Genomic DNA, 284,091 nt, shown 5'->3' on the forward strand with positions numbered 1-284,091 from the left:
TGTTGAACTTGTTATTTCCACGTTCAGCAGAAGCATCTGGAGGGACGTTCCTACCTGGCATATTAGTCACCGCTCTTTGCTTTAACTCCCGGGCCCCTGTGGCCACGCCCCCCCCACTACACGTCAAATTGCCCATGTAATTACATCACCTACATAAAGACCTTCCCCCGGACAAAAATCCAAAGGCTCTGATTCTTGTAAGAACACCAAGATATTATGAATAGACAGCAGTGTGTGTAATGCCACTGTGTGTGTGTTGTGTGAGGAGGTGAGTTTGGCGGCGTACCACTCGGTTTGATCAGTGTTGATCGGCACACGCCAATGTCACCCATGTATCCTCTCACACTTAATCAACACGTTGGGACGAGTTATTGCCGCCATCATTAACCCACACCTCCTCATAAAGGGCATAGAGTGCATTAAAGTGTGGCTGGCACGGCCCCGGATGAGTGTGTGTGTGTGTGTGGGGGGGGGGCGTCTAAGTGCGTGTTCATTAAAGGCCGGAGGAAGTTAGACAGAAGAGTTTGCATTAGCCAATGCAATCTGTTTTAGTTAAATGTGTTTGCGTGTGTCAAAGGGGCGGGATCCCCAACCTGCTGTGCACCTACAGTGCATGCGCGTGTGTGTGTGTGTGTGTGTGTGTGTGTAGGTGTGCGTGTGTGTCTGTGGCGCTCGGAGCCACTCAGCTAATGGGGGAGCTGGCACGGCCTCAGATTCCATCAGGCCTCATTACTGCTCCCGTTCGGCCTCCATCCTCTTTTTCCTTCCTCCTTCTTTCTCTCCTCTGCCACCCGCTCGCGCAGCCAACCCTGTGTGGCACACAACTGCCCCCCCCCCCCCTATCCCCCCCTCTCGCTGGAACATACATCACACCCCCAGAGTGCGACGCCATCACAGCTGGCAGCTCTCACGCTGATTGACTTGGCACCCTTGCTGACTCAGACGCCAGGGGAAACATTTCTCCGCGTGGATGGGTGTGGGAGCGTGGCCTTTAAGAGGGGACGGGATGGGGTGGTGCTGGCTAACAGTTGGCGCAAGTGGTGGAGTGTGATTGGGTGGGGAGACTCCACAGATCGGCACATCAGGTTTTTGTTTGTGTTTACAATAAAGGTTGCAACTCCTCTGTCCGGGGGCCTCCCTTGAATGTGTGTGTGTGTGTGTGTTTGCAGAGCAGATAATTGCAGGCCAGTCAGACCTTCTCCTTCTTAGAAAGCAGCAGAGCTTAAGGTATAGTGGTTTCATTACTGCGTTTGTTTTCCTCCCTGGAGGCTACGGGTCATTAGTGTTATTGATGGACACTCAGCACAGAGCTGCACATGGTTTTAATATGACCATAGTCTAATCAGGACAGGCGTGGTGGCAGAACCGCTCGGAGCCTGCTCTCATTCTCGGCTCACAGACTAGATTAGTAAGTAGCTCATTTGAGGCGCTCAGCTGCATTTTTAGGTATCGGGCGGAGAACATTACGGTTCTGGTTCTGCTGAAACTGTTATGAAAAAGCTGGATGGACCCCCACTGACTCTGGCTCTTAAAGGACATTACGGACATTTACCCATGCACAACTCTTTAAATGTACACCTGGCACTCTGATAACACTGACTTACCTTAATTTATTCTTAACTTGATTGTTGTTTCATTGTATGTTTTAATTTTTACAATTTTTACAATGTTCGATTATGTTCGATATGTGTTTAAAAATGTTCTGTATGTACAAACACACTCGTAATTCACCAATTTTGATTCTTATTTTGGCTCAATAGTAGTAATACTAATTAACTTTATTATGTTTATTGTATCATGAGCTATGTATTCACATGGACTCAGTTAAATCACATGTAAATTCAGTGCATCCATCCTTTTTTTCTATATTGAGCGCCACCCAGTGGTGAATATGCTAATTTACACCGGCCCACGGCTAGTTAAACTTCAAGATTTCACCCGTTTAATGTCAAACAAATCACTACATGTGTACATGTCTAGTTGGATATCTAGTTAGAGCAGGGCACATGGCCGTTGCTGCTGAAGGACACACATTTGCTGACGAGTGTGAATCCAAAGCTCCTTCTTTTCACCGCCACCACATTCAGAGTGTGGGAGAGTTCCTTGATATGTATCTTTTTGCAGCCTTGACATTTAACATTTATTTTTCCAGGCCACAACTTAGCAAATGGTGCAGGACGTGCTCAAATGATTTCCCATCTCGCCCTCTTATCTGAGCCGACAGCTTTGTCAGCTGGAGTTCAAAACACCACGGCCTTCTGGGAGATCCGGTTCAACGCAGAGGGGTCAAAATGATCTCTGGGATTTGAAGCCATGGCAGTTAAGTGATAGAATCTCTTTTGCAAAGAGTGGCTTGTGCTTAATTACGGCGAAAAAGTACCCATGATGCGATCTTACCTTTTACGGGCTATTTCATCTGCAGTTTCCTGCACTCATCTCACTCTCTCTCCCTCTCCTGCACTCCTGATGAGCCAGCATGCAAATAACGATAGGCCTCCCCCTCCTCTCCTTTCAGCACAACCAGCATCTTTCTTCATGATTTTGTCATAAAAAAAAATGTCTGTTCAAGTACAAAAATATTGTCTTAATCGGCTTCTTTTCCTTAAATTAAAAGATCCGTATGTAGGTTATGTATTTCAACATTTTGGTGGTTCATTTGTGGCACAGTTATCTGCTGTGGTAGGACATTGCATTTACATTTGTTACTGAAGCAAATACCCTTTTGTGTAACTGCACTTTTAAAATACATTTCTAAATGGTAAATGTCTAAGTCCTATTGATCATTAGCATGAGACCATTGACCTGTGACCTTGGATATGCAAAAGGCCTGACCCTCCATAAGCACAAAACACACCGTGGGCCCCTGTTTGTCTGCTCGGCAGACTCGATATCCATCCATGATGATCTTTTTGTCAAATATGTTCCAGAGTAGTAACAAACATACTTATAAATAGTGTGGAGGAAGAAAGAAGGAGGGGAAGAAGCTGCAGGTGGGTGTGCGATTGCAAATGACGGACGTCTGACTTCTGCCTTCAGCGAGATGACTCCAGACCCGGTGGTGGCGTCCGATGAGAAGGGACGAGCTGATCAGCTGTAATCGGCCGTGCCGTTCAGACGGGTTAGTACAACCACACTCTTGATGAGAAGCACATTTGGATGTCGTGTTTTGTCACAAGTTATGTACTTCCTCTGATTCCTTCCTGTGAGGAAGACCCAAAGTCAGTTGCACGCCCAGGCTGCATACTGTCCGTCGGTTGGCTTCGAATGAAATTTTTTGTGTAGCTAAAAATGTTTTTTCCACCTCTCCGGTGGAGGGGCTATCCAGCGGTGCCGTGGCCACCCAGGGCTCAGTAGATGGATGGCCTCTCCGGGGCTGTTTGACTGGAAACAGGTGCGTGTCATCCGAAGATGAAGGCCTGGCCGATAAATGTTATTGGAGAACATCTGCTGCTTGTCACAACACGGGGGCGAGCCGGACTGCCCCCCCATCTATCAGCCGCACCGGAGAGTGTAGAGGGGGTTGGGGGGGGGGGGGGGATGCCATATTCTGCTAGCCGTGGGGCCCGTCCACCCATCACTCACACCGGGGATGCTGGATGTGGGGCGCGGGGGGTTTGGTCCAGGCACCTGCCCGCCTCTGCCGGCCCACAGCCCGCCCTCGGCCGACGGGGGGAGAATATGCACCAGCGCACTTGAAAAATACCTCAGGAGCACGCTCGGTCTGACACTGACAACACCCCCCCATACCCCCCCCCCCCCCCCCACACACACACACAAAGAGCGGAGCAGGCACACAACGACACGCAAACCTTCCACCCACAGTGCAACTGGTTTTGGACTACTGTCAGGAAGGCGGGCTCGGCCTTATTGCTCCGACCCTTTGCTGGCTGATGAGAGATGCCTCGCACAAAACCGCACACTGACACATCTGCACACACATGATGCCATAGGTCTCTGTGACAGCTGGGTCCCACAACCCCCTCCCGTCTGTCCCTCCACACCTTACTGAACCCTCCCACCCCACTACGAGGTCCCAGAGATCAATACCATGCAACGCTGCATTCAAAGCACTTACAGATTACAGAATAGATGTTTAAAGGCAGCTGTCCGTTGTTTTTTTTGCAGTCGTTTATTTGGTTCGTGGTGCTTTTTCTCTTTGTTTTAGTCTAAACACGACCACGAGTAGCAAAAGGGCCGTTGAAAAGGTGACTGTACGAATAGAGTTTATTGGTTTTGCACAACAAATGGATCCATGTAGCACCGCTGATAGAAAACGAGCACATTACAAGTGATGACTGATAACTGACATTGACCTGAGATTTAAACAATACAGTTTTTACAAGCATAAAACAGATTACATCCAATACACTGGCAGAGTGCTGGCAGTAGTGATGCGGATCTTTCTGTGAAAAAAGGCTGACGTTGTGCGGCAACACAAATGGGTACACTTACTGAAGAAAAAAAGTATTAAGATCATTTGATTTTTTTTTTATAAGACTCCCAAAGTCCATGTCAGCCGCTGACTAAACGTAAGAAACAAAGAAAACTAGAAAAAGCATTTCCTGCTGAAAATGCGTTGGAATGCAAAAAGCTGAAAGCTGCACTGAATATTTAAAAATAGCTGAAAATACAGAAAGTTGAAGGGAATTTGAATACATTTGCTGAATATTTAAAAATAGCTGAAAATACAGAAAGTTGAAGGGAATTTGAATACATTTGCTGAAATAAAAGATATTAGAAAAGCTGAAATTAATTTGAAATAGTTGAAAATACAGAAATGGGAGAAGCTGAAAGGAATTTCAATAGATTTGCTGAAAAAGCAGAAATGAAAACAGCTGAAATAAATGTGAAATATTGCAAAACAGAAGTTGCAGGAGCTTAAATGAATTTTAAAAAGTACAGAAATAACAAAAGCTGAGATGAATAAAAAGAGGTTTAAAATTGTTTGTAGTAATGTTAGTTGTAATTTGGGTATTAGTACTAGCAGTAGAAGTCGGTTTAGTATCAATAGCAGTAGAAACAGCTGGAATACTGATACTATTAGCCATAGTAGTATTTTTAATAACATTAGTAGTAGTTGTATTAATAGCAGTAGAAATACTAGTAGTATGGTAGTAGAAGTATCAGTTGTAGTTCTACTAGAAGTACTAGTAATATTCGTAGTGGTTATAGTAGTATTTGAAAGAGCAATGCGTATTTCAACGAAACCGCTTCATGGTTAAGGTACAGATAATCATTGAAGCTTTTAGTTTGTAATGATGGAATTGGGTGAGGGGGGTTGGGAAACAGAATGTTTGTTATTCAAACTAAGAAGTTTTTAATTAATAGGCCTCATCACAAACATTACAGTAAAAATTCCCTCCATGGGGCTTTTATTTTGAAATTATTGGATTGGGTGGGGTGGGGGGGTGTAGATAGAGGGAGGGAGGGTGAGAGGGTGAGGAAGGGAGGGGTGGTGAGGAAGAGATAGAGGGAGAGAGAGAGAGAGAGAGGAGAAATAGACAGACATACTGACTGACTGAGTGATAAACAGTGAGAAGAGGTCAGGGTGGAGGGGGGAGGGGGGGCGAGTGTCTTTATCATATTGGTCTGTTGACAGAAAGCATAGCTGCGTCATGTGACTCCACTAATCAGGTCATATAAGCAGCTGTGAGCCACAGACAGATCTTGCAGCCGTGTGAGTGCTCGTAACCACGACAACGGCGCACCTGTGATCATTAACGATCTGCTGCAAAAGACAGAGACATGGCAGCAAGTTACACAGAATCCACACCTCACACAAATGGGAACCAGCGCAAAACTATAACAGCTATCTAAAAAATACGGCGTTTGTATGAGACCCAAGACTCTACCGAACGCGTGGATGTGCGTTTTATGTCTGTCCGGTAATAAATACGGCTCCTATGGCCGTTGACAGAACGTGTACCTTGTGGATTTTTGTGAGAAATATGTCGGCAGATTTGTATTGGAGCCTATGGGGCTTTTGGCAGAGGTTGTGTCACTCAAACACACCTTGCGCCAAAACTAAAAAACTCTGGGATTCCATGAACACATTAATCCAATCAGCACAACCATACCCTCATTAATCTGAAGAAATGAAGCCTCTAGGGTGTATACTTTGGCTGCAAGGACAGAAGTTCCATATTTTTTTAACCAGATTCCTGCGATGCCCCACACTCTAGCCTGCGAGGTCCCGCCTCTAGCAGACGCAATACACACTCATGTAAAAGTCAGAAACGGAGCGAAGAACTAGTGAAACATAATCATTCATTATAAAAAAAGTACAATAGATATGAAGAAGCAGTTTTTTTCATAAAATAGTTGAGACTTGTGTGAACATTTGAGAGTTGAAATGGTGTCTGTAGCTGAAAGATTTGCGAAGCTGAAAAATCTGAAAGTTGAAGAAGTTGAAGAGGATTTAAACACGATCTCCATAGGAAAACCATTAGACGAAATATTCATGATTACTGATTTATATAAATTCAAGCTTAAGAGGTAGAAAGCTGAACATACATAGCCCTCAAGCCAGAAATAAGCTGAATATTTTAAAATTTGAACGGTTTAAATAGCTGAAAATGGGAAGCAGTTGAAAGGTGGCACGGAAGAAATAGAATAAGAATAAGTTGAAATAAAGATTAGAAGAACAATACTTGGAATGCTTAAAGCATTCCAACTAATAAAGATTAGAAGAACAATACTTGGAATGCTTAAAGCATTCCAACTAACTAGAAAATGCATTTCCTGCTGAAAATGCGTTGGAATGCAAAAAGCTGAAAGCTGAAATGAACTTTTTAAAATAGCTGAAAATACAGAAAGTTGAAGGGAATTTGAATACATTTGCTGAAATTATAGATATTAGAAAAGCTGAAATGAATTTGAAATTGCTGAAAATACAGAAATGGGAGAAGCTGAAAGGAATTTCAATAGATTTGCTGAAAAAGCAGAAATGAAAACAGCTGAAATAAATTTGAAATATTGCAAAAAAATACAGAAATGAATAGTGAAAAATTGCTGTTGATAGAGGCATAAGAATAGCTGAAATTATTTTAAAGAACTGCTGAAAATACAGGAAGTGGGGAAGCTGAATTTCAATAGATTTTCTAAAAACAGAAGTTGCAGGAGCTTAAATTTGTTTAAAATTGTTTGTAGTAATATTAGTAGTAGTATTAGTTATAATTGTGGTATTAGTAGTACTAGCAGTAATAGTAGGTTTAGTATCAATAGCAGTAGAAACAGCTGTAATACTATTAGCCATAGTCGTATTTGTAATAACATTAGTAGTAGTTGTAGTATTAATAGCAGTAGAAATACTAGTAGTATGGTAGTAGAAGTATCAGTTGTAGTACTAGAAGTACGAGTAATATTCGTAGTGGGAGACAGAATGTTTGTTATTCAAACTAAGAAGTTTTTAATTAATAGGCCTCATCACAAACATTACAGTAAAAATTCCCTCCATGTGGCTTTTATTTTGAAATTATTGGATTGGGTGGGTTGGGGGGGTGTAGATAGAGGGAGGGAGGGTGAGAGGGTGAGGAAGGGAGGGGTGGTGAGGAAGAGATAGAGGGAGAGAGAGAGGAGGAGAAATAGACAGACATACTGACTGACTGAGTGATTAACAGTGAGAAGAGGTCAGGGTGGAGGGGGGAGGGGGGGCGAGTGTCTTTATCATATTGGTCTGTTGACAGAAAGCATAGCTGCGTCATGTGACTCCACTAATCACGTCATTGGAGCAGCTGTGAGTCACACACAGAGATACTGCAGCGTGTTTACGAGTAACCACGGCAACGGCGCACCTATTGGATTGGGTGGGGTGGGGGGGTGTAGATAGAGGGAGGGAGGGTGAGAGGGTGAGGAAGGGAATGGTGGTGAGGAAGAGAGGGAGAGGGGAGGAGAATTAGACTGACTGACTGACTGAGAGTGATTAACAGTAAGTAGAGGTCAGGGTGGAGGGGGGAGGGGGGCTAGTGTCTTTATCATATTGGTCTGTTGACAGAAAGCATAGCTGCGTCATGTGACTCCACTAATCAGGTCACAAGGAGCAGCTGTGAGCCACAGACAGATCCTGCAGCATGTGAGTGCTCGTAACCACGACAACGACGCACCTGTGCGGCTGCAAAAGTGCAGACACAGGACAGCGAGTTACACAGAATCCACACCTCAAACAAATGAGAACCAGCGCAAAACTATAACAGCTATCTAAAAAATACGGCGTTTGTATGAGACCCAAGACTCTACCGAACGCGTGGATGTGCTTTTTATGTCTGTCCGGTAATAAATACGGCTCCTATGGCCGTTGACAGAACGTGTACCTTGTGGATTTTTGTGAGAAATATGTCGGCAGATTTGTATTGGAGCCTATGGGGCTTTTGGCAGAGGTTGTGTCACTCAAACACTCCTTGCGCCAAAACTAAAAAACTCTGGGATTCCATGAACACATTAATCCAATCAGCACAACCATACCCTCATTAATCTGAAGAAATGAAGCCTCTAGAGTGTATACTTTGGCTGCAAGGACAGAAGTTCCATATTTTTTTAACCAGATTCCTGCGATGCCCCACACTCTAGCCTCGAGCTCTCCACTCTAGCAGACGCAATACACACTCATGTAAAAGTCAGAAACGGAGCGAAGAACTAGTGAAACATAATCAGTGATTATGAAAAAAGTACAATAGATATCAAGAAGCAGTTTTTTTCATAAAATAGTTGAGACTTGTGTCAACATTTGAAAGTTGAAATGATGTCTGTAGCTGAAAGATTGGCGAAGCTGAAGAATCTGAAAGTTGAAGAAGTTTAAGAGGATTTGAAAAACGATCTCCATTGGAAAACCATGTTAAAATATTAATGATTATAGATTTATATAAATTCAAGCTTAAGAGCTAAAAAGCTGAAAAGTCATAGCACCCCTCTCCTGAAGGAGCTGAATAATTTAATATTTGAATGGTTTTAATAGCTGAAAGTGTGAAGGAGTTGAAAGGCGGCGCGGAAGAAATAGAAGAAAAATAATAAGTCGGAATAAAGATTCGAAGAACAATACTTGGAATGCATCTCAATGCATTCCAACAACAAATGCAATGTCCAGCACGCTGCATTGCAACAAGAAAACCCATCAATTCTAATAAACGGATCGGGGTCGCAATTCATTTTTGCATTTCTAAAGGGCAAATAAAAGACGTTAATTACCCTTTTCCTGTGAAAGTTTAGTGATCTGTAAACCAACAAACCAATGATCTGATAAAAATGTACCAGTAAACATTTGTGAAATGAAAAGATGAAAAGATGAAATTCTAGATGCTGGAATTAACGCCGACATTAGACACGTGTAGCTAGTACCATTTCTTTTGTAAAGTAGAAGTGAATTACAAAATAGTCTTTTCATGTTGATGAATTCTAATTTTCTAGAAAAGGAGTTAGATGTCATTTAACAAAATAATTTATCTTCTTTTTGGACCCTATTTTTAACCTTAAGTCTGCAGTCTCTATATTTGTGTGTCTTGACTTTCATTTTCCACAAGGAGTAAATAAGTTATCCATACCTTCACAGAGAGTGTAACGGCTCATTAAACATCAAACCGGAAAGCGATGATCAGCAATAGTCACAAAAGTATTTGTTTGAATTCCCAAGAAGTCTTTGTAACCCTGCACTTGAAATCTTAGACAGTCTGGTGCAGGTTAACAGTTTATGGTCCTTCTCTGACACGCCAGGTCCACTGGGTGATGATTAGCCCCGAGCTCCAGGCCCAGGGATGCAGCACCGCTTTCACCAAGCCGTACTATCGCTACCATCACCTTCACCAAGATGATCTGAGTCATGGTTCACGGAGTTCAAGTCCCCCCGTTGGAGCGTCCGGTCAGGACTTTGCACCTCTGCTCGGATTATGTGTTTTTGCAGCCTGCTCTTCTCTTTCTTAGGGACCCGGAAAGGTTCAGCGGCCCCGGGGTTTGCTGGAGCATCGCTGAAAAGGGAGAAAGAAAAAAAAAAGAGAAAGTAGACATCAGCACTATTTGAAATGAAAAACAAATGTTGTGGGGTTTTGGAGGAGAAGTCACTGGTACGTGGTCTCCCGTGTGCTGTGCTTGGAGGGGGGTAAAACGAAGGCAGCCTCGAGCTCGGCTCCATGCTGGGTGCAGATTAAAATAACTGTCTGGAGACGGGAGCAGCTATTGAGGGAGACAGGGTGACATACTGAGTGATGGGGCTCAGCCTCTCGCACTTCAGGACACTGTATTTCACCAAAGCTGGTTCAGCTTTAGTGTGTGCGTGTGTGTGTGGAACTGGAAACTTTTTTAAATGCAATTTTTTGCATTTAACCTTAATTTCTCGTGTATCGTCTATTGCAATTTGAAATATACACCATAGGGGTTTCTGATCTTAATGGCAGTGTACTGTCACGGTCTGGATTTGTTTCCTGTCTTATTTTGTAGTTTTCTGCCTCTTGTGTCCCTGGGTAACTTCACTTCCTGCGTTGTCCTGTCATCCCCTGTGATTGTCTGATTGTTCCACCTGTGTCCAATCACCTGCACCTCCCTAGTGTATTTAAGCTGTGTGTGTCTCTTGTCACTTGTCGCGTCATTGTTGAATGTCCACCATGCCGTGTTCCAAGTGTTCCTGGTTCCCGTCTGTACGTTTTTCCCCCTGGCATTTAGATTTTTTGATTTTGACTATTAAAGTCTTTGTGTTTTGAAACTCTGCCTGACATGTACATCAAAACACAGACAACGGACTGAAACGGAGTTCAAGTCCAACGTGAAAAGTTCACGCACAAGCAACGGCTGACTTACTCCAGCGCTCAAATGATCGCAGAATCAACTTGCCCCAACATGAAATTCTCTAATAGGTTCAGCTCAGGTTCACCTTGCCTGCAGGTGGGGCCCAGCCAGGCATCGGCCACTCCGCCCGTCGCAGCGAGCCCCGTGGGAGCACTGACGCGGCAGAGAGCAGTCGGGGCGCTTGCGTGACGTTTTCCTGCACTTTCGGTCTGAACATTTATTTCTCATTCAATGCTAATTAAAGTCGACCTCTACCTTTTTCGCATCTCCGCCCTGTCCTCCCTGGGGGACAGAGGCACCGCCCGGTGGAGGCTTCACATGGGGACCCTCCGGCGCAGTCACAGGACTGTCCGCAGCTCAGTCCAAACCTGCCAGCTTCACACCGTGACAACAAATGCAGGCCGTAGTTAAGAGCCCTTTGATCTTCCTTGATAGAAATGCACACTGATGCGTGTAGTGGAGAAAACAGATCCGCTCAAATGCACAAGTGCTTGTAGTGCAACGCAAGACAAGAGCCAGGCTGCGTCTCTGGAGCCTTTGGTTGCAGCACGTCTGCAATGCTCAGTCTCGCCGTGTCCCCTGCTGGGACTGAAGTGGCCATTTAGGCGCTCGCACCGCGGCTGAGAGCCGGCGAGCCGGCGGGAGGCACAAGGATGTAACAGGAAAGCATTAAGCAGCCGGGAGAAACACCTGTCTCTCATCAAACCACCAGGCTGCTCGCCTGCCCACTTACCCGCTAGTCTGTCTGCCTGTTTGTCTGCCTGTCTGCCAGAACACACACCGAAACTTGTTCCAGATACTTGAGGGATGAGATTTTGCCCTTCTGGCAGCCCGTTGAACCCGTTTGAGTGCAGTTGTACGGACTTTAGTTGAAAGTCACCTGTGCATACTCACGTCTTTGGCATTGTGGTCCGTAGTGACCTGGTGGACACACACATCGGCCCGTCACATGGTCGCAGGTGTGCCGCGTCTCACAGTCGCACATGTGAGCACAGTTTACTCCGAAGAATCCAGGTGGGCATTCTGAGAGAGACACACACAAGGAAGGGAATTTAGGTCGCGGCCCCTTGTTGCAGCATATGGATGAAAAGGCTCATTTCACAAGGAATATGTGTGTTTTTTCATATCACATGTGCGTGTTTGAGTACCGTGTTGGCAGGCGTGGCCGTAGAATCCAGCCGCACAGGTGCAGGTGCCAGTAAAACGGTCGCAGGTCCCATTGTTGAGGCATTGACACTCTTGCGCACAATCAAGCCCGTATTTCCCGTGAGAACAGGCTACAGACATAGACACACACAAACTTAGTTATGTACCTTCATTTCAGCAAAAATACTATTTGCGAGTATCGTAAAAAGTGGAGGAAGCTGATGCTGAAGCTGATGAAAAGTGGATCACAGTTGTTTTTTCTGTATGTTTTTATGTGTTTTACGTGAACTGCACACTGTTCTGCTTCAGTTGAGGTTATTTGATGTTTCGTGTCCATGAAGTGGCCTGTAACGTTGTACCGGTGTCACAGCGGGCTCCGGTCCAGCCCAGTCCACACTGGCAGGTCCCGTCGCCGGGGTCGCACCGGCCGCCGTTGTGGCAGCTGCACGCGTTCCTGCACTGTAGCCCGTAGCGCCCCCTAGGACACGCTAAAGGAACATTCAGAGAATATCAGGACACGACGACACCTGCCAGTCGGCAATCCATGACACACACACAGACAACACAATGCTCTCTTTCACTCAAAAGACCGCAGGATGAATCGTATATGACTTATTTTTTTACACATTTTGGGTGGAGTCGTATCCAGGAGCATCTTGCTGTGAGGACACAGTGCTATGCATTTTATCCACTTAATGCATTCAACACTTTGGATATTTGATGTATTTTCTGCAATACCTCCACCGTATGCATTTTGTTATTCACCGTATTCATTTACCACTATACATTTATTGCTTTGACTGTATTTTATACGCCGTACTGTCACTTTAAACTTTGCATATGTTCTTCAAACGCCGTACACTTCATACAGTATGTTTAATCCAAACACTTTATTTTATTTAAACACTGTACACTGTGCAGTTACAGAAGACGAGGCAGAAGGGGAGACGTGCTCTGCAACAACTCAGCAACACACACACACACACACGCGCGCACACACACACTCACACGTATATAAGATTGCACCGAGCACATTGATGTTTATTTAAGCAAAGGAGTCTAATTTGGCACTGATATAAAAGTATAATCATGTTTCTCTGGGTAATTTAGATTGGGAAAACAATAAGCAAGCGGTCTTTGATTTTCCTGTTTATTTATTTGCTCCCGCGCCAAATCCAGCGACACGGAACACGGAGAACGAGTTACTTCTAGGTCTCTGTAAACATTCAACAAGAGGAACTTAAGAGGTGGTATGTACAATGCAGGGGACTGAAGGAGAGGACATTTAGCGCTGGCAGTAATGGAAAGCCCCGCTCGCAATCCAGCTAAATTGCTGAAAAGGGGAGTGATTAAGAAAGCCAGATTCTGCCTCGGTTTCCAGGGAAAACAGGCCTGTGATCATCGGAGGCCTCTCGAGGAGGAAATGGAGAATTTGTTGGTTAAATATACAGTGTATGAGAAATGTTGAAAAAAGGCTTCATCGTTTTTAGTGGTTTCTCACTTTCCAGTTAGCCGTCCCAGTTCTGTATTTGGTCGCGGCCAGTGGTTCCCACTGATGCACGTCGGCCACAGGAGGACAAAAGATACAAGGCTAGCTTTCATATCTGTGATATCTTCGAAATGCCTCTAGTAAATCAGTTTAGAGTCATTTCTTCTCGCCTCAAAAGGGTGAATACTTTCAATCCCACTGCTTTTTCGATTAGTAGTACATAAATAGATTTTGCATTTCAAATAGACATTGATAGTCATTGATATTAAATATGCTAGAACTTGATTTAATGACTTTCATTTGAACACGTAGTTTATTTAGTCTCTAGAATATCGTAATGCTTTATTAAGATGAGTGAATATTAACAATAACATTAACAAGAAATTGTAGAAACTACGTATAACTTAATCCGTCCCTCATAATATTACACAATTAGCTTTGGGGATCTCAGCCTGCAGGATGTGGCAGCAGCTACATGTCTTAAATAGTCCAACAATGGCTATACGCCCTCATCTGTGGTCTAGGACAAAAAGCACAAACAAGCAATACATCCGTATAGTGTTACCTTGTTGGCAGGACTGTCCCATCCTACCGGGGGCACAGATGCACGTCCCATCTGCTGAGTGGCATTGCCCTCCGTCTCCACAGGAGCACAGCTTACCACAGTCTTTCCCGTAGTATCCACTCGGACAGCCTGCGTAATCAAACATGTCTCATTCATGCAAAGGTTATTAACAGAAAACATCTTCGTTTTATAAGCCAGGATTCTCCAATTCAATAAGGAAACTAAAATGAGCAACTAAAACTAAAAGACTAAACCCCAATGACGACCACGAAAGGGATGCAGACAGGGAGGTGCGAGGTTACTTGACTCACTGGAGCTGCAGTCAGCTCCGATAAAGCCGGGCAGACAGTAGCAGATCCCTGTGCTGGAGTCACAGCGACCACCGTTGATGCAGCTGCATCTGGACTTGCAGCTTGGCCCAAAAGTCCCCGCTGGACATCCTGGAGACAAACCACAGTCAGGAGTCCGAAAGGGAAGCTCTGTTGGGTGTCTTACTTGCAGGATTCCAAATATATTGTAGAAACAGCTTTTTCAACAGTTCAATGGAAATCTACAAATTGGGCCAAACGTCTGCACAGCTCCCACATTTCTCCCAGCCAACTCCTTACTTGCCTCATATTAGTCCGCATACTGTACTCACGTAGCTCACAGCGCGCACCGTAGTAACCAGGCAAGCAGCTGCATTTCCCCGTCACCGGATGGCACTGCTCTCGTTCCCCTGGACATCGGCACGGCTTGCTGCAGTTTTGCCCGAACATGCCAGTAGGACAAGCTGAGGAGATCAGAATGTATCACTTGTGCACAATAGTAGTAGTATTAGTAGTAGTGAGAAGTGGGCATATGAGATGTGAGAAAGATGTCCTTGTTCGTTAGCACAATCGGGTGCAAGTTGTCTTTGGGTGTGCAAGGCTTGTCACATCATGCCCAAGAAGACTTGAGCCTGTAATTTGAGCCACAATTTTAACTAGCAAACAATTTCAGGCCTAAGTACTTATGTCATTGTCATTGTCGTTTTTTATACCCCCTCTTTTCTATACTATGCTAGCTCCGGAGCTACAATGGCAACATATAAAGTGTAGTATAGCCGGCCATAAAGTAGTGTTTTTTGATTATAAAAGGGTGTGTTAGTGAACACTGTGTGAAGCAAAAGACACAGATTTGTTATAAAAGCGTGCTTAAAGTGCCATTTCTGCGGCATTCGGGATTCAATGGTAACCAAACCAAATGGGAGCGGAGCAACATTCTTTCACACAGCCTTCCTCCATGCATCCGTACGTACTCATCACAATAATGAATGGAGTCCACAGACAATCAGTCACGGCCAACAAGACGAATCTGTGAACCCGCCATGTTTACGGGTGAGACCGCGGCACTCGCTGACTCAGTCGGGGCAGCGGCGGCGGCGGCGTGGGGCACAGATAAGCAAGGACTCCAGACTAAAGAGGCAATTACGCCGCTGTCATTATGCGTGTCTGCCTTCCAAAGGCCCTTATCCGCCGCCGAGGAGACAAAAACAATGCCTTCTGTTTTACTTGGCAACCGGTGTGTAACGTTTATCAGATGTCTGGGGAGTGTGTGAGGAGAGAAAGGCTTGAGCGGTGAAGTCTTAAAGGATACGGTCTACATAATTAAACATTAGCATAAAGTCCTGCGACAGTGAGGGTTTAGTGCATTTCCTGGAGTGGAATAAACGGTAATCTTCCCCAGGAGGACCAGCAGAAGAAAAAGAGAGACATTTTAATCAGTATTAACAGAATGATCCGGGGTGATCACTTTACTCCCTGATGAGAGTGGTGCTGTCCCACGACAGGGACATCAGCCGTGTGCCCCGGCTCGCTCAATCACCACAGTTTTGCCTTTTTACAATTGACATCCAATCGAAAATGCTTCGGGAAAATAAATCCTGGTGCAGCAAAGCGTTTTATTGTTTTATTTTCTTGTCATTCTCACTTTTCTCGCAGCCAGGCCCCCGTGAGTCCAGCGGGGCACCCACATCTCCCCGTCCGGTGGTGACAGGACACCCCGGGCCTGGCACCGGCGCCGTTGGGCGCAGGAAGCGCCGTAGGACCCCGGATGGGAGGCTGTGTGTCGACGTACACATGCAGGCACACGCGAGTCAGTACTATCTTGCGTCACAGGCGCCACCTGGACTCCGTTTGAACTCCCTCCGGCCCCGGCTCGCACTCACAGCGGCCCGTCACGTGGTGCCAACCGGAACCATGGACACAGGCGCACCTCTGCACACGGCCCTCTCCAAAGAAACCCTTTCGAACAGGCTCCAGGGTACAAAAGACACAACTAACTCTGGAGCATTCAGCACACGGCATTAAACTCGTAGAACAACACTGTTAATGCTTAATTAACCGAGGCTAAAGGCACCAAGTGCTTTGAGCCATCGAGTTTAATGTTTCCAGAAGAATATGATCTTTTTTGTTTTGCTGATGAGGGAAACTGCTCAGTGACAACTGACAACCGACAAATAACAACAAAATTTCTATACATATAGAAAAAGAGTGAGACAATAACCGATGAGCCGTGAGGCGACAGCGCGGATGTGAAGTCAGCTGACTGACAGAGCTCCCCCGTCCAACCGGGCGGACACACACACACACATCTTCTCGCCACTGCGTCACATCTGCCTCCATTTGCACAGCTGCAGGTCTGAGCGCAGTTCTCTCCATGAGTTCCTTCCTCGCACTCTAGCGGAGAGGGAAAGGAAACCTCAGCTGACTGTGGACAGGCTGAACGCGCACGCATCACACAACACAGCACAGAGAGTTCATTGAATGAAGACACTGCACATCTATGATGCATGTATCACGTATGTGATGGCAATTATTAAATCACATTGATCAAACAATAGTTTGCAACACCTCCACACGTCCAGCTGTTCTCTGACTTCAACTTCTGAAGTGATCGTTTGAAAAGTGCCTTTAAAGGACGGTATCAGGACAACAAATGTGACCTTTGACCGGAAAATTAGAGCTTCACTGCTTTTGCAGACCGCTTTTGGATGCCAGTTATACAATAGTAGGTGTTCTTATTGAATATACATTTTCATCAGCGGATATATAGAATCAATCTTAAAGTATATAAGAATTTTTAAGACTTTCCCAAGTTGTCTAGAAGTCTAATAATTTATGTAACGCATGAAAATGAAGGGAAACCGCCGCCAAAACACGGTAGCATGTTTGGTAAAATTGATAACTGTCATGTAAATTATAGTCAATCTCTATCGCATGAGCTGAAAACAGCGGCAAGACCCTCGCGCGGGTTTGCCATGCTGCGTGATTAGCTACCCACGCAGCATGGCAGCTGACCCCAGTCCACGTGCTGCACAGCTGCATCGCCCGCTGACGTGGTCACACGTGCCTGCGCTCTGACACTCACAGGTGTGACTGCACCGCTCCCCGAAATAACCGTCTGGGCATTCTACCCACACAACAGGAGACAAAACTGAACTTTAAACAGGCAGCCGCTCGCTTATATTTGCAGCGAATGTGTGACACTGAAGAGCTCGAGGACGGTTTCATCGTGACGGACGTCCGAGACGACATTTCGGAGAGGAAACGGCACTGATGACAGAGGTGCGTCATTGAGTCTCGCGAGTGGCTTTCTGCTGACTCCAGCGGTAGGAGTCAGGACCACAAAAGGGCCGTGCCAAAAGGAAAGCCTCGAATAAGTCTGCAGAATGACAGGCTAAGAACTTTAGTGGGCATTTCATTGGATCCATTAAAAAAAAAACTTTAGCATGAGAACACTGATTGGTTAGCTGCTAAAGAGCCTTCTCTAATGTTGATCGCTATAAACACTGAGTGCATTTATCCAAAATAGACCTCCATCCAACCATGTTCGCCAGAGGGCCCTGTTGCCCCTCCCTCCCTCCCCCACCCCCCCCCCCCCCTCCCATCTCCCCCATCCCTAAAAAAGTCTTTGCCGATGTCTCCTTGTAGAGATAATTGTTCACAAACGCATCATAGTTGCGTTTTAAGGAGAGGATGTCGTGATGGGCTTCGGTGAGGGCCTCCCTCACACCCCGTTTTAATGATGTGGCTTCCATTACCCAGAGTGCAGTGTGGTCCTGCCCAGCCGGCGGTGCACAGGCAGCCTCCTGTGATGTGGTGGCAGCGGGCACCGTTCCTGCACTCGCACATCTGGCCACAGTCAAGACCATAAAAGCTGTCCGGGCACACTGTGGGCCGAGATAAAACATCCGACTGGTTAGAGCTGGCAGCGTCACACAAGAGGACCGGAAAAAGGTCTGGATGCCAACACTTTTATTTCGTTCCTTCTCTTCTCTTCCTCATCTCATGCTCTCTGCTCCCACTTTCCCTCTCCGTCTCGCCACCCACTGGAAATACCGATATCAAACGGCGGCGGGCACCACGCTGCGGCCGTTGGTTTTCGCCGAGCGCCTGAGCGAGCTGCGCGTCCCACATGTGGCATGTGTGATCTGGGCCTCATCAAAAGCCGACGGGCAGCTCAAAAGGAGCCGGTCCTGTTTCAGAGGGTAGATGCGGCACGGAGATCTGGTAATTGGAGCACCTGCTGAGTCGACAGGCTTCACCAAAACAAAGCCAGGTTGCGCTGCCCCCATCCCCCTCCCCCCTCCCCTCCTCAGCACACGTACACACCTACAGTATCGCTGGAGATGCTCGTGTAAGAGGCTGTTTCTCGTTCTCATCCAGAGCCGTGGAGAGTGGTTTTAAAGTTTGGTAAACTCTCACATCCACAAGAACCGAGCCAGAGGCCGCGGGACGCCGGAGCCTTTTCCACAACCGGGACCTTAACATTGCCTGGAAGCATGACTTCACCGGAGCACGAAAGCAGGACTGTGTTTATCCACAGCCTACGTTCGATGTCACTGAAGAGGTCACATCCCAAGCAAAGAAAAATTGCTGTATTTTGCTATAAAACGTTTTTTTTTCCACTCTGGATTTTATTTAAAGAAGCGCTGCTCTTTTGCGCTGAGGTTTGAGTGATTGGCAGCGGTTGCAGTCATTCCCCTGTTCTCTTTTCTAATGCAGTAAAACACGAGGAAATCTGGTAAGGGTCTGGGTGGAGTCGGTCCCAATTATTGCAGCAGCCAGCGGTTTTGATTATTTCATTCATGCACCTCCTCTATCTAAGGAAAACAGTGTACCAGTGGTCACCAAAGGAAGCCGCAAACTGGCACTGCGACATACTGTGCAACTTAACGTGTTTTAAAAGCCACGGTGATGTGGGTGTTTCCCTCCAGTTGATGCATCCCACCCTCCTTCCCCCTGCTCCAAATCAATGATGCTGTCCACTCCTCCTTTTTTTTTTTTTTTCTCGCCGCGAAGGCCTCAAATTGTGAAAATCATCCCTCCTGCTCAGAGCCATTGCCGTGTTCCCACGCTGACAGCTTGACGTCTTTGCCTGCCTCTGTAGTGGTTATGCTGTGATGATGTTATGGGCGGCCCGGCCAGGATGCTGTCCTTTCGACCCCGGCTGCCCTTTTTCGCTCTGTGCTGGTAAAACCGATTAACGTCTTGTGTTTATTACTATGACAGCAATCGCTGACGACGCCACGGCAAAGTCTTTCTTTAACGCGGGAAAAATGTTTCAGTCCTGTGTTCTCTGAAACGTCATTCACTTAAGAGACGACGCGGGCCCTACGGTGATTAAAAATAAACATAAAACATCTCAGATGAGTGAGGTACCCCTTTAATTAAGTATTTATTCCAGGCACAGTAATCACCTCAACATGTTAAACACTTTTCTGCCTTTTTAAAGGCAGCAGACAAAGTTTACTGGAGCACACACACTACAGTAATTCTTCAGGGGATGTACTGACACCTCTGAATGGCAAGGTTTGTTATTTGTTTACGCCAGCAGGGGGCGACTGGTTTCCATATTAAACACAGAGCAGCGATCCGTCATCTGCTATTAGGACAGTGTCTGCAAGTGTTTGTAACCAACGACTCTTCCCTCTGAGTCTTTGTTTAAGACAAAGCACAGAGGGTTTGGTCCATCACACCACACACACACACACACACACACACACACACACACACTGCTGAAAGGCTCCATCTCAAGACTAAATGAGCTCTTTAAGACAGGCGGATTATTTCCAGATCCCTGGTTGTGTAAGAGCCACTGCTGTCAGCCCATAAAGCAGGTCCAGGGACCACACAGCCGGGGAACAGCGCACCGCAGAACTACAGCAGATAGAGAGAACATAGAATGCAACTTCCTGGTGCCATTCAGGGCCTGTGCACTGGACGAGGTCAACGCAATAGCAACAAAACGACCCCGTTTCTTGGACAATAACGCGGATGTTCGAGTTCTTTTCGCTGCGACCACTTTGATGCCGACATCAAAGCTGCAGAGCAGAAAAACGGAACCCGCTTCACGTGGATTAAAGGAGCGGTCTGGTCCGCAGGACCCGTGTGGGCACAATAGCTCGTTTCCTCTGATGAAAGCCAACTGAAATGTTTAGCATCAAACACAGGCGTGCTCAGTGAAAGTATGCATTTTGTCATAGCAACAACGTTCCCGAAGGGCCGCACTGGAAACCCATTGTGTGGACGAATATCGCCCACCTAGAATCAAACGCTGAAAAAGAGAAAGTCATCTATTTCCATTTTAATTCTGCGAAACAGATGAAGTTCAGGGAGATCTGGTCCTTCTCACAGCTCGGACCTCCTCCTGACTTTTCCTGAAGGGAAAGCAGAAGACTGAGAAACTGGACACCTCTGTTTGAGGAGAAAGAGCCTTCAGAAAACGATAGCCATGTTTCCACACGCGACGCCCAATCAGAGAGACGTCTCCGCCTGAGGCCATTAGACTGTTATGACTAGGGACGCGAGGCTCTGCTCGAGTGGGACAAGGGCCGTGATTTACGACGCCCCGCGTGCTTCAGAGGTGGTGTGAATATCTGGGCCTGGTGGTACACGCACACTAAATCTCACACTTTGTAATAACATGAGGCCGCTTCGAGTCAAGGGACTATAATCATTGGGGAAAAAAAATCCATTACGTTGTTAACGCTGTCGGACGGTTGTCTTTAAAATGTGATGAGAATTATATCAGTTACACAAAAGGTTTCATTTGGCAGGACGCTTGAAAAGATGCAGCCTGTGGAACACAAAATCCCCAAATTTGTGTGGTTTTGTCTTCAACGTGGAAAATTATTCAATGAATCTGAGTGATAATTGGCTCAGACTGCGAATCAGGAGACTGTCCTGCAGCGCCCTCTAGTGTGTGACTCTAGTGTGTCAAGACTGATCACATGATGGGGAGGAATGTCCCAAGTCTTGAGAAAAAATTATTATTATTATTTTTTTTATACTTCTGGAAGGAGAACAGAAATTCAACAAATGGATCTCTGGCACAAAAATAGTAATCTTGTTATTCATATGATAAATATATAATTATATATTTAATTCATATGATAAATAAAAAGTGTCTATTTCACCTTAAGAGTCCTTAACTATTTCATGTTTTGATGTTCTTTGATTAAAGATTTAAATGACTCCAAACAAATAGAAAAGTTATAATAATCAGAAACAAAAGAATACTTACTTTTTTCGCAGTAAGTGCCGGCGTGCCCAGGTGGACACGTGCAGGCTCCGCTCACATGGTCGCACTGGGCTCCGTTGTGACACTGGCACTGCTGGACACACGCCGGCCCATAACTGCCATTCATGCACTCTGACCGCGAACATGTGGGGGAGGCAGATCAAGACGGATTTAGCTTTCAACCAAATGTTGCCAGCTTTGAAAGAAAGAACTGTCTCAGAGGAAAAACTATCTTGTGTTTCATCACGTTGTTCTAAATAAAGCCCTGTAAAAGCTTTCCATGCGTCACTAAAATCTCTATGTATTTTGTGCAAAGCCACTGTAAAATGTACAGGTACTGCATCCCTGAAACAAAAACATTTTATTATACAATATAATATCCAGGAAATTCCTTTCAGGATTGTAAATGAGCTCCCCGTGGGGCGTCAGTGTGTTCTGATTAATACCGTGTGACGTTCAAGGGTCGACTTACTCTTTTCACAGTGGTCCCCGGTGAAGCCGGCCTCGCACGCACACTGACCGGTGACCGGGTCGCAGTGCAGAGAGGTGCCCTCGCACCGGCATTTACTGAGACACTCCTGGCCCCAGTAGCCAGACTCGCATGCTGTGAAGTTTAACAGACGTTGCGGCAGGTGATTTGATATGCGTTGCATTAAGGTCCGGTTTACTCAGTAGAATCTTACATGTCGCACAGTCGTGGCCTCTTTTGCCAGGAGGGCAGATGCAGCGTCCGGTCAGCGGGTCACAGGTCGCATCAGAGGGGCATGAACAGCGCATTGAGCAGCCGGGTCCGTGGACACCTGGGGGACACTCTGCACCCAACACCAGGTTTATAGGACGACGCTTTACTAATCCATGTGTTTGATATAGATGAAAATGTTGGAAATGACACAGAAATAGCAGTTTAATCACTAACGCAATTCTTTGAGACAGACTGGTTTTGATCAATGGTCGAAATAGTCCCACAAATAGGAAATTATTAGATTTTAATCTCACCGTTCTGGCAGAGTTTCCCCGTGAAACCTGGTTGACAGTCACACACACCAGTGTGCTTATTGCAGGAGCCTCTGTTCTCGCATTTAGGACACGGCGACTGGCACTTCAACCCCCAGAATCCATCAGGGCAGTCTGAGGAGCACCGAGCATCTTTCGTTTAATTCTCAGTCTTAAAGCCACTTAGGCTCAGGATGTTTTGGGGGGTGGAATGTATTAAAAGGCGAGTGAGCTGCACAGTAGAGGAATTGGTCTAGTGGTTCATCATGCTAATGATCACACTGAGGTCAGTTCGTGCAAGCAACATAATCAGGTTGACTAAAACTTATACAGGAATTCATTGTGAAAAGAAAATATTTGAAAGAACGCATAGTAAAGAAATGTACCTTCCTGACAGGAGTGGCCCGTCTTGCCAGCAGGACAGATGCACCGGCCGGTCACAGCGTCACAGGGGGCGTCACCGCAGTCGCAGGTCAGACGACAGCCCTCGCCATAGCTCTTTGATCGGCAGGCTAGCAACACACAACGGAATATATATAAATATATATTTAAACGCAGCTGCACAGAAAAAGGCAAGACACCGGATTGCACAACAGTGCAAAAAGAGAACTGCAGAAATACAGTGGTACCGGAAGTAAATGACCCCTGTCATGACCTGCAGCTTTAGATGAACACAGTCCAAAAGATGAGGATTCCTTTTTTTCATTCGGCGTTAACAAAACCCAGCAAGCCGAGGCCTGGACCGTGCATTCGAGCGGACATCCTGTAAAACGTCTTTGCTGGTCCAACCCATAGAGACACAGAGTCATGTTTTAACCTTATTCAGCATCACTTTGGATGAAAACACAGAGGATTGATCTCTCCATCGAGCAGCAGAGTAAACAGCCAGATGACAAACTGCTGAGGAGACACGCTCACTTTTATGGGTCGCACACTATTTAATAACAAGAACACCTGCACTGACCAGGTGAAATAAAAAAAAAGAAAGCTGTGTTTATTTAACACACTAAATCCGCACAATCCATCAAAGGCAGCAGAGAGTGAATAGAACGGGACAGAACGAAGATTGATTTGGTGACATCAGAAAGCGCAAACTTTTATTTATGAAGTACGCAGACAAATGACCACACGTGTGGAAACGTGTCAGTGTACAACCCCACGCACTTAACATGTCCACAGAAATGTGTAAAGTACGACTGTGGTCCTCTACTCTGAAGGTTACGGCCACATGAGGGCGCCGTGGAGTCGAGCTTTGACGAAGCCTGCATAATTCCACAGCAATTTATTTCAATCATTGTGAGATTTTAGTCGATTTAGCCACATTTATTGTCCCCGAACTCATTCGTAGTTTGATGCACGATTCCCTTCAAGCAGCTCTTCGTCTCACCCAGCTGACATGTATCTCCATGTAGGCCTGCGGGACATCGCCGACTGCATTCTCCGGTCCCGGGGTCACATGACCCTCCGCCTGGACAGACGCATGGCTGCTCACAGCCTGCACCGAAGGAGCCGAGCTCACATTCTGCACAGGGACACAAAGACGTACACAGACAAAGATTAACGAAGCACCTCAACGAATGCTTCCAAACATTCACTGAGAGGCTGTTAGCATTTCAAACAGCGATCAATGTCTCCAGGAGCAATCGGAGCGACTTCTTGAACTGCTTTGTAGGCCATGAAGTCCCCTCAGCCGGTGGCCTCGTTGCATCTCTGGTCCAATTACTGCGCCGGCAAATACATTTATTGGTGGTTGAAAAGCGGCATTATACCTTTCTCACACCGTGGGCCGTGGTATGCAGCCTTACAGAAACAGCTCCCTGTTTTGGGGTCACAGCCGGCGGAATGTTCTTGGACGCAGTCACATTCCTTGGAGCAGCCCGCACCGTGCGTCCACCTGGGACAAGCTGAGGGGCCGACCGGATCAGTTTGGAAACAGACAAGAAGAAGCACGAGTTAGTCGTGTTTGTGTGATCGGTGGTGGGATGTAACGGAGTACGTGACCCAGCTGTACAGTACTTGATAAATGCACATCTTGGTGGCCGATGTTGTACTTCATTCTCCAGTAACTAGTAAAAGTATTTTACAGAGAAAAACACGTCTCTCCAAATGCGGTGATTTTGAATTCATTCATTTCTGAGAAACAGGAGTTCTAAGTGTGCATTTATGGGTTAAGAAATGCCCCTACTTAAGATAAAAAAGTTATTTAAAACCTTTGTAAAATACGTTACAAAGCTCCAAATAGGGCTGTTTGCCTTTAGAATGATAGAAAGATTCTCACAGCAACAGATTAAACTACCAAACAGTGTGTAAAGTAGTTCAAATCAGCAGAACCCTTCAGCAGTGAAACAAATTGCACACAACAAACACTCTTACTGACAACTTACACATACAAACTTTTACCTGAACACGTTTTTGAGAGGAGGACTTTTACATGCAACAACAGTATTTCTACACTGTGGTGTTGCTTCTTTTAAGGACACAATGAGCAGGATTTGGCACTTCGACGCTACTTTTTTTTTACAGTGGTTGACGCCTAGAAATGTCCTGGAAAATGCAAAATAAGAAAACACTAGCAGAGGGTCTCTCCAGATGCAGACTCCATCACTCCCTTCATGTGGCTCACAATGAATGATTTAGACTTGTTTTTTTTTTTTTTTTTTTAAATTCTACTCATTATGCCTTTTAAATTTGAATACGTTTCCCACCACAAAAGAATATACACATTTTGATCTATTTTTTCGACAGTTATGCAAAGAAAATAAATTATCGTAGAAACGTTTGTTTGTTTAAGTGAAGGTGGGGAAAGTTAATTAAGTAAAGAATCTTGAAATAAAACCTCCGCTATCAAATGACACATAACTCTGAGCCAAAACCAACAACCAGCCACTATGTTATCACAGCATTGTACCTCTGAAGGCTCAAGTCATGTGACTGCTGCTCTTTCACAGGATTTTTAGACTTCGATTCAGAAATTTTAAGTAACTGTAAGAATTGCAAATCTACAGTGATTCTAGACTGCCAATATTTGGAAAAGCCATTTCCTAAACAGTTTGATTTGTTGTGTGCACTTTTCTGAAAGCTCTATCTTATTGTTAGTAGAAGCATTGAACAAATAGATTGTGAAGTGTCACGTGAGACTTTTACAACTCAAGTATTACCACATCATTCCTCAGTGTTTAGAACAATCTGGATGAATTTTGCCAAGATTCTCGCTCCTCGGCAAAAAAAAAAGAAGGCTGAGCTCCACTCCACCCGGTCCCTCTCGACATTGGCTTTACGTCTGGTCCAGCTGCAGGCTGTGGTTACACCCTCTCCACCCTCTCTCTCCATGTGCTGCTGCAGGATGGAGCAGACCGCTGTGAGAATCTGATAATACTCCGTTTGCACATCCTTCGGCTTGGTGTTAGAAGCGTTCACACTGAGAATTCAGGAGCAACGATTCATCACCATGTCCATCCGGAGGCTCAGGAGCGACCCCAAAACAGTGGGCGACGTGAATTTGGTCACAGGGGAGCTGAAGAATCTTTATTTCAAGAGGCTGCTTCCCATAGAGAAACACTATTCCTTCCATCACTTTCATTCTCCGAGCTATGAGGACGCAGAGTTTGACAACCAACCAATGGTCTTGGTGATAGGTCAGTACTCGACAGGAAAGACAACTTTTGTCAGGTAAGAATCAGAACATCTGCAGGTTTGTGCACGCGTGCTGGGGAATGCATTTAACCAATGAGAGCTGAAGGGTTAACTGCTGTTAACGGTTGTCTGGACTTCAGATATCTCCTCGAAGAAGATTTCCCTGGTAGCAGAGTTGGGCCAGAGCCGACCACCGACTCCTTCACTGCCCTCATGCATGGAGAGGTGGAGGGAGTCATCCCCGGCAACGCCCTCACAGTGGACGCGAAGAAGCCCTTTCGCCACCTGGACCCTTTTGGAAATGCCTTTCTGAACAGGTGATGCTGTGGGAATCAAAAGCCTGCTAGCGTAGAAGCAGTGAAACAAACTTTGCAGCGTGAAACAATTCATCCTGTGCTCTCTAAATGAAGGCTAGTGGCGAACAGTAAAGAGATTCCGGTGCTTTCCGTTGAAGCATTTTGTCCTTTGTAGGTTTCAGTGCGTTCAGATGCCAAATAAAGTCCTGGAGAGCATTAGCATCATCGACACACCGGGCATCCTGACCGCTGCTAAGAGAAAACTGAGCCGTGGTGAGTCCGAATACTTTTCTCCTTTCCTTTCAGGAGAGTCATTCAGTTGGAAAACATTGCTTTTGTCAGAATCAAAGTTCCTGGTATGAGGAAAGTGTTTTCAGATGCGATGAGATAATAGTAATTCAGAACTTGAAGCCAGAAGCAGATGAGGGTAATATGACTGAGTCGGGAGGGGACGAGCAGTGCTGTGAGTAACTGAGCAGTTGTTTTATGAAGGCATTAATCTGTGGGTGTGGCTGAGAGTGAGGGCCACTGGGATGTTTCTCTGGGCGCTAATGAAAACCCGGCGCTTTGGTTCCTCGTCCCCAGGCTACGACTTCCCGGCCGTGCTGCGCTGGTTCGCGGAGCGCGTGGATCGGATCATCCTGCTCTTCGATGCACATAAACTGGAGTTCTCTGATGAGCTCACCCGGGCCTTCGGGGCCCTGTGCGGCTATGAGGACAAGTTGCGCGTGGTCCTCAACAAAGCTGACAGGGTGGACTCGCAGCAGCTCATGAGGGTGTACGGCGCCCTCATGTGGTCTCTGGGGAAAGTGTTTCGAACACCGGAGATCCTCCGGGTTTACGTTGGATCATTCTGGTCGGAGCCCAGGCAGATGTGTGACCACCACCAGCTGTTAGAGATGGAGGAGGAGGATCTTTTGGCCGACATAAGGAACCTGCCCCGCAATGCTGCCCTACGCAAACTGAACGACTTGGTAAAAAGGGCCCGCTTAGTAAGGGTAAGAGGTGTCATATGTTCGAATCCATCCTTCTCTTTGGGTTCATATTTACAATTTGAGTAAGCTCACTTTTTTTTGTATCTATCCTCGTAGGCACATGCTCATGTTATCAGCTATCTCAAAAAGGAGATGCCAACCATTTTTTGCAAAGAAAGCAAGAAGCACAACCTGATCTACCAACTTCCGCTGATTTTCACCAAGATCCAGCAGCGGCATCGAGTCCCGGCCGGGGACTTCCCCGACTGCACCAAGATGCAGGTGGAAAAAATATTTCAGATTCTGCCTTCATGCCAAATTATCAGAATGTCCCTGAGCTTAACTTTTGTTTGCACACCTTTTCAGGAAAAACTTTTGGGGCAAGATTTCTCCAAGTTCAAGACACTGAAACCAAGTCTGATGGCTTCCTTGGATAAACTCCTGACCAGTGACATAGCAAACCTGGTGCCGTTGATTCAACGACAAGACCTGAGGAAGAAATCCCTCCCCGGTGTGCTGGACGGGGAGTTTTTGGGAACATTCAGGCCTGAGCGTTACAAGAAAGATTCTCTCATGGAACTGAAAAAATCCGGTCGGAGCGGTGAGACAGATTTTGTCGAGTGGGCGGTGGAGAAATACAAGCCAAAGCACGATGAGGTTTTCTTCAACCTGGGTCCACACGGGGGCAAACTGAGCGCCACCAAAGTCAAAGAGTGGATGACGACCACCCTCCTACCCAACTCTGTGCTTGCTCACATCTGGAGGCTGTCTGATGTAGACGGGGATGGCATGCTGGACAACGAGGAGTTTGCTTTGGCGGCCCATCTTATTGAGGGAAAGCTGGAGGGCCACTGGCTCCCCCGAGAGCTGCCGTCTCACCTGGTGCCACCGTCGAAGCGGCAAAGTTTAGCCAGCGAGGACAAAGAGTAAAACGGGAAAGGAGGCTCAGCCTGTGTACGGTAGAGCCTGATCTGGTGATCGCATATTAAAAAAAACTAACCCAATCATTAAAATCACCTTTAAATGAGACTGAGAAGGTGTTATGCCATTTGCACGAGAATCATCATGTCCCCAAAAAGATTGCTGTGATGGTTTGGATCTTTTCATCTGCAGTCACTCAAATATCCACCAAAATGATTGAAATCGACCAGCAATGATTGTCAGTGAGGTGTAATTTCACTCTTAAGGTTTGTTTTGCCTTACACATAAAAGTTGCTCATATCTCCCGTAATCCAATTGGACTTTTATCAATGCTATTAAATTTTGTTCATCACATCACGACTATTATGCAGTGGGTATTACGATATGGTCGGGGTTGGTACTCACGCAGGTGGCAGAAGCGCCCATACAGTCCCGGGGAGCACAGGCAGCCTCCATACATGCGATTGCAATGTCCGTTGTTTGGGCAGTTGCACTTTTTTCTGCAGTGCCTCCCAAAATAACCCCTCGGACAACCTGCAAAAACATGAATAATGCCACTTTAGGATGGAATGGAGAAGAGCTACAATTCTTTTGTGATTTGTGGAAGTGTAAAGAAGGATCATTTTTCTGCCTTGTCAATTACTTTGCTTTGGTCAGAAAATCAAATGAAACTAAAGGATTTTAAACTTTTAAAAGATCTAATCACTTCCCATTACAAGCAGATCAGCACAGCCTGGAGGAGCAAGGCAACAATGCTTCATATCAAGGAGCAATATGTCTCGGACGACCAACTCCGAGCCTGGTTGTTGTATTAACACCTGTGTGAGAATTGTGTGTGTGTGTGTGTGTGTGTACAAACCGTCCTCGCAGAGCAGCCCCTGCACCCCGGGGGGGCAGACACACTTCCCAGTCAAAGGGTCACACGAGCCTCCATTCTGACAACGGCAGAGGCTGTCACAGGCCTGCCCATAGGTCCCCTGTGGACAAGCTGGAGGAGGGGAAGGGAGAGAGCATTGGCACCTGAGCAGTCGCAGTACAAGTCAATGAATCAAACCTTTGGCACATGCACAAAGACTTACAGTAGTACAGCGGCCAAAGGAAGGGTTATTGTTCAAAAGTCAGTCAATGTGTCCACCTTCCATCCTGTCGTTCCCCGTGATTTGTGTCCTTCTGACACTTTTAATCCCTCTGCCCTTGTTGGCAATTCCAACATGAACCAGCTGGCTGTTTTAAAACGTGTTACACACTATCAAGTCTCAAATTTCCACGTTCCACTTTCTTCACAGCAGTTCTATGACACTCCGTGGGGAGATCACATGTAAACTATGGAGGTAACGGCATTAAAGATGACTGAATATGCATTGCAATCAATATATAAGAGAAACAGGAAGAGAGAAAAAAAGGAAATAGTGACGCGTACATCTGGAAATGCAAGCAAAGTAAATGAGTTGTGCAGTTGGCAGTGGGGCATTGATCCTACTTCATAATGATGCATGCCCCAAGTCTTGGGGTATTTGGGGCATGTTGAGGCAACCTTAAAAAACACTTTTATTTCACCACCAACTATGTGAGTGGTTAACAAGTTGCCTTAGTGAGTGTGATTCTATGCCACGGGGTTTTAATGTCTTCCCTTAATTAGTTTTGTATTAGGGGTTTGGGTATAGAATAGAATAATACAAAATATTCTTGGGACTTTAAAGAAAATTGCAGACCTGAGAATTACAGAATATATGGATGGCATTGCCACCTTTTGTCCCACATACCTCAGCCACCATTTCATTGATCTGATATTGCGCTTCACACTATTTTGACTTAGTATATCTTCTGTAATTTGGCTTCACTGCTAAGATTTCATTATTTTCTCTTCAGCCACGTTTAGTTTGCTGAATGCAAGCTGCATGTCCTCAAGCTGCACTTTATTGTCCAGGCGGAAAAACCTAATTAGCTCTTTGCAATGCATCAATACACCCTTTTCCCCTGGAAATGCCACTAATGTCCGGATCCTCCCCTCCAGGTCGTGCATCTAAATACTACATTTCTTCTAACGGACTAGCTCTCCTCTTGTGATTACCGGCCTGACTTTGCTTCAGACCAAACACAGCCATTAATCACGGAGCTGGATAGGAACAATGGAGCCCTACTTGCTCACCCAGGAGTGGACATCGTTGGCCTCGGGCTGTGCTCCTGCTGCAGGGCCTGGCCTCCCTCCAGCAGCAGACAGATTGATTCCCCCGCTGCTCTTGTGTTCTGGAGCCCATAAATAAGAAAGTCTCCCACACAGAGAGGCAGACAGGTTTTGACACATAGCTATCTCATTCCTCTCCTATTGAACTACTGGCTATGAGTAGTTCAGATAGAACACAAGGTGAGTGATTGCAGGACTGTGCACTGTACTGTTGACATTATCCCCTTGACATGTATGTCATCTGGGCATAAATGGTTAATTTCGGTCTCCCTGCCACGCACATGTCTGAGCAGAAGAAGGTTTTTTTTAAATGACATTCTACATTCGCCTTCTTAAACAACCTGTAGTTGAAAGATAAGGCTTTCACTTAAGAACCTGCTTTTCGTGTAGAAGTGAAAGCTAAAGTCAACTTTTATGTAATTGTTCCATAATTTACGTACTTACAAAACTGCTGTAGTTATTTTTATCCAAAACAGAACTTGTTCCTGGACCTTCCCAAGTAGTTTTGATGCCTCAACCTAACCAGCTTATTTCCCTTAAAGGCAGACGTTTATTTTGAAAAGACTGCAGACATTTACAGAGGCGAAATTTACACTCATTGCTGCATATTCATAAGAGAGTGTATACAAAAATAAAACAGGTACCAGTCAAAAGTTTAGACATACTGAATTGACTGAGAAAATGTGTATGGTAAATCTGAATGGACCTGTACCTGTTTTCGTAAGATATCAAACGAACCGCTGTGTGACAGTTTGTTTAAATCTTCTCATCTCATCTCTGTGGAATTACCCAAATTGCCAAAAAGTCAAAGGACGTCCTGCAGGGAACGCTATCTTAAAGGTCTAGTGTGTATCTGGCAGAATCTCCTCTGTTCCAGGAATGTAGAAGCACTGCAGCCGGCACAAAGAGGCAAACTGCTGTATTTAGTTTGTGCGTTCTGGGCTGCTGTGAAAACACCTGTAGAGAAAAGATCGCCAGTTAACTTACTCTTGTTACAGACGATCCCGGTCCATCCAGCCGAACACTCGCATCCGTCTCTGCCATCACTACACTTTCCGTGCACGCAGTCGTCACAGCTCACACTGCATTCCTCTCCGAACGAGCCATCTAGACACACTGAGAGAGAAGACTTAATAAAACCATCAAACCGCTGGGTTCCTCAGCAGGCACCGAGTGTCATGGCCCCCCGCTCTTCACTGTACCTATGCTGCTGTCCAGCCTGAGCTCTCCTCGGCGCTCCCTCTGGATCTCGTATTCTGTTTCACCATCACCGCCATCACCGCCATGACGGGAGCGCAGGGCGGCTGTGTACCGCAGGAGTTGAGGAGCGTTGCGGAACAGCAGGTCCGGTAATGTGTGGACATCCGGCCGCTCGTCCTCCTCCCCATCTTCATCCCCTTCTTCTTCCAGCTCTCTGCCATAGAGAGCTAAAAACACAAAGAACAAAGTGGGTCAAACTGTCTTTAAATGGCTCCATCCCTCGTGTTTTACTTAAATGAAATCTATCTATCTAACAGTATTGTATGTCACTCACCAACGCAGGAGTGCTGGTCCTGATCCAAGCGGAATCCCAGTTCACAGAAGCACTCATATGTTCCCAGGGTGTTGACGCAGTTTTGTTCGCAGCCCGAGGTCTCCGCTCGGCACTCGTCAATGTCTGATGAACAGAAAATACATAAGCATCAACACACAGCTGGGAGAATGAAAGGGTCAATGACAACAGCAAAGCCGTTTCATTGGCGGTGTAAACATTCGATATCTAGTTTGTGTAAAACTTGTAGCTGTTTTGAGCACATCGTTCTTTTTACTGTCCCTAAAATGTAATTCCTAAGCAACCCGTTAAATGTGCGTCGTGCGGCGACAACACAAAGACCTCTAACGCGGCCTTCGCTGGCCTTTGCATCCAAAGCGCTTTTACCGTCGCAGCCACAGCCGTCGGGACTCAGTCGGTGGCCAGCTCTGCAGCTGCACTCGTAGCCGCCCGGGTGGTTTCTACAGAGATGACGGCAGCAGGACTCCCCACTGACACACTCGTCGCTATCTGAGGACGGCATCACACGTCGGTTTCAACACACGAGATGAGAGTCGGCGCTAGTAAGCGAAAGCAAAACGACGGGAGAGTGAGAGTCCTCACCCACGCAGGTCTTCCTGTGCCGGTCCAGCTGGTAACCGTGGTTGCAGGAGCACGACGGGCCGTTGGTGGTGTGCTCGCAGTGATGAGAGCAACCTCCATTGTTCTTCTCACAGCTGTTGACGATCTCCATCTCAATGCCTGGAGGAGACAGCACCAACGGCACATTTAAAGGGCACGGCCGTAACATTATTAGCAACAGTTATTCCAGCAGGAGAGGAGAAGATAAAAACATTCTTGAGTGCAGGTATAGTTTTGATTAAAGTGTGCTTGGCTACATTTTCAATGTGTTATATAATTTTATAAGAGAAGTGGGCAAAACGCGTGGTTATTATCAGCCACTATACGCTAGTTGGGTGTGATCCTCGAAAACACTTTGGGAAGATTTTGTGGACGTTGCAGTCGTGAAACTTTGCAGACGCGTAGATGAAATCAACTTTTAGTTTTAGTTGAGATGAGCAATTTACGCCACTGTCTTGGAGTCCTGGCTGGTCACGGTTTGGGTTTATTTCCTGTCTTATTTTGTAGTTTTCTGCTTCTTGTCTCCCTGGGTAACTTCACTTCCTTCCTGGTCCTGTCATCCCCTCTGATTGTCTGCCCTGTCATGATTGTTTCCACCTGTGTCCAATCACCTGCACCTTCCCAGTGGATTTAAGTCATGTGTGTCTCTTGTCGCGTCATTGTCAAGTGTGTTCCTGGTTCCCGTCTGCATTTTTGCCCCTTGGCCCTTTTTGGATTTTGACTATTAAAGTCTTTTTGTTTTTCAAGTCTGCGTTTTGAGTCCTACCTTCTCCCCGCCTTCCTGACATGGCTGGTGTGACCATATATCAGGGCTGTATCCAGATTTTTCTGGTTTTGCTCATATCACGTTGCTTCCAAAACAATACATGCATTCCAGAGCCCTTCCTTTTTAGGAAAAGGTATAGACGTTACAACCCCCTAACCCTTTACTTACGGTAGCACTGTTTGCCATCAGCACCAAGTTCGAAGCCCTGATGACACACACAGCTGAAGGAGCCCAGCATGTTGACACAGCCATGGGAACACTCGGCGCGGCCTGAGCGGCACTCGTCGATGTCTGCAGGACACGCGAAAAGGACAAAACAATCGCACGATATTGAGACATATCCCGGAGCGTTTCAGAGGTGATGTATGTCCAAAGCAAACCCTGATGGTTAAATCGCAGTTTACTCTCAGCGTGAGAGGGTCCTGGTTTATTATGGTTCACGCCGCAACAGGAACACACTTTTAGAAGGAAACATGTCCACTGATGCAATTAGGTCAACTCAACTCTTGAGGGTAAAAGGTAAATAACGCCAAGATTCACTGGCGGTACCTTATGGAAAGATCCTAAGTGTGTTTCTGCTAAACTGAAGCATGTTGAAGGGAAAGGTATTTATTTAGTGTGCGTGCAGACAGTCGGTTGTGCGTGTGCGATTCCTCACCTTCACAGTTCTCGCCGTCTCCAGACAGAGTAAAACCAGGTCGGCAGCTGCAGTGAACCCGGCCGTGCTGTGAAAGACACAGCTGGGAGCAGCCGCCATTCCTGTGCTCGCAGGGGTCCCTCACTGACACACACAAATAAACACAACAATGTTTACCTCCTTTAAACATTACAAAGGTGAGTGCTCTTCTTTTTTCAAAACCGCTTCACCAAGTCCTCTCCACTAAGTCACAAACCACGCAAAATAAATTTATTTATAATTTTTTTTTTTAATCAGAAGAACCTCAAATCTTTTGCACAATGACTCACATTCACAGTGTCTCCCGTCCCTCTTCAGCTGATAGTTCTTTCGGCAGTCACATTTGTAGTTATTGTTTCCCGTGTCCACACACTTGTGCTCGCATCCGCCATTCAGAATCGAACACGAGTTCACAGCTTACAAGACAGAGACAAGAACAAAGATGGTAAATAAGCATAAAAACCCATCTGCTCAGCTATGGGATATTTAAAGTCGCACACAGTATGACAGGTACATTTGCGTCTGTAAAATGTCTTTCACACCTCGGGCGATGCAGCTGTTGAATCATGGGAAACTCTCGAGTGAAGGCTGGAAACTAGAAAGCGATATTCAAGCGGTACTCCTGGTCACTAATTATCTTTCCATCCCATTACTCCTGCCATTTAACGAGGTACCAAATATAAATATTAGCCGTGTGCCTTCTGGGTGCTTTAAACACAGACATGATGACACAGACGGGATGTGAAACGTGGGGAGCGGCTGGCTTTTAACTTAATGATTCAAACAGATAGAATTTAAATACCAGAGTTGGTTGTTTCAGTTCTAAAGTTTAATACTCTATAAACTGTATGTCACACACCTTTAGAATAATCTTTTTATCTACAGGCCGCCTATCTAACCACAAAAACAACATTTTACTAATTCTGTTTTATCTGTTATTCCTCCACATTCCATGTCATTTTGCTGCGATGTAAACTGAGGAATTGTGGCTGTAATAATCCAGCTAAATGATCGAGGCATGAATGCGGTGCGTGAAGTGCAATGAGGCCCTCTGTTCAGCACTCACCAATGCAGGTCCGACCATCAGAGTGCATGCGGAAGCCTTCTCTGCACTCACAGTGAAATGAGCCTTTTGTGTTGACACACGTTTGCTGGCATCCTCCATTGACCTCCTCACACTCGTTTACATCTGAGCACACACGCAAACATATACTCATAACCATGCACAGACCAGTGCTCCTTAAGTAAACTATTCATTTCTATGAGGGAAAACTATTAGACTGCAAAATAATAACAACAAAGACACTAAATGCATTCTCTGCTTGGTTGAAATTCAGTCAATAATACTGCGGAAACAAACCACATTTATTGTGGGTTTGTATAAAGTGTCATATCCGACATTCAGGTTGTTTAATTAAAAAACGATTTGATGAGTTTTAATTGCATCAATTCGACCATATCTCCAGAGTTGTATTCTCCATTTTATATTTCCCAGAAATGAGAATTACATTCAGCTGTGTCATGTTTAAAACCAGTGTAACAGTGACGGAGAATACGGAAACCTGACAATGAAAAGTTCAGTGTGCCAAACCACACTGACCCTGTGTCCTGACGGAAAACGTGCGTGCATAATGTCTTTGGCTTAAATGATGAATGGTTCGTGCAGTAGCATGCGTGCAATCAATTTCCTGCACACGAGAGGCTTCCATATGGCTGTGCACGTGTCAGACCGAAGTTCATGTTCCACAGAGACCGGAAGCCAGCTCGGAAGACCTGGACACCCTACTGAAGGACAATCAGGTGTTGATATGCACATCTGGGCAACACATCACACATCCTCTCAAACCTCCGTCCAGCTGTCACCTCTGACGCCGGCTTTTTCAGTCCACGACGATGACAGAGGAGATGTGTGCAGGGAGGGAAAATATTGTTGCAATTTTCCTTTTTTGTGGCGGGGGTGTTGAACACCAAGCATGTGGTTCAGTTTATTTGAGCACGCATCCCTTCTCGGAGGTTAAAGGGCTCACTAAGTAGTGCAGATATTGTAAATCATTTTTGAAATAGTTTTCCCTGCACCTCCAACCCTGTGACAGCCCCGTGGGAACAGCCGTCTCCAAAACGATCTTTGCTATTTTAATTAGCTGCCTTCCAACAATAGGAGCTACATGGGGGGGGGGGGTTAAAGTGGGGGGAGGGGAGGGGGCTTTCACCAGTAAAACAATCTTTTTTGTATCCTCCACATTGATGATTTTGAAAAAGGGTTTAAGGCATTTATGTCCGTTTGTCCAACTTATGCAGACATCTGCACTAAATGAATTATCACCACCTCGTGTTCACGAGCCATTGTAGAGGATTCCTTACACGCAAAACAATAGACGCGGGGGGGTTTGTAAAGGTTAATATACTCGTTGGACTCCTCATGTGAGAGGATTTCAATGGCAGACACACACAATGGTGGCTTTTCTTCGGTGGGCGAGGTGGTGTGCGGGGCAGCAGCGGCGGGAGTCGTTGTGTCGGAGGTCGGGGGGGGGGCGCGAGGTCTGAATGATGTGGTGGGACACCGCCTGGCTCTTATCGGAGCTGCTGAGTTTGCATCTACGACTAGACAAAGGAACAGACCAAACATTTGGGAGGACAGGTGGTCAGAATGAACACCACAGGAACGGAATTTACCAAAAACAAAATTAAACTCACGCAACTCGGTAGTAGTAGAGGAAGAACTCCTACACGTCTTGTAGGAGTTTATCCTTTCCATTCATTCAAATTCACAGGATAAAAAAGGAAGAAGATAAAAAACTCTGAAAACAACCCATCCACAGGTTTATTTTCCTTCAGCCCTTCAAATCCAAACGTTGTCTTTCCCCATGAATACGACCACACACAGAATTCACGCGAAAGCCGGTAAAAGAAGAACTTCCCAGCTGCTGAAGCTGCTTCCGTTCGTCTTCTCCACTAGTTGGTTCTCGGACTTTAAATGATTACATAAGTGAGTATATCCTGTCGTAAGGGGTAAAGGTCAGGGCCTTGTTCACACCTGTCGTAGAAAAGGGGCGCTGCCTGTGCGGTTGGTTCAGCCATTTACAGCCAGTAGTCTGGCCTTTTAAAAAGGTCTTAAGTTGGCCAATTTAGGCAGGAAATTGACACATTGAATGAGCTTAACTTTCTGCACCATCGTAAGGACCAATCTGTCGATTCAAAAGGACGACTTTGATCTAGAAAAAATGGCAATCGACACCGGTGTGAAGTCCTTTTTCGGCAGCATGCCGGCTCTCACCGCGGCATGCTTTGCCATCGGGCCCCAGTCGACTGCCTTCAGGACACTTGCAGTAGTAGCTGCCGATGGTGTTGCAACAGGACTCCTCACAGCCGCCGTCCTCCACCTCACATTCGTTAACATCTGGAAGAAAAGGATTAAAAAGCCAGATTTTTACAGATAAAATGCAGAGTCGACAAAACAAAAAGGTGTCCATCTTAGGTCGCTCTATGAGGAGTCCCTTCATGTGTTGTTTAGTTCACATGTACATGGTTAACTCTTACTCCACACTCTATACAGCATGACCTCTACACTATGGCTGTGAAGGATGTGCTTTGATGCCAGCGCAAACAGGTCCAAATTAGTGTAAAGAACAATAAACTGTAGAAAAACTATAACTTGCATCTTCCCACATGTTTGTTTGTTCAACAAATTTATACCAGTTTTCTATACAAGTTTTCCAGCCCCCAGAATCGTCGACCTTTTCACTTCATCGCATCGACTAAGCCTCATGTTGACTCACTCTTGAACAATACACACAATAAAATGTTTCTATGCATCTCATGTTTGGACTTGTTTCTGAGGGTGAAATGGTTCCCAGGTTTGTTCCTTATTTAGTTATTGTGCTCCAGACAGCTGACATCTGATGCCTGCAGATGGGGGGTCAACGAGTACTTTGCTCAAAACTACTTTCATTAAGAAGTATTATCTTGATCGGAAAGGAAGTTCCTGTACGCAATATTTAATTTACTGTAGCACAAACCTTTGCTTGATCTTCAAAGAAACTGATTAAACTGCTGCTATTACCTCATGGAAACAACACAGCCAAACCTTTTACAGATGGTATGTGGTATGTTTGGATGAGAATCGGTAATGCATGGATCAATGCACTTGCACGGTTACCCCCCGTCAGACTAAGAAGAGGAAAGTTGTTAAGCTGCTTCCCCCCCATGTGTTAAAAGACTTGATGCAACCTCTCAGCTGCTAGCCGAAGATTTCAGAGGCACAACTCGGAGAGAGGATTTTGGCAGGAGTTCGAGCCGACTGTTTTATAGTTACACAATCTTTGTGCAGCTCTGCATACGGTTACTGAAATGCTCCCACAGTTTCCTGCCGATGGCATTTCCTTAATAAACAAGGAAGTGCATCTCATGGTCCATTCGGAGGAATTGTCAGTTATTGCTACTGTTTCACGAGATATTTTATCCCCAGTCGAGCCTGGAAAACTCGGCCAGTATTATAAAGAGGCAAGAAGACGTGATAAACAGCCCCCATTGCTCGTATAAAATGTCCCTGTTTCCATACGTGTGCACATGAATAAACATGCACAAAGATAATACACACATTAACTGACTCATGACTGCAGCAGTCCACATCTGAACATGTTATCGATTCCCTCTTCACATCGTCTTAAGCGATAAGACGCAAAGCCCAGTAGATTGCACGAATGGTGCTGAATTGTTTTCTATTTTCATTTATCTTCCTGGTGGAGAGGCAGTCGGTAAAAAAAAAAAAACGTTGAAGGAATGAACAGCCGTTCAGGAAAAGGAGCTCACAGAACAAACATTTGTCTTTTACAGTAGTTCTAGAAGTCGAATGTCACTGGGCAAAAATAAAAGAAAGCAAAGTATCGCAACAAACACTGAAATATACAGATTATTTCTGTGACTGTTGGTGTGAATACTTCATGGTGTTATGTAGAATCCCGCGTGACCTCAGAAACTAAGGATGGGTCGCCGTGTTTCTTTTCTAGGCCACACCCACGCTTAGTTTCTAAGGGAAGGCAGTATTTTGGAGAGGCGGACTTTTTCTTTCAGGCATTTCGACAGATGTTGATTTACTGGGCAGATTTTTACAGATTCAGGCTCAGCTGTCAAATCTCTACTGTTGTGTAGTTTAGAGGTTATGTTGCGTTGTTGGGATCATATGCTTGCTCATGAATAATACAAATGTAGTTACATAATAGTCACAGACATTCTCCTTCGTTATGGGGGATCTAAGTGACTGTCCGTCCAAACCTGAAAAACGTGGGTGCGCACACGAGCAGAGAGGGACAACAGAATTTGCACAAACATTAATTCAAGCCCTGTCACGGTAATGAAGACGGTTTCGGGGTAATATTATGCTGACGAGGCAGTAGGTCACATGTTGCGTAGAGAATGTGAACTTATTTAGACACTTTGTAACACCCAGACTGGGGATTTTGGCCACCAAGTGATTCCTGTGTATCTTCTGTCAATCACCCTTCTCTCTCGTTTCAGACACCGCCTACCTGTATGCCGCCGCCCCCGTGATTACAAAGCCCCACCCTTATTGATTACACCTGTGTCTCATTCCCCTGTGTATTTAGCCCTTGCCGACACATGGCTCTGTGCCAGTTTGTCTCTTGTCTCCCATGAGCTTACCAGCGATATCCTCCAGTGTGCCTTCCCGTGTTTTGAACCTTTTCTGTCCACCCGTAACCCTTTGCCTGCCGACTTGGATTTATCTGCCTCCTCTGCCTGATTACCCGTGTACCGAACCTCCGCCTGGATTAAAGACAAGAATTGCTTCTAACTACCTCGTGTCAAGTCTGCTTTTGATTCCAGGTCCTTGTGGCCCTAGCCTCCCTGACAGTACAAACTGGCCAACATGGAATCAGCGGACCCAGATTCCCTCCGTCAGGCCGTCGCCTCACAGGGTACCCTCGTGGGGCACCACGACCAACTTCTCCGAGGGATGATGGAGTCTCTTCGAGCTCTTTCTGCGGAGGTGAACCAGCTGGGACAGCAGCTTCGTCAAGCCGCCCCGCAGCCACCCCCCCCAGCCCCAGAGGCGGCTACTCCTCCTTTGCAATCTGCCCGACCCACCTTTTGCTCCCAGGAGCCCAATGTGCCTGCACCGGAGCGCTACGCCGGAGACCTGGGAACATGCAAGTCTTTTTTGATGCAGTGCTCATTAATCTTTGACCAACAGCCTTCGAGATATGTCACTGATAGAGCTAAGGTTGCCTTCATGATGGGCTCCATGACTGGGAGGGCGTTGGCCTGGGCTACCAGCATATGGGAGAGCCAGTCTCCTATACTCTCTTCATATCAGTGCTTCTCAGATGAAATGCGTAGAGTTTTTGATCACCCAGTTAGAGGCAAAGACGTTGCTTCACGCCTACTCTCTCTAAGACAGGGGTCCCGCAGCGTGGCAGAGTTCGCAATCGACTTCAGAACCATAGCGCAAGGGTCCGGGTGGTCCGATGCGTCACTCCAGGGGGTTTTTCTCAGAGGACTTAACAACCCAGTGAGGGAGGAGTTAGCATTGAGGGATGATTCCGAGAGTCTTGAGGCCTTAACCGCCCTTGCTGTAAGGTTAGAGAGCCGCCTAGGTGAGTTCAAGAGAGAGAGACCTAGCCGCCTGTTTAACTCACCAGCCTCCCGCTCACCCCCTCCCCCACCCCCTAGGAGACATGGCACAGGTCTCAACTGGAACTCGCTCCACAGCGATCCCACTACTGACTCACATGCTCGACACCAGACTTCTCCCGATCGCCCCGCACTCCACCACCCAGCCGAGGAACCCATGCAACTCGGGAGGACCAGGTTGACCCCCGAGGAGCGGCAGCGTCGCCTGCGGGACGGTAGATGCATCTACTGTGGCCAGAGGGGCCACCTCATCGCCTCCTGTCCACTAAAAGATCAGGCTCACCAGTGAGGAGGACGTCACTGGTGAGCCGTACCACACTGTCCGTAGGTCCGCCTCGGGTTCTTCCCAGAGTTTCCATCTCCTCTCAAACCGCCTTTCTCAGTCAGAGAGTGCTGGTGGATTCAGGTTCGGACGCCAACCTGATGGACAGCGGATTGGTGCGCAGACTGGGATTAGAGAGGCATCCTCTCCCGAAGCCCCTGGAAGCTAGTGCCCTCGATGGGCGCCTACTCTGTAGGGTCACTCACCACACATCCCCTGTGCAGTTAACCTTCCCGGACCACCACACAGAGACTATTTGCTTCCACGTGTTCCAGTCCTCGCAACACCCCCTCATTCTGGGCTTTCCCTGGCTGTCCCAACACAACCCCCATATGGACTGGTCTTCGGGGACAGTGATTGCATGGAGGAGGGAGTGTTCGACGCGATGCTTTTCCACGACACCGTCTCAAACCACCCCACTATCTGCGCCGCAACAGCTGCCGCCATTGGACTCAGACTACCCGGACCTTTCCAGGGTACCGGCATGTTACCACGACCTTAAGGAGGTATTTAATAAGGCCCGAGCCACTTCTCTGCCTCCACATCGGGAGTATGATTGCGCCATTGATCTGCTCCCAGGATCATCTCCTCCTAGAGGGAGAATTTATTCCCTGTCTGCACCTGAGACACAGGCTATGAAGGATTACGTAACCTCCTCGTTGGCGGCGGGCTTAATCAGACCTTCATCATTCCCAGCGGGTGCAGGGTTTTTTTTTTTGTCAGCAAGAAGGACAAGACACTGCGCCCCTGTATCGATTACAGGGGATTAAACAACATCACAGTCAAGAACAGGTACCCTCTGCCCCTTATTTCGTCAGCATTCGATTTGCTACAAGGGGCCAAGATCTTTACTAAGCTCGACTTGAGAAATGCCTATCATTTGGTCAGGATTAGGGAGGGAGACGAATGGAAGACTGCTTTCAACACTCCCAGGGGGCATTACGAGTATCTGGTGATGCCTTTCGGACTAACTAATGCTCCAGCTGTTTTTCAGGCTCTGGCGAATGACGTCCTCCGAGACCTGCTCAACATTTCTGTGTTCGTATATCTGGATGACATTCTGATCTTCTCCCCCGACGAAGAGACCCACCGGATGCATGTTAGGCAGGTTCTCCAGCGGCTCCTTGACCATCAGCTATTTGTGAAGGCGGAGAAATGTGAGTTTCACGTATCTACCGTTTCGTTCCTGGGGTTCATTGTGTCGGAGGGCAAAGTGCAGATGGAGCCAGGGAAGGTGGCGGCAGTCACAGGCTGGCCCACTCCCAGCGATCGCAAGGCGGTCCAACGATTTTTGGGTTTCGCCAATTTTTATAGGAGGTTCATTAGGAACTTTAGTTCAGTAGCTGCCCCGCTGCATGCACTAACATCTTCTGTGGTCAAGTTCCAGTGGAACGCCGACGCTGCCTTCAAACACCTCAAGAAGGCATTCACCTCGGCCCCGATACTTATCCTCCCCAACCCTAATCAGCAGTTTGTGGTGGAGGTTGACGCCTCAGACGTGGGAGTGGGAGCAATACTTTCCCAAAGATCAGAGAAGGATGACAAGCTGCATCCTTGCGCCTTCCTCTCCCGGAGCCTTTCTCCTGCTGAGAGGAACTACGACATTGGGGACCGGGAACTGCTAGCAGTCAAGGTAGCCCTGGAGGAGTGGCGGCACTGGCTGGAGGGCGCTGAACACCCATTCCTGGTCTGGACAGACCATAAAAACCTGGAGTATCTGAGGACGGCCAAAAGACTAAACCCTCGTCAAGCCAGGTGGGCGCTTTTCTTTAATAGGTTCAACTTTTCCCTGTCTTATCGCCCAGGCTCAAAGAACGCGAAGCCAGACTCTCTTTCCCGGCTTTTTGACCCTGTCTCCCCACCCAACCCACCCTCCTGCATTCTGCCCTCGTCTTGCCTAGTTGGCGCCGTCACCTGGGACATTGAGGAGAAGGTGAGACAGGCTGCCGCAAGCATCTCTGTTCCTAACGGTTGTCCCCCCAGCAGGCTGTTTGTTCCCCCTTCTCTCCGCTCGCAGGTCATCCATTGGGCCCACTGCGCCCGAATCTCCTGCCATCCCGGAGTTCGGAGGACAATGTTTGTTATAAGACAGCGGTTCTGGTGGCCCGCGATGGAGAGGGAGGTAGGAGAGTACGTGTCGGCTTGCCAGGTGTGTGCAAGCTGTAAGGTCCCTCGACGCTCCCCGGTCGGGCTCCTTCGCCCCCTGCCGGTTCCACATCGCCCCTGGTCCAACATCTCGCTGGATTTCGTCACAGGGCTTCCCCGGTCCGAGGGCAACACCACCGTCCTCACGGTGGTCGACCGGTTCTCTAAGATGGTCCATTTCATTCCCCTGCCTAAGCTGCCCTCCGCCAAGGGAACCGCGGAGGCGGTGCTCTCTCACGTTTTTCGTCTCCATGGTTTCCCTGCAGATGTGGTGTCTGATCGGGGCCCCCAGTTCGTGTCCAAGTTTTGGAAAGAGTTCTGCAGCCTCTTAGGAGCAACGGTCAGTCTATCTTCTGGCTATCACCCGGAATCCAATGGGCAGACTGAGCGTCTGAACCAGGAGCTGGAGACGGGCCTTCGCTGTTTGGTTTCCAAAGACCCAACCTCCTGGTGCAAGAACCTCATCTGGATTGAGTATGCGCACAACACACTCCCTTCTTCGTCTTCGGGCCTCTCCCCGTTCCAGTGTGCCTATGGCTATCAGCCACCCCTGTTTCCTGCCCTAGAGAGGGAGTCCAGGGTGCCCTCGGCGCTGGCCATGGTCCGGCGTTGCCGCCGCACCTGGGACCGAGCCCGCCAGGCCCTCCTCAAGAGCGCTGCACGGTCGAAGAGGATGGCGGATCGACGACGGACCCCAGCCCCTAACTATCGGGTCGGCCAGAGAGTGTGGTTATCTACGCGCGACCTGCCCATTCGTGTGGAGTCCCGCAAGTTGGCGCCAAGGTTCGTTGGCCCCTTCCCCATCTCTAAGGTGATCAACCCTGCGGCCATGAGGCTTAAAATCCCTAGACCTATGAGAGTGCATCCCACTTTTCATGTAGCCCGGTTAAAGCCAGCCATGGAGAGCCACTTGGTCCCTGCCACCAAAGCCCCACCACCCCCCAGACTCATTGATGGCGGACCAACCTACACCGTCAAGCGGCTCTTGGCAGTCCGACGCCGCGGTCGGGGCCTCCAGTATCTGGTAGATTGGGAGGGATACGGGCCAGAGGAGAGGTCGTGGGAGCCAGCTCGCAACATCTTGGGGCCTAACCTCGTCAGGGACTTCCACCTCAAGTTCCCTGATGAGCCTGGGCCGTCTGGTGCCGGCCTTAGGAGGGGGGGTACTGTAACACCCAGACTGGGGATTTTGGCCACCAAGTGATTCCTGTGTATCTTCTGTCAATCACCCTTCTCTCTCGTTTCAGACACCGCCTACCTGTATGCCGCCGCCCCCGTGATTACAAAGCCCCACCCTTATTGATTACACCTGTGTCTCATTCCCCTGTGTATTTAGCCCTTGCCGACACATGGCTCTGTGCCAGTTTGTCTCTTGTCTCCCATGAGCTTACCAGCGATATCCTCCAGTGTGCCTTCCCGTGTTTTGAACCTTTTCTGTCCACCCGTAACCCTTTGCCTGCCGACTTGGATTTATCTGCCTCCTCTGCCTGATTACCCGTGTACCGAACCTCCGCCTGGATTAAAGACAAGAATTGCTTCTAACTACCTCGTGTCAAGTCTGCTTTTGATTCCAGGTCCTTGTGGCCCTAGCCTCCCTGACACACTTGAGAATTAAGTTTTCTCTCAATGCATTTTTATCAAGGACACTTTTATGATTCTCTTTCTGTCAAACACACATGGTCCAAAAAACAGAAAAACATCATCATGTCATGGAAACCGCGAAAGAAAGAACATTTTTCACGTAGTATTGATTTAGCACTAAAGCAACACATCACTTATTTTAAAAATGTCATAAAGCACAGTGACCCTCCACATGGGCTCCCAAACAACTGTTGCCTGTTTTGTCGATATTCACCAGTCGCTCCCTCGCCTCGTACGTACTGAATGATCAATCTTTGTCTAACAGACGGACTGAAAAAAGGGTACATGACACATAGCACTCACTTCAATCTCCATCACAGTTTATTCATGCCGTCTTTTAAAAATGCTGTCATATCTTTCATGGTGGAAAGCGCTGGTCCCCTGATGCTGGTGAAATGGTGGTGATAATGGTTTCCCATCAAGTTAAGGAGAAAACACACATCTGCTTGAATGTTCCTGTGTCCTCGGTAGACAAACATCGGCCACCGAGTCCCGATTCCTGCTTATCTCATCAGGGGTTATTGATTCATTGCTTGTCCTCTACCATGTCCAGTTTCTCCACGGACCAGCGCTCTTCCTGCCCTGTTTGGAGTATTCTAACATCAACCTATTCAACAAATCTTCCACCATGTGTCCATTCCTTCTCGCATGTTAAAAACATCAGGCAAAGAAAGTCCAGATCAATAACTGCATGAGCAGGCCTCAGCTTTGCGGCACGTCTCTCAACACTCTTTAAGGAATGTGGAGGGTTCTGACCTGAAGACATTTACTGTTTTTTTTACTCACTATGTGGAAATTAAGTCTCTGGCAGGAATGGTTTGTATTTCCTACATTTTTTTAAATCTCTATTCCCACATTTCTATTGTAACCAATCGGCACAGAAAAAGAACATCTGCCATTTTCACCTCTCAAAATTCTAAAGGGGACGACGTTGGCGCAGGGTTAGAGAGAGGATGTGCTGGGAACCGCAAGGTTGGTGGTTCGAGCCCTGGCTGCTTCATTTCCCATGTCAAAGTGTCCCTGAGCAAAACCCCTAGTTGCTCCCTGGGCAATAATGTAAAAAGCCATGTGACTTGCTTTGGATAAAAGCGTCAGCCAAATGACCTGTAATGTGAGAACCTCAACAAATGTAACTCTTTGAATACATATGTTGATTTGACAGTAACACTCATTTACTGCATTTTGGCAGCAAAGCCAACTAATAAGATGCAGTGTAGCCATGATGTATAATGTGTTAAAGCAGAAATGTTCCACCTGATGATTTGCTCGCTTCCATCTCTCATTAATTTTTAATGGTTCCCAGAGGAAATGTCCTAATGACGTTCTTAATCCCATGACTTTTCCAAATAGACCACCTGCAAGAGCGGCTCTCACAGGTTGTGCTGAAAATGATTCTTCAACTTTTGAACAGTAATTTGCTACAATCATACATGATGAACACTGTCAACACTTTGGGGCTCCTCTGACTTTTCATCTGGTGCCACCATGAGAAGGACATTAGAATGTGTCTTTCAGGTTTATGACTAAATACCTGCGAAACTAATGATTTACGACATGTAAATAACTTTTGAGTACATTTTTCTCAACAAAGGCTAGTGTTAATGGACAATCGCCAACTTTTACAAAGTCTACTTAATTGTTTATTTACTACATGTTCTGTTAATGATGTTGTCGGCTAGTCTCTTTTATTCTCATTTTTTTGGAAGTTTGCACAGTTAACTTGTATGTCTACTTAACTAACTATTAATAACAATAACACTTGATATATTATTTTCTTATCTTGAGACATTAGGTTGCTACTTTGACAGAAGATGTGTTCTGGTTACTTTAGCAGAAGAAGGAAAGGTCCGTCATGGGCTTTGGGAAAAGGCACAAGATCCTGTGAACCAGACCAAAGGTCAAAGGTCGTTCTTAGAGCGCAGAGGAGCTTTAAGGAACCCGTCACAGAGAGGAAAGTGAGCTTCAACAATCAGCTCGGTAGTAAATAAAGACAGAACAAAGGTCGGATTGTGCTCGAGATGTTGCATTGAATGACACGGACAGCTTGCTGGAGAAAAGGATACAATCAATCAAGGCCTCGAACACTGAGGAAGAATACCAGTTGTCATTGGGTCCTCATTCAAGCACAGAATGACAGTGTGTGAGAGTGCACAGCGCCAGTGTCTGAGTCACATTTTGAACCAAGATGGAAAATAGTTTGCTGTAAACTGCTTATATCACTTTATCCTAAACGCAGTAGCTATCGTGTACATCTCCAACCACATGGACGCATGCTTTTTGCACTTTGCCCAAGCATCTCATCTGTTTTCCATTTATCTCTTCTTGCAGAATTCATCCTAAACGGGTGCTGCTCTGTTCTTGTAATCAGACATGTTCAATCCTTGGATCCGGGTTGCGCGCTCACAAACCGAAGTGCACGATGAGAACTTCATTACAGAGAGCGAGTTTCAATCAGCAGATCAAACACAACTGCAGTGATCACTGCACCATATGGTATATTATTTGGTATGGTCAATTAGTAGTAACAAAGACAATTGAAAAACTTCCTGAACTGATGAATGACGGTGAACAACATGATTCACTGTAGACACAGGAGGCCTGGTGGTATTCCAATGAGTCCGCACTGGTATTAATGACGCAGCCTTAAGTTTTCACAACCCGTTTAATGAGTTGAACCTTGATTTGAGGTTATTAATGATCCCATGTGTTTTGAAAGAACACACGCGTCCTTAAAGTTGAACTTTTTCGCCCCCTTTATCTCCTTGAAGGCATCCATCAAGTTCTAAATCTGGAAAAGCCATCCTGTTTGGTTGACCAGTAGAGAGGAGAGACAATGTGTTACGCAGCAGGAATGATTTAAATGCCTTATGTTCAGTGTGTAATGAGACCACTTATCCTTTTCACAGCAACAAAGACAGATTTTTATTTCTGCACCTCGAACGATTGTATTTTGATCTTGGACGAGACTTATTTAACTCACAGTGTCAGAAATGTGATCATCAACCAGTTCCCCAGTTAATGCATCCTGAAGGTGCCTGCTAATGCAATAATTCAGCCTGACATAAAAATGAGCAAGCTCAGCTCTATTGATGCCTTCCACACAACAACAAAGAGGGAACATAGGATATTTCCAAAAGAGAAAGCAACAGCTGCTGCACAAAGCTTTAAAATGAAAAATAATCATATTCACTCATTTTTCTGTCGTCAACCAGCTGCATTATGGGCCCGTAGTTGTACCGGCTAATGAATCATTCATCATTGGCTTTTAGTGAGGAAGATTGATCCCACTAGCAGTGTCCTCCCTTGTTCCTTAGTGCCAGCGCTACATGGGCAGAGACGAGTTCAAGAAGGATCCTTTAGCTTTCCCCACTGCTGCTGTAGGAATCTCACAGTGAGCTTTGGGAGCACATGGTCAATCCCACAGACCATTAGCTCTAACACGCTCTGCATTAACCTAGTAAACAATGGTGCCTTGATGCATTCGGGGGGGATGAGGGTATGCTTGTTTTGTGTGCAAGAACCTCCCTGACATATGGCAGCCATTAGGGCTTTAATGAGCGTCTTCCTCTGATAGCTATTCTAAGCATGTAGCACTTGTACAGCCCGGTCTGTCCTCCTGCCATGTCTCTAACTACAAGTCTGTGTGTTGGCACATGATTCCTACATCAAGCAGTTATTGGGAGACCTCAGGTATGAAATCAGGACGGTTTATCGTTGATCACCTTACTTTGTAATCGGCTTTTTGTATATACGTATATATATTTTATAATAACGCTTAAAGTGAAGAACAGCTGTGCCTGACATTGCATATGGAACACTGTCTTCGTGTTTTTTTCCTCTTGGCTGAAACAATAAGACAGCTGGCATTTTACATTCCAGAGGAAAGATTTGTAATGAAAAATCTGTCTACCTTACAATATATCAAATGATCCTCAAAACAGGCATCGGTGGCCTTTACGTACTCTTTTTACTTTCCATGTGCATTTCTGAACTAACACTTAAGTGTAGACTGTGATGTTCAGTAAGGCTGGTCTCCATCACTGCTGGTCTGATGTACTCTGCCAGAAGCCGCAGCAGCTTTAAAGTCAGGTTTCAACAGCTGATAATTACCATAATGATTTTCTTGAGTAATATCTTCACAATATATTTGCTTAGTTTTGGTTGTCCAAAGAAAACGTCTGGGGGAAAATGTGCTGATTATTCTGATGATTTAGCTCGTATTACACCTGCGCAGCCAACTTTAAAGGGATCCGTTCACCACTAATGGCTTATGGTGTTAAAATAGATTTAGGTGAACCTTTTTACTCACCTCTAATAAACAGAACGAGAGAGCTGCTGGCCAAAGCAAAGACCGACCTTCCAGAGGCAATCATGAGGTCTGTGCTACAGTTTTCTTTATGCAATAAAGGTCATTGTGACATAAATTCATCTGATGCTTCAGCACCACATCAGCTACACAAATGGCCTTCTGGTGAGGAAAGAACAAAACGACAATAATGACCACCATGATTGAAGTCATATGGTTCCCATTATTTATTTATAAAACCCAATCTGCAGCACAGTTTTGACACAATGATGTCCCTCCAATCTGTTTACTGCCTTTAGATTCATGTCCATTGTCCCGGATTAAACAGTGTTAAGAGAACGAGAGTTTGGTGCATAAATATTCATGCAAGCATATATTATAAAGCTTTATACCTCATTCTCTGACAATGATTTAATTTAATTAAAACAGTCTTAGAAATACTGAGGAAAATATGTTTGATTGGTTCCTCTCACTCAAAACAGAAGGCTTATAATAGACCTGGACCTCCACAGTGGAACTTATTGAATGGAAAGACTGGAGGAGGCATTAAACTATGCATGGTGGTTAACTTAGGATCATTCCAGGATCATTCCAGACCTGCAAAAGACATCATTGTTCCCTGAAGTTGTGAGAACAACGTCAGGAGTTACAAAGACATCATTTTTCACCTTACGTTGCACCAGAAAGGATCTCTACTATGTGTATTCCTTTTGTGTGCTGTTAAAATCTTTCTTAGCTGCATCTTTGAGTTAATTACTTCCAGAAGATTTTTAAAAATGATCTCTACTATATTTATTACATTTTTGCAATGACATTTTTTTTCCTGACTGCATTTTTGAGTTCATTTACAGGATGTAAACAGATGGTTTGTTTCCATTTTGAATTCTTTCACAGGCTCTACGGTTCAGAAGCACTTCTGAAGCGCGTATATTTTTGGCTAATGTATGTCCTTCAATAAGCTAACACCTAATGTTTTGACTAGTTTCTGTGTTCTACTGTAAAGGAGATACAGCCGAACTCTATCTCATTGGTCTAAGTCTACACATATGGACATAAACATGTACAGGTGTGTTTAATCTATATTTGGGAAAGAAACCAAGCGTACACGGGAGACAGCTCAAGGTCCTGGGGATTAATCACTCCAGTTCATGTGTTCAAGTGGGATAAATGGGATTTATATTTCAATTGCAACAATTGTAAAGCTTATTGGAATAGATAGTTTCTTAAAAACTTCAGTTTAAGCATTGGAGGTTTGTGTATGTCAAAATAGTGTTATAATTATGTAGTGACTTCTTGTGTTTAATACCTCTACTGTTCCCTCCCCACGATATCTGCCTACATTCCTAGTTGTCTCATTAAAACCTCTAGTTAAACTGCATCCAGTCTTAGAGAATGTCCATGATCACTGCACTACAAAGTGCGCTGAAAACCTTTTTTTACAGAGAGCACCAGATGGTTTCTGTCCTCACACACAAAATACTACCGGCACCAGACTTTTCTTTTAACACATCTTTGTGTAAACTCTCCTCCTGACGTCTCGCTGGAGTGAATTGCGCTGAGGCTGATATTGTGAATCTGCAGCAGCCCCTCTGATCCTAATGATTCATCTTGAGCCTGCAGACCCATAAGTGTTGATGGTGCAATGGTGAGTGATCATCTGCCGCTCAGTGTTTCCAAAAAAGTAGGATAGTCGCAGTAATAATCGCATTTGATCTCTTTAATTGCAGTCCAATATTCCCTTTTTTAGCTTTAAGCTCCAAGAACTTGTCTCATTATATCCTCCACTGGGTTCACCAGCTAAAAGCTGAGCTTCTTTCATATGTAGATTTTAGAGCTTTTTCTCTGCATGCTGAGAATAGAAACTAGTAGATTTGGGAATCTGCGATTCTCTCTGCAGAGCCATCACTATGAGCAACATCCTTCACACACAAGTCATTGGCAAGTTGACGGACACCCAGAAAATCAACCAGGGGGAGGCAGACACCAGACAGAGAGACGGACAGAGCTGCTCTTGCACGCTTAACCGGCTTTGCAGGATATACGCAAACCCAGCTGAAGAAGCGAGGTCAACATTCCCCTCTCTCTACTGTATCTGCTTGTTCTCCACCGTGAACGGCACGGAGGACAGTAATAAGTCTGTCACTGTGCAATGTCGGAGCTCACAAGGCAAATCCAATAAAGGAGAGGATTCCCCGGTGAAACCCTGGTTGCACACACATTTATCCACGTTCCCTGTTTGAGTTAGAGACCCAGTCTCTCTTTGTAACTCTGGAATGTACATGGACACATCCACAATACTCATTTTGTCCATCAAGGAATACACAAAGGTTATAATCGCTCACATGTATTGAAAGATGGTCAATAACACGACCAGGGACGGTTTTCTGTGCTCTCAGCATCTAATAAATGACTTTTCCAAATGCCACCAAAGCTCTACGTATTCAGTTAGGGACCAGTTAAAGTATTTCACAATGCTGAAATATTATGCCACTTTAGTTCAACTGTGTACGTTGTTCTTATATAACCCTGCAAACTTGCAGTAATAATGTTAGTTGCCGCTGTCACACATAAAGCCATTTCAACACTTATCATGACACGACCCTCACAGAATTCTCCAAAAGCATTCTGGAAAAATATCTAAGTATCTGTACTTTGAATGATGACAGAATTAACCCTTTGAGTCAAAGCGTAACCCTGAAACACAGGATCACCAGTCGCGTCTTTCCGCCAAGCGCAGGTTCGGTGAGAATAACCAAACTGAACACAGGAGCTCGGCTGACTCCCTCCTCATGTAATGATTCCGGCAGAGGGAGGACGAATCCGTCTCGAGAGATGTGAGGAGGAAAAACGTTTTACCGAAGAGAGCAGAGCGATATGACTTCGAGGCACGGGAAGCGTGGGAAAAGGGAGAGAAGCTAGAGGAAGTGTGAGCAGATCACATATCTCGTTCTGTTCCTCGGTTGCCACTCCGATGTGTGAAAACCAAAGAGCCCGTGTGAAAACAAACGCACCGGAGAGCTGCCTTCCACAAACAAACCACACGTTCCTGCGAAGGACGGAGAAGTGCTTCACGCCCCACAGGCACGCAGGTCTGTTCTTCTGGAGACACAAGGAATCAAACACGAGACCCCCCTCCAGAGTGTGTGAGTGTGTGTGTGTGTGTTTGGAAGCATGTGGGAGGCAGACGATGACGAGATGATGCTCTCGAGACAAAAGAGCGATCATCCGATGTGCAGAAGCCTTCTGGAAGTTTTCACCCTTTGATGACGACGGACCCGAGGCTCCCTCTCAGGGTCAAGACTGTTCAGGAGCTTGAATGAGCATATCAAAAAGCTTGAGGTGAAATGTTTTTATGGTTGCCAGCCGACTAACGGAGACTCCAGGAATTACGGCTCCAGGGCGAGAACCAGTCTGGCACTTAGTCCCTCGTAAAAAGGCAAATTGTCATTGAGCTACACGGTGTTAATCAGTGAGCCTTAGAGCTGCTGGCTGGTGGATTTTGCTACTGTTCAAAAGAGCCGGACCCTCCTGTTTCTAACCCTGTGTCTTTATGCTGGTTTTGGCCTTGTTTACTTTACAGGTATGACGGCGGTATCCGTCTTCTCGTCTAACTCTCAATCTGAATGTCAAATAAGCGCATTTCCGTGTCCTCAATCACTGTCTTTTACATTTTTGAACCATACTAGACCAGATCTGAATACACTGTCTCACAGGTTTTATAGGGAGGAGTCTCAGGTCCGGGTTGGCCGCAGCACTCCAGGCTGTGGTCTTCAAAGGAAACCATTCCTCCCAGAAAGCACGTCTTCTACCTTTAACTACCCGGAGACCCCGCAGAGCAGCCTCGTCCAATCACAGCGGCGCTACGGGCTCGCTCTGCTGTTGCAAAGTGAAGGCATGAGGTCGGAACTGGGCCTGTTCAAGCAACACGTTGTTCTGTGAAGATGTAAGTCGGTTTGTTTCTTCACAAAGCTGCATGCAGCTTGTTACATACTAAATACGAAGGGCCGCGACGAGTGGAACATGGAGGTTTATGAACACGGCCAAACCTTTTCTAATCAGGAGGGAGTTAACTCACCATATTGGCATCGCGTCCCTTTGAAGCCCAGTGGACATTGGCACATCCGGTCTTCGGTCTTTGCACATTGGCCTCCATTGAAACATGTATTGACACCACAAACCCCTGTGGAGACCACATATCATATGCCACATATTTTCGTGTATGGGTGATCAGCTACTTTGAGTCTCTCCAGTTCAACAATTATCAATTTGGTAAATACACAACTGCTTCATAGCGACATAAAAACTATGCCTTTGTGATACATGCAGCATGTTTATGTGATGCCATTACTCACTGTGCAGACAGCCCATCTCTTCACCCTCCTGAGTCCAGCCAGGGCAGCACTTATAAACTGTGCGTAAATCCGCGCTGTACACCTGCCGGTACACTGTGTAGTAAGATGTCCTGAAAAATAGAATTATACATTTTTTGTCACAGGTTTTTGGGGAAATTACAATATATGTTTATATTCATATTTGATTGGGTTATGTGTATGTAAAAGCAAATATTTTGATCTGCTCCCACCTTCTCTCGTAGCCCGCACACCATCTGTGGTTGGTGCATCCCTGCTTCCAAACTTTAATCATACGGGAAAAAGCCTGGACACAAGGCTGACGGGCCGCCATCATGGACATCTCCTGGTCAGCACAAACATTTGGCCTGTGTATGAAAAAAAAAAAAACAACACAATGGCTCAAGGAATGTGACGAGTCCAGGCAAGATATGTACTTTAAATATATATGAATAATCATATTAAATTAAAGTTAACGCAACCATCACATGTAGTTGACAGATCAGCAATGTCAGCAATGAAAGCAGAGCTTGTGCTCTGGAGGTAAAGATGCAAAAGCAAAAGATGACCCTGCAAGGCAGTGACGGTCACATTACTTTGAGTACAGATATATGTACTATATATGATGACACCTCTGAGTGCAACGCAAACAGGAATGAGGTGCATGGAAGAAATAAAGAAATAAAGCCATATAGTTGTCATATACTTATATTGTTGATGCTTCCAATGTTGATGTGAGTCTGCTGCACAGCTGATGTATGTGTGTGCAAACAAACATGAACCCCCACGTGTTCTTCATGTTCAGCCGCATGGACTTCAGCTCATTACTTAACCACAATTATACAGCTTCCTGTTTGGTACAATGTGCTTGTGCAGAAAAGGTCCAGAAAAAAAAACTGTCCGCAGCACCTCATAAACAACCACTTAACTTCCACAGCAAATTCATATATTCATTTTTTTCCTCTCCAAAATTGTTTGCATGTCAATGTGCACAGAGGTTTGAACTGCACAGAACCTTGTCAGAAGCAGACCTAATAATCTGCAGATATCCTATATAAACTGTCCAGAGATGTCCTCCTTCACAAACCATCTGGCTTCAATACACAGCAGCCTGAAGTTAATTAGCGGAGGTGTTCTGTTTCTCCTGTAGTGAAAACGATTCTTTCAATCATGTCCAGCAAAGTCTATTTAAGTCGGGAAACCTCTGCAGTTTACAAAGAAACATCGCAGTCGATTGGAAGTTATTTCGCAGAAGCTCGTCACAACAAAAACACATGCATCCTCTTAGGGGACCTGAAAGAGCGACGCCTAGTGGGCATTGAGGAGAATTAACCACAAAGAAACAGAATGACAGACAAGATAAATCATTTTCAACAAAAAAAAAGGAAAAGAAGATATATTTAAATTTCTTAGTTAAAATGAAAGAGTGCTACATATACACTGTAATGCGTTGTTTCCGTCTTATTTTAAAGCAGATATGCGTACAAATCTCACTCACCTGACCATTCAATGCAATTGAAATTAAAATCAAATTAAACACATTATATAAATCGAAGAGTGTCACTTACATGCCTAGTTGCAGCTCTAAAGACGATGCGATGTGCACAGTGCTGAATAACAGCACACACAAAATATCCGGGAACATAGTTTCAGCCAGTTACGGACACGAGAGAAGTTTCTCAACCGGCGCAGCCTCCGTGTCCATCAAATGAAGCGCATCCTGGCAGTTATGGGAATCCGCCTGGAGACATAACTCGGGTTAATGTTTGGTTTCTTTGATATTTCCCGAGATCCAGACGTGATTTCCCTTTCTCTGCTGAAGCAGAGCGACGACTTGTCTCACGTCAATCTAAACCTTTGAATGGCTCCGAGTAAACGCACCACCCACAGCCACTAAAGGGCCACCTCCTAATAAAAAAGAGAAACCTTTGACATTGACCTGTCCACTCAGTGTTAACACACCCAGACACGTTTCGTGTTATCCTTAGAATAAATGCACTACCTGAAAGTTCGCCAGATATTATCCAAATATGTTTTATTTCGTGATGATGAAATGGGAGTGAATGAACTCTTTTCAAAAAAGTGGCTAAAGTAGTTAAATATCTCAAAGAAAGCAATTCACTTAAAAACGAATTCAATTTATAAAATGAATGTAAAACAGCAAAACGAGAGGTACAAACATAAAACTGGAAAACGTACTAAATAATAATTTTTGGTAATGTTACAAAAACAGTTACAGTAAAGTAAAAAGTTGATAATTGCATATTGTCGAGATTAAACACTATCCCCTACTGATTTAAACCAATGAAATTGGAGTCAGACGCATCGCTGTAGTGACGTCACTTCCGCCTGAACTCTGACGCGTCCTCTTTGAAGGACAAACAGCGGAAGAAGAGAGGAGGCGCTTCTCGTGTCAACACCAGAGATGCATGACAGCTACGAAATGTCTAGTACTGCTACCTAACGGGACCGGTTTCATTGTATTTAGACGTCTCTTTGCCCTTATAAAGTTGATTAAGAACGTCCCTTTCTTCAACGGAAAGGTTAGATATCCGTAGCAGCCAACAAAACGGTAAGAAACCAAAACTACCCCGCTAGCTTGAAATGGCGATAACGTTTTGTCGAACGTTAGCTCTCCAACCAAAACCAACGTTAGCGTTCGTATTGTGTAAACGTCACTTAACTTAGACTAAAGACTTAACTTAGATCTCCCACCAGTTACTTAAATATTAACGTTAGAGCCGCCGGACATTTGCAGTTTACTAACTACGGCGAATATTGCCTAAATAACTAGCAGTCTCTTTATTAGACCGTAATATAACGTTACACCCTCGTTGATGGTAGCATTGACATATAAGAAACTGTTAAAACAAGCTATTAGTTGAATACAGTCAACACTGCTGCTATAAATAAACCTCATCTCAAGTCTCAAGTTATCTTATGATAGTGTCACGACACTATTTCAATCTTCTACTCTTGCCTGCGGCTCATCAGCTGCACCAGTTTATTCTGAGGGGATCGTTTGAGAGATTCTTATCTGGTTTAATTGGATGTGCCTGCAGGTGTGCCCCTGAAACAATAAGAACACACGGATCGCTCACGTTGGCATGTTCCCTTTTGGGAACCTTTTTTTTTTTGTGCTAAACAATTAATTCTGTGTTGCTGAACAAATCCTTCCTCGCAGTGAAATGAACGGGGCGGCATTCCCTTCCCCCATGGCGGAGATGGCAGAGATGAATCGTATCCAGTATGAGCTGGACTACACCGAAGGGATCAGCCAGAGGATGCGCATCCCTGAGATGCTCAAAGTGGCTCCTCAGGGCCGCGAGGACCCTAATCTTGGATCTCAGGAGGTCCCCCGCAGTGTCATAATGCAAGTGCCAGAGAGAATTGTGATTTCAGGTCAGTAGGCAGTAAAGCAGTTGAGACAAAGTCTTGTTTAATATGAATGAAACTGAAACTAAAAGTCTTTGGGCACAACACGTGATGCCGTTATTCAACCTCAGCATTCGAATCCGAGTTGATTGTTTCAACCAAGTGAAGAAGAATATACGTCAATCTGTAATTCACACCTTCCTTTGTCAGGAGACAGTAATGACCCCCAGTACCCCAGACCCAGGGACCTGGACCTAATCCAGTCAACACCACTAGAATCCCTTTCACTGAAGACTCCACCCAGAGTCCTCACCCTCAGTGACCGACCGTTGGACTTCTTAGAAGAGGAGCAGCAGTCCGCTCCAGACAGTGAGGAGGTGGTAAGCAATCGGGCAATAAGTAGTTTTTTACAAGGTCGCCGCATAATATTTACTTATCATTTGAAGAATTGTCATGATTTAACATGAATTAATCGGTTGTCATAATCTTCTATAGTCGCAGCCTCAGACACGAGCACGCCGGGAACGCTCAGCCAGTGAGAATGCAGCTGCCCGTCAGAACAATCAGCTGATGCGCAACGATTCTGCGTGAGTATTGGTCTGGATTTGCCATCATTTGCTTGGTATCCGTTCCATCTATGCGCATGCAGTAGCATCTTTCTTTTGGTTCTGTGTTTTCTGTGTCCCTCTGTCTTGTGACCTAGCTGGGTGTCCGTTGTTTGCCGTTTCGTGCTAAAACTTTGTGGCCTACAGCGTTGAGCAGTTTCTTCAGTAGGGCTAATCCATTAATACTGATCTTAATCATTTTCGTACTACTCAGTTTTGATTTAATAATCTACGGTATATACATTTATTATGATAAATGATTACAGGGTTACTATAAAATGGCAGAAAGTGTTACTACTTGGTGTATAAACTGTGTGGCCTGCAATAGTCAGGGGACCTGTCCAGGCTGCGCCCTTCCTTTGCCCAATGTCAGCTGGGATCGGCTGCAGCCCCTCCCCCGCCCCCTCCTCACCCACCTCCTTCTCTGCTGCCCTGAGCAGGATAAAAGCTTAGAGATAATGGAGGAAGTCTTTAAACCTACTTGAAGACCACCCTCGCCTTTCAACAGCCCTTGAAAAGATAACCCGATAGAATACCATTCAAACCATTTTACCGTTTTTACTGTAGCTTTATTGTTTGGGGGGGTAAACATTTTGGGGTTTTGCCCTTTGCACATATTAACATTTTTGTGGTTATGCAGCTTACAAACCGTCATGTCCCGATCATCAAATGCATGTGACGTCCTTGGTCCCTGCCAGAACGAGACACTGGTCTAGAGTGAGCTAATCAAGACCGGGATCATTATTTTTCCCGTGGCTTTAGTTTATATCTCTGTTTCTGTTTTTTGTTGGTTATTATATGTTAACAAACCACCGGGTCTCACAGTGTGAGGGGTCGGCAGGTTAAATGCTATTACTGCAACATTACTTTTTTATCTCTTTCACTCAGTTCAAAGTGAAGTTGAGGACAGTTTATTTTCCTTATTTCTCTCCCTCTGCCTCTCCTTCTCCTTCCTCCTTCCTTTCCTTTCCTCTGTTGTCTTGTTCTTCCCCTGTCCACTGAATTGGCTGCTCTTAATGGTGGGCATTGGGCAGTGCGGCCCCGTCCCCCCCAGCCACTGTCCACCCTTGCCCCCCTCTCACCGTGACCGAAGAAGAACACAGCCTGTACAGCCCTAGCGGGGTTTTATCTTTCCTCCAGTCCACGACACGTCGGGCCTACCAGCAGGTCCTGGAGGTCTTGGACGAGAACCCTCGCAGGTGACCTCTCAATCATCCGGCCGCTTTCTGCCGCAATAAAAACGTGGCGCACTAGATATCGATCAGATAGGGCGAGAGAGTGCTGCAGGGACGAGTACTCAGGCCCCAAGATGAGCGCCAGCTTTTGCACTTAATTGGGTTTTGGTTTGAAGCCTGAGATCAGGTCTGTGGTTTAACCCAAGCGAGAGATTTGCTTCATTTACTACACATCTCTTGAATTTCGAAATTTTGACGTGTCTTAAAAAAGTGTCTAAATGAGTCCACGTCTTTACGCCGTACGCCAGGCCGCCTTCGGTTTAGCGGTGGAGACGTGAAGTCACGCCGCCTAGTTTGTGTGTTGTTTCTGGTTCTAATGTCAGCTTTTTTTTCTTCTTTTGGCAATCCCAAAACATCCAACAAAATGTTCAAGCATCATAAACAGGTGCTCGTTTTCTGCAATGATCCCAAATCCAATGAACAAGTCCCGTTAGCATTTGGTCACGGGAACCAGTGCAACACTAAGGTCCGGGTTGGCCCACTAAATCGCATCATCCCTGCAGCACTCCGCACTGACTGGTGGTCGTTGTTCTGACTTCCTCACCGTCTCATTAAAGCTACTTTGAGTTGTCTATGCAGGAAGGCGCGTTGTTTCTTTATATTGTTTTGGCCCTTGGTTATGTTGTTTGTACGGTAGACTGAAGCATTACATGCCCATATGTAACAATATTAATACAGCATGTATTAATCATAACGTTTTGTAGGAGCTGAACCACTTGTCGAGGTCGTTCTCGGCCTTGTGGACCATTTTATAATTTAGATTTGGTTTTGGAAGAAAGGCAGTGATCCGCTTTAGGAAATGTGTTCCCTTACATCAGGAAAACCATAAAGCATATGATTCTGTTTGTTTTACATAAAACATACACCTTTCATCTTGCACATTTTTTCACCCTCCTCGGGAAGGAATCCGACAAAAGCAGAGTTCAAAAGTTGAATGAGTAAAACTCTTGACACCTAAAGTTGCGGTTAGACAAGAAGAGGTGTCTGCAAACCAAAGCATTAAGAAAATATTCTGTTATTAATCGGTAAGGGAACTATTAAAAAGCACTTCAATGAAAGTGTCTAACGAGATGTGAGATTAGCCTGTGGTTTTTAGTAGTTGTTCTCCTATGGACATGGAAGGTGTGTGGATGCAAGCCATCGGTTTATGTTGCTCTATCTCTCTTATTTCCCCTTCTCTCGACCCTGTCTTTCCCCCCACCTCTATAGCAAACCATCCCCGCGAGGGGGGTCGGCCTCGAGCTCCAACCCCCCGCATGACTCCAGGTAACTCCACCTGGCACTTCACCTTCACTCTGATCCTTTTGTCCTTTTTCCTCATCCTGTCCGACCTTCTCGTTCTCATTTCGGGTTTGAAAGATCTCTTAAAATGGCCGTTGTTATCGGAAAACGCGCGTGTTTGACTTCGTCCTCAAAGTGACTGTCCTCTTCTCCAGGCTCGCACTGTCAACGTATGAAGCCACGCTGGACGCGGGGCCCGACGACATGACCGTGGTGGATGCCACAACGCTACGGCGTCAGGTCAGTTCCAAAGAGTCCGCGTCTCCGTTTGGCGGCTAAATGCGGAATCCCGGCCACTTGACGAGACGTGTTTCTCACCGATTCCTCCGCAGCTCATCAAGTTGAACCGAAGGCTGCAGCACTTGGAAGAGGAGAACAAAGAGCGAACGAAGCGAGAGATGATCCTGTACTCGGTCACCGTAGCTTTCTGGCTCGTCAACACCTGGGTGTGGTTGCGACGTTGATTTCAAAGCGCCGCCGTGTGTGTTTCTGGCATCAACGTGACGGAAGAACGTATTATCCCTAATTCTGTGTCAAATGTTAGCTCACCGCTGCACTCTGCCCCCGCGTGAGGAAGACCTTGTAACGCGCGCACAAGGCCCGGGTAACAACGGGGCTTATATTTTCATTTGGTTTATTTAATAATACATGTAAAGTTTTATTTTTTTTACTCTTATTTCATCTCGTCTCTCGCTTTTTTTTTTCTTCTTTTTATTACAAACCTTCTTCCTCAACGCTAAGCATGACTTGTTGTAAATATTTGTCTGTCACTCAAGAGTTTTGGATTGAGGTCATCAAGATATAAATTAAATCAGTTTACCAAAATGCAGCTGCAGTGTGCAGATGTGACCTGTTGAATATGTATTGGGGAAAGAGTAATATGTGACTTGAATTAGGAAATGTAAAACAGTTTACTAAAACCATACATACGATGTGTTGTCCTGTGTTTTTTTTTCTCCCTCATATTTAGCTCATAAGTCTTTTTACTGCTCAACCCCAGTTTATTTTTCATAACTAAATACTGCAGGTTTGGCTTGTTAGTCTTTAAATACCCGGTAAAGTCATTGTGCAACTGATTAACGGATAATTATAATCTTAACATTGTGTTATCCTAATACAAAACAAAACAGGATTCATTCTGTTTTCCAGTGTTAGAATTAACAACCATATAAACAAAGTAGCTTTGAAATTCTTTAACAAAAACTTGTAACACAACAAATTAACCCCAACCTTATTGAACTAAACAATAAAACCTGAATATTCACTTATTTTTAATCGTCAGTCAAGCTCCTCAATCAGGCGGCGGGGTGGAGAAGATGTGTGGTTCGATTTGGACTTTCCCGCTGGTTCTAAAATAGACGTCTCAAGAGCCTCCTCGTCTTCTGGATACACCAGTGATGGAGAACTGCTTCGCCCCTCAGCTGATTTGCTGCAGTCGCTCATTAAGAACTCTGACTTTTCATCTGAACCAGCGGTCGGGATGCCTTCGCCCCGATTCCCGTTTGGACCGTCCTCCTCACTGCCTCCGGATATGACCTCTATCAGGGCTCTCTGAGGAGAGAAGGTGTCCGTGTCCGCGTCCTCCAGGTCGGGCAGGTCATCAACGCGCAGCGAGCGGTGCGGCGGCAGATGGATGGTTTCCAGCTGGACTTCGTCCTCCAGCTCCGTGACCAGCGGTCCGGGACCGCGTGCTGGTACCGACCCGTCAGCTTTGGGGGGAACGGCCCTGAGCAGAGGAGGCGGTTTCCTGTCAGCCGACTCGCTCGTGTTCACCGCCTGACTTCCAACAATCTGGATTCTCCAAGACTCATTTTGTTGTTGTTTGTCACATTGTGCTTTTTCTCTATCCAGCGCCTTTCCCGTAACGCTCTCTTGGACTCCTGCTGAATTCTCTGGATTCACAACCTCTTTCTCTTCCGTCACGGGCTGCTCGACCTGTGATTTCTCCTGGTCGTCCTTCTCGACCGGATCCCTCTGGAAGCCGTGACCTGGCTGCCCTGCTTCTAGATTCCCACAGTTGGACTGGTGTTCCCAGGATCCCTCTGTGGATCGGCTGTGCAAGAACCCCTCGTCCTGGGCATCCAGGCAGTCCCTCACAAAGGACTGGATCTTCTCTCCGTTGGGCGAAGTCAGACGCTGGGTGTCGTTTTCCTCACATGTAGTCTCTGTAGTGGTGAAAGCCTCGGCCCCTGAAACAGAACAGATTGTAAGCCGGTGTTTAAAAAAACAACAACAAACAAAACACATTCAGTATGTGCACCGGTAAAACGCTTCACCTGTCTCCTGCTGTTCTCGGAGGCGTCGTCTCTCCCAGGCGGCCCTCCGAATCTCTGCCATGGCGTCCAAACTGTCCAGAATTTTCTTCCTCTCGCGAGTGTCCCATTGCTCTCTCTCTTTGCGCTCCCCTGCCAGCCCCCCCACTGCCCAGGCCTCTGCACAGGCCCTGTCCTTGGGGAACACGGGGCGATCGTCCAGGTAGGTGAGCTGCTTGAGACGCACTATCGTGGTCTTCCTGTAGTTTGGGATTTTTTTCACCACCTCATTTCCAATTAGATTGAGCGTGCGCAGCTCCGGCATGGCCTCAAGTACCGAGAGGATCTCAGGGTCGTTTAACAGGTTGTGAGACATGTCCAGCGTGCTGAGGGCCAGACACCGGCTCAGATGCTCCACGTCTCCCACGGTCTCCAGCTTGTTGTGGGCTATCTGCAGACTGCTCAGGCCAGGGAGGCAGGAGATGTTCTCAACGACGCGTATGTAGTTGTTGGAGACGTTCAGGGTGGAGAGCTTTCGCAGTGGTTCAAGGTTTTCCAGCTTGTAAATGAGGTTGTGCTGAAGGAACAAGGAGCGCAGTTCAGTCTGGGCATCCAGATTCTCAATGCGTCGAAGCCCATTGCTTTCCAGCCAGAGACACTTCAGTCCCGTGTACTCCTCTAGGTTCTCAATGGCGGATAGACCTTTGAAATGCAGGTACAGTGCGTCGTTCAGGTGTGGTGTTGAGTAAAGGTTATTTTTCTTACAGTGTTTTTTCAGGAACGTCTTTGTCATTTGTTGCCCTGAGTCTTTTCCCTTTGCCTCTTGTAGTGGGCTTTGCCGCTTGTTGTTGGTTTCTTCAGCTCCGTGCGTTATCATGGCCTCCGCTTTATCTTTGCTGGTGGAAGTTATTCCGGCACCTCCACAATCCTTTTTGGTCGCTCTCCCCACTTCATCTTGCATCTTTTCCTGGGCTTCAGGTGTTGACATTGTGCAAATTATCCGGCGAGAAATATAAATGCTATACTCGTATCCTGTGTATGTTTTCAAGCGGTTTGTCAGTTGTGTAGTCTCAAAAGGTTCAACCGCAAGTCCGCTCCTTTAACCGTTAGTTCATGTTTACGTTTGTTCCCATAGTAACGCACATTCGGTCGTTACACAGGAACGGTCAGCCTGGCCGGATATAGCGTGATGTTCCGGGTCGGACAGTCTAAGCGGTTGCACTCTGCTGTCATTGGCCAACATGGCGTCCGGATACATACTAAATCGTGGTGTGCTAACGTTGGGAATTCATTGCCAGCGTGTTTGCAGAAACGTGTCATTATCTCAGGTTAGAGAGAAGAAGCGATGGATGAAGGCGTACACATACCTCATGGCCAAGAAGTTAAAGCTGGAAGGACCCTCGCCACCGAAGCCCAGGTGAGGCTAACCGTTGGCTAACAATGCTAACACCAGAGTCGAATAGAGAGCATCTCAAGGCCACTAATGTAATTTAATTGTTATATTGGTCAACATGTGTATTGATATTCATCTGAGCGCGCTAGATTTATAGGATAGCACAATTGCAACAATCAATTGTCAATGCAGACTTGTAGTTAACGTTATAATGTTCCGTTTTAAAGCTAGTGAATATGGCTCCTTCTGCACAGGTTGAGGTAAAATTTGCCTCAATCCTGAAAAGGCACCGATCTCCAGGTAGCACAAAAACTGTTCTGTGGATGAAGCCACGACTCCCGAGTAAACTGTCTGACATCCTTTTCAGGTCTCAACAGCCTCACTGGGATCACCACGCCGAGGTTCAGGCGTTCAGCAGCCGCCTCCACGAGAACTTCTCCCTTGAGGTGCTGAAGACGGCCTTCATCAATCCGTGTTACCTGCAGGCGGAGCACAGGAGGAGACAGGGGCTGGCCGTGGGAGCCGAGGCCACTGCCCTTGCTCTGGAAGATAATGTTCAGCTCCGTGAAAGGGGAGAGAGCTTCACCAGGAGCTTCCTGACCGACTGGTGCACGGCCAGCTTCCCGGTCCTGCCGAGCGACGGGGTGGAAAGCGTCGCGAGGCACCTCGCCGGTTCGGAAGTTGTGACCTACGTAGCGAGAAATCTTGGCGTTGATGACTTGGCCATGAGTGCGGACTGTCCTGTTCCCGACGACGTGCTTCATTCCACGTTCATGGCGGTGGTTGGAGCTCTACTGGAGAGCAGTGGACCAGAGAGAACTGGATTGTTCCTCAGGGTAAGAGTCCTGCTGCAGAGTATAATGCACACTCAATATTTAATATCTTTTAGTCATATCGTTAGGCTGGCTTTAGAGCCTTGAGTTGGCTCTGTTTGTGCAGCAGTATGGTATTTCATATGCTTTTCTTCTCTCCCTTCAAAAGGATTTCCTGGGCCCTCAGCTGATCGGGAAGGACCTGTTTGATATGTGGACAGTAGTCAACCCCATGGGACTGTTGGTGGAGGAGCTTACTAAGAGGAACGTTGCGCTGCCGGAGCCTCGCCTCATCAGGGCGGCTGGAGCCAGTACTGTCCTGCCACTATACTTTGTTGGCCTGTACAGGTACGTCGGCTGTTGTGGATGCTGATGCACAACTGACAGGAACTGGAAAAAAACATGTTCTTAGAATCAAGTTACTTTACAAGTTTAAGGTTTGACTGAAATGAAGATGATTCATAATAGACTTGATTGTTAAGTGTTTGGTTTTATAATATTAATAGTAAACAATTGTCTTGTGTGTGTGTGTCTGATAAATCAGCAACAAGAAGCTTCTGGCTCAGGGTCCAGGAGAGACACTTGCAGCAGCTGAGGAAGAGGCAGCTCGAGTGGCCCTCCGGATACTCTACGGCTACACCGAGAACCGCAGACCCCTTGACTTCTCTCCACTACAACAGCATCAGCAGCCATTAATTCAATCAATTAGCAGCAACTAATGACCTATCAATACCTAATAGAACAGCGGAAATTAATTTCATCGGTTCGGGGCAATTAGACAGGAAAGTAGCATGAATCTACTGAAGAGATCATTTGAGATAAAGCACATCTCATTTGTGGACAACAAAGTTAAGGTAAATTATGTCACCATGTACCTTTTTTTTTTAATTTGTTTTATTGGATATAAGTCCAATTTATCAAAATTAGGTGTTTCGAAATGAGAGCAAAATAAACCTGCCGTTCATGTTAAATGTGACTATGATGTAAGATCAAGGCTATAACTTTTACCAGACAGAAATCAAAGCCTTTAAAAAAAAAAAGTGGTGACGTTCAAGAGTAAAGTCCTGTATCTTTCCTTGACTAATGACCTATTGGTTCAGCAGTCCATGGCGCACAATGGCCATCATATCTGGTTGTATAAATGCCATTTGGTTTACTTAATAATCTGTTTGACTATATTAAAAGTAATAACTGTCTACACAATGACTTTGTTCTTTTTTAAAAATAGTATATTTCGTCAAAGTTATTGCGATTGCTTCCATGGGATGGGAATATTTGTGGCTGTAAACTTGATATTTAGATCTTTTTTTTTTCTTCATGTTATACTATAGTTTATCTTTAGGTTATTTCTTACGAATTTTAAGAATGTTTATTTTTAAATAACTCATCTGTTTAAATGCTTTCTATTTTTTATTCCACATCTATATGGAACTCATTGATTTAAAAGTATCAGTTTAAGTACTTTCCCTGCATATGGTGGATTTTTCACTCCCTTTAAAAGAACTTCCATGTGAGCGTCCATAGTTTTATGAAAAATACATTTTGTGCTCATGATTTTCTTAAGTCCAAAACGTAAACGACAGAAATGAACACACCAACCACAATCCCATATGCCTCATTGACCCACCCCATAGTGTTGCCGTGACAATACTAATCCGCGTGGTGGCGCTTGTGTTAAAAGAGCAGCAGCGGCCTGTGCACCATCATGAGTACAACCCTCGAACCAAGCGAGCTCACTCAATGAGCAAGATAGTTCCTGTCCCTTTCCAGCCGTCGTAATGCTTCGGTCGAGCCGCTCCCCGCGCACTTAACGATCAGTAATGTATTCAAAACAACGTTATGATGCAATAATTCCAAATTAAGTAATACAATAAATATCTACCACAGGACTATAAATAGTCATTGACGCCGGTCAAAATTGGGTAATACGCGTTACACACAGGACAACGGAACATCATTTTGTAGAATGATTACTACGTAGAAATTACGTTTCCTAAAATAAAAGTTGGATTTTATCTTATCTTCAAATCTGGTTGGATAAGCAACCAGATTTGAAGAAAAAAAATCTAGCATCAGCTTGAGAGATAACGAGTACAAGACGCTCGTGGACCAAAGAGTAGCGGTTGCAGGAATAACGGGATCCAGGCGAAGACGGAAGTCGACGGCAGAAACCATCTTGTTCCGTTATCCGTCTTATCGATCCAACGCCTCGAAGTCCTTGTTCGAGGAGACGCGAGCCCCCCTCCCTCCCCCCTCCCTTTCTCTCTCTCTCTCTCTCTCCCCTGACAACAGAGCCACCCACCCATTCCCTCTCCGCCTCACGCGCCGACCGGCAACCGTTGAAAAAAAACACCGCTGAAACTATCGGACCCTCCAGCCTTCGGTTTTTAGTAATCCCGCGGCGTGACCTTCACCATGGCGGCCAGCGCGAAACGAAAACAAGAGGAGAAACACCTAAAGATGCTGAGAGAAATGACGAGTTTGCCTCCTAACAGAAAGTGCTTTGACTGCGACCAGCGCGGCCCAACCTATGCCAACATGACCGTGGGCTCCTTCGTGTGCACCTCCTGCTCTGGCATCCTGTGAGTATCGTGTTACCGGGTGACCTTAGCTCAGGCGCGGCGTGCGCGATACGACGTGTTTTACGCTCCAGTCGCATATGGCAACCGCAGCCCGGTTAGCCTACCTAGCGCCGGCTAACGCTAGGAACGGCGTCGGGGAGCGTCTCCGGCGCGAGTTTTTAGCTCCTCTGACATCGCCTCGCTTTGCGGAGCTGGGCGGGGTTCGGTACACCCGAGGTGATAACGCTCGGCACAGCGAGCTGACGTTTTAAACTAACGACTCGACGCTAGCTCGTGTTAGCTTCCAGTGTTAGCCAAAGAACTTTATCTGACACATAGCCGTTAGCAGGCTAGGGCGGGTGAGCCGGTGCGGCCAGAGGCTGCTAACGGTACCAGTTGCTGGCAACGTGTCGGGGAGGCACCACCTTGAAACTGAGCTAATCGAGTGTGTTGGGGGGGGGGTTATATGCTAATGCTACATACACAGACACACGAAGAACATGCATGTGTCATACTTAAATTGTCTGTTGGGCCGACGTAGCATATTGCATTTTATGACGTAACGTTAATTTTGCATTAATATTATCCCCACATCAGTTTGATTTGTATAAACGACGAGGCACCATCTGGGTGTGTGTGATAGCCACGTTATCCCGAGGCAGGTCACGTTAGATGGCCGATGCAGTAGCGGTGTTCCTGCCGTCCTCGGTCGGATTTGGTGAGATCTGAGACGTGTTGCACTAAGAAATACACATCGATTAATAAGAGCAATACGGCGACTGTGTGACGAATACACTATAAATCAGCAGTACACGTTAACCACACAGTGGAGCTGTGTGATCGGACCGCAGATTGACTCCAAGCCTTGTCGCGCAGTTGCGTAATCGCGCATCTGTAGTTTGGGATTTGGGATTAGTGAAGCATTCCGTTACTTCCTCCAAAGATGGCACATTTTTAATAAACCGCTCTTGAATTGCATGTTGCAGGTTTTTTGTTTTGTTGTGGCTGTATGGGGTGCAGGCCACAATAATCTAGGAATCTATTGTAATTCAAATTGATGGTATGATTTTCTGCAAAATATATGAGACATTGTAATACAACATACAAATATCTGCTTTATAGGGCCTAATATTGCCTCCCTATATATTTAAATTGTGCTAACCTGAATATAATCTCTCTCATCCAGATACATTTCATGATTGTACCTTTTCCCCACCAAATCAAAGTATGCTCTGATATAAGGGAGGGCTGGCCAATAATTCTATTTGATAATAATCTTTCAATGGATTACCATTATGTCAAAATGGTATATACTGAAATGTTAAACCTAATTTCAATCTGTATTTGTGAGCATGCATGTCAATATATGCTGTATACCTAAAATGTAGGGGACTTTAAATCATGTTGTTTCATATAGGCTATTTATCTATTTGATTAGCAGATATACATGTGATCTATATTGTCATAGTGATATAAAATTACCTATATTTGGTGCATACTGACCCGGCCCACCCGCCCTACATTAAGTGCTACAAACTATTCTGTCTAATTTCCATCGGTACACCAGGGCTTTTGATATTTTGGAATAAAAACATTTTTTTAAACAAGATCTGGTTCAGAAACATTTTCTCATCCAAGTCCGGCCTTTTCTGACAGATATTTGACTGTGGCTCGTAAACATACATTCTGTAAATGTAGCATAGCATAATAGTTATTCTGATCATTTGAAAGTTTAAAGGGAATGTATCAGTTCACACTAACGCCACAATAATGACTATATAGTTTTATCAGCCGACAGCGGAAGATTACTTAATCAACACACAACTGTGCTCTTTGTCCCACATATAGCCCTGGTGTGACTGTTTGAGACCTTGATCTGTACAAACTGTTTTAGCGGTCTCCACGCAATGCAACGGTTATTCACTGTAGCATTGAAAAGAATGAGATTGTACGATTTGCGGATTTCACTTAGCTTGTGGGTCTACCGGGACTCCACTGTTAATCTGCCAACGCTACGGTTTAAGTCTAATGTGTTCTAATTGAGTTTATAAATAGCTTGAGATTCCAATTTTTAGCAGAAGACTGCTGTCTGTCTGACGAATGCAGGAAGCCGGTTGTGATTGTAGGCTCAGGAAGTGGTACGGCCCGCACCGCGCTGCTACAGCAGCCGCCTGCAATGTTCTGTGAGCCACAGGAAGTGACAAAGGTCACTGCCTGCTTCGCTTTACGTTAAAGACTTAAAGGCATTGTGAGATCGCGCCTAAGTATCCATACTCTGTTCTGATTTATTGTTTCGGTTACTGACTTCACTTGACGGAGTTGTGTTGCTGATTCAAACAGTCTTTTAAGCACATTCGACCGGTAGTGTCTCTGCTGACTTTGCAGCATAGAAGTGGTTTCTAATTCAAGGAAGCTGTTTCCCCGATCTCCTTTCATTTGAACTGCAGGCAGTAATACTATTTAAATGTGTTTTGATTATATCAGGAGCATGACAAAGTACTTCACAAGAGCCTCCTTTTCCCCCCCATAGTTGGGGCTATTTAATGGGTGGAGTTGGAATCTGCTACATAAACACATTCCATATGAAGGTGGAGACCTTCCCAGTAGAAACACCGCTCAGAATGTCTCCTTCTGGAGGTTTGCTCAAGGCAGGAAGTCACGCCACTTGGCCCCCGTACTCCTGAGTAAGCAGGAATCCAAGTGAGGTGAGCAAGGCTTCACTGACACCAAATGTCCTGGATAGTATTTTTCACGCTAGCATTTTCTTTGCTAAAATGTGCAAAGCGCAGGATAAAAACCAATGTACAGGCTGGTAATCTAGTGAGGCCAAAAGGCATGTTGACAAAGCTCGGGTCGTTCTGTGGTTGTTGTTTTTTTTTACCCCTCCAGTAGCCAGTCGGGGGGCGTGCATCTCAAACATTGATGTGTGTGTGTGTGTGTGTGTGTGTGTGTGTGTGTGTGTGTGTGTGTGTGTGTGTGTGTGTGTGTGTGTGTGTGTGTGTGTGTGTGTGTGTGTGTGTGTGTGTGTGTGTGTGTGTGTGTGTGTGTGTGTGTGTGTGTGTGTGTGTTCGTGTTCGTGTTCGTGTGTGTTCGTGTTCGTGTTCAAACTGTGAGTGACAAAACCCGAGTTGTTCTGCCTTTTGATTGTGGAGGACGGTGTAAAATACTACAAGGACGTAAAGCTGCCAAGCGAAGGATGAGGCATCGCCTCCCGTCTCTTTTGAGGTTCGACGCTGCCAGTTTATCTCACCCTGGAGCCGCTACGCAAATGAGCAGATTTCTCCCGGCCGAGCCGCTCTGTTGTAAAGTAGCGACGAGGTCATAATTATTTTATTGTGCAATATGTGATACTGTTCTCTGATGCACTAGGCTACCAGTAGACCTGGACGGGGAATGGATGAACTTTGTACTGTATCATGGTGAAGAAGTTCTTTATTTTATCTAATTGTTATCACTTCTGTCATTTTATTCTCCCCACAAATATAATCCCGCTGTCACTGAACCGTGTCGCAATTGTACGAAACCCAGAATACATAAATCACTTGATTTCATGCAACTGTTGCTGTTTGTAAGTAGACCCTGATAAGAACATTGTCCACCTTCTGAAACATCGGATAATGTGTACTTTTTAAAGGTAGAAATTGACTGAGTGAAATAAGGTTGGCAGAAATCCTGTTTCTCATTTTAAATGTAGCACCGTGTTATAAAATAAGATACAGTCAATGAACTCAAACTAAATGGCATCAGAAATCCTTTGGACAATTGGGTAGCGATGCTGTCGTCATATTCAGACCTTCAGGCCTGTGTAGCCTTCTGCCTGTATCTGACCTAGTTTCATCATCGGCATGGGATCTGATCACTTACTTACCTCGTGGTGTATAAAAACACATTTAAGCCTAAATACTCAGACGAGATGATGAGAGGTCATCATTTTAACAAGTAATTCATTCTCATTCTTCTTTTGATTTAGTTGGTTGAATCAGCAGTTTTCTTATTCATTTGAATGGTACATCTTTAAGTTGAAATGTAGTCAGTCGTTTATTTGTTAGGTTACTGGCATATTAGCCTGTACATAAGTCATAAAGTTGGACCCGTTGAAATAGTCCCAGTGGTTCCCATGATGTACTCCATGTACGCCGCTTCCTCGTAGAAGCATGCGGGCCCCTGTCATTGTACCCACCTGCTTTCCATCCTGTACTTCTTTGAATGGTAATGACCCGGCTGTTGTTTGTAACAGTTTGCCTGTAACGTTCATCTGGCGGATGGATGTAAAGAATAGGAGGCGATGAGGACGTGATCTGGAACGGGGTAACAGTGAATAATTTAGCGGCTTTGTCTAATATTTCCCTGCCGTTAGGATCCGACTCCTAATATGTGTAACATTGTTTATGAATGTGACTCTGTGGATCGTGTTTCCAAGAGCAGTGGTTCTCAGAATGGGGGCCCGGGGGTGCTTTGAGGATGGGCCAATAGTGCCACAAGATATCACTGAATAAAAAAACCACAAGCTGTCACTACATACATACATAAAAAAATGAATAAAACGGGAATAAAAGCCACCAGATGATGCTAAATGATGTGCAACGAGGTTGACTCACGTCATCACACTCACCGCCGAAGCTGCCATAATCGTAGTTTTGTTTTGACTCCGCCCCCCCAATCTCACAGAAAGGTGTTTGAGCGGAGGCGATGGCACGCTGAAGACGTAAACCGGGGAACGGGTTAACACTTCTGTGTGATATCAGGAAAGTCTCTTCCTCGACTTGAGGACTACGGTGCCCAATAGTGAAATGGCTCCACTTGCAGGATAAGTGCTAATTGGCACCTTCACAGACTAAACAGGTGGCAACCTTAAAGCCAGCACTGCATTAGTTTGACTTGCCGCTGGCTCCAGGAAAGAAGCCTCCGGCAAGCCGGCCTAGAGCTTAAAATAAAAGCCTGAAGGCTTTTTCCCCCCCCCTCGATAACAGTTACCAGGCTCATTTTAATTTGGGCCACTGTGACGGTACCTTCTCAAGGAAATGAGCAAGGCTTGTGTGCTAATGGGTGTTACTCCATAATGGGTGCTTCTATATTAAGGAACATCACTCGTCCTTCTACTCTGCTGACAACCGCACTTCAGTTACTGGCAGTTAGGGGGCAGTTTCATCCACTTCCTTTGTTCGTTTCTTCTCACGCCCTTTCCTTTTTCCACCAGTATTTGTCATTTCTCTCTGTAATGCTGTCATCCTCCCCCCAGTTAGACACACACACGCGCCAGCTAGCTCGTCGCTAACTGAATGGCCCCCTCCTGAGAGGTGGTCATGTGTAGCATGTCTTCAAATGAATCTGACCAGTTTCCATTTGCTCACCTGCAGACGAGGACTGAATCCACCTCACCGGGTCAAGTCCATCTCCATGACAACCTTCACGCAACAGGAAATAGAGTTCCTACAGAAACATGGCAATGAGGTAGGCATGGCGACAGTCTGTTCGTAATATAAGTCTTTTGTGCCCTTCATAAGCAAGACTATTGATGTTGAAATGCCGCATTATTAAAAGCTGTTGAAAAGTAGCAAGGCGGGCATGCAGGAGGCTCAAAGTTGTAGCTCATGCACACATCGTTCAAGCCTGCTCTTAATATTACCGCCACTTTATATTTTCAGCAGTTGCGGTTTTTAAATCCTATTGCTTCAAAATAAAAGGCGTGTGTGTGTGTGTGTGTCCCAAACCCAGCAGCAAAGGTTTACAACTTGCGACGCTATTGCTTCACCTACAATGCAGCACACACATTCATGGGGCCCATAAATCTCTCTTCACAGGATTAGGCTAATACTTTAGGAACAATATGCAAAACCCAAGGTCAGAGAAAGGTGAGACTTTGACTTGGATATTTATTTATTATTTTTTATTCTCATGTTTGAATCAGTTTGTCTGTGCATATAAACTGACCTTGTCCAATTGTTGCATGTCAGCGATGACAATCCTGCACTTATTCGTAGCTGTGTGTGCAACAGCATCGTTTATTCCGTTAGCCCGTGTGTTCCAGGTGTGTAAACGGATCTGGCTTGGCCATCATGATGAAAGAACCGCCTCAGTACCCGACTTCAGAGAACCACAGAAGGTTAAGGAGTTCCTTCAAGACAAATACGAGAAGAAGAGATGGTGAGTCAGTTTTGCAAGCTGGCAGTGAGCGATATGAGCAATCCTCTGGCAATGTGCATCGTTAGGACACGTAGCTTTTCTTCTCTGTGGCTTGTGAAAGTGTCCGCTCAGGCAAACTACAACAAGCCTTTAAATGCATGCAGTGTAGGACATTACGGTCAAGATGATTAATGTGTAATTCCTAGTGGTTCCAAAGACTTGTATGGTTCATTTTGTTCCAATACGTATGAGGTTTAGCATAGTTGTTACTGGTGCATTGTGACTTTTGGTTGCAATGAAGTTTTTGGCCAAATGATGGAGAAAGAAGTGCCTGTCATGTTGATACTGGCAAGTTAGTTATGAAAAGCAAATGCTTATTTACTAAGAATATTGGTTGATGTAGTCGGATAACTCTAGCCATTTTTTCTGAGTATGCAAATACTCCAACTATGATTTATATTATTACTGCTATTAGCTGAGGTAGTGGTACATTAGTGTTGGAAGTCTGACCAAAGTTAGCTGTGCCGACATCTGCTGCAGGCTGTTTTCCTGCTACACTTTACCCGTCTGCTTGCTGTAGAAGGCGTTGTACATTTGGATTGGCCAAGAGCTTGATTTGCCTAAAAATTGTGATACCATTATTTTGAGGATTATTTTAACTGCTGTTAGATCACACAACATGCTACTGGCTAATTGTAACGATTGTAATGTGAACTTGCATTTTCTAGGTACGTTCCTCCTGAGCAGGCCAAAGTAGTAGCAACCGTCCATGCTTCCATCTCTGGCTCCTCAAACAACAGCAGCACCAGCAGCACACCGGAGGTTAGGCCACTGAAATCCCTGCTGGGGGAGTCGGCCCCCTCCCTACACCTCAACAAGAACACCCCACCCAATCAGGTGAGGGTCATGTTACGCACATGCACGTCAGCAATTTGTTGGTACTTCCTAAAACGACTCTGATTTCTTTTAAATCTTCTCTTGTTTGTTATTGATGACTAGATATTCCTCCTGGGATCTATTTTATGCTTTTATATGAGCGGAGACATGTTGCAGACGGTCAAATGCGCTGCAAAGTGCACAGTGCACGTAAGTGCATGTTTTTTTAAATCAATCTCTTGTCTCCACCAGTCTCCAGTGGTGAGCCGTGGACAAACCCACCAGCAGCAGTTCCATGACAAAAGGTTCGACCTCCTCAGCGACCTGGGGGGAGACATCTTCGCTGCACCGTCCAACATGAACGCAGGCGCCAGCTCCGGTTTTGCTAACTTTGCACATTTCAACAGCCACACAAGTAAGGAACAGACCACTTACTGATTTGATTCAAGAACTCAAAGCAGAAAGGGGCTACAAGGATGGGATTGGTCGGACCAGCCATTGCTTTGTAAACCAAAAGGAGGATTTTGATTTGTATTCTAAATGGTCTGGAGTTTGTGGTCTAATCATTTTGTCATGGTTAGAACTTGTAAGGTTGTAACAATGTATAGATTGAAAATATAAATAAATGAATATAATATATATTTGCCTCCCATGCAGCATATTGTCCTCTCATTCCCCCTCAAAGAGCAACACAACCCATCCTGAAAGGTGCAATGTGTAATACCTTGACACCCGCGCCAAACAAACTCCAATGATTCTATATTTGTAGACAATAACCGAACATTAAAATGTGGCTCTACCTTTCACGTGATTGTTAAGCCCTCCGGGCGTCTTTCCTTCTTCATCCTTTCATGTTGGACTGACAGACCGGAGGCCTCGGTGACTTAGTAATACAACTCACGGTACACGTGTTATTACTAGACAGGACGAGCCGGGGCTAGCTGATTAGCATACATCCACCTTCCTCAAAACTGTTCATCTTCGCGTGCTTTTAATGAGTTATTTTTTTAAAATGTTCTAATGTCTTCATTTATGGCAATATCTCCAACCTATCTGCTCCCTTTTAATGCAGTTACTAAATGGGTATTCACACTTGGCAGGCAAGGATGTGCGTGTCCTCTCCGTGGGGAACCCACACCATCTAACAGCAGAGGGGGAACAGCAGACTTATGTTGCCCACTGTTTCACTTTTTGTTTTCATGGAATTATCGCTCATATTTAGCATTCAATCCATTGCATTTGTGTTGTAGTCTGTCATCCATGCCTTTTTGTCATCATATGTATGGATCCATTATATTCTCTCATCCATTGTTTTCCTCTCATTGTGTGTTTTTGTTCACCTGTCTGTCCTCCTCCCGACACCCTCTCAGCAGCACAGAGTGCCAACGCAAATGCAGACTTTGCTAATTTTGATGCATTTGGGAGCACCTCTGGGTCGACGGGTGGTTTCCCCTCCGCGCCTCATGCCCCAGTCCACCACTCAAGTACAGGTAGAGCAAACGTCACACATCCAAATCACGGCCAGATACAGACATTAGCTTTATGCGCATACCGAGGATGTACATGTTGGGAAGAAGGCCAGTGCAATGGAAAGTGTCCGGACAGGCTGACACACACATTCCTAAGTTCTCTGGATTTACATATCAGGATTGTACAGAGAAAAGCTTTCCAGAACTAGTATCAAATTTGGAAGTGAGCGGAGCACCAGCCACCATTTTATTTGTTTTTTTTAAACTAAGAACAGGAGCAAAACTTTGATTCATAAATTCCTTCGAGGCAAATAAAAAGCCATACATTTTTCTGTCCTCCAAAACAAAAGTTGAGCTTGAGAGCAGTTGAATGGGTGATCTTATGTTAACATGGTATGTGCCATTGGCCAGAATAAGTAATAAGTAATGGAGCAAAACCATCGCAGACAGATTAGGAAAATGAACTCTCTAAGCGCTACATGGAGCATATCTCCTTTTTGACCCTATTTGTAAGCGCATTTTTATATTAATAACTGTTTGCTTCATATTGATCATCAGTTGTGTGGAAAATCAGAGACAAACCAATTTTTAAGAAAGTGATGGTTGTTCACATCTCTCGTGTACATGTTAAAAGTAAGTGGGAGGTGATTGTACTTTTTTTTTTTAGATAAAACATATAACACGTACATACCTTCCTGTGTTTGTCATTCTGGGCTGTATTCCCCTCCCAGCCATTCATTCAGTAACATCACACTTGATGTAAAACCTAGTTTTTGCCTTTTCTCTCACATACTGTGCTTCCTCAAAGGCTCAGCTGTCTGAGGAACATGTAGTGACCTCTAGTGCCCTCTGCTGGTCTGCTCTGATAAGCTTTACAGGAACCTTTAGCGTTTTTCACCCTTTTGCTTCTGCAGCAGTTGATTTGCTTTGACTTCACGCGTCTCAATTTTCAATCTCTGCTTTAGTTGACCCAGTTTCTTTTGTTTCTTTCGGCCCGTCTTGCGTCGCTCATTGCTTCATTCCTCCCTCCCTCCCTCCCTCTTTTATTTTTGGCTGCCAGCATTCACTGTGCTTTCATCCAGCCGCAGTATGGGTGAGTTCGCCACTGGTCTGCCTCTCCAGGTCGCTCACAGTAAGTCCCTCTCTGTCCCTTTGTCTCTCTCTCTCTGCCCCCTTACTTTCTTTCTTTCTCCCTTTCCACCATCTAACATTTACATTTACCTCTCAATGTAGCTCAATTTGTGTTTACAACTCAGAAACACTATTTGCAACCTCACTGGTTGAGGACTGGGACGGGGGGCTTTGATTCGTGCTGCCGTTGTTGTGAACCACTATGAAAAAGTAACAATGTTAAATGAAGGAATAGGAAGAGACCTGATAACAAACGGGTAGAATCCGTCAATGCATTGTTCCTCAGTCCTTTCCCTTTCATCCAAAATGAGGAACATCGTAATAATGTGACCTCGTTGACTATAATGTTGAGTAACTTTGTACGTGTTCCAGCAGCGTGTTACGCTAAATACCAGGTGTGTGTTATCAAGCCTTACTACTTTATGTCACCTGAGACCGCTGTGCAGGTAAAATATTGACTTGTTGAATCCCCTATTACTATTGGCGTTATAGTGGCGGTTATGAAAACATGCTTTCAGCGTGGGTTTGTCCGATGCAGCTGAGATTGTACCCGTCTGTTTACTAAAGGTAGTTCCACATTCCACAGAATTCAATAAAACCACTGGTTGAGAATGAGCTCGTGTGGTGGTTAGTTCAGACTCACAGAGACCTCAAGTATCCAAAATATTTTGGTTCTGCATTCCAAACTTACACCAACAGTCCTTGACATTTAGCACAATAATCACTGTTGATTTTAATCTGCGAGCCTTTGTAGATTAGTGCCTTAAACAGCATTTTCATCAAACATAAACACCCCAGGGTGCTCTGCCAAACTAAATCCTTTTCCATTCACCTTGAAGTTGTTTTCCATCTCATTGTTTTCACATTTAGGTGTTGAATGTCATCTCTAACTGACTCCGATGTAACTGAGGCACTCAACAAAGAAAAGAGCACTTCTGCCATCATTTCATACGTTCTCTAGGTTCATAGGCTAATGGAGAAGCAGCATAGTTTAGGGTCCTATAGATGTTAAAGGTAACCCCTCCCCAGCCTGACTGCCCCCCCCCCCCCCCCCCCCCCAATGTAACCCTCCGTGCCGATCCTGTCCTCCTTAACACCGCCCTGTTGATGCTGTTACTCAAAACCAGGCACCCACGGCCCCCTTTTTGACATTGAATCTCTCTCTTTCACACAGGTAGCGCCTCAGGTGGACTAGCAAATACCAATTTTGCAGATTTTGACAACTTCCCCAAATCGTGTAGCGCTGACTTTGGATCCCTGCAGAGTAACTCCACAGGAGGCGGCAGAGACGCTGTACAGAGCACTAGCCTCGCTGCCGATAGATACGCAGCCCTGGCTGACCTGGATAACGGGTTTAGCTCTGCCAAAACAGAGCAAGGTAAACGTCCCCTGCCAAGCCTGTTGTATAGATCTTTATGTAGGGATAGGGGTTAACCAATAAGAAGCCCCTATTTCCAAAACTAACAACATGAAATCAGGCCCCTAGCGCTATGACCCTATGAGTCCTCTTACCAAAGCAGGGACAGACATGGTCTCTCATAAAACAGCTCTGATGGATTTGCTAGAAAAAATCAAATTCTGCTGCACCAGCCTGTGTAAAGACAGCAGGCGAATGATGATAAGGCCTCCCTGCTGTGAAGAAAGCTATTTGCGTGGGGTTTCATTTAACTTGGTTGGACTTCTGGCATCTGTGAATTCTACTGGTTTTACTTAATTTTGTTTATATTACAAACTGTATTGATGTGCTAACATTTAAATGTTCCCCATTGTTCTGAATAGGTTGAATATGGCAGATATCTGGACTTTTTTTTTTTTAAATTAGAATTTCCCTTTCTAGATCAGATGAGATTGAGTTGAGGTGGATTGAACCCGACTCTGCTTGTTTTATTCCAGGAGGGGGAGTTCCTGTTGGGGGGAGCTCTGCCGCTGCTGCAGGAGTCGGTGGTCTGCCTCAGAAGCAGCAAGCAATGCAAGGGGGGGGAGACCGTTACGCTGCTCTAGCTGAGCTTGATACTGTCTTTGGCCCGTCTGTCCCCGCACCTAGTGTTTACAACCCCACCAGCATCTCACAAGGGTGAGACATTACACTAAACACAGGCACACACACAGTCAACAAATGTACTTTTATGAAAAGCATTTTGACCTCCATACATGCAGGATCCATCCGTACTTGCTTCCTTCCATGATGATGTGTCGTCTTTGTTTCACTGCAGCAGTTTGTTTGGGCCAGAGTCCGGGATGTCAACAGCACACGCGCAGCAGGCCCTGCCTGGCATGGCCCAGGGTTTTGGCGGTGAGTGAACCTACAGGGGCTTTTTCTGATGCTTTCTACTTGGTACAGTCTACTACAGTTTTAGATTTTGCAGTTGATCATTTTTGATCTGTTGTGGAAGGTCAAGATGCAAGTGCTATTAGTAATAATCAGTAGTTCCATTTTCTTTTTTTAAATCATCATGGTAAGTGTTTGACATCAATCATTTGTGTGAGAGGGGCTACGTGGATCAACGCTTTTGTCTTTAACATGTTGAGGTTGTGAGCTTTATTGTTGTGTTTAGTGACTCTGTACCTCTGTCTCTCTCTCTCTCCAACAGCTCAGTCGACTAATCCGTTTGTGGCGCCGCCAGCTGCAGCTCCCACCAACCCGTTCCAGAGCAACGGCAGGACTGCCAATATGGCGGCGGCGGCAGCGGCAGCAGCAGGTGTGTTTGTGTGTGTGTCTGGATGGTGTGATATATGTGCGACTCAATCAACCAATTACATTAGTTTGCTAGCACATGATTCGAGGAAGAAATGATACGTATGTTACGTCCTCGTATCATTTGTTAGACCTCTTTGCACACAAGGTGGAAGCCTTTTTTCTATGTTGCATCAGCAAGGAATTGACCTTGTTTTTTTGTTCTGCTGATGCCATCCCATGTAATGGCACATTTTAAAGACAATTGTTACATGCTTTACAATATTGTCGCAATTTTTTTTTAAAGTAATGGGTGCAAACATTAAAAAAAAATGTTTAGCCCTGTTATTGTATGGCTTCAGACGTCTTGTACCGGCCTGTTTAACCACTGCCTGTCATGCTGTGTTGCAGCATCATTTGGCACAGGCTCCATGAGCATGCCAGCTGGATTCGGGAATCCTGCAGCCTTCAACCTCCCCACCAGCTTTAGTGGAACGTTCCAGCAACCCTTTCCTGGCCAGGCTCCCTTCCCTCAGCCGCCCGCGTATCCCCAGCAACCCAACGGTGTGTGTCTGTGTGTACATTATGTAGATACAGACATATCTGCATCAATAATGCTGACATTGAAGCCTGCATGTGCAGCAGACTGCATGATTGTCACATCAGTGGTCCTGCATCCCGTGAAAGTGTCAGTTCGGAGTCACGCGACTTGATTCAATTAGGTTTGCTCACTTGAACAAAAGTGGAGGTCCACTTCTAAATGACAATGCACTTGGCTTTCAGGAGGAGGATTTCCAGCCTTTGGTCAGGCCAAGCCTGTTGTGACTCCTTTCGGGCAGGCAATGGCTGGATCTATGGTCTCTAGCAACCCTTTCCTGGTTAGTAAGGTGGCGTTATGTCTTTGTAAAAAGAAAAAGGCTTTGGTCCCATGAGTCAACGCTATTGTTAATGGAGAATGAGCGGCCACCTTATTCCTCATTATTACTTCTGCTGGAGTGTGATGTGTTTGTTGTGTGTCTTTCTCCTCCTAGGGCGCCGGTCCATCTGCACAATATCCAGCCGGAGGCTCCTCTACGAATCCCTTCTTATAGCGATCCACCCAATCAGCTCCACTACAGGGTCGTCAACAACAACAAGCGCGCTTGCACTTATTGCACTGTTTGGTTTCACAAGTAGCTTTAAACACAATGTTTGTAAGGATTTGTATTTTCTATCTCCGTTTGTCACGAATGGAACAACATGACAGTCATGCTGCCGCTATCATTGGCTACAAATCAAGTGATGGCGTGTGCAGAGGGAGAGGTCTCCTTCCCTCTGGTTAACCTGTGAACTGGCCTCTACTGAACCACAATGTATAACCAAACTGGCTGAAAACTAAGTTATTGCATAAAGTGTATCCCATCCATTATGCTGCAATTCTGTACATATTAATTTTCTTTTTGGAAATTAGCGCTTTGTGCATATCAGTATTTGTATCTTACACATGAGATTTGTTGAGACAGAACTGTTGCTTGGATAAGTAAATTGGTACTGCCACTTGCTGTATTTGTGAAGAACCAAACTGTTTATTTGTGCAGGTTCCTCTTAGGTTAACTATTGTCACGAATGGGGGGGAAAAAGTCTATTCTGTTGGCAAGAGGTGAAGCGACCACTGCATTATGGGATGGGGTCCTCGTTTCTCTGCCCGTCCTACGTCCTGCTCACAATGCTTCATGAGTCATTAGTGAGTAAAAAGATGGCTAATTACCTGAAAAACTTGGCTATTAGAGAATTTTAAGTTAATGTGTAAATATATACAGTATATATAAATATATATTAAAAGGAATTTTAAGTAAGAAAAAAAAGTCCAAACCATTCATTTATATTGATGTATGGAGAATATTGTATATTTGTTTTGTATATATTAAAAAAAAAGATTTATATTCATAGTGTGGCAGTCAGTAATTTTGAAGCTTTTTAATTTGGAAACAAAAACACAAGTGATGATCTCAGCTGGTAGTCCTCGTATTCAGAACCGGTGTTCCTCAGAGTCTGGAGGTTCTTGTTTGACTGGAGAGGTGGACTCGTGGGACTTGTTGCTTCTCCAAATCGTAAACAATCCGCGAAGTGAAAAGACAACCGCTATGACGGAGAAGTAGCTGGCGTATACGGTGAACTGCAGAGACAAAAAGCATTTTTACAGTACCGGTGAGCGGACACACAAACAGTTCTTGCTACATTCACTGAAGACTGCCAAGTACACTTTGTGATCCGTCTCCTCACCTGAGGAATGATGCCCAGGCCCAGTCCTCCGCTGTCCACCACCACGGACGTGATGACCGTCTGAAGAGCCAACGCGCCGAAGTTGTTGGCGCCAAAGACCAGGGCGTATCGCTCCATGGACAGGTCAGCCGCTATCTGGTACCTAATCAGAAGTACTGTTTCTTTAAACGCACTTCTGCCTGAACTGCGTTCAATAAAATTTGTTTTGACTCTCGGTCGCTCTTACATGGCTATTGTTATCAAAAGCATGTGCAGGCACTTGAAAACGACATAACCAGTGTAGCAGACCCAGATGTTTCCCGTGAAGGTCATGAGGAAGAGTGCTCCTGCCCCGAGTCCAGAGAAGCCCCCCAGGGCCAGCTCCCCCCACTGCTCCCATCTCACCTCGGTGAAGCCAATACCGTAAGCTGTTGCTGCACCTGCACACACACGGGACCACTACATGAGGTCTGAGAACACTGCTTTAATATGTTCACCCAATGCAGTCAAGTCAAACGTGGTACGATAGAAGGGGCCTGGGGGGGGGGGGGTCATTAGTGCACTCACCCAACAGGTTGGACACTGCCTCCACGCCTCCATTGTAGACGCTGAAGTTCTGAGACGGATGCACGTGCTCCCACAGCACCTGCGGGGTACATCGCAGAGCTCCTTCAGGTGATCGGAAGGTGCTCATCACACTAATCAAACTGATAAATGTGTGCAAACAAACTGTGAGGCTTTTTTTTTCCAGTGAAAAAAATTCTGGCAATGTCTTCTCGGCCGACCTGGACGTAGTTGGTCGTCTGGTTGTAGCCGCATGTGGCCATCGCCCACCACACTGACCAGTAGAGCAGCCGTCTGGAGGAGTAGCACTGGCGGAAGTCCCTCCACAGCTGAAGGAGCACTCGGCTGCCTCTCCTTTCGCCACCTGGCTCCTCAAGGTCCTCCGCCTCCGGCCCGTGCTCCTCCAGTCCCGGCCTCATGCCTCCGGTCCCACCGTCGCGCCCCTCTGTTCCCGCCTTTGCCGTGTTCTTCCCGCGGTGAAAGAACATGCTCCGGCGCGGCGTCGGCAGGAGGCAGGACGCGAGAAGAGCCACGGCCGTGAGAGCCAGAGTGAGCACCAGGATGTTGTTGAAGGACATGAGGTCCAAGCTGACCAGCAGCTGGCCCAGCACCGAGCCCACTGTGTACCCCAGCAGCTGGACACTGCGGCTGTAGGAGGTGGCCTTCCGATACCTCTCTAAATCCACCACACTGTGAATGAAAAAAACAAATTCTAAACCCCATGTCTGTCGCATTAACGCGGCCTTTTTGAACCCCGCCGGCTGACCCGTGTGACCTGTAGATGTAGGAGAAGTAGGCCACCTCGCTGGCCATCACCACCCCGTAGAAGAACTGCATGGCCTGCATGGCCGCCACGCTCTTCAGCCACAGGAGCGTCGCTGTGGTGATGAAGAGGGTGGCGCCCTGGAACACCACCACGGGCTTGTAACGCAGCCAGTCGGTCAGCAGGAACACCGGCACCAGCACGCAGAGGTAAGAGTACGTCCACACCGGGAAGATCTGGTTGTTGACCTGATGAGGACGAAAAAAAACGATAAGATAAATGAGCTGCTGATCTGTCTTTCCCCACAGCCATAAATCAAAGGTTTTATAGTCATGATGGGCTTTTTACCACTCAAAGGATAAGGATTATTAAAGAGTAGGTTAAAAGCATTCAACTCGTTAATCAGCAGCTCTGTTATTTTGAGTGAACATGCAGTTTCTTGAAGCATCAATGTCGAAGCCTAAAAACTTTACTTACTCCGGCATAATTGCTTTTTTGACTGTTCTTGATCTACATTGCCATATCTTTCTGATTCATGGACCAACTATTGAAGTAATGGACTGAACTGTGTTAATACCTGCTCTGTTGTCAGATTCTTGTCTGGTCCTGTCAAATATAGGGTAAGGAAAGGCTCCAGGGGTTTAACTGTGCTGAAGAATCCGTAAACGCACAGCAGAGCGGTGGGATACCTCCAGTCCGCCCTCCACCTCCCCAGTGCCTCCATCTTCTGCCGCTCTGTTCCTCTGCGTGCTGCTCACTCCGTCTCGCCCCGCCGAGGGAAACCCTGTTGGATGTCTAACTGTCGAGCTCGTTTTGTCAATCAACAACCCGGCCCAAAGGGCAGCACCGCCCCGGTTAAGGTCCACCAGGTACACGCGGCACAAATTAAACAGGAAACGAGACAATTCACATGACTTTAATGTACTTCACTAATCAGTAATACTAATAAGCCATTTTGCTTTCTCAAATTCTTGTTGAGACCTAAACAAAAAATAAGTCTAACCATCAGACGCTCAGTTTTACACTCATTAGACTACTGTAGTATTATCACAGTAAAGGTTTAATATACGTTTTTTTTCAGGCCAAATGTATCCCCAGAGAAGATATGATGTCAATGGTGCACATTGGCACTGAAAGAGTGTTATTGTGCTTCATCATTAGTCTTTTGTAGATCCAAGGCTATAATGGTGTTAAATTGTCAGCATTGTTAAGGCGCATTTCCAATCTTAAGGATTGGAAACACTTCACTGGCATGTCATTCTCTCTCTGTCACACACACACACACACACACACACACACACACACACACACACACACACACACACACACACACACACACACACATATTGATACACTGGTGGCAGAAGCTTCCTTACAAGGTGTCACCTGCTCACCAAGAGAAATAAATACACACAAGCACACTCGCAGCAATTTGGGGTTCAGCAGCACCAACCTCCTGAGGTATCTCATAGTTTTCCTTCAATCACACAGGGCCCCTCTCTGCCTCGCCCCCCATTTTAATTAGTCTACACCCGCCACTGTGAAGGTGGACTATTTAATTCCTCGTAAACAAATGGATCGATCGCCTTCTCATTCGGTTTAGAAACGCTCAGCAGAGAGAACCTCCACACTGGACTCGGGTTCCGTGGTGTCGGTGCGCTCACGACTGCCTCGATTGATACAGGCGGTGTAGGTCCCCCGGGTCAGAAAGAGCACAGAGATGGTGGCGTAGTAGCTGCCGTAGACGATGAACTGCAGAGAAATCATCCTCAACGTTATGGTTTTAATCAGAATCGGCCTTTATTAAACCCCTCTGCATGTACTCGTGAGTGAGATCCACCAGGTGTCACTCTTTCCTCACACTGGAGCTTTTGTTATCGAAAAGAAAACAGGATTCTGAAGTCGATTCTCTGTGTTCTGCCAATTGACTTAATCGCTAAATGAACGCTGTGCACGAACGTACCTGTGTCACAATGTCCAATCCCAGAGCAGCTTCATCAACCACCGTGAACGTCAGAATCGTCTGCACCACAAGGGCTGCAAAAGTGTTGATCCCGAACGTCAAGGCGTAGCACTCCATTGAGAGGTTGGAGGCAATCTGAAATCTAAAACGAATAATTACTCATCGTTACTGCGAGAATCAGCAAAAGTAACCTGAGGACTTGAGTGTGTTTTTATCGTGCTTCTTTCTGTGTTGTTCCTCCATCCACAGAAGTGTGTGGTTTTGAAAAAACTCACGTTGTGATGGTGATGAGGAGCATGTAGCAGGACTTGAATAGGACGTAACCAGCATAGCAGGCCCAGATACTGCTGGTGAGCGCCATCAGGAACACGGCGCCCGTCCCCACGGCTGAGAACAACCCCAACGCCAGCTCCCCCCACACGGCCCACGTCACCTTGATGTGGCCCACGGAGAAGGCCGCCGCAGCACCTAGCCCGTGTTAGGAAAACCAAAAAAGATGAAGCGGCTCCTTCTCTGCTGGGCAGGTGCATCCTAGTCGCCGATCTGACAACGTTTCTTTCCTTGAACGGGGGGGGGGGGGCAAGGCGTCTTCTGAACAAAGCTTTTTGCACACGCGTACCGCTGCTGGTCTTTTATGATGAATCACTTTTAAGCCAGCTGCTGGAATCGAGTATCCGCAGTGATCTGAGGATGTATTACCACTCTGGCTCCTGAATTGAAGCAATTACTCTCCTCCTTTGCATGCTGAGCCTGGTTAATTTGAAGCCAACAGGACCATTATGCTGCTATTCCCCGTTAAAACAAATACACGTTTTCCATTGAATCACGTGTCTCGTACAACCAGGAATAGCATGTTTGTTTTCTTTTAATTGCAGGTTTTCAATAACTTTATTAAACCGTTTGTTATATTTGAGTTGAGTGTGTGTCTGTGGTAATTAAACTCCTTGAACCATAATTTGTTCTCTGCTTCTGTGATACTGTTCCTCTGTGTAATAAAAGGGTCAAAAAGAGCTTATGAGTGATATTATTTTTACACAGTACTATTCCTGTTAGCCTGTATTTAATTGAAGCTGGTGATATTTCTTATTCTTTTTTTGGGATTTCATGGGATATGTTGACAGAAAGGAAACTTCACCAGACTTATGCCTTCAGAGCTGTGTGTTGTGATACTGCAGTAACTCAAGTATAATTTCATCAGAAATAGGAACCGCAAAATAGTTCATTGTCTGTTACGCGCACGCACGCAGTCTTACCCACAAGGGAGCACGCAGCTTCTACGCCTCCGTTGTAGATGGACGAGGAGGCAGATGGTTCTATATGATCCCACATGAGCTGGATGTAGTTGAAAACCTGCACGTATCCAGCTGTGGCAAGAGCCCACCACAGGGACCAGTAGATTACGTTCCTGCATGGAGGTCATTAAAGAAACCGGGAAGTAATTAGCGGGATATCCTACGTTTGAGAAAAATATGAAATAGAGTACTATTTAAATACATTACAGGAAAAACACCACAATTAACAATTGTACGATTTGCTCATTTGTTACAACAAACTTGGGTGAAGGATGAAATGTGCAGTAGCTGTGTGCTCAGCGTTTTGACGGGTAAAGTAGATGCCTGGAAGAATAGGAATCCTTGAAGCTCTGCCAAAGGAGAAGACCCGCAGCGGCAACGTTCCCCCTGGTGCACCAGCCGGCACCGCCACGGTGCTGCGCGTTGGCTTTCCCCGAGCCAGCCTGGTCCTTCTCCTCCTCGGGCCCGTCCCACCCAGGAGCTCCGTCCTGCTGGGGCCGCGAGCCCAGAGCTGCTGCCTTCTCCCCTTTGAAGAACAGGCTCCACTGGGGCATAGGCAACCCGAAGGAGATGAGGAAAGCCATGCTTTGAATCCCCAGGGTGATGGCGTTGAGGTAGAAGTAGTCTACTCCTGTTGATGGGAGGGCCAAACTCTGTCAGTGTTTGCTGAAATTGGAGAGTGTTCTTCATCCCAGTGAAGAGACCCTATATTCTTTCTTATGCTCTACCTGCCAGGGAGACCAGCACTTGGCCCAAGCTGGCGCCGAATGTATATCCAGCCAGCATTGCACTTCGCAGGTAACCGGTGGCCCTTTGGTAACTCTCAACTGGAATCACACTGTAAATGTAGGAGAAGTAGGCCACTTCTGTGGAAGCCACCACACCATAGTTGACCTGTTGGTGGGGCGGAAGAGTTTTAAAGAGAGCGACGTTGGTATTGTAGAATCTAGCGTGTAGATATTTTAGTGCTGCAGCTTTGATCATTCTGAGTAATACTTTTATACATGTATACTATGCAACTCTTTTCAAACTAATTTATTTAGTCATTTTTTTCAGTGGACCTGAAGGACGACCATCGCAGGCAGACCCGGGGCAAAGCAGAGCAGGACATAGTTGGTGACCAGGAAGAACCCCTGCACCACAATGAGGGGCTTGTGCCTCAGCAGGTCAGTCAGCAGGAAGACGGGGACGAGGAAGGCCAGGTAGGAGTACGTCCAGATAGGGAACAAGTAGTTAGTCACCTGTGGGAAACTACAATCCTGATCCAAACACAGGTTTTGCATCTCATCATGTGTCTCATGTGTCATTGACAAAATCAGAACACTAGAGCGGTTGGTCTCATCAACATTGAAAGGTCCACATCTCCATGGTAGATTTTCATAACGGGTGAGTATTTGTGTGCCAAGCTTACCACTTCTCCTGAGATGTTCTTGTTCGGTCCGATGAGGTATGGGGTGAGGAAGGGCTCCGCTACTCTGCAGTTCGCAAAGAAGCCATAGAGAGAAAGGACAGCAGTTGGGTAAGCCCAGCTGGAGGACCTCAGCTTGGCTAAACAGCCCATGCTTTCACCTCCGAGGAACTTCCCACGGAGACGTCTTTAGTTTGAATTGTTACAGAACTGTGGAGGAAGTCGGGCTTTTCCGGACTATCAGTGTTTCATAGTAGCTTGGATATACATGCACACATGTCCCAATCTTTATTATCCACGTGTCTTAGTCACAGTTAATGAGCAATAGACTTCAACCTGTTACGAAACAGAAGGATTGTAGGGAGGTGGTTAAACAAGACTTGGGCTGATACGAGCATGTGATGGATTAGATGCCCAGGAATAAGATGATCCCTGTCAAGAAGTTGCGTGGGGAAAAGGTAGAACTCAGACGCAGAGTTTGCGGGAAACGCAAAAGGACTTTAATAGTCAAAAACTTCCAAAAAACTCAAAACTCCAAAAAGGCAAAAACGTGGTCGGGGAACAGGAGACAGGAGACAGGAACGTGGACACAGACATGGGCTTCTGACATTTAACAATGACACGACAAGTGACAACAGACACACTTGGCTTAAATACACCAGGGAGGTGCAGCTGGAAACCATCATGACATGACAGGGTTAAGGCATTTATTAATAACACGCTGTTGTGATGAACCAATTCTCTAACTATTATTATTTGCTGTTATTTTTTACAGCTGTACAAACCACCTGCCTGACATTTGTGTTCTCATTCTCCACATGAAACCCAAACGCAACGTAATTAGCTTGCGTCGTACTTTGGGGTTGATGATCTCACAAAGCATTGAGCAGCCGGACGGAATTTGGCGTGAAATAGTCTTTGTTGTTTTAACCAAAGTTCTGGCTTTTTTTCCGCCGATGACGGTACTGCGCATGCGTCGCGAGTGCGTCCGTCGTCGTGGAAACGGTTTGTTTACGTCAGAGGACCGTTCGATAAGGAATTGCCTGTAAACATCGTAAAATGAAACTCAAGCGGTTCCTTCTCAGATATTATCCACCGGGTAATATGAATCATTTTAATTTCTCTTAATTGTGACGTAACGTACTCATATTTCGGGAATATGCCAGTGATTTAGAGGAATATTTTCAACTTCTGACAACTTGCTGTAGCCTAACGGTGCTAGCTTAGCACTGACGTTAGCTGCACAACTAACATAATGTTAGCTCACTTTTTTTCATCTTTCTGCACTCAGGGATCATCTTGGAATATGAAAAAGAAGGATTATTGAAGACCAAATCAATGGACCTGTTGGATTTGACTCCCGAGTGCGTGAGCTGGTTGTTTATTACCAATTGATAACGTTGTGATTCCATTGAGTCGTAAAGTTACGTGAGACCTCGGTATTTAATTGGAGGTCAATGATGGAGTCCATCACCAAACCACCCGATCAACACTTCCACTGTTAAATGTGGTATTAAACCGCCATTGAACTATATAACCTAACCAGGGCGCACTGTGAGGGGTCAGCGTAGTTAAGTTGTAAGTTAAGTTATAGTTACCTTTTAAATAAATGTGACTTTCAAATTTATAAATGTACCAAAAGTCAAAAAAAGTGTTTACCTTGATTGAAAGAAATTTTATTATTTTATTTTATTAATTATTTTATTTTTCATAATCGCTTTTTAAATGTTCCTTTTAAGGAGGTGTTAAGTTTAAAAATGTGGAAAAATATACATTTATTTATCCCCCCCCCCCATGCAGAACAAACCCAGATGATGTTCTGGGAGAGATCCGTCGATCAGAGCCTCTGGTCACTGAGTCCCGGGCTGATCAGGTCAAACAGCTGATCCTTCGCCTTCAGCAGAAACAGGGCCAGAAGGACCAGCCCGGGTTCTGTTTCTCCAAGGTCGGACACTGGACTCATACTTACATCACTGGCATATCATCACTACATGAACACAATGACATGGCATCTCAATTCAATGAAATAGCTGAGATTGTTGAAGATATTCATACAAATTCCATTACCGCGTATAATGTAATGTACATCGGTACAGACATTCTTGGTACAGAGATTGTGCATTAGATTAAAGGACTAAGATGAACGTTAGTGGATTTTCTGTAGAGCTGTTTCACTCAATTACACAGGCATCTGAAAATATTTTGGATGATGACATTTTTGGCAACATCAGCTTATTGCAGCAGGTTATTACTTCCCCGAGCGTTTCTCTTTATGAATGCTATTTTCATCATTGGAAAGTGTGAGCAATTAAATTAATCACTGCTGCAAAAATACACTAGAGGACAGCAGTGGTTAGATCGTGAAGTCTTAGAATTAGAAGCCAAGGAAGCATGCTTACTGTCTAAAACGTGATTAAAAACAGGTGGTTCGGGTTGTTTTAGTAAAACTCAAAACTGCTACGACATCTGGGTGTGTTATGTGGCTGTAGGTCAGAAGACGTTTTCTGCTTGTGTCTAAAACTTCTGCACAAGGAGACAAGGAGAGAAATCCTTCCACCACTATTTAGCTTGAGGGGAGATGCCTTAATTATTGAAGTAGCCTCTGTGGTTTCATTAAATCTTTCTCTGTTTTTTTTGTTTTTTTGTAGAGCCTTAAAGCACACATGCTGCCGCTGACAAATGTTGCCTTTAACAAATCAGGGTCACGGTAGGTATATCTGCCCCTCGAAAAGTCCTTCACTTTGGGAAATAGGAAAAGCTATGTATCACTGTTTGTTGGGTTTCTCTCCAGGTTCATAACTGGGAGCTATGACAGGACATGTAGAGTTTGGGACACGGCCTCGGGCACCGACGTGCACACTCTGGAGGGCCACAGGAACGTGGTTTATGCGATTGCATTCAACAACCCCTACGGGTAATGAGCCGTTTGCAGCACATTTCTCATTGCATCCGAGAATCGTTGCTTTATTTGGCCCTCTGTTGTTTTTCTTTTGCATTTTTATCTTTTTAAACTTAGAGACAAGATTGCCACCGGCTCTTTTGACAAGACGTGCAAACTGTGGTGCGCCGAGACGGGCAAATGTTTTCATACCTTTTGCGGACACAGGGCAGAAATAGTATGTATGACCATCAGTTTTAACTGGAAATGATTGCATTGCTGATTGTTTTTAATTATATGTAATATATAAAATTATATATATATATATATATATATATATATATATATATATATAAATATTCATGCATAGTTTCTTTCTAGCAAATGTTACAGAGAGTTTTTTTTTGTTCATCACGTAGGTGTGCCTGGCATTCAACCCCCAGAGCACGCTGGTAGCCACAGGTAGCATGGATGCCACTGCCAGGCTGTGGGATGTGGAGACTGGGGAGGAGGCGGCCACTCTGACTGTGAGTATTCTTTGCTTTACCCTCTACATCCCAATATCTTTCTTACCCCCCCCCCTCCTTCCTCCAACACCGAGCTCACATCCATTTATTAATAATGCATTAATTCAGTAAAACCGTTCTTTCACTTCTGAGAGTAATTATTCCTAAATTGGCCGTTGTGACCCTTGCTGATGGCTATATTATTTTCCACCCATGACCGGATGGTAAATGTTACTGCCACCTGTTAATAAGGCAGCATTCAGGGGGTGGGGCTCAGTGAGCTCTCTTTGATGTGAAGTGACTGGTTGGATGGCGATGTCTCAGCGAGGAGCAACTCTCTGTTCTGTCAGTACTTCACACCACCAAGAATCCATAAAGCTGAGAGGAGTCAATCCCGCATAGAATCATAAGGGTGTGCTCGGTATTTATTTAATCTGCACAGGGGAAGAAAGAGAAGGACTTTATGAGAGTAATACTTTGAGAGATTATCCCTCCCCTGTGTCATCCAGGGTCACACTGCAGAGATCCTGTCTCTGTGCTTTAACACTGTGGGAAATCAGCTCGTCACCGGCTCCTTTGACCACACCGTCGCTATATGGGACGTTGCTTCAGGAAGGTCAGACACGTTCAGTATTGTTGCATCGCACAAATGGATTTCTGAATGTGAGTCACTATTTACACTGTGCAGGGGAGGCATTTACGCCAGTAGATTTTGCACACATCAGTGCACAACTGACTCATTACGGCCCTTTCTTTCCTTCTCAGACGTGTCCACATTTTGACTGGTCACAGAGGGGAAATCAGCAACGTTCAGTTTAACTGGGACTGCTCCCTCATAGTCACAGGCTCCATGGACAAAACCTGCAAGGTGACCTATGATCAAGCCAAAAAGTCTCTTTACGGCTTCAATTATTTAGCAATATTTTGGTTATTCATTTATTACATTCATTAACATTTTAAACTATTGCAAAGCACGAGATGGCTCTCTGCATTCATATGAACCCTTTTCTATTTCCCACTCTCTGTCTCTTAAGTTTTCCATCACTTAAAGGAGTTGTTTAATCCTAATATGTTAATTCTACAAAGATGAGTCATGCGCTGACAAATCATCCACCTCACTGTATTCCTCTAGGCGAGGTTGTTCGAGTAAAGCCACTTAAAACAGCATCCCGCTGTTTGCTCGTCAATCAACGGGAATGTGTTTTTTCTCTTGTTTGTAACGATGTATAATTCATTTCCTGAGAGTATTGCGTTATGTTTGTAATTGCAGTTGTGGGAGGCAGTCAGCGGGAAGTGTGTGGCCACCTTGGTTGGCCACACAGAAGAGGTGCTAGATGTGTGTTTTGATCTGAGGGGTCAGCTCATTGCCACTGCTTCTGCCGATGGTGAGACAAATAATTCAATTACTGCTGTAAAATAAAAGTATAAGACTGCGTGTGTGTGTGTGTGTGTGTGTGTGTGTGTGTGTGTGTGTGTGTGTGCGCGTGCATATAAATACACACTCAAGTGAGTTTTCCTTGAAAATGACAAAAATATAATTTCATTTTTAAAATTTTGCAATGCATGCTCCATATTACTTTCATTTGTTGTGTTTATGCTGGTTTCCTGACGCCTAAATGAACAAAATCAATAGTGTATAGTAATAATATGTACACAAATAACCCTGCCGACCTTGTCTCCGTCTCTGTCAGGGACAGCGAAGGTGTTCAGTTCTACCACACATCAGTGTCTTGTGACCCTGCAGGGCCATGATGGAGAGATCTCCAAGGTAACTACTTGCTATCGGTTCTTCTTGTCTCTCAAGTAACACATCTTTGCTTGCGTTTGGGAAACAGAGTAGCACCAGTGAGTTCAGACCTCTGCTCTTCATAAACAGCTCCTTCAGAATTGTGTTTTTGGTTGTAGGAAACATTTACCAGGCAAGTTGCAAGTGGGAATGAGCCTTTTCTTTGTTTTGTTTTTTTCTTCTTCTTCTATTTCCACATCTCCTCTCGGTGTGTAGCTACATCTCTCCTGGCCATGACTGTAAGTAGGACATTGCTCTCCGCTTGCCTTGGTAACACGGGATAAAGTGTGACGCTGAAGTAGAGCGACAGGAGTTCAGGCTGCAGGCTGTTCAGTGCTGACTGTCACATGGTACAACTCTGCAAGTAGGACATCGGACTGTAGTAAAGCTACTGGATGCTTTCGAGGTAGCGCTCTGTGAGAAATAACAACTAGCAAATGGCCTTTCTGACCATGAGTTAGCAGGGTCGGACCTCGTATTATTAACCTCTGAACTCGGCCCCCGAATGTTGTACCCGTGCCATCACACGCAATCAGCCGCCCTCAAGAAGAACATTCCCTGTTGCTACAACAAGGCCAAACACACACTCTGGCATCAGTTGTGTGCGTGTATGTTTTATTCGTAGCCTGCATGAAACTTGCACTCCAGTGATTTTGCCAACGACCCATTTTCCTTTCCTTGCTTTTCCCAAGTGTGTGCGCCCTGCAGGTTGTGTTTCTGTACAAGGGGCACAGAAGTTACCCCTCTTCACTAAAACATCAGGAACTTAGTAACACGTTGGCACATTTCGGATTAAGACACTAATCTTTCCCTCACAGGACACCTCTACCCCTCCCGTGATGCTTCTTTAGCAGGGCCATGTGGCCTGGAGACATTACTGGTTCGTTAGCCAGTCCCTCAAAGTCTCTTTTTCAATCTCAGTTTGTCTATCACGATCTCATCAGATTATGGCGGTCAAAGGTCCTAGTTTCATTATCTTTTCCCACACAAGTATTAATGACCTCTGGAATAATGTTGCCGATCAGGTGTTCTTAACTAACCCATCACTTCAACCCTTCTATCATCGTCTCTTATCCAGCATCTCTCTTGTAGCTCATGATCCCAGACTCAAGTAGGACACACACACACACACACACACACACACACACACACACACACACACACAAACACACCTCTGAATAAAACTTACACTCTTGCCACTCTCGACAGATCTGTTTCAGCCCCCAAGGTAGCAGGATCCTGACTGCCGGCTCCGACAAGACCGCCCGTCTGTGGGATGTTCAGTCTGGAGTCTGCCTACAAGTCCTGGAGGGACACAGCGACGAGATCTTCTCCTGCGTCTTCAACTACGAGGGGGACACTGTCATTACAGGTACACACACTGGTAAAACGAGCAACAAATGAAATACTTCCGGCGAGCCGTCATAAATGATTAAACACACATTTTAGAGAAAAAAAGCTTGCAGCTGTGTCGTCCTTCACAGCCACCGGTTCTTGTTTGTGCTCTCCTGCAGGAAGCAAAGATAATACATGCCGGATCTGGTACTGACCCTTCAGAGGATGAGAGGGGTGTATACATGGACACAGCAGCATATTACTGTCTGGATTTCTTATTGTGAAATTGCAGCTAAGAAATCTGAAGTCCCTTTGAGGTAAAAGTCTAGTTTATGACATCGGTGCTATTGCAAACCATCATCATCGCATTTTTCTTTCTGTTGTTCAGTCTAAAGTTTTGCTTGTTTCCTGACTTTACAGTTTAAAAGTGTGGAAACTATGCTCATAAAATGTCATTGAGTAGTTTAAAGCTACGTTTTTTGGAAGAGTTCTAAAATAAAAACCTTGTATCGGCTAAGAGGCAATACGTTTAGCTTAACATAAAGACACCGCAACCCTCACCCTGTTTAAGTTGGAAACTATTCTGGTTAATGACTGTTAACGTTTGCCTCACCTTCATGAGCCAACCATCAGCTACCAACCTCTGGTATTCTTGTTTCCCCTGTTTGTACGTATCTGCGAGGTATACATTGTTTTGCACAATAAAATAAAATGAAATGATGAATGTTTTTTTTCTGTATCTTCAAATCAACTAGTTCATTGTAACACCAGTAGACCAACGGAGAAGGTTTCAGTTTCTGCTGAGTGTCACAAAGTGATCAACCGTGCATGTATTTCACATCACAGCAATTTATTGATGTCAAAAGATAAATACATTCAGTTCTACCGTGACAGTTTACAGCTGAATTGTGTGCCCGCCCCCCTCCCCCTTCCACCCCCCAAACACTAGTGAACCACTCATTAGAGAAATGAACAGACGTAATTCACGTACAAATTCAACATTACAAACCACACTCCGTCGTCCTGACATAGTAAAAGCTAGAAAGAGCTGTCCACTACTCCAAGGTGCAGAAGTTCCAAATCTACAGTATATACAGCACAGCTATCCAAAATAACCAGTTCCAAAGTAACAGGAATAAGATAACAGACTTACTTAGAACTGAATGTCAAAGTCACAACAGAGGTGGTACGTTGGCCAATGAACACAACAAAGACATTTCGCTTAGTTCAAGCAAATATGCACGTTTACGTGCCTGTTAGTAGAAGGTGAAACGAATTTTTCCGGGCTCACGCTGGCATTGAAGATATTAGCGTGTTCAGTTGTGTGGAGAATTTAAGCTCATATATATAATCTGAAACGGTTAAAACCAACTATAGCAACATTTTGCCCTGTTTGTGAATGTGACTCACTAGAGAGGTGATTCTGATTTTTTTTTATCTTCTATTGGTGCTTTGTTTCATGTGTGTTGATTTGGAATCATTTGGTTGTGAGAATCTGTAAAAAAAAAAAAAAAGTGTGTATGTGTGTGTGTGTGTGTGTGTGTGTGTGTGTGTGTCTCACTAGAGAGGTGATTGTGGAAATAGAAACATGCTTTTATTAAAGGGAGACTGGTCCATTCATGGCTGCCAAAAGATACTAAACACAACTTCCATTGACAGAATGAGGTGCACACATTTCTCAAGTTAGCGGATTGTGTTGTGCTTTCGAGTAGGAGATGTTGGAGTGATGAGACGGGTTAGGAACATGTGAGACGTTTGAAGTGTCTTTTTGTTTTGCAGTAGGCGGTAGCTTCGGGGGGGCCCTACAGGGTCTCCAACAGCCAATCGAACAGGCTGGACAGAGACCGACCCTCCTCTTCCTCTTTCTCGTGTAGCTCACAGAACTGGACCAGCGCGCGGAACAAGTCTGCAATCCGCCACGACTTCTGAGACATCAGGTGGACCACCCTCTGAAACTGAGACGAGACGCACCAAATTCAGCCCTTTGTTGGCTATTGCAAAAATGCGTGGAAGGGTTAAAGGTTTGATTTAGCGCCATAAAATATGTCATGACTCCTGTCTAAAGGCATAAAAGAGGTCAGAGGATAGTATGTCATAAAAATGTTATACGAATGATATAATATACGACGGCATAAAAGTAATAAAGACTGTCACACATTGTCATAAATGTCATCAATCACTATTGTGATAAAAATGACATAAAAGGGTCACAGTTTAGTAAGTAAAACAAATGTCACAGTACATTAAGTCCTAAAAAACGTCATTGTAAAGGTTGTCTTCACCCCTCTACGACATGAACTTTCATTTTGAAGGCTTTGTGGTCACTGAGACCATATTAATCATAAAATGCACGCTGTGCATGTGGGCTCATGACCTCAGCTTCCCTATTATCCTGTGACAAGATTAGAATAATCAAGGAAACCTCATCATACGAAACATTATTTGAAGGGGATTGATTAATGACTGATTCGATGTTTTTTTTTTTTTTTTGAACTTTTTATTTATATTTTTTCACACGACAAAAACAAAAACATGGAACATTATCTGAGACTAGGGCTTGGAAAAAAAAAAAAAAAAAAAAAACACAAAAAAAAAAAAAAAAAAAAAAAACATAATTATTATAAAGATATATACTGTGTACATACATGTATATCTTGCTGCATCTAATATGAATCCCTATATCTCAACAGACACAATACCACAATGTACAGCCATATCATTTATAAATTTAAATATTCTTTAACCATGTGCCATCTCCGGATAAAGAGGTCAGTTTTCAGTTGTAATGATGCAGTCATTTTTTCCATCAAATAAATCTGCTTCAGTCTCTGTTTCCATTCAGTAACGGTTGGTGATTTCACAGACCTCCAATTAACAGTAACGTTTTTTTGCGCAATTAACCGTAGTACACGTAAAATGTATCTTTGGTCAGCATTGAAAACATCCACTGATATAACACCCAATAAGAAGAACTGTACATTCGATGGTACTTCTCTTTTTACAATTTTCTCCATCTCCTCTTTGATATTTTTCCAGTACGTAAGGGTTATTGGACAGTCCCAAAATATGTGTGTATGGTCCCCTATTTTACCACATTGTCTCCAACATAAAGCTAGAGATGGGTCTTTTACAAAATTTGAAATAGCCAAAGGAGTATGAAAATAGCGTATTTTAACTTTCCAGTCAAATTCCTTCCATTGTTGGCTATTAATTCCCTTATGACATCTGTAGCAGAGTTTATCCCATAACTCTTCCTCTATTACTGTATTAGCTTCTATTTCCCATTTTTCCTTAATGTTGTACGTGTTTCCAGCTGTTTCTAATATCAGTCTTTTATAAAGATGAGAAACCCGTTTGCCAACAGGGAGGCGTCTTTCAGAAACTGAGATAAAGTATTGTTCAATGCTGTTTGGGATTTTGCAGATTCTTTCCCTCTCCTTATGGTTTGTAATGTAATGTCTAATTTGCAAATATCTATAAAAATCACTTGAGGGAAGATCGAATTGTTCCTGAAGTTGTATGAAAGACTTTAAGTGAGTTTCTTCAAAGAGCTGGTTAAAAACAAAGAGGCCCTTAGCCGCCCATCCCCTAAAACCATGGTCCCACATTGAAGGTGGAAAATCTACATTACCCACTATGGGCATAGCTCGAGAAATTGTTCCAACATCTTTAAGCATTTTCTTTACTTCCACCCATACTTTGATTGTATGTTTTATCCATTCATTTTCAATCTTCATTTTATTGACGTGTTTTAGATCCATAAAGGGTAGGACAGACAGTTGTGCACCCCTAACTTCCCCTTGCTCTATTTGGGTCCACTTTGCTTCTTCATCTCCACTGATCCAAGTCCCAATTGCTGATAATTGAGCTGCCCAATAATACAATTTTATATTTGGCAAGGCCAAGCCTCCTTTATCTTTAGCCAGATGAAGTGTTTTAAGTTTAATTCTCGGTCTTTTGTGTTGCCATATAAATTTAGAAATTAATTTGTTTAACATATTAAACGTGGAAGCTGGAACTCTTATGGGCAACGATTGAAACAGAAATAAAAGACGTGGGGTCAGGTTCATCCTTACAGTCTCAACTCTGCCGAGCAGAGATAGAGGAAGAACCTCCCAACGAACTAGGTCACTCCTTATTTGATTAATTAGCTTATTGTAGTTTGCTTCAAAAAGTCTTGCAGTTTCAGGTGTGATAATAATCCCCAAGTATCTAAATCCATGTTTAGACCAATGAAATGACACCCTCTCGTTTAGTTGTTTAGGCCATATTCCTGATATCATCATTGCCTCTGATTTATTTTGATTAATTTTGTATCCAGAAATGTCTCCATAGTCTTTTAGGCATTGCATTAGTCGAGGTATTGAAGTAAGGGGATGTTTTATAAAGAGAAGGATGTCGTCAGCAAAAAGGGAGACTTTGTGAACTCTCCCCCCACCATCCTCCACCCCCTCAATCTGGACGTCCCGACGAATTGCCTCCGCCAGAGGCTCGATACTGAGAGCAAAAAGAATGGGAGAGAGAGAATCACCCTGTCTTACGCCCCTCCCTATATCAAAGAAGTCAGAGCATTGTCCGTTAACTCTAATTCTTGATTTGGGATTCTTGTACAACAGCCGGAACCAAAAGGTAAATTTTTCACTGAAGCCCATCTCAATTAATGTTTGTTCTAAAAACCGCCAATCTACCCGATCAAATGCTTTCTCGGCATCTAAGCCGAGAAGCATTGACGTTTGATTACCCTTTGCCATGAGCGACTGCACGTTTAAAGCTCTCCTTATATTGTTTGTCCCTTGGCGACCTGAAATGAACCCTGTCTGATCTGATTTTACTATTTTCCTAATGTATTTTTGTACTCTAGTTGCTAAAATAGATGTTAATATTTTATAATCCACACACAGGAGGCTAATAGGTCGATAACTAGAACACTGCAATGGGTCTTTTCCTTCCTTATGCAGGACTGTGATGATAGCCTCAGACCATGACTCTGGAGGGTCTCCTGAATTTAACACATAATTATACAACTTGCATAGTGCTGGAGTGAGGTCATCAGCAAACACTTTATAATATTCTCCTGCGAACCCGTCTATTCCTGGCGTTTTGTTATTTTTTAATTTAATAATCGTTTCTTTCACCTCCTTTTCTCTAATTGGCTCTACTAACGCAGAGGCTTCATCCTCCGTCAGTTTGTCTAATTTCAGGTTTTTAAAGAAATCGTGCATTTTTTCTTCTTTTAATTCCTGATGTTGACCCTTATATAACTGTTCGTAATATTTGGCAAAGGCATTTGCTACTGCTTTTGGGCTAGTTTCGACATCGTTAGAATATGGTTGTTTTATTTTAGGAATTGTTCGACTAGCTTGTGCCTTTCGTAGTTGGAATGATAATAACCTGCTAGCCTTGTTTCCCAATTCATAGTATTTTCTGTCAACAAACCTAAGGGCACCCTCTGCCTTGTATGTCAGAATCTCATCTAACTTGGCTCTATTCTCTTTAAGTTTATTAAATACTTCTTGTTTTCCACTTTGTTTATGTTCGTTTTCTAATTTCTTGATCTCAGTTTCTAAATCTACTTGTTTTTTAAGTCTGTCCTTCTTTAACTTTGATCCTATAGATATTATTTTCCCCCTTATTGTGGCTTTTCCTGCTTCCCATAAAACCGTAGGTGTGACCATTCCATTGTCGTTTAAAGCGAAATATTCCACTATTGCCGACCTTATTTCCTCTCTTGTATTAACATCTGTCAGTAATGAAACGTTTATTCTCCAATACTTCATATTTGGCTCCAACCCCAAATCAAGTGTAATCTGTACAGGGCTATGGTCTGAGATGGTTATCGGCTCAATAACACAGCTTTTAACTCTGTATGTGTCCTTTTTGGACACCAAAAAATGATCCAACCGTGAATAGCTTCCATGCACTTGTGACATAAAGGTGAAGTCTCTCTCTTTTGGATGAAGATGTCGCCAAGCATCTATCAACCCCAATTCCTTTATCATATTCATTAGACTTTTTGACATTCTGCTTTGAGGTTTTGAGGATGATGGTAATTTATCTATTCTATTATTCAGTACGCAATTTAAGTCCCCACCCATTAACAGAAGACCCTCCCCATGATCTGCTACCAAATGTGCAAGCTTTTTGAAAAAATGTGGACAATCTTCATTTGGTGCATAGGCATTCAAAAGAGTTAATTTAAAACCAGCCATCCTCCCTATGACCATAACGTAGCGACCCTCCTTATCCTGGAAAACATTTTCACAATGAAAGTACACAGACTTACCGAATAGTATAGCTACACCTCTCTTTTTACGTTTCCCATAAGAGCTACTGTACACCTGATCCACCCATTCCCTTTTTAATTTTTGATGTTCTGTTTCTGTGAGGTGAGTTTCTTGAAGTAAGGCTATAGAGCACTGCATTTTCTTCAGCTGTCCTAGTATCTTTTTTCTTTTAATTGGGTTGTTTATTCCTTTTATATTGTAGGTAATTAAATTAAGTAATGCCATCCTTGTACCCTGTCTATCGCCCAAAGTTGGCTGGGATGGACTCCAGCCCCCCCGCGACCCTGTGTGCAGGATAAGCGGTTTGACAATGGATGGATGGGATGCCATCCTTGTATTTGTACTGAATCATGTAACACAGCCCAAACCTCTCATGAAGATCTGTTAAATAAAAGCAAATAAAATAATTTAACTGCAAATGTACAAAGTTAAACAAAAAACAAATTGCACCTTGCCACAGATAGAACACAACACTAACAGCATGAACACAGAACAGAACTTCCAATTTTCCAGTCAGACATAGCGAATAAACTACAACCATGCCTGACCCCCGGTGATAATGGGACAGAGAGTGGTGACCTAATCCCTCTGTGGAGAAATGCACCCAGTGTGCAATAGTGACCCAAATTACACTAACATGTAAGAAAGGTCTTAGTGAGTGTGGACCACTCATGTATACCTCAAGAGTCCGTCAGATCTCTTTCTTATTTTTAAACCTTTGTGACAACTTTGCGTTTTTATTTTGTATTGTGCTATTATTGCTTTCAGTCTATATATTGTTCATACACACTTGACCTTGTGTACCTGAAACTGGTTGTAAGTGTTATATACCACAGACTACTCATCTTTATCTTCTTCCTGAACCATAGCCCTCAGGTCAGCTAACGCCAGCACGTTGGTTCTCCTCCTCTTCGCGCTGATGTTCCATCCTCCAGTTAGTTTCTCCTCGATGCGCTCTCTCTCTCCGCACTGCACCTCTACACCCATCTCTCTCAAAGTATCCGCGGCGTCTGTCAGCGAGGAAAAAGTCTTCTCTCCAGAGTCCATCTTGACCTTCAGTCGAGCTGGATACAGGCACTTTGCCTGAATGCCCCTCTGCTTTAGCTGCTTGACGACTGCGTGAATCTTCGCTCGTTTCTTTTGCAGCTCAGGAGAATAGTCTTGATCGAAGAAAATCCTTCTGTCTTGAAACACCGCATTTCCTTGGCTCCATGCTTGCTGCAGAACAATATCTTTCACCCCCGCGTCGAGGAATCTCACAATGATTGATCTGGGGGGGGGCGCTGGATCTGTCGGTTTGGACTGAAGTGAGCGGTGCGCTCTTTCAATTTGAATGTTCAGGTTAGGTGGTAACGTCAATACTTTGGGAAGCAAGGCTTTCACAAACGCGACCACGTCTCCATGTTCACTCTCCTCTGGTATTTGAAATATTCGAAGGTTATTTCTTCTCAGCCTGTTCTGCATATCGTCACAAACAGCTGAGAGCTGTTTTTCGCGTTGTAACAGGTACCTTATCACACGGTGCTGCCCTGCCCCCGCATCTTCCACAGCGCTCACCCTCCCCTCCAGCTCACCGATCCTCTGCTGGTGGTCACCGAGTTGCTCCTTAATATCTGTCATAGTTTTTTCCAAACGTTCAAGGGTCTTTGTTGTTTGTTTATGTCCCTGGCTGTTTTCGTCGCGGAATCTTCTCATTTCTTGTATTAAGGACATTTCGCCCTCACGTGTTACCTGCTCTTCGCGGCTACCGCTAGTAGCATCTAAGCTAGCGCTGTTTGTGCTCGGTTGTTTATTGTCAGTTTCTTTCAAATATCCTGACTTTCCTTGTCCTCTCGTTTTGGATGTGGTAGTCATCTTGTTCATGAGTTATTTTCCACCCTGAAGGCTTTATATATCTGCAGTTGTCACTGTTTTCTAACTTTTTCCTGACGGAGCCTCGTCTCTAACCTGCTCTTTCCATCATGACGTCACCGGAACTCCCCTGATTCGATGTTTTTGAGGCGACAGGTGAGCCTACCTTTGCAGCGCTCTTGTCTTTGGACTTCCTGAAGTGAAGAGCAGGGAGGCCCAGCTCGGAGGCGGCGATCCACTGCAGGGCCACTCTGAGCTCCGAGTCCACGCGTACGGCCTCCAGGTCGCAGTTTACCACCAACAGCACCCGGAGAGGGCCGCCGCCGCCGCCGGCTGACCTCTCCGAACCGCTCTCTGAAAAACAGAAAGGTTTACAGTTATTCTTTTCTAACATTAAAGGACCATAAAATAACCTTGGTATGGTCTGCTATTGATTAGTTACATTGCGGATGTTCTTGGTCATAGTGTCCTTTACAATACGAATGTCATAGGTAAAAAAAAAGTCATCGTTGGTTTCCCCCTATTGTGCTCTTCTTCCTCGTGTTTGTGTGTCTCATCAGTGGTGTAATAGTCGTTTTGTGTTAGTCTTTCATATTAATTTAAGGTGCTTGCTTCGTTTGTTGTTCTTCATTTTTGTTTGTATTGCATTTTTTAAGAGAAAAGAGGGTTTATTCTAATGAATTAAATACACTTTTGATGTAAAATGTGTCGTCTACACCCTCGGAGCACGACACCTATGCACAGAAATGTCATTGTCTACTTTTCTTGCTTGAACTCCTAAAGCCCACGAGCCAGACCTTTACGCTCCGAAGGCTTTTTACTAGTTTGAAAAAGGATCAGAAAACCTTTGTTGGAGCTTTAGTCATTAAACAAATTCTCCCACACTACTCCACTCCTCCGCTCTCTTCACTGGCTACCGGTGGCCGCCCGCATCCAGTTCAAAACACTGGTGCTCACGTACCATGCTGTGAATGGATCGGGTCCAGCTTACATCCAGGACATGGTCAAACCCTACATCCCAACCCGCACTCTCCGCTCTGCATCTGCAAAACTACTCGTCCCTCCCTCACTGAGAGCAAAACACTCGACTAGGTCTCGACTCTTCGCTGTCCTTGCGCCGAAATGGTGGAACGCGCTCTCTGAAGACATCAGGACCGCAGAGAGCCTTCACATCTTCCGTCGCAAACTAAAGACACACCTCTTCAGACTCTACCTCGACTAAAGACTAACAAATTGCAGCACTTAAATTGTACTTGTGACGTCACTCATCTATAGCAAATTGTAAATTCGCTTATTTGAGGAAATTGCACTTTCTTGTTTCTTGTTCTCCTGAGTTTGTACCCTATGGTTGAATGCACTTATTGTACGTCGCTTTGGATAAAAGCGTCAGCTAAATGACATGTAATGTAATGTAATGTAAACAAAACCAAATTTTGTGTTCAGGCGTCTCTGAAACTTCAGGCCTTTCCCTTGATCTTTAACACAGAGATGGCAGAATTGAGAATTGACGTTACAACTAAAGGAGGTGAATAATTGAGTTGATAACATTGCGGTGACGTGAGAATTGAACACTACACCTACCGAAGGCGTTTTCCTTCCTCAGATGTCCTTTCTCTGTCTGTTCACTGTGAGGGAAACAAACAACAGTTGATTGTTACAGTAACAGACAATCACTTCGACGAGTAGTTCACTTTCTTGGTAGGAGTAAGAAGAGAAAATTGATTTGACTCTTAGGTTAGTACGGGAATGAACGTCTGGTTGAGTTATCACAGCATAAAGACTGTAAACGGTAAAAAAACGTAAAAGGTAACGTTACATTTGATTTGTATAAAAAACAAAATGTACACGTGACACATTACGGGTGTACAGGGGGTCATGTGCTAAACCATTGAACCCGAAGTACAGCAAAAAAGCAACATTTCTCCCAAATGTTTAACGGTATTTACTATTTCTTTAATGAGTAGAAATGTTTTTATGTTTTAAATGCAAAAGACTGGAGAGGCTTTTATTTCTGAACATTAATATCTGCACAAAACGACGGAACATGTATGAGTATGAGCTATAATCATGGGCATGAATGCCGGTTACATGACCCCTTATGCTTCGCTCTAGGTGAAAAAAAGAAAAAAAAAAAGGAATATATCATCTACGTATAAGAAAAAACGGCACAATGGGGCTGATCGGACAGTCACATTAATGAGGAAAATTCCAGCCACGGCCTGTGACAGCGCCGCTTACCTGATTACTGTCATCTGACTGGGCACATCGGGGAAAGCATCCAGCTCTGCCTGGCCCAGACTGGACGCGCTGCTGGTCCCGTTCCTGTTAGCCGAGGGAAACAACACCCAGCGTCAATCGCATGTCATCTCCAGACATCCAGCGCGGTCACTGACGTGTGAAGAGAACAATAACCAGGCGCAGCGATGTAGGACATGTTGTTAATTAGCTGGTGATTAACATATAAATTGCAGCTGCAGCGGAATCGGACCTTCAGGGTCGGAGAGCTGGTGATTTTCGTCCAGCAGCAAGCCTGTCTGGGAATGAAGATGAGTAGATTTGGAGGTAGTTTAGGCGGACAAGGAGGGGCTGGGAGCCGAGCCCTTGTTTTCACAACATAGATCGGGAAATGAGGTGGTGTTAAAGTAAGCAGGTAGATGGAAAGGTTGCAAGAAGCGGCGAGTGTTGGTGGCGGTGCAGGTAGCTAGAACGGCTACAACCGTTAAATGAGCATGAAGCACAAAACTAATACAATTGCCACACTGAGCAGTGTCCCCTTTCGTCATCTTAACTCACGCACCAGTGTCTTTAAAAAAACCCTGATAAGATTCATATTCATATGCAATTTGTAATAGGTAATCACAACACATTCATTGTCTTTTAACGTGAATTGAAAACCCGGCCATTGAGACGGTAAGCTCAGTTCAACTAGCCTCACCGAGTAAAGAATCCTGTGGCAAACCTTCTGAACTAGATGGCTTTTGTGTGAGCTGTAACAGCCCCGAACCACTGCACATACTCTCAATGCTGTATGCGAGCTATGCACAGGCCTGCCTTTGCCATATGCTGCCTTCAGCAGGTGTGGTTATCGCAGCAGCAGGGAGTAAACTGGCACAGGGGAGCACAGGTGTCGCTAGCGATGGGCCGATGAGAGTGGGGTGAGGGTGGGAGCGGCAGCGTCAAGGAGCAGCGTCAAGGAGCAACGGTTACTGACCCCTCGCTCAGCTGGATAAAACTACTGGTCTCCTCGTGGGGGTCATCCTCGGGGGTTATATGGGACCAGCTCCCCGTGCTCTCTTCACTGCTAGCGCTCATAGAGCGCTTGCCGCTCTTCACTACTGCAGCCACCGCCGCGGTTGGCCTGTTCCTCTCACTGCTGGGGAGAGCAAACCGCAAGCTGGTGGGAATGACGATCGAATAGTTTTGCACAATGTCTGCTGTAATGTACCTTTGGCTTTTTTTTTTCGCCCAACCTTTGTTCCTCTGATCACTATTCATCTAAACACTGTGTTTTTGGTCTCAAAATGCATTCTAAGGAATTGGAGGTTGTACTGGGAGATTCATGAATACAGTACAGTCACACATAGAAATGACAAGCCTTTGGAAGTTAAAAATAACTACACCACATAAAAAATATAGCTCGTTCATTTCAATATATTTAATGCACGAGCAAACTGCACTCCCAGAGGTTCATTCAGTTCCTCAGGCAACAGATTAATTAAGTCATAATCAGAAGATCGGGGGATGCCATCCTTGACAATTCCAGAGGGAAATCCGACAGACTAGGCAAATGATTGAGTTCCACTCTTACACAAGGGACGACCAGATTCACTTCACTTGTTCTGGAGTACATGCATAGCAAAGTGAAAAGAAGCGTATGTTGAGACTCTCCCGAGGCCATGGAGCTTTTTTCCTCCCATTAACTATTGAAGTCTTGTTTGGAGGAGCTCAATGTCTTTATAACACTCAGTAAAAGGCCAACAAATAACAAATGATTCCCCACGTATGGATTTTACATTTCTACTTTCCCCAAGCAATGTGGAACATTAGCCCCTTTTCCCAATATCATTTCAGCAGGCTCATTTGATTCCACACTGAGACGCATAATGAACTGCTCCAGTATTCATTACTTTCACAATATTGTCTAAAATGTATTTTCTGGCTCCGCTCTCCTGCGTTTACTGAGAGGCCACTGAGACATTTTACATTTCTAGACTTTGAGTATTTTTAGACAGACAACGTCCAATATCTATGAATCATAAAGGGCCAACATACCCTTATTACAATTGAAGTGACTTCACGTAAACACCATTTTTCAGCTAAGCTTCTGCCAAACAATTTCTCTCAAGCAACCTTTAATCTATTCTGACACTACAATTCTTGCCTTTCTTGTGTCAATGTAATCTAAATAACTATCGAGTGTATTGGGGTTTCAGTGGGTTAGCCAAGCGTGAGTGCAGCCTGTACCGATCAGGGTGAATCGTACAGCCCCACAGAGGATAAAAGATGGAGCTACTAAAAGCTTTCTGCACACACAGTTCATGACCCAGACAGTGTGAGTCACAGCCTAGCCAAAGGTTTGTCAAACCACACACACTGCTAAAATAGATCCCTTTTCACAGTACTGGCTTTGTACCTGCCATTCTTTGATCAAACTTGGCCACTTGCCGGCCGTGTACTTTATTTGATCAGTGCAATTTAGACAACCTAATATTTACCTTAAAAAGTAACGTGTGATTCCTCGCTCTTACTCCTGTCAGAAGTGTTAATCTCTTGGTCTCACATCTAAAGTGTGATGATTCTGGTGCAGGGAGAAATATATATATATATATATATCGCGACCCCTATATGTAGGAGCCAGACCCCTATATGTAGGGGTCTGGCTCTGGCACAGAGGGGCTGTGAGCGGTGCACTACCTGTTGCCCGGAGCTCTCTCTGTACGCTTGGTAGCCGACAGTTCTGCGGGTGCTTCCTGAGGTCCCCCTACTGTTCTTTCAGGGTTTGACAGAGTCTCTTCATCCCTCTGATCGCCCTCGATGTGGATCAGTGGCACCTCTCTGGGGCCCCTCATGCGTGGGGCGCTGCTGTCGATGGTCCCGGACCCTACTCCAATACCAGTCAGCTCTTGATTGGACCTGCTTCGACCACAAGTTAGATGAGATTGTTTGAACCCCCTCCTTCTTTCACCAACAGGCATATATGCCTGTGATATTGACCCAGGTTTACCCCCGGCCACATCTTGCTGGCCCCCCAAGGCAGACTTGCCAATATCTACAATATCAGCTGCCAGGCGATTGGCAAACTGTTGCACATGAGGCTGAGAGTCTCCCGCAGCTTCCAGCTCAATACTGTCCTCCGGATCAGCAATGATCTTGTTCTTTCTCATCAAGGACTCAATGGAACTCGACCACGTCTCATTAATCAGCATATCGGTAATATGGTCAGTCCTACCCCTTTGATAGAGGCAGGAGTCTGACTTACACAGTCCTGTGGCCGACACTGAGTTGGTGGGGAAGACATTCAGGGTGTCTCCCCGCACGTTGCGGGCAAATCCGTCGAACGAATTTGCTTTTATGGGCGAGTTGACAGTCAGTCTCGAGTCTGAGGAGCGCCGGTCCGGGACAGAGGACTGTCGTATACAGAAGGGTGTTCTAGAAGGGGGGAATAGGCTGTTGCTCCACTCCTTAGTCTTTGCGATGCCATACTCTCTGTTTTCCTTGTCCATGTCCCGAAGCATGAACCTGTAGAACTCCTCCGTGATGCTCTCTGTGCTCGACTGTTTGGACAGGCAGGATGAGGTCCGGACATTAAGGTGACCATTTTTCTTTGACGCTGCCTGTTGTACGGCCGCAGTCAGAATGCTGCTGGCATTTTTTCCTGCATAGTAGTCCAGAAGAAGGTCAAAGCCCCTGCCCTCGGTCTCCATCTGGTTCACCATGAAGCGAGAAAACTCATCAGTGATGCTCTCACAGCTGGACTGCTTAGAGATTGAGCTACCGCGGCTCAAATTCTGACCTAACCGATTGCCGGGGCCCAAAGTGTTGGGTGTTCCCGTGGGGTCGGCATCTTCTTCTGGAATACTCTCATAGCTAGAGGCCTTCCCGCGGCTCCACCTCTCACACTGCAACCTGCTGCGCGGCTGGCCGGTTTTGGAGGTGTCCACGACGTTAAGCTCAGGGCAGTTCATGATCCTTGCCGTGACTTCTGAGGCAAAGAGGGCAAACGGGTCCTGTGGTTCATCTAGGTTCACCGATTCGTCCACCACCCGGTTCACCAGCCGCTCCATCAGCTCTGGTTGCTCCTCCGTTTTCCTCTTGATCTCACTGAGGCGTGGCGCCCGATGTTTCTTGGAGGCCGCATTGCCGCTCTGTGCTTCTTTCCTCCTGAGCACTGTGCGGCAAGCAGGGATCAAGTAGGCTTCTGGCCCTTCAGTAGATATCCCCTTCAGGGCACAGAACCAAGGTTGTTTCCCAGTGTTGTTTTCGAGGCAGATGGCGGCCAGTTCGGTGGCCATAGACACAACTGTAGCAGCCAAATCATCAGCATAGCAAGTAATAGGTGTCCTGGATTCTGAATCCATTCTCCAAGTAAGAAGAGAACTGCAAGAGTTAAGGGAGGACTGAGGTGTGAGCGAGGCCTGTCTGCCGTCACTGGCGATCACTACTCGTCCTCTTCGGTCTGTGTTATGAACTTGGGTTTCGCACAAAGGTTCTCTGAAGGCACCACTGCCCTGCTGGACCTGCTGGTGTTCAGAGAAGTCCTTGGCAGGCAAATAGGTGGATTTAGACTGACTTTGTCTGCATGGTGACTGCTGTTGTTTCTCTTTGCTGTGTGCTGTGGAGAAAGACGATATCAGATCATTTTCCTCAAGCACATATTTCTCCCGCAGCCCAGGAACCATGGTAAGCTTATCTGTGCAGTGTAAGATGCTGCACTCGTTCCCGCTATTAGTGAACTGGCCGTGGCCAACTAAGCAATGTAATTGACTAAAGGGATCCTTGCTCTCTTTGGTGGTTGATAGCTCCCTAGCACTGGTGTTGCCCTCTTGTGTCTCGTAGGACCCTTGGTCACATCTTGAGATATGACAGATTTTCTTCTGTGTCAGACAAAGGATATCAAACAGCAAATTGTTAACACTGTCCTGCAGAAAGACCTGAAGGCCTGGGGCATCTTTTCCATTACCCTCCAGTTCTTTTTTCTTTTTTGCTTTCTCTAAAGCATGTGTGAATAGGCTATCTGCCACCTCATTTATCAGGTCATCCACTTCCCTTTCATCCATGTAGGAACGTTTTGGACAAGTGATGCCATCTACTATCTTGTTATGCGTGGCCTCCAGCAGGTGGGCGATACTCCTGTAGCCTTGCGGCTGAGTCAGAACCTCCGCCGCTTCCCTGTGTAGGACCTCAGCGATGTTGGCACGAAACGCTTCCACACTGGTACCCTCGGCCACGCTGCAGTGCAGTGGGATGGCTGCAGAAGCTTTGGCAGCAGACATCAGACCACAGGACGCTGTGTAGGCTTCAGCGGAATCCGCGTCAGAATCCACGGACTCCTCCGACTGCTCTGTTAGTTCCACAGCTGCTACAGCACCCGCTACCTGAGCCATGCCACACATCGCCGAGGAGAAGGAGTAGTCAACTCTCTCCTCTCGTTCTGGCGGCTCCTTCTCCGTGTCTCCCTCTGATGCCGATTCCATGGCAAGCTGTTCAGTCAGCTCCGGATTGGTAATGGTGCCAATGACGCTGGCGGCACACGCCAGAGCCACCTCAACATGTTTGGATGGGTGTCCTCCACTGTGGTGGGTTGCTTGAACCTGTGTTCCAGTATCTGGCATCTCTTGGGCTTTGACGGTGACATCCTGATCAGGCACATGAGACACCGGAGCATCAGGCCATTCTGCCCCTCCGTCAGAATTGTCCGGGCTTTGAACTATCACAATCTTGGGGAGTTCAAAGGAGCATGTGCGCTGCTGGGAAGGTTCTTTGGTCTTTCGAGGACGAGTCGCGTTGGTCGTACGACTGGAGAGGGACACGCATACAGCAGCCTCGGAGACGAAGGAGGTTTCATCTTGGGATAGCCGTATGAAGGCGTCTTGCAGTACTGATTCGGCCAGATTGGTGGCGTAGTGACCGGCTGATTCCTTATTATGAAGGCTCGCTCGCTGATGCCCTTCTTTTTTCACCTCCGCCTCCTCCTTGTTCTGATAATTGGCCAGCTGTCCCCTCTGACATGCAAGTCTGGCACCATGTATCTGCGCAACCTCTACCAAGGTTTCTGCCATGTCACTACTCTCTGGTTCTATGAGGAGACAGATAAAAACAGAGGACAGCAGGGAATGAAACAGGTCCACAATGATAGACAGCAGCTTTATCGGTTCCAAAGTGTCACAGCAAGAGTGGAAACCCTTTAGTGCTGCGTTTTGTGCTATTTCTCCCCTTCAATTTCCCCTCGTAAATTTCCCCTTGTTACCTGTGTGGTAACACAGTGGCAATGAACACAAACCTCTTTCCCCTTTAAACGTTCTTAGTCAATAAAAAAAAAAAGATTCTGCAGTATTGCTGCCTGACCTTTCAACTTATCTTGCTGTGATGCATTTAGCTTTAAAATTCCACAGTATCTCTGTGCAATAATGAATTCATGTGCAACATCAACTCCCATATTTCAATGAGCTAAGGCCTAACTAAGAATGAGCCAGTCATGTCTCAACACTACCATTGCGAAACAGTTTAAGAAAATACTATCCACATGGATGGTTTTCAAGTTTCAAACCTGAAGATATTTTCTTAGTTGCTTAAGTAAAGGAAAATGCCATCACATCAAAACTTGTTCTGGAAAGATATACCCAGCAACAAACAAAAACCTCTATGGTAAAGAGGTTCACCATTTCTGAACCCATCGTCCTCGCTGTCATCCCCAAGGTGTTCTGAGGCAGTCAGGAAGTCTTCTTCTATTGAAGAGATGGAGCGATTAGTGTCGTCGTCGATCCTCTGCCTGGCTGCTCGGCCCTGCTGAAGCTGCAGCTCCTTTCCCCACTGGAGACCAATCAGGAACTTGTTGATCTCAACGGTGATGTTGCCGGGTTGTCTGGAGCGTCTCTGCGCTGAACACTGAACCAGGCACACGCCCGTACTTCTCTGCTGCTGCCCACCCTGAATGGAATATGTACAATTATCTACTACGCATGCACACAGAGAAACACATAATCGAGTCTACAGGGGACGTTTTTTATTGGAATGAATTTGGGAGGATTACTACGTAAAATGAATGAAGAACCTTAGCACAAAAGGTTCAAATCCCATCACACAAAATTGCGGAACAAAAGAACAGCTTGCTCTCTCTGCTCTACACTCCCGGACAATTCATTCAAAGGATTCTTGCAGAGGTTTATAGACATTACTGCAAACTCACCTGAGAGGGGGAGAGTGGGTGTGTTTGGCAAGTATCTGAAGCTTCTAGGCCACCGAGCAGTAGGATCTCGTTTTCCTTCGGCTGGTGGACGCTCAGCAAGTCAACAAGCTTTGGCAGGTCTGGAGAGACTGATGCCAATTTCTGCAGGACAATTACCAAGCACATGGACATAGATGATCAGAGGAAAGCTATAATGTGATATCCGTTGCTTATTTCAGAGAAACAGAACTGGGAGAAATCTTGAGCCATCACCAGCTGCAGAAGCCTCGAAATCTGCATATTGTCTAAACAAAAGAATCCCCTAATTCTGGGTAGTCATTTTGAATCCATGGCAACCGAGCCAATAATTATATATGAAACACAGGAAACAAAAATCCTGAGCAAAAAAATAAAAGAGATGAGGGTTCTGCTCACCTTGATGCATTTGTCATCTCGATAGTCAGTTTTTTGAGGGTCCAGATTTACAAAACAGAGCTAAGAGAGACAAATAGAGAAGGAAAACATGTCAGAGTGACAGACACAGAGGCTAAAAAAAGTAGGGGAAAAACATCCCAGATGTTAGAAGTGCAGTAAAGGGAAGTTACTGCATTGCCTTTCCCACTGCACAAATCCTACAAACCAGACAGAATGATAGCTTTCCTCTAAGTGACTCAACTACAGCAGGTGTCTTTCGCACCTGAAAAAACACTGCAGGGGACCGCCACTCATTTTCAGAGACCTGTCTAAAAAAGACCTTCTTGTCTCACAGTGGCTGCCAACAGCCGGATTACGCCAGCATTGATTTTCATTCTGTCATCATCTCCCTTTTTCCACTTTTCTGTTCCTCTGTCGCCACTCCTTCATTGTGCTTGTCACACCCTCCTCCTCCTCTTCCTCCTCCTCTTTCCATCTCGCAGACCCTGGCCTCCGGCTGCAGGGTTTAATGGTGTGCAGTGTGCAGAGTCCTCGTGTCGGTGCTGGGGAGTGTGCGACGCTCCGCCGGCCGTTTTTCGATTGTGCAGCGCACAGCCTCTTATCCGAATTAGCGTCAGTCCTGCGTGGCCAAATGGACCAAGCCCGTCACCGACAGCACTCGATTGCATGGCGGCATTGCCGTTACTAATCAGACCTCATGTGAGTCACCGAGGCAATATCTGTCTTTTCCCCGTTTCTCTTTTAGCTCTGCCATCTCCATATCATGCAAAAAAAAAAAATATATATATATCAATCTCGTTTCAAAATCTTGACGCAGCGGCGTATGAAAGAAGCTCCAATGAGCCGTGCTTCCATTCTTTGGGCTATACTGAAGAAGTTACAATAAACAAAATGTATTCCCCGGCAAGTCATGTCATGGTTTAGAAGCCAGTATAGATGCAGCATGAATGCCTGTGTGCTGTAAATTCATGTATATTTCCTCTTTTAACATCATGCCAATGCGTCTCCCTGTTGTCTCGCTGCAGATCTGAAAGGGAAGGAAATGAGCAGCTGCAATAAATAGGCCAACATGCTCATGAGTATATATTTCAAAATAAAGCTATAATCCTGCAATACTTTGCATATTTCCCATACTTTCGAAAATAGTCTGGGGTTTGCTTTATTGTAAAGCCAAGATTATAAGAAGGAACGACACCAGGGAACAACAACAATTGTCTGCCTACCCAGATTGAATGTCCTTCAACTGAACCGGTAATGCAGCACTTTCTGAACAGGTCAATTTCCCGTCCTCTCTAATCGGGTATCTTCTAGCAGAAAACATAATATTTTCCAAACTATTAAGTTTAATGTGAGGAAAATTGCCGCTTGCAGCAAAAGTCAGTTAAAAATAGGAAGTCAATGAAAGATGACATTAAAAAGGCCGGATCAAATTTGATCTCCCCTTCATGGATTACATGCATCACTTACAGCCTTTACCTGAATACCAAGAGGCTTGCCTCCTTTGGGTATTTAGCGTGAAGTACAAACTGTTTGTTTATTTGCTTGTATTTTGTGTTGTGTGACGGGGATCAATCTGTCAGAATAGCGGTTAAATGTCAAAGTCATACGCAGAGGACCTGAGATTAATCCACATCATTTGCTAAAACCAACAACAGGCAGAATTTTGCCACTGGCTGACCCTAAAATTCTGCCATTGAATTTAGTTTTTAGTAATTTTGTTACATGCTATGGTTGGTGTTGCTGAAAGCATAGAATAATGTTTATGTGTCTGTGGTGCAGATAAAAGCTCTTTATCTAAATAGTGATGTGCTATGAATACAGTATCCCCATACAACCTTTCCCCTAACACCATAATCCACAAGAAGAAAAGTCTATAATTTGGTATTTGGAAGTTAATTCCCTTTTTCCATCCATTCCGCAACACACTGGAGGTTTGGCACCCTAACTTAGTAGCACCTTGACAGTATTCACCAAAAGCCGAAAAAACATTTTCCCCCATCTGGCAACACGTCCCATGCAGATGACCCACAGTTTGAGGATAAGCCAACCAAATGATGCCCAATTTTGACCTTGAGAAGGGTTACAGTAATAAACTTAAAGTAGGAGGGGCCGTAAACAACACGTAAACAACAGTTGACGAATATAAAGAGAGTGAAAAGAAAACAAATATAGAGACGAAGAAGGATTAGAAAAGAAGATTAAAGTAATAACTTAATGTGTGGATAAATCAATACCATGGATGTCTAGTGATATACTTAAGGGCTTGAGTAATGCTCTAAATTAGATGGACAGTTAAATATTAGGTCAACATGGAAAAAAATATATTTTCAAAAAAGTCCCGGAAAAAAAATATGCAGATATTAGGTCGAGAAAATGAAAAAAGAAATACAAAAAAGATTTGGTCAAGGTTTGTTATTTCAGGGTAAAGTGTCACAGAAAAAAATCATGGAAAAAAAGCAAAAAAATATTTTGTCAAAAGATTTCATGGAAAAAAAATATAAATATATTTGGTCAAAACTTATTTTAGAAAATTACAAAAGTACAAAAGAGGTAAAAACATATTTGGTCCAAGAATATGATGCAAAGAAAAGAAATTATATTAGGTCAAAAAATATTGTGGAAAATAGTAAACAAATATTAGGTTGAAAAAGGTTTCAAAAATATTTGGTCCAAGAATATCACACAAAGAAAAAAACCTATATATCAGATCAAAAATCAAAAAAAAAAGAAAAAAGATTGGGTCCAAAATTGAAATATTTAGTAGAAAAATGTCATAGAAAGCCCAAAAATATTATGCCAGGAAAAAAAAAAGTTTACTGCTAACTTTGTCTGTTTAATGTGTGGTGTTCAGCTAGTTGTTTTAGCGCTTTGTTACAACTAAGGAGTGGTGAGAGTGAACCTACGTGGCAACCTGTAGGGGCAGAATGAACTAAGATACAAGCTTGCAGAGTCCTTGGTACGTCATTACGAGGCCTTCCATTGAAATCAAAGTAATCATGTGATCTACTGTTAACATAAGGGTATTGGTTATATGCGCTTAAAAGGGTTGGTATTGTGTTAAGACTAATAGCGCCAGATAATTATGGATTTTACTCATTTTTGATGCAAAAACGGGCAACAGATTAATCCCCAACGCTGTAGACTTGGAATTACCAGAAAGAAATATTATATTATATTTATTTAGGGCAAAATTACGTCAGTTTTCTGTTCAGTTTACAAAGGTGCAAATGGTCCACAGACCCAACAGTGAAATACCTTTGGTATGGTTGGAGGCAAAGTATGTGCATGAGTGTGTGTCTGCATGAATCAACTGTCCCACTTTATTTATTTATAAATCCCATTTGGCCTTGGATGTACAAAACTGTCAGGCAGGCAGATTGCTCTCTTTCTCCTACCACACCAGCACCTAGAGCTTATAAAGATACTTTGCCACAATTTGAACACAACACTATGTGCACAGACTTGGTCGATACAGAAAATGATTACAAAGATTTAAGTCTCCTTTGTCCGTGAAAGCTTTATTCTTCCTCAGCAGCCCTTTGTCTCTTTGCTCACCACTCTGATCCTCCCACACACAGCCGCAGGACTTGGTTCTCCTGTCTTCCTTTAAAAAAAAATGTTTTTTTCTTAACTGTCTCCTTTTTGTTTTTCCGTGATTTGAAATACAGTACCTTTGGTAAGATGCCCATTCAGTCCTGAGCTGTGCTTGTTTTGTGTGGTTTTTCAGAAAATATAGCTACTTGAAAGACCAAAGTAAACTCCTCTGTGATGCTCTGCTGGTGCTGCATGGAGAGTTACAAAATCTCAGGGGTAGGAAACGCTATAAATTCATTATAATCCATTTGAAGTTCAGTTTAATTCAAATTAAGTTTGGGGCTTTAAATTAAGTTTACACTGTTGGCTGTAAACAGCCTCCCTTTGTGTTTATACATTTGTGTGTGTGTGCTTATGTACAACATCATTCTAAGAGGAAGTACCATGTGGTGGAATCACCTGCGACACATTGAAGTTATCCAGGCTATTTCCAATCTAAGTCTATCTTTAAGTATTTTCCCACTTGTTTTACCAAAAAAACTGGGAAAACTGTTTGGCTGTGCTTTAGCTCAGGGCTAAAGGGAACATCAAGAGGCAGATGCTGCTGGTTCTGGTTTCACAACATGAATAATAAGGAAAATGTTAAAAAAAACACAGGGTATATAACATTGTGGGGGAATTGCATGTATTCCCTTTAGGGTCAAAAAATCACTGGCATCATAAATGTATCAGTTAAAACATGACATGTTAATAGATCCGTATCACAACCTCAAGTAGATTAATTCAGCAATGCCTGCACTATAGAAAAGTCTATGGTCTCCCCGTTTTACACATTTTACTTTTTTTGGTTTTTAACGTACTAACTAAAATTTACGGTTTTGCTGAGAGCTTTTACTTTCATATAAACACGGCTGGTTTTTTTTTTTTTTAAAGACAACCGTGGACTAAAACCTTCACTCTCATAATGTCAGATGGAAAGTGTGAAGTAAAAGGAAGAAGGAAGAAAGATCTGATCCTGGCATATTTATCCTGTTCTCGCTCTCTCTGGGCCGGGAAGGGACAGGTCAGGACGCAACCCACTCGCCGAGTGTGAAGTGTTTGAATCGGGTGATGAATGGATCGCTCTCCTCAACGGACACCAGGTTCAAAGCAGGACGACAGAAAGCCGAAGGAATCAACGGCGTTGAGGAGGAACACTGCAGGTTTACCACACCAGACGTTCCATGTTAAAAAAAAACAACAGAAAAGGCTCAAATTGTTTTCAAAAACTACTGCAATCTCAACCTTTAAGTGTCACGTCGATTGAAAACACACATCGGTGAAAGGCAATCCAACGGGTTATTCAGATGCACAGAGATTATGTAACCATTTGGCCCCTATATACGGCGCCGTCCTCCTCTTCAAAATGCTCAACCTGCACAATCTCTCAGGGGTGTGATGAGATTCAGTGTGACTATCACAGCAACATGACACTTCTCTGTGACTTCATGCATTAAAACATGAGTGAGCGATCACAGGTGACAACATGATGCAGCCAGAGGTGGATGATGGAGTGAAACGCAGGAAATCCAAAGCTTTTATCTTTTATTTAGCTCACAGATTTATGGCCTTCTGCTCTCGCTGCTTGGAGGAAACGTTATTTACGCTCAACCCTTCATTCAGTCTCACTTTGGATTAATTCTTAAGGACTGTAGTCGGCTTCCAGTAAAATCAGAGAATGCTGTTTTTTAAAATGTAACTAACCGCCCTTGAACCGCTCAAGTCCACTAAAGCTAAGAAGGTCAACAAGGAAAACAACACACAGTCCGCGCACACGTTTTCCTACTTGGATCAGCCGTCATCTCATCTCTCACTTTTTTCTCGTTTTTTCCACACTCAGCCTCCCTGTACGGTTCAGGCGGGGGAACAGAATAATTTATTTCTCACGCAGTGTTGTCTATCCTATGGTCCTGTTTGATTGATTATCCGCGTAAAAAGCCAAACGTGGAATCGAGAGCCAGAGGAGCAATCCGTCACGTCGGAGCTCGCGAGCGATGCTGTGGGCAGACGGGCCGCATCTGTTTGCGATCGCGTTGAAGTTTCCCCTGATTCACAGAACAACATGCACGGAATCAAGAAAACAAACAACCGTTGTCTTCCATGGTATTTATGAAGATGAAGTTGCTTTGCTTTTACACTTCACAAAAAGAAAAATGAAGATAGAGCTGCACAATCTCAGACTGAGGTTCGATTTTGTCCTTTTCAGCTGAGACCAGAAGTGATGTTTTCAAGTTTTCTTTGTTTTCGCTGTTTGCTGTCACGAAGCCTTTCAAGCAAACAATTCTTCAACTTCAACATTCAAATTCCAACAACCCACTAAAAACCTTCAGAAATCAGAACTCGTTGTATCAGCAAAGACTGGGAGCCGTCTCGGATACAAAATATGACTAAATGAAATCTTTGATAAATCTCACAGCTGTTTTTAGGACCTTTGTACGTCCTGTCCTAGATAATCCAGCTGGCGCCTGAGGCTTTCAGGAACATTCAATGCTCACACTTACAAAGTGCTGCATGATCGTGTGAAAACAGTGCTCTTTGGTAAAATACTGCTATTCCGTTTACCTTCGTAGTGATTATCACACATGTTTTGGGGAGCAATGTGTTGTTATTCTGCATGAGAGGGGCCGTCTACGTTCCATGAGGGAACAATTTAAAATAAACAGTAGCTCTTGCACAAGTAATCATTTTGTGGTGAGGAAAAACCGCAGGGAGTTTCGACGGCATCATTTTTTATTATAAATGAAGTGAGCGTGAATATGTAAATTATTTTAAAAAACGGAGAGAACAGCATTCCATCGCTGCCTTTAATTACAGTCTTTTTTAGAGTGGGGACAATTCACTGAATAGTATTTTCAATAACTCGTCAGTGCTGGCTTTATTTAGAGAATACATGTTGTTCCCACCAACATGAGCCTGCCTGTGAGCCTCTGACAGATATAAATCCTGAATGCATTTCATGCTTAATTTGCACTTAACAATGAGTGAGTGATCAAAGGTGACACATTCGATTGAGAGGATTAAGCATGTGTGTCCTCTGAGGCGAAAAGCCTCCATTTTTTAGCTTACTCCCTTGACGTGTTTTCTAAGCGACACGCAATGTTTATATTAATCCAAATGTTTGTCCAGAATATCATCACTAAACACTTGCCAATCATCTCCCTCCTTTTTCTGTCCAATATCACTTATTATGTTTTCAAAGGCTTCCATGGCGCTGTCCTAAGCGTTGCGTAATTTTCTTGTTGCATATTCCTCATACAGTTACATGTTATGTGCTACATGACAACATGAAAAGAAGGCAAAGGTAAGATTATGTTGCAAACTTTTGGCAAATTGTAGCTGAATGTTTAATGTTACATTGATTCAAAGTGCATCATTGAATGGTTGTAGACGTATGGCTGGTAGTTGGAATCAGCGAAATCTACACTATCTAACTTACCAGCTGACTTAAGAGTCGGCCCCTCACTCTCAGCTCAAATAACTATTCGAATTTTCTGTCTAGCGTGGTATTTTAAGATTTGTCCCAGATCTGTCCCAGCACGCAGTGGGGCTGTCAAGGGGCAAGGAGAGATGGAAAGACGCAACAAAAAAAACAAAAACGTTTTACACCCGTGTACACTTTTGCTGGGCCCTGATCCAGAAAGCCGCTTCAGCAAAAACTCTTGAGTTACCTAAAAACTGAGATGAGGGAAACTCTGGGTTTTCAGTTGCGGAGCGGGAGGTAACTTAAACTTAAATCTTGGTCTGTTACCGTGGTAACTGACTCCGGCTCGCTAGCAGGTTTTCATGTCACCTTTGGCGCATAATAAATCCTCTGCATGTCCTTTTACCTAAAAGAATATAACAACGTCACTGTGTGCACACAGTCGACATCAGCGTTCACTGATCAAATGTCATTTCTATGATCACACGCTAATTGGTTGTGAGCGAGTAGCACTGTGGCTCAGTAGAACCTAGTTTGAAGGGAGGGTTTTGAATAGACTGCGTGGTGAACATGTTTTAATAGCGTTTCAGAAACTTGTGTGGTCAAAGTAGCTGAAATAAAACCAGAAATAAAATTCTCCTGAATAAATCGTGCTGCGACTTCACCATGTGGGGTGAAGCAAGGACAGAGGTCTATATGGAAAAGTGAAAACTTTAGAACCGCACCAAGACTTTCAAGCATTCGAGGGTTGAAACGCTGGTGCCTGATTGATTGGACCCCGGCGGGTCCACGGCCATGACGTCACCACGGCAACGCAGCCCTGAGCCCGCAACCAGCACCTCTCCGATGCGACTCACGTTACTGCAGGTAAAAAAGAAAAAACAGGCCCAACCTCGCTGCACGAGGAACAGACTATTTTTGTGTTCAGCCACACCCTGAATCTGACTTCTGCACTTCATTGCGACAGCGAGAAACCTCGTTGGCTTTCTTTGAATGCTTCATTTATTTCTAAACCAACCCCCCCACACACACACGCACACACACACACACACACACACAAGCAGGCCGTTAAATTCATTGATGCACAGGTGTTGTTTTAAGCGCAGCCTCCCGATCTGTTCATGTCAACTGTAACGCTGGTTACAGACACTTTATTATAGTCTGCTGAATAATGTACACAGAATAAACGTGTTGACTCGTTCCCCGTCTCAGGGTCGGTCAACGCAGAGGTCAGGGTTTGTTAAACCGGCTCTCTGAAACAGGGCCCTGCTGTCATGCTGAGAGTCCAGCAGGCAGAGCGAGTGGAGGACTTCAGTCCAGCCAGCGTACTTTCCATGACCAAAGCAGACGGTCGCTATGGAAATCTGTCAGAGTGTGTGTGACAGGAAAGATGCTTTTTCTTTTAAAAGCTTTGATAAAATCAACACAAGTGAGACCAGGCGCGATTCTCTTCCTTTAATAAATTGCCTGTTGAGACTAAATTGAGCTTTTAACAATCCTTCAGCAGTTTGAAATTGCATAGTTTATAACATCTGCTTGAAGAAACTCCCCGGTATGTGATGCTGAGAAATGACATTATGTACAAACCCTACTTTTGTTCACAGAACAAATGTCTCAGCTAAAATAATTACTATGCAAACGGCAGCATCAGCAACATCACTTTTTTCATTTGTGAAAGAAGGAATACTAATTTAGGTTCAATCAAACTCAGCAAGGCAGAAAAACATTTCTAAATAAAGACACTGCATCTTTCCTGTGCTGGTAAACGAATGTGATAATTATGGTTTAGTTATGGTTTAGGTGTCTTTCTGTCATTTGGAACAATAAAAAGCATGATAAAATAAAATCTTTGCAAAGGACACGGTGGAAAAGCAACATCTGGCAGCTGCAGACTTATCACGGCCATTGCACTGCGTCACCTTAATAGCGTTCATTTCTCCACGCATGACACTTCACATGATCTGCCTGCTACACCCGGACTCCACAGCAGCGAGAAGAAAGTGGCGTTTGCGGGCGTCTCGGCGTGAGTCACCCCAGCGTGCGCAGTGTGCTACTCACCGTGGTGCAGCCGCCCTCGCCGTCGTCGTCCAGCAGGCCCAGTCTGCACAGAGCCTTCCCGTTCCTCAGCCAGTACTCCGACGAGTCCAGCACGCTGTTGCTGCACAGGACCTGCGGCGCACAGATAAACCCAAGCTCAGGTACCGCAGCACTGTGAAAGCCACAGGACACACACACGCACACACACACACACACACGTGTTGCACACTGGCACACGCGTTCACTCTCTTCTGCGTTTACCCCGCTCTGTTGCAGGGAGGAATTTACCTTTATTTCAGGATAAGTGTCCGCGGATCATTGATCATTTACTCCGACACAATGTAAGTACCACGCGTTGTTCCCTCCTCCCTGTCGATGAAGTCCTCGGGGTGAAACCTACAGCCATTGAGCTGCCTATGTCAATTATTTACCAATTGTCCTCGTCCAATGGACTGACATATACTCTAGTTGAAAACTGTTGAGTTTGGTGCTTCAATAACCCAACGAAATACCAATTTGTTTACAGAGGTGAGATGAAAGATTCCCATGATGCATGTGACAGTGCTGGCGTTGCACCATATGGTATTCATCGATATGTACATGACAAAAGACAGCCGATCAAAGAAGAAAATCCCATGCCTTACACTCAACCATTCTTCAGTAATTACTTTGACATGTATGTTCTCACTGTGTATTTTTAGTAACAAATCCTCCCCCTTTTCAGGAGCAGACCATCTGCGCAGGCCCTCGGCCAGGTGAAGGTGACGTAGCCTCAGCTCATCGCACAAGAGAACGATTCCCATCAAAGGGCTGGAGAGCAAAGAGTGGAGGTCGGGCCGAGACGGTGAGCGGATGGCTGGTTGGTGACACACACACACACACACACACCGGCGGACACACCCGCACGCCCTCGCGCAGTAAGGAACGCACACAAACAGACCTACACGCAATTCCAAAAGGAAATTCAATCTCCACCTCAGCCCACTGATCTGTGCTATTTACCCCTCCTGTCTCTTTGGCACTGGGAGATGATAAATCTACTGTGTTGACCCCAGGGCTCGACTGTTCCTCTTATTGCACAATCCCCAGGTGTCACAGGACACCCCCGGAGGAGGAAATTAAAACCTCTCGCGCTGAAGATAAACTGACAGGGAGGCAGATATGAGGGGCAGGTGTACGGCCATGTGAACAGAGATACAAAAGAAGCGGTCACAAGGCATAACACAGGGGGGAGACAGATTGGCGATCTGCATCCTACCTTCTTGCAGGCGCTGATGGACGCGGCCACCGTGCTCTCCGCGCTGCCTCCCTCCACCTTGACAGCCTCCGAGCCTTCGAACATGGCAGACGACTGGAAGTTACTGCGGGGCAGAGAGGGCACAGAGTTGACTCTGTCAGAGCAAGTTCTCGTCAAGTGCTCGGCACTTCTCTTTTCAAAAAAAAAAAAAAAAAAGCTCTTGGATTAGTGTTCTGGTAGCAGCCCAATGCCCGTCACATGAGCTCATACTGTAAAGATCTGGCAGTCATTCAACACATTTACCAGCTGCGGTCAGATGTCGATATCCTGAGCCCCGGCGCTGATTCCCGAGAGAGCGAGACAGTGCCAGCGCGGCCTCTATTGTCCCATTTAAGACAACGTACAAGAGTGCGGTCAAGAAAGGTGACGCCTCACATCATTTATTAAAGAGTGCAAAGCGTTTTTGGATTTGTTCTTTAAATGTCAAGACCTTTTTATCGCATTATTATTTATGAGAAGCCATTGTAGCTTATTTTAGGGTACGGTAGAAAAAAAAAGAAATGAAATTGGTTTCAGTGATGGGTTTCTACAAAGTCCTCTCTCTGCATAAATACGCTAATGGCGCTGACTCCACAGCATGAATGCAATGCTCACTGACCCCGTTAGCGAGTTGTAGCTTGTGAAAAAGGCTGTAATATATTATGTATTATTAATAGACTCAGCGTTAAAGATTCCTGGCCACGTTCTTAAATCAAAATAGCAATTGCGACAGGATAAAGAAGGAAAAAAAACAGGGAAGCAAAACATGTGACCCTCGTGATTGTCAGACTGAGGCGTGCCGTAACATGACATAGCTCGAGATCCCAGGCAGGCATCATTATCCTCTGTGCATGCTGTCACTGAGATAAGGTAATTCAAAGCTTATCTGGAATGGCATTAATGAGGATCAATTTGGAAAATAAGAGGATGGGGAAGACTATTTAAATAGTAGCAGCTTTTCTTTCCCCAGTAATCCACATTTCAAAGCAAATATTAAAAAGCGTTTTATTCTGAAAGCCCCCCCACAGGGATCACACAGGCATTATCTATTTGCAGTAAATGAACATGCCTGAATAAATAATTGTGTCACGTGAAAAGTGATGATGCACTACTGGAGATCAGTGGATGATGTGCTTCTGAATGTGCTGCTGTAAAGCCAGACACACGTCACAACACGGACACACACACACACACACACACACACACACACACACACACACACACACACACACACACACACACACACACACATGCACATGAACACACTATGTTGGCCGCAAGCAGAAAATTGAAAGCTTACGGACGCCGCAATGAAATGGAGCACAAAAAAGCGTAGGACTTCTGTACCCATCTGTGTTCTTCCTACAAATTGAGAGTGAAGCGCAACGAGATGACGTTCGTCATGCACCACTTCTTTTCTACCTTTTGCGCTTTGCGACCTTTCCGACACGGTAATGATTGACAGGTCTTAGTGCGCCGGGTACCCGAGCGCACATCCGCCTGCGGGTGAGGGCGCATTTAACCGCTGACTTCCAATGACTGACCCCGTTCGGCCACGGGCAACTTTTTTGTGGCATCCTTTGCATTCCACAGCTCAGGAAAGAGTTCAACGGCACGAGAGGATCGATGTGGCGGGTTGAGGGCCTGAATACTGCAGAGGCATTTTGAGTTCGATTTAAAACAAGACCGCCGTGCACTTTTTCTGCCATGAATCTCTGGCGGGCTGAAACATATTGTTGACTGTGAACGCGGCTTCACTGCATCCCTCTGCGTGGATTTTGTTCTCCAGCATCGGACACAAAGTGACACAGTTTGCAACGTCAAAAGATGAGACTCAACGCAACATGAAATACGATCACTTAAGTGCTTTTATAAATACATCCAAACGAAAGCAAATATATATATATATATATATATATATATATATATATATATATATATATATATATATATTTCAAATATGTGCTAAGGCAAATCCAGAAGTTGTATCGCAGAATAATATTAAAGTGGCATCATATACACACTATAAAGTAGAAATGCACGAACCTCAGACGTACCCCAAAACAAATTGACATTGTTCATTTCGTTTAGGAATAAATAAATGTCCATCGACATTTTCGGTTTCTTTTTTTATCCCGGTAAGATTGTCTCTTACCTCGGTGTTTTCAGGAGGCACTCTGCACCTGCCATTCTGTCCAGACAAAAAAAGCCACAATGTCCTCAAGCCGTGTGCTTATTTCCTCTGCTGTAGTCAGTGGGACGGGGAGAGGCACCGCGCAACGCCTCGACGCGTAATTGTCCCCGGCACTCTGTCGGGTCCAAATTCGCACCGGCCGACCGAGTGCTGACTGATCCGTGACTCCTGCTCCGTGGCGGGAGGAGGACCGTGTGAGGACTGAGCTCCCCGGGTATCAGCGAGCAGCAGCAGCAGCACACCACCGCCGAATGCCGGGAGCACGCGCAGGAGCCCCGTGAGGTTGCAAGCGTGTAATGAGCGGCACGACGCAGGGTTGGATATGGACAATGCGCGCGCATTTCGATGCGTGTGTGTACAAACGGAAGCACGCGCGCAACTGCGCAGTTATTTTTCTACCATGCATGGATCACATAACACTGAAACCCACGAAGTGACAGTAGAAGAAGTGAAACGGCGTATTCATGTTGGTTGGAGAAAATCTCATCACATGTGCAACACATGATTGATCAAGATGAGACCCGTGCTTGGATAGGACAGTGTCAGACATCATCCTAACTTCCAGCTGTGCACTTCTTATAGCACGTTTGTCATTTTGCTTTCTTGAGGAATTGGTACATTCTTGATTCTTGCTGTTTTGGTTCTCTCTTGATTGAACGCACCTATTGTAAGTCGCTTTGGATAAAAGTGTTGGCTAAATGCTGTTTGATTCACCCCAAAAACAGACCTGCAATGACCTTGCCTTTTGTCCTCAACAAGCACACAAGTGACACGACAACACATCCGGAAAAGCTTATTTTACATTCCATTCCATGTCATTTAGCTGACGCTTTTATCCAAAGCGACTTACAATAAGTGCATTCCACCATCTACAAACCCAGAAGAGAAACAAGAAAGTGCAATTTCAACAAATAAGCAGATTTACAAGTGCTACAACTTGTTCGTCTTTTAGTCGAGGTAGAGTCTGAAGAGGTGTGTCTTTGGTTTGTGGTAGAAGATGTGGAGGCTCTCTGAGGTCATGATGTCATCAGAGAGCTTGTTCCACCCTTTCGGAGTCAGGACAGCAAACAGGCGTGATCTTGTCGAGTGTTCTCTTGGAGACTCATTGTTTCCAAGAGAACACCAAAGCTTTCATACATTTTTTTGGTATAATTAGAGTGGACTGGATAAGTATGTCAACACATTGGAACATGTTTTATGCTGTTTACGTAACTGGCTGATACTGATAGCTGATACTTAAGCCCATACTAATATTGCTATAACAAAAATGATATTATATACGATACATACATTTTCTACAACAAAAATGTGAAGTTTCCAAACCTTTGTTGTTTTTGGTTCAAGTTGTATTTTTTATTATCGCTATTGTTTTCATCCATCCAACTAACTATTTGTCAATTACCTGATGGAGTAATTGAAAAATAGTCTAGAGTAGTCAGAGCCTTAATTGGGATTATGTTGCTGATACTTTAATCCCTATTAAGGCTCTGACTGTTTTCCAAAAAATCATATCAAATTTCTTTAAACAAAATAACTGAGACTGAACTAAAATATGAGGAATAAAGAACACACATCCCAGATTTCCAATTGCCGCCCTCTCCATCGCCTTTTGGAAAAATAAGACAGCTTTGCGAGTAAAAGCCGTAGATCCTGCAACATATTAATATCCAATCAGGACGGGGGTTAAACGAGTCGTGACTTTCAATTTTTTTATTCTCCCACTGAGACTGTCGTAGGAAATGAAGAAGATAGAAATTCAGGAAAAGAGTATAAAGAAACCCTAACCGTGAGATCTGAATATGTGTTTGTGTGTGTGTGTGTGTGTGTGTGTGTGTGTGTGTGTGTGTGTGTGTGTGTGTGTGTGTGAGAAAGAAACTGTATGCTTTGTAGAATTGTACGGTGGCCAAAGTGTACATCTTCACTTTGCTGAGAGGATAATTTCTGCCAAAGGGCTGATTTTTAGGTGCTGTTATGAGCTCTTTGCTGTTTCTCTCTCTCTCTCTCTCTCTGGATGGCATTTGCTTTCATTGAACTCCCAACAATATCCAACTCCAATTTCTGCGACTTCCCAAGAACCATATATACACATATATATATACTGTATACAAAATTCTTGCTGGGCCTATAGTTAGTAAACTGTATTATTTAGTAAAATAATACATTTAAATTTAAATTTAAATGAAATTCTTTTCCCAATAATATGTATTTGAGTATTTATTTAATTATGAAACATATTCACAAGGTATTCATTATGTAGAAGAACATGGCTCAGCCAGCCTCATTATGGATTCTGATGGAAATAGCAGTCCTGCATTAGGCTTTTACACTTTCCACCACTTGCTCATGCCCTCCGTGGCTACGGACTGTACCTCATGGTTTAACGCCTCCCAGCACAGGAAAAGAGTTTTCCTACCTCAATGTTTTCAAACAAATGGTTACAATGGAAAGTTTAAAAAAAAAAGATAAGGCAAATGACCGGTTTAACATTTTGGGATGTAAAACGCATGATTCCCACATAGTTACAGACGAACAAAAGATACCTTCAACCAAACTATGTGCCGGCGGAAAAAGCTTTCAACAAACCGCAGCCAGCGTTGTTGCATAAGTGCGTGTGTAAACAATCAATCCGACACAGTAAGTCATCAACATTTTCAATGTCTCAGCAGCTACGGTTAGTCTGGGAACCCCTTTTAGACAAAGTGAATAGAGTGCACTAAAGAAATGCTCACTAAATTGCCCATATTCACCATCTGGGCCTGCTTCCCCTTTCTGTCAAGAGAACAGAGAATGAAGCGCTTCATCACTATATTCCCTAAATCGTCAAAGTAATTAGATGGCTTAGTTAATCTCTATGTTTAATCTCTATTTAATTGTTCAACTTAAGTAGAAACGTGTGTATGAGACGAGAGTAAACATCAAGTTTCCTGTAAGTATGCTGAAGAGTATTTCGGTTTTGGCAGAAACAGAAAGTCCCACATCGTCGCTCAATGATAAAGGAGATAATCAACATTATCTGCTCCATCACCTGCACGGTGTGAATATACAGAGTGAAGATCAGCATCAGCCCAAAGCCACAGACCTTAATGAGAGACATGTGTTGGCTTTTGTGCTGTTGCACATAAAAAAGACCATCCTACAAACACTTTTAATTGCAACAACATTAGAGAATTCACATGAGGTGAAGAAATGGTTTGTTTTCCAACCAATGCAGAAATGATATGTGCATGTTAAACTTTGCTTATAACCGATTTTGCTCACTGCTTAACATTAAAGAAACCAATTCTCTGTTGATGTTTTATTCTCACGTTAAGCCAATACCAGTTACTGCTCCCATACTGGCATTGCAAAACATTATCTGACCGGGCGAAACTGATTGAGTTACTGTGCTGAGCTCGAATATGTGTGTATCACAACTCAGAGGCCCTGTTCCCTGTCAACTGTAAGGAAGTCATCACATGCATTTTCAGAAATAAACCAAGACTTGCTTCAAAGGCCCGATATAAAGCGTGTGACGGAGAGCGCGCTTCGAAACGAGTGCTCGTTTAGTCATCTAACAGCGTCAGAAGAGGCCGCGGGCTTTCTGCAGAGATCAGCCTGGTCCGCCGAAGCTGTCAAAGTAAGCAACGCTTGAACTCCTCCACCGAGCTCTCTGGTCATTCTTTACACAGAAACATCAGTCACCGGCTTGTGTGTGCCTTTGATGAGAGACTTTTTGAATCAGTGCTCAGCCACCCTCACATGTTGGATCCGTTTAACGGCCTTTCGGCTGCACGCTGGAATCTCCTTCACATGGAAACGGGGTCACAACGCGATGACATCATCAGACCTATGGACACATCACGAAGCACTTCCTCCTATACTGCCAACTTACTTTGTTTCTAACGGAAAGCCGGAGCCCCCCCTGACAGCTGTGGCGTTCGTGCATTAGGCAGTCGGGCTCAGCGTGCGTTAAATATCACGTTGCTTCAAAACGGACTCCTACCGTCGCAAACGGTCGCATAGCAACAACCGGTGCTTTTTGGAGTTCTTCACACGGAGCCAACAGACGGGTAACCAAACAACCAGTTACAGCTTTCCAACAACACGCACAAGAAGAAAGTGGCGGACGTGAAGCTGCACAGATGTTGAATACCAAACACCAACGGGGGCCAAACGTCATTGATGTTGTTGAGAGGATAGTTACATGTTCAGTCCAATGAACACACAAAATATGATGCTCTTATCCTCCTCCGACTCCTTGAGTGTCCTACAGCGCTTCCCCTCACTCTCCTCTCCCCCTTATCATGTCCTCCTTTCCTCTTTCTTCTATTCTCTTTCTTCTTTCTTCCTCTTCTTTTTCATCATCCTCTCGGTTGCCCCTCCACACATCTTAATCCAAAGGCTTTTTCAAGGGGAGAACTAATCCATTGCACACATTCTTAAAATAAGAGATGGAGGGACAAGTAAAGTGGAGATGAAAGCGCAGACTGCTCTCATCAGCAGAGAGGAGACATCTGAGGGAGCCTGGAGAATGAAACCCAAATGAAGAGGGAATCAGCTGGAGTACAGACCCCCTCACTGTCAAATCTCCATCTCAGCGGGCCTATTTTTAATTTTTAATTTAGCTACAAACTACAAACAAAAACACGACACGTGAGAGGAGGAGAGCGGGAGGGGAGAAGATGTGAGGATGAACCCGAGCAGCTGTGACGTGAGGGATAATTATAGAACATCGGGAGCGCAGAGGGTTCAACTTTGCAGCTGGGTGGGGTTCTGGTCAGTAAACAGCTCCCATCAAAAGGAAAAGAAGTCAGTGAGCATGTAATTCTGCTTGAAGTTCGCGGCTTGGATTTGTGTAGCTCCGCTTTGATGTCTGGATGGAGATACTTCAGATAACGTGGTTTTCCCAGAGAGAAATATCCGATCTGATTCACATTTTCTATACGTTGAGTTGTCAAGGAAAGATGAGCAGCGATGTTTTATCACTCAGCTCCGAAACTAGTCACTTTTTAGAAGAGGAGACATTTAAAAAAAGGAGAAAAAAAACAGCAAAAATAGAATAAGTAGAAGCTGAGCTTAAATATTTATACATGTTGGATATTCACCGTGACCAAACCCAGTTAATAAAGGGCAACCAAGGTCAAATCAAGGTATTCACAAACAAAAATACACATATTCAAGGTTACTGTAGTCTGAAAAGTGCACGAGAAAACAGAATACAGGATGATAAAAAAACAATCCTGTCTTCTGGGCGGCATTAAGCATCAACTGGCTTTAAGTTGAGCCTCAATTTGCCTCAGTCAGAAGAGAGAAGTAGAGAAAACGAGAGATCACCCCACTGACATTTATTAAAGAATTTTAACCTAATCTTTAAGAAGTGTTTCAGTCAAATAAATAAAATGTTATTTTGTTATGGTACTTTGATGCCAATCGATGTAACCTGTATCTACATCCTGAATACATCGTTCCCGTAAAACACGTAAAATGAAAATAGACCGACTTCTCAAGTGAACAATATTGCGCTTTGAACGTGTTTCTACTGGCAAAAAAAGGCGCCAACGATAGCAGTTATTAAATGTTTACGGATTGTTTGGAGATGACTTTGTCCCTGTGGTTCCAGGAAACCTGGATGTTATACAAGATTTCAAATATATGCTTCATAGCTTCTCCAAAACAAACAAAAACACATGCTCGCTGCAGGGCAGCGTGGCTGCAAACAGGAAGTACAGGTTCCAATAGCTGACAGCGAGTTCTTAGAAGCAATTAGAAGTAATATAATGGCCTTGTTAATTAATCAAAGTAATCTCAGCCCCCATGCACCTCAGATATTACAGATTTATTTTTGTTTAACCTTTCCATCAATTTCCCTTTCCACATGTGCTCTCGTCGTAATGGAAACCAGTGATTAGAGGACCTGACCATTATAGCCGCATGAAAAGGTTAATGGTGGACAGAGCCGTCAACGGGACATCACCGAAGCGCTGACTGTCTTTTCAGTATACATAGCGAACAAAAGTAAAGAGGACCACAAATAACTTTTTCAACATGTATCATATCATTCTGACGGTGAGCAGTTGGATAATATCCATGCCAGTTACAGTCAGGAAACCTGTGGTCTGTGTACTGAGAGAAGTCGCCCCAACAAGCGCAGTGTCCACCCTCTGTTCTTTTAAGCCACGTCGGTACGCTGAAGCCGAAGTCACCTCACTTGATGGAACATGTCAAACTTTTTCCACATGCAATATGTATGTGTATATATAAGGATCAGTTTTCCCTATGACCTGTAAACAAACTTGGTAGCCACCCAAACGCTCCATGATTAACATTTTACCCATAAGCTGTAAAAAGGACTGTCCTATTCCTGCAGACACACACACACACACACACACATGCTTGGTTTAATGCGTTATGAATGCCTATCCAGATACAGTATCATTCTCCATCTGCTTTGGCATTTCAATATTGTAATATGATGCAATAAAGCAGATGGGCTTGTTGACTCTTTTCAAATATGTCACGCTAACATATCTCCTTTGTTATCATTTGCAGTTTCCTTCGAATAAATAACGAAATAAATCTATGCCTAACCTCACACTGCCGCTTTTAGCTGCGTTTGTTTATCAAGTAGAAAATGCCACAAATCCAATGTAAATCTTAAAAGCACCGCTGAAAGGCTAGATGATACATTTAGCGGGAGCGCAGCGCACATTATTCATGAGATTGGATGATGAAGGGAAGGTTGCTGGAAGGATTGATGAAGGCTAGCGAGAGAAGGAGGAGGATGAGGAGGAGGCCAGGAGAGGCTGAATTGAACTACAGTACGGCTCGTTGCCGGGGACAGATTGTGGTTCCGGTCTGCTGCTGAGCGGACGCCTGCCAGTTGGGACCAGGCGCAGCCAGCGGCCTTGTTTAAGCCAAGTCAGGGACGGGCCTGCTGGGTCATAATGTCAGAAGTTCTATTTATGCTGACGAGATGATCCGTGCATCCATATTTATGCACATGGGAAAAGCTCCTTCGGGGAATGTCGAGGCGATATCTGAACACCACGGAGCGTACGGACGCCGGAAAGGACGACGCCACGTCTCGTCGTGGTTTTACACCGAGTATTTGAATGCAACGTCGCTGTAGTTTTAAGACTTGACAGTCAGATAACTAAGCCGCAGAGCTCATTGAAAACCTGAGCAGCACATTGAATTGATTTCCCGAAGACTCAGTATAATCTCTCCCTCTCTGTCTGTGTGTCCGTCTCTCTTTCGTTTTAGTCCTGGTTCCACTCGTTCATCCTTCTCCTACTCTGGGTGTGCAATAAATCTCTCCATCATTGTCACTTTGCTCTCCCTTGGTCGCTTATTAGCGTCTGTCTGACCTAATCTTCCCCACATGGTGGACGAATGGCCTCCTGGCTTGTTTTCTTAGTCCCTTTAATCTTGTGTTTGGAAAAGAACATGCGGGCAAAGATGGACACACACAAACATTTATACACACTTGCGTTGGACGAGGCTCATTCAGGGCAATAGGCCCTAAATAGGAATGTTAAGTCTGAGGAATTGGAATACAATATTCTTTCAATATTTAATCATGTTTTAAATTGTGCCTCTATATGTGATAATAACGTCATACTATTCTACTGTTTTTAAAGGTGATTGTTGGAAAAATGAATATACGGTTCATTGCAAGTGAACAATTCCAATTTAAGAAGCTATGATTGAGGGACGAGCCGGAGACAGAAACAGTGCACACACACACACACACACACACACACACACACACACACACACGTGCACTCACAAGCACACACAAGTGTGTCATCAAGTGATTGCTCCTGCTAATAATCAATATAAAGAAATGCAAAAAAGAAAAACTATGAATAATGCAATAGTATGATATTTTGTCCTACAAAGTGCTTGAAATGTTGTAATCAAAGACAAAACAGCACCATACGGTAGGGAAAAAAAAATTCTGACATGGAATTGAATAATTAACACATCTCAAAAACTGACCAGAGAATAGACGTGTGATTTCTTTGTGCCCTTCTAATATGTTATATTTGAGCTGGCTGCTGAGGGGGGCGAACGTCTTTGGTCATCATAGGTCTGTCGGCTGTGAGGCTCTTGTCGTCTTGGCTGCGTAGATTCATAAAAAAAGAGCAAACAATGTCAATGTTCAGAAAGAACTTAATTAACATTCTCATTAGCGTGAAGAATAAACTACCAGGTCTTTGACTCTACAGTTCAATTATTGCTTCTTATGGAAAAAGGACTCAGTGGAAGCCGAGGCCATGCCATAATTAAGCAGCACTATGCACCTTAACTGCACCGAGGATTATTAAGAGGCGAGGGCCTCTTTAACAGGTATCTGTGACATCTGTCCGAATGCTAACAAGCGGCATAAAAGAAGGACATTATTTTACCAATTAGGGGGCCGTCAAGCGCCAGGCACCCAACATCAGGGAAATGTGGCGATAGTTACTGTGGATTAATGAATCTCTCTGAGCGTACAGGAAACAGGAGTCGGAGTGATACAATCATCATCCGTCTTACAGACGCTCACGTACACGTTTTAGAAATACCTTTCTACACCGTGTAGAGGGGGTTTGAGCACTGAATATGCACCTCATAGAGGAGGTCCGCCCTTGTTAGTGAGCCTTTGTATCAGGCGCATGAATGATTGTGCAGCACACAGCGCTAGAGGGGTGGCCCTGAGATTAATGATAATAATGGCATTCAGTGTATCCCTGGTGCACCCACACCTACTGTTCTATTTACGCCCTTCGACTATGACTGTGGCGTTAAATTCAAAGTACTGGTAGGAAAAGCACAGCCTGACAAAGTTGCTAAGCCCATCTAATATGTAGACATGGAGAGACACTGCTGGTACAATCCCAGGTGTTTCATGGCTGCATGGGATTTGTTCATGTCTGTGTAAAATCATACAAACACAAAAATAAAATGTGCCTTTGATTGATGGCAATGTCCTTGGCACGAATGTTTAATTGCATTTAAAGCTATCTATGCTGGAAGGCACTGAATAAAAATAGCCCCAGGATGCTGTTAAGCAGCCAAGTTGGAAGTCCCAGATAACCTGAACATGTGAATAAAATTACTAATGGCAGAATTCCAAGACCCAAATTACCCTTTTGTCAAAAAAACCTTGTCACCTTTAGGCCAGATCAATTTGTAACACCGCGCACGCTGCCGGAAATAAGACAGGCGACAACTAAACCCGCTCGACGTTTGTTGGAAGACGTAATTGGAAGGGAATTAACCGAAGCATCAGATGGCACAGAGCAAAGCGATACGTGTGAGAAGTCAGGTCGGGGTGAAGGTGAAAGCAAGAACTGGATCTGGATGGATACAAGTTAATTATCAGACTCAAGGTCATCTCTTCATGTCTCTGGAGGATTTCCTGGTCCAGCCTCAAAGGTGGTCACTCAGTCTCATCCATCCACATGCACACACACACACACACAAACACACACACACACAGACGCTCAAGGCGTATACGTAGAGTCGATGTGCACTTGAGTGAAACTTGATCGAGCGTCTCAGGAAAGAAAACGACCTCCAGCAGATCAATATCATGGAATTTATTTCTGAAACACGCTCAATTACCTGTAGACTGTGCAGTGGGGAAAAGGACACTAGACTCCGTCCAGACGTCAGTGGAAACTTGGTTCATAATTCATTGCCCACTTTCAAATCTTTGAGCACCACCTGAAGTGGGAGGACGGGGGGGGGGGGGGGGGGGGAGTTATCTTTAACGCCTGCTGCCTTTCTTGTACAGAAAAACAACAAAAACAACTATGAGTGACTTACGGCTGGTCGGCCATTTCCACAGTTTAACAAACCGTGGAGAAAATGGAAAAGGGGGGAGACGGGTAAACAACGTGATCAATGTCTCGCTCTTTGTTGGGCTAAATTTAGCCCGGCTTTACAGTCCTTCCCACAAGCCCGGCTTATCAGTATCATTTATCAAAATCTGCCGCAGTAAAAAAGGGCCAGCCCGGCTGCTCGGGAGCCGTGAAATCACCTGGTGAGGGCTGGGGATAACGCACATGAATAAACTCTGAGTGGGCATATGTTATTATGAGGCAGACGTCTGTCCTTATGGCTGGAGAGAGCAAAAGCTACTGCCGCTGACTCATTCTCGCTCTCCGTCCCTCTACTCACGGCTTCATCACACATCCAACCTCTTTCCCCTGCTCCATTTGTTTTTGCCATTTTTGTGTTTTATTTTTATGTTGCGGCACGGTAATGTGATTTCGTGTCTACTTTCCGGGTATACAATGTTCTTCATACCAGCCACAGAGGTGGGATGGGGCCCAAGTTTGGATGCCTTTTTATTACTATTATGATAACGTTCCTCCTGCTGTAGATTGTATGGTGAGGACAGGGGTAGTCGAGCATACAGAGTGAATATCAGCCATCAGATGTTTTATGCTCCAACAAAGAGGTTTCCCATAATGTGTCAGTTATTGCGTTTCGGAAAACAGCTGCCTCGTGCAGAAACGATAATACCAGGGATAAAAAGACCTTTACAGATTTTGAATGTCATCAATATGTTTGTCGTCCTTTATTTATATAAATACACTGGAAATATAACACACACACGGCGGTGACGGTCATTGTCCATGACAAACTATATATACACTATTTGTTTTGTGATTTTCAATTCCCCAATTAAGGCACACAAAATTGGTGACAGCCTTGAATTTAAAAACACAACATTTTATACAATATTTTGCTCCCAAAGGCCTTGATCTCAATGAACAAGCCCTTGATCCGTGTGGCTCTTCGGTGGGCTTACGAGCACCGATCATATACAGTAAGTCATACATATATGAATAGATGCCAAATAGTATGCAAACAGAGGACATCCTATGTTTTCAGCCTTGAATTGAATTATTCAGGGAGACTGAAGCTAGACGCGCTACTAGAACACACTTGGGATTATGGATCATGTCACAAGGCCAGTGTATAGTGGACATGATCAGGTTGCGAGTGACTTTCATTTAGAGATAATGGCTTTCCGTCACAATTTGACTGCAAGTATGCACTCCTAAAGCCACCGTAACACACGTTTTCTACAGCTCAACCTGTAATCGATTCTGTTTGTAATTCCCTTGCACAGGAGCTCAAGGTGCAGCCGAGGGACCTCAGAGTCTCGTCTCGGCTCTTTGCAGACGACGTGGCTCTGTTGGCCTGTCAGGCCGTGACCTCCAGCAGTGAGACGGAATGCAAAGTTTAAAGAAACCATGATGAGCACTAAGGGAGTTCAAGTATCTCAAGGACTTTTTCACGAGGAAGGGTAACGATGGAGCATGAGATGGACAGGGAGTGTTCTCTGTCAGCAGCGATGTTGTATTGGGCCATTGAGGTGAAGAGGGAGTTGAGCTGGAAGGCAAAGTTCTCGATTTACTGGCCAGTCCACGTTTTCGACCCTCGACTATGCTCAGGATATCTGGCTGGAGATCCCAGAAACAACGTCCAATATGAGCTCTCTGTCGAGGGTTGCTTGGCTGAGCCTTAGAAACCGGGCAGAGCAGGGCCGCTGCTCCTTTGCTCCTTTGTGCCAAAAGTGCCCAGCATCGTGGCTCTGGCATCTGATCAAGATGCCTCTTTTTCGCCTCCCTTAAGAGGTTTTCCATGCAGGGCAAACTGGGAAAAAACGCTTGACCAATAAAATGTCTATGCCTGCCTCCTCGTGACCAGTGTTCCTTTTTATCACGAATCATTGAAAAAACTCCTGACTGTGGAACAACTGAATACCTGATCAGCAGAGTGTGTTTTCAGCCAAGTGGAAAGACTGCAAACATAGATTGGCCCTCCTGCACCCTCCCTGCTTCCCTTTTCTTCTCGCTGGAGGAGACTCAGTGCTCCTAATCAACAATAATTTGAAAGGTCCTGGACAAAATGACTGTGGGAGAGATTTTTCTCAGTCTATTGGTGGACTGAGTCAGCACTTTCTGAGCTGTGTTTAATTAAATTGGCTGGAGAACGGCACTCTATCTTTATGTTATTGTAACTTTGTTTATTATGACGGTTTTGAACCCCTGTAATATGAAGACAAGTGGAAGGACCACAATTCTGCATGTCTTAATTACCGTGAAAGGTCAACACTTCCACACAGGTTTGGGTGATGTGATGGCTGAAATGAATTTAGCTGCTTCACTGTTACACAGTCATGACATACAGCATGTGAACAGAACAGGGCAACTGGCAATGTCACTGTAGCTCAAATACCCTCAAATTGAAATGTTATTGATATAATGTATACTTATATATATATATATATATATATTATACACATACATATATACGTATATACATATATATATATTTGGTGTTTAGGCGGTCAATCAAGTAGACACGGCCACATATCTTTGCTTTAAAAGTAATAAATTCAAGTAGTTCTAATAGTTTGATAGTTTCTCTGTTAGGAGAGAAAATGCCGAAGTAGCTGTGTGCAAGATGGTCTCAGAAGCCAGCCTGTGCGTTGCTGAAACAGATGGCTCAAGCCACATTTAATCAGGCGTCCCACTGTCTACAACCACAATGTTGTCTCCTTGGGTACAGATAAAACAGTGTCCATGTGATCACTACAACCACACAGCATCTGCTGAGGCATTCTGCTCCTTGTGCTGTTCTGTGGCTCTGTCCATGTTTATGTAGTGTCTCCTTGTGTTGGCTTTGGTTGTGCATGGGAGTAAAGAGCATTGACACCAGAACAATATGCCCATATTTCAGCAGTGCATATATTCATCGATGCTCTCCCAATTAAAACCCTCATTGTATGACCTGCAGGGAGCTACTGTACATTCAGATGATACATTAAAATTTCCAATCAAGAGTGTAGACAGGTTTAGAAACAGTCAATATGAGAGAAAGTGAAGACCAACAGGTCAGCAAGAGGACTGAATATGCTAATTCTGCAGAAAATATGACACAGTTGAGCAATGAAAAATGTCCATTAACACACTAATAGTATGCACAGTACGTGGTCTGGTTTTAAAGTAACAAATATATGTTTAGAGCCGTTTTCACAAGTCTCCCCGAGCCAGTCAGTGAGGTCTTCTTTCATCAGACCGGATCAGCCTCTTGCCTTCTCAATCTCGCCCAAGTGAGCCTTGCTTCACTCAAAAAAGGTGCCGAAACCGGCAGTTTGTCACAGATAAGTGAGGATTACAAATGAGGGTACTTGCAGCAGTACGGCGCTAGTCTGACAAGACCCCCGGTGATACTAAATGCAATAAAATGTCGACATTACTCCTTGTTGCCAAGTAATGATGTCTGCCCTTTAACAGCTTTAATACTGACACACAAATCACATGCAGTGAATCTGATCTGTGGTGCCTGTTTCCAAAACACAAGAGGTTTTGGACCTGGTGACAAACAGAAAAGCGTGAGGTTGGCACAATACAGCGTAACAGCCTTTCTCACCTCCCACCAAGGACTTGAAAGGTCAAAGTTACTTGTCTTGTCCCTCTGCTGAAAAACAATGTTTTCCCCCCCTCACAGGAAAAAAAAGACTGTGGACGGTAGATATGAGGGGAGAAAAAAACACAACCTCTCCAACCATCTCACTCCTTGATCCTTTTAATACTCTAACCCAGCTTTAGTGCTAAATATCTAAGCTCCTTTCAGGCATCTGTTAGATCAACGCGCTTCATTAAACCTGACAGGCGGATGATTGACATGAGAAAAAGTGAGACAGGATCGGCGATGCAGGGAGGACACGGGAAGCCGCGAGCGAAGAAGCCAGATGAAGCCAGAGCCGGACGAGGCCAGCGTGGGTGCAAGGCACAGGCCCATTCAGCATGTTTCTGCTTCATGGCGAGCATTGTTCATGCCAAGCGAGGACAGGCTCAGAAGGAGAAGGGAAAAAGAAAGATAAGAGATAAATAATCATTGCTGATTTACACCTGCTGTTCGCAGCCTGATCTTCCCTCTGATTAGTCTACTTCAGACACAACCCCCTTGAGCACTGATTACACGCTTGTAGGCCCAGACACCTGCACACCAAGCAACGCGCAACTACAACCATGACAACAACGGTGCGGATCTTTTGCTTTGACGCCGTTTTGGGTTTCTGAACGGCCAATGCAAGAACACCCTTGTTCTGTTTGGCTTTGAGGCCGGACTGCGTGCAGCGCTGAGAACGTGCTCCCATGTCGTGCGCCAAATGCTCCACTCTTGAGCAGCATGCATAAAAAGAGTGCCGACTCCGGTCTAGCTGGTGGTATTTACACCAGACACAGTTAATGTTGATGCTGTCTATGCGGTCTTACAAGTAAGGGTTATACAAGGGAGGGCAAAAGAGGTAAAATCCCCCAATTCGGTCTAAATGTCCAAACAACTGGACGGAGCTAAAAATGTACCCATCAGGCTCACGTTGTTGTGAATCCCACTGCTTTTCTTGGAATGTCAGGCATGTGCAGTCTCAAAGCGCCAGGTATCAGTAACTAGATTAGTTCAGGTCCTATGCCCTGACCAACGGGCTGTCTTGACCTATTGACCTATCTTGAACTATTTGAGATCTGTGCCTGGCTTGAACCAATCGTCTCTACCTGAACCAGCTCAGCTGTGCATTTAGTGCCCATCAGCAAATGTTAGCATGCAGGCACACTAAAACTAAGTTGTGAGTATGGTGAACATTCCGATTATCTCCACTGGCATCAGTGTATTTGCGTAGTAGACGGTGCGAGTATGTTAGCATATCACCGTTAGCATTTAGCTCAAAGCACCGCCGTGTGTCGAAGGTCAGCTGCTGGCCTCGGTTGTGTGTCTACGTGGAATGTGTAGTGCGAAATGCCCCGCAGCAGAGCATCAGCAGATTCCTGCGTCTGTCAACCCTCGATGTATTCTGGCACAGGACGGATGGTAGGTCATCCTCTTTTTGGCAGCCCTGGGAGACCTTAGCACCGTAGTTTGTTTCCCTTCATTCACTCTTGCAATCATCATTACTCACTACTGTATCATAATAGTTGAGGGCAGAAAAGGTTAGAAAAAAGACCTAAATGATTAATCTAAAGTTTAACTGATCAAGTTTTGATTTTAATATCCCAAAAATAAAATAACAAATGTAAACGTCATAAAAATAATATGCTGAGTATTATAAACAACAGCATTCATCATGTGTTAGTAGACAAATCCTTTTCTGAGCTTTGATTTATGAAGATGGATTTTCTTTACAGCTATTGCAGATACATAATCACCGATGAGAGCCGGAATATCCATAATTTATACACCAATAAAGGCCGCTGATTACAAATGAAGCACATTCAAGCACCTGTGCATGTGTACACATGTAATTGTCCTTGTCCCAAAGTACATTTTGACTTACAATTATCCTGTGCTATATACTTCAGTCCTCCCCCGGCTTAGATTTAGCCGGACTGATCTCTGTGGATCTGAAGCAGGTGTTTCTGATGCCCTTCATCATTTATCACTTCTGTCCTTCTAAGCCGAGCGATTCCCTGAAGGCCAATCTGCTCGCCTGCGTAATGCTGCTGTTTGTGCCGCTTCATTTTCGTCCTATTCCTTAGTATTGACTATTTAAAAGTATTTTTCCGGACGCCATTTCCCCAGAAAGTGAAAATAAATCTCCAACTGAGGCACAACACACGGCAGAACATTATTTCAACCTCAGCTACTGCCCTTGTTAAGTTCCAAACAACGAAAAATACCCTCCCACCTTACGTGACAGCAAAACGTACAACGCTCCCTCCCTTTTCACCATCTGTCTCATTCGTTCTTCTCAATAACTTTGAGCTTTTGGCCCCCGTTATACAGAACGGGTCACCGTGGCTGATGATGTGGAGTTTCTGAGAGACCTGTGCTTTCTCAGCAGCCTGGCATCCATTAGGGTTTTATGACCAGCTCTCTGCATCAGCAGTCCCAGTGCATGCACAACTTTTTTGCCTTTTCATTTTCCAATACCTCTACTCCCCTAATCTGAGTCCTTTAGGGACACCGGCTCGGAATGTGATGATAAATGGCTGCAATAAAGTGTCATAATCGCCCCGAGACTGGAGACGGATGTTACTGGGGTGGAGCAACAAAGTTTGCCCTCATTTGTTGGGGAGGGAAACTGTTTTGGCGTTGCAATGCTGGGCTTTGTGTTATTTTCTTAGGTTTAGACAATGAAAACTGAAACATGAGTGGAAAACCGTGATACTGGAAAGCTAAATAAAAATAAAAAATAGATTTTTTGGGGATGTTTTGAAAAGTTCCACAACTCATCAAATTAAACATTGAACAAAAGAAAAGCACAAACTCAAAACAGCACTGGATGGTTACAGGGTTCGAGAAGGATAATATTCCCACATGAACGGTATTCCCTTTAAAAGTAGCATAATTACCTGATAGTGTTTTGTTTTTACCCTTAAGTAACCATTACTACTTTTTTTTTTTTACATCCAGTTTGAGTATGAAGTGCGGTGGTCCTTCTTAACAAAAGGGAGGTTTGCTCTTACAGCTCGGTGAAGGTCCGCAGCACAGTGAAGAGCGACGGCAGCATCTTCAGTCCGATTCTCCGTTATCAGTCCCGGTTCTCCTCCTAAAATACACAAAGATCGCTGAATGGATAAAGGAGATGATACAATCCCACACACGCAGACACACTCTATCAGTCAGCAGCCAGGAACAGATGGCCGCCTTTCTTTGAGGCCATCTCTGCTCAGCAGTGTTCCTCCGCATCATCTGGCAGGTGTTGGGAGATGTAAGTGATTTAAAGCACAGCAGTGTGCCTTCACAAGCAAACACACACACACACACATATAGACTTCACAGGTAATAACTCAGTGAGGTTTAGGCACCGAGGCTACTTTGTGAGGTTAAGAAAACGATGTATATGTATATCGGACCCCACTTTGGCAATGGCATCGAAGCGAACCCAGGAGCTCCTGTTTGTCAGCGTTATTCCAGATTATAAAGTCCCCGCACGGCGGTTGTGACAGGGCTGTGATGAGATCATCGCAAATTGTAATGAGGTTTGCCGCACGCATTAATGAAGCTATTGGACACGTTATAGAGGTCGCACACAATGACGAAGCCATTAGACGAGTGTTGATGCTTGAATTGATCTAATATACAGACGCGCGGAGGAATTGCTCCCTGTCACCCGGTAAGGCCGTATCCCCTCCATGATCGCTGAAGACGGATGCAACTCGATTTATTCCCATGAAGGCATTTCATGCGACAACTCGAGTGTAACACAACTTGCCAACAGGAAACTTTTTCTTGTTGTCATGAAACTAAACTATACCTTGTGTTTTTTTGTGCAAATACAACATGCAACCTTGGGAAAGTATTCATTTGAACCTAAAAATGTTTGTTTAACCAAAGAATGTATTGTTTTTCACCCAAATATGGCTATTTCCAATAGAATTCACTAAATCTAAACCATTGCAGTAGCAATGGGGAATAACAAAAGAATCCTCTCGCCCCGGGGACCTGCGACAGCTCAAGCAGAGTCTTGGCCGAGCGAGATGGTTTGAAGCTCTGGGGGGGAAACATACATACGTTACATCATCGGTGTCTCCTCCTCTGAAACAGGAACAAGGCTACTGTCGAAAACAAACTGTCGCACCATTTAACATCGCCAGTCGGGGGGAACAAAGCAAAACAAGCCTCTTTTATCACAACGAATATCCCCGTCTCCGCTTCGCCGACGCTGTGCGAAGGCGTCACAGTGCGTCCACCCGCTCACGGCGGCAAACCGCCGCTGCCGCAGCAGCACGCCCGTCCGTGACGAACGTCTCCGTCTCATCAGACAAGGCAATCAGCTCACAGGCGGCTTCTGATTGGGCCCTTCAGCCGGTCCCCCCTCAAACCAATCTACTGTAACAGCACAGACAAAAAAGGAACATTTTAGTGCTACGTCCAATGCACAAGCTGGCAAGGAAAGAGCAGGAGAGCACTTGAAAATGAGGGGACCCCCAGGGGAATTTGTTGGATCCCTGCGTGTGGTTTGAAGAGCCGCTTCAGCTTTCAAGTAGAAGTCACAACCTGGTTACACAAACTGGTTAGGAAACATGGCAGCTCAACCTGGTAGCCTTAGAGCGTGAATATATCAGATTATGCATTTTTTAATTGGTTTGGTCTTCATGTTCGAAATAGAACTCCAGCGACAGACTCAAAACTTGCTCTATTTTGGAAGATATCTAAGTTTTGTTGTTTATTTTAAGTATGAAAAGATCAGGTTCAAAATAATGAATATTGGCAGAAAGCACAGTGCGCAGCGGCTGATTTGGTTAATCTAATATCGGATGATTTGGTTAATCTAATATCGGATGATTTGGTTAATCTAATATTTGAATCAGGAGCGTAACTTATTTTCTGCAACAAACATGATTTTATCTCGATCATCTTTTCTCAAACATAACCGAGTAGTTTTGTATGCATCCGTATGTGAAACATCTCACTCTTAAACACAGATGACACCACCTGGCTCACGCTCCATAAAGCATATGGCAGGCTTGTTCATAATCAGGTTTTTTCTTAAAACACCCCTTAAGGAACAAAACAATCCGGTCCTCAGGGAGGCAATACGGGGAGGACTTCTTTTCAAACCAGTCTTTGGACACAGATCTGGAATTTGTTACTAAAGGATACGGATCACACTTCCCAGTCACGCCGCCTTTTGCGCGACATTATTTGTTTTTCCAATGTTAAAGTTAACGAGCCGTTCCTCCGTCTGTCCCCGTCTACCACATCGGTGACGCATGTTCTTGTTCACGTCACGGGGTTTCACACAACGCAGCTGCTTCACCCGCCGTCTGTCTCAGGTGTTTTGTTGCATTGTCGCAACGGGACATTTAGACCACGGCTGAGTAGAAAAGGAAGTGCTCTTAGCATTTGCTGGTAGATGCTTAGAGAACTGTATGGGTGGGATTTACTTTCTACTTCTGCAGTCAATTCAAAGGCCAAAAGGTAAATGTTACAATGCGATGTTAGCTGACGTTGTTGTTTTTGTTGACTATTTACTTGTCGGCCTGCTGTGTGGAGGACAAAGGAGAGGGCTTCAGGAACTGTGGGGGCAGTGGGACTTCAGTGAGCATCACTTGTTCTGCTTTTTCATTAGAAATCGGGATGGCAGCTCGGCGTCACACAATCAGCCACGCGGCCCTTCTGGCAGTTTGTGTGCCGGTTGGACTTCGGTGTGGTGCCGTGTCTCTCCACAGCGGCTGCCAAAAACAATCTCTTCTCCTCCCACCGTTTCCCATTCGTGACCTCGACCGGGGCGCCCTTAACTTCAAACTTTTAATAAAGATAAAATAAAACAATCCGTTTTCAGCATAGCCCTGAATCCCCACAGAGGGTCAGCAGGTCCACCCACCGCAACATCGCAGAATCTTTTGGGAACCACTGGGGAGCCGAGGAAAGCGGGAAAGGAATCGTGGGCAGTGCACCTGCGTGTTAACGTGCCAGCGACTGACAGCGTGATGAAGCCCTCCTCTCCCCCCCTGTGGAACCTCTGCTGACTCAATTTCTCCACCTCGATTAGGTTTGATATCCTTCATCCCGCCATCGTCCCCCCTTTCTTCCCTCGCTAAACTCCCATATGCACCTCCATCTGTGCGCGGTCTCGCTTTACGTTTGTGCTGCATAGTTGCTTTTTTTGGACCAGCTCTTTTCAGTTCGGCTCCACGCAAACAGAGTTGCTATTTGAATACCTGCAAGTCGAGCGTTTATCCACTGTCATGTTTTCCACCTGATTGATATCGAAGCCTGTTTGAATATAAAAAAATACACAGTTATCATAACAGGGATCAGGACTTCACTGCTACTGAGGCCACAACCTTAGTAGCTGGCTTCATCAGAGACAACACATCAGCTCTGTACGTTCTCAGGCTGTCGGCAAAGGGACAAAGTGGGTGGAGGAAGGCAGGGTGGAGTGGCGAGATGGTGTCAAGCAAATGAGTGACTAACCTGCGCGGGGAGCTCTATTGCCTGTCAATTTGAAACGGTACACCAGCGGCGTGTTTACCTCGTCACGGTTTGCTATGCGAATGTGTGAGAGACGGAGAGAGACGGAGAGAGACGGAGACTCCCTGCTGGCTCCGTGAGATGCCGCTTGTTGTCACTCCTCAGACTTGGGAGTATTGGTTACTGTCTCCCACTCATGTTTTTGTTAAAGCCTCATTATTAACTGAGAAAGCTGCGGAGGGACTCTGGACGTCTCATTGGAGAGAACAAGTGACTAAATTAACACACTCGATCCACGTTAGTGTTGAATGCAGGAAAGCGATGCAAAATGTAAAAGGAAATAATCATTAGGTTATCCTTCCTTGCAGAGCTGCATGTGAATAATAACAAATATTATACATATAAAAGGAGAAAAAGAACAAAAAGTGAGGTGATTGGTCGAGGGACGGTGAGCCTCGAGCTGCAGAATACGGCGTGCGGTTTTATCAACGTGTGAGTGAACGGCCGGATGAAAAAAAAGCCCCCAAGGAGGCGCAAAAAAAGGACAGGAAGGAGGAGTGATGACGCGCCTCGGGGAAGGACAGGTAGAGGGCGAGGACAGACGCACCGACATTTCTCTGCCATTACCACGGTCCACAGGGTCCGCGCTCGCTCTGCTCCCGGGCCGCCGTGTGCAGCCGGGTGGAATCAACACGGGCTGCAAACGTGCCGCGTGTTTACAGAGGAGGTTACCCCAATCAGACCAGGGGCCGAGCTTCAAGCAAAGGTTCCCTTCAGTTTTTCAGTCGTAATAAATAAATAATTGTTTTCAGCCTCTAAAGGGAGCCATGGTTGGGTCTTATGAGTCTGCATCGTTTAGGTTTTGGTGTTGCATGATACAACCCAATTATACGAGCGTTCCCCCCCCTGTGTGAATATGAGTACCTGCACAGTACATGACAGACATGTGTCAGCCTTACTGCAGTAAGGACACTGCGTTTTAACCCTCATGGGATGACATTTCAAGGGACATTATTCAAACACACTGTGGCCAATTCAAAATGATGCTCTGCTTAAACCAAGACCGTCTCGGTTTCTTCTCACTTTCAGTCTTGCTTCATCGCTACTTGTCTCAACCCCTTTCTTTTTCATTTCAACACGATTTTCAGTGCAATGCCGTCTCGCTTTCCTCCTCCCCGGTGCTGTACACTCACTGCATATTTGATAACCTAGGATGTGTTTGATTCTGCGCACCTGGTCTGCCTGTCTGGCACACAAACGTACTGCATTGAGGATCAGAAAATATAGATTTGTGCATCCGACTTGAAGGATTTTTGTCTATTGTTTCAGCTGAAAAAAAAAACAAATTCTTTTTACTGTGTAATAGAGCTTGTCGGTACGACAGGCGAGGAAGCAGTTTTGGGAATAACACGGATGGATTAAACACACTATTATAAGGCTAATTGCAACCGGAATGACCCGTGTGTTTTTGCTGTATTTTTACAGATTTACAAATATGGAGATGGAGACACCGATCTGTTGTGAGGAGCAGCTGCACACTCGATGCATCATCCACGAAAGCCGGTGTCTGTCACAGCCACGTACTCACAGTCCTCTGTAACATAACGCAACAACGAATCGCTCTTTCAAGACTGACTCACACAAGCCCGTCTTTGTCTTTTTTCTCCCCCACTTGTGTTCCTCTGCTGCTTTATCTCCTCTCCCACTTGTGTGTCGCTCTCAGCCCACACGCTCAGCGGGGGGGGAGGGACAGGCGCTGCTCAGCCAGTGCTCCTGCTGGCTTGGTGTTAGGTTAGGTGTCAATTTTTTACTTGCAACTGCAAGTCAACCAACAAATGGACATTATTAGAGACGTTGCCAAATCTCACCACATCTCTGGCTCCCGGTGGGATGTGTGGGGAACTCGACGCGTTGTGACCAAACAGTTGGTCTGAAAACTGCGTTGCAGCTCCGGGATTTGAGATCACTAAAACAGAGAAATTAGCGATTTACTTTTCATGCATGGAAGAAGTTGAAAATAAATAAATAAATATAAATAAAACACCAGAATTATTTATTAAAATATAGTTAAAACATGAAAATGTACTGTAGTGTTTATTGTGATATAATAACCACAAAAAAATACAAAATGGTTTAAGTTATTCTCCATGCGCCGTATTACCCCGAAAAGGACAGAAATGTCCAACAAATAAATAACTTTTTGTATGAGCTGTCTTTGTAAACTATTTGTTACAGTCAGCGTGCTCAGCAAGCTACAAAAATCCAGCATGTCACGTGCGCGTTCCTCGCCGGCTAGCCGAGCGTCTCTAACAGTTGCGCTGCCTCTGTTAAGGCTGGTGGGAAACAGATCCACACCGATCACCAAGGGAGGTTTTAAAAACACCCTTTATTAAATGCACTGCGACAAATGCATCCGTCTAAATATAGATCAACTGGGTTCAACCTTTTGCCAAAACGGAGATGGAAGCGTATTTTCAGTAGAGCCCTAACTCTGGAGAATCGAGAGAGGGAACATTTATTTCTGTTTCCATCCAGACAGAGAAATACATGCACATTCTCTCTCTCTCATCTTCTCTTTCTGCTTGCTGAGTGTTTGCAGATTCTCTGCCTCAATCATTTCCAGCATACATGTAAATGCCGGGACATCTGGTTTTCTTTTAGCCGTCACCTCAAAACTGACATTTATGAATTTTCTTTGTGCGTCAGGATTCACACAGTTCAGAGGACTCCGTTGTTCAACGGTGTCTTGTAATCACACATTGTAACCACTATGGTATTTTATGTGAACCGGCGCAGTCGATCACCTGTGGAGACTGAAACATGACATCGTCTCCCCCTCAGGGACGGACGGCATTGCTTCTGGCCTTTCGCAGGCGATCGAGGGGACTCATTCGTCTCCTTGTCGCCCCTCGTCTCCATCACCCACGTCACACTCGGGCCCCATCGCGGGCAGCCAGGGGGGGGGACACGTCAGAAATCCAACGTGGGCTACGTAAGTCAGACCTCAACGTGTCCTGCATACTTCTCAGTGATGTCCAACAAAAGGCTCAGCTCCACTCCGTCTCTGATCCGTCTCTCCCAGGGAAGGAGGAACACGGAGGAGGAAGGCTCCTAACTGGGGACACTGGTTTACTGGTGGGCACGGCTTTTCAAACCGCCGAACCCTTCGTGAGTGCGATAGGAGTTTCATACGTTCACAATCAGGAACATTACAAGGTTACCAGAGGACTGCACAACAGCAACAGTAAGCAGAGATTAGCCGGAACTATTTATTGTTCTTCTGAGAATTGAACCTTCTCCGGCCGTCTCAATCAACGGCTGTAAAGTAACTGCAATGGATAAGAGTCCTGTGCGATGTGGCCCAGTGGGAGAGGCCCGTGGTGACTCACGCCGACACTGCGGTCTCATTTCCACTGTTGGAAAGGAGCAGAGAGACACACGTGACGGAGAGGCTCTGTGTTGTGTGAACTGCTGCTGTATTGTTAACACAAACGTATTTCATACATGGCCTTTTGCTGCGAGCGTCTGCCGACGGGAGAAAAAGGAGGCATGACTCTGCGTGACCCCCCCCCCCCCCCCCCCCCACTCCTGGAGGAGGTGTAATTGGAATTATGTATTTTGCTCCGGCAAGTTTATGTGCAAAATGTGAGCTCTTGATTCTCCCAGTGAGAGCAACATGCGTTACAGTGTGTGTGTGTGTGTGTGTGTGTGTGTTTGCCAGGCAGCGTAGAGTCTATTTATAGCCCAGCCTGATGATGTATTTATCAGCCAGTTATGATCGTGGGCCTCCAGCAGCACAGGTCCATGAGGAATAAACAAAGCCTCACCACAAACCTCCAATCAGGAGAGTATTCAAAAAAAAAAAGACATTAAATCACCTGCCAATCTCACCTCTGACCACACCACGTCTGTGCAGGACGTGCTTCAGCAGCGCTTCTAAAAGTTCTTTCTCATACGGTTGCGTAGATGTAACCTTAAAAGCTTGAAGTCCATTTCCCTCCAATTTGAAGCACGTGAGCATTTGATTGTGTTTCGGGTTGTGACTGCTCTCCGCTCCCCGAGTGCAAAGCAGAACTGATGCTGAGTTGATCATGTGGATACTGTCGGAACACTTTAGCTGCTGCCTTTCCTTTCTAAGAGAAAGTCTCCTGGATCGATGCAGTGTAAATTGTTCTTAATGCAAAATGACCCTCGGGCTGGTCCTTTAGACGGAGTTTGATCAATAGCCACGTTTAGTTTGGCCACTGTCGTTCAGCTCAGGTTATGTTCTCCCTCGTTCAGCCTCGCCCGGCCTATTTCTGTCCTGCAAAAGAAAATTACGCCGAATATCCTTAGAAATATTACAAGTGGGAATGGATCTCGGTGCGAGTGGAAATGGCAGTTTCTAATCACACTCGACTACACGCTGCACACAGATAATTAGGATTCACTGTGGTGAGACCAAGTTGGCCGCTTGAAACTTTAAATTTGAAACGTCCAGTGGGAGCAGTTGCATAAAAAGATTGGCCGGAGTGAATTCTAAGTGACATTTTGTGAGTTTGATCCATGCATAGAGCTCTGAGCTGTTGCGGCACCGCAGTGGGAGGCCAGTGATTCCACTGAAACATGACGCGCAGATTTTTAGGTCAGCTCCATTAGTTCACTGATTTTGTAGTTCTACCTAAGCTCAGAGAATAACACCAGCTGTTAAAATGAGCCTCAGCCGCTCTGAGCCTCCGCGTCCGCCAAGACTTCATCAAAACACAATCCTCACTCTTAACATTTCCACTAATTGCCGTTCGTTCATATTCACCTTCCACCATCCCGTCTCCTTCCCTCCCTTCCTCCCACCATGTGTTTTAGCCTTCTTTAATGGCCCCTCTCCATTATTTACATCTGAGGAGCTATTTTCAGTCACCTTGAATTATGTGCACACAACGACGTGTTTGTGACTTCAGCGATTCCTCGCTTGCGGGCAACTTGGGTGTGTGAACGAAGTGTGTCTCACATGGTTTTTTTTTAATTTGTTTTTTTTTTTAATTTGTTTTTTAGGTACAGCGTTGAAATATCTGTTTATATGCGTGTTGCGAATGTGCCTGGCAGCCCGATACCGGGCGTTCCAGGAATACAGTAAGAGATCAATTGTCTCGGTACCCATTAGTGAAGCGTTCTGACCCTTTTGGGATCAGCGTGGAACTGGATGCCGGCTCCATGGATGCCCAGCGTAGCGAGTCCTCTCATCCACTTAATCCCCGTCGGCACCGTCGTCTGTCTCACTCTCCCCCTGTTTCACCTTTTCCTCACCCTCCTGCATTTTGCATCACAGCACGTTCATCCCGTCCCGAGCTTCGCCTCCTCTTTTACGCTGATTAAACCCCCCTACGTTTGTAAAGTTCAGGCTTTTAACTCACAATTGAGCACAACGCTCAATCGATCAGCCGATAACAGCGAGAGGTCTTGCATGAGAATGAATCACATCACTGCAGTGAGCGAGGTTGATTAACCCGGACGACGCTGCTGAAGACACGGCCAAAGCCGAGCGCGCTGCAGACGCAACATGACGTAGCGTCGCCATATGCAGCAGGATGATGTGATGTCCATTAGCTGCTCTCCTTTTAGCTCCGGCCTTAACCAACTCCTGAGCTCTTAGCCAAGTTTGTCTGTCTGCTCTTTAGAGCTTCTTATAAAACAGCGTGTGGTTTAGAGCTGCTGAGGTTATACAACAGCGAAAAATACAACACGCCGGAAAACCTAAGCAATAAGCTGGAGGATAATAAACTGAGGAGAGGGTTTTAATTATGTGGGGTTATCTAAGTAACTTTCTCGTTAAATAATATAATACATAATAATAATTGCAGTAGTAATAGTTTATATAGTCTACTTTGGTAAAAGTACTAGCAAATTAATGTACGGTATTAATGTATGAAAAGTAAAAGTTGTTTTAAAGAATGGCCTCTTCAAAATTAGTTAAATTGTCCGAAGCCGTGGCCTGAATCCGGGATTGGTGTCCACATTGTGTTTGGAAATTCTTATCATTAAGTTGTTTTAATATTGGAAATAAAAAGCACTTTATTGTTGCTGGATACTGAAAAAAGATGGATTTCTTTAAGTGAAATACATGTTGACCCCAGTTATCCTGCACATTCCTAGTCTGTTGAACTTGAATAAGGTGAATATGAAGACCACTTTGCATAAAATGTGTTAAATTGTCTGACTGATGAAAAGGAGACGGGTCCTCAGAGAAGGTGTTTTGATAATAAGCGAGAATCAGCAGGACAGAAAGTCACAAAACAAGGAGCATTAATTTGTGTGCCGAAGAGAAGCTCGCTGCCTACAAGCAGCTCAAACTTATCCACACTAACAGACTTAATATCACTTAACAGGCTCGCTGAGATGAGGAGAGGAAGATGGAGCCGTGGAGCCAAAGAGTCCAATAAAAATGGACAAAGACAGTTGAAGGTATAGATGTCATCAAAAATGAAAGCAAACGCTTTCCTGTAATGCAATTTGAAACACTGATATAGTTACATTACAATACATGTCATTTAGCAGACGCTTTTATCCAAAGCGACGTACAATAAGTGCATTCAACCATAGGGTACAAACTCAGGAGAACAAGAAAGTGCAATTTCCTCAAATAAGCCAATTTACAATTTGCTATAGATGAGTGACGTTACAAGTACAATTTAAGTGCTACAATTTGTTAGTCTTTAGTCGATATAGTGTATGATAAGTCATACCTATCAGCAGACACATGTTCCTAAACATGTCACTGTCCTCTCCACAAACACGTGTGCAAGTAAACGTCACATGACTACCACAATCAGTCTGGTGCTCGCTCTCATTTGCCTTTTCCACAAGCCTCGTCACCCTTTCTGTGTGCCCTTGTCAAAGAGATAAATTGATAACATACTTTAGATTTGCCTCATTAGCGTCCTGCCCACGCATGTGAGATCTAACAAGCTCTGCAGTACGAATTGGGGGGGGGAGTGGTAGCTCGTTAAGGTTTGTCAAAGCTCGTCCTAATTGCTCCAGTATTAATTGACGTAAGCAGGTATTACACAGCAGGTATTCGGCTCTGGGCTCGGATCTCTTTCTCTCTGACCTCATTCAATAGCAACCTGCATGCGCACACTTTCTTTGTCCTGTGAAACAAGTGCAAATGAAAAACAACCATCTTGGCTTTTTTGACAGGAGACTCTTAATGGGCTGAACAGACCCCAGACCTTTGCTGTTAGAACAGGAAATCTTGCTAGAACTATTTTAGTACCACTCAAAGTTTATCAGAGTTTCTGTAACAAACTGTTTAAAGGAGGTTTAAAAAGAATGTGCAGTACCGAATCTCTTTTTGGTTTGACTCCTGAGCTTTTGGTCTGATTAATTAACAGCGGGTTAAGAATGCTGCCGACAGCCTGATGCCCGGCCCTCTGTGTGACAAGTTACCGCAGGCAGCAGGATTAAATCGTATTAAAACTGGAATTTTGATTAAAACTTGACTACACTGCCACATTTGCGTTGAGTGTGATGACGTGATGAATCAACGCCGGCGCAGCTCATTTATGCCCAAAGCTGCATTATCAAATGACAAAAAAATGCCAAGCGAGGAGCTGTGAAAAGGTTGGAGTGATTCTGTGAAAGCGAAAGCTCAGCACAATTAACGAGTAATGTGTTTTTAACAGTTCTCTGCAGTTATTCACCCCGACTCCTCTACCGCGAGATGTCAGCGAGAAAATATAACCAAGCTTTGATTTACTACTTCCCTTTGGAAACAATGAGTGTGTGATAAAACCACTGATTTGGTTCATTTGATGTAAAAAGAAAACTAAAGCACACATAGCTTAGGTGCCGTGTTGGCTTAGGTTGATCCACTAAACTGTTCTGTGTGGTCACATCGATATCTATCAAAGCAGCCATTTGGGCCAACAGGAGCATTATGCAGTGAGTGTAATGACCTGACTGGATGCAATTAAGACGGCTTTGGAGATCAGTTTATAAATAGCACATACATACAGTGTTTACAAGATAAAATGATGGCTAAAAACATATATTAAATTGAGTTTTAAGTTAAAACAAAACAAGGTTAGACATAGCTCACAAATTGCATTGATTCATCAGAATAAAAGGCAGAAAACACAGGCCGATTATCTAGAGGTTGACTATACACGAGAGACCAAAAGCATTCATTTGCCTCGAGATTCTATTACGATTTGAAAGCACAACAATGCAAGAGGAATCTCAGCGTATCACCTCCTCAGTGTCCTACATTACCGCACTTAGGTCCTTTTGCATAAATTAATTAAAGCAGTCGGACAAGTGCTTTAAAAAAATATTGTCCACACTCATAAAAAGCTGGTCAGTTATATCTGTGACCCACACGCAGAAAAGAGGAAATCTTCGGCATTGTGTACAAGTATGATGTAGTCTACAAAAATTGATTTTCACGTAGCGGGTCCACGAGTGCCCGAGGAGTTCTAAAATGTGTGAATTATCAACAACCAACAGACTTTTACTTGAAGGTTGTGTCCACTTCTCGTTCACGGCTTCATCTGACAGAACCCATTGACTTCGGCCTGCTTTATTTTACGGCCGACATTCTTTAAAACAGAGAAGCTAATATTCTGTGGCGAGTACAAGAAAGCGGACAGCTGATTGTTTAAACACCCCCCGCCCCCTCTGCCCTGGGTTACGACACAGGGGGGGCACCATGGGAGCTCCGCGCTGCGTACTGCTAATGAAGGAGGAGGAAAGGGGCGAAGCTGATTGGTCCCGGTTGAGGCCCGGCCCACCAAGTACTGCTTCTTTTCCCGTGTCAGCCAGGTGATATGCTGTGCACCTGCATCATGCAACCGCCGTATCACCAAAAACAAGTATATGGACCAAATACATGAACGTCAGGTCACCTGCAGCCCCGACTTCAAACTAACACGGAGTCCCTGAGATGTTTGCCTGTTATGACTTTAATTTTACTTTACATTTTCATTCGATTTCTGTACCCACCCTAAAAGGTACAGCGGATATGACTCCAGTCACGTCTATGCCACTGTGTGTGCACCACACTTGGTCCTGGTCTTGGTACAAAAGCTGTGATTCGACACAGCGCGCTCAAACTGACCCAAAAATTGTCACTTAACGGCCTCCCGGCTCCGAGCTTTTGATCTGCCGCTTGATCAATTTCCCGCCCTGTCAAAACCCATTAGCCAGTCACATCCTCTCACATGGGTGTCAGGGAAAGAGAGAAGGACACTGACAGCAATCGCTACTACAAAGATCATGTGCCAGTGTAAACATCTGGACAGGACAGACGTGGCGTGACCAACGAACCGCCACAAAAAAGAGAGAGGAGCAGCGCGGTGTCATTGGGACAAAGAGACATATTCAACAGTCCTTTCATTTATTTCATACATCAAAATTCCCCTGAAATCCCCCAAAAGCATTTTATTGATCCATCCATCCATTTTCAACCGCTTATCCGGGGTCGGGTCGCGGGGGCAACAGCTCCAGCAGGGGACCCCAAACTTCCCTTTCCCGGGCCACATCTACCAGCTCTGACTGGGGGATCCCAAGGCGTTCCCAGGCCAGTGCAGAGATATAATCTCTCCACCTAGTCCTGGGTCTTCCCCGGGGCCTCTTCCCATTTTATTGATGTTTTTCTTATTTAAAAAAAAGAAAGTTGAGTTCTGAGTACAGTATCACCAGCAGTAAAATACTATGGACTCCATTCACGGCTTCATGTCGCCGACTGGCTTCGCTTTCACCGGGTTTGAATTTTGCACCTGAACGACAGGCTGCATCTTGTTTTTTTCTATGAACCTGTCTGCTCTCTTTTTACTTTTTTAGGAAATTCTCACATTATACTTTTAAATTTTATTCACAAGATATAAAGACAGAATATGTTTGCATTTAAAGCACCTGTCTACCTAAGCCGAGAACCAAGGGTCTCTGTTGCTGGTATTGACATCAGTTAATTTTATGCCGCTTTGTTAAATTAATACCTGTAATTTGGGCTTTTATACCTGAGGAGCTTAAAACCTTTTCAGTGGGAGGAATATAATGACATAGACCCTGATGAGCCCCTTTTCAGGGTAATAAGCAGAGGTTACTTCAGATTTAATTGGAAAGCAGTTTAATTGTCAACCGGAGGAGACGGATGACGGAATAATTTAACGACACTGATGAAGACTCATTGAAGCATTAAGTGTGATCGTCAACAACAAGGTTAGAGAAACTAAGTATTACTTCTTTCTTTTTGAAAGTTTTAGCGGAGATTATTAATGCATCTTATCTGGTGAAATTGGTGAAAAAGATGCAGCAGCCTTCTATAATGTTACCAGGGGATGGAAACGGCGACTTGAGACGGACCAAACTGCATACAAAACAAACAATGAGTTTAGGAAAGTCAATCTAAACATTGTGAAATTACCGAAAGTATCATTGGGTTGAATGAAGTTTTTGATGGAAGACAAGCACAGTAAAATAAGTCATCCTCAGCGCTTTGGTTTCACGCAGGACTCGGACGGTGGTCGACTGAGTCAAAGCCCTGATGGGCGGCTGACGACCGCTGATGGCAACCACTCAATTGGCAAGCAATAAGCTACAGTAGTACAATAAACAAGGTCTAACAATTGGTGGAGGAATCGGTAGAGCTCACAAAAAAATTACACTGAAAATACAAAAATGTATCAATTGCTGAAACAGTCATTAAAAAGGAGAAAAATACATTTTTCAATTGTGAAAATATGCTGCATTGGGCCGTTCCATGACATTTTAAACCGTATACCTTTAGATCTTGGACTGTCGGACAAAAAAATGAATGTGTTATAACAAAGTAATCGCCGGACTGCTCTGTTGTGGCACCATGTGCAGACGATCCTATATCATGTTTCATGGGAAAGAAAAAGAAACATGGCACTGGGTGGCCAATCCAATATTTGTTCTATAAATGACTCGGTTGCTGTATTTGTCAAATCAATGATCCTCTCTCCAGTTACGAGGTGGCCGAAGCACTAACATTACTGATAGAAGAGTCTTCCCTGACCACACACACACACACTAAAAAAGGTGTGTATTTTGTACCTGCACGACAGGAAGGTTCTTCTGTCTTCTAAATTGTATCCTTCTTGTTTGAGAGTCAGCTTGTGTCCGCATGCACACAGCAGTGAATCATGTTAGCTGCCATTACGCCTGACTGCAAGTGTATGGCAAATAGGCTATATGGCTATATTTGTACCGCCGGCTGCATTATGCTTGTACGCTTGTAAGTGTCCGTTCACAGCGGTGCACGAGACGCACCGTTCAGACGATTGCAATGCACCAGAACTGGATTATTCTCTGAAGCGGGAAAACGGATTTTCCCCTTGTGTCTTGTGGCGCAAAATAATGCGAGGTCATTGCAGATCAAACCCATTTGGTCCCTGGAATTGCTGTGTAATTAGCGGCTGTAATTAGCGATGGTAGACAGGGGACAGGTTGTAAGATGAAAGGGAAGGAGGGCGATGTGGCCGTGGAGGAGGCGCAGAGAGAACCCCGTTGGAGAAAGGGTGACAAAACATCTGGACGTTGCTAGTGGTGCATCATTTAGGCTGCTTTGTGCTAAAGCTCCAGCAGTTAAATGTAAATCTGTATGGTGCAGCAAAAGCACATTTTTAAATGGAAGTATTTGGGCTTCTCTTCAGTTGTAGTTTATTGGATATACGCTGAGGGACGTGGGAAAGAGTGCGTGCCTCCCACCCCCCCTTTGATACTTTTGCGTAACTGATTTAGACATAGAAAGAGAAGATGAATTAATAAATGAAAAGATATTTGGCAAGAATCGTGAAGTGTAATTTTCAAGAGAATCATTAGAAACAGCTTTCAGAAGATCTTCTGTCATAATCAGCGTATCCATTATGCTCACAATATCACGCATCATTGAACGTAAATCTGAATTACATTAAATTCACATTGTTACAGCTACAGTTGTACAAATGTGGATGAAGATCATCTATCATAAAAAGAGAAAAATGGAGTTAAATTAAATGATGATTGTTTAATTCCTTTCATAATTTTTTTTGATTTGCTTTGATAGGATTGTGTCTGGATGATAAGATCATACAGACCGGAACACAAAACAAATCAGTCACCTGTTGGAGATTTAGCCAATTTGATTTAGCAAAAGAATATATTCTCATTTAGATAAAAGGTTTTCCAAGTGCAGACATCCAAATATTTTTACAAAATTGAAACAGACGATAGAAAGTAACCCATAATTTCCCTAAAATTCTCATTTTTTACAAATCATTCATATAAAAGTCTACCAAACTCTACGGAGCCAGACATCAGCATGTACAGACCGCAGTCATTATTCTTCTCAGTCTCTCTCAATAACATCCTAAATCACACTATATTTACAGCTGACAATTGTAGAGGCGCAATTACAAACACCAATGAGGGTATACGACAAGGTTGTCATGATTAAAGTTATCTACACAGCCAAATATTTGAGTCCCTGCGCTCTCTATTGGCGGCGGCTCAATTTGTCTCTCGCTTGCATCCGACACAAGATGAGTGACACAAACAGAGCGGGGGGAAGGAGACGTGATAACGACGCCCAATTTCTACACCTCGGCTGACTCATCAATTGCATGAGCACTTAGCTGCCAAACAAAAAACTGTCAATGAGTTTGTTTCAAGGTGGTTTTGTTTCTTGTTGTTAGACATGAAAAACCAGACTCTGTGTCTTTCAGGAAACAAGAAGAAGAAGAATATTGTGATAGTCCACAGAAATTGTAGGGAGGAGATGAGGGTTGAAAGTGCGTCACTGTGATTGCACTGATATCGTCATGTTCAAGCATCCTAAATTATGCTCATGTTACCAAAAGTGGACGGATTACAGCGATAGTTGGAAATGTTGGTGAGCGCTGGAAGCAACACCGGCAGCAGGTTAGCCTAGCTTAGCATAAAGACTCTAAACAGACATGGGATAACTACCCACAAGAAAACCAGTAAGTCTGTTTCCGTAATGTAAGTCCCCTGAAGTGGATATTTGAAGGGAAGTCAAATGAAATGCGCTGGCAGAGAATTTATCTTTTTGCAGACTCACAGCAAAGTTTGGGACGACGACCTAAAGGATGCGCCTCAGTCTTTATCTTTTATCTCTCCACTGATGTAGAGAAGATAAAACCAGGAGATAACACGCACCTTTTCTTGTCGCTACAGTGTTGATCGATGTATACTAGTGTTCTGAAGATATGAATGTTATTAATGATTGTATTGTTTTTATTATTATCAGTGGCGTTGGTTTAACCAGCATCATCATTATTACCAATAATACTATTATTAGTATCATAATTATCACTACTGTGATTATCATCCTTCAGTGAATCTTAATTTTCCGGTTTTTATTTGAATACTATTTTCCCTTCCTCTGAAGCACATTGTGATGCATTTGTTGTATAAAATGGGTTATACCCAAATTAAGAGGATCAATGAATGCATTCCTCACACAGCAGGGAGGGCACACAGCATATCAAACCCACAAGCCGATACCAAACAGTCAATTCTGTGTCGAGTTCGAATCTCACAGCCGGCCAACCAACTAACGGACCGCCTCAAAGACTCCGTGTACATCACCGGCTCCAGCGGCAGACACGATGCTATTCATTCACTGTCACCACTCTGCAGAGAATGACCGGCTTATAGAGAATTAAGGGCGAGAGAGGAGAGAGGGAGGGATCGGCAGATGCAGACTCTCCGAGAACAAGAGACCGAGCACATCTGTCTGCTTTGCTCCCAGCAGAAAATTGTTTGTCACCACAAGCTGCTCCATTTGGAACAAGCAGCCAATTACAGTTAATGGCAAAACGAAGCAAATGCTCAGATGAAAGGGTTGTATTCCCCCCTCCGAAGCAGAGGAGTGGGGGGCGACTAACTTACAGGGATCGTGACCCACCCACGCAAACACACACACACACAGCTCTGACCTTGTGCCTCCACTGCCGTGGTCACAACAATAACTATTCCAGCAAACAAGAAGAAACACACTGACTGAATTTTTTAACACTTTAACTCTTTAAACATTCACAATATTTATGTGTTCAAATCCCACATGTTTCATCAAAATAAATGAATTATTTAAGGCAGCCAATCCAAGCATTGTTTTGCTGTTTCCTGTGCGTCGATTAATGATTTTGAACGTGGAAGCAATTTGTCTAATTAACAGATTGTTAGAATGCCCTCCAACTGTTGATTGAGTAATTAACAAAGCACTAATTGGCCATCGGATACAACCATTACAAGACGCACTATACGAGCCATTAACTGCAATGCACAACAAGAGACACGCAGGATGTTACGGATAATGTAAGACATCCAGGCGGATATGCAGCACTTTCAATTACTTGAGTGAACCCCATCCAGCATTGGGGCCTTTGGGTGGAGTCAAACCCAAACTGGTCTGGGAGGCGACAGTGTGAACCACCACACCACCGTTCCCCCTCAAATGTCTATGGTTAGAATTTCTTATTACTCCTTTTTGGAAGGTATTCAGATTTTTTTTTTCAAATTGATGTTTTCTCACCACCGTGCCCCATCAGATGACTGTAGTTAGAGTTTCATGACTTTTTTGCAAAATGATTGAGTTTTATAGAACACGGAACTTTTTAAAATGTTCATTCTCATATTAGATGCAGTTTTTCTTCAAATGTTTTTTCTTTTTCACACCACATCGCTCTTCTCGTCCTCTCATGAGCTGCTCGTATCGTTTCACACCGCTTCCTGACCGATCCTCGACACCGTGCACTACAATCTGTAGAGACCGACGAGCCGTCAAATGAGTGTCTGGAGGTTAAAAGACCGTTAGAGGGCAATTACAATAAAGAGAGTATTTCAATTTTCTTTAAATAGCTGCTAATGAGCGACGGGCAGCGAGGCCAGTTACCGTCAAGGGGAGGGTTTCACAAAAGCCCAGACAGTACTGACCTTTAATTATGTATTTTTAAAAAATGGGGCAATAGTTTGTTACATGATCAAAATCATTCTTTTCAATGAAAATGGATAAACGTATTGGTCCAATGTTTCCGCTCTGCTTCATTTACACTGTGAACAGTTCACATTTAATGGCCTCCTACTCTAAAAATGAGCCACATGGTAATGTCTTTCTCCCCCCACTCTCACTGCGCTCAGTTTTTGCTCCTCTCTTTCTCCCTCGTATGTGTGAGAGCGCACACGTGTGCGATTCAGAGCAACTCCCAACAGTGCAAAAGATGATTACACACTTATTTTGCGTGTAACAGCTCTCCCTCCTCTGGCAGCGTGCTGTTCTTAAGCATATCTGACGCATCTTCATCTCAAAAGGGTCTTCAATCTTTCCACACACAAAGTACGTCAGCTGCATACCGCCGTGTCTGCAGTGCCTCCGTGTCGAGCTTTTGTCTTTTCGTTAGATGTCATTTTAGGGGATACGTTCAAGTGCTGTCACAGAATATTAATTGACCCCCTCCCTCCACCTTCCCGATCTCCATCAGTGTTCCTTTATAGCATTGATCTACCCTTTGTGACTCCAGCGCCGTTAAATGTTTGAGCTATTAATAGTGTAGAGTGTGTGTCTCTGGGTTAAGGGAAGGGACGGCGGCAGAGAACAGGCAGCATTGGGCAGAGGACGCTTTTTACATTACGCCCACCGCTCCTGAGGGCCTCCGTGAAATTGTACACATGGGCCGTGAAATAAGCAATCTGCGGTGAGTGGGGGGGGAGGGGGTTGGAGGTTTCAGGCTTCCAAGCTGCCCCTCCTGGAGGGCTGAGGGTCTTCAGTCTGGACCAGAAGCCAGGAGGGGGGCTGGGATGATGACTCACTGGTTTATGCATCGCTTTCAATACACAGCGACTCGTCTTTCGGAGTTGGTGCCGCCACCCCACTTAGCCTCCCCATATGGGTCCTCGGTAGAGGTAATGAAGAAGATGAAACGATTCCCCCGCCGCTCGCTTATGGCTTCTCTCTTTTTAGAAATATACTTTAGAGGAGAAACAACGGGGAAACGGCACTCTGCTTACACTTAAACTGCATCTATCCTCTACCCACGACGGATGATGGTCTCACATCGGGACTTTCAAGACAATGTCCCCGTTCTGCAGGGAGATGGCACAATTACTTGCCTACTGCGGAGAGTGTGTGTTGAGAAGTGTGGAGGGGGGGGGGGGGGGGGCAGGAATTTAATCTCCTTTTAAAGCCCAGTGAGTCATCCTAGCGAGAGTGTTTGTTGTTTTCTTTATTCCTGGGTGAGACGGCGGTTCCACCGGGAGCGAGAAAAACCCACTCTGACCTTTCACTAAAAAGGCAGGTCTTTTGGTTTGGCTTTTTTCCTCTGGTGCATTCACACAGAACCCCCCCCCCCTCCAACAAAAATGTTTGACAAAATTACAATAAAGAATATTCTGTGCTAGCTGACTGCTGTGACAGGTGGTATTTTTATTCCTTGCTGCTGCACACTAATGCTAGACGGGGTGGGGAAACATGAAAGCTAAAGGCTGGAGGGTCGACAGATTTCAGCTAAAATGCACGTTCAAAAATGCGGCTCATTTTAGAGTCCATGATATACGTCAAGGGAAGACGGAACAGACAAAGGACAATCAGGGCTCAAATTAAGTCCCGTCATTTGTTGTTCTGGAGTGACTGAACAATGTCTCATGACGGAGCGCTGATTACATGTCATACATATCAGCACCTCAGCACTTTATTCTTCACTTCTCTTGTGCGTGTTAAAACTAATTTACTGAGATAAAAAAAAAAGCATTAACAGAGCGACTGGGTTTGAATGTGTGTGTCTGAGTGCGGTGGGTTAAGACCAGACACGACAACCTGTGCTCTCGACGCGTGTTGCAGGCGAGGTGGATTATCTGCAGCAGGAGGAGCAGCTCCAATGAGCTATTGCATTGCTCACTCACCATATCCAGTTAATTAATTAAAGGCCAGCCCGCCTGAACCGGCTCGGCCTTTCTCAGTTCAACACGTAGACAAGATAAGCTTTTGGTTTTAGGAAACATTTCGATTTGACTGACCTTTTACCCAAAGTGCTACAATTGCACCTGACTAGATTAGCTATTCTAAATAGCTTCACCGCAGAGTAACATGGACCAAGCCAGCAAAGGATAATCAGTGAGGGAAATAGATATTGGCTCACGTCTGCAGCCAATTGACTGCTGGCTGGCTAATATTTGTAATCAAGATACAGTGGGGAGAACAAGTGTTCAATACACTGCTGAGTCTGACATTTTTTGCCTTGGCAGGTCTATAATTTTATCCCTGATGTCCTTCCACAGCTCTCTGCTTTTGGCCATTGTGGAGAGGTTTGAGTGTGTGGACAGGTGTCTTTTATACAGGCAACAAGTTCAAACAGGTGCAGTTAATAGAGGTAATGAGTGGAAAACACGAGGGCTTCCTGAAGACAAACTAACAGGTCTGTGAGAGCCAGAATGCTCACTGGTAGGTAGGTGATCAAATACGTCTGCCGTGCAATAAACTGCAAAATATGTTTTCAAAAATCATACAATGTGATTTCTTTTAGATTTCGTCACTCACGGCTGAAGAGTACCTATGATAAAAATTCCTCCATGTGTTGTAAGTGGGGAAACCTGTAAAATCAAATACTTGTTCTCCCCACTGTAAAGTATAGGCTGAATCTATTGTGAATCAAGCTAAAACGAATGTCCCATGTAATAACCTTGTTTGTAACCTCACCTGTCTCAACGGGAAACTGCAGTTGCAGTTTCCAAATGCAAAACTATTTGTTTTGTGTTCAGTTTTCCTCTTTTAGCGTGATGAGGTTTTAAGTTGTTGAGCAAAGAAAAGGAATTTCCTCCACTCGCCTAAACAGCTGTCACGACCCACCGACATGGACGAAGAAAACAAGCCCATTTTCTAGAGACAAGCGTGGTGACGGAATACATGCTGACGGGGAATCTTGATTTATCCTCCTACATACAGCCTCAAAGGTTCGTTTGATGGCTTGTACGCAGGAATATGTCTCAGTCGACGTACCTAATTTGTGTATCGTCAGCAGCCTTCAGTAAGCGTGTGAAAATACAGCAAGTGGACCTAAAGTTGGAAAAGCCCTTGTTCTAGACTCCCCATGACGACGGCATGACGACGGCATCGAAGGCAGCGATTGAGCTGTGGTTTACAAGAGATTGAACACCTAAATCTTCCATTCACAATATGTATATTTTCAGCTTTGCTGTGTCATTTCTGCCTTTCAACTGGTGTGCAAGTCAGATTTATTCTCTTTTGAATTTTTTTTTTCGTCTCAAAATACAATTCTGACTGTGTCGGGGTTGGAGGGTATTTGAAATGAACTCCTCAGAGGGCCTGCTTAGGAAATGAAATTGCCTTGGCTGTGGCCTTTTGTCACGTAGCTCCACCGTGCATATTAATGATGAGTGGCAGCACAGCGCTGCAGGATTCACTCAGTCTAATCAGACTGGCTCCACACAGTCACTGACTCCTGCTTGTTTTCTTATTAGCCTGCCCTAATTCTGTGAAGGTCCTACAAGAGTGAACCGCTATTATTATTATAGCTGTTTAACATTTGTCTCAGTTTCCATGAGTATGCCAAAGGCTCAATTATTACGAATGCTTTACAAAAAACTTGTTAGAAGACGGTCATTTGAGAATAGAACACTGAGAACACTGAGAATAGTTCTTTGAGAATAAAAAAAGATTAAACAAATAAAAAGACGTTTGTCAGAGTGCGATGCAGACTGCAGGTAGTTACTGCCAAGAAGGCTCCTCAGTGTATAACAAGAAACTACTTGCAGGGAGTGCAACCCACATGATACGGCTCGAAGAGATGCATATCTATCAAGTGTGAAACCCACGTATAACCCACAAGAGAGAAGGAAGAAATGAGAAGTAATACCACAGAGTGCAGTATTGAATATTACTGTCATAGCTGTAGACACTCCAATGTATCAATTCCAGAAATTACTGTTTGAATTAATATTAGAAAATTATATAGATTTTAGAAATATGTGGTTTCGCCACCTGACATTTTTCTAAAATAATAATATTATGTAAAACTATTTAAAACACAATTAGTCTACTCAGACTTGTTTTACCATATTTTTTCAGACTCAACAACATGCATTATATCAATTTTTTATTATATATATATATATATTTTTTTTTAGGGCTGGTAATGGATGAAAAAATAACGAATGAATCGCACATTTTGAAATTCATTAATAGCGATTAATCACAATTAAAATTTTGTGTTTCTTAATAATTAAGTAATGAGTAATCACTTTAGAAATCTTGCATTAAATGTTGTTTAATTGTATTTTAAAAACAAAACTACACACATGGGATCATCTTGGAGGCAGAATTCCACCAGGTGGAACATGTTAAACTAGCGACTCTTGCTGCTGCTGTTCTCTCAACTCCCCATTATTTAGCCAGGACGTTTTCCAAACCACTGTCCTTTAGGGACACAGTGGTGGTCCTTTTCAGACTGTGTGCCGCGCAGGATAAGTTAGATGTTGAGAGTTGAGATGGAAGTAGCCTGGCAGCTAGCGGTGCGCAAAGTTGTTTGTTTGCCACTCACCCCACTCACCCCTCTTCTGTTTGCTCAGTTCATAATTCCTTCGTTATCGTCGCTCTCTGATGGGGTTTCTGCAGTAGCTTCGCCAGCAGCGGCGCACTGATGTCTGCTTCCTTTAGCATGGCTCGCATGTTTGAAATATCTAATGTTCTGCCGCCTTATTACTTACATTCTGCTCGTCCAGAGTCTTTGTTTGTCGTAACTCGACATTGTGGATGATTCCTGAGATACTGTTTTTATGGCCACCGAACTTTTCAGTTAAGGTGCGTTCACACATCTGCGGTGCGAATTATATTTTGAGCATCTCTCTTTTAAAACCATATGAATTATTTCAAACCTATCTTAAATGAACCACATGAAGATATAAGAAATTTCAATGACTTTTGCCAAACTTTTGGGATTTTATTTTTTTTCATGACTATTCCGGGCCTGAAAATTACCATTTTAAAAATTACAAGACTTTTCCAGGTTTTCCTTGACCGTACGAACACTGTGTTCATGTGTTCTCAAAGATATGATTCCTTGAGACTTGGGGCAGAGGGTTACGATAAAAAGCTCTACCGCATCATTTCCCACAGTCAGAGCTATTATTGTGAGTGCAAGGCCAGGAAAATAATGTAACACAATCTGAAATGAATTTCTACTGTGAGCTGAAATCCCTCGCTGCTGGATGCGTGCATGAGAGGAGAGATTAACATTACTCCACCATACACTCCATCCTACTGCACCTCTGCTCCACTTAGGGGATGCGCCTCTCACAGGGTGCCGAAAGATCAGCAAAACAAGACTGAGGAAACAAAGAACACTATAGACAAGTTTCCCGGGCACTTCCGGTTTACTTCCTGTTCCTGCCAAGAACGTCCGGCGCAGGCTGAGTAGTGGTGTAAAAATGGCTTTGGAATGGCAACATTCGAACGAAAATCTTGTTAAAAATGGTGTTTTGACCATTCCGCATCCAAGTAAGGTAACATCATGGAAGGACAACATGTCGATATGGCCCAGCATCACAACATCCAAGATCTTTTCTTATTTTATTGATTCCATGGCGGTGGATGGGAATGCAATTAATAACCTGAAAAGCTCAGAGGCGTTTCAGTACCTCCATTCCGACAAAGTGGGCTATGTACTTTTACACGATATGGGCAGTTTAATTTACCTAAAGGCCGATGTTCAACCAAGCCAGTTCGTTAACAATTCAGCGCATATCGCCTCGGTTTTGGTTACCAAGACGGGAGATGTGGAGACTGCAGGCTGTATCTGTAGCCATGCAGCCGCCGTGCTTTGGAAGGTACGTTAGCCAATCTTATGCTTGTATTAAGATGTTTGTATGTATCCGTGTGTTAATATATAACAGAACACGAAGAGTAATAAAAAGAAAAAGTAATCCCCTCTAGCCTGCCTGCACTAAAAGCATCCTTTAACCCTTCAAAGTCGACTGACGAGCGCCAAAGTGCGTGTCACTTGTGTTTCTGTCGAGTTTACGTCTCTTTTGCTGGGGAGGTCGCTCGTATCCCAACCAAAAGTTCCGGGAAAGGGTTTTCGTCTGTGGGCTTTTTATTAATGAAGTGATGAGAACAAACAAACAGTCTTTTGGGCGGATTCTTCAACTTCAAAGCCACTAGCCACTTCCGAGATTCAACATCTGTTTTTGGTTTCTCATACAACGCATACGGGGGAGCACATCCACATTGGCGCCTTGTAGATGGTTGATGGTCGAGACATTCTCCTTCCGACCAAACATTCAGCAATCGCCACGAGTTCTTGCAACCGTGAACAGCACAAAATGTCCCGGAGCCGTGCCGGCGTGTAACACCATCCATAGTTTACTTTTTCTGCACGCTAACCAAAGACAGTAAAAGACGCTAACTCGCTAACCGGAAGTGCTTGGCAGACACAACCGGAAGTCGTTGGCAGAGTGAAAGGCCAATGGCGGCCCGCCTATTTCACTCAGGAAACTTGTCTATAAGAGAAAATATATACCATTCAAACAAATAACTGTCAACATCAATGTGGAAATGCAATTGTAAAAATCTCCTCCTAAGTGATATGGTTCCTGCACATCAGCAGTGGTTTATTGGTTGATCTACAAGGGACATCACAGGCAAGAAAAATAATTTTTATCGGTCGACGGGGGTTGCGCGCCGTCATTTTCGAGCGGGCGCTGCTGGCTGGAGGAACGCTGTCGTCAATGGTCTAACGGATGCGCTCACTCAGTCAGTCACTCACTGCCACCCCCAGTGGACTTTTTAGGAATAGCAGCTACTTTTATTGAACAGTAATTTATGTCTTTCTGTCATTTTTACACTTAGCAAAGTCATCTAGCGGGCCGTATGTTTGACACCCCTTTGAAAGGCAGATGGACAGACTCCTCTATGGTAAACAGTCCTCCTCTGTGAGGACAAGCTGCACGTCCCTGTGGAATAACAATGGCCACATGTTTGTCATCCCCAGTCGCTCTGGCCGATCTCTCCGATCGCCCTGTCAGCTAAATGCAGCAATTTCTCCTCTCGTGGGGGCTTCGGCCCTGTTGACCTACCGAAGCTGGAGAGTGGCAATCACACTCCCCCCTCTCCCTCACACATATAAACCTAGAGCTATATGTACAGCCCTGCAGCGGGAAGAACACACATATTTGACAAATAGGAGCAGTCTGGATGTTCTCCTGATGGTTCCATTCACGCCCAAGCATCACCTTTTGTAACCATCACGCTGTGTCCAATATTACCGTTCTGTCAGATCAGTCCCTAAACAATACAGTCTGTCACTCAGATATTACCATAAGCCATACAGCATACGCTCTGCAGGCTTGTTCTTCATTCATCCATTATTTACGGGGCAGTTAAAAGTGTATTTGGGTGCTTTTTCAAGGTGTTCATATGGTCGATGAAGTGTGAAGAAAAACGTTTAAAAATAGAAAATACAATCAAATTCAGTGTTAAATCATTAAATAATTTATCCTCACCAAATCCTAAATAATTTGTATGTTGATATATTGCTGTTTTCTCAAACAGCTACATTCAACAATCATTATATCCGTGAGAAAACGTGTTGTGTTGAGAGCGGGGTGGCGACAGCGAGAAAAGAACAGCAGCGAGTGGTTGAGAGAGACGCCCCACCAACAACAATTTGGCGTCAACACAGAAGCCATGATCTTTCCTAATGCAATGTGTCCGGAAGCAGCCAGCCATGAGAAGGCAGAACACACTCCGTGGAACAAGATTAAGAATCCAATTCAATGCTGCCGGAAAAGAGCGAGGCACCGGGGTACAGACTACGTGTGAGAGAGAAGGACTGAACGGCAGAAAAAGTGTTTCATTTACAATCAAGTGAGAGGGACAAAAGGTCGTTCATTTATAATCCATTAATCTTGGACACTTGTGTGAGCCTCATTGGCATCTCTCCCTCACTGTCTTGTGACAAATGGAGTTAATCACTAAGGGTAGAGAGGAGAATCACACACTCTGCACTGTAAAAAGTACAGCTAGCTGTACCAGCATCACACAGGGAGGTCACAAAATGAGCAATAAGATAAAACTGGCAGGCAAATCCTCACATTTTATTAAACAACAATACATTTGAGCTGGGATTTCCTTTTTGACGAATTCATTCATAGCTGCAGCACAACAAAGAAAACCCACAAGGGACGCAGTACTGAAACGTAAGCATGACGTAAGCATCCTAGTGCTCTACGAGGAAGACCAGACATGTGACATGTGGCTTGAAGGAAGCCTCAGTGAATGCGGGTCCTCGACATAAAGGTGGTGGACTTCGGTGTGCAATCAACCCTATAGATTTTTATGTTTATATTTTTCAAACCAGTTTAAAAATCTCTTCACTTCACTTCTATCAGCGCGGGCCCTTCAGTGTAATAGAGGACAGTGAAGAGATTCAGGGAGAAGGTAATCGGCTGCTGGGTGATGAGCCTGGGGATCCAGGGGCTCCTTGGCCAGCTATGATAAGGCCACACTCATCCCACTGCTGGAGTTCAGGCTCAGCCGTGGGCTGCTATCTGAAAACACATTTGCCTCCACAGTGAAGGGCACTGCCGAACTCCCCAATTATCATTTTCACACAAGCGGATTCCTTTCGGTGTCAAAAGAAATTGACCTTGCACATATCCTTTTTAAGAGGCTGGCTCATTCTAAAACCAAAGTCTGACAACACTCATTCCCGATAAAGACACAATAATACAACTAGGGCAATGATACGTCCAAGATGATGACACCTTGTTAAATGGTTAAGACAACTGCAAAACTACAATTCTTATCCACGAAATAGAAATGTCCTAAAGTGGCAGATAGTACTTTTCCCCTACTGTGTCATGAACAAGCCCAGACACACGTGTCCTTAGAAAGAAACCATAGATTCAGCTCTGGAAAACCCCTGCCTTTTACGAACAGGCTTGTAATAACACAAGATTTAATTCAATTTAAAGAAATCTACGGCATGACGTAATGTCAAACCGACATCAAACTACCGGCACGATGTACCCGTCTCTAACCGGATTACCGCGGCAGCATCTTCCCTCCTCCCTCTCTGCGTCTCCCTCCTGCCTCCCCAGACTCGTCACCCCGCTCTCATTCACCTCAATTATCGCCCTCCGTTCCAGACAACCTCCCCTTTTCTCACTGCGACACACTTTCATTCTTGTCAGCTTGTTTCCCGTCAGCTCTTGAAGTCAGAGGCACACTAAGACAGCATGAGCAACGCCGTGCGGACTGCGTTTCCACGGTTTCCAACGGTTGAAGAGGATGCACAGTGGGTTTGCTTTGAAGAATCATCCTTCAGTGCTTCCAATATTGGCTGTAAGATTTGTCCGCTGCTTATAAGCTCAAAGCTTTAGTAATAATTAGGGCTGTCAAAAGTATTTTAAAAATTCAGAAATTAATCTCACATTTTGAAAATCTTAAAAATGAACGCGAATGTTTATTTACTTATTTTTTAACACAAAACTACAGACATTTGATCATCTCCAAGGCAGAATTCCACCTGGTGGAACCTGTTGAACCTCGTGCACTTTGCTTCCAACTCTCCATCATTTGACGGCTGTGTTTGAAGAGCCAACAATCTGCCGCGGGGGCGTTTTCCAAACCACCGTCTTTAAGTGACACAGTGGGGGTCCTCTTCAGACGTGTGCGGCACAGGGTAGATGTTGAGATGGAAGTAGCCTAGCAGATAGCTACACGTTCCGGGCATTATCAGTGCGTGACACGTGGATGAATTCTCTGCACAGTTCCCCCGCCGTACGGCACGCCTCTGTTTTTTTAACTTTCAATGCAAAGCACTCCCTCCGTCTTCGACTACCGCCTCGGTGCCTCCGATCCCACTGACTGCAGCATGCGGCGGTTTCGTTTCCGTCGTCCCACCAGAAGCAAACAAAACTGCGTTAACTGCCCCCCTGTCCCCTCTCTGATGGGTGGTTGTCCCATAGCACGCGAATCTCCACATACTGACACAAAGCTCAACTTAAAAACACACAAACGTATGCTGTTGACACACACACACTACCCCCCCCCCCCCCACACACACACACCCACACCCAACCTCACCATCTGAACATATGATGGATGGTCCTGTGAGCGACCGTTTAACCTCCAACTGCCCTGCTGTCCTCCTACCCCCCGCTGCCCCCCCCCTCCTCCCGCTCCATTGCCAGGATACAGTATTCCCAGTCGGATGATAATATTTTGTTACAATCACACCAATATGCCTCATTTGACATAAATGAGAAGGTCTCAAGCTCTGTGCCGATTGCTGTCAAATTCAATGAGCTGGAGTTACACACAATTGTATTTTTTTGCTTGGGCAGCTCGCATATATATATATATATATATATATATATATATATATATAGATAGATAGATAGATAGATTAACTGGTGCATAATCAGGAAATCAATACATGACTTCAGGCAACCTCCCATACAAACCAAATTTGAGAAATTTGTCCAAAAACAGATCAATATGGCTGTGAAGACATTCGTCTCTGGGCGCCAGCGGCCTCGTGTTCACACACTTAAAAAGCTACAGACCTTCTACGGTACAACGTACTGTCAACGCCATTAGCAAGCTGCTGGTACACAACACCACAAAGTACTGACATAAACACGCCGGATCATGTCATTACCACGACCTGCCCGACAGCAACAAAGCTAGCATTAGCAACTAGCATACTTCCAAAGCCCATTTGCTGCATAATCCATAGATTCCTAGTGGGGGAATAAGCTGGTTTTTCACGTTGAGACGGGGAGTTTGGTTGAAAATGATGGATTTAGACGGATTAAACTGACCATAGAGAGCGAGATAAAACCCAGCTGGAAAGGTTTCAGTGGAAAATGTGTGCTTCTTAGGGCCTGCCAAAAAAACCTGCCTTCTGCGTCATTGTTCAATGTTGTTCATGGATTTGATTCTTAATGTGAGAAATAAAACACACATTGCATTTTTTTTTCTTTCAATCATTACTTGTTGCCAGACAAAAGTTGTCCTTTCATTCATTAAAAAGTTTATTTGTATAATTTATCCATTGGATCAGTTTGTATCTACTTTAAATTCTGGGGCTGTCAATAGTATTTTTTTAAAGTAACTAATTAATCACACATTTTGAAATTCATTAATCTCAATTAATGGTGATTAATGAATGTTGTTGTTGTTGTTGTTACATAATGTTATTTTGTTTTAATGAATGTTTGTTTTTCTTCTAGACAAGACTAAATCTTAAAAATAATGAGCAATCACTTTAGAAAGTGTATTTTAGACACTGTTGTATAACTGTTAATGTTATTTTAAACATAAAACTACACACATTTGATCATCTTGGAGGCAAAATTCCACCTGGTGGAACATGTTGACGTGTACTATTCCTGATGTCCTCGTGCACTTTGCTCTTTACTCTCCATCATTTAACGGCTGTGTTTGAAGTGCCAACAAACTCCCCACATTTAGAGCATTTTAATACCACGGTCTTTTAGGGACACAGTGGTGGTCCTCTGCAGACTGTGTTGGATGGAAGCAGCCTAGCAGCTAGCTTAGCTTAGCATAGCAGTGCTTTAAGTGCTCCGTTTGCCACTCCCCCCCCCCCTCTTCTGTTTGTGGAGTGTTGATACGTGGAGTAATTCCTCTGCACAGTTCTCTTCTCGCTGTCTCGATGTCGCGCCTCTGTTTTATTTTACTTCCAATGCAAAAAGCGTTTCTCCGTCTTGATGTAACTGAAATGCAGCTAGCGGCCGTTTCGTTTCGGCGGTCAACTTTCGGTTTAAAAAAACTAAAACTGAGAAAATTGTTGAATTAATTCAATGAACATTAGCAGACATTCTGGAAGATGGTGTTTTGTTTGAGTTTTTTTCTTTTCACACAAACCCCAACATATAAGCACTTTGTGAGCTTTCTTCTTGAAGAAACACATGGCCTCTTCAAGCAACACTTTCTTTTCCTATTATCTGGAAGGCTGTTTATCTCGGCTGGTCTGCTGTTTGTGTACCGCTGGCTGCTTGAACACACACAGATAATCACAAATGTAGAGGGCAGAGACGTCTAAGTTGTGCAGTACAATGAATTTGTTTTTGTTATCTAGTCAGCAAAAGTAACCTCAGGGAATCTAACAACAAATAAAAGTCTCCTCTGCTTTTAAGAGATGGAAATAAAATATCAGCTCTCATCTTTTAATGGCGGGGGGGGCTTCAAAGAGAAGTGGAGCCTTGTAAATATGCCTCTGTCAGTTGTGGTCGATGAATAGCTGACAACTCTGGTTAGTAAAAATACAGATTCAAGGGAAACAGTCAAGGATTTCTGTTTTGGGTGAAGTGCCTGCAATGTAGAGCAGGTTGACTCTGTAGTACAGACCTGTTTTGTTGGTAATACTGATTGTAATCCCTCATGTGCCACAGCAAACATGCTCACTAACATGTGTCGCATAGGACACAAGATATTTTAAGATTGTCAATAAACTCAATATAAAGCAGCATGTGATCAGATGCACTGTAATCACAGCCGCATTAGCGGTCATTACTCCCTCTTTCAAAGGGTCAATTCATCTATTATTAAATCAAATATTAGATTTACTTATATATGTTTATTCATATAAACATGTTTATAATTTATGTTTATTTAACAGGAACAACTACGTAAAACAGAGTCAAGGCCTCATTTGTGACTCTCCCGGTTCAGGATATTAATTAGCACCCTAAAAATAGAACAAGACTGCACATCTTATCAAATTATCCTGCAACACTGTGCATACAGTACAAGCATAGCCATCTCTTTCACTGTATTATTACCCTCAGTGTCATTATAAAGTACTGAAATACAAATTGTTCATATAGAAATATGCCATGACCAAGTGAAATCGGCTCCGGCGTATTGGTTTACCACATGACAACAACCAGCATCCCCCTCCCAGCGTCCATCTTTATAAATAATGAGGAGTTCTTGGAGCTTCCTTGGTTTTCACCGCTCAAAACATCTCATTTCCAATCGCCGAATGGACAGGAGGTGGTCTGAGCTGTGGACTTTGTACTGCGCCCCGTGGAGCTTATAAATAGACACCGGTGAATGGAGGCCCGTGCATTTGTGTTCATTGATGGTGACACTTTCTGCCAGGAGTTTGCATAATTTAACAGCCAATGCTTCGCCCTCCTGTCCAGGAATGGGTTTGAGAGACGGAGACAGAGAAAGTGAATAATAAAAAAGGCGAGAGAGAAGCCACACGAGTTATGGTGAAGCAGTGCGAGACAAAGGGAAACAGAGATTAGGAGAGCCCGCGGTTGTTGTTCTCTGTTGTCATTATCCTACATTGTTGAGAACAAAGGGGAGCCCTGCATTGGGGAGCAGGAATTGGCGCGGGAGGGCGGACTGATGACGTAGATGCCGTTGATCATTGTTCCGGTTATCCACGAGCGAGCCAGTACAGTGGCATATTATTGGCCATCTCTGTAATATATCTTCTCCTAAATCTGTGCCAGCATGTGTATGTTAATGAGAAGGAGAAAGCAACTACTTGTTATTGAGGGCGAGATGATTCGAGAGAGAGGAGTACAACTATGAAGCAGGCATCTGAAGAATTGTGGGAAATTACTTAAAGTAGGTTACACTATTGGTGAAATTCCAAAATGTTCAAACGCTCTTTAGATGGTTTGTATAACCGGGATATTATTTAATGTAAATAAAAAATACTAAGAAAAAAAACCCCGATCAATTAAGCTAATTGGTTCTTGCAGACATTTCTCCTTAAACAGCAAAAGCCATTTAATGTATTCATGATCACTAATCCCAATTCTGAATAGTTTAAAATGCTTTGTGTAAATCTCGGCTGGTCAAAATTTACAGCGTATTCCACAGCTTGGATCTATACAACATAAGATCAGAAGGATACGTCCATTCGGCTCAGGTTCTTAACATCTGACTACTGCAAATCACTTTGACTGAACGACCCCTCTGACCTCTGCAGCTCTCACTCACGTTGCAGCAGCCAGCCTGGTCTTCAACCACACAACGTTTTCCCACTCCAGCACACTCCCAGTGGGTCCTGGAACCAGATTCAAGACCCTGGTACTAGTCTATTGGGCTCTTAATGGCTCATGCCAACTCTTCATTCATAACATGCACCTTAGCCCATGAATAACTCATACATAATTATGTGCACCGCATTGTCTCCAAATGTTGCATGCGTCAGCTGATGCTGTGTAAAAGTGTAGAATATTGTGAATCCAACATTAGCTGGTATATCAGTCACGCACTCTGTCGTCAGGCTCTTGGATACAGAAAAAAAATATTTTCTCTTACCATTAGCCCTTTGAAAAACATTGTTTAGAGCACTCAAAATATTCAACAGCAATCATCTCTGGCTCTTGGGAGGAGGATACAGTTCCTGGAGTTCTTCTGTAGATGTCGGGAGGCACTTTAGATTTGGTCATTTTAGAAATATCCAAACTTCCAATATGTTTTCTCAAAACAAGAACCAACACAACTTCAATGCCAGTAAAGATATTGAAGTTCTACTTCTTCAGAGATTGTATCCTCAATATCATGCTGGCTATAGATCAACCAGTTTAAATACATCACTGGTAATTATCCATTTTAAACTTTGCTTTGTATTTAGTGCCATTGGATTCCTGAGAACAGAAATAAGTCAATCGATTAAATAATAGATAAAAATTAACTAATTAATCGCACATTTTGAAATTCAGTAATCTCGATTAATGGCGCTTAGTGAATGTTATTGTTGTTTCAGTATTGTTTTTAATGAATGTTTTTTTTCTACTAAATCTTACAAGTAATGAGTAATCACTTTAGAAAACTAGTTATTTTAATTTTGTTGCATTAATGTAGGCCACATTAATCTTGTCACGTGTGAACTTTAATGTATTTATGTGTGTTTTTTTAACAGCATATAGTATGTAGCCAATCAGATGTCTCCTCATTTTTCAACCAGTCACATGAGCATAAAATATGAATAAACAGTGTGTGTCCGATATATAATTGTAAGCATTTATCTTATAACAAGTTATATAAGTACGTTGCATTTTTAGGTTTCAGCTCTTACATTTCTCCCTAAAGACTTTGCATGTGCCATGTTTAATTTTCCTTGGTGCTGTCAGATTTCATGTAGGTCATTCTGTTTTGGGAGTTGGTGTTTGCGAAAGCCGCAGCGGTGAAGTTTGGCAAAAGCAGCAGTGAGGCAGCAAATTAAGCAATCCTCGCTTGGCTAAAGATCACAGGAACAATGTTGGCAATCTGGAGTGAACGAGCTGACATGTTGTCTTCATTGAGTGTATTTCAATGCTGCAAACATTACAATGTTGTTCCACTTGCTACTGTGGTTTGTTTGCCTTCTTCCTCCTGAACCTTTCTTTGAAACTATTCAAACAAATTGATATATTTTTTAGGTTAAACGGAGCAGAACATTTGAATAAAACAGCCGCGCCAAAGATAATGAAAATAAATGATGACAAAAACATATTTTTAAGAGAACAAAAAGACCGTCAGCGTTTCCTACTGTGATGCTGCAGGAAGCCTTCTGAACCGCCTTCCACTAATCTATTTATCCCCCCCGTAATTCCTCCTTGTGCTTAACAGTAACAGCAGTCATCCGCCATACTATTCAATCCAATCTGCTCTCAGGTCAGATATCCACACTGCCGAGGGCCGTGAAAACAGAGACGCCGCAACATGCGGTGTCCCAATTCCATAACAGTGTGCCAGAGCATGAGGATCGTGTCCCAAACGTCACACATTTTTTTGTCATTTTAAAATATGACAAATAATACAAACTATTAGATTCACGGTCCCCAGGATTAATCCTACAGACTTTAGTTGTCTTCTTACATTTTATCTGCAAACTCTATAGAAGGGAAATGGTGACAGTAGGACGTTTTTTAGTTATTTTAGTACAAATGAAGCTTTTCGAGATTAAAGTACATATAAAAACATCTTGTTTTGTTTAAATGCATAATGACATATTACCAAATCACACAGCTTGTGTTTCCCCCTCCTGGGGACCAATAAAACCTTATTGATATAATAATATATTTTATTGATTGATTATTCGTTGTATTGGATGTAAATCCTCAAAGTAACCCTAAAGCTGTCAGATAAATGGAGTACAGTTTCAGAGTAGAACGCTGAAGTAGCAGAAAATTTGCCCTGAAGAACAATTCTTCAGCAAATGGATTGAATTACTTTCCACCACTGAACGGAAGAACTGTTAACACGAGCGGTTGATGATATTAACATATAAGTCAAAGCAACACCAAGAAATTCCTATCTCACTACAACCCATTTAATATTTGAAGAGCTTAAATTTAAAACTCTTTAATTGGCCGGAAAATGGCTGTGCCTTATCAATATCAGAGAGACGGAGGGCGAGAGTGGTTGTCTTTGACGCTCTGCTGTATCACAAGCTGTCACTCTGCACACTACACTCGGCTCCGCACAGAAGACAACATACTGCTACGCAACATTGAGAGCCAACAGAAGAAAAAAAAGATACATCACGTCTGAAAATAACAAACAAAGAGTCGTTGAGGTATGTTGTGGCAGGTCTCAAGTTAAACCTCTGCAGCGTGTTGATACGTCTGCAGCACACCGAGATATTTATGGAGCAATGCAACCACGTCACAAGCTTTAGCATCACACGCGCATGGACTACCCTGGTGTCGTGTCACAGGGATGTGAAAAGGCGTATGCACCCACTCACACTGCTGTTGCTGCCATACGCAGAGGTGGCAAATCAAACAGGTATTCTGGCATAATGGCAGAAAGCACTCACCACGCTGACGAGGGTCGATCTCTCCTTCTCTGCAGATGGAACTTTACTCTCTCCTGCTGCATCTATTGCTACAACCGCTGACTGAAGCTCGGCATCAAGCGCGTTTGGCTTGTGTATGTGTGTCTTAGTGACCCTAATCCCTGCTGAGTAGGGTAGGTGCTAGGCAGCAATGGTTCACTGGAGAGTAACTCACACACACGCCGAACATGCGTTAGTTTGGGATCTGTAATGTGGTGTGGACATGTTTTACTTATGGTGGCTCACAGGGTCCTTTTGAGAGTTTTATAGCAGTTTACAGATGTGTAAAGCATCATAGTATCATTATATTCCATAGTATGTTATTGAATAACCAAACTACGCCTCACAGCTGTATGCCTCCGCCAACCAGTCGTGTTGCAGTTCATATTAAAGTTTGTTCAAAATGTCACCACTTCATTCACTTTGACCTCCAAAATCTCCAAAATCAGTTCATCCCTTCGCTCTCGTTTGCTGAGCAGAGTGGCTGGCGCGGCTGGCGAAGTTCTACGCAGTCCAGACGAGGAGCCTTTCGGTTTAGACCCGCCGTGTGAGTGCTACTCTCCTGAGTCAAGCTCATGATTAATGGTACAAATGTAGTTCTGCCTTCTGGGGCTGAGTCCGGTCCATGTCTAGTCTCAAGACTTTGACTGTTAACATCTAGCGGGCTTTACGTTAGGGATGCAGCCTTCTACGCGTTGGAGGCCTCGAGGTTCCACAGCTCGTTCATCTTCATTTGCATGCTGTCAGTTTCGTGATGTTCTCCCTGATCCGTAGCATCTGCGATTACCGGGAAGGTTTTGGGTTGCTGAGTGAGTTTGACACGACGAGGGATTAGGTGTATTTAAAAGGGCTCCTTCGCTGAGCTAAAAGCTGAAATCTATCTTACCCCTACACCAGTCCCCAAATCCCTCACCGGCTCAAAGGCTGGATTGTAGTTGGCTGCTTAACAAAGAGCTTTGGTCAATTATAAATCATGACGCAGTTTTCCCTTTGTCTTTGAAAGACATTCCAGCAAAGCCGCAGTAAGTCCGTCAGACATAGTATGTCCTTTGATGAAGGTAACTAAATTGAGCTAATTAGATACATTTGTCTTTTCACCAACGAGCAGTCTGTTGACGACATGTATCGGCCACCAAGCTACAGGATGTAAATAAAAATATTCCAGATCTTTGCCCGGCTATCTAGATCAAGCCTTTTCTAAATCCCTCTCACACCCTCACGCGCACACGCACACCACAAAGTGGATTAGTGGGCTGTCTGGTGAGCCCTCGACAGGACTCGTCCGTGACACAGAGGCTAGAGAGGGGAAACAGGCCCGAATTCTGACAGCGAGCCAAACTCTGCTCAACCCCTTCAGGGATGGTAATCACTTAAAGGAGACAGGTGGCTTTGTACCGAAAGGCAACCAGGATGGATGAATCATGGAAAACAAACTTGTAGGCCCCCCTCCCCCCCCTCACAATTTGCCCTTGAAGAAAGCTTTTGACCTCCAACTACATTAGTTCGCTGAATGTATGACTGTATTAAAAGATTCAGCAAAAAACGTATTGGATAAACATGGAAGAAGCAAGTCCAATTATGACTCATAATTTCTGCGGGCCGATTGAACTATTTCAACCCTTGCTCCACGCGGCCTGTTGACAGACTGATGCAGCACTTGTAGTCGGGTTAAACACACGTACACTAATACCCGGGGGCCGCCCACCGCCATCACATATGCTCGGCCTGCGAGCAGCTGGGATTTGTTGGCATCAGAGAACTTTAGTCGCTGCCTTGAAAGCGTGACTTAATTTACCAGATTCGACCAAAACAATCTCCAACATAGCTCAGAGGCTTCCCCTCGACTCAATGTTTTTGCACCAAATGAGAGTCGGCAACTCTTAACGCTAATGCTAATTACAGGGCGAGTCGAGCCAAATGTGATCTGGCGTTTCAAATTGACCAAAAACAAAAAAGATCACAGAACCACCACATAGTGCCAGAGGCAAGAAGAAAGATTAATGCAGGTTTTAATGGGAGCACAACTCCCAGCGGATGAGTAAGAATAAATTAAGGGGTCTTAAAGTCTAACGTTTTACCTTGTCTATGTATTGAACATAAATTCTCATTTCTTTTAGATGTAAACATCGATAAAAAAATATCCTCCTTTTGTGGATGAGTCAGACGATGAGTCTTTTCCAGCTGGCTCCCTCGCCATGGAGGAGGCATGACAACATGTTTTCTACGATTCAGTTCAAAGGCTAAATTATTATGCGCCCTATGAAACACACACAGATGTGTAGTGATTAATGCGCGATGCACTTAGGACTTGTTTGGCCAAAGGGCTTCTTCCACCTCTTGATCAGCAATTAAACCATTATCCGTGTCACTGAATTGCTGCAGCTACAGTCAGTGTCACTAGTTTTCTTGGTGCCAGAAATGAAATGAAAATGAAGGGTTGTAGTTCTAGTATGGGGAACCATGAAACTGCAGATCACAAGTCATTAAAGGCTTTACTAACAGACCTTAAAAACTAAAAGCTATATTTGATGACATCATGAAAAGCTAACCATCAAACGAGAAATAGGTGAAAAAGCAGAACGGTTACCATTCAATTCAATTTATTTTACTTTGTATAGCCCAAAATCTCAAATTGCAAAATTGCCTCAGAGGGCTTTACAGTCTCTACACATGCGACACCATAACGAATCAAGTCACTGTCAATAATTGTCAACAAACAAACTGCATAATGAAAGACAAATAAAGAGCTAAATCTAACTGTTGAATCTGACAACGGCTCGAGTAAGAGTCAGTAAGACAAACCCAAACATACCAGTGACAGTGAGGTAAACATAATGTCCCAATTCAGAGGCCGAATGCCCCAAATAAAAAGAGGCCATTCGTGCCCAGGAGGGCGCATGGGCCAAAGACTCGTTTCAGAGAGATCAAAACTAAAAGGTCCGTTAGTAACATTTGAAGTTGGTGGTTGCTCTGAAATGGAAGCATTGTGAAACTGGGCCAAGTTGCATGGCAAATCACTAATCTGTGAGCCCACATTAGAATACAGATAGCGGGTGTCTTACAATGTAAGGCAATTTGTCAGATTGTCCTGTCCTCACTAAAGCTGGGCGACTTCTGATGGACAGTTGACACTGCCTTGCCTTTCATCGCAGTGAGGACAACGGAACATCTTTCCAAAAATCTGGCCAAACACGGTCAGTCAGAAAGTCATGTTTCCACATATTGAATACAGCTCCGGGTGTTCTTATCTTACAACCCAAATGGGAGCATGTGTCTACATAAAGGATGTGTATTTCTCTTATTTCCATTGCATTCGGGTTTTATCTAACCAGACGGATGCATTAAGATTTCTTTGATACGCGATTGATCCGTTCTCACCGGAGACATTAAAGTTTAAAGATAAAGCCCTTATCTCTTTTCTTTTCTTTGAAACAAACATGGCTGGTGTCGGTCCAGGAGGAGCCGCAGACCAAAAGAATCCTCGACCCCCATCGCCCAATTCATCAGCCGCTGCCCCCCGCCGGCAGTCTTTTTTCGGTTAAGAAAACAGACATCTGTCTTCTTCTGCCGGGAGGAATACGTCTCAGACTTTTCAGAAGAAAAGTTCGGGGAGGGACAATATGGGGAAAAAGGAGAGGAGAGACGTGAAGACAGCTGGGGGCACACACACACACACACACACACACACACCGCGTGAATGAATCTAGGCTTTATGAAGCAAACACAAGAATAAGAAAGACTGTTCTCACTGATCTTTTATGATCTCTGCAGGCCAATAGATACCAGCAAGCCCTAACTTAGCATTTCTTAGCATTGCCTCATTTTCTAATAGAGAGGATTTTTTTTATGAGTTTATTTGGAATCCTTTTGCCCCCTTATAGCCTTGTCTGTTTCACATCCCATGGGGAAAATGTATAGTTGTAGCCTGCACAAAATATGCCTCTTTCAGCATGTAGCTGTTCAGGTGAAGCTAATTGAACGGATAAATGGGAAGGAGAAGGTGAATTTCTCCTATGTGGACAAATAAGGCAGAGTAAGATAGATTTTGTCAAAATATTAGTAGCATTTTTTTTTATTTTCCCACGTCACTAGGTAGTAGTCAAATATAGTAAAGCCATGAGTCATGAACTCCCATCAGTTTGTCGGCGACCTAGATTTATAGGGGCAAAAATAATATTATTAAATGTCCCTGCGTCATAATGGCTGCTGTGAAAAGGGTTTGCCGTCACGACGGAGAGTCAACAGGCGAAAGAGAAGAAAACGGCTAAACAGCCCGGCAGAAAGCTTCCGTCAGGAAAGAGTGAGTGAGCGATGAGGAGAAAGGTCACGGCCATATTTTGGGCCATATTTTGGGCCATTCATCATGGGACGTTTTTAGGGGGTCGGTGTTATGTGCCATCAAACCGTTGAGCGACTGTCTCTCTGAGTGTCTGACGATAGGACGCTGTGGAGGCACTCCAGCCAGCTCTCGCGTTCTGCTCATTTACTGCTGCGTAATCCTTTCAAAGCTGCTCATTTTACAGCAGTATGGCTGACCGCAACATCATTATGTGATTGTTGCAAGTTTAAAAGAAGTAAAGAAGACGTGATGAGAAAATGTTTTAAGAATTTGTTGAGAAAAGGTGATTTTAATAAGCCAAAGTATGTCCCCTTTAACATCTGAAAAGCCTTCACATACCGAGTGATTCCGCTTTACATTTATTTACGGAAGACGAAGGCCAAGCTGCAAGGGGATAAGCGCAGAGGGAGGAGAAGCCACTGCTTCATCCGACTTAATGAAGCTCTTAAAATCGAAACGCCACATCAATCCTCCATTCCCTGTTCAACCCCATTAAGGGCACAGCAGCAAACTCAACTCTGCAGCAGTGAAATTGCTCCGCCCTGTGAAATAGGAGCCACTGAAGAGACCAGGCAAAAAGGGCAAAACGAGTGGTTTCACTTTGGGGACAAATAAAGTGGAAGGGAACAATGGGGGGGAAATAATGGGAAAAGAAAGAGCAGAAAGCATTATACAGCGAGGAAAAGACTAGAAACAGATGTTATAATAATTTATTAAATAATATTTTTCTGCTCACATATTTGAACTCGAAATTTTTTTGAAGTGCTAGCGGTCAAGTATTGAACTAAAAGCATCGCTGTGCTGGATACAGATATAATATTAGCAACTAAACTGCATTTAATTAGCTTACTACATACCTCAGGCTGCGAGAGGAGTAGTAACAATCCCCCGAGAGGTGATCCCTCGCAACCTGCTTGTTAAGTATTAAAAAAGGTCACGTGAAAATCCCCCAGTATCATGTAGCAGGTGGGGGGTACGTGCATGACATTCAAAGGTGTATTAGTACTCTATGTCTAAAAGCTCTAATTATTTGTGCATTCATTAACTTGCCTGCGTAAAAATATTGAAACCTTTTCAAAAAAAAGATTAGAAATGACACAAAATATAGAAGAAAGAAAAGCAGGAGTGGCGTCCGGGCCAACTGAGCATACGCTGGTGTTTGACCATGCCGATGCCCCAGAGTGAGTTTGTGCATCTCAAGTTGACGCTTCCACCGCGCACAAATATTTCACACCCTTTAAGAAAGTTACATGGCTACATGGAGGTGGGGGCCTTTTGGAGGTCATAACAAACACATTAAGTAACTCCATAATGATTGAAAAAGTAAAGGCTATTTCACCCCTAACAGTAAAAAAAAAGTATACTTATTTTTTAATTTACCAAATAGTTTGAATTTCTGGATGCAAGTTGGGTCCTCTGTAACCACTGGGACTTGTCCTTGAACCTTGTAGGACCCCCCTTAACCTTGCTGCTGGCGTTCCCTGTGGCGCAGCGGATCCACAGGCTTTTTAGCAGCACGCCGGCGCCGCTCTTAAGCAGAGCCGAGGTCAGCCAACCAAGTGGAGTTTTAAGACATGGGCTCAGACACACTGGTGTGCACAGCAGGGAGCTACGTATTGCTCCCGCTGTTTTTTTGTCCTTCTGAATTGAAACATGGAGTGGAACTACTAAAAGTGACAAACCATAAGGTGGACCAGATGTGGCACCTCCCAACAGTATTATTCTCCTTCTGTAACGCCACGTGAAGACCAACAGCAGGCACGTCGAGGAAAATTATTGCAATCTGAAGTCACTTTCCTTTACGTATCCTTAGACCTTTAGTGAGTTAGAATTGGTCTGCAGGGAGCAGTTAAACCAAACACAACACAGTCATCCTCTCCACTAAATTGGAAGCTCCTTCAGAAAATCACGAGTCACCAACCAAACTGTGACCTCTTTCCTCTTATTCTGCATTCACATCCTGCTGTGCATGAAATTAGTACCAGCTTGAACGCTATATTTAGTGCTCAACGAGTTAGCTAAAGTACATCAGAGTCACGCTATAGTTTATCCATGACCTGGATTGAAGAAAAGGTGCTGCTCAGATGTAAGAGAAAACCAAACATGTGGAACTGTTGAAATACAACCATGACAGAAGGTCCAAAAAGATGGAAGGCTGTGTCAAGAGAGACCCTCTTCATGTAGGGAAATGCAATGAAAAGTGTGATCGTAAACAAAGGTTCTACACATCTTACGATACCATAGCAGACTAGTTATTCTTCACAGTAGGATATGCACTCAAGTGTCAGTTCAATAAAAAGAACAGGACCCACGCATCAGCACTCAAACCCAACCATCACACATCCATCTGGCAGAGTAGCTGAAGAAAAAAACAACGGCCCAAACCGGCTGAGATTAGTTATTGAAAGGCAACTTTAAGTGTGTCGTCCCACAATGCGTCTGAAAAGCTCAGACCTTCGTTAAGTAGATTGCTCGCTTAGATGTTGGCGGCCGCTGCCGTGCTAAAAATCCGCCGTTCCCAACATGCATGCTTTATTTATTTTATATTGTGCAAATTCATTTTGACAGCAGCCAAGCACCATTCCCAATGAATAAGCCTTTGCCTACGGTACTGTAGCTCTCTGGGTCAAGCTGTGAAAACAAGCAGCCTCCATCAAACCGGAACGAGGGCGGCGCTCTCGGGGCTTAGCACCACCACCGACGGTGTGCACCATGGTTCCACTCATCTATTTTAACCACTAACAATGTTTCACACATTACAACATTACATTTTTTATGGGCAGATACACATGCATGTCCGTTAGAGGGTGAACCTTTCTTCAGAGAACATTGAGGAAGAAAGGTCATAGGTCTCTATGTAACATCTACTGTCACACTTTCCTTTACACACAGACACACACACACAAAGCTGTCCACGCTTCACTCCTTCGTCCTTGGGAAAGCAAAAAATCCTTATTTGGCAATAACAATATTTCAATATTTTAGGTCACAAACTAGGTGGAATTTTAAATTGTTCAGATGGTGAAAAGAAAAAGCGGTGCTATTTTTGGAGTTGGCTTTGTGGGGTGCAACAAAAGAATAACCTTGAATCCACCCCAAAAAAAACTCATTTGTTTATAGAAATGAATAAAATACAGACCAATTGTTCTTTATACCTGTTTTGCCCTGTGATGATTTATCTTTGTCCAAAATAACACACAGTACAATATGCATCTGAATATAGGGAGAGTTTCCCCATTCAGTGATGATGATGCCTTGCATCTTTCTCCCTCTGCCTTGTTTCCATTAACTATTATAACAGGAAAATCTAAAGTAAGGCATCTTTGTTGGATAACACGGCCAAGAGCATTTTGTCAGCACTCAAGAAAACAAATACTTCATGAGGTGTCGAGTGGATGACTTCTGCTGTAAAAAAGCATAGTTTACTAAAACAACATTTCTGTGCATGAATGTGGATATTATTGTTTGAGTCTTTCACTCAATGGTGCATTTCCGTTGACTAATCAGATCCCAGGCAACTGATTTATTTTATGAATGCAGAGTATGCACTGAGATTAAACTTGTCTGACTTGTGTTAGTGTTTAGAGTCTGACCTCAGAAGCTCAGCACAGCAGAGATTTGGGAACCGCGGCAATAAATATCCCGCCTCAAAATCACATTAGACATAGAGCTTGATGCCAGCTTTTATTTGGAATCTTTTTACGGATAATACAACTAAACCGGGCCACACGACAGATGTGCAGGAACAAGCTAAGACCGACTTCAGCTATTAAGATTATGAAATGTTATGATAAGCAGATGAGCGTCAGAGGATGGCTCTGATTTTAAAGGTGCGCTGAAAAACTGAGTCACTAGAATTTATGATAAGAAACTGTAAAATTATGACAGTAACTGTTAAATTGAAATCTGTTAAATTGTTTATGCTGTTTATTTGACAGTGAAACATCGTAAATATATATGTCAGCTGATTTGCTGTTCTGCTCATTTGAAGGAGCATCTTGTGGAAGGACCATCGGGACTTGTCCTCATGCAAAAATATTTTCATGGTGAAATCTTCATTTAGGCCCATATGACTTAATTTAACTTTACCTTTCTTTTTGTTTTGAGCTGCAGAGGATCATTGCAGTTCACATTGAACAATGAACATTATCTACGCGTGGGACTCCACACCGGGGCCACAGCTGCCTGCAATTTACTTTAAACTTGTAATGAAAAAGTGTAAATCTTACAGTACTGTGTTTATCTCTGACAAGGACTGTAAGTAGAGTGACAGTATAACAGCTGTTTGAAATTGTATCATATTTCATGACAGCTTTAGAATACACCTTTTCACTAGGAGTAAATGAAAAACCTTTTTTCAACTGTGAAATTTATAGTGGCCAAAACATCACACTGTAACATCTTATACGCTATCACTGTCATTTCTCAGTACAGTATTTTACCGTATTTTCAACAGCTGTTTTTAACACAAATTACTGCCTACAAGTTTAGAATATTTCTGTTTTTTAATAGTCATTTGCCGTAAACAAATAACAGTTTTGATCTGTGAAATTTACAACTGCCAAAAAACACATCATAATGTCTTATACATTTTTACGGTGGAGTTCTGGCAACCACAGCTGCCAGTATTTCACCCTATTCTCAACAGATAGTTTTTTACAGTGTGGCTGTGAGTAGCAGCAGTCTAAGGTCACACCAGCAGGAGCTCATAATCATAATCAAAAGAATTATGCAAATGGTCTGACGCACTACAGCACTGGCGTAAAGGCATAACCCTTTAACAAGGCTATTGAGGCGGTTGCAATTATGCAACAAGCTAAAACCAGCAAAAGCCCTAAATCACAAGTGGATGGATGCATCAGAAAACAAAGCAAAGAGTGAATGAGAGCCACAATGCACAGAAAATGAACGGCGATAGCTGGCAGCTGCAGGGAGCAGGAACAAGCAGCCGCAGATACCGAGCGAATAAACAATTAGGAAGTAAGGACCAATGTGCAGCTGCTGGGCCCCAACTGATTGTTGGCAGGTATCATTTGCTCGAGTGCGGTGGTGTTCAGCGACTCATCAGTGACTTAATGCTTTAAGGGAAAAAGCATCCGAGGTCCCAATCGTCCCAATGTTTATCATAGGTTAAATATATATCTATATATATATATCTATATATATATAGATATATATATATATATACTATATATATATAGTAGTAAACCAATGAGAAGGGGGGTTTGAGACGTTACCATGAGATTAGACATAATAAACTCTGCGTGACTCTCTGACCTCAACTAAAATCATCTCTGATTTTAGAAGTAGTATTACTACGTAGTTGTCACACACCTCTCCCTCTTCTTAAAAGTTAACTTTAAGCTTTTGAGCCACCAGACTTCTGTGGAGTTTGACAACCGAACGGGAGCCCCGGGGCTGTTGAAATCAGAAAGAGTAACCATCTCCGATCACGAGTAGTGAAAGTCAATAGGAGAAAGAGAAGGGAGGGGATGGGGGGGGGGGGGGGGTTGAGAGAATAAGCTTGTTATGGGATGAGTAATCTGCCCTCAAGGATTGATGGATTTTGTTAACCCAATCAGCTGAGGCCTCTCCATTTTCTCTCTGGTCCTCCACCTCAGTGTAGCCCTCCAGCTCCCTCCTCCCTCCCCCCTCTCTAACCATGTGGATGACTTGGCTGTCGGAAGGCTGTCGGCACCGCTCGGCTGGAAAATGAATGGCTGCTCGTGCGTACGTTACAGTCAGTGAGGCATTGCCGTCCCTCCAGAGTAGGAAGCCCACCCATATTGTTGAGTGGCAACACATCTACATGTGCAGCTTGTGAGCCGACACCGGAAAAAAGCAACATTACAGCACATGTGAGTGTGTCAGCGAGGATCATGTTGTCCCGATTTGCTGCTGCTGATCTTTTATTCAAGAAAACGAACTAACGTTTTATAAATGTTATAAGTATTTTTACATTGAACTAATCCATCAATCTCTTTAACATAAGGGCAATTTCAGGAATAGCTTCCTTTCCCTCAATCAATACAGCATTGAGTACAAATACAATACTATACACTCTATATATGTTTTCTAGCCAAATATTATATGGATTTATAGGAAACTCAATGCAGACGTTCTTAGTACCTAGAGAATAAATCCTTTTAACTCTGGGCCATTTCCTGACATTTCTAAACCACTGTGAGGTTCATATTTGTGGCTGTGAAATCTACAGACAACTAATAAATGCCGTGACATTTGGCTAGCAAATGCATCTCCCCACAACATGAATTGTAATAACTTTGGCACTGTGATAACCTTCCATATAGTCACATCATCAGTTTAAAAAGTAAATGAGTCCAATACTTTTGAATTAAACTTGTAAGACACTGGGCTCATGTTACATTAGATAACAGATAAAACATCTGCCAAATACAAGACAAATCAGACTTGTCAGCAAGATGTCCTGCAGCTGGATCGGTGGCCTCGTCTGCGTGTTTGTGTGTAACACTGACGCAGCTGCACTTATGGATTTCTTAGGTCACATTATCATAAATGGCATGAACATTTTAACTGAGGGTAAATATTTAGGTTCTTCAAATAATCATCTAAATGGACATTTCTTGGGGCCAACTGTGGTTTTTCTTGCACTTCAACATGTATTATGTCTATTAAATTGGCCAAGTCATCACAGTAATACCTCTCCATTCATGATGTTCTATGAATAACCACAGGCTCTTATGTAAAGCAGCTTCATGCTCTTGGTTTTTTCAGCGCGTCCCCTCCTTATCGCTAAGCCGACCAATCTTTTCATTATAAGCTTGCGGCTGTGCACAATTTCATTCTGGCCTCTTATGGAGGATGAGTGAGTGACCTTTGACACCAAGACACTGAAGACTGCAGGCACTTTAAGTTCTTGCTTCCTCAAGATAGTACGTCTGTGCTCAAGTGTCTACATTTTGAATTTGTGTGAGAGTGTTTGAGTGAAGGAGACAGACAGAGAGAGACAGAGACAGAGAGAGAGAGAGAGGACATCAGTATTTCTGGAGCTTGTGTTTTTCTTTTCTCCCCAGACGTGCCTCACATTCCATCAGTGCTTCAGTTTATAACCCTTATCACGAACCACACAGGGCGTAAAATATAAATCTACCTCTTGTAAAAAGTCGGTGCACAAAACCACTTAAGCATGAGACATAAACAGAGGGATGTTTGACACAATCAATAAAATACTTAGCAGTTTATATACGCTTATAACTGCACATTAAAGTCAAATCTGCGGTGTATTCATATTTAGATGTTTTAATGTTTATACCTTTGTGCTATGACACTTCCATTGTATTACCAATTGTAAAAATACGATACTCCAAATTTTTATTTTTACTTTTTTATTTTCCAGTTATTTTCCAAAAGAAAAAAAAAAAAATATATATATATATATATATATATATATATATATATATATATATATATATATATATATATATTATTTATATTATAATACTCCATCTGAATATTTGAGACCATACAGTAGTTAAACAGCTCTTAGAATTTATGCAAGCAGTTAAGCCCTTTTAGTTGTAAATGAAACTCACTTTCTATTGTGTCGAACCTGACTGCATTGTAAAGGTTAAGCTTTTTTTAACGTTATTTTTCTTGTTGTCTGGATTCTATTACATTCAGGGAGAGGGTCGTGGTGGGAAGGATAAGCGTGAATAAAGGCCTGTTGCTTTATAAAAGAAAAGCAATCATGACACAAATGCGTCATCAAAAATACATTTGGAATTGAGCTGGAAAGCAGCCGGCCCTTAATGTAACATATCCAAAAACTCATCAGCTGGGTTTTACATCATTGCCTCTTGACCAGCTTCGCCTCCAGATTCTAACGATCTTCATGTGATATTCTGATGGTACGCGGTGTCAGCGTGACCTTTCAGTGGCTCACTGTTGTGTTTCGTGCACTTTATAGGGACTTTTGCTCCAAGTAATAGCTCACTGAGGGATTTAAAGGAATCCAGTGGCACTCCCGTGTGGGTGACCCTCATCACTGTACAGCTCAATAGGATCGACCTCTTTCAGCTGGTCTTTGTATCTATAGGTCTCGCTGTCACGTTGAGTTCTCTCATCCACTGAGGACAAGAGCTTCGGAGAGGTCCTCTTTCCTCTAACAACGGCGCCACAGTTCGATCGCGGGCCGACCGTCTGCTTTGGCCTCCGAACTCCGCGGCCTCGCCGTTTGCTCCCACAAGGGCTGTAATTAAACATAGAGGGGAGGGGAGGAAATGTCAGAGCACTGACGGGGAATCCTGAGGTGCCCACAGAGAAAGGTCAGAAAGGAGGCAGGGAAGTGCTCCAGTAGTGCAGGTTTAAATAAGGGATCTCTGTCTCTGTCACGTCCTTGCTCTCACTCTGGATACCTCGGTGGGAAAACAATGTATCTGTACATTTAGTATTTACTTCACAGCTTCTTAGGGGGAGCCAAATGCCGGGATGCATCACAAACAAAACATGTGCTGGTAAAACCCTGCAGTGGCTCAGGAGCTCCGGGTAAAGTCCCCCACGTATATATGTGGACGTCTCTCATTACCTTCCCCGTTTGATGGGAGATGAATCTTTGCCGGTGCACCTTGAATTATCCACATCTCTATTCATGAGAAAAGTCCATTTGGTTCAAGTGCTACCTCTTTATTTTCATGTCATCGTCTGCTCCCCTGAATCGGTTTCCATGACTTATTTATTAACCTGTGTGACACCCCGAGAAGAGTCCAAGGACAATGTCTCATTAAATAGTCTTATGTAATGTCAAGAGGAACAACTGCAACTCCTCAAGAACAGCGGCGGTTTTAGGGACAAAAAGATGTTCTGTTGACCCACAACAGATGGGTGAGAGGTGTGAAATGGTTCATCAGTGTGAATATTGGTCGTTTTTTAAATATGCACCTATCTAACCAAACTTGAGTTAAGAACAATTGAAATATCATTGCGTCCGCATTGCCGTGCGTTTGGTTTGGTTCATTTCCCTGCAAGTTCACATAAGATAAAGGACAGGAACAAGCAAACAGACACACAACACACACACACACACACACACACTCTTCCTGGAGAGTTCATCCATCAACAGCAGCTGCAGCTTTGCCTCTCTAAGAACAGAGCTGTGTTGGCATGTGACACGTTGACAGGCCAACGAGACAACCCAGAGGAGGGGAGGTGAGGGGGGGGGAGGGGGGGGGGGGCGGCTGTCCAGGGATCTCTTAGACAAACACACATCCACACAAATGTCCTTGAATTAAGGATAAAGACAACTGACAAGGCGTCTGCTTACAGACCAGCAGCAGAATGTCCTCCCTGCTGACGGTACAAGGTCTTCCAACCTGCAGAGCAACTTCCTTCCCCTCTGAGACTCACATTTTTAGAAGCGTTTTCAAGTTGAAATACCCGAGCAATTAAAAGCCTAGGTCCCTTTTACTCATAATATTGGATTTGGTCTTGTGATGACGACACGGATCTACTTCAGCCTCAGGGCTCAGCCGACAGAACGTCGTGAGGAAACACTGACGAATGAGAATATTACAAATCAGAGGGTGGGAGGTGGATTAAGTGATCCTAGTCTTCTTAGCTGGAGGCTGATGAAGCTGTTCTGCAATGGAAAGAGTGACCTGGGAGATCTGACGGGATTCATCTGGACATGCTGAGAATAAGAGAGGAAGCTGATTGGAGTGGCCACATGTCAGGACTTTTGATCTGAGGATCAACTGAAGGACCGTTGTGAGTTTAGGAAAGGAACGACTCCAGTTTGGTTTTTATATTATTCGTTTTAGCCAAAATGATTCTCAATTTACAACAACAATGTATAAAAGGGAAAATACCACGCAGATGCTACTTCTGGAAACACGGCCAATGCAAGCTCCATCAGGGGAAATAGACAAGGATCTAAAGAAAGAACAAAATCAATTTGTCGACCAGCACAATAAAATTAGCTGTGATATTCATCAAAGCTATATTTCAACAAATGGACTGAAACCTTAGACACAAGTGTAACACTGACCAGCAGCAAAAAACCCCCAAAAATGCAGTTTGTGTATTTGTGCTTGACGTCAGAGGTTGGAGCGTTATCGTGGTGAAGGACTCCGCTGGGGCTGAGGACGCTGTCTGAGCTGTCTAAATGTCTCCCTGCCACCGGCACCATTCTTAAATACAAGGTCTTCCAGCACAAACTTTGTTGTTTCCTGCCACGTATTTGCCAGAGATCTTCAAAGAATGTGTCTTACCTAAAAAGATGCACACGGTTTTTGTCTCCACCGGGGCCACATGGCTGAAAAGCACGGACTGGGAGGCCGCGGCCCCTCACCTGGGACCCTCCTCCCGCACACACTTCTGCATCGTGGTTCTCTGGTTCAAGCCGCGCCTGAAACCTAATCTGCTTTTAGCACTGTGGACCAAGGTTTCCACAGCGCAAGGCACGGCGTTCTGTTTACTGAAAGCGTTGTTTCTTTGAGGGGAGAATCCCTGGACACGTCTGAGCTCACCGAGCTGTCCGACCGCGTGAGCTGCATCACTCTGAGCCAGATGGATTGCAGAAATGTGAGCCTCGGGTTCACTTCCCGGCATTCTCAGTTATTTATTTTTTTCAAAAAACAGCGGCTCTTCGGGTGTCTAAAAGCATCTCTCTGTGCCTTGCATCACAGAGAGTTTGAATGTGTGATGAGCAGAGCTTTAATAATATCACCTGCAACGAGCTCCTGCCACAAGATAATACACCAAGCTGCAGAGTGGTTCTGCACAAAGAAACGAGAATGCTTCGCTCATTTCAGAGGGTATCGCTTTGGCTGACCACAATGAAGAAAAACAGGTTCATAAAATCCCTCACTGGCACAACTTCATCATTCAAATATAAGGATTTACAAGCAAGGCAAGTCAGAACAGAGCAGGAAAGAATTTTTTATGTAACTGTTACTGGCAAAGCGATATATGTGGCTATATTTATCCTCTTATTACTATATAGATGTATGTATAGTGGCTAACTTTTCATAGTACTAGGCTATGACTATAAATAACATATTATCCTATCGAGACCAATTTTCAAAAAATACTACACTATATAATAATATATAATAATATGCCCCAATTCTGTCAGTCAGAGTTTCACCTTTGAACAAAATATAGCATCTTTAGTTCCTAATAATGGAATATTATATAACCGTCAATCACCGAGATGCGCAATAGGCTCCTACGGTGTTTTCTCATTACGGAAGCAAAGAGTTTCCATGCAGAGTGACCTTTGACCTTTTGCGTCCCTGCGTAGAGTGAAGAGAGGAGACGAGGGTGATTATCCTGGATAAAGCGCGCTGACAGACGACGAACAACAACATTAAATCTGACAGCGCTGCGATGCTCAGCACGGGTTACAATGGCTACGATGGCCCCTCCCTCGCCACAATCCAACCGGTCACCTGATGTTTGTGATGTGAAACACTGCCAAAGGGCTCACTTAGGACTATCTTGTCACCGTGTTACTTTTGAGACTCCTGAGCAACAATCCCAAATGAAATCGACACAACAGATCGGGAGGCGCGTGAGTAGAATTTAGTGACACTCTGAGAGACTTGAAGGGGAAATCCTCAGTCGTGCTGCGTAAATGGAATATATTGGCAATCATGTTGTTTGCGCAAGTGTCCAATTATTGAGAATTCATTTAAATCCCCCAAAAAACAGTCAGTGTCCAGGACGACTGCGGGAAACAGGGGGCGTAGTACATTCATTTAAAGAGAAAGGCTGTCGGAGCCCAAAGGTGCAGCTAGTCCAGCAATGTTGAACCGACCGGGGATTCTACCTGCCTGCATCATGAGGACAGAGGAACAAGAACACCATTTACCTGGACGACTACCACCTGATCAGCTTCTGCTCTGCTCCGTTTTAATCAGTTCAGTCAACTCGAAACAGTATAAATGAAATATTCCAAAAAGTTACTTCTTGCTTGCTTCTTCTTGCTTGACTGAACGCCTCTTGTATTTGCTCAACAAAACAAGCATGCTAGTGGTTTCAAGTCAGCATAAACGCTGCATAGAGAAGATATAAAGCTAAAACCTAATCTCATTGTCAGTACTGCCAGTTCTCCTCCGAGCATTCCTTCTTTGAAAAATGTGTCACACAGTTCTCAATATCTACTGTGTGCATTAAACATGGCGACCACTGACAACAAACATCAAGTCCATTTTCTATCACGGATTAAGGTTTTCAATTCTGTCCACACACACACACACACACTAACAAAAGCAAACACAGTCCTCTGAAACGATAACATGGTGCTGTGTGTTGAGAAGATGTGCTTCTCTCCTTTATCTTCTCAACGATCGGTGGAGCTTTGGGGCCTCGGGATGAAACCAGCTGAGCCGCACAGGCAGCCCCCAACCTCGGATACGGAGTGAGATGTTTCATCCCTCCTTAAGCCCAGTGCTGATGTCAGCATGGCCTCCAAGCTGAAATGCGTATTTGTATATAGGCACTTACGACATTGTCCCAATCAGATCTGGCTTCTGAATTTCTGGAAGGAAAAACAGAATCATCTTGGGTTTCGTGATCTGCCAAAACGGTTCCAGTGCTCAGTGATCTCATCTTTTGTGTTCCTCTGAAAGGCTTTGACATGTGAGAAGGAAAGCAAATGCGAAAGGGCACCCATCCAGAAGTCATGACATTTTCAATAAGGAATGCCTGTGGTGACTGAGAAGAAACCGGATGATCTGCAATATCCTCTTTGCACCTCTCCGCCATGTGTCAATTACTTCCAAGAGATTCTGCTCATACAGATCATATTTGTCTTATCTCAATAATTTCATTTTCAAATGCCCCCCTTTTGGGGTCACAGCGTTTTCATCCAATTCCCCACTTTTTTGCACTGGTAGCAAAATAAATACAGATTGTTCTTCATATTATAGGTTCAGTTGCCAACTACAATAAATTCAGCAACTAATACAGAAATGCAAAATGCTGGTATCTGGGGAAAGAATGTTTATAATCACCTCCATTACATCAGTTTTATTGAGGTCAATCCCGCTTTAGACACCATGCGAAGAAATGGTTGAGTCATGATGACACCAAGTGGACAAACAAGGAACCACAGCTGCAGGCAGCCAAGTCTTCAACTGTTTTTGTCAGATTATTTAAGACGTTTCCCTCTTTCTTTTCAGGCATGTATCTATTTATGTCTGTGACCTCCCTCCAAACCCATGAGACAGTTTGGTCAGTTGTTTATTTTCTGAGCTGTTATTTTGGCTCGGCCAGCAGGATACGACACAGCTGGATTACTAAACTCTTCCCTCAACATCTGGGAGCAAGATGCCTGGCCAGATGAGCCGTGTCTTTGCTGCAGTCACCTATTCACCCGCCCCACATGCATTCCTTTCTTCTTACCCTCTTCTATCGTCCGTGTTTTGTCACTGCTCCAGCTAACGGTGTCTGCTACTCGTATAGCAAGAGCAGGATGCATTGATTTAAATTGATTAGTTCAGTACAGCAAAATAGTGCAATTTACCCTCACAACGTAATTTGCAAAAAAGTGTATATAGAAAAATGATTATTCTCTTTCTGAGATTTAGAAGCAAAGATCACCTGCTGATACTACTTTATTTTGCATTTTTGGAGTTGTTTTTTTCACATTTTCTGCTTACTGTAACATTAATTCAGCTCCATATCTGATATCTGCATTTCGTTATTTTGAGGATATAGTTTTAATAGATGAAACTGATGATCTCAATTGTGGCTCATCGCGTACAGTCGAATGTTCTACTTCTCAAGCAATGTCTTTTGTGTATCAAACTCGCGAACAGGAGTGCAAACGGCAAACTTTGAATGATGGCGGTGCAGCGCCGGGTAGGACTTCACAGGCAGAGCCGTTGACATTTGGTCTCCAGGCTCTGTTTGAGCTTAGTGTTTCCTCAGACTTTCATCCCTCCTTCCTGACACACCGGCTCATCTTGGATCTCGGGCCAGACGTCCCCCGTCCCCCAGGGATTCAGGGCAGTATCTCATCTGTAAGTATTTTACAGTAGTGTCGTGCACTGAATCCTCTGGGCTTCACTGAGAGTCTGGAGTCGCCTTTGAGCCCCCCGCCCTCCTTTTTTTTCCTCATTCCAGTCCACATTTCAATTTGACAGGAATCTTAAATCAGGGACATGACCAGAGGAAAGATATTGCAATATCCTCTTTTCGTTTTTTCTTGGGTCTGGGAGATGAATTGCATTTCACCCTTTACAGTTATATTTTTCTTTATTTTGCATGTCTGTGTTTTCTTAATAATGACCTAATAATTTTCTGCAAGGTTTTCAGTAATGTTTAACTAATTACACAAAAAGACAAATGGGAAGTTTTGTTCAGCATATTTATGTAAAACAATGATTGGTTAATTAATTCATATTTTTGTGGTTTAAAAGCGTTTCAAAGAAATCCATATTTTTCAAACTACCTACAGTATATCGTTATTTTCAGAAAACCAAGAAATGTATTATGAAATTATTAGTAACATGTATTTCCAGGTCACAGATGACACCACCCTCATTGGACTGATCTCTGGTGGGGACGAGTCCGCCTACAGGTGGGAGTCTGACCATCTGGTGTCGTGGTGCAGCCAGAACAACCTGGAGCTCAACGCTCTAAAGACAGTGGAGATGGTTGTGGATTTCAGGAAGAACAGAGCCCCACCCTCCCCCATCACCCTGTGTGACTCCCCCATCACTATTGTGGATTCCTTCCGTTTCCTGGGCTCCATCATCACCCAGGACCTCAAGTGGGAGCTGAACATCAGCTCCATCACCAAAAAGGCTCAGCAGAGGTTGTTCTTCCTGAGGCAGCTGAAGAAATTCAACCTGCCAAAGACGATGATGGTCCACTTCTACACGGCCATCATCGAGTCCATCCTCTGCTCCTCCATCACCGTCTGGTACGCTGCAGCCACAGCCAAGGACAAGGGCAGGCTGCAGCGTGTCATCCGCTCTGCAGAGAGGGTGATCGGCTGCAATCTGCCGTCCCTGCAGGACTTGTTCGCTTCAAGGTCTCTGAAGCAGCTAAAAAGATCGTGGCCGACCCCACTCACCCCGGACAAAAACTGTTTGTGCCCCTTTCCTCCCGCCACACGAACAGTTTCTTCCCGTCGGCAATCGGGCTCATCAACAGAGCCCGGTCCCCCACTGACTGACTATAACACTCCACCGGTCACTTTCACTTGTCCCTTTCTGATCGGCGGTGCAATTTATTTTTAATTTTAAAATTTTTACTTTTAGCTTTTATTCCTTTATTTTTAAACCAACCCATAGCATTATATTCTATCCCTCTTGCACTGCTGTCTTGTCGTCCAGTCTGCTGTCATGCACCAACCACCAAGTCAAATTCCTTGTATGTCTGACATGTTATGTCAATAAATGTTTCCTGATCCATATCATTTCTAAATTTGGCCTTTCTTGCACGTTAATAGAAAAAGGTTTTCAACAAAAACGCAAAGTGAACAGACCAAACCAACTGAAACTCAAAAGGAGTGAAGACCGAACAAGAGTACTTTGTGTCCTGCAGTACAGAGTTAGCAATGGTCATTACAATCACCGCACGCTTGGCACATACTTGCATCTTATTTTAGACCACTACTGTGTCCGTCTGGCTTCTGCTGAATAGTTACGGTTACAACATGCTACTCCTTGAATGCTTAAAACAAGTATTATTTCACCACGTTGAGCGACCGCAAGTGTAAAATGTGCCATTTCAGTCGAGACAGAAGTGGAAGGAATGTGCACAGGTCCTGGTCCATTTCACGCATCTGCTACACACCCACACATGTTGGTCGTGTTCGCTCCGAGGGGCCCGGGGCCCACCAGCTCGGGCAGAAGGATCTGATCAGACGCCGGCTCCTCGACCCGGGCCGGACCGGACAAGCGTGTGGGCTTGAGTTTGTATTGTGAGCCGAGTGACACCGACCCGACGCCGGCTGATGGAGGAACGGCGGGGGCTCTTTGTGGGCCCCACAGGGCCCCTCTACTCGTGGAAGTGGGTCAGACACTAGAGCACAGCGGAGAGACGCGAGACAAAGAGGCATTAAATCGCGCTTGCGTACAGTTAGCTGTGAGAGACGGGGACGGAGGGCCGTGTTGACATGTTGTTACACAACAGATGACATTGTGCCAGATGGCTGTGGACGATCAACGTTTAATGAAAACAACTAGTAAAGACATGAGTAAATGTCTGCCTGCCGCTCATCAAATGTCCATGTGGTTGCATCACCTTCAGTTACATTTTCCATTTAAGCCCAAACAAGCCAGTGACAGCAGCAAAAACAATCTGCTTCCCTCCTGGCGTTTCTAAAGTAACGATTCTTATCGTGAGGAGTTAGACTGTTTATGACAACATGAAAAGGCCTCTTTGGGGTGGGGGGGAGGCTGTAGCTCTTCTTGCCAGAGGGAGGCAGTGTTCTCATTCAACACACATTAACATTCTTCACAGCATCCATTTTGCCTCCAATCCTCTGCAGCTCTTAAGCTGCAAAATGATCGCCAGCCCCACGAGCAGAGAGCAGCTAGTTATCTTGTTATTGATGTGGGCACTTTGAAGAGACAAGAGATCCTGGCAGACGACGGGCCGGAGCACAACAAGGCAATAAAAGAGAGATCTGAGAAAACAGAGGAATGTGAAGAACGGGAGAGCGAAGACCTCCCTCAGAGGACGCACGGAGACAGTGTCACACATAAACCTCGAAATGAGCGTGGAAACACCATAAACTCCAGTTTAGGGGTTTGCTCAGGGAAATTGCGCCCACACGCAGTGGAGGAGTGATAGTAGTAGGAGGGAGAGGATGCTCACGATATTTGTGCCCCCGTCGGGCACTTTGTCGTTCACCATCCTCTGAAAAGAGAACATGAAAAGCTTTTGTGTTAGAACATTTGTTAAGCACATCAAAACAGTTGTATACCTTAAATCATTTCCTAAAAGTCTCAGTATGTTGCAACGTGTGTGTGTGTGTGTGTAGAGGACCGCGTGGTTATGCTTTACATATGTCCTGGCACCCTGGAGGAACATCATCTGCTTACTCGCTCGGTTTGCACTGCGACTGAACATGCTTTGTATTTATCCTCCCACATGCATGCAGCCGCAGCAGGAACGCCAGAGTTCAACTCACGCAGGTCTTAAAAGAAGAATAAAAGTCTTCTTTTTTTTTTTTTTTAGCTCTGGCGACAGCGAAGACGGAGACATTAGATGTGGGTATGAGAGAGGAAACAGACCACACCATCGAGCGCTTGGTCTTGGTAAATACTTTATATGCAATTGTTTCTTGATCTTTGCAAACACTGTATAGAAAACACTTAAGGTAACACTTTTCAAACATTTAAAGCGCGTCTGAGCTTTCAGACAGACATGACACAGTAATCTACAGCTTTATGAACACTCACCCCCCCCCGACACGTCCACCCCTCCTCAGCACTCGTCCCAACACATACAATCACACCTGCGCACACACACACACACACACACACACACAGCCACCGCTATCAGGCTCTCCAATTATTATTCACAGTAGGCTTCATAACATTGTTTCTGTATCGTACGATGGTTTCTCATTTAAAATATCTATCAACATGTATGCTGTAATATTTGGAGAGTGATACATTTGTATTTACATAAGCTTATTGAGCAATACTCAAATACAATGTGTGTGTACATGATGTATAATTCTATGTTGGTGTATATATATATTTGAGTGTGTGCCGACCAGAGCCACCCCGATCGTTCTTTTTAGGTTACTGGCCGAGGACCTTTTCCAGCCTGTTCAATGCAGTCCAGTTAAAAAAAAAATTAAAAAAAAGAGGAGAAGAAGAAGAAAAAGAAGAAGAAGAAGAGTGGCGCTCTGATGAGATTTGGCCCCGCGGCGGTGCCTCGATGTTGCAGGAGGGGAATCGGTCACCCGCCGTGGACGGGGCGAGGCGTTCACAGACACGTTGGACTCGGCATACATTCAGCAGAGGCCCAGGGGGTGTCGGCCGTTAACTCGGACGGGGGTGTTTTAGGCGTCCTACATCCTCAGTGACTAACACGTCCAGACTCTATGTGTCTCCCGTTTTGCGAGAAAACGTGGCAAATGGTCAGAGTACCGCGTCCTGATGATAAAACGCCCCCCTTAAGCATCAAAAATGGATGCTTCCGGGGCAATGAGAAAAACCCCAGCTAATCCCCCCTAATCTTCCTACTCCCTTACCTTGTTCTCTTTCACACAAACAGAGATGTCTCACCTCCAACAGCACTCATGTGTACAATCAAATACACAAAGTACACAAGTAAGCAATTATACACACACACACACACACACACACACACACATTAGGAAAAAGGGTTGGCCCGCGCATAGAGCCACACATACACACAGGGACCCGGGTAAGAGACCAAACTAATGTGAGAGGAAAGTGAGGCACATAATCTGACAGGCAAAATGCAGCCTGAATTTTGGTATATTCAAAACACAAGTGGATGATTAAGGTGTCGCAGTCAGGGCCTCAGGCTTTCAGCCCGGTGAGAACTTCTAAAATGGAACATCTACGTAGCACCTACATTCTCCAGAGGCGCCGTGCGATTATTCTGAACGTTTAAGAAGCCGTTAAACGGAGGCGGCGCTAGAAGCTCCGGCTCCGTTGTCTGCACGGGTAACAGCTATGCCGGCAAGTAATTTCAGGGTCGGACTAAGGTACCATAGTGATGATATGAATAGTGCTTAAAGGCTTAGCTTTTCTTTCACATCCTCATTTGCCCATTACCAAGGTCGAAGGCATTGTAACAGAGATCCACATGGTTAAACATCTAAAAAGAATTTATGTGCTCCAACAGTCTCATTAACTCTGGGGTTGGGAACCCAAAAATAAGTCACAGGCCTCTTCGTGCCGGTGTCCCGTCCATGGCAAGAGTAGCGACGGGTTTTCGTTGAGCTTGGGTTCAGAAGAACGGGGGCCGAACCCCGTTTGTTTGCTGGGTGAAAAGCTTCAGAGCCACAAACAGAGTCTCTGCTGGGAGCAGGAGTGACACAGTGGCTGAAGGTGAAGATGGAAATGTCGAGTCGATCTCTTGAGGGCGGTTACAGCGGTGCTTGAAAGCTTCCTGTGGGCCTTTGAGGACCTTTCGTTTAAAGTGGCAGCACTTTGACATCCCTGTATGTAAATGTAGGTCTTTTGTAACTCCTTTTTTTGAACGTACTTTCCCATTACAGTATTTAAAAACTACTTTGTTATACTGGTGGGGGTCACCAGCATCACATGGGTCAGTTCATTCTGTTCCAAATTGGTACCAGAGAGAATCGTAGGGGGAGAAAGAGAGAGAGAGCAAGAGAGAGAGAGAGAGAGAGCAGGTTAATCTGTCCATCCTTCCAGTAACCCCTCGCCCAGTCGGGACAGGCGTCGGGGGCTTAGGCGACTTTCAGCTCAACCGTCGTCCGGGGTCGTGTCTTCAGGGGTGGACGAGTCCTCTGCAAAGTCGTCCGACGAGCCGCTCTTGTGGATGCGGCCGTCGCTCCGCATGCTGTGGAAAGTCTTGCGGAAGGCCTCCATCATCGAGTGCGCCAGCTTCTTGGCCTCCAGCTTGCTCTCGCACTCGACGGCGTGGCAGTCCATCTGGAAGGACAGGTCGTCGTTGATCTCCCGGTAGATCCAGGCGAACACGTTGGGTCTCGCGCTGTGGTCGGCCGTGCAGTAGGCGATCCGCGCCACCTGGTAGGTGTCCATGGTTACCGAGGCCTCGCCGTGACCGTCCAGGTGGTGAAGACGCACTTGGAAGGGACGGATCTCCAGCAGGGAGTTTCCTTCGGGGTAGGTGCCCCGCTGCTGGGCAAGGGCGCGGCCGTCCACCAGACCCACCACCGCCGACTCGGTGCAGCCTGACAGAAACTGGGTGCCGGAGATTCTCACTTTGCCCAGGTAGGACACCTGCGGGGAGACACAAACACACATGGACACCATCAGACGTGTCCTTTCCCACAAACACAAGCATGGAGTTTTTCCACCACATGCACAGAAGTCGGCTGCCAAGGAATAAAATCAATCAAAACTACCGTAGAAATACATAAAAAATGGGGCCGCTCCTTGTTATACTGAGAGAGTCCGTTTATGAGGAGCATATATAAAGCACCATTCTTGACAAGGTCGAAAGACAGGGACAATAGTAAACTCTCGATAATAGAAAAGAAACAAAACAAATTTTAAAAATGCCAAAGATGTAGCCGGTCTAATCTCAAGGGGGAAAGTATTAAGTCCGAGGACTTAAATGACAAAAGACAGGGCACCTTCTGTCACTAGCCGAGGACTATTAATAAACAGCAGAGCCCATTCATCTAAAGGGATTTATATGTGGGGGGTGCCAATCATTGAGAACAATGCTCTGACCACGTCATTAAAGACATGAAGAGGACTCGTTGGAACAGACAAGTCGTCTGCATAGAGTAGGACATTGTGGTTTTATATGACAATGTCACATATTTTATGTGACAGGAGAAAGACTCAATGAACATTGTTTTTAAAAAGAAAATAACTTTCTCTCTGAGATGATGATAACAGGCTTTTCTCAGTGTTAGTTGTCTGTGGTAACTGTGGCGCTGACATTTAGAAAGATGTGCCTTTGCTATTGTTGGACGAGAAAACACGATACCGACGCTAAACACCAGGGGAACGGTAGGCCGAGGAGCTGGAGAGGAGGAGGAGGAGGACGAGGGTAAGAAGTGAACAAGTTTTTCATATGGGAACGTGGCCGAACTGCGAGCGCTCGGGCAGTAATGGCCGACTTGTGCACGTGTTGTCTGCATGGCATTCTCAGTAGCTTTATAAAAATACACAAGCGACCTACGAGTCAAACACTCCCCTCCGTCTGTGTTCATCGGGAGTTCATTACAGCACACGTGGCGGCTGATAACACGAGTGGAACGATGAGCGCGATTAAAAAGACGTATCACAGTTTGGAACATTTATGGAAGATGAGACCCTCTTTATTCACGTCTCAATGTACATATTTTAATTTCGAGTCAGTCCACAGATACGAAGGCATGACGACCATAAAGCATCAGAACATTATATAAATCTGGTGCCGTTTTAAGCCACAAGTGGTCACACGACAGCCTCTTCTTTCACAACTGTTGTTTAGTCAACTTTTAATTCAACTTTGACAATTGACTTTCTATCTGAAAGTCGGTTGAGGGGCTCAGTCAATGCTAAGTTGATCCAAATGTATAAAGAATGCATAAAGAGCTGCAGCTATGCAGGTCCTGGTAAAAACCTGAATACAGCAAGACAACATGGCGTGGAGTTTCTAATAAGCCACAAATCAGAGATCCAGGGGGTGAAAGCAGCGGCGACTAGAGGTAAACGCGGGGGGTGGGACGGCCTTTGCGGCCTACCCATCATTCGGCAGAGTGCCACAGGTCTGCAGGAGCGGCGGGTGGTTTGCTGGTCGACCGCGGCGACACAGTCTCGCAGCCAGAAGGCGGTCGGTCACTCAGCAAGCCAACAAATCCAGAGGCCACGCCAAGATAAATCGGCCGTCCGCAGTCTGCGCGTCGAACAGCAATAAAGAATCATTGTGCACTTCTTTTTTCTGTCCCTTCTATTTTGATATCGGGTTGCACGTTCGAGCTGCCGTCCTTTCCACTGATTGCTCGCTTCCTAGTTGGATGGCGGCTGACGTGACGCGTTGCCAGGTTTTATTCTCTTACAGCAGCTGGGAATGAGCCAAAACACAAAAAGGCAGTTCTTGTTTTCTCTCTAGATCTAGTTATTGTGCCGGTTTAAAATAAACTATACGGAATATATGAAGTAAAGTGAAAATTAAGACCAGCCTAGTTGAGAGGTCCAGAAAGGAAGATGGTGGTTGTGGTTGAGTCCAAAAAACGATGTCTTAGATCAGGAACACAATAATACACACAGATTTGGCACATTTGGACAGTTTTAACCGATTAGGCTTAAATAGAAGAAAAAATAAAAAATGGACACCAGACTAAGCAAACATTTAGAGTTTGTTTCCCACAAGTGGAAACATTCAGCTGAAGAGGAAATTGTAACATTGCCTCAGTAGAGACGTGAAGGACAGATAGAAATACAAATAAAGAAGTGCTCATAAGGCATCGAGGAAGAAAACAAGACGCACCACTAAAATCTCTGGACTTGATGGCGGCTTTTGGTTTGACGTATTTGAACGAGACATTTCCACAGTACTGGCGTTTTCCCTTCAGGGCTCGGACACTGAGCCCATTTACACCCGGTGGCGTAAGCGGAGGCCTCTCCAGGGAACATAGCATCTCTATAAGGACAGCTGAATGTTTAGCATTTATGAGCACGGACGCACTAAATGTGGAGTTTATTTGTCTTGGGTGCTGATTAATGGCGTCAGATAGACACAGTGCAGCGCAAAATTAATCTCAGAAATATGTATTCATGTTTTTCATGTGCAAATTATACTTGGTTGCAAATAACAGCGGTGACTCGTGATCGTATGAGTGTTTTTAACGTGGTGTCGTGCGGTCAGTCCAACAGCCCATGTGAAACACTGAAACCGTCATGCAGAAGTACCAGTGCTAGAATAATGCACGACAATAGGGAAAGTGCTGTAAAACCACACAGGTGCCATTGAAATACACACATGCATACGCTGAGGAATGATGAGAGACCAGCTGACCCGAGAACCTCTCATGGAGGGTTTTTGTTGAATGGGAATGCACAAACATCAGACAGCCTGTCTGATGTTTGTGCATTCCCATTCAACAAAAAGTTAATTAGGTTACAAAATCACTTCCCACTTGACGTCGGTCGGTCACCTTACAAATACACACGAGTGTTCCTGTCCATTTCTAAAGGAAGTCAGTCAACAAGCCTCCACTAACATCGTAAGAAGTGATTATATTGCCATGAAGTAAAACCTAAGGGACCCTTTTGGGGAAATACTATTTGAAGGCTATTGGCTCAATGTGACAGAATTTATTTTTAAAGTACAGGGGATGCGGGTTCATTGCACAGGTGGGGGAGGAAGGCGGAGGAAAAACGCTCTCTCCCTCCGTCCCACAGAGCCGGAGCGCGTCCATTGTTCTCTACTCTGGTGGCCCGCTGACAAGACACAAAATCACTCCAGACATCTACACCGTCCCTCCCCATTTTGTTTCAACTCTCACTGTGTGCCTCTTCTTGCTCCCCCATCTCTGAATTTCTGATTGTCTTCGCTCTCTTGAACGGACTTCTGCCCCCTCCCCCCCACCCCCCCATCACCTATCACCTCTCCGCATTGCTCACGTCCCTTCCTGCGGCCGAACGTTTTGCATCGCAGTTTTTATACCGACCAACAGAAGATATTAGTTCCACATGAAGCAGTACTCTGACAGAAGTCAGGATCATTTACAGGAATGACGGCCTGTTGGGGGCCGCCGGGAGGGAACGGAGGGAAATGGAGGAAAGCCGACAGAAAAACAGCGAGGCAGCAGGGAAGCTGAAATTGAAACGATCCACCGGATTAGTGCCGAGACAATAAACAGTGTGTGTGTGTACCTGCTTTGTAGGAAATGGACAAAAACAAAGAAATGGAATGCAAGTGTTTGTGAATGAGAGAGCGAGAGAGAGAGAGAGAGGAGCTTGGTTAAACATTTGCACGTGTGGCGAGACATGTGGCCACCATTACCGAGTCTGTTTATGTAACATATTCCTATTCTATTCTCTCTTCTGTGAAGGGGAACTCTACGACCTGCAAGCTGAAGTCCTTGATAGACTAGTTCTTGGTAGCCGTGGTAACTGCGGAAAGACAGAATTTCGGGGGGGGAGTTTATTTGCCTCCTTGCTGAGGGTCAGACGAGGAGATTGAAACCGCTGAAATGTGTCTGCAGGCGCCACGTACGTCGCTGCGCTTGCTGGCTGAATGAAAGTGAAAACAAGGGACACAGCGAGCCTGGTTCACAACTCCCGCCTACCAACATCTCTAAAGATCCCCACATGATTGTATCCAGCAAAAGAGTAACGTAAAAAGAATCCTCTAAAACATCAGCGTAGGCGTAACCACGCATTCTTTGGGGGGGTCGTGTCCCCCCCAACATACAGCAGAAAATATGTAAGATATATCTATGTACATATATCGACCGTACCGCCGGCCGGTCGGATCGTCAGCGCCACCCTTCCCTATCACTAAATGGTCGAGGTGGGCCCTGTCTGGCGCGAACCTGAAATGAGTTTGACGCCTTAGGGTAGAGTAATGGAGGACTTTAGGTCACCTAAAAAGCGACGAAAACTGTGCCAGAAGCCGAGCATTTTTTCCAGACAGTAAGTAACTTGATACCGAGCTAAATGTGTAGGCAAATAAAACGAGTAGCCTCATAAAAGCACGAGTCGCAGTTTTGTAATTGGTAGGTGTGTTTAAGGTCAGTAAGTAGGAAGCAACTCAGCCACTGTCACAGAGAAATGACACTTTTCCTTTTAGATGTGAATTTAAATGGTCAATCTAGTCCTCAAATCTGTTTTAAATGTGTGAATTTTCATATATAAATATAGAATTGTAGGCCACGCACTTAACAAAAAAAAGTAATATGGGGAATGGTATTCGTTTGGACCCCCCCCCAATGTCTAAACCATGGTTACGCCCTTGAACATCAGCAAAGGGCTGTGTGGTCTACTGTATAATCTGAACATGCTAACAGATTAGCGCACTGGCGGCAGCGCTGCTACTTCGGTCACCACACATCGGACACCTCTTGCATATGCGTGACATTGTTCAACAAACGTGTGGGTCTTTTTATCTTTACAGGTCTTTTAAAATGTCAGAAACCCCCTTTGTGGTCGAGTTGCTCGGGGGTTTACAGGAGACAAGAAAAAAAAAAGTTTGTCATCTGTATAAGACACGTGTATAAAAACCAAGAGGTTGTGCAAATATGTTCGGTCTGTGCAGAGTTCTCTCTGCCGTGCAAAGAAATGCAACTGTTACCCATTAAAAACATATACGGTAGCACATCCCTGCCAGCACGGCCCCTCTGCCACCAGCGCGTTTAAGCACATGCCAGGAACACATTTTTTTCTGTGTTTGATGCTAAATGAGGCAAACAGATTTGAATGTTTACCATTTTTTTTTTGATGAGTTACAGGATGCAAACCCAGCAACGCCGCAGAGAGTTGTTGTTGTTGTTGTTATAGGCAGACTGACGGCAAAGTAGATACAAAAGCAGTAAAATGCAAAAAAAAGGAGGAGAGAAGAAAGTGAGGGTCACACAGAGGGAGTTAGAGAAAACATCCGTCTATGCGGATGTCTGTGTCGCTGGAGGCCGCGTGTGTGCGTGAGCGCGCGCACACGCGTGTGCGAGCGGCGCAGCGTCCGGGCAGCTGCGCTGCTGGAGCCACAGCTGGTTGGGCTATCAGCAGAGAAAGGGAGGGGATGGAGAGAAAAAGAGGAGGAGAGAGGAATCTATGAGGAGATACCTGACCCTACGGAGAGGCTTTGGGAACACGGAGGAAGAAGGGAAGAAAGGGGCCGAGATGACAGGAAGAGGCACTGAGAGAGGAACAAGGAGGCACTTGTTGAGGAGAGCGGTTTGCTCCTGTTGGATCAGATCTGGGAACAGACTGTGATGTGAAGGTAGAAAAAAAACAAAAAAACAAAAAAGCACTAGCTAGATTTCTAGAACTGCTTGTTTCGGCATCAGGCACTTTCCCAGACGTCCCGGTTCAAGGACCCACTGGGGGTGCAGACAAAACAAACAAGCCTATGTCTCAATCTGTGTCTGTTTTCCTATTTGCCCCCTCACAGATGCACTTTGTTCCAAACAGTAAGAGTTTGTTGAGAGATGAGATGTCAGTGGGGAAAATACGGGTGTTTTTTGGTTCATGACTAAATGAAAGACTATTTGGAAAGAATATGGGACTTTTATCTGGCAGTGGTGGTCTGGTGTCGTTTGCCAAAAGTAGGAAAAATACCTGCTATTATCATTGTCCAAAAGTACGCTTGCAACTCCCAAAAACGTCAACCTTTTGGATAATTCAGGAAAGAACGAAAACAACAGCAACCTTACGGCAGGTTTATTCGGATCAACGTTTAAGCACATTCACGCAGTCACAAGGCGTACAAGCCGATTTTCCAAAGCAATTGTTGTGCGGATTAGAAAAGCCGCTTATTCACATTCTTGCCGAGATAATAAGATTGATACCACTCTCATGTGGGTACAGTAAATGTGAAGCTTTAGCCCTCAGCTCGGGTTGGCTGGCTGTAACCTAACTTTCAGTGTGCAGGAATACAATAAGACCCCTGTATACAAAATCAAAAAATGTGCACGCGCTTCAAAACGGACACGTAATTGGATTCTGTAAGATGCTGAACGTCACTGAGTGCATCGTATCAGAGGAGCATGACCTCGACGCATCCGACATCAAAAGTGATCCAGCGGGTTCCGTCGACGAAAAACAACTCCCACCGCCAGAGGTGGAGGTCGTCCTGGTGTTCTCCCTCAGGAGACCCCACCCCCCCCGCGTCCGGGTCCCCCCCAACATAACTGAGAAGGCGCTGCTCGGGAATACAGCATTCCTGAAGAGGTTGTTAACATTCCTCCGAACGTATTGAATCAGCACCGTGCAGCTGGCTTCGCTTGCCACGGCATGCAAAGATGGATTTTTTTCTCCTTTTTTCAAGTGCTGTTTGTGTTGCGCGGTGAGATGACGATGCTGTGTGTGTGTGTGTGTGTGTGTGTGTGTGTGTGTGTGTGTGTGTGTGTGTGTGGGAGATTACAAAAACAGAGACTGAGTGTTTCACTGTAAGTCAAGACAGAAGCGCCTCAGTGTATATGAAAGACGCTTTGACATTCCAGACCCCTTCCATACGTATGGTTAAGTTATACTCCAATGATGGCAATAAAATGTGTCTAAGCACACAGATTTGCAATGCAAATGCAAAAAAGGGGGAATTAAAGACCTATTTTTGGTCAAAGTAAGTGAAAACTAACTGGCGTCCAGTGGAGCTGCACCAGGCCCATCGGGATCCGCCTACAGAGCAAGTTGTGTGCGGTTCATCTAGTCCAGATTTTCTGCACAGAGAAAGTTTTGTGCAACACTGCACAGACGTAGTAGGAGGCAGAGCCCACATGCAAACTCCAACCAGAGACGTCCGCAGGCCATCGGGATTCTAGGCACACCAGTGCAAACACAGAACATTTTAGAGGAGCTGGCGGATTGTAAACTGCATATCAGAAAGAAATAGAAGACACATGTCGAAATAGCCGATTCTCACCAGGGAGACAACAGTGAAGCGCTGAAGGCCAAACCAGAGACAGCGTCACGTCTCGCTGTGCCTGGGTCAGTGATTTGGATCTGAGGGAAGCCCTGAACTGCTGCCCAGTCTGGCTCCTCCACAGACGGGTAACAGAACCAACAGGGACGACACACTAGCTGACCTGAACCTGGATCCAGACTGTGCTCCAGCAGCACATCTAGTTCTCATTAAAAGAAATACTATAATCACTTGACATTTGATTATTACGTTATCTCATATCCTTCAGGCTTCATAAAACGCGACGTACGCCGTAGAAGGCCTTGAAACAAAACACACATACGCACATCAAAAGGGAAACTCACTCATACAAAAAGGCCCCTAATGAGACAAAAACGCATTCATAAGAGAACCGGGAGTACCGGTCAGCTCACCCTGCTGCTTATCATCTGAATGTCTTCACTGTATGTTCTGTCCTCTGTTCTCTGGAGACGACGGTACGTCCAGCTCACTGACTGACATCGGATTACCAAGTACAGGGAGACAAGAAGCCCCTCTGCCCGGGGGGTGGGGGGTGGGTGGGGGGGGTTAGCTCAAGACCTGGTGCTGTGAAAGACGTCAGAATCTCACACCATCGCTAAAAATTATTACTTTAAATCGACGTGGGAGCAGTTTAGGGAAACTGATACTAGAGACAAAAAAAAAATAATAAATCCCGAGCCAGTTTGTGTTTTGACTCCAATGCGATTTCATCATGGCCCGTGAAGTATGACCGTGGAGCTGGCAGCGCTGTGCATGCAGGACTTTTCCTCAAAGGGATGTGAAGTGGACCGACAGCAGCGGGCCGGCCGGGGCAATGAGAGGTGGCCTTTCATCCCTGCTAGCTGTTAGCTTTGGCAGAGGGACAGCCGGCCTCAGCCAGCCTTTCGGCCTTCCTGTAAACGCGGGGTCACGACTGGGGGGGCTGGGAGAAGCAAAAGTGATGGTGTGGGGGGGCTGGCGTGAAGCAGAGGGGACGGTGAAAACAATTGCATGAGCATAGTGACTGCTGGCATTACGTACTGCAGCACATAGGGGAGCGGGAAGGAGTGCAAAAAAGAGCAGAGCTTCGGTTTTCTCACCGCTTTAATCAATTAAGAAATAGCGCAAAAGCAACGGCGCTTTTATCGTTTTAAAATCTGGTTTCTTTGCATTTCATCTTTACAGTGTTTACGGCTGCAACGAGCGCAGTTTGCTCACGCCGTATTGTGCTTCCACTTTAAAAAGACTTGTGCCATCTAAACGTTTGCAACAGGTGGGCAGTCAGTTATGCAGACGGGCAGGTAGTGACTCAGACAGGAATTTACACAAGCCAACAGATGCAGGCGGCGAGGCAGACAGACTCGCGTTTTTCGGGAGGCCGCAGACAGACGAAGGAAATGGATTTTTTTTTCTTTTCGTGAGGCTGGCATTCTGCTGAACAGCTGTAGTGGTATCCATGGCAACACGGCTTTGACATTCTCGGAAAATGCTGGGAAGAGCGGCGAGTCCAGAAAGGAGAGCGGGGCAGGCCGAGTCCAGAGGAGAACGAGGTCTCACACTGGTTCGTTTGCATGGTTTAAGTTGGGCGATGCGGTGAAAATGGAGCTTCCTGAACAACGTCTGGCGCAGACATGAGGAGGAGCTGGAAGAGCAGGTGCAACGCTTTGTGGCTTGTTTGCATCGGGGGAGTTCTCCCCACGTGAGGATATAAACTGCGCGCTGCATTCATTTTCATTCATTTCGGGAATAGTTCCCATTTTTGAAAAATGCTACTTCTTCCTCGCTCGGCCGGCACGGTCGCCGCGCCCGACTTTCACTTCATGTTCACGCGTCTCAACTTCTGGGAAGACGATGACTCGGCATCCGCTCCTCCTCCGACGTGCTCGTTGGCGGGGAGCGGATGCTGAGCGACCAAGAGCAACGCTCAACCTCCAGAAGAGAAAAAAAGACACACGCACACGGTCACTTGGGAGTCGGCCCCGAGTGGGTTTGTCCCGCGTGCGGCGCTGTGCAGCAGCCACGAAGGCGCAAATCACTCACTTTTGATGGTGGGTGTCGTGTGTAACAGCGGAGCCTGGCTGGTGTTTTTATCCGCAGCCCTGTTTGTTTTCTGTTTCGACCTCGGAGAACAGAACACCTCATTGGGCCACTTAGCAGAGCCGGGAAGGGGGCGGGGCTAAGGCCCCCGTGCCAGAGCGCATGCACACACACACACACACACACACACACCCCTTTTGTCTTAATTAACAAAGGATGTCATTCAAACACACAAAAACAAAACCACTGGTGTGTGTTGATGATTTAAGCACACGTGTGTGTGTGTGTGTGTGTGTGCAAAAAGAAAATGAACAACAGTGTTATGGCTCCTTCAACGCTATTGTGGATTTACTGGATTTGGGGGATTATCGGACTCATGTGACCCCACCTTGTATCCAGCATGGGTCCGGCCCTTTGCGAGCGGCGTGGTGGAGCAGAGCTCGATGGCCTCGGGCTCGTGGAAGATCACCGTGGGCAGCGGCTCCTTCCTCAGCGTCAGCACGTTGAGCTTGGTCTTCAGCATGGTCTGAAAGTGCTGATGGAGAAAAAGAGAGACGCACACGGTGCTTTTAGGCAAACATCCGACCATAAGACCGCGGCTTGACAAGGGTGCTTTCCTGGTCAACGCCGACGGGGGGGGGGGGAAGGGTCAGTAAACTTCCAGTATGCATAGAAGTATACACTGTTCATACGTGTGTAAATGTGACAGAAAGCTGCTCGGCGCTTTTTAAAACCTTGATGCAGCTCAAAGGTTCAGAGACATCACAACGTTTCCAGGCCTTCGCTTGACGTGGATACAAACATTTTTTTATTTTTTTTCAACAGCAGTATGATATTCAAGGCCGGAGCAATCTAGCTTTACAGAACACACACAAACACACACACACACACACACAGAACAAATCCCAGTGGTGAAAACAGGAGATGAAGACTAGAAGTAGGATGGCCTGTGAGCCTTTTTTTAGTGGAATGTGGAGAGCAGATGAAGGGAGCGCTCATACAGTCCGGGGTTCCCTGAAGGAAGAAGCCTTGTGGAACTTCTGCGCTCTCCGAAACAGTCGAGACAAAAAACGAACAGCTAATGAAATCCGGACTTAAACACAACTAAAGAAAATGTGTCTGCTGGGTCTGAAGCGCTCCTCAAATACAACCATGGAGTCTGAAACCAATATTGATTTCTTACCTGCCAGATTCATCGCATGTTCTTGGTAAAACAGAAGTTTAACAGCCTTTGTAGAAGTCCGTGAAATATATTTAACTACACGGTTAGCTGCGTTGAATTGAACTTACAAGGTTTTTTCAGCTAGTGCTGAATTTACTGCTCATAAAAAGCTGCTAGCGTGCAAAAGCTGAAACAAGATGGTTAAACAATATTTCTCAACTGTACAATTATGCACTTTGTGTTACATGCAGATTTGAAAAATAATAGTATTATCATAAAGGATGCTAATCTCGTCTTGTGTTGTTAAAAATACAGATTAGGGCTACTTTTACAAATGCTTCCATTCACTTTTTTGTCCTCTTTGGCACTGTAAAGCCGTTTTCCAAATTGGACCTGTCGGTTTTTGTAACAACAACATTTCCAACAGTCAATCCTGCCAAAAGAGGGCTCCATCCATCCTCGGGGGTTGGTTTGTTTTGGCGAGGACGAGAAGAAAATAATTAATCGACTTCCAGAAATAGGTTCGGTGTCCAGTCTCCATATTCCACCCCGCTGCATTCTTCCGCAACAAACATTCGACATTCTTTCGGTCGTCTTTCCGATCACCGGCCTTTGTGTGCTGCCTCGTCAGCGCATGTGACCCACCGACCATCGGACCCCAATGACATGCTATAAAAATAAGTTATAATCATTTTAGCTTTAGGGATAATTTAACCTTTATGTTGACAAAAGAAAAGGGGACCTGCGGGGTAAAGGGGGGGGGGGTTAGGACAGAGGAAGATAAGGCGAGAGAAGAAACATGGAGCAGATGAAGGAGAGAGGGAGAAAAAGGGGGGAAAGCGGCTGTGAAAGTAAAGCCACATGTGTGTAAACGCTCGCTGACCTCCGCGTCAGCACTTTACTGCTTCCTGACAGCGGCTCACATTCCTGCGGAGAGGGGGGGGGGGGGTCTGCTGGGCCGCCCCGACTCCTACACCCCCCCCCCCCCCCCCCCACACCCCCTCCAGGAGCAAAAGGCTTAAGCGGAGGGCAGCTTTTGGAGTAACGCTGGAATTCTATTGATAATATTTTCACAGCGTAAATGTTTAAAAAATGTTTTTTTTTTATATATTTTTTTATTTATACAAGTCCCAACAGTCTCCTCATCGAGTTACTGCCGCTATTGATTCTATTTCTGACCTGGACGTGTCTCCACCATCAGCGCCGAGTGGACCGAGTCAGTTTTCAGCTCTTCACTTCGGACCCAGATGCTAAACGACGGCCGCCGTCATGAGAAAACCCCAAATCTTTAACCAATTCTGCACCTTCTTTAAAAAAATAAATGTTTTTTATGTACATTTACAACGTTTGAGTTTAGTGAAAGCCTCTATATATTTTAAATATTTAAATCTGATTCACACCCTCAATTTAGTTTTGATGTAACACTAATAAAAAGGCTCAAAAGCAGAAACTAACAAACAAATAACTATCTGGGGGACTTGATGAGTTTCCAAAATCCACCGATATCGGAAATCTACTTTTGGCTGAAGTTTAGTAAGTTTCATTATTATTCTACGCTTTACATATTTATACTGGCTGTAAACTATATTTGGTCATTTGTATGCTAGTTATGATATTTACCGTCACAACTAAAACAGTCCTGTTTAGTAACTCTGGAAACATCCACTGTGACTCATCGCTGCCGGTTCCCATGTGATCAACACCAATTCATAGCGCCAAGAAGCCCCAATAAAAAAACAAAAGGAACTCGACAGTACAACAACAATTCACTTAATAGGTTTTATGGATCTCAAGGTTCATATAATATGTATGAGCTATAAAAATAACGCATTTTTTTAACACGAGCCAAACTCTCTTTCCACAATTAGTACTAACGTTTAGAAATTGTGCGGACAAAAGAGGTCAAAATCCGCCAGGTCATTCTGAGTGATTGCTCTTCAACTACGTCGCCGATTACTGCTGTAAATCACCAGCGTGATCAACACAAGCACACGTGCTATAAGAGCATTTCAACATATTTAAACCCAGGGTCGTGATTTAAACAATCCCCTCCACGAGGCAGCAGACGGCGATGAGCTTTAGCAGGTCACGGGTGGCCAATTAAACTAGTTGGTCCCCCTGAGGGAGCGTTTCTCACAGGAAGGAGGTTCTCAGGTCGTCTCATGCAAAGACACTGCTCAACAGGTTGAAAGCGGGCCGCCACGCCGAGGCCCACTGAGCAGAGGCTACTGGGATGTAATTGCGTAAAAACACGCAGGAAACAGCTGGAAACGATGTAAAGCACGTTTGTGATGCTCGCCAAAAAAAAGGTTTCTGCGTGTGCGCTTGTGTTCCGACAAATACGTTGAATAGTTTCTATTCCTTAATGAAAAAGAAGCCAAGCCGGCCCCCGTTTTGCGTGACAGCCGTCTGGGTGAACTTTGGCTGACGCATTGCTACGTGGATCAGCGGAGCAGCAATAAACTACCTCACTAAAGACACTAACCAAATGGGGACACGCTCGTGTACACTTGCGGCCCAAACCGACGACACGTGGTACCTTTAAAGCCCGAGCAGATGTTTCGCTTGCCGAACAGGCATCAAACCGCGCTGCCGGCGAGTAAACCGCGCGGAGGCTTCAGGTTTCACGTCGAGTGACCGGGCCGGTGGATGCGATCAACAAAGCGGGGCCCGGCCCAAAACAACATCCCGGGTCTTTCCAGGCCACGTCTCTACACGGGCGATGAGCGTAACCTGCGTGGCGCCGCGCTGACAACCGCTGTCCCGTCAGATGCCGCTCGCACACACACACACACACACACACAGTGACTTCTGCTGCTTTTATTGGAGCGATGTATGCAAGTGGAGCAAGAGGAGGAGGTGCCCTCAGTATGTGGTCGCAGTTAGGACCTGAAGCCAAAAGCAGAATGCACCCGCTCGGGTTCACTGCACGGTACAAGGACTGGGCCGTGTAACTTCCTAGGCCGTCTCTCTCTGCGTTTACTGCGTCCCCCTGTGATCCTGGGACAGTTTATGGGAGGAAATGTATGTCTGAAGCAGCTCGTGGGAGGGAGAAGGTCAATGATCGGATGTTGTGATTGGTGGGTTAGTGCTGTTGGAGGAAGTGGGTATTAAAATGACACAAACCTCAGACCCTGGGGGAGGCAATTTCTGTCTAGAGGTACAAACATCAACAGCTGTGACGTACACAACGAACCCGTCGCAACAGCTTGAACGGTGTATACGTGCGTGAAAAAGACCTGCCGGGGACAAAAACACACCAGCATTTACGACTTTAATATAAGGAGGTTCTATTATTTACCCCATGTGAGGTAGAAAACGTGTACAGTGTACCCGCTCAAAAGGCATCGGTGTACTCGTGTGCCCACCCAACATGAGGTTATGCATCATCAGACCACCAAAGCCTTTGGGCTGTTTCGGTGTTGAAGGAACCATGGGAATTATGCGTCCCCCTCCTTTTGTCAGCCTCAACAACGGAACCGTGGCCACAAAAGCAACCTGAGACGGACAAAGAGACAGACGGACCGACCGGGGGACAGACGAAGCTGCGTTTGCCCAGACTACTGCATATTGTGCAATCTGTTGTTGAACAAACGAGCCCCCCCTCCCCGCCTCCCCCCAAAGAAGCCGATTGAAGCACGTAGTCAGCGAGAGGAAGGAAAGATGGGGAAGTGGACAGACGGACAGCGGATGAGAATAAAAACCACAACGCGACACTTTTGGTTTCTGCAACACTTTGGGAATATAAGAAGCAGCTTGCCGTTGCCTAACTCGAGCCACGACCTGCATCTCCTCAACCAACCACACACTCCTCCCCCGTCATCCTCCTCTTCCCTGCCTGAGCGTGAGACAAAAAAAATGCAGCAAGACATCAGGTGTTGCTATGGCAACAGGGGACAGCACAAGTGAGAATAATATGGACGAATGCCATCGTGAACGAAAACAAAACAGAAGAAGATAAACACCGGTACGTTGTACATCGTCTCCATCTCCGGCCCCAGAAATCAAACGCACCATTGATGACCCAAATGAGGCTGAGGGTAGCAGCCTGTAGGAGGACCGTTGCCACGGTTACAAAGCAGGCAACGGGCAGGTATTTATCGTTCTGTAGTCACTTCCCACGGAGAGGGGTTTTGGTGCTCATACAGTTGTCCTGAACTCTGACCTGACGTTTAGCTGTCCGGTAGATCCAGGCAGTGCAGGTGGAGCATGAACCCGTCACAGAGGTTCCTGCACGGACGCAGAGCCACCTGGGCAGACTTTGTTGATCCAAATTCCTCTCAAAAGTCATCCATCTGGCTTACCATCGCTCCGCGGTATTTCATAGCTTGGAAGTCTGCAGAAAGATGCTAAACTGTCTGGCGTCCAGGAAGCAGACCGGCGGGAGCCAAGGCGTATTTTTCCTCCAGCAAGTACTGCAATTCTAAAAAGCTGGATCCTGCATTCCTCAGAATACATAAATGAACTCCCCGAAATGCCCGTGTCAATCAAACCTCATACCACTTTGTAGCAGGCTTCTTTTGGGGGGGTTGTTTTTTTTTCTCTAATCTCCACGGCCAAGCTGATGTTATTTCCTCAGACTTTGGAAAGCTCCCTTCAAAAGACCCTCCAACTGATCTCAAGCGCAGACGTTGCACTCCCCGCGATGAGCCAACTGATCTTCAAGAATGCCTCTTTGAAGCTTTGCTTACTCTTTTAAATGTGCAACCGTAACAGAATGTGGATCCGAATGGTGAACGCGAACATGGCAAGAAAATTGCCCGCATGTAGAAACGTTCTTCTAACTCATGACTGTTCAGCACACGGCTACGGGTGGGTACACTGAGACCTGGGAATGACAAAATAACAGGTTCACCTCAGTTTGGGTTTTTTTTTCAACCTTGCAACCACGTGAGCTTTTAGTGAGGGGTAGTTGGCAACGTGCACCGACTGGAGGGATTCACGTCTACACTTCACATGTGCAAAGGAGGAACACGTGAGACAGATCGATCAATCGATCACATGGGGGGCCTCAACGAATCGAGAGAGCGGGGTTGTGTGTGTGTGCGTGTGAGATCAATTACGGCCTCTCGACCCCACCATGTGAACATCAGGGCTCTCGCTTTAAACAATACGTGAGTCCATCTTCTTGACGCCTGGGCAGAAATTGAGGGATTGTGCAAGTTCACTTGGCAGGCGATCCGCAGGCCAACATCTGGGGAGCATTACGGTCTGCAAGGGACGCGCACGGTGCACGGTTGGCCTCTGGATATCACACTACGTGTCATTCATTGTGTTGGGTGTTTTTTTTTTCCTCCATTCGTTATTTACCCAGGAGCCGCGCTTTGTGATGGAGCGATTTCCCCACAGGAATGAAGAGTAAAACGGTAGATTAAGCATCCTGGTGTGACAACAGGAGGAGTCGGCCTGCGGTTGCACTCGCTAGGTTGGTGTAAAAGGTTAATGTTGCATGAAACAGGCCCGTTGGGGGGGGGGGCAGCCTGCAAGAACATGCTTTGTGTTCATTTTAAGACAATACCCGTCGGTAGATCAGCAGAGGAATGCACGTTGTTGCACTTGTATCCCCCCCGGCTTGCGTAACGTGAACGGCTGCATTTAAACCACACAGACGGGAAGAAAAACGACGGTTGTTTCCTCTCACGACGACAAAAAGAAAACAAACAAACATCCGAACGAAACACGGCGCTCACAAAACATCTGTAGCTGCTCGGTATTCGCAGCGAGCGTCCGTCCCCGTGCCGGAGCCCCGCTCGCGCGGCGGCACCGGTGTCTTTTTCACCGCTGGCCTGTCGACAATAGGCGGATCATTCACGCGCGGATCTCACCTGCAATCGCTCCGACGCGGGTTGCCACATTGTTAGCAGACTCGAAAGGTTCTCCGTCTTTAAACTACAGCTTTGTTTCTCTTCTCGTAGTCCGGATCACATCTGTTCGCTTTTCTACGGATCGCCTCTCTGTGCTCCTTCGGTCCGGACGGGTCGGTAATGAAGGGATGTGTTGCTCCGCCTGGCTGCAGTCGTCGGACCGACCAGCAGGTGGAGCCGCTGGCCGCGCGTGGTAGGCCCCTCTCGGTGCGTGCTGCCTTCAGGTACTTCAGGAAGGAGGAGTTTCTGCAGGCGAAGTAGTGACACGGTTGTTTTTGAGCCTCGGGAGGAAAATAGCTTACGTGTGCCACCATCATTATATCTTACCGTGTTGGTGCCGTGGGGTATATTGTTGCTTCTGGAGGTTTTATGCAAAAATATTATGCAACATTCATGTGAAATTCTTTACATGTTGGCAGTTTAATAAGAGAAGACACACGAAGACATCCATTTTATTTTACTTTTCTTTACAATTATTGACTCACCTTCAAACTACACTGATCAACCCCTAAAATGGATTGAACGGTAAACGGGACGTGATTACTTTGGTGCAAAAAAGGCCCAAAAAGGTCTGGAAATGATATGTACCACTTTTTTAAATTGACCTTAAAGGTCTCAGAAGATTAGTCATCCAGACCAGAGTATAGAAAGGCAGTAATCAAAATGTGGTTACTTTAAAACGTACATGTGATAATTCCCACGTTTCACAGAGGGCGCTGAGGATACATAATCATCCCCACTTATTCTAAACTCCTTAAGAGTCTCAAGAACAACTTTAAACATTTAGTCTGCATTGCTCTTTTGAACTGAGATGATTTGAGCTTGTAATTCTAAAAGTGCGTTCTGGGAATCCACGAAAGAATTATCATTTTGTAAAGTGAATTACTTTTACTACACAAATTTTACCATTAGCTGTAGCTGTGTTTTTTTCGTTTTGTGGTGAAGCCAGCGGAACACCTGTTTTGGGATCCATGACCAGCCATGTTGACCTTCTTGGGAAAACAGAGGGCATAACTCCGAGCACAAGTCACCAAAGCAGACTGAAGCAAAGGTGAGAGCAGAGACAGCCGGTCCTCCTGCAATGTGTGTGTACGTGCATGTTTGTGTACCCACACACACAATATATGTAGGTGTGTTGGGCGCCATTACCCCAGAGTCTCAGTCTGTATTTAGAGGTGTTTACATGGGGAACATCTGGATAGAGCCTGAGGTCACAGAGGGTGTTCAAATTATTGACTCCATGAAAGGGTTTTCCCTCAGCGGAGGGCTCAGTCCGGGGGGGAGGGGGGAGGGAGGGGGGACGTGGGACGTTGCAGAAAGACAGACGCTGTTGGTTGTTCTTCATTTGGGTTTTTGTTTTTTATAAAAACAAAAAATAATATAATGCGGCTATAATGTTTCTTACACTTTGAGAGTATATCATTTTGGCATCGTCCATAGCAACAGGTGTCAACTGTAAAGAACTGTAAAATAACTCAAATTAAAAAAATGTTAACCCTTTTTAAACAGCCAGCTAGTAAGTAAGTAAATTGACCAAATAAAGATAGATTAAATCGTCCGGCTTGTAGTTTCAAAGTAAAAAGCATTGTTTTGGTACAAGTAGAAGAAAAACATGCTTCACGTGACACAGTAAGCAAGTACTGTGCGTTATGTTCACTTGATTCTTTATTGTTTTCATCATTCAACATAGATAACAGGTAATCGTTAAAACGAGAAGGAAAAAACGGATCAGCTGAGCCTGTTGGTAAAATATTGCTTGAGAGGAACAACACAGCTGCACGGACAGAGACGTTTCCATTGGCAGGACGCAGAAGCACATTTATTCTGGAGTAGAAATCATCCCTCTTAATCTCCGCCCCCTCTACGCCCGAACAACACTTTTTAACACGGTCAATACTAGAGATGAATGTGTACACTAGCAGAGTCGGGTACTCTGAGTTAAACCAACTACTTTTCTGTGTATTGAGAAATATACCGATCTATTATCCTAAATATCACTGATAGACATAGAGCAGGTTGGTAGGGTCACAGCAATCCCACTTTCTCTACTATTCATAATACCATTGAGAAACTTGCATGTAAAGAACAGGACTATATGCAATTATTTAAAAAGAAAATGTGCGTGACTAGTATTTTATACATTTGTATTTAATCTTCTAACCACAAATTACTCTCAAAATATTTGGCACAATCATGACAGCGAGAAATACAACTAAGTGAAAAAAAAAACCACATCAATAAAGGATTTTAAAATAACGCAGAGAGAACATCTAATCTAACCATGCACGAAGTAAGGCAACCTACTGCAGATTTTTTTGTTGTTGTAAGATATAGAAAAAGATACAGTGTATGCACCGAGAGGAGTGCACCTATCTCTACCACCACAGCACGGACTGCTGTCAGCACTGTTTGCTGAGTTTACACGTAGGAATTTAGGCTTTGGGGTGGCCGACCTTGTCTGGTGCAGACTAAAGTCATCCCTGCAGTACAGCAGAGGTTACTGCAGGGCCGCCCATCATCAATGACTTAAGTGTTCTGCTATGCTACAATAAAGCCTTATTGTTGACGTCGACAGGAAAATATATTTGTGTTGTTACGTTCCAGATTACTACAGTACGTCTTGGATTCTTTTTTTTCTCTGCTTTTACATTCAATTTTGTTTTGCTGTTATTTCCTTTCTTAAGAAATACGTGAAGATTTATACTGACATTCTGCATACATATATATGTAAATGTGTGTGTATGCGCATGTGTACAGCTGCTGATGTGTTGGGATGGTTTTGTTCTACAAATCCTTGGTCTTGATGAGGGTAACCAAAGGCTTGTCGTCAGGACTGTAGTCTTCGTAGGCGATGGGAGTGGCATCGTACATGGCTGGACGGGACTTCTTGCCAAATCTGCCCAAGAAGCCACAAACACAACAAATGCATCAATAGTGCATCTTTAAATACATTTTCTCAAAGTAGCCAGTGATACAAATAGAGCGTAGTAACTTAAAGAAAAAAGGTTAATTTAGTGAATTAGTGTTGCACTTCTTTAAAGAGGGACTCAGAACAGAGAGAAAATGAAAGGTCAAAATATATATGCAGCAGAGCCGGTTATGTCTAAGCTTTTAGCTTAAAACCACTCGAACCGACACCTCGTTTAATGCGGAGCTTCTCTGTGTTTGACCCTCCCTGCATTTTAAATGCCACTCGGCTTTAGCCTCGACGTCCACAGATTGTAAATCAGCCTGTCTGCTAGAGATTTAATCTTTCCCATCCAAAGACAAGGTCATCTCCCCTGATAACGGTGACATGCAACTTTATAGAATAACAAAACCCCAAGAAAAGCAACTTTCCATGTGTCAGACTGACGTGAGCTTCCAGCTTCTATTCTTGACCTTGGACACGCCGATTGACCTACTTTTAGTTTTTTCCTTTTACAAGGTCCACATGCTCCAGAAAAGAGGCGACGAGGCGATGGGGCGAGATTATGAACTGACCTTTATCTGGGACCGTTTGCTTCTACATCTTTCTTGAAGGGAAACCCCACCGACACAAAGCTCTCACATTAATTATCGCCTATCCGTCAGCGTATCCGGATCCCGCCACTGACCTGGCGTGGCGGATGGAGGCGATGGCGTTGCTGAACTCGCTGTCGATGCTGCGGCAGTTGTAGAACTCCTGGTATGCGTGGCGCGACGAGCCCTGGTACTCGATGCGGCTGATGCGGCAGATGCCCACAATGAGGATTATGAGCATGAGGACGAAGGCCACACACAGAGCTCCGATGATGATGTAGAGGGAGTGACGCGGCATGTTGGTCAGGGTGTCCTCAGTGTGCGCTTGTTTCCACTGCAGGTCTGAGACGGAGACAAACACGTCACATCGACTTGGAGACTTACGCCGAAGCTGCAACATTACTGCCACTTGTAAACCCTCCACCAACTGTACAAGTGTTGGGGATTCACCTTTCGTCCCAGAAAAGAAGGCAAATCCCCCCATTTTCACCGTGTAAACCAGTTTATGTCCCCACAATAACCCCCCACCCCCCCACCCACACACACACACACACACACACACACAGACACAGGCCGACTTACGGATCTCACAGCTGGGCCCCACCCACCCAGGTGGACAATGACAGGTGAAGCTATTTGATTGGTCAACGCAGGTGCCTCCATGGTGACAGGGGTTGCTCTCACACTCGTTGATGTCGACCTCACACCTGTCCCCTGCGTGGACATGCGAGGTTGTGTTCAATGACCAGCAAGGCAACGCAGACAATAGCAGGAACTAATGCTCACAGCAGTATTTGGACTCCCGCTGAAACCTGTTTATAAATCCAGGTTTGTACGACCGTGTCATGTGAATGTTACTGAGCGGGAGGTGGCACGAGCGCCACTGCTCACCCAGGTATCCGGGTGGGCACACGCAGGAATTATTGAGTCCCGCACTCTCACAGTGGCCTCCATTTTGGCAGTGCATCTTCAGACAGGGATCCTTGTAGATTTCACAGTGTCTGCCTGCACAAACACACGCACAGAACGTGTCCTATGAGAAACCAAGATGCACAACAGTCTCCGTAGAAGTAAAACGACTCACAGGTGCGTGCGCCTGCACCTAGAAAGAATCGCAAACTCTCTCATACATGGATAGATACATACCATCGAACTGTGAAGTGCAGACACACTCGTAGGCGTTGATGAGATCCCTGCAGGTGGCGTAGTTCTGGCAGGGGGCGGACAAACACTCATTGTACTCCTCTTCACAGTACAAGCCATGGTAGCCTTAATGGGACACAAAACAGTACGTAATAATGTAAGCGGCATTTAATAATTAATAATGTGGTATTTTGCTGATGCAACCAGAAAAATGTTTTAACCTTGAGGGTTTTTTGCTGAAAAGCGCGTTGTGAATTCAACTGTGATCAGCAGTTAGTACAAGTCGCTAACTTTTACCGACCTTACTTCTCAAAGGTTGTGGTGGTGCATTTGGAGGTGCCATGGGACCTGCAACCTTGGACTCATGGTGAATACAACGATTAGCCATCACTTTCTCTTTCCCTTTAACGCTGCAGACAGCAGTGTCGTCATGCAGCTCTACATTCATTTCAGATTTTGTTTTCTTCACTACCGGTCCACAGAAAAAAAAAAAGGAAAACCACACAAGGACGCACAAGACACCGCTAATAGTGTATCAACACATGTCAGATCTCCTTATTTAATGAGTTAGGAAAGTGTGAATATATTGTACGGTCTGCATTTGGTCAATGGCGTCGGGCGTCAGGTCACATGACATGCAGTGCACTGGGCTTTCCATTGGATGGCAGCTGTGCACTGAGGCAGGAAAGGGCTGCAAGATCTGAATGCACGGGCCAGCGTTTGAGTAACACTAGTTCTAGTGTTCTAGAGTAACGAGTTCATCTGCTTGTCAGACAATATTTAGAAGTAAAGCAGAAAAGCACAAAGCGTAGTGTCACAGTTTGTGTGCCAGTTGTGAAGATACCCGTATTAGAAAACTCAAGGACACATGTATGTTTTGGAAGGCAAAAAAGACAAATGGTTGTAATGTATGTAAATGCACTGATGTACTTTCATAAACCTGATCACACTCAAAGCTGCTTCTCAGAGCAACAACTTTAGAACGGAAATCACCAGAGGACCGAAGTCCCTCGAGTCCTCGCACGACTAGTGCAGCAATCGGTTTTCTTTAGCTCGGCTCCCACTTTCCTACCAGAGTCCCAGTGATGACAAAGTTTCAGCAAAACCTCCCCAGGCCTCAGCTAACATGTGTTTGGGGAAGGAGAGAGGTGGAATTAATCAGGAGCCCGTTCAGAGCCTCTAGGGTCCCGTCTGTGAAATGCCAGTGAAATGTCAAGTGCTTTTCCAAGAGCGTCTGCTTTCTGTGGGCCGGCCGGTGGGACGGCAGCTCCACGTGCGAGCTGGATTACAGGAGACCTTCTACATATCAGTTCCCCGGCAGCTTTCTTTCCAACAGCCAACCATATATATATATATATATATATATATATATATATATATATATATACGCATATATACAGACACGCACAAACACATTAGCGAGCTTAATCGTAGCAGATAAGCACACATACCACCATGAACACACACACACATACCTCAGACAACAGCTTGCATTCTGATAAGCCAGAAAAAAATCCCAATTTCGGTCTAAAACATTGTGTCTGTTTGTGTGTGTGTAATGTCTGCTAATTACACACCACCGATTTCACCGACCCCATTAGACCGGGCGGTCCGAGTGGAGACGTTCGACTGGATGGAAGCATCTGCTCAACTAGCATAGTCACAGACACAGACAATTGATTGCAAGCCCCGCACACAATTCACCATGACAACCAGACAACAGAGGATGAATGGGAATGAGGTGAGGTAAACGGCAGAGCGATAAAAGCAAGGAAGGACAAAGGGACATAGAAGAAGAAGAAAATATGAAAGAAATGCTAAACAGAAAAAGAATAAGGATCGTTTGGAAGGAAAATAGATATCTGAATAATTGGAACGCAACGTCTCGGCTTGCAGTGACAAAGAGGGAGTGAAAGCCTTTAAATAAACATGAAGAACATCTTTTATTGAGGGATTATGGACTCAAGAAATAATTCAAATGTTTAGGAAACTTTCTCAGGTTGGAAAGAGAGCTAATAGCTCATGCATCATTCAAAAAAACAAATCAATACGTGAAAGAAAGGCTATGTGGCAATTCATCTGTTTTCTACAGATTAAACTGTGAAGATATGTCGATACCTCCCTCATTAAAGCAAGAGAGACAACAAAGCAGCGACTATGAGAATAGGACAATTAAGAGATCCCGTGGCTTCTACCTCTGAGGGACGGGTGGCATGGACAGCAGGAAGGGCAAAGTGTCAAATTATGTTTCTGGTCCAGTGGGAAAGTCTATATCTTACCATTCCATAATTGCAAGATAGTGGATAATGGTCAGTCATCATTCCACTCAATTGATTTCCTCACAGGGGCATCGATGCAAGCGCCGCAATCGGCCCATCTAAAAATAACTCGAGAGGATATTTACCGCGACTCTTGGTTCTGAGCTCCTACTAGAAGCCAGCGTTCTAGCGCTTCTAAAGCCAGGTTTAGGGTGGTGATGCATGCAGAAGGTATCTGCGGATGGCTTTCTTAAAGGAAGCATCAGGCCCCAGGGGTCCGAGGAATCAGGGGTCCCAAGGCAATATCTTCTGTTGGTCGTAATTTATATAAACCACTTTTTTGATGTAAAGAAAAATGTCAGATATATTCTGTTCCTGCTTAACAAACATAAAACCTGCAATGCCGGTTTCCTCTGAGATCTTCTATAATATTTGCGCAGTGGAGTGTCAGGGTGGATCAGTTGAGACGGGGGACCTTTGGGGTAAATGTTGACAGGCTGTCGTCTTACCACAAACACCATTACCACTAGTTCCGGATCTCTATTCAACCGTCTCACGGAGATCCCTCTGAAAGTACCCCTGCAGCAAAAAACACTCAAACTAACATGCGTCTTGAATTAAGTTCGGACTCTATCCCGCCCAAGTAGCCATGCAGCCTGTGACACAACTAAAAGTCCTATAACAGATGCATTTTATGAAGTAGATACTGTTCATCAAAGATATTGATGTCCCACTTTTAACATCAGCTGCCAGCAGCAGCCCGAGAAGCTTTACTAAATAGCTCACCTGGGACACACAGACACCTGTAGCTGTTGCCCACGCTGCGGCAGACCCCATGGGCGCAGGGGTTCAGGGCGCAGAAGTCCACCAGCTGGGCGCACGTGGGGCCGGTGAAGCCCGCTGTGCAGCTGCAGCCGAAGCCCAGGGGGCCGGGGCCCTGGGCGTAGCAGGTCCCGTTGTTGTGACAGGGGCCGGAGGCGCACGGGTCGACCTTCTGCTCACACGTAGCGCCCTGGTAGCCTGCGAGAGAGGGGACGGTGTGAAACAGAGAGAGACATGAGGGGAAAACGACTGGGAACCCGCACAAAAAATAATGAGTCCCCATGTGGCTGGAAGAAGACAGAAGCTCCGGAGTTCTGCCAGCAGCCGTAACATTAACACAACTTGGTGACCTTATCAAGTAGAAACATCAAGCAGCAGAGTTGAGGTTCGAGAGCCGCCCTGTTGACGATTCAGCAGACGTAACCCTTCTCGAATGTATTCATTTTATGGCTTTAGATGAGCCTGCTTGCAGGTGGGCAGAGTGGCACAGCAGGGCCTGTGCTAATGTAGATTAGGCGGTGCAGTGCAACATGTGACATCCACCCTGGCACGGACCCTTCTGTTCACCGAGACGGCCTCGTACTGCAAATCGGCTCTTTGTGGGTGTGTTTTCTTTAAGGGCAGACCATTCCTTCCGACTTAACTGAGTTTAGTCTTTTCTTTGATTAAAGAAAAAACATTTGCACAATTTAAAATAGCATGTTGTACATTTTTATTGAAGGGTAGGAACTGGATGTCTTAGAAGCTTCTCTTTCACAGTTTAAATCGTTATCGGCATCATCCGAGGGCAGCTTTGTTCTATCTGCAGCCTCACTGGGAAAAAAAAGCCAATACACGTCTTTCTCGAGATGTCAAACCAACGTTTTAATGACCGTCCGGTCTTGCTGATGTGTTGTGTGGAATCATGTAGTAAATCACCACATCGGGCGCTTTTATCTCTTCTCTTCCTCCTCGTTGTCAAAGACAGAAACAGGCCGTGAAAGAAGCTCAACAGATACAAAATATGTTGCTGTCGACGGGAAAGACGAAACCATCGCGTGAAAGAGCCGTTTGTGTTGAGTTTCTGGTTGTGAGCTGAAGCCACTGGTTTCCTCCTCACGTCCTCTCATTAGCATGTGAGCCTCTGGTGTTCTCACCCAACCTCCTCGTCTAAAAATAACTTCCTCTCCCTCTGTTCTTCAGCCCTTCTGCTCCTCTGTCTTCACCTCCGTCGTAGAGGAGAAAGGCTCGTGTGTGCGTGTAGACGACCAGCGGTGATATTTACGTTGTGCGTTCATGTGCCGAGTGCACAATCCATCCAGCTGATGGAGAAATCTCTCAAGCATCCATTGATCTGCAAGACTTTATGTCAAGGGCATTTATCATTTAACTGCAGCATAAATCTCCCCCCAAATCTCACCCTCTCTCTCTTTCTCTGTGCTCCCTTTTCACTTCTCTGCCTCCTCCCCCGTCTCCTCTCCCTTTTCCCCACACAATCCCACAGATAGCAGCACACACACACACACACACACACCCTCTCGGATACATTTAAGGTTAGGATTTGTATTTGATCCCCTGTTTGGAATATAGTTGAAAATATATTTGATTTCTAAATGTCTAACCAATAGAGGCACAAACTCACACACGTGGCGACACGGCACCGGGCGCTTCTTCATTGCTGCTGCCGCCGTTCAAACATTCCACTTTAGAAGCAGTCGACGCTTTAAATTTAGCCGGCTCGCTGACGCCTGCGACAGTTCTGACTGGCAGCCACAGAACCGACACGCACACTTCCTCCTGTCAGTGTGTATTAGTGTGTGAGTGAGAAAGTTAACAATGTGGCAGCCTTTAATGATCTGTGAAACTCTTATTTTTAAATGGTATTCCTGCAGGCTTCCTCTACTCATCACTTTGCTCCGAGCCGACCGTAAACACGCAGAGAACCTCTTAAACGTCGGATTTTACAGTTATTTGTTTCAAGTACAATTATTTTTCATTTTAAGCTGTAAACATGTGAACCTGTGTGGCGGTAAGGTGTGATTACGGAGTCCATTTAGTTTTATGATCCCTGGAAAGTTGTTGGGTTTGTGAAATATGCTGTTGACAGGGAAACAAACAGCAGTAAAATGATTACCTTCTATACCTGTGAGGTAAATCTATCTCACCATCCTTCTATACCTGTGAGGTAAATCTATCTCACCATCCTTCTGTGCCTGTGAGGTAAATCTATCTCACCATCCTTCTGTGCCTGTGAGGTAAATCTATCTCACCATCCTTCTCTACCTGTGAGGTAAATCTATCTTACCATCCTTCTATACCTGTGAGGTAAATCTATCTTACCATCCTTCTATACCTGTGAGGTAAATCTATCTTACCATCCTTCTATACCTGTGAGGTAAATCTATCTTACCATCCTTCTATACCTGTGAGGTAAATCTATCTCACCATCCTTCTATACCTGTGAGGTAAATCTATCTCACCATCCTTCTATACCTGTGAGGTAAATCTATCTCACCATCCTTCTATACCTGTGAGGTAAATCTATCTCACCATCCTTCTATACCTGTGAGGTAAATCTATCTCACCATCCTTCTATACCTGTGAGGTAAATCTATCTTACCATCCTTCTGTGCCTGTGAGGTAAATCTATCTCACCATCCTTCTGTGCCTGTGAGGTAAATCTATCTCACCATCCTTCTATACCTGTGAGGTAAATCTATCTCACCATCCTTCTATACCTGTGAGGTAAATCTATCTCACCATCCTTCTATACCTGTGAGGTAAATCTATCTTACCATCCTTCTGTGCCTGTGAGGTAAATCTATCTTACCATCCTTCTGTGCCTGTGAGGTAAATCTATCTCACCATCCTTCTATACCTGTGAGGTAAATCTATCTTACCATCCTTCTATACCTGTGAGGTAAATCTATCTTACCATCCTTCTATACCTGTGAGGTAAATCTATCTTACCATCCTTCTATACCTGTGAGGTAAATCTATCTTACCATCCTTCTATACCTGTGAGGTAAATCTATCTTACCATCCTTCTATACCTGTGAGGTAAATCTATCTCACCATCCTTCTATACCTGTGAGGTAAATCTATCTCACCATCCTTCTATACCTGTGAGGTAAATCTATCTCACCATCCTTCTATACCTGTGAGGTAAATCTATCTCACCATCCTTCTATACCTGTGAGGTAAATCTATCTCACCATCCTTCTATACCTGTGAGGTAAATCTATCTCACCATCCTTCTGTGCCTGTGAGGTAAATCTATCTTACCATCCTTCTATACCTGTGAGGTAAATCTATCTCACCATCCTTCTATACCTGTGAGGTAAATCTATCTCACCATCCTTCTATACCTGTGAGGTAAATCTATCTTACCATCCTTCTATACCTGTGAGGTAAATCTATCTTACCATCCTTCTATACCTGTGAGGTAAATCTATCTCACCATCCTTCTATACCTGTGAGGTAAATCTATCTCACCATCCTTCTATACCTGTGAGGTAAATCTATCTCACCATCCTTCTATACCTGTGAGGTAAATCTATCTTACCATCCTTCTATACCTGTGAGGTAAATCTATCTCACCATCCCGCCTCCGTTGGGCTCTATAGCAGATAAAAACACAGCTTTCGGCCTCGGAGTGATCGCAGAGTTGATGCCTCTATGATGACGTCTGCGACAGTTCCATAATGTCATTTATTGCTTCTGTCTGAGCTGGAATATTGCAAGACGATACGCAGGTGTAATTTATGGAGGTGGGAGGCTGGACTGTACCTGGGCATGTTTACTGCGTGTGCTCGCATTTCTGTACCTGTGGAGGACACTGCGGTATGAATCTACTCAGTTTTTAGTGTAGAGCCTCGTGTATATATTGTCCTTGAGGAACATGAACAAAAAAGCTTTTAACTTCTGCTCCAAACGAAGAGAGACGGGTTCGGGAATAAGCGCTGCAGGAAGAACAAACATGGTTCTCTCTTCGTTTTACATTCTGAACAGAGATTCATACTCTGACTTTTCGAAATGAGATGAAATGTCTTATGATTGTGGACAACACATTACTGCAAAGGAGCTAATTTAAACTTCTTGCGTTTAAAAAACCCCACATGTTAAACATTACATTCTACCTTTGATGAATTTACCCGCAGGCTGTTTACATCTAAATAATCCTCACCTGATGTGTTGATCAGAGAAGCAAACGGGACTTAATGCAGGAGTGTGTGAGAGTTGTTCAGCATCCTGATTCAATTATTGATTCATTATTTGTTAAACAGCGTGTGCTTTTCTGAGAAATCCTCTTGTATGGATTTCCCATTTTGTGTGCACATGCGCTTCTCTCTCTCTCCCGCACGCTTCATTTTGTGGTTGATTACATTCTCGTTCATCTTAAAGAATTGCTCTACTGATTTGATTATTGTGGTTTAACATTTGTTTGTGACCAGTCAGCCAATCACACACAATACCAGCACAAACATTCCTGTTTCTTACTGCGGCGTCTCAGAATGTCTTCTGTGCAAAAAGATCTACGGTTTAAAGCTTTCTGATATTTTAAAGTTGGTCTCTTTGGTATTCAAAGCAGGGAGTATTACAGATTGATTCTCCGTGAGGCTGCATGAAAAATAAGTGCTATAATTTGTCCAACACGTCCCTCGGACCCTTTATCTAACAAGCGGAAGACATTTTTAAAAGTCTCCCTGCATTGATACACTGGCGCTCCCGCGCTCTCATTTAATGAAAAGACCTACGCTGAGTAGTGGATTGTGAATGACTTTCCTCAATGGAGACCGTCAGGTTGTTGCGGTGTGAGTGAGACCCCCTACAGACCCACAATGCTGGCCGGCTGCTGGGAGCTCCACCTGGAACAATGACACAACCTTCCCGCCACCTTTCTACAACCATCTGCTGCGTCTTTATTTATGTGTCACGGGCCGTTCTTATCAACCGCCACAGCTGTATTCTGGGAGGGAATGCACACTACGTGGCGCGCTCTTATTGAGAAATACAGTTTTGCGGCCACAGATTTCCCCAGACGGTCTGATGCAGGTCGCTGAGGCTACGAAGACTAATTAGCAAAGAGGAGGAAGGTTTAAATTAAGCATTTCAGTGGCACAGATATAGTTAAAACCGGAGACAGTCGGTGTAAATTAACTGAAATCAGACTGCAGAAAAAGTGTGAATAGTGCAACGGTGCATGTATTTTCCCCTTCTGTGCAATTCTGTTTTTCACATGGAAACACAAACATCGCAGGGTGTTGAGGCACAAATGCAACATTTGATTTCAAATTTAAAAATAGTGATAGAAAGCCGTCATCAAGTTGGGTTCCTACCTTCGGGGCAATAGCACCTGGGCCCGGCCAAGCTGCTGAAGCAAGTGGCTCCATTCTTGCAGGGCTGAGAGAGGCAATGGTCCACCAGCAACTGGCAGCGCTCCCCTTCATAACCTGGGAAAAAAAACAGACCAGATGTCTGTCATCATAGTCAAACAGAAGTTGAATCCGCTAAAAGTGACTACTTGGAGTACCAGAACTGAAAAGTCGGTCTTCATTTTTTTCCCATATTAGGTTTTTTTTTACAAGCATGTAAATGAATGTCTATTGATTATTGCAAAGATGTTAATAGTCAGCTAATGGGCATCTAACTTAAGATCGATAGGATTATGTTTTTTAAAAAGTCATTAATGACCACAAAATCCACCAATTTGAGCTATATTTACATTTTCTCTGCATGCATCTTTGTTTCCTGTCAACCGGGCTCCTTAGCACAGGGAGCAACAGGTATTCACAAGTCACCTCCGACATTTACCTTCCTGCCACAGGCCCTCACTTCAAGTCAAATAAATCTGACAACGTTAAAGGTCCAACACGCTCTCATGTGTTTCTTTGAGGATTTTCAAAAACAATAAGAGAGGTTCCCTGTTATTTTTACATCTGCATGGCTCCAATCAAAACAACCCGCAGGACCACAGGAGGGCTGAGACTGTTCACGGAGCCTCACACACAGGCGGCTGTGTGAAGCGTTGTTGGTGTATAAAAGCATGCGGCATTATGCGCACAATCACGCACCTGGTGGGCAGGTGCATGTGAAGTTGCGTCCTTCGCCCCCCTGCCTCACGTCGGTGCAGGTGCCGTTACTGTGACAAGGCCGGCGGTGGCAAGCGTCGAATTCCTCACAGAAGATCCCAGTGTAGCCGTCCTCACACTCGCAGAAGAAAGTGCTCTGCAAAACAAGTCAAATCAACGAGCCTTGAAGGTGAAACAAGCGGAGGAAGCGATGAAAGGAGGCGAATCTTGTGAAACAGAAATAATGGGATCGCAGATTGTAAAATTATTCAGTAACATAACGCTGCACTAACAAGCAGCAGTCACACAGTTTGATTTTCTCAAACAGCGAGAGGAGAGATAATGAGAAGAAGAGAGAAACCGTGAAATGGTCTCTGCAACACCTCCCTTTATTTTCTACTTTTTAGCACATCAAGGGAATCTCTTTTAATTCAAGGTGTGGATCTTGTGGCGACTAACGGGTCTCTGGTGGTTCTGGTCCATGTTGCATTGCTGTGTTATATGTTGCATTACTGCATTTCTGTGTTATGTGTTGCATTTCTGCATTGCTGTGCTATATGTTGCATTGCTATGTTATATGTTGCATTGCTGTGTTATATGTTGTGCGCTGTGTTATATGTTGCATTGCTGTGCTATATGTTGCATTGCTATGTTATATGTTGCATTGCTGTGTTATATGTTGCGCGTTGTGTTATATGTAGCATTGCTGTGTTATATGTTGCGTCGCTGTGTTATATGTTGCGTCGCTGTATTATATGTTGCATTGCTGTGTTATATGTTGCGTTATATGTTGCGTTGCTGTGTTATATGTTGCATTGCTGTGTTATATGTTGTATTGCTGTGTTATATGTTGCGCGCTGTGTTATATGTAGCATTGCTGTGTTATATGTTGCGTCGCTGTGTTATATGTTGCGTCGCTGTGTTATATGTTGCGTCGCTGTGTTATATGTAGCATTGCTGTGTTATATGTTGCATTGCTGTTCTGAACAACTTTCGGCTTCATTCACACCAGAGCTTGTGTGGTTCGGATGATAAGAAACATTATTCCTCACCTCAGAGGGCTGTGTGATACATTTGCCTTTGCCGGAGCACTGAGGGTCACTGAAGCTGCTGCCGGGCTCCACGCAGCTGCTGGCTTTCACTGTCAGGTTGAGACGCAGGGTGACCTCCGGGGCAGTGGGGGCGCCCACACGCAACACACCTGCCGCAGGAGAGTGTTCACGTGGCGTTATTATTAATTCATTCTTTACATTTTTAAAATATGTGTTGATACTATTAAATACATAAGCCCCATGTCTTAGCAGAAAAGCTCTCAATTCCAGGCAGGTTTATTATAAGAATAGGCAACCAAATTTATTTCAGACATAAACGTTCCCCAGATGAGGAATTTTCTTCATCAAGCGCCACCACAAGGTTGACATTTATAGATGTGGGTAAATATCTTAACAACTTTTAAAAGAATTTCCAAAAAATGTTTCATGTAGTCCCATCCTCAAGTTTCAATGTATTCATCACTTTGGTTTAGGACTAAATACCCGCTTAGATTATGACCTTCCCATTAGCACTAGCTTTACTTTGTTTTTGTTTTGTGCAATACTGGAATGCTAATACTCACTAAAAAGGTGAATAATATCATAAATATTACTCTTATAAGCATTGTCATTGTGAGCATTTGGGGATTTCGCTGATGTCAGCCTGTGCGCAGCTTCAAAGAGCAGTTACCATGGCTGCAGACTCATAATCTTACTCAAAGATACTTTGGGGTCAGTTCACCTTGCTGCCAAAAAAACAATTAACCCCCATGTGGCCAAAGGTGTTAAGAAAAGAACTGAAATAGAGTGCATGCCTCTTTGTCTCGTCTCTCTGGGTCTAGAAGTTCAGGACATCTCTCGTTATATCTTCAATCAAAGCTGACAGTCATACGGGTGCTTGGCTAAAAATAGCCACACGGTAAATATTAACTGCCATTTTTTAGAGCCTGATCCGAACCAACGGGCTGCGAGTGCACCAATGACGAGACTCTGACGGCGCGAGCTGCTCGGCCAATGAGAGGGCCGACCAAACAACCCCTGCTCCTCTGTCACCTCTGGCCGAGCGATCGTCAGCCCAATGGCGCCCAATGTTTGTCCCGCAGAGACGCAGCTCCATCAAATCCTTACAGCTCATTGCCGACATTCAGGTGGGGTGACGTGCGAGGATGGAAATGCAGTGTCACCGCTCTTCCCTCCTCACTGATGCTTTGCATGGATCTTCATGTTCCTCTGGCAGTTTGACCTTCATCCTTCCCTCGCTCTGCAGCCTCTCTCTCTCTCTCTGCTCCTCTCAGTAATCCCTCTCTGCTTCGCCATCTTTTCTTCTTTCTCGTCCAGTTCCCTTCTTATCTGACTCTCTGCCACCCTCGTTCATCCTTCCTCCCCTCTGATTTAACTCCCCAGTGTCACCTCTCTCTCTCTCTCTCTCTCGCTCTCTCAGGCAATGCAGACGCTGTTTACCTCAAAATTAAAAGTCACGTGAAGGTCGGAAGACAGGCAGCTTTGTGAAACAGCATCAGGTGTTTTGATCACACACAGAGGTCAAGCAGCCTTCCCGCCAAGGAGTCTTATTCTAGGTATCGTGTGAATGTGTGAATGTGCCTGTGTGTAGCACAGTATCAAAATACAGCTGGATTATCAGCATAAATAGATCCCATTTTCTTTCCTTCAATATGCAAATAATATTTTGACTCATTTATGTAAATATTATGCGATTCTCCCCAACGTCATGTCAGGAAGGAACGCAACAGTTTATTTGGATTTAGTAATTCCTCAGGTGTGTTTGGCTCAGTTGCAAATGAGCTGTAAGAGATGAGTCCAATTATCCAATTAAAATAATACACGAGTAACATTCTGTTCAGACTGTGTATATACTGTACATATGCATATGCTTGTATAGGCGACAGCTTACCGAGGAAGTAGTTTTGTCCGAGAGGCAGCGAGCGGTCCGGCACCACCAATCCATCGGGAGCCTGCAGGAACTGCAGTGTGGTGCCGTTCAAAATGGAGGAGCGGAGGAAACCCTCTTCATTCACACACCAAAGCACCGGAGCTCCACTGACATTCACCACCACCCTTAGTTGGAGAGAGATGAAGAGGCAGAGGGAGGGAGGGAGGATGGCGATCAAACAGGGAAGGAGAAGCAGAGAGAGAGAAAATAGTTGAAGTTGAAGATTCTCTGCAGTTTGGACCAAAGCACAAATTTATAGCGAATGTCGATGATCCCTATTTAATTGGTTCTCAGCTGCTCTTTTAGCTGTCGTACTGCAGGTTTGCAGTATTTAGGGTTTAAATGATGGATGTTATCAGGCAAGATGCATTGAAAGTAGTACGAAATGTAACACAAACCGTTAATATTTTGTACATTCAGACAACACTTGATTATCTTCCCGAACGTGCTGAAATAAAACGTCAACAAAATCAATATTAAAGTTGAAATGAATCCTCTGTGTGATCTTCTCTTCTTCATCCAATCCCTAATTGTCAATTTAAGAGCTGACCTGGTCTGCAGCAACGCAGCAGGCGGACAGTCTTTCTGGTCCGACACTTTGTACCGTGTTTGAACCCGGCCCGTTTGTTTCTCCCACCGGGCCCTGAGGGCAGCTCCAGTGATTAATTGCTGTCAGTAGTTTGGCCCTGTGGAGGGGGGGGGTGGGGTGGTGGGGGGGGGGGGGGGTAATTCCTGTTGAACAGTCGGTGTTGGTGGAGGTTATCCCTCATTAAGAGCTCAGACAATTTGTACCAAAGGGTCAATACAGTCTGTAACTACGAGTACAAACACCTCCTTCGACTTCAATGGGTTTTTGTTAAAAGTTAAGTGAAGTTTCTAACACGGTCTGGATAACCTGCCACTTGTTTTAGAGTTTGTGTTCACCTTAATTAAAGGCCATTTGACTAGTGGGGTTAGCCATGTGCGAGTTTATTCAGTCAAGCACACAAAACAGCAGTGGTCATTGCAGACAGAGATCGTCACTCTACTCGGTGAACGTTGTCCAGTTAGAAAATTACAAAATCTGCGCGAAACCTGCTCTGCACGCGTGCATAGGAGAGATGAAACGTTATCAGTGCATCTTGAACAAGAGCCACATTTAAGACAATGTTTAAAAAAGGGGGGTATTTAGAGAAGACTAAACATTTCTACAAGAGCCCCCTTCAGAAGTGCAGAAATGTCTTTCTGTCGTCAGCAGACCAGCATGTAAAAAGCACGGGTTGAAATTGTGTTCTGAAAAGGTGAACCGCTTTTCAAAAAAGTGAAGAGGCTGCCGAGCCTGAAGGTGAAGCTGCGAGCGGCGAGCGACATAATAAGATGGTGGACAAGCCGAAACGAGGTTTCTTTTAAAGATCCTGTGCTCAGCCTGCGGTGCAACGTGGGCAACTCGGACATTCAGAGAAATGCTGCTACAAGCTGACATCAATCATCAGAGGGCAGTTGATGATGCACACGCAGGGTACATGCCGGATTAACTCTGCTCACTACATGTTAACCTTCATCCATTCACACCGACACACGAGCTGTCACCATCAACAGCAAATTGGGTTCAAGCGTGATGCCCGTGGATGTTTGGAATGGAGGAACCTCCACACATCTACAGCAGATTAATATTCATGTTTGGATGCCTTTTGCAATTAAGGATCCTCACTGATTTAAAAACCCTCTACACTTCTGAAAAGAACATCACATATTTACAAAAACAAATTCAAAAATAATCTGTGATTTTACACTCTAGGTATAAAAAATGAATATTATGACTACACCTCTGGAGAACTTTTCAGTCAAACACAAGCATGAAATAAATGACAGCAGCTGCCACCTTAAAATAGCAGTTCATTACTTGCGTCCTTGTTGCCATTTTATTACTGTTATTTTAAGGTGATAATTGTTGAGAGAATTGGTGGCCAGTTAGTCATAAATAATTGAATGCATCAAAACATTTACATCAGACTATTCTCTTTAATGATCAACATTCTCTTCGATAGTGTGAGTCTCTCTCTCTCTCCCCCCTCGGGGACACAAGAGCTCTATTACATTATTATCTGCCTATGATAACACTGTTGGATAACGGCTTAAGTTCCAAGTGGTACATTTGTGTTTGTATACGAGTGTCCTTTACTGAACGCGTCGGGTGCCGTCAACCCTGATTCTCGGCTCACTGACGGATCAGAAACAAATCCACGTCGGCCCGCCGCTCGAGCGCCGCGTGTGAGCTGCCGAGGTGAGAGGCTTTTCTGACAATAGCCACATCCGAGTCAACGTAAGTTGAACCGAATCAGCTGGAGATTGTCAGTTGGTGTTGACATTACCTTTTAATAGAAAAGCACACCTACCCAGTATGTGCAATTTAGTTTATTCATAACGAAATAAGTGTGGAAGAATTAGATGTATGGCCTTGAATGAGCTTAATCAGATTACTGTTACAATCATTACATTTACAGCAGGACGGTATTTAAACATTGCAGTGCACTAGTAGGGGCCCACAGCAAAACCACCGCCCCCCCGGAGCCCCCGGCTGTGCTGCAAGAGGAAAGCAGGCACTCACAACAGTTACTCTTACTTTACAGCGGTCTCCTCGGGCACTTCCAGGGACAGAGTCAGAGTTCCTGATGTCAGCTCACACAGCTCAGGACTCACGCAGTGCAGCCCCTCCGTCACCTGAGGCGCACACACACACACACACACACACACACACACACACACAACATGTGTCATGCATTTCAAAGATAAACCCACAGGAGCTGACGTTTGGCGTGGCAGTCATCTCACCCTCTCCGCCTCCCACGGCACCACCAGCACCCTCTGACCGGGTCTGGGTTGCCATGGCTGCAGGGTGGGAACTGGCGGCGCTGTGGTGGAGGAGACGGTGGTCGTCTGTGGCGGCTGAGTGGCGGCCGTGGTGGTGGGGGCCACGGGGGTGGCCGGCTCGGGGGCGGAGGGGGCGGCGGGCTCCCATTCGGCAGCCGGCAGGTCCAGGAGGATCTGATCGCACCTCTCCCCCTCGTAGCCTTCGGTGCACTCGCAGGTGTAGGCCGGTTCCACCGCCCCGCCAAGGTCGCTGCGGCTGCAGTTTCCATGGAGACAGGGGCTGCTGGCACACGGGTCTGTGAAAAACTGAAACGGCAGAGGAAATAAATACAAAGTGGCAGAATAAAAAAAAGGACATTATCATCTAACTGTGTTTTTTCACCACCGTCCTCCACGCCGAAGGGACACCTGTGCTTTTGTCTTTTGCGACACAACGAAGAAGAATTTAAATGTGAACCTGGCAGCCGGCTTCGTCTTAAATGGGTCATGGTGGGTCATTAAAGCTGTGTGGAGAACAAGAAAGTGCCGCCATGATTACTCAGCTACTTCTTTTATTGCTCACTGACTCAGCTTCCTTTATTTACGGCAGTCATTTATTTCATTACATTTTGTCTCCATGTTCCTGACACACACACACACACACATTGTCCCCAAACAAGGTTTCCCTCCGTCATGCACCAATAAAAAAAGCATTCTGAACCTTTATGCTGGTTCCCATCAATGGTTGGTCATATTTACAGGTGAAAAGGGACTCAGGTCATGAAGCTTCCTACACTGTGTTGCCTTTCAGAGCTTAAATCTATAATCCTGCTACCTCGAATTCACCCCGGACCAACTGAGGTATCTGCAGCTCCAGCTGTCTGATTTAAATGTGTTCAGGCAACGGTTTTAATAAAAACACAGAGCAAAAGCAAAAGCAAAAGAGAGGGGCGAACAGAAGGAGGGAATTGATGTGTGAGTCTGAGAGAAGCAGCGAGAGGCAGAAACAACAGATCGTCATTGACAGTCGGCTCTCTCTCTCTCCCCGACCGAGTCACAGCTCATTAGCGCTAAATCTCTCTCAGGTTTCCACTGGCGGCGCCTCCATCAAACATTGTCTTTGCTCTGAAGCACAGCGGCCCCGACCGTCCCAGCGCGCCGCTCGCCGGTCTTTACACGGTCTGATGCTCGTATCTCCTCTCTGACGGCACCGGGGATCGACTTTATCGGGCCTTTGGAGGACAGCTGGGTGAGAGGACACATTGGAATCCAGCTCATGAGCTTTTTCATCCACAGCGGGACGTAAATACAAATATATATAAATGCACATGCATCATTGTTGTTGTCTTAACATGTGAACACCGGCTCATTAATGCAGATGAGGATAAATGTAACAATTGTTTTTGCATACTTTTGGTGGTTGTTGCAAAGCACCATTAGTAGACATGTGCTTCCTTACCCACTGTCCTCCTGCCTGATGTTGCTTCCTATTCTTCCCATAAACTGCTCACGTGACTCTGGGAAACCATGCAAACCGATTTCCTCTATAAGCAGCTGATGATAACTCACATTAGTCCCCTTATGTATATTCCCTCATAGACCGAGCGAAGGCATTCTCTCTCAAATGAATTGCCTCACGAGGTGCTGTGATTTACGGCATCTGCTAATTGAGGATGTTCACCCTGAGCAGGAGGGATCGATACAGGCGGACGGAGCGAAAATGCAAAACACTTAAGCCAATGGGATCATCACTTTAAACCGGTGGAGGAGCTGGATGAGTCTGTTAATGTGGACAAGACACACACACACACACACACACAGAGTGAGTAACCAAAGAGACAAATGGATAGGAAGCCTAGATGAGGCGATGGGCAGAAGTGTCCTTGAGCAAGGCATTACCGTAAATCTCAACCAGCTCATCTGAAGCTTCCTTCTGACCTCAGAGAGTTAAAAGAGGATTTCGGCATATTTCGCTCGTGATCTGTGAGAAAAGAACTTCTTCAAGAACCTACCCGTGAAAGCATCATAGCTGGTCAGCCATTTGGTGGAGCCGCATTGGGAATGTTAAGCGTTAACCAAGTGACAAAAGTGCCCACATGCTTCTTGACTGGGTGTGTTTTCCCCGGCGTGCTATGCTCTTAATGCCACAGTGAACAGTGACAGACACTGAGACTCTCTGTTTCGGTCAGTTTAGCGTTAGCGTCTAGTAGCAGCCACTGTAGTTTACCGTAGCAGAGCGTTTGCTCCCATCAGGCAGATCTGCAGGCAGCAAGTGAAGCTACAGCCGGTTCATAGCAGCGGTTAACTTGTCAAGCAGTTTTTGGAAAATAATTTAAGACTGCAGGAGTTCACTGTGACGGAGACATCGTTTCAGCCAATGACACACGTGCAATTAATGGGAAAGGCAGCAGTGACTCACACTGCACACGAACAGAAAGCCTGAAACGCACACAAAGAGTGGATAAAGTTTCAGAGGACACAAAGAACTGTTATTAAAAACTGCCATTTTTAAACATCAGTCTGCAGAAGACACAAACGAACACAGGACGTGAGGTGAGGAGCTGAAATGGTCGCTCGGCGCCTCGTCTGAAGAATCGTTCCGCAGCCCCTTTTATAGCGACCAACATGTGTTGCCATGGCTACAGTGGCTCGGTAACGCGAGTGCAATTAGCAAACAGTACTATAGACAGCGTGTGTTCTTTCATGCCCCCAACGTACCAGCTCCAGGCGCACACACACACACACACACACAGTGTATGAATATTTGCCCATCATGCCTCAGAGAGACAATCCATCCTAAAATCCACTTCATCATCGTCTGGGCTGTTTGTCACCATTTGCCTCCCTCTGTCAGGGTGAACCCTCCCAGCTCTCACACACACACACACACACACACACACACCCCCAATGGGGAGGGAGAATAGATACAGATGGCATTTAATAATCCCTCACTCATAAAAGCACTCGCTCACAAATGAGGAAAACGTCTCCACGTGAGACATTTGTGTTGTTGCAGGTCCCTCCTCCTCGCTGACATGGTTTCTGTGTTTGTGTAGTGATGCACAGTGCGCCGGCATGCGAAGGGGCAGCTTGAGAATGAGCAAACAGCAAGATTCATTTGAGAAGTATTGCGAATATGGCGTTGGGCGTTTAACCTTCTCAAGATAAAACATCAGTTTGAGCATTCGACCCTTTGAGGTTCTGCTCGACCGTTTGTCAAGAACTGTGTTCTTCAGCGAGCTGCAGATCACAGTTTCCTTCATCGAACCGGCTCCCACAGCTCCCCCGCTTCGCCGGCGGGCCCTTTGGTCTGAACCCCAAACGACCCACACACACGTTATATGAAGGAACGACTTGACACCGACGAGAGCAGACGTCCAGACGTCATCTAGAGGACTCGGGGGCTTTGCCGCAGTTTAGGATCAGGAGCACTTTATTGCTCCCTGTGGGTAAATTCGTATGATGGGGGTTGTTTGCTGTTAACAACGTCAAGTTGTTATACTTCTCCTTATGTGAGAACTTGAATACGTCACCCGATGCCATTCTGAAACATAACATATAATAAGTGATACATATTTTTTCATTATTGTTATTATAACATAATAAAGCAGTCTGACTATCAGTGTGTTGAAAACGGTCTCGTATTTCATGCATTTAATAATGGGAGACAGCTGAAAATTGATGCCTCTGATCCGTCGTCTTCTTCAGACTGAGCACGTATTTGCAAACCGTTCACTGTTTGCTGACTTCAAGGCTACAGAGAGAAACTAGAGCATCTCTCTGCACTGCGCAACCTTAGAGGGGCAGAACAAATACGAGAATATATATGGTAGCAGGGAGAGTACAACACGGGGGCCGTGTACCTTGCAAGTCCCACAGCTATAACAACATAATTCTCCACCGATCGACAGCTGTGAAACGCACCGCAACAGAACTACACAACTTTAACAGCCAGGGAGCAAAAAAAACACGTGATCACGTAATCAATCGCACAACAATTAGCTGGATGAACCAAATTAAACTTCCATGTAGCCAGCGGTAATTTGTATCTGGAATGTGCACTGGGTAATGAACATTTGCAATCAAGCTAAAACCAAATATTTAATTCATGACGGTGACAAAATAATACTTTAAGTTCATCCCTCAATAGTCAGTATTCCCACCAGCCGGCTCCCAGGAGGGCTGAGCCCTGTAGCATGTGATTCGATCACGTAGAGAACCCCAAAAGATCCAGAGGAGCATTTCAAACTCCCACCGGTATGTAATAAGCTGCTGTGAAAATATCAGCCTTCATTCAGCCTCAGGAATATATGGAGGAACAGTACACGATCCGTGGGTACAAGTCCCAGGAAAATGTTTCACTTTCCCCCAAATGCCTCCCTGACTTATGAGAAGGTGACTCAGGGATTCAAACGCAACCGAGCGGGAGAAGTGCACCGAATGAAGCACTAAACAAAACAATGAAGGCGGAGAGCCAGGATTCAACCAGGCGAAGAACCAAGATGGAAGCTTTAACCAATTATGAGACACATGGGGCTAAATGTTCAAATGTAGTATAAAGTATAGTGACTGTATGCTGAAAAGGAACAATGCTAGTTGATGCAAAATCTGTGGCAAACATTTCTGTCCTTGGCAGAAAAAGTGACTTTTTTTCTTCACAGGCCAACGGATGAAAAAGGTTCATCATTTTTAATATGCGCTCATTTTTATAAAACAAGTCAGATGGAAACCCAGACTTGGAATTTGGCTGGTGGCAGGTTTTATTATCAAACCCTACGAATTACATTTGCATAGTTTTGAAGTCTAAAAAAATTGATTAGAAAATGATGGACAAATAGTTGACATCAATTATATGGATGAAATCTGCATGTTTTGTCTGATGAAATAAATTAATAAAGTCTGTGTTTGAGGGGCGGGGCTTAGCAAAGGGTCATGTATAATACCGTGAAGTGTGAATGTTAAATAAGTTTACCTGACCAGAAAATGCAGATGGTTGTTGGTTTTTTTTTCTACATTTTCAAATGAGAAAGTTTATGCTTCTCCTTCGCCTGCGACCTCATCGACTCAATAATATCCAAAGACAGGGTAATGTGCTGTCTACGGCTTCGGGATTAGCGTTTAAGCAATATCCTGTTAGAATCCCAGAGCAGACATTATTGTTACGGTTTATTACACCCTGTCAGTCAGAAAACCAGCCAGCATGAAACCCCTCATGATCCAAACCTGCGACTCCTGCTGTCAGCACAGAAACGAACTTAAAGACGAGAACGAGACTTCCTCCTGTTTCTATCAATGAACCAGCTGCTGATTCTTAGGACGTGCTCGTCAGACTTTGTTGGTGTATTACTTGGGACGGTGGTTACTTTTACAACAACCCTTTCCGTCATGGTCGTTGAAATTGAGACATTCATGAATGAAGAGAAATGAGACAGACACTTATCTTCCCACAGAGCCGAATGGGAATAACCATCAGGGTTTCATCTCGGGACTCTTGGGAATATTTTGATGCTCTTGTCATATGAAGGACCAACAGATCTATTTTAGGGGGCCGCGCCTTAGATTGAAGAAGCCCAACTGTGTTAAATGTCCTCAGGCTTTTGCCTCTTTAGTGCAAAGCAGACAGACATGAATCAAACCAACAACTAAGGAGAGTGACATCTGTCGTGTCGTTTGAAGAGAAAAAGGGCTGCTTAGATATAATAAAAGTTCCAGGAAGGGGAATGCGATTAAGAAGCAACAAAATGGAGTTAATGACTACTTGTAAATCAAAGTGAAGAATCCACAGATAAAATCTGTTCTGTAGATTTTTCTGTAGTTTAAACAGGAGAATAAAACACTCAGCAGTTTAGGGTTCCCTTACTAATGTTAATTTAAAAAGGGTAATTTGTTTGAACCACCCATACGCATATGGAGAGTAGACACTCAGAGAGTAGATACTCAATGATGGTGAAAGTATAACATTGCTTAATATAACCAACAAAAAACAATAGACAAATGGGTGACTTTAAGAGGACCCCCCCATGTTTAAAAGGTATTTCAGCCCATGAAATATGACAATGAAACAAAGGAAAATTGATATTGTTATTGTTATATATTGATATGTGTAATATTTAGGCCTATTGAGGCCTCCTTCCAAAGCCCTAAAATTAGGGGAGAATTTTTTTGTCCTGTTTTTTTCTGATGTCCTATTAAAGCTGAAATGCTCAAAAGTTCATTTTTATTTCACTTAAGACATTCAAGATGTGTTGTCCAAGCAATGCCGTCTACCTCGTAAATGAATCTTGATGAGTGATTGTGTCTCTTTGTGTCTTTGTTCGTGTTTGACGACTAAACTTCAGATTTTCAGCTTTTTGACGTTCAGCTCCCATAAAGTTTATGCCGCCCGTAGGGCAGCTTCATCGAACACGTCATTACTCACAGCGAAGCCTCGGGGAGAAAGATGGATTTCAATCATTCCCTCCCTCCCCAAAGCTGCTCGCTGAGGGCACTAAACAGCCTCGCTCAGGGGCACTTAAAGTACTCGGTAACCGAGAATTTACACCCTAAACCAGGTTTCCCTGTAACGTTTCTTTGATAAAGTGGCTCATTATTGCATCGGACCGAGCCGCGTGACACTTATCGACGGGTTGACGTTCCTCAAACAGCAGCAGAGACGGAGGACGAGAGGACACAGTACTTAGTTATCATCCGCTAAAGAATGAAACCATGCAGGAGGTCGTTCCTCACCTCAGCACAGAAGACGAAAGGATATAAACAATTGTTCAAATAAAAATTGGCCCCCACAACTGTATGGCCGTCTTACATTAGTCCTACATTTTCCAAAAACGATATCCCAAACCATTCTGGGCTAAAGGATCTGCAACCATCTGCTTCATATTCATCCAAGTCGTCGTATCATGTGGTAACACTGGACGATGGTTTTTTTGTCGTGGGCAGAAAGTGTGTTTTCGTCAGTAAGCCTTTAATGTTATCTATTTCTGCACATCAAAGTGCCCCCCTCCCACACCACCTCTCTCCCAAACTTCCCCATGATTTCCCGGCCCAGTGGCTTCAAAGAGAAGCTCCTCTTTCAAAATGTACCTCGATAGATATTCATCCTGCCTTGATGCCAAAGTAGATATAAATGGACGGGCGGCAGTGGTAAAAACATGCTAATGAGCTGAGCCGTCACTTGGTGCTGATCATTTTCAATTTAAATAATATGATACATATCTTCCTATCCTACCCGTCTTCGTATTTTCCTGGCGTTTCATTTCGCCCGTCACTCAAAAGCAGGAGACCACTTCCTAAGGGTCCTCCTGCTGTCAAACAAATTACACGTAATAACCCCCCGCCATTTCCCAATATCATCCCTCAATAGACATTTTACCTCTCAGCTCTGCAAAATAAATAGACGTAAAGATAAGGGGGCTCAGCGGTGAGGAGAGGCTCTATTTATACCCTTCCAAGTGGCGCCGGGACTGCAGGGGACTTGAACGTGTCTTCGCTGGGACTCAGTCATCTGTCTTCTTCTTCTTCTGTCAGACGAGGACCAAAATGGATCAGGAGCTTTCGGGCTCTTTGTGAATTACGCCTGCAGCAGAAACTCTGGCAGATGGAGTTTTTTTGTTTTTGTTTGGTACCACAGCGTGCAGCTTTTTCACCTTACAATGACAACTAGTCCGCCTGCTCCATTCTTCACAATGCTCCAGTTATTCTGGATTAGCTGGGAGTATCGACTCGCTGTCAGTGTTCAGAGTAGAATATTTTGGCTGTCAGTAGCAGAACAGACTGCGTCACTCGATATATTAGGCACTTTAGCTCAGAGTGGAATATTTCATCACTACTCAGACTTCTCCTACCGTACATTTTAGTTTGGACTCTGGGCACATGACGTGAAAAAGGACGTTTCATCGCAAACAGACCCTAACATTTATTGCTAGGTAACAGAATGTCTTTTAGTTTCCATTTGAAAACACACTGAGCTAATATGGCTTTAAATAAAAAAATGGCAACCCCCCCCCATCGACGCTGCGGAGTCCTTCTGCTTCCTGAGCTCCACCTTCCCCCAAGACCTCCAGCGGGAGCTCGACAACAGCTCCGTCACCACGAAGGCTCAGCGGAGGATGTTACCTGACGGTTCTCCTCCGTCACGTCTGGTACGCTGCAGCCACAGCCAAGGCCAAGGGCAGGCTGCCGCGCGTCCTCCGCCCTGCTGAGAGGGTGATTGGCTGCAATTTGCCGCCCCTGCGCAGCTGTTTGCTCCTAGGACCCCGAGGCCAGCAGGCAGGATTGCGGGCGTCCCCCCCTGACTCCCTGGAAATGAACTGTTGGGGGCCCATCAGGGCCGAGACCTCCCGCCAGCAGTTCTGCATTCCAGGACCATTTTTGCATGTCCTCTCTGTTTTATATACAGTACATTGGACACTATTGTAAATTTGAATATTGTTCTTTTATGGACCGTGTACACGTTGCCTATTTATTGTTTGCACCAACAAGTCAAATTCCTTGTATGTGCAATGTACATGTCACATCAAGGACGTTGCAGTAATAACTCCACCAGGTCAGCAGCTGTAGTTTCGCTCTGCACCCTTTTCTAAAACATTAAATCAGAGGCGGACTCCGCTGTGCAACGCAGACCACTTAATGATTTGGATGGAAGCCCTCCTCCTTGGCTTTAAAGCTGTCTCTCTGTATGGCATGCTGTTTCATCATTACTTTATGCATAAAAAGTTACTTCCCACTGTGATCCAACTTACCGAGGAGCAGGAGCATTAGTTATTACACATTGAAGTGAATTTAGAGTAACGGGTTTGGATATGGACGGTGTGTGGTTTTCAGTTTGACTGTCCAATGCGTAAATTACCACGTGTTTCTGCAGGAATACACAACAAGAAGTGTTCGCACACGTCTAAAACCGCTGGACCAAATGAAAATATGAGTAGAAAGCGTTTAGTGAAAACACTAGAACGCGGTCAAATAGTCTCCTTCTCTGTCTCCGTTTCAGGGCACAGCTGGTAAAGATGGACGTCATTCTGTGCAGTGATCTCTTCTCTCTGACCTACATACACAGAAGGTTTCCTGCAAAACAACGTATCCACTTTATTAAAAAAAAGGAGGTGACGCCTACTGCTGACACAATTAAATCGTGCACCGACCTAATTGTAATATCTGGAACTAAATCTAAGAAATAAGGCGGCTTGGGGCTTTTGTCGTTGTTGAAAAGGTTTCAGGGTACATTAAAAACCGTCTGGTGACGCTGCCACAGGGAATCAGTCACTGAAGCACCAGAAGTGGAACGTCCTGTTCCCATTGTGACCTGAAAATCTGTAAATTAGAACCGTTCATTTTACCTGACGTCGGTTAACAGCACGAGCGCTGATGCTCGCAGGAATCATTCGGTGAGAAACCAGCTTGCAGGAGCGAGAAACCCAGAACATTTGTTCCGTTCCCGTCTGAATTCAGAAGGAAGTGGATCGCATCTTCTGCTCGGTGTTATGCGTTCTTCCCCAATTGATCTTTAGAACCCCCCCACCCGCCCCTTTTGGCCCTGTTCTGTTGCTACGGCAACCCGGGAAGAGGAAAGGGGGCCGCAACAAGGAAAGCTGGTACTGTGAGTAGGAGGCGACAGCGGACGTGTATCATCGCTGTCCTCCCACCGGCTCTGTCCCCGGAGAAGGAAGAACATGTTTTTGGAAGCAACTGGCCCAAACGCTTCTTTTGAGCCACACCGCCTACATGAACATGTTCACCGGCAGGAGAGAGGGAGGTTCTGAATCCACAACACCAAACATGAATCATTTTCCTGAACAGAGTCCACTGGTTCATTTCATAAATAGAAATAAATGGTAGTATTGTAATATGCTGAAGGCATCGCTCGCTGAAGCTTATTGTTGCCATTATAGACACATCCGATGAAAAAATATAAACATACAACAATGTGTTGAGGAATGGGAGACTCTCTAAATATATTCTGACTTCCCAACTCATCACCAAACCCATTTGTTCCGACTAATGACGTTCTCGTTTGACGTCAAAAAATATGTAGTTTCATTTTTTCTTTTTTTTTTAGATGCAGGCCCAGTCATATCAGAAAACAGCTGTTTTCAGCAAATATTATTCAAATAGAGGAACAAGAGAAAAGGTGCATTTACTAGAACTATAGTCAGCCAAAAAAAGAGTTTAAAAGAAAAGCCTCTTTTATAAAAAGAAGTTTTGCTTACAAAATTTTGTGAACAAGAGGGCAACGTTGTGTTAGACACCCCCCCCCCCCCCCCCCTCCCCCCATCGGCAGACAGCGATTGATTGCTGATCACCGACGGTTGATGTGAGCATAGCGGGTGAATCACCTGTTGTCCATACATCTGTACATACATTCAGCTGGCAGACGGGCCCAGCTGTCACTACGAGCTCATCTCTGTGTCTGACGCAGGAGGCTACTGACGGGCTCCGCGCTCTGCCTCAGATGCTCCGCTGGTCCTGAAGGGATATTTTGGGCGATTAAGCTGGCAGTCATTGTCTGCAGCTACGCAAAGATGTTCACAACACACAAAGATACATGCACACACACGCACACACACAGATATATATATATACTTACACCACATGCTGGCATGTCTTCCAGTTGGCTTCATTAAATCAAATGTTGTCAAATCAACTTAACTGACACGTGTGTGTGTGCGTGTGTGTGCGTGTGTGCGTGTGTGTGCATGTGTGTGTGCGTGTGTGTGTGTGTGTGTAAAAGAAGAGAGTTCTGCGTCTTGTACTGAGTCACCGTCTTTTAGAGGAAAAAGGGCAACAGAGCAAAGGATTATGCACAAAGCAAATCTGCTGCCAGCCCCTCTTCTAAAACACACACACACACACACACTCGGTGTGGATCCCTGTCGGCTGGATTTGTGTTTCGTCCAACCCTAAGTAGCGGATCGTGCGATCTAGCCACAAGTATGGAGGGTAAACAAGCCTCCTGCAAAGTTCTCTTCTACATAACTGAGCTGTGATTCTGAGGAGGCATTTAAGCCTGAAGAGGAGGCAGCGACTGTGGCGTGTGATAATAAATACAGTTAAATATGAAATAAAGTGCTCAACAGTGATAATTATTCAAAATAATTAAGATCAGGATAAAAATCTTTTAAATAGAAACAATAAATAAAACAATTTTCCACTTAACGCATCTCTGAGGGCGAACAAAGAAACACAAAAGCAACATTTGAGTACAGGAAAGCAGCTCAGAATGAACCACACACAAAGGGAAGATGAACAGGTATCATCTACGTGGGAATTTTCGTGTATATATAAGTGCCACATTTTTAGTTATAATGGATTTTATCAGATTTAATCCACGGAAGAAAATGTGCAGATTTGTTTTGCTGCTACGTGAATGCTCTGCCACACATTCCTCCTGAAACTCTTCATTCCTAAGCAGCCATTAATGAGAACAACATTGGCCTTATATAAACTAACAATCAATTGTTGGCGATTCATTGAGGGGTAAGATTATGTCATAGAGAAAGAAAAAAAAGAAAGCAAATACAAAATGTCCATATTTACTGAGCAGGCAGCTCGGTAAGAAGGTTTTCAAATCATGATTTCCACCTGGAACACACGCGCACTCACACACCACCGGACTGACGCTCATTATGTTGACAACAACAACAAGAAGAAGGAGGTGTCAGTAGAGCGGCGGTGTCATGGCAGAGGTTTATTAACGGGGGGAACGGCTGCCGAGTTACAGCCTCTTTTTTACCCTCGCTGCTCCATTAAAGATAGAAATAGCAATGAGGGCAGACGAAAAGCAATACAGAAATGTAATGACTTCTACATTACATTACATTACATTTCTACTCCATCCAGGGCAGAGAAGAGGGAGGTTTCCCCTCAATGAGCATGAAAGAGGCAAATGGCACAAAGATAAGAGCCCTGGTTTATGATGACTGGCAGAAAATGAATTGGACTGGATTAAGCAAACCAAAACATCAGTGTAGTCTGATGGTTTTCAACACTGTTGCGTGCCAACAATTACCTGGTGTATAACACTTGTGTGTGTTATTTTAGAGAGACATCCCGCTTACGGGACTGACGAGAGTAGTGGAAGAAGAAGGCATCAGGTTTGCTCTGTCGTGCGATCCTGATTTAGCTACAGCAAAGGTTCTAAAATAGTTATACTTAAACTTAAATTAAAATTGTTCAAAATGGCATTTTTCAGAATCAAGCATTTCAAATGAGTGGATTCTAATCATTGATTGAGAATCACTTGAAGTTTAAGGATAGTTATTGGAAGCTTCATCCTCTGAGGATCACAAATGTCCGCCAACCATCTCCTCTTTCATCCGCGCGCGTCAGGCCTCGCTAACCCGTCACACCCGCCCCTGGGCAACGGCACTCCCTCGGATCAAAAGGCCAGCTGACGTGTGATATGGAAATAACCAAAACGATCAGCCCCGAGTCCCCCCTGCTCAAAGGCAGCGGCGTCCGCCTCGCAACATCTGAGGACATCAGCGTGAATAGTGATGACTGGGTGATAATAGCTCAAAGGGCTCTCGCTGATTGGTAGCTGCTGTATCAAAGGTGCCGGCAGGGTTATAAGCAGCCTGTTAACCAAAGTGACATCCTTGCTTTCATCAAACCATCTGTCAATGGTTACATGTGGCTCTAAGCCGTTTTAAGTGATGCAACAGTTTGCAGATGCAGACACCTATTTTTTCCAAATAGCTGTATAGAGTTCTTTTTTTTTTTAGGAGGATCAGCTTTCTCCTTTGGATGCTTTTCACAAGGCGAAATGTCAACCAGATTTCTTCATATCATATCAAAACACATTTCCCATCACACGGCACAGCTTGAACTTGCGTGATCCTACATCCTTTCCCCGGGGCAGCAAACTCAAACTGATATTGACAAAACTATTATTATATTTTGTCAGTTTTGTTGTGGGATGTGAGGGAATTTGTTTCAGTATAGCAAATGGTTCTAAACGCAGTAGTTATCAGAGGCAAACACGCCTTTAACCCCTACTGAGATATACGAGAGGGACGCAAAAGACATTTAAATAGAGATTATATCAGAAGAATTGACATTTTAATCAAGCTAACATGGCGTCCCCACAGTGTGACTATCAAATCTGTCGCCTCCCGGATGAATTGTGCTGGAAACCTGGTCAGATGATTAGCTGAACCAGATCAAAGGTATCTCACCAATTCAGAATTCATATGAGTCACATCTTGATTATCGGATGACCCAGAACACCATGTGCTTCTATGTGAAGGAGCACAGACTCATTATTGGACTTTTTCCAACATCATCACTGGTCCTTATTTATTTATTCGTTGATCTATTTGTTTTTTTATTTATGTTTTCCCATGTTGCTTGATTCAATTTTGTGACATTTTTATACCACACCAATATTGTCATTATTCAGACACCGACTCAATTGGTTAAACAAGGAATTAGTCTGTTAACAGAAAGTTAAATCAATTTTAATCAGTCAATCGGCAACAATTGAGAAATTTAATTCATTTGTATGGTCAATTTAGTCATTTTAACAATATTAATGAATGTTGAAAATAATTTGCAAAACACCAACCGAGGCAAAATGGATGATCACCTGAACATTATTAAGTTAATCTGAAGTGCTTCAATAAATAGAGCTATAAAAATACTGTCCTCTATATGAAGAGGATACGAGAGTCCAGAAACACACACACACACACACACACACACACACACACACACACACACACACACAGCCTCTGACTAACAAGACAGGGATATCAAAGAGACCAAAGGCTGGCAATGAGCTTTGAGCTCGGCTTAATTGGATGCGGCTCAGGTTGTATCTGCTGTAGCAGTGAATGGCGCCGGGAGGAAGCAGCTGACCACCACAGACACACAGACACACACAAAATTGTTTTACAGATTAAACTAATAACATCTCTCGTACAGCTTGAGCCAATTCATTATTTTAGCTTAGCATAAACATGGGGAAGCTGGAACAAAGTAACGGTGATGAGCTGACATAAAAAAGCCTACGGTCCATCACAGCTCTGACGTCATCTCTGCAACCTTTATTAAATCTACTAAACCTCTTTCCCCACTTTCGCTTCCAAATCTCCTCTTCAAACAACAGTCAAAGAAGCGCTAGCTCACGTTAGCTCGCGTTAGCAGCAACCACGTGTGTGCACGCTCACGGGCATTCACGCGTTCCCACAAACACGCAACCTCCATGCCATGGCTGCAAAACCCGAGGGCTGCTGGCTGCAGTTAATAAAACATGCGCGCCGTGTTCGCAATGCCGGGGCCTTAAACTTAACTCAATTCTGCCTTCATATAACTTTCCCTGGACCTGCTTCATGACAGATGGCTGTTTTGTGTTCCCGCGGACTTATTGTGTTGTACAGCAAGTTACCAAATCCATCAGGGAGCACAACAGGCCTTTCAATAATGAATAATAATGAATAAGCCAGAGGCTGCGGTGCTAATAACTCAAGACGAAAGCCACTGGTTGTGAATTCCGACGGGACAGCTTACAGGCTGTCATCCAGAAAAAGGTGCAGGATTATATTAAAACTGAGTTTACCAAGCAGAGCGGCTTTGTTGTCCCCTGGTGCCTGCGGCTGTGGTCTGCAATCGCTGCCCTGACACATTTAGCCGGAAAATATGAAAACATTACACACTGACAAGTATACTTTCACGGTTCGTGTTTGCTTTCTGCTTGAATCCTGCCGTGTGTGTGTGTGTGTGTGCCAGGTTTGACACAGGTTTTGAAATAAAACAAGCAAAGAAGGTGAGCCGCCGCAGCATTTCTTCACCAAGACCCCCGAGCCAGGACTTTACCCTCTTCAAGCCCGATGTCTCGTGCTTCTTCACTGGCATCTCTGTCTTCGATCTCGCCTCCTCCTTTGTCACTGGACCATCTGCGTGGTGACGCATGCAGAGGCAACCAGCGCCGCGCTCCGCCAATCAGGTCATTTACCAAATCTCAATTGACTCCTGCTCCAGTTTCCATGGAGAAGAAACAAGCAGCAGGAGGGCAGCCAGGCAAAAACCAAGTGATTCCGGTTCCGGACTTGATATTTGACGCATGAGAGGTTTGTCTCAGGATTTGTACAGCAGAGGAGAATTTTTGCACATGCCTCGCCCGGCCTCAGCTGGGGCTGTGAGACAACATGGTCCTTTGAGGTTTTGGGTGGAACGCAGCGCAGTACAGTGAAGCAACTGCGGCTCTGCTTTCTATTCTGAGACATGGAACCAGGACAGCCAAGGAGGCCGTGATCAGGCCCCTGCTGACGCCCCACCGCATGGCTTCGATATAAAACCTGCACACCTGCAGCGGCCTCACCTGCACGTACTGTACCTCCCATCGTCACAAACAACATGGGCATGCGTGCACAGGATGAGCAAACATACCCTACGCACATCCAACATGTACACAGAGGAGGGGGACGCGGCTGCCACCTGTTGGTGATCCTGTTAAAGTTCACGCAGTCACCTTGCCGTTTCCCTCCGTGATGCTGCAGCAGACTCATTTCTCTCCTCTCGGCTGCTGGCGGATGCTCCCTGTCGCCCCGGCATGACTCACAGCCACTGAGCCTAATGCTACCGAGGCTTAGCCACAGTCCACGTACCGTGAAGCTCAGATGAATTACAAGCAACTCGGCGAAAGAACGGGTTTATGTGGGGATCGCCGTGACAAGCTGCAGAACTTCAAATGTCCTTGAATAGATGAAAGTGTAGAAAAGCAAAAGAAGGGAAAACACATCATCTGCTATGGAGTAATGGAAACCATCCTGCTAGTCTAATATTTTGTTATTAGCCAGAACCATTTCTTTTGTCTATGGACTCTGGAGCAGCAGCAGGCACTGAGCTGCAGTAAATCTGCATTCTGTAGACTTCAAAAGAAATGGTATTAAAAGAGACGCGCTGCTTCAACCAGACGGACAGAACAACTTGCAAATGAATGTCCGGATGTTCCAATTAATGGATGCAGTGTGGAGAAGGATCCTTTGGCCTTCTCCCAGATGTTAACAGACTCACCCGTCATACAAATTATTAGAGAATGCGGACTAGGAATAAATTTCACATCACTACAAGATTTACTCAGACTTTATATACTTCTTTGGTTTGCACAGACGGAAAGAAATTAACTTGGAGACGTCACATGGGGTCAAGAATACAGCTCACACACACGCGCACACAATTCTACGGCTTTCGCTCGCATCCCACTGCAGCTGCTCTTCCCGCCTGTTGCCACAGCAACGCAGCACTCGTCTCCGTGTCTCAGTGACACCGCATGCTCCCATTAAAAAAACATCCAAGAAGCAAGAGCCAGAACGCTCTCACGCATGCCGTCATCTACTGTACGACTCGCATGCAAATCCAAACCCAGCTAGGATGCAGGATTATCCCCCCCACACACACACACACACACACACACACATAAACAACATCCAAGTTGAGCCCCTCGGGATAATGATAATGAATAATGAAGAATAACAGTCCCCCGTGACTCAAATATGCCTGATGCAACAAAAAAAAAGAAACAGAACACAAAAAATTAGCAAATGTGTTAAAGTGCTCAACACATGGACCCCCCCTGTCATCTGCTCCTCTTTACTACTCCAAACTTCATCAGCATCTGTCCTCCGAAGCAACAAACTAAAGGATAAGATCTCACACACACACATTATAAAGCCAGTGTGCATGACGTCCGTACCTCACAGTTGCGTCCGGTGAAGCCCTGGATGCAGGTACAGGTGTACTCCCAGGTGTCCTCTGGCCCGTCAGCCAGCGGCAGCACCAGGCAGAACCCCCCGTTGAGGCAGGGTCGCCCCTGGCAGTGGTCCGGGCGAGATGTGGCCCGGGTCGGGGTGGGCTCGGCCGGGGACGGGGTGTCCGGCGCCAGCTGGAAGGCGGAGGGGACGGCCCCGATGCTGCCGCCGCTGCCGCCGTTGACGAGCAGCAGGAGGAGGAGGAGCAGGGGGGGCGCGAGGCTCCGTGCGACCTGTGTGGGACGGCAGCAGGGGGCCGCCGGCGCACCGCACACACTCATCCTCATGCTGCGGTTTCCTGGGGCGCTTCGGTTTGGACCCAAGCAGCTGCCGGTCATGCAGCAGCTGAGAAGTGTGTGATTGTGAGAGAGAGAGGAGGAGGAGGAGGAGGAGGAGGAGGAGAGGAAGGTGTAGGATGTGGAGCCTCAGCTGTGGGCAGGCAGAATGAGAGCAGACCGGCTGATGGTGTGGAGGCTGAGGGAGAGAAGGTTGGGATGCGGGAGGAGAAGGGGAGGGTGTTCTGTCTCCGACTCACAGTGACGGAGATTGCTGACGACACTGCCTCCCTCCCTCCCTCCTCCCCCAAACACACACACACACTCTCTCTCTCTCTTTACTGGCTTCTGTGAGCGAGTCGCAGGAGAGCTGTGCACCCTCCTGAATTAGAACATCATCCATAACCTCTCCTTGGAACTAGCTTCTCAAGGTGGTGTATTTGGGGGGAAATGGGGGGAGGAAGATGAGCGGTGGTGGTGTTGGTGGAGAATATCATCAGTTCGGCTGTAAGCTGCTCTTCGCTCGTATAGGCAGCATTGCCACATGGGAGACGAGGCACACGGAGTCTGTTGAAAGCAGACTGATGCTCAAGGTGGTTCAGAGCAAAAATGGCCCAAATGTCATCCTTCATAAAACAATTCACTGTGTAAAGATGCTGCAGCTGTCCGTCACCAGTGAACCATCTATGTCTTGACATAGAAGCTGAAAGTAGCATTCATGATGGTTTAGGTCCAGTTTTTGGACTTTGTTTATTTTGGATCATGAATTTGAGTGAAACACCTGCTACAGGTTGTAGGCTCCTCGAGTAGACACTGAAGTGTTTCATCGGATGCAATGCTTTCATTTCACAAACTAATCAATGGGACATTGAACTTTAAAAAGGGGCCAGTTTCCTCATTTTAAATATTAAATTAATAGTTTGAGACAAGTGGCACGCCTTGAGTTATCTGGCTTTAGAAGAAAACCCCAAACTTCGGTAGTGGGGAGGTAATTATTCGGTAGTGGGGAGGTACCGCAGCAGTTTCAGCAGCAACTTTACTAGGTTTGCCAAAGTCTTTCTTCAAACGATGGACGACCACCACTCTACAAACACCATCTCTAAATGTACGTAGAGGATTACAGCGGTCAAAAATGGTTTTAATGCACATTAGCAGGCTGTTGAAACACTGAGCCGGTTCCTTAGGGACTAAACATCAATACGTGGCGGTGTTGTGTTAAATCAATTGAGATGGAAAACGTAATCACACATGAATCAAAAAAGTGGACATAAATATGTATAAATTTAACCTTCACTTCTAGCATTTTTACCCCAATAATAAAATCCGTCTTAGCAGGACACGTCTTTGGATTCATTGTCTGAGATTTACAACCTCAATACATCCGATGGATGCAGGCGAGTGTTTCTGAGCGGGCTGTTTTGTTTCAGTGTGATCAATACGAGGCCCTGTTGGTTCCTAATGAGACTCCAGCCTCCACCTTCTCCATTTCCATAATGAGTCGTCCTGAGGTGCAATGAATCCGTCACCTCCCACCACTCAAGCCAGCTCATCGCGGCTCCGGGTGCTGCAGCAGACTGCCAACTCTTAGTGCTGCGCACGCACGCACGCACGCACGCACGCACGCACGCACGCCAGTCCAGAGGACGAGAACATTGCGTCAAGTCTTGGAATTTCAATTTGGCTCGGGACAAGTTTTCTATTAGGTGACATTCTGTAGAAAAGGGGATGCATGATTGCAGTTGAACTACACGGTCATGCCGTTTTAAATCCAAGGCTTAGCTTTTGTTGTGTCAGACTGGGAACACAGTGGTGGTAACGATCCAGCTTAGAGGCCGTTTATAGTTCAACCCTGCAGAGAAATTCCAGGTGAGTCGGATAAATCACCTTTTGTCACCTTCGTCCTGTCCGTTGACAACCAGAGAGCGGCGAGATTTGCCTGAAACGTCGTTGTGCGGTTCGGTTTGTAGAGAGCTCGGGTGCAGCGATGGATAAATAAAACAAAGGATGAGTCAAACAGTTACTTTATTTATGTTCAGGTAAAAACATGAACCTGATGCAGTAAATTATTGCAGATCTTAGAAACCAGCACATGAACGATTGGGCCAGGAGAACATACAGTGGCGCCCTCCCCTGGCCACAGACTGCAGGTGCACACCACGGTTTGTTCCAAAGCCAGCAGTGCAAAGAAAATAATTATCAACTACAGCAAGAAATAAAGACAATATAGAAAATTAAAAAAAAAAAAAGATAAAGCAGACACTCACCTTAAACAGGGTGTGAAACTGCATATAAACTTTATTTCGTAAATGAACTTGAAATGCTATCTGGCCATGAAACGATAAAATGAGACCAGCCAAATCTTTTTTTTGCCCAGCTACATTATGTGTTGAGGGTTGCTCAGAGCTTGGTCGACCAAGATGACCCTACACATCCGGTAGGGTCCAACAGAAAGACACTATCTCTATCGAAATGAGAGCAAAAATAAATTCAACACATTGGTTACAAGTCTTCATTTGAGCTGAAGCGCTCTATTATAAAGGAGGCCAGAACACAATCTCAACTTGGGTAGAGGGGAGAGAAAAAAACAAAATAAAAAATATACGCTCATCACTACCCGCATTCAACCAGCCAACTGCAACTCTCATTGTCCACAACTCAAAGCAAAAGACACACGGGGGGAGGGGGGGGGGGTAGAAGAACCAAAAACGCAACACACAAACTGGGGGGTCAATATAATACAGAACAAAATGCAAACAGACGGACTGAGGGGAAGAGACATGAGAACAAAGAGCTATTCTATCAAATGTGTAGAATGAGCAAAGTCTGCAAATTTGTCTGTACAAATGATCTTTGGAGCTAAAGTAAACCTAGCTTGCTCGATGGATCCCCCCCCCCCATCCTACATCCTACCCATCCGCCGTCCACCACTCTGGAGAGGAGACATCCCTTTTTTTTTTTAAATATCACATAGCAATGCAATTAAAAATGTCCCCCAGATGTTTCTTTTTTTTGTTTAACATTACTCAACTACTGATATAAGTTTTACTCTCTCTCTTTTTTATATTTTAAGTTCTGCGAGTCTTGGAACACTTTTTCATTTTTTTGTGTTTTTTTGTATTTGTTTTTTTTGAGAGACCAGGGCAGCAAATATATATTTAAAGTCTTAATTTTTCTGCAAGCTGCTTTCTCTAACAAGAAGGCTGTACATGTAGCCTCGATGTATGTGGTTACAAAAAACTAAGAAGGAAGTCGTGATTTCATCAGTCGCTGTAGAAGGCATTTGAATGTGAGATGGGGAGAGATCAGGAAAGGTGGAACGACTGCTGGCCCTCGCGGGCCGCGATCAACAGTTTCTCTCGCATTATCTCGATGCTGGAGTAGTCAGGCAGCTTCAGGTAGTTGACACAGGTCATGACCGAGGGGAGGAAGTCATCCGGGTTCTCTGTCGACTCGAACGTCTTCCTCACAATCGTCAGAGGGGGGTTCAGGCTCCGGAAACCTGAGACACGGGAGCCAGGCGTCGGGGGAAGAGTTATAGCGGAGACACGGCTTCCCGTTCAATACATTCGCGCAGAGTCAGAAAATGACGTGTTGAGCCGTGAGGGATTGTTTGAAGTCAGAGGCCTTGTGACCTGTAGACGCGGCGGTTTAGAAAGCCGACCTGCTCGCATGCATCGGAGGAACTACATGTGTTTGTGTGAGTGGAATGCCGCACGCACGAGTTGGACTGATCTTTCTACATGGGGGGCAAATATTCAGTAAAAATGTGAATGCATCCCAAGCACTGATCCCTGAAATGTTACATTGTGAACTACAAATACAGAGCTATTTAAAAAGCAGAGAGCTAGTTGTTGTTAGCCGTTGGAATTCTTCTTGGCTAAAGGCGCCAACTGAGCATAAACAGATATGCAGCGATTTGTTGTTGTGCTGTAATCTTAGTTTTGGTGAGAAACATCAATAAATACAGTTGCTTGACGTTTATACAGCATTATAAAACTGATATTAACAAGGAATTCCTGATCCGTAACTTCCTAACTATAGTTGTAAGCAGCTAATAAGACCTAATCAGAAGTACTATGTCCGAGTCGTGACTCACCACCAACAGGCAGTCTGGGGCTTCCTGTGACAAACTGCAGAAACAGTCTCTGCTGCTCGGCATCAAAGCTGCTCAGCACCTCAAACAGGAACCGCACGGCACGGCTGCAAACACGTGGGAGGAAATACACGCGAAGCGTTAGACACTCGACTTTAACACAAACAGAGTGCGAGATGTGCAGATTTCACAGCCATAATCTACAGACAGACAAAGGGTTTGGTCTCACCTGTCATGTGTGTAGCCGTGGTCCGGTCGACAGCACTCCATCAACGTCTTGACGTCCCACGTCTCGGATTTACTGCCACACAGCAACTGGTCCAGCTGGAGCGGGGAAGGACAGCGTGAATATTCATTTTTCCCCAAAAAAGGTTTTAGCAACAAAGTCAGTGAATTTATGCATAAAAATGAAAGCCCCCAAATTGTATCAGACATGTCATTTAATATAGATATTCTTAGATCATACAAAAAGGACAGAATACAGAAGAAAATGCCACCTAACTAACCAGGATGGAAGAGGTCAGAAAACAGGAAATGTGCTCACCTCCTCTGGATAGAAATACTGCAGGTGATGCAAAGGGAAGACAGATTCAAACCCTTCCCTAAATGACTCAAATTGTCTGGACACTCCTTCATTTAGAGTCCAGTACACCACGAGCTGAAGAGAGAAAGGACGAGAAGATCAGTCATTAAAAGCAACAATACAGAGATGGATAAAAAGTGGCCGCTGCAAGAAGAACTCATTTGGCGGACCCTGAGGTACTCCTCCAGGTTGTAGATTGTGACGGGAAAGTCTTTGCCGCCCTTTTTCAGCTCAATGTTGGGAAACCCTGGAAGGGTGAAGTCCAAACCGAGGTCCTCCACTGAGCAGCCATTCATGTTCAGGCTCTCCAGGGCCTGCTGTAGGTTCTCCCTCGTCTGTAGCACACAAACAAGCACAAGTAAAAAAAGGAGACCGATGATGGACTTCTGGAGGTGGATGCTCGCATGAACACAAAGCACGAAGACCCCCGGTGCTTCACCTGTGATCGGTCCTGTTCCAACCTCTTCTTCTGGCGGATGATGTCCTCCAGGTGCTGGATGGACTTGGCCACACCGGGGTCAATGTTCACCAGGTCATGGGAGCTTATGGACGCCTCGTGCCGTAGCATCCACTTATAGAAGGGCAGCCCCAGGGGCAGGTCCAGCTGGGAGAAGTGGAGAAAGTTAGTTGAAAATAAAAGACATGCATGAAAACCTATGCAATGTTTTAAATTGCAAAAAAACATGCAAGATGACATAGAACCATTACACAATGTATCTGACTGCCGGCAGAAGAAAGAGGTAGTTACCAATCTGAAGTCCATAATGGCTTTGGCCATTAGCTTTCCTAAGAAACGGAACTTCATTTTGATTTTGGCTATGTGCGCTGGTTTGGTTGTCCTTCCGAAGGGAACAGCAAACAGTCCTTTGGAGCTGAACATGTACTTCGTTCCCTCTTGGCTTCCTGTTGGGACAAACACGAGTGTGGTCAGAGTAAAACACACTATGCACACACACACACACACACACACATTTATATGAACAAACTTAAAGCGGTCATATTTAGAGTGCATGTTGCCTATTCGTGGGCACATTAGTGAGGTCATCCGTGGAAAGAAATGACAAACGTCTGACCGTTCACATCCAACTCAAACACAAGAGTCAGTCCGCCACACAGGGCTCTTCATTTCAAATCATCATTTCACTGACCGGGTCTCACAAAGAGTGAAAAGTAAAAGCTTTGTACCTTTAGGATTGGCCAGAGTGACCTCTTCGCCCCTCCACAGGCCGAGGTCGGCCCGCTGGAGCTCCTGAGACACCAGAGCGTAGAACTCCAAGGTCGGGCCGAGACCTGTGCCCACCTGGAAGATAAAGATTGTAGTTGGAACCACTTTTTACAAACAAAACGCATCTTATTGCACCGACGGGAGAGACGTCATTCAGTTTCAACATGACCGATACCTCGTTCTCGTACTGAATCTCCAACATTGCCCTGGAGCTGCCGAGGTCCTGCATCACAGACTCGGCCTGTTTCAGCAGCTCGTCGCGGTTTATCGTCCTCTGTGAACACAAGACAAAGGAGGGGAAGGAATTTAGTTCAAGCTAGTTGTTCATCAAGCTATCCGTAAAAACAGAAATGGGTACTTAACTGATATATATTAAGGAGAAAAATAACAACTATTGTAAAAAAGTGCAACAGAGTAAATTACAACACAGCTCAAACATCGCACCTTCTTTCTGTCAAGACGCGGTGCGACTCTGCTGTCCTGAGAATCCGATTGGTTGATCTCAGGGTTTGTGTCCAGTAAGCGCTGCATGGCTCGGTCGCGATCGAAGGCGGTTACGTAGAACAACATCTGCCGGGTGTCAAAGGGGAAGAAGAACGGACTAAAGGGAGAGAGAGAAAGATCATTAATCCTGTAGCCAAGAGAAAATACAGGTGACTGATTCAATTCAAATTCCTCCTGTGAAACACTCACCAAGTCTTCCCGAGCTCTATGAGCCAAGTGGGGATGTTCCCCGTCATAATGACCAGCGGGTCTTGGAGCTGACGGTTCGCTTTGGCTGTCAGCTTACTGTTAATGAACTCACTGGTGGGCATGATTTCCTTACACACAGCATTCTGAAAAACAACCAACAATACAATATTTTCATGTCTCGTGCACTGAGACACGCCACCAAACTGACTGCAAGTCACTGAGCTCCTCGTGGGATTCGTCAGGAAGGAGACTTACATCATACAAGTAGAACCAGTATCTACTGATTGAGTGCAAGACCCTCAGCAGCAGGTTGACCTCTAAAGAGGGGTCATCAAAGGTTATGGTCTCTGGAGGCTCCGAAGTGAGGTATGTCTCTAGGGGGTTGACCACACTGGGACACACGCCGTCTGGAATTCAGAGTAGCAAAGAGCAAGTTGACTGCAAAGATTCAGACTTGGAAGAGACAAACGATGAGAAGCAGCGGGCTCAAAACATTTGTTTCTTCTTCTTCTTCTGCTGCTGCTCACTTAACTTCTTTCCCATTTGCAAACATCATAACTAGGAGTTAACAATAACTTGCTGAGACCATATAACCGGATAATGTGAGTAAGCAATGCTAAACGTAGTAGACATATTTAAAAAGGTCCCACCGTGCCACAGCTCATCCTGCTTCTTGGCGTTGCGAGGCGAGGTTTTGGTGGGAGCAGTCTGGGCCCGACCCCGCTTCCCACCCACAGCGTCTTTGCTGCCATCCTCGTCCTCTCTCACGGGCTTATACCTGTCGGTGGGAAGGAGGGGCGTTACGGTTCTGGATGCGGCGACGAGCACGTGACAAGATTCAATGCATCCGCGCCGACTATCATCTACTGTGTACTTACAAACACTGAATAAATCTGCGTGGCGAGACACCACTGGCATAAATGAGGAGACTTATTTTAGTATGTATATACATACATTTCTGACATTTCAAGGACGGGCCAATGACATTCATAAAACAAATCCCCCAAAGAAATCTGTTTCAAAAGTGGCATCAAAGGTGAAGAAAGTCGGAAGATGGCAAAGAGCCATTTAAAGCCAGAAGAAAAATAACTAAAAGTTATTAAAAGGGCATTTTACCATATTGTGTGCGTTTTGGTCCAGATGCCCGCTCGGCCAAGTGGGTTTGCCTCATCGTCCGTCGACTCCCTTTCTTCTTCTGCTTGGAGACTGTACTGCCGTACAGCCTGGTACACCGTCATGTTGTACGGCAGCAGGTGGTCACCGATGTAGAATTGTAGTCTGTGACGCACACTCCCGGAATTCAGGAATTGGGCCGCCTGGGTAACCAAGGAAGAGCATACACGATACACGGTTTATTGACAACAGTGTGGGGGGGGTCGCAGGATTAAGGGCGTGGGATTAAAAGAGGAGCCTTATTCGGCATCACACACACACACACACACACACCAGAGACTCATCGATTTCATCATCTGAACCGTCGTCGTCACTGTCTTCATCCTCTTCTCTGATTCGGCCGTAACCTGCAAAAGATACAAAAATTAATTGGATTTCAAGTTGGCAACACAGCTAAAGAAACACCAGATTACCCATTTTAAAGCATGTGGAAATCTCCCACAGCCCCCCACCTCTGACAACAAGATATCTCTCGATGGCCTGCACCAGGGCCAGCGGGTCAATCTTCACCGGGCCGCCTTTCCACTGTTTAACATTCGTACAGTCAGGGTGTCTCTGGAGCTGACACTTGAGCTGATGTGTGTTGAAAAACTTCAGCGCCTGGGATCCCCTGGAAAATGAAATGGAAATCAAACCATACAGTTTTTAAAACTTAAGAGATACGTTTTGAATTTTAGTTCTTTCTTTTCTTTCCTTTCTTTTATCAAAACATAAAATAAAGCCACAGACCTGCTGCCATTGCCGTTGCCACTGGGGAAATCGTGCACTTTGACAGGGAACTGCTCCATTTGGCTCAGGCAGCTGTTCATTTTGTGCACCATTGCCAGGTACGGGCCATTCTCTGTGGGGTCCAGACGACCTAGAGGCTCCATTCCTTGAACCTGCAAAACAATCGAGAGAGGATAAAAAATAAATAAAGAGAATCAACACCAGATTCTGAATATCTAGGCGGCCAAAGTCTTGAGATTCTTTTTCTAGTCCCTCACCGGACAGCTGGAGAACACATGGAGGAACCGCTTGAGCCGCACGTCACGGCTCAGCAAGTCCCTGTCGGTGTTGGAGGTCAGGTAGACCAGGAGCTGCTTCACCAGCCCGCTGTGCTGGATCTCAAAAGACGACACATCAGATTCTGATACAATACTGGAGATCTCCACCAGGCACTCCAAACCACCGTCGACCTGGGAAACAGACAGAAAAACGCGTCAGGATTTGAGTAGATTTCTCTTTCAGGTTTAAAAAAAAAAAAAACAAGGCCTATCCATTCATAGGGAATGTTACCATCTCATAATGTTTTACCTGCAGGTTGAGCTGCTCAGTGGCTGTGCAAAGTCTCTGGAGTACATTCAGCGCAGGGTTGCTGCCGTCCACATTTTCAGAGTTGAAGTAGCGCTCCACAAACTTACTCGCCTGCTCTTTGATCCAGGCTTTTATTTTGTCTCTGCAAACAATGAGGAAATTCCTTGATTACATATTGTGGACATATATTACTTCCCCACTCAGTGGCGCCTGACATTACAAGAACAAAAGCCCAGTTTGCACAGCACTGGGGTGAACACGGTCAATGTCCTACCTGTTGTTGGAAATGGAGTCCTTGGGGGGGGCCCGGGCCAGGCCACTCACTCCCGCTGTGCGTGAGGGCTCAGAGTTTGCATTGTTGGTCTGGGCACCCAGCTTGCCCCAGGTCTTGGGGTTAAGACTGGCCAAGAAGGAGGATTTGGGTGACTGAGTACTGGTAGGGCTCTTGGCTGAAGTTTTAAAAAATGGAATAAATCGAAAAGTCAAAGTGATGCCATTTCAGTTCATGAGGAAGTAGAAGAAGGAGTAGTGGGGATGTTTAAACATCTCTCCCCCACACACTGATGGTAACACTTTAACTCACCCTGATTGTCTACTTTGTCATCATCTCTTGGGGGAGAGTATTTTGGCCTCCTGGGCCCTCTTTTTGGAAGCCGTTTCCTCTTTAGGACATCACTTAACCGCCTGGACAGAGGAGAATATAATACTTTAATGCTTTGGGGGAGGGGGGCAGTATGCACTGAGCATAGCAGACATTTTTTATTATTTGTGTATGTATTAAGCAATGCATGTCATGTAGCATATTCAATTCCAGTCGTATCAGGAACAGATTATTTAAATAATTGCGGATGCAGACGTGGCCACACACTCACCCCTGGGGGCTGAGGTCCAGTGAGTCGTCCATGCTGTGCTGGAAGCTGGGGGAGCCCAGGTCAGGAGTTGCATTGTTAGCGGACGTGGTGGACGCAGTGCTGATGGTGGTAGTGCACACACTGGCAGTACCACTGGGGCAAGCCTTTGGGGGACTAGTGACAAGAAAGCTCTCGGATTCTGACAGGTTCTTCACCTGGTGCATCACACCTGTGAGGGAAAAAAGACAAAAATGGTCTACATGCCTTAAAAAAAGGGCAAACTACAGACACCTAGTGGTGCCAGTTAGGCAGAAGTCACTTGGATTTGGCTGAGGACTGACTTTGAATCAGTGCAAAAGCCATGCAATGAACGATATGAAATGCAAAAGACATTGGCAGCGAATCTTACTGCAGACATAAATTGGTAAAGTGCAGGAGACATTTTGCCTTTCCAGGATTAATAGGTGGGGGACATTTTCTTTTGTCTACTGTGGAATAGGATCACAGCAGGAATAATGCTTGCCATAGAAAAGTAAACTGATCTTCATACGCGATGGGCCAACTGATGTGAATATTCAGGAAGAATCAATTGACTGAAGTAAATTAGGTTGTCGCTGGTCAGCAATTATGCTACATAGGGAAGAAAACTTCTATTATATATATTCAGCATTTGCCTTGACACGGGGGGGATGGGGGGGGGGCTTGTGCATTCTCAAAGCGTGGAAAGGAATAGAGGATCAGCATGTTTAAGGGGACTTTACGCTACCTTCTCTTCTGAAATAGACACTGAAGACATCAGGCAGCTTCTGCATGAGGATCTCAGCCATCTGAAGAGAACCCACTACAATCTTCAGGTCCTGGCTGGATAGCATGGAGGCAATGTGACTGTAGGAATAAAACAAATTTAAAGTCAAGTTACTTTCAAAGCAAAGACTCACCATTAACTGGGTTATCGTTCAAAAGAAGTTATTAACTTCATTGAAGATGCCATTCTGAGCTGGTTTTAATGTCAATTTTAAAAGTAGTCCACAGCCCGGTGCACTGATACCTGGACACAGAATGGTTCCTCAGCACATCCTTCAGCAGCTCTGCATCAGCAAAGAAGATGATCCTGAGGATGGCTCTAAGGCACTTGTGTCTGACCGCAGGGCCGGCCGAGGAGCTGTACACCTCATACAAGACCCCAAACAGAGTTTTGATAAAGCACTTTGCCAGCTCAGGGTCCTCCTTCATCAACTGGGCGCGTGCGTCCTCTCGACGGACCTCCTGGTGACTCCCTGGAGGAAGACAGTGAACAGGTCAGGTTCATTTGGTGACTAAATCCCACTGTCTTGCACACAGTAAATGTATAGTGATTTACCTCATCATAAAATGACAAACTTATTAACTCAATTCATTATCTCTTCCACTTTTTTTTGCCATGAAACTGGGTCACTGTTCCAAACCGACTACAGCTGCCTTCCTACTCAGTAGAGCAGGTTAAAGAAAACAAACATTTAAGAGATCAGAGCCCAACAGTGAGTGTTCGTGGTTCCTCTTATTTTATGATATAATGCTATGCACTGTCATCTTGACACAAATGGAATAGGAATAGGTGTGCATTACCTGTATTAGGGTTGGCAAGAGGATTGGGTTTCCTCTGGATACCACGTGCAGTTCCTGTGTCTTCATTAATCTGCTGCATAGAGTTAAAGTCAATTGTGTACACACGGCCCAGGGTTGACAAGCTGATCTCATCCTCCCCGTTCTGGTGTGCTGTCTGCAGGGCAAGATAATCACCACCCAACATCAGTTTTCCATACGGGGAAGCCCAAAATATTTGTGTGAGTATATGTATTCAGAGAGGATGACGCACTGTAAGTAGCCTGAATGTGTTCTGTGTACTGTGATGCAACATTTTGTAGAATAAATCTATTAGTCATCCTTTAGATAATTAACTTGTGACGAGGTTCAGGACGACCAATCACAAAAATTGTCTTATATTGAATACTGATGTCTGAGCTACAACATGTAGATCTTCAGCAGTTAGAATTTTATAGGATTCATTTCCAATGATGCAGAATGTGGCTGATGCACTCATACCTCAATAATGCGGCTGTCAATGCGGTTGTATGGATGCCACAGTCCGCGGTCATCCCTCCACTGCCAGATGGCTCCCTCCGTCGTCTGAGCACTGCCCTTCTTCAGCATTACATCAACGGCAAAGATGCCCTCTCTGGGCAGGCAGGGCATCAGCTCGCTGCAAGAAGCAGTGTGTTTGAGGAGGCGGTCATCGAGTGAAACGGGTTTAACTCTGCGGCTGACTGAAATGACTGCTGTGACAAATCAATTGTATCTGTGGTCTAGTCAGGGAGACGCAGATGTAACAACTAACTTTTTTTTTTTAAGTATTAAAAGAAGTCAGGCAAATAGAGGTTACCATATGAGGGAGGTCAGTTCGTAGAGCTCCTGAGGGCTGCGGGGTACCAGTTCAATCTGTTCCTGGCAGCTGCCATTTGAGGCCCCACACAGGAGGAAACGCAGAGTTTCTGCTATGTCTGTTCGAAAGGAAAACAACAATATGTCGGTTAGCTGCCTGGTTGCACCATTACCATGTCATATTCACTTCTCCTAATAAGGCAGTTGAGACACGATGCTAAGGCAACTTTTGGGGCGGCCAATGAGAAGCAAGCTTATGTGAACGGACGTGAATACAGTCTAGACGGTTCCGATGTCGGCAAACATTTGTAAGATCAAGTTGAAAATGTTTTGGAGGTGCAGTACAGCATGCGCACCTGCACACACAAATGTCAGTTTATAGCCGTCTCAACAGAGATACACAGCCTGAGGGGGGCAATTTGGGCTACAGTGTTGTGGCCATGGATCAAGCCGCCGATCTTCTGATGAGGGTCATTTTCATCCCCGTTTAGGGAAAGTGGAACAGAACCAAAAGTGTGCTAAAGTGATACTGAGGCGTTGCTTGGATTGCTAAAACAACTCACCATAAGGAGTTACAACCACTTGTGATTCTTCATTGATTGGCCGCGAGATCAATCGGACTGTGTTTAATAATAAAAACAATAGTGGGCGTTACATTTGTGATATTTTGAAATATTTGAAACATGGAATGAAAACGGTTTCCTTTACTTATGTACACTGCATTTGCTATTAAATATACTTAATATTAAGTACAAGCGTCGTGAATACACAGAGTACCGATGTATAAAACACGCAGGACAGTAATTACAGGGTGAGTGGCCGGGGCGTGACCTTGTGTGTGTGTGTGTGTGCGCGCGTCACTCACTCTGTTTCATAAGCTGGACTGCCAGGCAGGGGCAGTTAGAGCACATCAAGGAAAACATGCGCACAACCATGATAAACATCCCCGAGCTGAGCACAGGAGGGGTCACAACCAGCAGCTGCTGAATGTTGGTCAACAGGTCCCGTGACGCCACCTCCTGCAGCAGGTTCTGTTGATTCAAACACACAGGCTCATGAGCTGTGGCGGGGGACGAGCGAATACAAGAGTGGTGGACCACACAAAAACATGGTGTCAGGTCTTAAAAACAATCCGGTTACAAACCTCCTCATGCTGAAAGTTGTCCACCAGTCTGGCGAAACAGAGGCAAGTGCTTTCCACAGATTTTTTATCCTGGAATAGAGGGGAGATAAAAATACAATTAATACAATACCAAATATGGACGCGTGACCAAGTAAAATTGTGCGCTTATTTCCACCAATGCGTTTTCTTACAAATGGACTCCGGGTTTGTGGAAGCCTCATTTGAGCCAAATCTCCTCCTGTGATTGTATTACATTGTATTACGGCAATTTGAGACGGAGGGAATGAAAACGCACCTGGTGTGTGAGTCTCTGAGTCAACAGGGGTAGAGAATCAGCAACAAAGTGGAACTCGTCTGGAGTAATGCTCTGGCAGCAGTTGGCTGCGATGGCCAAGGCATTCCTCTGAGCATTGATGCTGAAGAACTCCAGGTAGAGGAGGCAGTCGGCGAGCCCACCCTGCAGGGGATAAAATAAAACAAACATTGATGGTCCACATAACTGTGGCTAACAGAGATGGCGAGTGTCCAGTGCATGAAGAAACTTACAGCCTGCAATATGGCTTTGCTGTGTCGCCTTGACAACATCTCCAGGGCAGTCAGGGCCTGCTCTGCTACATCAATGAATTGGATCACCTGAAGCTGAAGAAGAAGGTGGAACAAGGCATTAGCACACAAAAAGGCTCCGGCTGCGAGCCAACGAGTGATAAGAGCCGGACGGAGAGAAAACTGTCACACCTTCTCCAGGAAGACAGGAATGGCATCAACCACCACAGCAGAGGATCGAGGAAGCGCCTCCATCATATACGTGAGTGCACGAGAGGCGTGGTTCATCTGTGTGCGCGGATCAAATAAGCAGTGGCATTACTGAAATGAACGACTCAAGACAAGTGACAACTGAATTTACTCAGATAAAAGCTCCTTGTACTCACAATGTCAAAGTTATGCTCCATTTGTAAGAGCGTAATCTGTGAAAAGTTGAGCATATTAATACGAAATCAGAATTGTGGTAAATCAACAAAAAAAAAAAAACGGGTGAGAAAATTTAAAAGGATATGCATCAGTCACAGAGCAAAACCTACGAGGACGGGGCTCGTGCCCAAACAAAGGGAGACTCACCAAAGCGGGCACCACGCTCTTGACAGGGAATCCACCAAGGGTCTCCTCGTTGCCCATCACTAGCAGCTGGCACATCTCGATGGCCGCTTGGAGCTGCTGGGACTCGTCTCCGGTGGCCTGCAGGCCCTGCAGAAGCTGCTGCGCCTTGGAGCCTGTGGAGAGCGCGGCACAACGTGTAACCACTCAGACCGAATGCCAGGTGGGGTTAACGTAGGGAGGGGGAGGGGGGTGGGCTTTACTCACTCGCTCCGCTGCCGATGGTCCTGTGAAACAGCTGGGACATCCGGGGTCCAAGGGGCCCGAAGAGATGTGGGGGGAGACCCCTGGCCTCCAGCAGGGCTACGGGGACAAAAACAGCACGGCTTAGAGGGGACCGTTTGGGTAGTCTTTGCAGCCAAAGCATTAAAATACAGGTACATTTAGTGACAATCTACAAAACGCCAGGGGGGGGGGTATGTACCTTGGAGCCTTCCCATTTCAGAGTCATCCGACTCGCTCTCTCCAGAGGTGGTCATGCCCACTGCTCCAGCGACGGAGCTTGAAGCTGCACAGAGACGATATCACATCAGATTTCAAGGTGGAAAAGGTTAAAACTCAATTTCTTTTACTATGGATCTCCGACCAAACAAATTAATGAGTGGCATGACGGGTACCTGAAGCCCCTTGTGACGCCTCGTCGGTGCGAGCGGCGGACGAGTTGGCCCCGTCCTGGTTGTTGTCAGAGTCGGCCATTTTCTCCTGCCGGCGAGCGTCGGCTGCCCCGCGCTTGCCCAGGCCTGAGCCCCGCCGACTGCAACGGGAGGGACAGAGTGAGTGACACCGGGGACAGTCCACTGCATTCCTCCCTACAAACTTTTTCTCTTTCACGTTGAATGCAAATACATTGGTCACATTTCGTGACTTCTTTAAGATATTAAAGAAAGGATCCCAGGAGCAACAACGCTTTCCACGTGTAAGATGCGGATTGTTTGGACTGAACGCTTTGTAGGGAGGATCTGAACTACAGCCTCCCTTATCCTGTCAAACTTCTGTTGGTGGGTCAAACAAAGCCTGCAGGCTCTTTGCAGAGTTTCTGATCGCTACGGAGGTTTTTTTCTTTATATTAAAAAAAAAAAAAAAAAAAAGGAGTCCTCCTTTTGTCATTTTGGTCACGGAAGGATGCACACAGATTCATGCTGGCTATGACATAGTTCATAGTCCTTCCGGTTGTTTGACACTATTCCACTGATCTACAAGTGGTGGTAATAACCAAGAAATGATGCAGTGCACCAGTTAAGAGAAGAGCTGCAGAGCCTCGCTGTAAATACCGCAGGAGACCCATGAAAAACAGCTATGTTAAATATAAAGAAATCAGGACTGTGGGGCTAATATTCATTAAACATTTTAAGATACTGATGTTGGTTTCTTAGGTCCAATTAGCTAAAACACAGCCAATCTACAAAAGGTGTAATTTGCAATAAATCTAACTTTTATGAGGAGTTGAGTTTTTATCTCCATGAATTCATTTTGGAGGGTATAGTTGGTGTTGCTATTAACAAATAAGTCCACCCTCACTGGTGAACACCAATCGTGAAGGTTTAGACTTCTAAATTTTGTTGACTTTATTTTTTATATAAACAAAAGGTATCAGCTTAGTTCCGTCCCACTGGGTCATTGCCGTGGTTTGTACCTGGTGCTGGCACAGGAGCCCGTGGTCTTCTGGCGTGTGCTCCGCCGAAAGCTGGGGAGCTCTGCTGGAGGAGACTCGCTTCGCTTCTTAGTGGATTTCCTCAAACCTGCAGGGAAAAAAGCTGACGTATGACTAACTATAATGACACCTTTTAGAGATCAAGACTTATCGTGGGTGTGAAAACAATCCCTACGTATGATGGCCGGTCTGTGAAAGACTCAAGACTGATAGTAAAGGCTGCGTGGCGGCCCTGTACCACTGACTAGACGGGTATTAATAGTAACTCAAGCCACGGCCCTATAACAGGCCAACCTTCATGCTAGATCCGTGACTCATAATTCACTAGTACAAAAATAAACATTCAGAATCAGGACCAAAATTACTTCGATATAAAGATGATGGTTTACCCTTCTCTACTTCATTTGACCTTAAACCAGGTCAGATATTATTCCTTCACACACACACACACACATCAAGTTCCTCAGATTCCTATTAAAGCCAGAACTATTCAAAGCCCTTCAATGCGATGGCAAGTAGCGTTTAGGGAGGCAGCAACACAACTGATTCAACAAAACAACCAACCAAGACGTGCGGCGTAAAGCAGTGACGAGTTATTGGATTACAGATAAACACTTACCATTATGGCCGAAAGTAGCAATCTATGTTTGTTAAAAGGTTTAAGCAGGCAGAGAGATAAAGACACAGGGGTGGGGGCCGAGGGACTATGGAGCGCTTTCCTCGGGACAGAAGCAGAGTGTGAGTTCTTGCCTGCCTTCAGACATACCCCCCGGTCAGCTGGTGGGACAACAAGCTAAGCCAACTTAGGCGGGGTGTCTCCATTTTGGCCCGTGGCACAGAGCCCGCCACCTCCGGTTCCATCCCTTCCCCTCTACAGAGCAGCCGGACACCCAGAACCAATATTCAATTTTGACGGCACAGCTTTTGTGGCCTTTACAGAACTCGTTCAGCTGCCCAGGAGGAACGCGGGCCGCATGCGTGGAAATCAAATCACATGATGCCGCTGATCCAATTAAATGTGTGTACTGCAGTAAGCATCTTGGCTTGAGTGGCGCACACGTGCGCGTGGGCCAACGTACACGAGTCAGACAAGTTATTTTGCACGCCAGTGTGAACTGCCACTATGAGACTAGTAGTAGACAAGTCCTGGGAGCATTCAACATTAAAGCACTTAACGAAAAACTAATAATAAAGGGCCAATCCAACAGAATATGAATATTTGTACACTGCTTAATATTGACAGGACAATGGAGTTTTAAAAAGGGGGTTAACTAACCACAGATCATTCCTGTACAGAAACAAATTGTCCATTTAGAAGATGAGGAAAAATATAATATTGTGTATTTTGGGTTCACGTCACTTCCCACCTGAAATAACTCATTTAAATTCAAAGCAGCAGGGGAAAAGACACTAGTCATGAACGGGACCTTTGCATAAATAATTTCTCCAACTTCATTTAATTAAATTAATTTTAGTTGAATAACTGGTTTATTGCCTACAATGCTTTAAATAGATTTAGTTATTGTGTGGCAGTTTGTCATTTACCAAGACAAAGTAACCTAATGTAATTATTGCATCAGTGTTGAACACAAAGACACTGCTGCCACTACCTAGTTTCTCCACCAGGGAGCACGAACAAATGTAGGATTTCCATTTGAACAACACGGATGTTATGAACTATATTGCGTAACACTATCATCTTTGTCCATGTAACAAGTCAGTGAGACAGCAAATCATTTTATACTTACTCATGCACAGAAGTCATAAACCACAGAACATTGTGCATTAGAAGTAAAGAACATATTCCAAATTTATAATCCACAAATCATACTACCGGATATATTTTTTGTTTACTTTTTTTACGAGGAGAGATTATTTGTCCAATTAATTGTCTATTTACTTTCTCCTGCTCCAGTTCTAAAATCCACCAATAGAAATGGTACATAGAATTAACTTTGGCCGGTACCAACATATTGTACTGCCGCAGCTATGAGGGATGTGAATGTTAAGATGTAATACCATCTGAAAAGATCACTGGATCAAAGTCAAAGTTAAGTCAGTCATCGGCTCATTTATGCTACACAGGAACATCTAGAAAGTTGCTACTCGAGTCCTAAAGCAGGAAAAGGGAGAGGTGTTTTTTTTGTTTTTTTATAAACGTACTGGTTTCAGAGGTACACGTATCAGCTGACAAGCAAGTTAAGAGAACAATCTTGTTGGAACATATTTAGTTAACTCACTTAACTATAGATAAACCACCAATGGACATCATTTTACCACTAAAAGAAAATCTTTCCAAGATAGTCTCCCATTTCTGAAATTAGAAGTGTGCGCCACACTCACAATCGAGTGACCGTATTCTCCAATTTCACGGTAATGGTACTTAAGTCGGAAATCTGAGCCAGTTCCACTGCTCAGCTCATTGCACCACCTGTGAGACAGTATTCTACACAGTGTCAATAACCGTATCTATACATGGTTCCTCATAAGAGTTAAATTAATATCTGACTTTGTCCAAAATGTTTCCCCATTCACTATTTAGTGAACAATATTTCCTTTATTGGCCGATTTAATCAGTAACGCATTACCTGCATGGTTTACTTGTGCGGAGGAGGTGTGATCGTTTGTAATGCACCTCAGAAAGAAAGCAGTTACACCAAACACGTTTGCGCCCATCTGTTAAGAGTTCTGAAACAATGCCGTGACGGTGCTTTCGTCAGAGGTCATGTGACATTTAATCCTCGTCGTTGAAACCTCCATTCAAGCGAGAACAAAAAAGGGGTTGACCCCTCAATCCTTTCAAACAATTAGAAACCCATTAAAACAAAACCTTGCAGATAACTTTGCTCGCAGCATGCTGGAAAGGAGAGACCAACTGAGACCGGAAGGAAAATGAGTACTTGGGATCTCCCACAGGAGGGACTCCACACTCAGGTAATGTGACTCACTTGCTAGTTTAGCTTGTAATCCCGAAGGCCCAGGTTTGGAGGTCTCAGTTTTGGAGGATCCGGGCAAGGACAGTTTGGGTTTTGGCAGGTTGACTTTGGGGTTGAACCGCGCTGCCCACTCGAACTTTGAGGAGCTGGCGGTTTTGGCCTGCTCCTTGTCTCGGGTGCTGCGGCGGGGGGAGGGGCTTGAGGCTGAGCGAGAGCGCCGTGCCTTGGTCTGATCTTTTCCCTGTTTGACTCGGGCGCCCTGCGTGGTGGCGCTGCTGGGCCCTGTGGTTGAGGAAGAGGAAGAGGTGGAGGCAGAAGAGGAGGAGTCCGTCACGTTGCTACACCCAGCTTTGGCTGAGGCGGCCGATTTAGACGCCAGCTTGGTGGGTTTTGCAGTTCTGCCCTCGGTACGATTGGGGAGGGACCCAGCGGTGCTACTTAGACCGGGGAGGGAGTCCGCTTTCTTCCGTTTCTGGATCGGTGAGGCCCCAGCGGCCCCGCTCTTCTTGCTCTGGCCGCGACCTGACAATGCAGGTGCTTCTGGAGCAAGTGGTCTCTTCTTGGACTTCGCTGGAACTTTCTTGGTCTCTGAGGTATTGTCTTTGGGTGGTGGGACCGATTTGGACTTCTTGGCAGGGGTTGGTCCGAAGGTACTAATTAGATCAGGAGCGTCGCTCCGCTTCAGCCCGCGAGTGCCCTCGCTCTTTGACTGGTGGCCTGGTCGTTCTTGCTCAGATGTCCCCGCGGCCTCTGGCTCGTCTTGCAACACAAATGAAGCCACGGAAAGAGTAAGACCGCTTCTGCCAAGGAGCAAGAGAGACAACAAATCACCATCTTTAAAAAAAACTCCTCAAACTGTGAAAAGTAATTAATTACACACCACATTGCACACATTCAGAGTTGGAACAAAAACAATATTTGTACAATAATTTGTTTGTCTTCAATGTGAATTTGACTTTGTGTCACACTATTTGATTATGTACAGACCCAACATGCATACCTTCTTGAGCTGTGGCCTCTGGACTGGCCAGCGGTGGAGCTGGCTGTGGCTTTGGAAGCCTTAGAATTAGGTCTTTTACTTTCAGGTGGAGAATTCACTTTATTTTTTACTTGCTCTGACTGCAACCTGTAAGTTTGGAAATCAAAGAGCAAATGATAGTGTCGGTATCTGTAACTAAGCCATATATTAAAAATAATGACAAGAGGCTTCGTACAGTGGCTAAACAAAATGTGGGCTTACTGAGTGCACAGCCTCTTACATTAGCAAATCTGGAGTAACAAGACAAACATTTACTATGCTAAAGGAACACAAGAAACTTCTGATCAACCAATCTGATAAAATAGGCTAATACAAACATTTTGCATTTTATTAAACCTGAACCTAAGCACTGATATACCTCTACCAAAGCACACCGCATTCCTACATAACCAAGGTTCCAAACAACAACAACAACAAAAAACGTTACTTGAATTGAGATGTAAACTAAAGACTCACCTTCCTGTGACTGTGTGGTCTTGTGGCTGGGCCGCAGCAGTGTTCCTCTGTGAACGGCGCAGTGACCCCCCTGGATTGGAATTAGGCCGGTTGGACATTGGCACCTCTCTCCTGAAGGGACATACCCTTTCTAGACACTACCATTCACTGTAACAAATGAGAGGAAGGAGATAAGAATACTGAGAAAATGAAATGCCTTTGATCTACTCTAACGACCACGGAGACGTCTGTGACTTGAGCAGAGTTGCTGTGCTGTGGATGACGGCCGATTAATGGTACAAACGCTCAAGCTCACCTCTCTGGCCCATTTGACATGATCAGGGAGACAACTGTCTCATCAATTTTCCTGAGATTGTACACCCCAGGATACAAACCCCAACCAGAAAACAAGTGATAAATCCTTTTAATGACACTTATCTGCTGCCAGCAAGAGCAAGGAACCAGACTACTCAGTTGATACGATTACAAATTGTAAGAGTTTGAAGAAACTATATATGCAGTTGATTTGAGCAAAACATATTTAATGATGTTATGTTTTCTTAAACAAAAAAATCTTTATCGTCTGCAGAAAAAGGTGTACATTTAGCCCACTGAAAAGGGGGTCAACTGGCATTCACTCACAGGATAACCAGACATTAATATCCCTTTATATTTTTAATCCAACAACCATAAGGAAAAGTTTGTTTAAGTAATGAGAGAGCACCATTGGACAAACTGATAAACCAAACAAACCACATTAAAAGATAAATCAACCATCAAAATAATCTAAAGACAATAAACTGATATTCTTTAAATGGCCTACATTTAGATACCCCAACCCTCTGTGGGTCAGGTAAGTTGTAGCAATCACATTAGTCTGGGGGTAAAACAAAATGTCTCATACATATTTATAAGAATAATTTATATGCAAATCCTATCAGTCAATAACATGAGGGTAATGGTAACAGCAGTGATTGATAAGATTTGTAACACATACACACACAGAGCAGGATAATTCAATCAATTGACAGACAATGACTAATGCAACCTAAATACTTATCTCTCATCCTGAAAAATAGATATTACCGATTAACGCATTTTGTTATGGTTGAAATCTTCATATCATTGATCATAACATACGCCACACTTGGCAAGCTCACCAGGCCATTTTAGGCCTGCACTGACAGTGCATCCTCGTCTTTGTTTATTCCTCCATTCTGACAACTGGTGCACCTCACTCGCGTACGTGATTAGTTCAGCACATCAGATCGTCGGCTGCTTCTAAACACTCGGAAGTTTCCTATGCTACATTATTAAAGACGCCAGTCGGTGTCCAAATTTATACCCATGATTTACGGAGGCCTTTATTTCTGACGTAGTTCTCTATCACCGCCGACTTACGTTAGCATGTTTAGCCACTCATGTCCTAGCAAGCCCCGTATATTTTGACAGTGGCTTAGCCGCATACGTGTTAAATCCCAAAAGCGAATATTGTCCCGCTGACTCTTGAATTTTACGACAAGAAAATGGTAAAAGGCCTAGTAAGCACGTACCAGAGACTCGTAAGGTAAACTTACGTTGGCTAACGTAGCAGTGGTTACATGGAAATGCGTAGTCGGCGTAACGTTACCGGTCTGTCGACCTCTTTAGCCCCTTAAATAAACGTATTGCACAATTCGAAAAACTAAAAGTTTGTTGTGGTTTAAAACGGGTATTCTTTTTACTAAACGGCTAAGACGAGTTACATTCACCCAAGATTGTTAGCCAAGTTAATCTAAACATCGAAAATGGCAAGATCGCTGCGTCCGTCTTTCGCAAGCGGTTTAACGTTAATGTAATATAGCTAGCAGGCTACCAGCGTAAGCTAAGTTGGTATTCTGACTGCCATGACACACTAGTCTGTGTTTGGCTGTCCATCAAGTTTAAAGAAAAAAAACGTACATGTCTCACACGCAAGTGAGCTCACCTTCCATACGGTTCAAAGAGACGATAAAGTCAATAATACACAACTGTCAAGTCGTAAAGTAACCGGCCACATCCAAGTATCACTCTTCTATAAACTGTCAGTACACAAATATAGCTAACTAATGTTAGCTAGCTATGGGGATCACTTATGTTTTCTAAGCTGATTTAAGGCCACTGCCTGATTCTCCCTACAGCGCTAGCTAACGTTTTAGCTAATGTTAGCCAGACAGAAACAACTTTAGGATTAACGATCAACGTGTCAACACAGTATATACGTCATATCCAAGTAAAAGAGACAGATTAACGCCAGGCGTTTAATTTAGCTACGTAACCGATCTTTGCATGAATAACAAGTACCAATGCTAACTATTAGCAAGCTAATGCTAGCTTAGCCAAATAAGATAGCGAATGGTTAGTCAATGATCGTTCACTCGCAAACAGTAGGATAGCAAATATAAACACTTGACTGTACAGCTACTGTTACTGGTTGGAATTAGTGTGGACAGTTGTCCTGCTGAATGAAAAAATACTGACCTTAGCAAAACCGAATTAGCGACTGCAGGGCAGTTACGTAGATGACGTTTAGCGTTGTCAAATCAAACAAGAGCGTTACTGCTATCACCAGCTAACCTTGGCATGCAGGCTAATTCATATTAGCAAGCCTTGTTGTCGCTAGCTAACGCTTTGCCAGCTCGACAGAATGATACTGGGATTCCTTTGACCAACAACAGCCTCGTTACAACACACGAATTCAGCAGTTTGGGAACAATTTGATCACATTTTGATAATAAATTAACAATTTGTCTAGCTAGCAGCTAGCACGTTAACGCTAGCTAGCAAAAAAGAAATGGCCTCTGATACCTTTTAGACACAAAAAAACAGGAAAGCAGGAACGGGATTCGAGATATTTTCGCAACATTGATACATAATTCCTCCGATGTATTTCGATATTGAATAATCTCGAAGGTCCAAGTGACTGTTGGCCGAGATGTCACTGAAAAATTCTACCTTTTGTATAATGTTGTTACCTATTTGTTCCAGTGTTGTAGTTGTAACAGACAGTGCACCAGCTCCTCTTTTCTCTCTCTACCCCTGCTAGTTTCACATCAGCTGAGGGGCCTGCAACTGCAATATACATCCGCGTGATTCATCCGCTGAGGGACTAGTTAAGTCTACTGCTGGTTTTTGCTTTCAGCATCTACTTGTTTTTAGACAACAATGCCGCTACGTGCACGGTGCTTTGCGCTTTAAATATAGCAGCAAAAAACGTGAGAAAGAAATGCGCTTTGTTTTTTAGTATTCAAGTATAACGACTGAGACACCAACGACATCGGTGACATTACCGAGTATCAATCCGCTGGGTCGTGACCCCCCGCCCCCTCTCAAAACACACAAAAACAAAATAGAAACATCCAACAATAAAATATTTATTAAAAATAAAACATTTCCAACATTATTCATTGTCATCAACTCATACAACAATAAAACACTGCAAAGTGATTCCACCACAGTTGAATCAATAATGTTATATCAGTTGCTTATGAGTAGTCATGGTAACAGTGCTGCGTCCAAAATGGCATCCTTACTTGGGGAGCACCTATTTCAAATTAGTGGACAGGGTCCCCCTCCTCAAAAAGATTTTTTCCAACTTCTAATTACCAATATTGAGGTTGAGTATTTGTTCCTATTTACTAATGACAGTCTAGAAGAATATCTGTGGCTAACTTAGTTTTCGCCTTCAGTTAACAGCTAACGTTAACTAATTAGCTAACTTAATGCTAGCTTTTAAATAATGCCTTGATGGCCTTCATATTTTTACGTTGTAGACAAGCATTAGTTACTTTCTGGTAAGATGAGAAACAACTTCTATACATCCAGAAATATTTTACATTTCAAGTTGAAATGACTGTTAAGGTAAACCATTGATATTGTAAAAATGATTGTTACCAATTGTGAAATGAATCTATATGAAACAAATAGCAGAGACACAAAGAGCAGGTTAAAGTCCACCATGCCACAGGTGATTCGTTATTAACTAAATATGTTATTATGTTACATAATTGTATTTTGGATGTCCAACGTAAGGTTCTCCTTGCGTAAATCAAGTCATTATTTTCACTGTGCTCTCAGTGTTTATTTCTTTTTAACTTTAGGTAATATGGAGAACATGGACAATTTCTATAAGACTTGAGTGCCAGGGAGCTACTCCCACCGAGCTGAAGGTTTCCCACGACAATTTCCTGCTTCAGAAAATGCTACAGCGTGGGTTTTTCATCAGAACAGCAACTTTTTTCATGCCAAGACCTTGCATTATCTCTGTGATTGTGGGAATCCTTTTTATACTTTTGTCTGGCAGTGTTACTGTACTTTTTTATTAATTTCATGTTCAGACTGTGCTTTCCACTCCTAATATTTAGAAAACGTTGAGGCAGTTTTCGGGCAGAGGATCCTAGAATACACAAGATCGCTTTGTCAAGGACAGTTTGATTACCTGGAGCGCTTACCGAATGGCATGGTGCTCAAAATCCTGTCCTTCCTACAGCTGACAGACGTGACACGGCTGGCACAGGTTTCGCATAGATTCAGACAGGTGAGAGCCTCTTAAAATGTTTTATAGGTTTACAACAGGAAACGGTTTGGATTAAATGTTGTGTAATTTTCTATTTTGATGTCTTACCACCATGTACCTTTTTGCTCGTTAATTTCTACAGTGATAACACCTGTAAATATCCCTTGTATTTTGCTCTGATTGTACTACAACAGATCTGCGACTCTGAGAAGTTTTGGGAGCAAACTGTGAGGAATCGTTGTGACGACTTTACCAGCGACATGGAGGGCATTGCAAATGTTATGGGCTGGAGGAAGATATTTTTTACCTTTTTTCACACCAGTGTTCATGAAGAGAACCATGAAGCAATTGGAGAGTTGGATAGTCAGCATTAAGATTGTACTTGTACTACTGAAAAAAGATCCAATGCATGAGGTTTCATGTTCTTAAGTTTAACATTATGTTGTGTTATCTCCAAGCAACAAGTAATAAATTATTGTATTGTATTTGGGACTTCATAATTTATTATCTGGGTTTATCACACCTGGTTTTGTTATTGGTAATGTAGACATGTGTATATCATTGTTCTTACCACTAGTATTGAATTGACGGTTAGATGCCATTATTTGTAAGTTATGTACGTTGCACAGTAATATTACTGGTAAATTAAGTAGCATGCTATACAATCCAGCACTGCACCATCATGGTTCTTGAATGATAAAACGGAATCTTGAAAGGCAAAAAGCATAGAATTCTTAAGAAACCAGAGCCCTGCAGAAATCATATCGAGATCAATGGTCAATTTTAACGTATACTTCCTGTTTAAATTCACCAAAGAACTGCCCCCCGCGCCCTCTGCTGATGTCCCTCAGCACTCGATGCCGTCTCTCTTCCTCCAGCCAACCCGGGGTTTGCATATTGTCTCTGTGCCGTGTTCGCTGTTGCAGCCAGCAGAGGGAGCAACACGGCAATGAAAACTAGTGTCAGACGATAGAAGGAGGAGGAGGATCAAGCAAATAAACCCTTGGGTAGCGTGTGCAAAACAAGTGCTGTAATTCTGGTAAACATATCCAGGCCTAAAGAACACAACACACCTTTTCTGGATTGAAACCGTGAACTAATACTTCCGTGCGTGCATCTGCACCCTGCCTCACCTGACACCCATACAAGCAAGCTACAGTAAATTAAGACAAAGGTATGCACTGTTTTACTTGTGTTTTTAAACAGCGATAGTACAGGATCAGATACATATGGGATAATAATAGCTAGCTATAGTCTAAAATACTGTCATTGTTTGTTATCGTGAAAGAAACCCAAACGTAAGAGGTTGAATCCTTTGTGCCGTCGGAAGGGACGAGAACAATGAATCGTTTCCGAGCATGCATTTTTACTTTTATGTTTAAACTCTGTATCGGAAATTCTTGCATTCAATTGGTAGCCGTGTGTGGGAATGATCTGACATAACCACGTACAGCCTTGGCTGGTAACTTCTATGGCCTATTATTAGCCCCTGAACACTGGAGACCGCCTTCTCAGCTGAGTCTAGTCTAGGAGGACAAATATTCATTACGTAACAATACAGGATCCGTTTCCCAAACCCACTTCCTGGACACCAGCGCCGAAGCTAGGCCCTATACCGAGGCAGAGCGGAAGCCCCATCCATTCGTCGGCTGGCGCGGTGTACAGCTGAGCCGGTTGTTTCATGCTTATCCATTACATACACCAGGCCACCCCTCCTTCACAGCTCCTCTTTGTGGGTCAGTGATGCAGCGGGAGTGACGCAGCAACGGCGGCAGCCTCCAGTCTAAAAGGCAACCATAAAGAACAGGACCGGGGAATCTCTGCCAGACCCGTGGCCCACAGGCCACTTCCAGACCGAGGAGGGAAGATGGTGGAGGCTTGATCTAGGCCAAAGAGAGCGAGCGGGAGCCGAGTAGTCACTGTCCTTTCCGCCTCCTAAACAAACAGCAGAGCGACGTCCACAGGGGCAGCAACAGGCCCAGCGAGACCTGCGCAGAGACATTTTGGTAGGCAACTCGTGTGTGAGTGTGGGCTACTGCATTGACGAGTGTCTTTCTATGCTAGGAGTGTAAATGCTTACAGAATGAGGATGAGGCCTACTCAGCCCCGTAGGGCTCGCTGAGCCTCCCTGCTAATCGTCCACATCGACACTCGGAGGCCTGTATCTTTGTCCCGTATGCGGTGGTGTCTATGCGGTTTGACCGAGGGTCGTGAATTATTAACTGTTTTGGTTCCGGTTTAGCTTGAGATAAGATTGACCAAAGAATAGTCTCCCAGTTCTTCTATTAAAATAAACAACGGTTCCCGAAACCGGAAAGCCGGTTTGCCCCATTGAGCAAATTAAAGAGCGTTGCCGCTTACATAATGACATAATGGTGAAAACGGAATAGTATGTAATGTAATATGTACTGTACAAACAAATTGGGGGTTATTTTGTGTTGGCTACACGGTGGACTGGATAACACAAATAACCAATGGAACAGAATTCTAAGTATGGCCGCCATAAAACCATTTGAGTTACTGGGAACGTGAAACTAAATATTACGAGGATAAAGCTTCAGTGTATTCTCTTTTAAATGGTGCCTGTGCGACGTTCTAGATATCTTATGACTGACAGCGGTCTCAGCTTTGGTGGTTGTTGCAAACTCATCCCCCTCCAACTCCAAGCTGACTCCCCCTTGACAGTCTCCCAAATGTAGGTTTTATGTCTCCAGCTATTGAGTGAGAGTTTCAGGTAGTCACACCGACAAGGCCCTTTGTGTACACTGGCCCCTTAAGACCAATGTTCAGATCTCGCTGCCAGACAAGAAACTTGTAGTGAATTGTGTATTTATGAAACCAACACAACGTGAACACAAGCAGAAAAAGGGAACGGGAAAATATAGCAGCTAAGATTTAGAGTGATAAGTGAGTTTAATATAAGGGACTACAGCACAAAGACGCCTGCAATAGCTAGTTGCTACTTCAGCGCAGCGTGACAGCGAGCGTAACGATATGGCACCTGCTTTTTTGTCTCCTGAAGTCAACGGTGCATGAAGACAAATGGCTTTCGAGGGCGAAGACCCACGCGGTCATGCGACTGCGCTCAGTTGTGTAAATTAAAGAGGCTGCTTCCGTCCTCGCAGGCTAGCGAGAGGCTCAGTGCCACGTCGGGTTCAGCTTCCTCCCCTCCCCCTCGTCTGCAGTGCTGACGCATCTGCTGCTTTTGCATCAATCAGCAGCCTCTGTATAGGTAGACCGAGAGCCCCAGCCGATACCGGGACTCCCGTTTCCCCATCAACCTCGCATTACATTGCATTACATTACCTCGCAACTCGACTACGACTGTGAGGGGGGAAAAAAAGCATCTGGGAACATCTGTCCTGTGACAGCTGTGATGCATTGTAAGACAGTAGTCAGTGTCGTGTTTTCACGGGTTTTGCGTTACCTAACCACAGTGACTGCATAAGCACAGACAAAAAGGCTTTTCACATCTTTGAATGTGCACAGACGTGTGCACATTCATGAAACAGATGGTGAAGCGATCAAAGTGCATGTCGTTTTTTCACGAGGGCTATAGATAGCATTATTTTGTGCGAGATTTTTCCTTTCGGTCAACCTGCGATGCATCGGGATCTTGCAGGTGCAGTGCATGGGGGATTTAATGTTGTTTTGATGTACAGCAGAGATCCACACACTATACGCTGCTACCAGCAAGGCAGCGCAGTGTTTTCTCTGGCTGGAGCGCAGAGCTGGAGTGTGATGTAGCACCCAGCATCTTTCCGCTCTCCCTACAGCCCTCTGCGCTACGCTTAATAAAAGTTGCTGCTTCCTGCTCAGTGGCTCCAGAGCGAGCGCTTCGGTCGCCCAGCTAGCACAAAGGCAGACTCGTACTCCGGCTTAGCTACACGCTGGATGAACTGTGTTATTCCTACAGCGCTGTGGAGGCACATCCAGGGGAGGGCAGGACAGATCCAGCCCAGGACCAGGGCTGCATGGATAGAGGCGAAGGACGTTTGAGCAAGAGTCATCTGCACACAGAGAGGGAGGGAGAGGAAGAAAGACGTCAGAGAAAGCTCTGCTTCTGACAACACCACTGTTCAGCGACCATCGTTGAAAAAAAAAAAAAAAGAAAACCTACTTTCATCTCGCTCTCACTTAACAGTTTTTAAATGTATAGTTTGGTATAGAGGATTGTAGAAAGAGAGATACTGCATGACACCGTTTCCGGTTTGCCCCGCATCATTCTCTCTGATTTACTAAGGTATGTTTGCATGGTTTCCCTCTATTCGTTACCTGTTTATTTTGCGGAAGTATGCTTTGCAGAAATACGTGTAGGGGTTTTTGCTTTGACATTTCGCTCTCCGTTTGACAAGACTGTGCGCTATACTGTCATTTCATGGTTTGTGGTTTAAGCATGTGGGGATTTTTTTATTTGTCAGGTTAAAACGTTATAAGAGTAATATCACATGCGCGTTCAAAAGGTAAAGCAAGGTTGGGTGTTGCAAGATCATAACCAAACTGATGATAATTTTAAAATTTCCGCTCAGCATGTGACGGCAATACACCACGGCAATTGGTACAAACTGTGGCAAAGAAAAGTGGTAAAGTTAAATAAATACCTAGAAGAAAATATTAAACCGTATCTGCGAATGTCACAAAACGATCAATTTGAAAAAAAAGCCGTAGCACATCCCCCTTTTTTTGACACCAGATGAGAAAGTCCTTCGGGTAGCATTTCTGCTGCAGACAAAGACACCGACTAATAAAACGTACACAAAGTACAGTCGAGGGGAGACAAAGGCAAACCTCGCTTGCTCTGTAGGCTGCTGCGTGCTGCCGGTTGTCAGAGAGGGCAGGATGTTTGTGGGAGAGAAGGGACCGAATGCCCAGACAGCTCATACAGTAACTCGCCATCCCGCTGAATCCCAATATGTGCTGCGCCATAGCATGTTGCTATGACAACGGAGGCCTGTCTGAGAAGGAAGGCAGAGGGCTGGCTGTGTTTTCAGATGCACGAGAACACTGGGTGAAGAGTGGCGGCCATATTGGATTTGTTGCCCGAACACAAAACTGGAAATGGACGGAAAACCTAACAAAATATGAGATCACTGATAAATTAGCTGAACTCCAAAAATACTGGAAATAGAATAATACAATGTCAACCTATTAGTTCATTTCAAAATTAATAAATCACTAAATAAAATAAGAAATCAAATGAAACTTCTCATCAATTAAATACAACTCTATAATACATAAACAGTATAATCTGCACATACTAAAACTGAATTACATCAAATTAAACCCTTCTTCCTGTTTTCTACTCCGTAAGAACCGAGAGCAGCAGTTCACAAAAGCATCGGCAGAAAAAAGAAAGTCAGGGCCTCATCCTAAATGGCACAACCGTTGTATGACGTGAAAAAATAATAATAACGTGAAGTACTGACTAAAGATAGAT

General features: G+C 44.8%; 15 protein-coding genes and 2 long non-coding RNA genes across 67 annotated transcripts in view; 7 read left to right on the top strand and 10 right to left on the bottom strand.

The window, feature by feature from the left end:
• Positions 1-9,140: 9,140 nt before the first annotated feature.
• Positions 9,141-55,414, bottom strand: egfem1 (EGF-like and EMI domain containing 1). Of its 3 annotated transcripts, XM_078098369.1 has the most exons (32): positions 55,088-55,414; positions 53,753-53,887; positions 53,523-53,632; positions 53,246-53,350; positions 37,383-37,505; positions 35,175-35,297; positions 34,399-34,524; positions 34,091-34,213; positions 33,601-33,723; positions 32,649-32,786; positions 32,433-32,555; positions 32,049-32,171; positions 31,717-31,941; positions 31,502-31,630; positions 29,189-29,317; positions 28,735-28,863; positions 24,275-24,409; positions 23,893-24,027; positions 22,892-23,017; positions 22,509-22,640; positions 22,196-22,324; positions 21,985-22,116; positions 21,516-21,644; positions 18,031-18,159; positions 14,608-14,739; positions 14,279-14,407; positions 13,968-14,096; positions 12,273-12,401; positions 11,916-12,044; positions 11,667-11,790; positions 11,023-11,156; positions 9,726-9,953 (listed from the first exon to the last, which is right to left on the bottom strand). In XM_078098369.1, the coding sequence occupies exons 1-32, from the start codon at positions 55,162-55,164 to the stop codon at positions 9,874-9,876; spliced, it is 4,074 nt and encodes a 1,357-aa protein (XP_077954495.1). In that variant the 5' UTR covers positions 55,165-55,414; the 3' UTR covers positions 9,726-9,873. The 3 variants fall into 3 exon arrangements, with proteins under 3 accessions (XP_077954494.1, XP_040046798.2, XP_077954495.1); XM_078098368.1 differs by lacking the exon at positions 11,023-11,156 and having other exon boundaries at positions 9,141-9,953; positions 11,662-11,790; XM_040190864.2 differs by lacking the exons at positions 11,023-11,156; positions 18,031-18,159 and having other exon boundaries at positions 9,141-9,953; positions 11,662-11,790.
• On the top strand, positions 25,809-28,630 carry LOC120827763 (EH domain-containing protein 2). Its single transcript, XM_040190874.2, has 6 exons — positions 25,809-26,174; positions 26,279-26,455; positions 26,610-26,707; positions 27,020-27,432; positions 27,526-27,690; positions 27,775-28,630. Exons 1-6 carry the CDS (start codon positions 25,954-25,956, stop codon positions 28,336-28,338), a joined length of 1,638 nt encoding a protein of 545 aa, XP_040046808.1. The 5' UTR covers positions 25,809-25,953; the 3' UTR covers positions 28,339-28,630.
• A 437-nt stretch (positions 55,415-55,851) lies between the features above and the next one.
• Positions 55,852-60,947, top strand: mffa (mitochondrial fission factor a). Of its 5 annotated transcripts, none has more exons than XM_040180957.2 (8): positions 55,853-56,091; positions 56,704-56,921; positions 57,105-57,274; positions 57,390-57,481; positions 58,534-58,698; positions 59,944-60,000; positions 60,171-60,255; positions 60,348-60,947. In XM_040180957.2, exons 2-8 carry the CDS (start codon positions 56,708-56,710, stop codon positions 60,477-60,479), a joined length of 915 nt encoding a protein of 304 aa, XP_040036891.1. In that variant the 5' UTR covers positions 55,853-56,091; positions 56,704-56,707; the 3' UTR covers positions 60,480-60,947. The 5 variants fall into 5 exon arrangements, with proteins under 5 accessions (XP_040036910.1, XP_040036891.1, XP_077954509.1 ...); XM_078098383.1 differs by having other exon boundaries at positions 57,105-57,271; XM_040180967.2 differs by lacking the exon at positions 58,534-58,698.
• Positions 60,948-61,193: 246 nt separating this feature from the next.
• Positions 61,194-63,441, bottom strand: dnaaf1 (dynein axonemal assembly factor 1). Its single transcript, XM_040180931.2, has 2 exons — positions 62,292-63,441; positions 61,194-62,204 (listed from the first exon to the last, which is right to left on the bottom strand). The coding sequence occupies exons 1-2, from the start codon at positions 63,253-63,255 to the stop codon at positions 61,294-61,296; spliced, it is 1,875 nt and encodes a 624-aa protein (XP_040036865.2). The 5' UTR covers positions 63,256-63,441; the 3' UTR covers positions 61,194-61,293.
• Positions 63,393-65,670, top strand: mrpl44 (mitochondrial ribosomal protein L44). The gene is made up of 4 exons (XM_040180946.2): positions 63,393-63,684; positions 64,028-64,496; positions 64,642-64,820; positions 65,017-65,670. The coding sequence occupies exons 1-4, from the start codon at positions 63,509-63,511 to the stop codon at positions 65,189-65,191; spliced, it is 999 nt and encodes a 332-aa protein (XP_040036880.2). The 5' UTR covers positions 63,393-63,508; the 3' UTR covers positions 65,192-65,670.
• A 562-nt stretch (positions 65,671-66,232) lies between these two features.
• agfg1a (ArfGAP with FG repeats 1a) lies at positions 66,233-81,228 on the top strand. Of its 18 annotated transcripts, none has more exons than XM_040162939.2 (14): positions 66,234-67,054; positions 72,391-72,484; positions 73,062-73,177; positions 73,885-74,053; positions 74,285-74,447; positions 75,403-75,522; positions 76,562-76,633; positions 77,807-78,010; positions 78,526-78,706; positions 78,846-78,925; positions 79,224-79,331; positions 79,718-79,870; positions 80,090-80,184; positions 80,338-81,228. In XM_040162939.2, exons 1-14 carry the CDS (start codon positions 66,888-66,890, stop codon positions 80,395-80,397), a joined length of 1,782 nt encoding a protein of 593 aa, XP_040018873.2. In that variant the 5' UTR covers positions 66,234-66,887; the 3' UTR covers positions 80,398-81,228. The 18 variants fall into 18 exon arrangements, with proteins under 18 accessions (XP_040019361.2, XP_040018873.2, XP_040019035.2 ...); XM_040163101.2 differs by having other exon boundaries at positions 78,849-78,925; XM_040163022.2 differs by having other exon boundaries at positions 75,406-75,522.
• Positions 81,229-81,249: 21 nt separating this feature from the next.
• On the bottom strand, positions 81,250-84,139 carry slc19a3a (solute carrier family 19 member 3a). The gene is made up of 7 exons (XM_040163639.2): positions 83,452-84,139; positions 82,887-83,122; positions 82,333-82,801; positions 82,115-82,193; positions 81,795-81,987; positions 81,569-81,710; positions 81,250-81,461 (listed from the first exon to the last, which is right to left on the bottom strand). Exons 1-7 carry the CDS (start codon positions 83,596-83,598, stop codon positions 81,315-81,317), a joined length of 1,413 nt encoding a protein of 470 aa, XP_040019573.2. The 5' UTR covers positions 83,599-84,139; the 3' UTR covers positions 81,250-81,314.
• Positions 84,140-84,352: 213 nt separating this feature from the next.
• On the bottom strand, positions 84,353-87,781 carry slc19a3b (solute carrier family 19 member 3b). Its single transcript, XM_078088976.1, has 8 exons — positions 87,541-87,781; positions 87,191-87,370; positions 86,858-87,023; positions 86,431-86,760; positions 86,091-86,252; positions 85,113-85,305; positions 84,838-84,979; positions 84,353-84,626 (listed from the first exon to the last, which is right to left on the bottom strand). The coding sequence occupies exons 1-8, from the start codon at positions 87,688-87,690 to the stop codon at positions 84,474-84,476; spliced, it is 1,476 nt and encodes a 491-aa protein (XP_077945102.1). The 5' UTR covers positions 87,691-87,781; the 3' UTR covers positions 84,353-84,473.
• Positions 87,782-88,177: 396 nt separating this feature from the next.
• On the top strand, positions 88,178-94,766 carry daw1 (dynein assembly factor with WDR repeat domains 1). 2 transcript variants are annotated; one of them, XM_040163764.2, is made up of 13 exons: positions 88,178-88,636; positions 88,829-88,901; positions 89,338-89,482; positions 90,186-90,244; positions 90,329-90,451; positions 90,554-90,653; positions 90,835-90,942; positions 91,431-91,537; positions 91,687-91,789; positions 92,192-92,306; positions 92,613-92,689; positions 93,917-94,079; positions 94,222-94,766. In XM_040163764.2, exons 1-13 carry the CDS (start codon positions 88,597-88,599, stop codon positions 94,254-94,256), a joined length of 1,248 nt encoding a protein of 415 aa, XP_040019698.2. In that variant the 5' UTR covers positions 88,178-88,596; the 3' UTR covers positions 94,257-94,766. The 2 variants fall into 2 exon arrangements, with proteins under 2 accessions (XP_040019698.2, XP_077954516.1); XM_078098390.1 differs by lacking the exon at positions 90,835-90,942 and having other exon boundaries at positions 88,507-88,636.
• A 107-nt stretch (positions 94,767-94,873) lies between these two features.
• On the bottom strand, positions 94,874-176,327 carry sphkap (SPHK1 interactor, AKAP domain containing). 5 transcript variants are annotated; one of them, XM_078098386.1, is made up of 14 exons: positions 176,215-176,327; positions 146,275-146,372; positions 140,953-141,035; positions 122,287-122,389; positions 121,050-121,160; positions 111,998-112,057; positions 111,584-111,724; positions 111,057-111,324; positions 107,092-110,473; positions 105,389-105,550; positions 104,416-104,499; positions 103,759-103,802; positions 102,344-102,531; positions 94,874-95,997 (listed from the first exon to the last, which is right to left on the bottom strand). In XM_078098386.1, exons 3-14 carry the CDS (start codon positions 140,994-140,996, stop codon positions 95,845-95,847), a joined length of 4,740 nt encoding a protein of 1,579 aa, XP_077954512.1. In that variant the 5' UTR covers positions 140,997-141,035; positions 146,275-146,372; positions 176,215-176,327; the 3' UTR covers positions 94,874-95,844. The 5 variants fall into 5 exon arrangements, with proteins under 5 accessions (XP_077954512.1, XP_077954513.1, XP_040018592.2 ...); XM_078098387.1 differs by lacking the exon at positions 105,389-105,550; XM_040162658.2 differs by lacking the exon at positions 146,275-146,372 and having other exon boundaries at positions 176,215-176,314.
• Positions 176,328-197,820: 21,493 nt separating this feature from the next.
• Positions 197,821-217,115, bottom strand: pid1 (phosphotyrosine interaction domain containing 1). The gene is made up of 3 exons (XM_040176569.2): positions 216,812-217,115; positions 210,213-210,359; positions 197,821-200,487 (listed from the first exon to the last, which is right to left on the bottom strand). The coding sequence occupies exons 1-3, from the start codon at positions 216,839-216,841 to the stop codon at positions 199,987-199,989; spliced, it is 678 nt and encodes a 225-aa protein (XP_040032503.1). The 5' UTR covers positions 216,842-217,115; the 3' UTR covers positions 197,821-199,986.
• Positions 217,116-218,497: 1,382 nt separating this feature from the next.
• dner (delta/notch-like EGF repeat containing) lies at positions 218,498-253,732 on the bottom strand. Of its 3 annotated transcripts, none has more exons than XM_040176548.2 (13): positions 253,123-253,732; positions 236,418-236,762; positions 236,209-236,306; positions 233,568-233,731; positions 231,677-231,825; positions 230,628-230,781; positions 229,893-230,006; positions 224,539-224,772; positions 221,498-221,620; positions 221,243-221,356; positions 220,934-221,065; positions 220,447-220,693; positions 218,498-219,746 (listed from the first exon to the last, which is right to left on the bottom strand). In XM_040176548.2, exons 1-13 carry the CDS (start codon positions 253,513-253,515, stop codon positions 219,635-219,637), a joined length of 2,379 nt encoding a protein of 792 aa, XP_040032482.1. In that variant the 5' UTR covers positions 253,516-253,732; the 3' UTR covers positions 218,498-219,634. The 3 variants fall into 3 exon arrangements, with proteins under 3 accessions (XP_040032482.1, XP_077954517.1, XP_040032491.2); XM_078098391.1 differs by having other exon boundaries at positions 220,934-221,058; positions 221,236-221,356; positions 253,123-253,669; XM_040176557.2 differs by lacking the exon at positions 253,123-253,732 and adding an exon at positions 245,768-245,889.
• Positions 253,733-255,457: 1,725 nt separating this feature from the next.
• On the bottom strand, positions 255,458-277,436 carry trip12 (thyroid hormone receptor interactor 12). Of its 19 annotated transcripts, none has more exons than XM_040176484.2 (43): positions 277,114-277,436; positions 274,142-274,288; positions 273,647-273,772; positions 272,659-273,446; positions 269,693-269,798; positions 268,677-268,813; positions 268,484-268,567; positions 268,267-268,362; positions 268,024-268,175; positions 267,837-267,872; positions 267,643-267,738; positions 267,454-267,546; positions 267,203-267,364; positions 266,929-266,997; positions 266,650-266,815; positions 266,348-266,404; positions 265,786-265,903; positions 265,449-265,605; positions 264,972-265,041; positions 264,415-264,643; positions 264,133-264,251; positions 263,388-263,595; positions 263,099-263,199; positions 262,790-262,964; positions 262,516-262,657; positions 262,206-262,397; positions 261,949-262,100; positions 261,672-261,829; positions 261,493-261,566; positions 261,163-261,362; positions 260,697-260,824; positions 260,302-260,453; positions 260,047-260,189; positions 259,798-259,954; positions 259,529-259,627; positions 259,314-259,428; positions 258,877-259,031; positions 258,568-258,732; positions 258,299-258,463; positions 258,090-258,203; positions 257,775-257,869; positions 257,549-257,652; positions 255,458-256,951 (listed from the first exon to the last, which is right to left on the bottom strand). In XM_040176484.2, the coding sequence occupies exons 2-43, from the start codon at positions 274,237-274,239 to the stop codon at positions 256,755-256,757; spliced, it is 6,150 nt and encodes a 2,049-aa protein (XP_040032418.1). In that variant the 5' UTR covers positions 274,240-274,288; positions 277,114-277,436; the 3' UTR covers positions 255,458-256,754. The 19 variants fall into 19 exon arrangements, with proteins under 19 accessions (XP_040032418.1, XP_040032409.1, XP_040032364.1 ...); XM_040176475.2 differs by having other exon boundaries at positions 264,972-265,044; XM_040176430.2 differs by having other exon boundaries at positions 264,972-265,125.
• A 44-nt stretch (positions 277,437-277,480) lies between these two features.
• Positions 277,481-279,139, top strand: fbxo36a (F-box protein 36a). Its single transcript, XM_040176582.2, has 4 exons — positions 277,481-277,754; positions 278,239-278,347; positions 278,503-278,675; positions 278,849-279,139. Exons 1-4 carry the CDS (start codon positions 277,608-277,610, stop codon positions 279,026-279,028), a joined length of 609 nt encoding a protein of 202 aa, XP_040032516.1. The 5' UTR covers positions 277,481-277,607; the 3' UTR covers positions 279,029-279,139.
• Positions 279,140-279,672: 533 nt separating this feature from the next.
• The window catches only part of zbtb38 (zinc finger and BTB domain containing 38), a 10,599-nt gene continuing 6,180 nt past the window's right edge, over positions 279,673-284,091 (top strand). The window contains exon 1 of one of the 3 annotated variants that reach the window (XM_040176523.2): positions 279,673-279,828. The gene's annotated coding sequence lies outside the window, so the exon portion shown is untranslated. Of the gene's footprint in view, positions 279,829-280,203; positions 280,661-282,479; positions 282,898-284,091 lie in introns of those variants that run through there. The other 2 variants (XM_078098406.1, XM_040176515.2) reach the window with 2 other exon arrangements.
• On the bottom strand, positions 279,964-280,846 carry LOC144401813 (uncharacterized). The gene is made up of 2 exons (XR_013463753.1): positions 280,735-280,846; positions 279,964-280,642 (listed from the first exon to the last, which is right to left on the bottom strand). It is a non-coding gene; the product is annotated as an uncharacterized LOC144401813 (long non-coding RNA).
• Positions 281,467-284,091, bottom strand: part of LOC144401802 (uncharacterized) — a 10,199-nt gene continuing 7,574 nt past the window's right edge. Inside the window, exon 3 of the long non-coding RNA XR_013463742.1 lies at positions 281,467-282,664. This is a non-coding gene — a long non-coding RNA (uncharacterized LOC144401802). The remainder of the gene's footprint in view (positions 282,665-284,091) is intronic.

Source organism: Gasterosteus aculeatus, chromosome 1, assembly GCF_964276395.1.
Source record: "Gasterosteus aculeatus chromosome 1, fGasAcu3.hap1.1, whole genome shotgun sequence".
NCBI classification, from domain to species: domain Eukaryota; kingdom Metazoa; phylum Chordata; class Actinopteri; order Perciformes; family Gasterosteidae; genus Gasterosteus; species Gasterosteus aculeatus.

What these genes read in the sequence shown, in the direction of transcription:
- LOC120827763 (XM_040190874.2), top strand. Translation starts at nt 25,954, where the DNA reads ATGTCCATCCGGAGGCTCAGGAGCGACCCCAAAACAGTGGGCGACGTG. An exon ending in TAAGAGAAAACTGAGCCGTG is followed by an intron (nt 26,708 to 27,019) that starts GTGAGTCCGAAT and finishes CCTCGTCCCCAG; the next exon opens with GCTACGACTTCCCGGCCGTG. An exon ending in CCGACTGCACCAAGATGCAG is followed by an intron (nt 27,691 to 27,774) that starts GTGGAAAAAATA and finishes ACACCTTTTCAG; the next exon opens with GAAAAACTTTTGGGGCAAGA.
- egfem1 (XM_078098369.1), bottom strand. Translation starts at nt 55,164, where the DNA reads ATGTTCCCGGATATTTTGTGTGTGCTGTTATTCAGCACTGTGCACATC. An exon ending in TGTGCGGGCTACGAGAGAAG is followed by an intron (nt 53,633 to 53,752) that starts GTGGGAGCAGAT and finishes TCTATTTTTCAG; the next exon opens with GACATCTTACTACACAGTGT. An exon ending in AGGGCGGAGATGCGAAAAAG is followed by an intron (nt 9,954 to 11,022) that starts GTAGAGGTCGAC and finishes CTCCCTTTTCAG; the next exon opens with CGATGCTCCAGCAAACCCCG.
- mffa (XM_040180957.2), top strand. Translation starts at nt 56,708, where the DNA reads ATGAACGGGGCGGCATTCCCTTCCCCCATGGCGGAGATGGCAGAGATG. An exon ending in CTGATGCGCAACGATTCTGC is followed by an intron (nt 57,482 to 58,533) that starts GTGAGTATTGGT and finishes GGCATTGGGCAG; the next exon opens with TGCGGCCCCGTCCCCCCCAG. An exon ending in TTGGACGAGAACCCTCGCAG is followed by an intron (nt 58,699 to 59,943) that starts GTGACCTCTCAA and finishes CCACCTCTATAG; the next exon opens with CAAACCATCCCCGCGAGGGG.
- dnaaf1 (XM_040180931.2), bottom strand. Translation starts at nt 63,255, where the DNA reads ATGTCAACACCTGAAGCCCAGGAAAAGATGCAAGATGAAGTGGGGAGA. An exon ending in CCGAGAACAGCAGGAGACAG is followed by an intron (nt 62,205 to 62,291) that starts GTGAAGCGTTTT and finishes GTTCTGTTTCAG; the next exon opens with GGGCCGAGGCTTTCACCACT.
- mrpl44 (XM_040180946.2), top strand. Translation starts at nt 63,509, where the DNA reads ATGGCGTCCGGATACATACTAAATCGTGGTGTGCTAACGTTGGGAATT. An exon ending in CCCTCGCCACCGAAGCCCAG is followed by an intron (nt 63,685 to 64,027) that starts GTGAGGCTAACC and finishes CATCCTTTTCAG; the next exon opens with GTCTCAACAGCCTCACTGGG. An exon ending in TACTTTGTTGGCCTGTACAG is followed by an intron (nt 64,821 to 65,016) that starts GTACGTCGGCTG and finishes CTGATAAATCAG; the next exon opens with CAACAAGAAGCTTCTGGCTC.
- agfg1a (XM_040162939.2), top strand. Translation starts at nt 66,888, where the DNA reads ATGGCGGCCAGCGCGAAACGAAAACAAGAGGAGAAACACCTAAAGATG. An exon ending in CATGGCCCAGGGTTTTGGCG is followed by an intron (nt 78,926 to 79,223) that starts GTGAGTGAACCT and finishes TCTCTCCAACAG; the next exon opens with CTCAGTCGACTAATCCGTTT. An exon ending in GGCGGCAGCGGCAGCAGCAG is followed by an intron (nt 79,332 to 79,717) that starts GTGTGTTTGTGT and finishes GCTGTGTTGCAG; the next exon opens with CATCATTTGGCACAGGCTCC.
- slc19a3a (XM_040163639.2), bottom strand. Translation starts at nt 83,598, where the DNA reads ATGGAGGCACTGGGGAGGTGGAGGGCGGACTGGAGGTATCCCACCGCT. An exon ending in TACTTCTCCTACATCTACAG is followed by an intron (nt 82,802 to 82,886) that starts GTCACACGGGTC and finishes TTTCATTCACAG; the next exon opens with TGTGGTGGATTTAGAGAGGT. An exon ending in CTTTTGATAACAATAGCCAT is followed by an intron (nt 81,711 to 81,794) that starts GTAAGAGCGACC and finishes ACTTCTGATTAG; the next exon opens with GTACCAGATAGCGGCTGACC.
- slc19a3b (XM_078088976.1), bottom strand. Translation starts at nt 87,690, where the DNA reads ATGGGCTGTTTAGCCAAGCTGAGGTCCTCCAGCTGGGCTTACCCAACT. An exon ending in AGTGCTGGTCTCCCTGGCAG is followed by an intron (nt 86,761 to 86,857) that starts GTAGAGCATAAG and finishes TCCCATCAACAG; the next exon opens with GAGTAGACTACTTCTACCTC. An exon ending in TCTACTTTACCCGTCAAAAC is followed by an intron (nt 86,253 to 86,430) that starts GCTGAGCACACA and finishes TTCTTTAATGAC; the next exon opens with CTCCATGCAGGAACGTAATC.
- daw1 (XM_040163764.2), top strand. Translation starts at nt 88,597, where the DNA reads ATGAAACTCAAGCGGTTCCTTCTCAGATATTATCCACCGG. An exon ending in TCTCAGATATTATCCACCGG is followed by an intron (nt 88,637 to 88,828) that starts GTAATATGAATC and finishes TTCTGCACTCAG; the next exon opens with GGATCATCTTGGAATATGAA. An exon ending in TGGGACGTTGCTTCAGGAAG is followed by an intron (nt 91,538 to 91,686) that starts GTCAGACACGTT and finishes TTTCCTTCTCAG; the next exon opens with ACGTGTCCACATTTTGACTG.
- sphkap (XM_078098386.1), bottom strand. Translation starts at nt 140,996, where the DNA reads ATGCTGCCGTCGCTCTTCACTGTGCTGCGGACCTTCACCGAGCT. An exon ending in CCATCAGCGCCTGCAAGAAG is followed by an intron (nt 121,161 to 122,286) that starts GTAGGATGCAGA and finishes TGTGCGCCGCAG; the next exon opens with GTCCTGTGCAGCAACAGCGT. An exon ending in GAGAGAGCTCCGGGCAACAG is followed by an intron (nt 105,551 to 107,091) that starts GTAGTGCACCGC and finishes TGCTCTCCCCAG; the next exon opens with CAGTGAGAGGAACAGGCCAA.
- pid1 (XM_040176569.2), bottom strand. Translation starts at nt 216,841, where the DNA reads ATGTGGCAACCCGCGTCGGAGCGATTGCAG. An exon ending in CCGCGTCGGAGCGATTGCAG is followed by an intron (nt 210,360 to 216,811) that starts GTGAGATCCGCG and finishes TTTCTCCATCAG; the next exon opens with CACTTTCAGACCATGCTGAA. An exon ending in GGACCCATGCTGGATACAAG is followed by an intron (nt 200,488 to 210,212) that starts GTGGGGTCACAT and finishes GTCTCCCCGCAG; the next exon opens with GTGTCCTACCTGGGCAAAGT.
- dner (XM_040176548.2), bottom strand. Translation starts at nt 253,515, where the DNA reads ATGACCGGCAGCTGCTTGGGTCCAAACCGAAGCGCCCCAGGAAACCGC. An exon ending in TCACCGGACGCAACTGTGAG is followed by an intron (nt 236,763 to 253,122) that starts GTACGGACGTCA and finishes CTGCCGTTTCAG; the next exon opens with TTTTTCACAGACCCGTGTGC. An exon ending in CGGACAAAACTACTTCCTCG is followed by an intron (nt 231,826 to 233,567) that starts GTAAGCTGTCGC and finishes CTCCTGCGGCAG; the next exon opens with GTGTGTTGCGTGTGGGCGCC.
- trip12 (XM_040176430.2), bottom strand. Translation starts at nt 274,239, where the DNA reads ATGTCCAACCGGCCTAATTCCAATCCAGGGGGGTCACTGCGCCGTTCA. An exon ending in TTCCTGTCTTCCTGGAGAAG is followed by an intron (nt 267,547 to 267,642) that starts GTGTGACAGTTT and finishes CTTCTTCTTCAG; the next exon opens with CTTCAGGTGATCCAATTCAT. An exon ending in AGGAACCATTCTGTGTCCAG is followed by an intron (nt 264,252 to 264,414) that starts GTATCAGTGCAC and finishes TTATTCCTACAG; the next exon opens with TCACATTGCCTCCATGCTAT.
- fbxo36a (XM_040176582.2), top strand. Translation starts at nt 277,608, where the DNA reads ATGTTATATCAGTTGCTTATGAGTAGTCATGGTAACAGTGCTGCGTCC. An exon ending in TTCTAATTACCAATATTGAG is followed by an intron (nt 277,755 to 278,238) that starts GTTGAGTATTTG and finishes TTTTAACTTTAG; the next exon opens with GTAATATGGAGAACATGGAC. An exon ending in GCTTCAGAAAATGCTACAGC is followed by an intron (nt 278,348 to 278,502) that starts GTGGGTTTTTCA and finishes CCTAATATTTAG; the next exon opens with AAAACGTTGAGGCAGTTTTC.